The 245,012-nt window shown below is 45.5% G+C and overlaps 6 protein-coding genes, 2 non-coding genes and 2 pseudogenes across 11 annotated transcripts; 8 read left to right on the top strand and 2 right to left on the bottom strand.

Annotated features, from left to right (window-relative positions):
• The first annotated feature begins 9,587 nt into the window (after positions 1-9,587).
• LOC109684321 (RIMS-binding protein 3A-like) lies at positions 9,588-14,779 on the top strand. The gene has a single exon (XM_020160638.2). The coding sequence runs from the start codon at positions 9,588-9,590 to the stop codon at positions 14,418-14,420; it is 4,833 nt and encodes a 1,610-aa protein (XP_020016227.2). The 3' UTR covers positions 14,421-14,779.
• Positions 14,780-31,058: 16,279 nt separating this feature from the next.
• LOC109684329 (small ribosomal subunit protein eS24-like) lies at positions 31,059-31,428 on the bottom strand (annotated as a pseudogene).
• Positions 31,429-32,574: 1,146 nt separating this feature from the next.
• Hic2 (HIC ZBTB transcriptional repressor 2) lies at positions 32,575-67,752 on the top strand. 4 transcript variants are annotated; one of them, XR_012443586.1, is made up of 5 exons: positions 33,225-33,311; positions 56,856-56,953; positions 59,605-61,503; positions 66,458-66,667; positions 66,790-67,752. XR_012443586.1 is itself a non-coding variant. In XM_074061391.1 (3 exons), exons 2-3 carry the CDS (start codon positions 56,928-56,930, stop codon positions 61,433-61,435), a joined length of 1,857 nt encoding a protein of 618 aa, XP_073917492.1. In that variant the 5' UTR covers positions 32,575-32,690; positions 56,856-56,927; the 3' UTR covers positions 61,436-66,086. The 4 variants fall into 4 exon arrangements, 3 of the variants coding, with proteins under 3 accessions (XP_073917492.1, XP_020016337.2, XP_073917493.1); XM_074061391.1 differs by lacking the exons at positions 33,225-33,311; positions 66,458-66,667; positions 66,790-67,752 and adding an exon at positions 32,575-32,690 and having other exon boundaries at positions 59,605-66,086; XM_020160748.2 differs by lacking the exons at positions 66,458-66,667; positions 66,790-67,752 and having other exon boundaries at positions 59,605-66,086.
• Positions 67,753-70,868: 3,116 nt separating this feature from the next.
• Positions 70,869-79,833, top strand: Tmem191c (transmembrane protein 191C). Its single transcript, XM_020160750.2, has 10 exons — positions 70,869-74,078; positions 74,339-74,462; positions 74,550-74,600; positions 74,763-74,840; positions 74,993-75,049; positions 75,156-75,215; positions 75,347-75,411; positions 75,498-75,570; positions 75,689-75,723; positions 75,816-79,833. Exons 1-10 carry the CDS (start codon positions 73,924-73,926, stop codon positions 76,018-76,020), a joined length of 903 nt encoding a protein of 300 aa, XP_020016339.1. The 5' UTR covers positions 70,869-73,923; the 3' UTR covers positions 76,021-79,833.
• A 91-nt stretch (positions 79,834-79,924) lies between these two features.
• On the bottom strand, positions 79,925-201,118 carry Pi4ka (phosphatidylinositol 4-kinase alpha). Its single transcript, XM_020160744.2, has 55 exons — positions 200,942-201,118; positions 185,562-185,678; positions 181,715-181,808; positions 179,361-179,449; positions 175,468-175,540; positions 174,523-174,782; positions 173,135-173,201; positions 170,611-170,762; positions 167,268-167,333; positions 164,405-164,501; positions 162,717-162,908; positions 162,061-162,161; positions 161,253-161,382; positions 160,214-160,346; positions 158,687-158,782; positions 158,156-158,339; positions 157,635-157,738; positions 154,241-154,409; positions 150,200-150,250; positions 126,596-126,704; positions 125,649-125,785; positions 125,363-125,496; positions 122,938-123,020; positions 117,443-117,513; positions 117,242-117,366; positions 115,933-116,014; positions 115,559-115,642; positions 114,500-114,589; positions 111,521-111,640; positions 109,013-109,105; positions 107,381-107,537; positions 106,825-106,952; positions 101,076-101,234; positions 100,332-100,483; positions 98,016-98,123; positions 97,246-97,373; positions 95,855-95,974; positions 95,599-95,678; positions 95,274-95,467; positions 93,981-94,071; positions 93,076-93,243; positions 92,349-92,402; positions 90,461-90,581; positions 88,093-88,222; positions 86,553-86,623; positions 85,940-86,012; positions 85,783-85,853; positions 84,371-84,480; positions 83,857-83,961; positions 83,641-83,766; positions 83,232-83,352; positions 82,682-82,841; positions 81,994-82,083; positions 81,477-81,560; positions 79,925-80,419 (listed from the first exon to the last, which is right to left on the bottom strand). Exons 1-55 carry the CDS (start codon positions 201,101-201,103, stop codon positions 80,368-80,370), a joined length of 6,318 nt encoding a protein of 2,105 aa, XP_020016333.2. The 5' UTR covers positions 201,104-201,118; the 3' UTR covers positions 79,925-80,367.
• Serpind1 (serpin family D member 1) lies at positions 130,662-143,832 on the top strand. The gene is made up of 5 exons (XM_074060599.1): positions 130,662-130,807; positions 134,334-135,181; positions 138,553-138,826; positions 142,010-142,154; positions 142,994-143,832. Exons 2-5 carry the CDS (start codon positions 134,350-134,352, stop codon positions 143,183-143,185), a joined length of 1,443 nt encoding a protein of 480 aa, XP_073916700.1. The 5' UTR covers positions 130,662-130,807; positions 134,334-134,349; the 3' UTR covers positions 143,186-143,832.
• Positions 133,935-134,193, top strand: LOC141419091 (U6 spliceosomal RNA; annotated as a pseudogene).
• A 229-nt stretch (positions 201,119-201,347) lies between the features above and the next one.
• Snap29 (synaptosome associated protein 29) lies at positions 201,348-232,114 on the top strand. The gene is made up of 5 exons (XM_020160743.2): positions 201,348-201,711; positions 212,407-212,603; positions 220,204-220,289; positions 223,164-223,262; positions 228,085-232,114. The coding sequence occupies exons 1-5, from the start codon at positions 201,484-201,486 to the stop codon at positions 228,240-228,242; spliced, it is 768 nt and encodes a 255-aa protein (XP_020016332.1). The 5' UTR covers positions 201,348-201,483; the 3' UTR covers positions 228,243-232,114.
• Positions 210,826-210,932, top strand: LOC141419061 (U6 spliceosomal RNA). Its single transcript, XR_012443733.1, has one exon. It is a non-coding gene; the product is annotated as a U6 spliceosomal RNA (small nuclear RNA).
• LOC141419127 (small nucleolar RNA SNORA11) lies at positions 217,482-217,607 on the top strand. The gene has a single exon (XR_012443787.1). It is a non-coding gene; the product is annotated as a small nucleolar RNA SNORA11 (small nucleolar RNA).
• Positions 232,115-245,012: the final 12,898 nt, after the last annotated feature.

The raw sequence follows: 245,012 nt of genomic DNA, 5'->3' as shown, positions 1-245,012 counted from the left end.
AACCCAATGCCACCAAAGAAAAAAAAAAAGAGTTCTAGAGTCTGAAGTTCTAGGTCATCCTGGGATATGTAGTAAATTCCAGGCCACCCAGGCTACATAGCAAGATGCACATGTGCTTCTCCTGCCTTAGCCTCCCTAGTGGCTGGGATTATAGGACACTGTGCCCTACCACATGCATGGGTTTGTTTGTTCTGTTTTTTGTTTGTTTTGTGGTACTGGAGCTTGAACTCAGGGCCTACACCTTGAGCCATTCCACCAGACCTTTTTTGGAAAGGGTTTTTCGAGATATGGTTTCTGGCTTTGAACTGCAATCCTCCTGATCTCTGCCTCCTGAGTAGCTAGGATTACAGGCATGAGCCGCAGCAGATATTCAAGGAATAAAGAAATCACTTAATGTCACATTTCTCAAACTGTGTCTCCTTTGTTAGTCAACATACAGCTGTCTAGGAAGAGAGAGTGTATACATAGGGTTTGGTACTATCTGAAGTTTCAGGTATCCACAAGGGAGTATTACAATATTGCCCTTAATAAAGGGGAACTACTGTACCTTGCCCCAGCGCCAGCACAGTGGGTCCTCAATAAACACTTAAGGCATTCCACCAGCTCCCTAGAGTCATGGAAGATCAGTCTGGGGACTGATTCCATGGTCCTGCTGAGAGTACAGGGCCTGCCCTTAGTGAGCCCAGGTACAAGAAGGAACACTGCCTTTTTTTTTTTTTTTTACAGTACTGGGGCCTGAACTTAGGGCCTACACCTTGAGCCACTCTACCAGCCCATCTTTGTGATTTTTTTTTTTTTTCAAGGTAAGGTCTTGGGAACTATTTGCCTGGGCCAGTGCCCCTCCTGATCTCTGCCTCCTGAATTAGCTAGGATTACAGGCGTCAGTCACCAGCACCCAGCAAGAACACAGCTTTATTTACAGCTTCCCTCTGTGAAAAAACTACAAAGGGAAAGGAAAGTTCCAAGTCAATTGAAGAACTCATATCTTATATATACAAAGCTGAACATATAGGGTGGTATGGGAAAGACTGAATGCCAAGAACTGGCCTTTGCCATAGCATATTTCTGCATCCTTACCACTGCTCTACAAGATGGCTACCTTGCACCCAGTTTTTCAGGTTGCATGCTAAGGGTCTGAGCCTCAGGGTACCATTGCTATATAAACACACAGGAAATGTACCCAGTCACAGTGGAAAAGCTGCCTGGCTTTGGGACCTTTCACCTGTTCTAAAACCTTTATTGTTTCCTGTAGCAGGCCTGACTTCTGGTCATACCAGCTCCCCTACTCTCAGCCATTCAGACCTGGCCTTTCTATGTCACCTCCCAAGCTTCCCATCAGATGTAACTTTTTTTTTTTTTTCAGTACTAGGATTTGAACTCAGTGCCTTCACCTTGAGCCACTCCACCAGCCCTACTTTTGTGAAGGGTTTTCCAAGATAAGATCTTGCAGAACTATTTGCCTGGGCTGGCTTCGAACCCGAGTATCTAGGATTACAGGCATGAGCCACCAGCACCTGGCCAGATGTAACTTTTTTCTCTTCTTCCTCCTCCTGGCCTCCAAGCCCTTTGCTCACACTTCTCATAGGGAGCTTCTTTTATTTCATTTTTAAATTTTTTTCTCAGAGGGAGCTTCTTCCTCTAATCACCTCAGATGTTCACATAGTAGGCCACAGGGCCAGGGCCAGAGAGGGAGATACCCAGGTGGCACCCCCAAGGAATTCACAGCATCCTGAGTCAGGGAAGCCCTGAACAGGGGTTTGACAGGGCTGGAAGAGAGGCCAGGGATCCAAGACATTCCCCAGTAGGGGAGAGACTGGAGAAACAAAGTACCTCTGGTGAGGCAAAAAATAAATAGGCTGGGCACCAATGTCTCACGCCTGTAATCCTAGCTACTCAGGAGGCAGAGATCAAGAGGATCTCAGTTCAAAGCCATCCTAGGCAAATAGTTCTGCAAGACCTGATCTCAGAAAACCCTTCACAAAAATAGGGCTGGTGGAGTGACTCAAATGAAGTCTCTGAGTTCAAGCCCCAGTACCTCAAATAAATAAATAAATAAATAAAACTACAGGAACTGAAATCTGAAAGTGTAGCTCACTGGTAGAGTACTTGCCTGTAAGTGTGAGGACCTGGGTTCAATCCCCAGCACAGGAAAAGAAAAGGCAGTGGGCACTCACACTTGATACAGTCATCTGGGCACCAGACACTTGTAATCCCTACTAAGTTTCTTGGCAACACAAAGTAGTGCTAAGACATTCTGTTTGACAGAAGAGGAAACTGAGGCCCTGAGAAAGTAGCTTGTTCTGCATCACCTAGGAAGCTGGGTACCAGAAGTAGACCCCATCTGGCACATGCTGGTGATGCTTTATCTTCACCTCTCGCTGCTGACCCAAAGGTTCATCTCCTTTATCCTTCCCTTCCCACAACAAATGCTTCATCCACACCACATCTCCTGCTTTTGCCCACACTGCTCCCTTTGCCCAGGGTGCTTTTGTCAGTCCCTCCTCCAACATCCCTATATCTATCTAGCACTTATGCTGTTCCATCCTCAAAAACTTGACTTACCATAAACCCTTGCCTGGGTAACCTGACAGTCATCAGCATGCTGTACCCCCACAAGTATAAACATGCTGTGTCTTATTGACTACCCTAATAGGCCTTTGAGGTTGGAACAGTATCAGCCCATTTACAGAAGAAGAAACAGGTTCAAGCTGTTTTCAACTTCTTAGCCACCTGGCCGACAAGAGGCCCAAACCTAAGTTTTTTCTTGAACTACTAAGGCCAAACCAACATCTGGATGATTTGGCTAACTTAAAGGACTCTTCCGTCCCATCTTTCTCTTTTCCACCTTCCCTCCTTCCATTCTCCTCTTCTTTCTTTCCCTCCTCTCTCCTTTCCTCCACTCTATTCTCTGTGCTTGGTGAATGAAGAAATTAACACACTGCCTGGCTCCCTGCCATACCCTGACAAGATTGTATGTTCTTTTTTTTTTTTAATGCGATTAACTTTTTCTTTACTCATATATTCATGTGTGCATACATTGTTTGGGTCGTTTCTCCCCCCTGCCTCCTGCCCCCTTCCTCTCCCCCCCATCCCCCTCGCTTTCAGGCCGAACCTGTTCTGCCCTTTTCTCCAATTTTGTTGAAGAAAAGACACAAGCAATAATAAGAAAGACATAGTGTTTTTGCTAGTTGAGATAAGGATAGCTACACAGCTACATTGCTTCCATGCACAAGTGTATTACAACCCGAACTGATTCATCTCTACCTGACCTCTTCACTACTTCCCGGTCACCTTCCCATGTTGACCTCTGTCACTTTAAGGTTACTATATTAGCTCCTCTGCAGTGGGCACATCAAACACTTTCAAGTTTTGGGTTTCCTGCCTATCCCCATTCCTCCTGTATGTGCTCTCCCCTTAGCATGTGACCCAAGTCCAACAATATTACTGCCTTTGCCCTAGATCTAAAGTCCACAAATGAGAGAGAACATATGATTTTTGGTCTTCCGAGCCTGGCTAACCTCTCTCAGGATGATGTTCTCCAGTTCCATCCATTTATTTGCTAATGATAAGATTTCATTCTTCTTCATAGCTGAGTAAAATTCCATTGTGTATAAATACCACATTTTCTTAATCCATTCATCAGTAGTGGGGCATGTTGGCTGTTAAGATTGTATGTTCTTTTATCAACATTTGATAAAAGAGCATCCCCTAACCTAGAATTATGGCCAAGTAAGAGGACAATTAGTCATTTCTACTTGTCCCTCTGGGGAGGAGGGCAGAGCATCATGCTTCAGAAAAGGTGATAGGAATAGATCCAAATGGAGGAGAAAGTGGGGTGTCAGAAGATGGAAGATAGCTCTGTCCTGGCAGTGGGCAGTGGGAATCTTGGGAACAGTAATGCTGCCAACAGCAACAGGGTCCTCAATCAGCAGTGACTTGCCCAAGGGTATGAAGATCATGGTAATAGTAAGGCTGCCAGAGCCACTGGGAGAGGCTCTGCCAGCCCAGATTTGGGTCACATAGGCCTAGGCACAAGTTCCTATGTGACCCTGGGCAGTTTCCTTCTCTGGTCAGGACACAGGAAACTGGCTATGATTAAGGAACAAGACATAGGGACTGGGGAAGTGACTCAAGCAGTAAGAGTACCTGCCTAGTAAGCAGGAACCTGAGTTCACATCCCAGTGCCACCAAAACAAGGGACAAAACATATAGAATACAGGTGGGAAGGGGGCTGGCCACTTGTAAAGGCAAAAGTGTTAAGGAGCTGGGCAGGACTTTGAGGGCAAGAAGCCAGCCCAGCAGGCCAGGAGACCCTGCTGGAAAACTGGAAGCTGGTACATGTGTTACCCATCCCTGCCCAGGAGTACATGGACCAGCCAGGGTAGGCTTCAAGGCCTAGAAAGTGAGGCTGTAGACCCTGAGTTCAAGTCCAGGTATTGCAAAAAATAAATAAAAATGAAAGGAATGAGTTAATGGGTGCTTTTTAAACTGTGTTCCTTAGGGCTCCAGGATTCCTTGGAAATACCACAGGACTGTGAGATGGAAATATACCCAGCCTCTTCCAGAAAGGGTCAGCGCTGGGGGCGTGGAAGGAACTCAGCTGGCAGGGTAACCCTCCCTTTCTGACCTTTAGTTGACAGGATTGGCCAAGTATCAGTGCCAAAAGGGTAAGGGTTTGCTCTGGAAGGGGCAGTCAGGAAAGAAGGCTGGTAGAGACAACCAGACTGTAGCAGGCTGGAGTCTGCAGTTCTTGTTCCCTCTTCCTGATATCCCCACCTTGAACTCTAAATCTTAACTGCCTCAGCCTCTAAGTGCTGGGATTATAGATATGTAATACTACACCTAGCTTTAGTGTAGTTCTTTATAAAACCAAAGTTCTCCTTGAAATCTGATAAATGACACTAATGATTGGATCTGCCCATTGAAGTATGCAGGGCAGTCTTTTCCCTTCAGTTCCTAATATATTTCTATCTCACAATCTTATGGTATTTCCAAGAAACCCTGGAGCCCTAAGGAACCCAGTTTGAAAAGCATCCATTAATTAATTCCTTTTTTTTTTTTTTTTTTTGGTACTAGGGCTTGAACTCAGGGCCTATACCTTGAGCCACTCCACCAGCTCTTTTTTGTGATGGGTTTTTTCAAAATAGGGTCTCACAAACTGTTTGCCTAGGCTGGCTTTGAACCATGATCCTCCTGATCTCTACCTCTTGAGTAGCTAGGAGTACAGGGTGAGCTATAAAGTGCCCAGCCATTCATTTTATAAGTGAGAAAGTTGGACCCAGAAAAGGCAGTGATAAGATAACGTCAGGTATCCTGGTTCCCACTCAGCAACTCTTTCTCACCTATCTTGGACATGGTGGTGTACTAGAACCCATGTAGAGACACAATGGAGACTAAGGCAGACATGGACCCTGCTCTCCCCAATCTCAGTCAATGGGGGCAACATGAAGATCACTGGACAATCATCACACAACATGAGTGCAAGGATGGTCAAAGCCTAGAACTAAGGAAACCCTGCTTTGTCCATTCACTCAACCACCTTCTAGAACACCTTTGACATACTTCAGGGGATTCTGGTATAGATAGCTGCCAGGTGGTGACTGCAGAGACCAAAGTTTTCCTCCTTGGTGGCATTCTGCCCTCCTGACCTGTTTGAGGTCTCACTTCAGGCTGCAGCAAGCCATCTATCCCCCACCACCACTACCTCAAAGTAACAATCCAATTCTGTTGTAGTTGCCCAGGACCCTGGGAAGCTACCTGCTCCCACCTAGCCTCAGGTTTCCCTCAGAAAAACATGGCTGTGGTGAGGATTCCACCAAGACAGTCCTCCCCATGGTTAACACATCCACAGCCCCAGTACCAATTCAAGGATAGGCCATTCCTCCTTCTCAACTGCCACTCCCATCCCCACTCTACATTCACCTTAGCTCTCAAGATGAATATCTTAAGTGATAATTCCTGGCATTCTTGTTCCTCATCATTGTCCCAAATTATTTCCTATGGGTTCAGGGGAACCTGGTTGGAAAACTTGGGTATAGTAGAAAGACTGGCGCCAGAGAGCCAGGTGTTGAGCAAACATAGCAGCAGTGAGAAGTCCCAGGTGCTTCCTGGGCCAGGCAGACACCACAGACTGAGAGGTAAAGAGACTTCTAATGTAATCCAATATTGGATGCCGATGACTGAGTACCAGGTGCCTATCTGTGTTTCCCAAAAGCTACTTGGTGCCAGGGGCAGGGAGGAAAGACAGGTAGGAGCCAGATTAGAGTCAGGCTCCTGAGTTCCTGGCCAGATAGAGAAGCTGTTCATCCAGACCCTAGTAACAATCTGGCTGAGATATGACCCACACCCCTGGCCCAGCCTGAGGTCTCTACCCACGGCACCAGTAGATGACCTAGACCCTGAAACTCCAGTCTTTGCTGCCAGGAAGTACTTGAATGTTGGAGCTAGTCAGGCCAGGTGGCCAAATTGGGCAGCATCCCTCATGCCCTTCCTGCCTGTCTAGTCCTCAATCTCCATACCACCTTGTTTGTGAGGAATGCTTCATTTTCAACTCCTTTGAGCCTATTCTAAACAAGGACACAAATGTGTATCAGACATATCTCTTCCAAAAAAGGAGGGGCAGCAGGTGGGTTGATCAGAGCCATACCATCCTGGGGAATCCAGGCCCACCCTGGAGAGTCAAGGAAAGCTTCCCGGAGGAGGAAACTGCTAAAGACAAGCCAAGGTGAGCCATAGACAACTGGATAAAAATGGAGATTGAAATGGATGTGGTGGCACACACCACATCCTACAGGTGTGGTGGTACACACCTGTAATCCCAGCTATTTATTCAGGAGGCCAAGGACGGAGGATGGAAAGTTTGAAGCCAAACTGGGCAATTGAGCAACACCCTGTCTTAAAACTAACTTTTTTTTTTTTTTTTGGTGGTACTGGGGTTTGAACTTGGGGCCTACCCCTTGATCCACTCCACCAGCACTTTTCTGTGAAGGGTTTTTTCAAGATAGGGTCTTGTGAACTATTTGCTTGGGCTGACTTCAACCCACAATCCCTCTGATCTCTGCCTCCTGAGTAGGTAGGATTACAGGCATGAGCCACCAGTGTCCAGCGTAAAAGTAAAATTTTAAAAGGGCTATCTGGGTACCAGTGGCTCATCCTTGTAATCCTAGATATTCAGGAGTCAGAGAGCAGGAGGATACTGGTTTGAAGCCAGCCCAGGGATAGTCCTCCAGACCCTATCTCGAAAAACCCTTCATAAAAAAGTGCTAGTGGAGTGGCTCAAGGTGTAGGCCCTGAGTTCAAACCCCAGTACCGAAAAGAAAAATGGGGAGGACTCAGGCAGGACATGTTGGCACATGTCTGTAATCCCAGCATTAGAGAGGGGGAGGCAAGAGGATCATGGGTTTGAAGCCAGCCTTGGCTACATACCAAGACCCTGTTTCAAAGAAACAAGAGTTGAGAATATATAGTTCAATGGTAGATCACTTGCCTAGCATAGGCAAGATCCTGGGTTTAATCAGCAACACTACACAAAAATAAAATCAATAACAGAAATGGGAATCAGACTGATATGAGTGAGTGACCAATGTGCCTTGCTCTGTTCCAGGTATATGTTTTCTCACCTCATTGATCTAGCACACAGAAAGGACATGAATGCTCAGAAAGGTCAAAGAACTCTGGGAGGTCACACAGCCCATTAGACCATTTTACAGATGACAGCATGGAAGTGACACACAGGAAGTTGAAAACCTGTCAGACTCCAATGGCCACCAGCCCTCACCATCCAAACTACATTGCTCCTTAGAGGGCCATGGAAGATTCTCTGGCCTTGCCATTTCCAGAGAGATGACACAGGGATTTGGCTGGACCTATAGGGGCCTCTGTCTTTACCTTTCAAGGAAGCAGGCAACCCCTGGCGCTCATGGTCCAGAGCAAGGGTGGGCTGGGACCCTGTGGCAAAAGGGACAGTAAGCCCATCTCCTGCCTCCATGGAGGCCTCCCTGGTTACACAGCCTCACAGCCTGTTTTTCTCTCTCTCTCTCTCTTTCTCTTTCTGTGTGTGGTACTGGAGTTTGAACTCAGGGCCTTTACACTTGCTAGGCAGGAGCTCTACTACCTGAGCCCCAGCCCCCATGGAGTTTTCTTTATCTCTTTGAGCATCCTTGGTAGATGATGGTAAAGATGAACTAAGAAAACACAGGTCAGGCCAGGCACCAATGGCTCACACCTGTAATCCTAGGTACTTGGGAGGCTGAGATCAGGAGACTTCAAAGTTATAGGCCAGCCATTCCAACCCAGCTGGAGCAAAAAGTTAGTGAGACCTCCATCTCAAAAAAAACAAGCCAGGTGTGGTGATTCACACCTGCAATTCCAGCTGACAGAAGTATAGATAGGGAATCATGGTTGTCGGCCAGGCCCTGGGCAAAAAAGACACCCTATCTGAAAAATAACTAAAAAAGCATAAAGGGCTGGAGCATGAATCAAATGGGTAGAGTGGCTTACCTAGCAAACACAAGGCCCTTAGTTCAAACCCCAGTACCTCCATAAACCAAACCAAACCAAAAACAGGTCAGGGGCTGGGCTGTACCTCAGTGGTAGAATATTGCCTAGCATGCACAAGGTCCTGGGTTCTATCCCTAACACTGCAAAAACAAAGAAGCCAGCACTTGTAATCCTAGTTACTCAAGGTGGCAGAGATCAGGAAGATCTCAGTTGGAAGCCAGCCAGGGGCAAATAGTTCTGGAGACCCTATCTGGGAAAAAAAGCCATCACAAAAAAAGGCTATGGAGTAGCTCTAGGTAAAGGCCCCAAGTTCAAATGCCAGTACCACAAAAAAAAAAAAAATTAAAAAGTAAATCAAAATCATAGGTCAGGGTTCTGGCCTTCACAGGGGCACTTCTCTTTCTGAGTGGGCACCAAGCTGGAAGCCCAAACATGGGGTTTGAGACTTACCATTTGTAAAATGGGCATAAGAGAAATTGATAATATATGTACCACAGGGGTCCTTGGGAGAGTAGGCCTTAGTAGAGTACAGCCACCAGATGCACCTTTTAGGAGATTAGGGGATCAGAGCTCACTCCCAAGTTTAGGCATATCTTGCTCTAATTCTCAGATGTCAGTTCAGATCTATCTGAACCCCCGGCAGATCAGGCCAGGTATGCCCACACACCTGACTCCTTTCTCCAGGACCTGAAAGTGCCCAGCCTTCTCGAAGAGCACCTTGGACTGGAAGGGATTGCACAGAGATTAGGAGAGTGTCACAAGAGTCATGAAACAGAAAAGGTATGGGGCCCCATAAAATGCGGGAGGAAAGGGAGGGTTAGGGACCAGTTTGAGCAGATGTGTTGGGAGCCCAGCCTGGGTCTAGGAAGCGGCCTAAGCAGGGAGGAGAGGCTCTCGGCCCGAGACACCCGCGACTAAGGGTTGGGGAACACACCCAGAGGCGGAAGGGGCACGCGGAGATCACCACCCCCCCACTCAGGGAGCGCCGGAAGGGGCGCGCTGGGCGGTTGGCCGCGGCCGGGGCGGCGGCCGTTGACTAACTGTGGCCTGCCAGGCAAGATCAGGCGTCTGGCCGGACTGCGGCCACAATGACCAAGGACTCGCCTACCCCTTTGGGTGGCGGCCGCGTGTCGCCCAAGAAGCCAGGCAGCCCGGGCCCAGCGGCAGCAGTGCTGGAGGAACAGCGACGGGAGCTGGAGAAGCTGCGGGCGGAGCTGGAGGCCGAGCGCGCGCGCGGGCGGGCCGAACGACGGCGCTTCACCGCCCAGGCGCGCCAGTTGAGGGAGTCCGCAGAGCAGGAGCGGCAGCAGCTGGCTGACCATCTGCGCTCCAAGTGGGAGGCGCAGCGCTTCCGGGAGATGCGGCAACTGCAGGAGAAGGTGCAGCGAGAGCGCGAGGCCGAGATCCGGCAGCTGCTGCGCTGGAAGGAGGCCGAACTGCGGCAGCTGCAGCAGATGCTGCACCGTGAGCGCGACGGTGTGGTGCGCCAGGCCCGAGAGCTGCAGCGCCAGCTGGCCCAAGAACTGGTGAACCGCGGTTACTGCGGCCGCGCGGAGGCGCCGGAGACCTCTGCCACTCAATGCCACTGTCGCCTGCAACAAGTACTGGCGCAGCTTCGCTGGGAGACCGACAGCGAACAGGCCGCGCGCATCCGCCACCTGCAGGCGGCGTTACACTTGCAGCGTCAACTCTTTCTCAAGTACATCCTGGAGCACTTTCGCTGGCAACCCGCTTTGCCGGAACACCCAGACCCCCAGGCCGTGCATTCCTCGGAAGAGCGACTCCCCGAAATCCGGAGCAGTGCTCGTCGCACCCCAAAGCCCGCCTGTCGACTCGGATCCCTAGACAGCCTGAGCACTGGCGTCCGCGTTCGCTCCCGTTCTCTGGATCTGGTGCCCGCGTCATGCTCCAGCTCTCCAGACGACCTGCTCCCCACGCGTGCCAGCTCCCTTGATTCCTTGACAACAGCGCGTTCTTGCTCGCTCAACAGCACACTGAGTTGTCCCAAGGCCTCCGAATCCGAGGTGCGGGCCTCCCCAACAGATGTCTCCATCCCAGGCTCTCCTAGTCCCCCGCTGCCGCTCCTACCACCGTCGGCTCATAGGAAACCTAGCGATCCGCGGGGAGGAGAAGGCTCCGGGAACCAGCCCTGCGAAGCTCTGACCCCCGCGCCACTAGGCCTGGACTACCACGAACTGCTGAAGCAAAATTCGGAGCTGGCTGAAGCGTTGCAGGTGCTGTCGCGCCGGTGTTCTGCTTTGCGCGAGGAGAACATGCAGCTCCGGCGCGCAGGCTTCTCCGACGAGGCAGTTGAGAAGGTGAAGCGGCTCAAGGTAAAGCATGCTGAACTAACAGGCCTGGCGCGGCGCCTGGAGGACCGGGCCCGCAAGCTGCAGGAAACCAATCTGCGGGCAGTGAGTGCGCCCGTACCCGGTGAGAGCCACGCCGACCTGGAGCTGTGCCAGGCCTTTGCCCGCCAGCGCGCCCAGGACTTGTCAGAACAGGCTACTGCACTGTTGGCCAAGGACAAACAGATCGAAGAACTTCGGAGGGAATGCCACCTGCTGCAGGCTTGCGTTGCCACGGCTCTCGGCAGCACCTCGCATCCTGGAGGGGGCGCCCCCAGCGCGCAGTGGCTCAACATCAGCGACTTGGACCGGCTGCAGCGCGAATCCCAGCGCGAAGTGTTGCGCTTGCAAAGGCAATTGACACTGCAGCAATCCAAGGGTGGCGCCGGGCGTGAGGCTGGCAGCCGCAGCTCACCTTGCGAGGAGGTGCAACAGCAGGTGCAAGAGCTGGAGTGCGAGCTGGGTGCGCGGCGGCGTGAATGCGAGTTGCTGGGCGCTCAGGCGGCAGCAGCACAGCGGCGCGTGGAGGAAGCTGAAGCACAGCTGCAGGCAGCGCTGCTCAAGGGCGCCTGGCTGGCGGAGGAGAACGCACGGCTGCAGGCACAGGCCAACTGGATCCCGAAGGTGGCAGGGGAGAACAGCGACGTGCGCGGGCAGCTGAGTCGCACGTGCCAGGAGGGCCTGTTGGCGGAGCAGCTGCTGCAGCAGGCAGAGAGTGGGCAAGACAGGCAGCAGCAGCTGCAGCACTACCTGCAGAAGGCCCTGAGCGACCTCCAGGCTGCCCGGAAGGAGATGCAGGCGTTGCAATGTCAACCTGGCCACCCTTTGCAGCAGCCATCGGAGATCATCCAAACCCCAGAGTTCCAAGCCAGTGGCAGTGGAAGGTCCAAGTTCAAGCCAGGACAGGAAGACCATGCACTGTCACTGCCCAGCAGGGACAAACAGCCTTCTGTTTGTCTCTCCCAGCAAGAAAGTCCAGTTGCCCTTAGTGAACCAGACAGTGCCCCTAGAGTGTCAGACAGGGTCTCTCCCAGCGAGCCTTTGGACTCCAGGCCCCAGGCCAAGAAAACCAGCTCCCAGTCGAACTCCTCGTCAGAGGTGGAGTCCGTATGGGTTACAGTGCCATCTTGCCTTACTCTGGACGTGGACACAGCCAGTGAGGTAGATGATCTTGAGTCAGACAGTGTGTCCACTCCCCTGGAAGTAAAGGACTCTGAGGCTCCTGCTACCCCCAAGTTCAAGGTCTTCCTGGCTAGGTATAGCTACAATCCATTTGAGGGACCCAATGAGCATCCTGAGAGTGAGCTGCCCCTCACAGCTGGGGATTATGTGTATGTCTTTGGGGACATGGATGACGATGGCTTCTATGAAGGGGAGCTTGAGGATGGCCGTAGGGGAATGGTGCCATCCAACTTAGTGGAACAGGTTCCAGACAGCCCCATGTTAGGCTGCCTGCCCTCCAAGTCCCCTGACCTTAGCCCCACTTCACTACCTGCTGGACAGAGCCAAGCCTTGAAGGAAAACAGCTTATCACTTGGAAAAGCTCAGGCATCAGTGGATAGAGGGCCATACCAGATTGTAAGGTTGGGCTCTGAGACAGAAGTGGCGGTAGAGATCTTGGAGACTAAGAAAGAAGCCTGCTGGGTGGGGTCACCACAGAGTGTGGGGGAACAGGGCTTCTCCAGTCCATTTCTAGGGGCCAGAGGAGTGCTCTGTGTGGCCCCCATGCAACTACACCTGCAGAGCGTTGCGGCTACATCTGCTGAGATCACCTGGGTTCATGGCAGCAGCGGACACCCCCATATGGTGTACCTTAATGACCAGGAACATGCCCTGACCCCATCAGGTGTGAGCTGCTACACTTTCCAAGGTCTACATCCTGGCACACGATACCAGGTGAGGGTGGAAGTGCAGCTGCCTAGGGACTTGCTGCAGGTGTGGGAAACAATGTCCTCCACCATCACCTTTGACACACCCTTAGCAGGACCCCCTGACCCCCCACTGGATGTACTAGTAGAGCACCATGCCTCTCCAGGCTTCCTGGTGGTCAGCTGGCTTCCTGTGACCATTGACTCAGCTGGGTCCTCCAATGGAGTACAGGTCACAGGCTATGCAGTGTATATGCATGGGCTCAAGGTTGCAGAGGTCACTGATGCCACTGCTGGGAGCACCCTGTTGGAATTGTCCCAGCTCCAGGTGCCCCTCACATGCCAGAAGCTCTCAGTGAGAACCATGTCGCTCTATGGTGAGTCCCTAGATTCAGTGCCAGCTCAGATCCCTGAGGACTGCTTCACCTGTCACCCATTACTGGAGACTCCTCCCTTTAGCTATACCTGCAGTGACCTGTCCACCTGTAGAGTCACCTTCCCTGTCTGTCATCAGAAGCTGACACAGGCTTCTCTGAGTACTCACACTCCTGGAAACTGTGGGAAACCTCAGGCCAAGTTTCTAGAAGCATTCCCTGAAGAACCCCCAAGGAGGCAGTCTCTAGTGTCCAGCTTAAGCTCAGAAAGGACTGGCAACCAAGCCCAGGGGTCCACAGAGGCCTGGAAAGACTGCAAAAAGGACCTGCCTTTTCAGAAGAGTCCCCAGAACCACAGGCCACCTCTGCCCACTGGCCAGTCTGGGGTGGAAGAAAGCCACTACCAGCATATGAGCACCAACAGAAGCCCTGCCCCAGGATTCATCCATTTGTCCCCTGAGTGTGGGGCCAGGAAAGAGCCACATCAGGAGAAGTCTGCCTTTGAGAAGGCCCTCAAGCAGCAAGGCACCAGCCTGCATCATGCGGCTGACTTCGGTAACGTTTTGGAGGAGGAGGAGGCAGTTTGCTTGGGTCCTTGGCATACAAGGAAGCCAGAGCAGAAAAAGAAACTGAGGCCCCAGAGCAGACGAGGAAAAGCTTTGGGGGGCAAGAGAGAGTGCCAGCTCTGTGAGCCCACCTCAACACTATGTCAAGCTCCTTCCAGCAAAGTTGTTAAGATGCCCAGGGGTGGCTCCCTGAAGTTGAGGACAGAGGCCAACACTCCCTCCAGAGTCTTTGTGGCCCTCTTTGATTATAATCCCCTGGTGATGTCTGCCAACCCCAGGGGTGCAGAGGAGGAGCTGGCCTTCCAGAAAGGGCAGTTGCTGAGAGTGTGGGGCTCTCAGGACCCCCATGGCTTCTACCATGGCGAGTGCAATGGACAAGTGGGTAACATTCCTGGGCACCTTGTGGTGGAGGTGGGCACAGAGCAGACTGACGGGAGTTGGTGTTTGTCAGAACAAGGGCATCTTCCCTCTGTTGCCCACCTTGAGGACTTTGAGTGTCTTACCAGCACCCAGGGATCCATTCTCATGCCCCAAGGGACATCTACACCATGGACTCCAAAGACAATGGTGGCAGCTCTGGACTATGATCCCAGGGATGGGAGATTAGGGAGCCGGGCAAAGGGCAAGCTGGTGCTGAGGGCAGGAGACGTGGTTACTGTGTATGGGCCTGTAGATGCTAAGGGATTCTATTACGGTGAGTCTAGTGGCCACAGGGGCCTTGTCCCTGCCCATCTGCTGGATGACTTGTCTGTCCATGCGGAGTGAGCACAGCTCCCTTCCAGGGTGGTAGCCTCTGCCTGCCCACGCCCTCTAGAAAAGCAAACACGTGCATCCTCACACAACACCCATCCTCACCACCACCTTAAGCAACATTTGCTCCAGGCGCCACTGGGTTAGACTGATGGCAATTCCCAAGTGTCCCCTAGCCTCTGAAAGCAGCGGGCGTAAGTCGTCACTCGTGTTGTTTCCAAAAGAAAACCAAACGAGCCTGACAGTTTGACAGGCTGCTTGGAAGTTGTCGATAACTATGATAGGTATTTGAAGAAATGCCTTTTTTCTGTGGTATGTATTTTCTTCAGCAGGTTCACATTATTCATCTATTGCCTTGTATGAAAGTCTCAAGAAAAGTCTGCATCTCAAAAAAAAAAGCAATCAGAATGTTATTTTTCTATTTTATGTTCAACCCCCTCATTAAAATGTTCATAGAAAAAAAAGAATATTTTAAAAGTTAAAGCACAACCAAGGGAAACATGAGCACATCTCTTCTAGCCCTCACTTCTGTACGGTAGATCCACAAGCACTGCCGATAAGCTTTTCTGGCTGGGGAAGGGAAGTTGTAGCCTTACCCTTTGGGGTGGACTCAGCTCAGGGTCATCTGGTCTGCACATAGAGGGTCCAGCTAAGAGCCAGCACTGAAAAGTCTTATGCTAGGACTATGTCACTGGTGGGCCCTTTGTGAGGCCTGGGTGAGGTCAGTGTCTTCCAGCTGCGAGTCCCACTTCAGTAGCTGCTGGTGCTCCCAAGGGTGCTTTGTGGGATCCCTTAGGAAGGTATTTCTTTAATTGTTCCATTTTACAGAAGAGCCTACTGAGGTTCAGAGGAGCCCTTATATCTGTAGTCATATAGCTCAAAGCGACTTTTCCATGGTTTTCCAGAGCTCCCCCTTCAGGAGGGTGGCCATGCAGGGTGGTCTTCTTTGCTCACCATATCCCCATTCTCCACATTCCCTGTATCCAATGACATGTCCGGAGGAAGGACACTGCAAAGTACAGCCAGAAAGGACTAGAAGCATCCCTGGGGCCAGAGCATTGGAGTCACCAACTGGTTCCACAGCAAACTGGTGAATTGGGGCTAGAGGGCTATTGTCCCTCGGGCTGAAGGTGGGAAGAGGGAAGAAACAGGCCTGAGAACTGTCTCGATGTGACACACATATGGCTGCCTTGTCCTCAAAGAGCAAACACTACATGAGGAGCTGTAGTGTGGATGTCTTGTGAGCTGAAGGCTGCAGGCCTCAGCAAGGGGAGGAAATCCAACTCTGTCCCCATGGATTGAATGTCACAATGACCCATTTTTACCATGAGAAAACAGGCTCAAACAGGCTGTGTGGCTGGCCTTGGGAGGGAACCCAGACCAGCTCACCCTGCTGGACTTCATCTCCAACCCTTGAGGGAGCCACCATCTCTCTTCCTTTCAGCTCAATGATCACAGCTGAGAGCAACATATTTCACAATTTTTTTTTTTCAAATCTGTGGGGCACTGGGGGTGTGATTCAGAAACAGAGTGCTTACCTAATATTCATGAGGACTTGGGTTTGCTCCCTAGCACCATTAAAAAAAGAGTAGTAAAACCTATCATAAAATGTACTGTCATGAGCTGGTGACATAGCTTAGTGGCAAAGCATTTGCCTAGAATGCACGAGGCCCTGGGTTCCACACCCACCACACCCAAAAAAGGCCACCATCTTAATCATTTTTACCTGTACAGTTTAGTAATGTTTAAGTATTATATCTCTAGAACTCTTCATTTTATAGAAGCCCATTCCACTTACTTCTTCTCCTCCTCCTCCTTCTTTTCTTCTTCTCCTCCTTCTTCTTTTCTTCTTCTCCCTCCTCCTCCAGCAGTATGGAACCTAGGGCCTTGTACATGTTAGGCAATACTCTACCACTGAGCTATACCACCAACCTTTTTTTTTTTTTTCTGGTGGTAATGGGGCTTGAACTCAGGGCCTCATGCTTCATGCTTGGTAGGCAGGCATTTGACCACTTGAGCCATGCTCTCAGTCCCAGCCCTTTTTTTGAGACAATGTCTCACCATGTAGCTCAGGCTGACCTCCAACTCTCCACCTCCCTTTCTCTGCCTCTCAAGTTCTCAAGTGCTGCAATTATAGTGCTTGATCATGTTTGCCCACTCTGCCAGCCCCCCTTTTTTTTTTTTTTTGCAGTACTGAGACTTGAACTTAGGTCCTACACCTTGAGCCACTCCACCAGCCCTTTTGTGTGAAGGGTTTTTTTTTTTTTTGAGATAGGGCTCCCAAACTATTTTCCCAGGCTGGCTTCAAACCCTGATCCTCCTGATCTCTGCCTCCTGAGTAGCTAGGATTACAGACATGATCCACTTGCACCTAACCCAAGTTCCTTTTTTTTTTTTTTTTGAGGTACTGGAACTTGTTAGGCAGAAGCTTTATGATTTGAGCCACACCTCCAGCCTTGCTTCTACCTTTTAGTTCTGTGAATAATGTTACCATGAACATGCACATACAAATATTGCTTCCTCAAAATGTTTTGTTTTTTTTTTTTGATGGTAGTGGGTAGTGGGGTTTGAACCCAGGGCCTTACACTTGCTAGGCAGGTGCTTTTACCACTTGAGCCACTCTACCAGCCTTTTTCTGGGATGGATTTTTCGATATAGGGTCTCTCAAACTATTTGCCCAAGGCTGGCTTCAAACCTTGATCCTCCTGATCTTGCTTCCTGAGTAGCTAGGATTACAGGAGTGAGCCACCATCACCCAGCTTCGAAATCTTTCAAATCACCAGATCCCTGGTGAGCCAATATTACAGAATGATGTCTAGGGACAAGGAGCAACAAGAAAACTGCCTCTTGGGGAGGGAGTATAAAGAATGATGGAGGGGATGAATTTGACTAAGATATATTTTAAATACTTTTGCAAATGTTATGATGTATCCCCAATAATATGATAATTAAGAAAACCCAAACTGCTTCTCCAGGAGAGGAGAGCAGGGCTACTGGAGGCTCATGGGTGCCAGGCTGGTGGATTGGCAAGTTGCTTATTGACTGGGGGGTGACTCATATGCCTGAAGAGCAATGAGAATAGATACTAGCAAGAGAATAGATATTAATCCACACACTTTCAGAATTAAGAACATGGGGGTTGGCGGTATAGTACAGTGGTAGAGCTCTTGCCTTTAGTAAGCCTGAGGCCCTGGGTCGGTCCAGAACCGAACAAAAATTTAAAAAGAATTAAGTTTGACAAGGACTCTCTATAAAAATTTCAAACTCAAGCTGGGCACCAGTGGCTCATGCCTGTAATCCTAGCTACTCGGGAGGCTGTGATCTGGAGGATTGTGATTCTGAGGCCACCTCAGGCAAACAGTCTCGAGGCTCCATCTGCAAAATAACCAGAGCAAAATGGACTGGAGATGTGGCTCAAGCAGTAGCATGCCTGCCTGCTTTGCACTTGCAAAGCCCTGAGTTCAAATTCTAGTCCCACCAAAAAAAAAAAGAAAAAAGAACTTCAAATTCCGTCCCATGTTGTTTTGTTGTTCTATCACTTTTTACGTTGTATTTATTTTTTGTAGTACTGTGTATTGAACCCAAGGCCTCATGCATGCTAGGCAAACACTCTATAACTCAGATACATCCCCAGCTCCAAGTTCTAATCCTCAAGCTAATCCTCTCTGTATTGTTCCAATTTTAGTATTTGTGCTGCTAAAGAGAGCACCAATACTAGGATTTTAACTCAAGGGTTCATGCTTGCTAGGCAGGAGCTCTACCACTTGAGTCACTCCAATAGCCCTTTTTGTGCTGAGTACTTCCCAAGATAGTCTCTTGAACTATTTGTCCAGGCTGGCTTCGAAATGTGGTTCTACTGATTTCTGCGCTCTGAGTAGCTAAGATTATAAGCGTGAGCCACTGGCGCCGGCTTTTTATTTATTTTTTTTTGCGGTGTTGGAGTTTGAACTCAGGGACTCACACTTGCTAGGCAGGCACTCTACCATTTGAGCCACTCCACTAGCCTACTGGATTTTTATGTGTTTTGTTCTGTTTTTTCATTTGTTTGTCTTTTGGTGGTACTGGGGTTTTAACTCAGGGCCTTGTGCTTTTTAGGCGGATGCTATACCACCTGAGCCATCTCTCCAGTCCCCCAGCTCCTTTTATTTATTTATTTTTTATTTTGAGACTGGGTCTTGCTAAGTTGCCCAGGATGACCTTGAACTTGCAATACTCTTGCCTTAGCATCCCAAATAGCTGGGATTACAGCCCCAGACAGGTTTTTACTTAATTTTACAATCTGCCCTTACCATTGCCCCAAATCATTCACCTTTCTCCCAACAGCTGCAGAGTGTCAGAGCTATGAAGTAGCACCCGCCTCCCTCTCTAGCCCCCACCCTGTTTTCCTCTATAGCCCTCATCCACACCTGGCATGTTACCTAGGTTTTTCTATTGCCTGTGTTCCATCAGTCAATCTAAGATAGAACTGCTTGAGCCACACCTGCCTGCTTAGACCTAGTGTCAGGGAAGCAAGAAATATTTTTTTGGCTCTTCAGGCCTGGAATGAATCCAAGCCCCACATGGCTGTGTTTGCTCCCTCCTCACTTCCCACAGCAACCTAGAGAGCAGCCCACCAACCGACAGGAACCATCTACCAGTGTTAGATCTAGTCAGTCTGATATGAAGGGACACTTCCCACAGCCTTCATCCCTAAATCCTAAATCCCAGTGAATGAATAAAGAAGTATAAGGTAGCCGGGCTCTGGTGACTCACCCCTATAATCCTAACTACTTGGGAAGCAGAGATCAAGAGGATAGAGGTTCAAAGCCAGCCTGGGCAAACAGTTCAAAAGACCCTATCTTGAAAAAATGCACCACAAAAAAATGGCTGGTGGAGTGGCTCAAGGTGTAGACCCTGAGTTCAAACCCCAGTACTGAAAAAAAAATAAAAAATTGTAAGGCGGGGAGAGGTAGGGCCATGGAGCCATAGAACAGCTGGGCTTGGGAACACAGCTTCTTGGTGCCAAATACGAGCCTGCCAGTGGATAGGCATTGGGGGTTGGGGGGAGAGGTTCTGAGCCTCAGTTTTCTCATCTGTGTCAGGGTTAGGTTTATTTTACTTAAATAGGTAGAGATGGGTGCCGGTGCCTCACGCCTGTAAGCCTAATCAGGAAGATCAGGGTTCGAAGCTAGCCTCAGACAAATAGTTCTCTAGACCCTATCTGAAAAAAACCCATCACATTAAAAGGGCTGGTGGAGTGGTTCAAGCTGTAAGACCTGCCTAGCATGCGTGAGGCCCTGAGTTCAAAATCCAAGTGCTGCCAAAATAAATAAATAAAATAAAATAAATGGTAAGAGTACTTATGAGTCTGGTGAGAACACAGACAGGTGACTGGGGCAGGAGGACATAGTTCTGGGCTGACCTTGGCTCCCTCAAGAGCCCCCGGAATCTGAAGACTTTATGCAGGGACAAGGGAAGGCCACACAGGTATAGCAAGGTAAGTTGTCCGCCCAAGGACAGGGATGGGCCGGAAAGGAAGTGGATGCTTGGCTATGGTCTGTTCTGGGCCCTTCCCTAGTTGAACACATGACCTAGAGGCCCAAAGCCTGTCCAGTCTAAACCTGCCCAGGAGAGGAGTGCGGGGGATGGGAGGCCTGACTGGCCAGAGGGCAGAGCAGCCTACAGAGTGGGCAAAAGGGTAATGTCTGTAGAGGTCAGTCACAAGGATCACTGAGCCTATTCTGATACTGTCCACCTTTGCCCAGGGGCCTCTACCCCATCTGTCTCCTCTGCTGCTGTGCATTTCCAAAATGGGAGATGAACTGATCTATTTTAGAGTCATTGTAGAAAAGATGGGAAAGATTTCTCAAGAACACAATGTAAAGTCAGGCATCAGGAGGCTGAGGCAGGAGAATCTGGAGTTCAAGTCCAGCCTGGGCTACATATCGTGACCATATAAAACAAGAAATAAAATAAAATACAAAAAACAACCCACCATATGAAGGACACAATAAAAAAATACAAAGGAGGTTCAGAGGGGTAGAAAGTGTAGCTCAGTGGTACAGCACATGCTTAGCATGCATGAGGCCCTGGATTCCATCCCCAGCACCAAAAAATAAATACTCAGTGCTACCTCTGCAGCACACTGCAAAGTTTCTTTTTTTTTTTTTCCTGTGGTACATGAGGTTGGAACTCAGGGCCTCACACTTGCTAAACAGGCTCTCTATTTGAACCACTCTTCCAGCCCTTTTTTGTGTTGGGTATTTTCGAGATAGAGTGTCACGAACTATTTGCCTCAGGCTGGCTTCGAACCAGGATCCTCCTGATCTCTGCCTCCAAAGTAGCTAGGATTACAGGCATTTATTTATTTATTTATTTATGTGGTCCTGGGGATCTAATCCAGCGCCTTGTGCATGTTAGGCAAATACTAAACCACTAATTACATGTTCAGCCAAAGCTTATTCCACTTTTTGGCCATACTTCCCTCTTCCTGGCTCACTCCATGGATGTCAGATTTAGAGGAGGTTGGGTGGGACTTGGAAGTCAGGTGCTCAAGCAATGGTAGAACATGATTGGCCAACTCTGGTGTTGTGAAACCAAGCATAAAAGCTCTAGGATCTTGGGTACAGAGGGTTCCTGGGGCCATGGTGGCCCCTCTGACACCCCGGCTGGACCCACAGATCCTGCTAGTCTCCAGGCTCAGCCCCACCTGTCCCTGCCCCAGGTGGTTATGGGTCTGTCCTCCCACCCCAGCCCTGACACCTAGTTATGGGTTCATGTGCCCCATTTTACACTCTCACAGAGTTTCTGGAATCCTGGGCAAACACTCTGGTAATGGAGAGCTTGGCTGTGCCTATCTGACCATCTGGGACATTAACCTCAGTGGGTTTTTTTGTGTGTTTGTCTGTTTTCATTGTTGTTCTGCAGTGCCAGGAATCAAACCCAGGGTCTTGAGTATCCTAGGCAAGTGCTCTACCACTGAGCAATGACCTCAGTCCCTAACCTCGGTCTTAGGGACCCACTGGCCACACCCCTTTGCTTAGGGTGCTCTGGGTAAAATGTGCCCTCCTGGGGGCTAGGCCACTCTTGCTTACCTTGAGATGGGGTGTGGGCTGGACAGAACCCTGGCTTACTCACTTCTTAGTTGAATGACCCCCCCCTCCCACCAGCAGTTCCTTTGTTGCTTGACTCTAAGTCTCATTTTTCTCTTCTCTAAAACTGGCCTTCCAGCTGCCCTGCCCCTTCAGTCCATCACTCCAAGGTGTCCTTCGAAAGTACTCTTTATCACTTCTTTCGGGAAGCTGTCTTCATCCCACCCTTCCCTTCCTGGATTTAGCTGCCCCTCCTACATGCTTGGACAGCCCCCAGGCAGGATCCTGTACCCTGGAATTACTCATTTACTCTGCCACCTCCCCCATCAGACTGTGTCTTGCTCCATGCACACTCTCGATGTAGGTATCTGAATGTGTCATGGAGCAGGCATCCGGGTTTATGGACTGATCCCTTTGTGACCTAGGGAAGGCACCAACCCACTTGTGACAGAAACCACCCGAAGAATCTGTTGGTTTTGGGTTCTTGGTGGCTAGGTTCTCTTTAAGAATTGATGACTGTTGAATCTTTACCTTGCGCCTTAGCTCACATCCTGCTCAGATGTGACACCCTATCCAGAGTGTCATTCTGTCTGCCTTTTACAGAAGGAGAAACTCAGGCTCAGAGAAAGGAGAGCACTTGTCAAGGTCCTTCAGCAAGTTGATGGCAGAGCCTGGGGTCTGAACCCAGGTGTGTCCCTTTGCCCCCATGCCCTTATCTAGAGATTCCTTCCCCTACCCTGGGGGAGGGCTATGTGGTCTAGGGAGGAGGCCAGAGGGAGGGAGAGTCAGGAATTCAAATTGGTGTGGGGGGGAGGGTTGGGGAGTGGCCGGCAGTCAGTCTTGGGCAACAGCATGCTCTGGAAAGCTGCTTGGAGGGGGTACAGAAGCAAGTCCAGACCTGCTGAATCAGAGATGCCTAAGGGACTCCAGGTGGAGACTTCTGGGAGGTGGATGGGGGCTGGGGCCAGTGAAAGCACCTCAAGGTGGTGGGCCAGGGGTAGAACTGGGAGCTGAGGGCTCACCCCAGAAGCTCTGGGATTTAGGCAAAAGAGGCCTCTGGCAGGGCAGAGGGTCACATTTTCCAGAAAGAGGGAGTGGTCAGCCTCCACAAGGTCAGGCAAGATAAGGGCTGTGCACCCAGCCCAGCCAACCTTTCTCGTGATTGTGACCAGAGGCTACTGTCCCAGCCCTGGGGGCTTCCTGGTGTCCTGGCCATGAGGGAGATAGCCCCCTCCCCCATTGCCACATGAGGCCCCACTAGACCTTGGTGATGGGGGGAAGGTTCCTCAAAGAAAACTGCAAAGCTAGAATGTTGAACATTCCACATTGTGGCCCTAGGCGCCCTTGGTCAACCTTTATCCCTTTAGGGAACCAACCTAGAACCACCAGGAGGTTCTTGATGCCCCCAGGACTCTATTCCTTAGCCCAGATTGAAGATAGATCTGTTTTCACCACTGTTGCCCTCCCCCAACTGCTGGAGAGGAGCACCACTGGGGAAATGGGACATTGCCTAACCTTGTCCCCACTTCTTTCTTTTTTTTGTTGGAACTGGTGTTTGAACTCAGGGCTTCACGCTCACAAAGCAGGCACTCTACCATTTGAGCCACACCTCCAGTCCATTTTACTCTGATTATTTTGGAGATGAGGGGGTCTCAAGATCTATTTGCCCAGGCTGGCCTCAAACCTTGATCTTCCCGATCTCAGCCTCCCAAGTAGCCTTTATTACAGGCCTGAGCCACTGGCACCCAGCCTGGCCCCACTTCTTGGCCTGGGATTCTGTATATGCACACTTCTCTATTACTCTGCCATTAACCAAAACTCTGCTGAGCTTCTGCCTGCCCCGTCTGTGTGATTACCTCACACACAAGTCAACTGAGCAGATAATGGCTGTAAGTCCCATTTTACAGGTGAGAAAACTGAGGTCCTTAGAGAACAGTTCTAGGATAGATGACTGGTCGGAAGCCTGGCTAGGATTTGTATCCCCATTCAACTGCCTCCCCCAGAAATACAAGCCTGCCAGCCCTTGTCTTCACCTTCCCATTTCAGAGGGACAACTGGCTCCCAACTTTTCCCATCCTTCCACCTGAACCAGGTGCCAACCAAGTGCAGGGGTCACAGCATTTTGCAGACAGACCCTAGAATAGACCCTGCCAGTGTAATAGTGGAGGAAGGAGATCAGGTACTGGGAGAGACAGGACTTGGATAAGGGAGTCTGTGACCAAGCAGGAGGTATGTAAAGCTTCTCATGAAACGGGGAGGAGGGATACCCCAGACAAATACTTCCCAAGACCCCATCTCCAAAATAACCAGAGCAAAATGGACTGGAGGTGTGGCTCAAGAGGTAGAGTGCCTGCTTTGCAAGCGTGAAGCCCTGAGTTCAAACCCCAGTTCCACAAAAAAAAGAAAAAGAAAAAAGTGGAGATCACTGACTTTTTTTTTTTTTTTGAGATGGAGGTCTGCCTAGGCTGATCTTGAATTCCTGGTTTCAAGTGATCCTTCTACCTCAACCTCCTGAGCAACCATGACTACAGGTGCATGCCACCACACCCAGCAGATTTTTGTTTTTTCAACTTCGTAATTATTTTTTCTAAAAAAATAACAAGCCAGGTGTGGTGGAATGCACCACAGTCCCAGCTATTCAGGAGGCTGAGGCAGGAGGCTCATTTGAGCCCAGGAGTTTGGGGCCAGGCTGGGCAATATAGTGAGACCCCATTCTCTAAAAAAAAAAAAAAACAAAAATAAAAAACAACAAAAGTAATACATAGACATAACAATTCCAACAAAAATTCTCAATGTACAATTCTCAGATGTACATTGAGAGTTCTTCTTGCAGCAGAACTCCCCAGCCTTCTTAGGAATTTGTAAACCCATTTATCAATGGAAATATCTGTACAACACCTTTCCTTCTTGCTTTTTCTTTTTTCTTTTTCTTTTCTTTCTTTTCCTTTCCTTTTCTCTTTTATTTTATTTTCTTTCCTCCCTCCCTCCCCTCCTTCATCTACCCCTCCCTCCATCCCACTTCCTTACTTCTTCTTTTTTTTTTGAGGCAGCATCTTCTTATGTAGTCCAGGCTAGTCTAGAACTCTTGTCAGCCTCTGTAGTGCTGGGATCATGGGTTTGTATCACAATGGTAGTTTTTTTCTAAAATCATACATGTAATTCCATCACAAATATTGTATTAGACTGTCTTAGCTTTTTTTTTTTTTTTTTTGAGATCAGGTCTCACCATTGCTGCCTAGGCTGACTTTAGACACCTGGACTCAAGTGATCCTCCTCTTGCCTTAGCCTCCTGAGTAGCAGGAACTGCAATATGCCCAGATTGTCTTGGCTGACTTTAATAAGAAAGACTTTCACTTGTCTGCCTGGGGATCATGCCACTACCTGCAGCCTTTGACCTGGGTTGCAGGACTGTCTTCCCTTCCTTGCTGTTTTCTCTGCCACCTTCTTGGGTTGTTGTGGACTCAGCTCCTCCACACACCTCCATTATAATTTTGCTTTTGCCCTCCCTGCGTATAGAACTCAGGCATCTCTCTCTCTCTCTCTCTCTGTGGCCCTTGGGAGAAAGACTCCAGATGCTGGCCTGAACTGACAACGTTGCCACTTCTGGGTTCTTTTTTGCCATCACTGGGGTTTGAACTCAGGGCCTCACACCACCACTTGCTAGGCAGGCACTCTTACTGTTTGAGCCACTTTGCCAGTTCTTCTTTTAGTTTGTGTGTTATATATATATATACAATATATATATATATATTCAACGTATATATATGTATATATATACAATGTATATATATACAACGTATATATATACAATATATATACGTTGTATATATATATACAATATATATATACGTTATATATATACTTTTTAATGTATATATATTATATATATATACTTTTTTTTTTCCTAGATATGATCTCCCGAACTATTTTCCTGGGGCTGGCTTTGAACCATGATCCTCCTGATCTGCCTTCTGAGTAGCTAGGATTATAAGCATGAACCACTGGTGCCTGGTTCAGCTTTTTTTTTTTAAAGGACTCAGTGTTTATTTATTACTTTTGGGCGGTACTGGGGTTTGAACTCAGGGACTTGCAATTCCCTGGCAGGCAGTCTACTACTTGAGCTATGTTCCCAGACCTTATTTTATTTATTTATTTACTGATTATTATTATTATTATTATTATTATTTTGATGAGACTGGGATTTAAACTCAGAATGTAGCCGAGTTTAAAACCTGGTTTGCAGGCGTTCTAAGACTTAAGTCCATTTTGTTCTGGTAATTTTGCAGATAGGATCTCTCTAACTATTTTCCCAGGCTGGCCTCAGACCTCGATCCTCCTGATTTCAGCCTCCCACAGACCTAGAATTATAGGCATGAACCACCAGCATCTGGTTCTGGGTTCTTCTCAGTGTCCATGGTCCCATACCACAACCCAAGAACCCCAAGGCACCAGGTCTGACCAGCATCCTCTGGATGCCTCCTATAGCCCTCTCTTCCTTCAGAACTTTGAGCGTGTTGCTCCTCTGCCTGGCATCCCCTTACCTTCTACTTGTATTTGTCCTTTTCAAATTTACACATGAACCAAAATCATTGTTGACCTTGGAGAGCCTTCCAAGGCTTCAGTGGTGAATGAGCAGTGAACACTCCTGATTTGCACAGAGCTCATGGTCCAGTGAGGGTTTAAAAGAGAGAAGGAAGTGCATAGACCAATAAGACCATGACCTGGTATGGAAATAGGAAGACAGGGTGGAGAGAGCTGCTTTAGAAAGAGCACCCAGGTCTATGGCCATACCACCCTGAATGTGCCCAATCTCGTCAGAAAGAGCACCCAGATTGTAGGAGGAGTGGCTTAAGTGGTAGAGCCCCTGCCTAGCAACTGTGAGGACCTGAGTTCAAACCCCAGTACCTCAAAAAAAAAAAAAAAAGCAGCCAGAGAAAACCATACCAGTAGTAACATTGCAGGTGGCAGTTGGCACTGAAGGGGGACATGGGCAAGAGACTGCTTTCTTGGTCAGGGTTCTCCTGTCCCCTACAAAGCAACCCATATCTCTCCTTACCTAGCTCTTGCCTTCTTGTGAGTACTCTGTGTCTCCCCTTGACTGTGGGCTTCTGTGTGCTAGCCTGGCACCCACCTTACCCTTGTTGCTAGCAAGTGTTTGTTGAATGACAATCCAATGTGTAGTCTCCCTTGGGGTCATAGTGATTGGGCTCTCCCTGAGGCTGTGAGATGGCAAAGTGACAGGAAGGTGGATGGTGAAGGAGGGAAAGCCATTATTCGCAAGGCATTTGCTATAGGGAATATATAGAACAGGGGACTTTTCTTAGGAAACTAAACTAAAGCTGGGTGTCAGTGACTCATGCCTATAATTCTAGCTTCTTGGGAGGCTGAGATCAGAAGGATTTTGGTTCAAGACCAGCCTGGGCAAATAGTTTCATGAGACCCTTGTCTCCAAGGACTGGAGGCATGACTCAAGCAGTAGAGTGCTTGCTTTGCAAGAGTGAAGCCCTGAGTTCAAACCCCAGTTCCACCAGAAAAAAAAAAAAGAAAAAAGAAAGTAACTGAGTCTGTGTCAGTCAGAGGGACTGGGGTTTGAGCTTGGCTGTGGAACTTGATGGTGACTTAACCTCTCTGGGCTTCAGTCTTAGGCTGGCAAGGTGGCTCAAATGGTAGAGTGCCTGCTTAGCAAGCATGAGGTTCCGAATTCAAACCCCAATACCACCAAAAACAAAAAACAAAACACAAAAAAAAAAGAAAAAGAAAAGAAAAGAAACTCCAGAGCTTCAATTTTCTCATCTGTAAATTAGAAGTACTAACAGCTCACCTCTCCTGGGCCATAGAGAGGAATAGTGGACTTAGGTATATAAACTGCTTTGCCCATGGGCTGGAGGTGTGGCTCAAGTGGTAGAATTCTTGTCTAACAGGCCCAAGACCTGGGGTTCAATCCCCAATACTGCAATAAATAAACAAATAAACAAACAAATAAATAAATTGTTTAGAGAAGACTCACTATTGGGAGTCAAAATTAGCAACAAGATTTTGGGAAGGACAAGAGAAAGATGAGCAACTGGGTGCCAGGTTTCTGTAGTGCTATTCTGTGCCCTACGTATACAACCTGGGTGGTACTTCCTACGACAGAGAATGAATGAACATATGTGGCTTGGGGAGAAGTAGGTAGGCTATATTGTGGCAGGAGAGAAGGGGGAGTTGGAAGGTAATTTATCAAGTTAATAAATTCATTCATTTATTTGACTTTTTTTTTTTTTTTTGCTGTTCTGGAGTTTGAACTTGGCCTATACCTTCAGCCACCCCACCAGCCCTTTTTCATGATGGGTTTTTTTTCAAGATAGGGTCTCTCCAACTATTTGTCCAGGCTGGCCTTGAACCCCAGTACTCATGATCTCTACCAACTGAGTAGCTAGAATTACAGGGGAGAGCCACCAGCACCTGGCAAGATAGCTCTTAAAATAAATAATAAACACCATGGACTGCTTAAAGCTCAATAGTGTGGACTGCTTAATCAATCCCCTACTGTCAGACAGTTATTTTGTGTAAGATTTTTTAATGATCATAAATGACACTTGAAAATATTATTACTTTTAACTGTTCTGGGGTTTGAACTCAGGGCCTACACTTTGAGCCACTGCACTAGCCCTTTTTTGTGACAGGTATTTTTGAGATAGGATCTCTCAAACTATTTTCCTGGGCTGGCGTAGAATCTTGATCCTCCTGATCTCTGCCTCCTGAGTAGCTAGGATTACAGGTGTGAACCACTGGCACCTGGCTGTGAATATTATTATTATTATTATTTTGCAGTACTGGTGGTTGAACTCAGGGCTCTGTGCTTGTTAGGGAGGCAGTCTACCACTTGAGCCACAATGCCAGCTCTTTTTTGCTTTAGTTATTTTTTGGGTAAGGGTCTTGGATTTTTGCCTGGTGCCAGCCTCAATCCTCCTACCTATGGTCTCCTGTGTAGCTGGCTGTGGTGGCTTAAGCGTGCCCAGTTTATTTGTTGAGATGAGATCTCACTACCTATTTGTTGATTGATTGATTGATTTTTTTTAATAGTACTAGGGTTTGAATTTAGGGCCTCATACTTGCTAGCCAGCTGTTCTACCACTTAAGTCATACCCCAGCCTTTCTTGCTAATTTTTGCTAGGGATGGCTTAGAACCTCGATCTTCCCCAGTAACTGGGACTACTAGCCTAAAAGATGTTATCAGGGATGTCTGGCAGAGTGGCTCAACTGGTAGAGCACCTGCCTAGCAAGCATGAGGCCCTAGTATTGCCCCCCTCCAAAAAAAAGGAGCCAGAATGATTATAAGTTCACTTTGAATTTTCCAATTACTATGGTATCAGCTTCTATTTTAGCTGGGCGCCAGTGGTTCATGCTTATAATCCTAGCTACTCAGGAGGCAGACATCAGGAGGATCAAGATTCTAGGCCAGCCCAGGCCAAAAAAACCCATCTCGAAAAAACCCATCACAAAAAAGGGCAAGTGCAGTCACTCAAGATGTAGACTCTGAGATCAAACCCCAGTACCATAAAAAAATGGTATTGTATATTAATTTCCAAATGCAAATCATTTGACAAGTGATCTTTGAGAGCCTGATAACTCTCAGGTGTGCTCCTAAGCTTAGTATTTGGTTATATGAGCAATCACAGAATCTGGAAACATGGCTAATTTCTCTAGAACAGAATTCTGGAATATTGGTCCAAGGGGCTATGATCATTTTTTTGTGGGACTGGGATTAGAACTCTGGACTTCAAGCTTTAAAGCAGGCACACTACTGCTTGAGCCACACCTCTAGTCCATTTTGCTCTGGTTATTTTGGAGGTGGGATCTCTTGAATTATTTGCCTGGGCTGGCCTTGAACCAAAATCTTCCTAATCTCAGCCTCCCAAGTAGCTAGGATTACAGGTATAAGCCACCACTGCCCAGATGGCTATGACCATTTTTAAAGATTTTTGGCTTATATTGCTAAAGGCACATCCAAAAATTTTGAGGTAATTTATAGGCTTTCAATATATGACAGTGATTACCAGACCCCTGCCTATGTGGATTTTTTTTGGTTTTTTTTTTTTTTTTTTGGAACTAAGATTTGAACTCAGGGTCTCATGCTTGCTAGGCAGGCACTCTACCACTTAAGCCACTCCACCAGCCCCTATGTTCTGTTTTGGGATTTTTAAAATTTATTTATTTGTTAGTGGTACTGGGGCTTAAACTCAGGGTTTTAAGCTTGCAGAACAAACCCTACAGCTTGAGCCACATCTCCAGTCCATTTTGCTATGGTTAGCCTGATCTAGTTTTTTTTTTTTTTTCTATATTCTGGATATTAATTCCTTGTCAGATGGATAATTGGCAAAGATTTTCTCTCACTCTTTACTTTGATAACTGTTTCCTTTGCTGTGCAGAAGCTTTTTAATTTTCTGCAACTCCATTTGTCAATTCTATTATTTCCTGAGCTATTGGAGTCCTATTCAGAGTCATTGCCTGTGTCTATACCTTGAAGTGTTTCTTGTAGTAATTTCAAATTCAAAGTTTTAGAGCTTACATTCAGGTCTTTGATACATTTTGAATTGATTTTTTAAAAACGATTTTTTTTTTGTGGGACTAGTATTTAAACTCAGGGCCTACACCTTGAGCCACTCCACCAGCCCCCTCACCTCTTTTTTTGTATTGTTGTGCTGGGTGGGGGTACATTGTGGCAATTACAAAAGCTCTTACAATGTATCAAATATATCATACACCAGCCCTTTTTTGTGAAGGGTTTTTTCCAGATAGGGTCTTGCAAACTATTTTCCCCTAGCCGGCTTAGAACCTTGATTTTCCTGATCTCTGCCTCCTAAAATTACAGGAATGAACCATAGGTGCCCAGTGAGTTTCAATCTTATACATTTAGATACTTAGTTTTCCCAGTACCATTTGTTGAAAAGGCTGTCTTCTCTCCAGAAATGTTTTTTAGCACCTTTTTGGAGAACCAGATGGCTATATTGGGTTTATTTCTGCATCCTCTACTCTATTCCATTAGTCAACTGTCCGTTTTTGAGTCAGTACCATACTGGTTTTCTATCTGTGGCTCTATAGTATTACTTGAAGTCAGTTATTATGGTACCTCCAGCATTGCTTTTTTTTTTTTTTTTTTGTGGTACTGGGGCTTGAACTTAAAAGGCTTACACCTCCTTTATTGTGATGAGCTTTTCCGAGATAGGTTCTCACTATTTGCCCAGGCTGACTTTGAACTGCAATCCTCCTGATCTCTGCCTCTGAGTAGCTATGATTACAGGCATGAGCCACTGGTGCCTGGCTCATATTTCCTTTTATACAGATGTTTGACATTTCCTTTTTCATCCATTGTGCTCTTGCTATTTCTTCTTTTTTTTTTTTTTCACATGAAAGTGTTGAGTTTATTAATCCTCATGAAGAGCCCATAACCATTGCAGGTGTTTACAGTTTATTAATCTTCATGGAAAACCCGCACAATCATAGCAGTTAAAAGTCACTGTAGGGAGAAATGGCCCAAACAATGTATGCACATGTGAATAAATGAATAAAAAAATTAAAAGAAAAAGTCATTGTAGAATCCTTATTCCTCCGGCTTTTTGCCAGCACCAACATTGGCCTTTGCTGTCCCCTGACTTTCTTCCTTTCGGTGTTTCCTTGAGGTCTTTTTCTTCTCATACAGGCCATGTCTTGCAAGTCTGTGTTTGGGCTCATTTTTCTTTGCATAATCCAAGGAATCATAAATCATGCCAAAGCCAATTGTCTTTCCACCACCAAAATGGGTTCTGAATCCAAATACAAAAATGACATCTGGTGTAGTTTTGTAAATTTTAGCTAGTTTTTCACAAATTTTTGTCTTAGGTACTGCTGCTTTTCCAGGATGAAGGACATTGATGACCTCTTAGTCCGTTGGTCATAAACTTCCTGGTTCATATAGTTACTGTGTCATTCATGATGAGGGATGATCCCCAGGCAGCCAGGGAGAAAAGAGGGCTTCTTTTCCCTGGCCAATCATGTCAACACGAACATCTTGCTCTTTCTAAGGTTGTTTCCAGGGTTTCTTTCTTTTTCTTTCTTTCTTTCTTTTTTTTTGTGGTGCTGGGGATTGAACGCAGGGCCTACACTTTGAGCCACTCCACCAGCCCTTTTTGTGTTAGGTATTTTCAAGATAGGGTCTCTCAAACTTGTTTGTTCAGGCTGGCTTCAATCGGTGATCCTCCTGATCTCTGCCTCCTGAGTAGCTAGGATTACAGGAGTGAGCCACTGACTCTACCTTCGTTTCTATTGTTTCATTCTCAAGGGGAGAAATGGTAGCTGTTTCTGGCTCTTTATTCTTCCAGGTGAACTTAGAATTTTGTAAATCTAAGAAAAATGTTCTGTTAAGATTACATTAAACCTATAACATTGATTAAGAAAAGAATGATTGTATAATTAGCTTTTTTTTTTGTGGTACTGGGTATTAAAGCAGGGACTACACCTTGAGCTACTCCACCAGCTCCTAGGCCCCCCCTCTGACCCCCCTCTTTTTTTTTTTTTGTAAAGGGTTTTTCGAGATAGGGTCTTGCGAACTGCTTGCCCAGGCTGGCTTGGAACTGCCATCTTCCTGATCTCTGCCTCCTGAGTAGCTAGGATTATAGGCATGAGCCACCGGCGCTTGACCTAGCCTCTTGAAGGGTTATCAAATTGGGTTTCAATCTCCTGTGTGGCCTTGTCACAATTTCCCTATAGAGCAGACGTGGACTCCTCTCAAACTTCTCCGACCTTAACAGTCGGAGTGTATTCCTTTGTTTGGTATTCAAAGTAGAGGGAAGTCCATTAAGTAATTCCCTGGAGAAATGGCCATGGCTCTCAGCCAGCCCCAACCCCTTAGAAAGCCATCTGAATGATAGCCCACGAGCCTGGGTCCCAGTGGGCTAGCTTGGGCGCGCCGCTTGACCCCTGGGGCCTGCAAGGGGCTGCGGTCACCGGAAGGGGCAGGCTGAGGAAGCATGCTCGGGACCTCTGCGTCCTCTGAGCAGGTAGGGCCGACCTGCGGGGGTGCGGGCGCGGGGGCGAGAGGGGGCACTGGGGTCAGGGGTTACGGGGCTCTCCTCCTCCGGACACAAACGGCCCTGGTGTCCCTGGGAGCCAAAGACCACGAAGCCTGCAACCTTTGGGAACTGAGCTTTGGAAACTGGGACTACTGCGGGGGCCGGGGAGCAAAGTCGTCTAGAAGGTGAGGAGCAGGCTGCTAGGGATCCCTGACGGGAGACTGCGAAAGGTCAGAGTCAGGCTCAAAGCGGGGGATAAACCTTCAGTTTGGGGGGGCTGGGCGTGGGCCTGTGCGTGGCGGGGGGGGGGTGTTCCAGTCTCTGCCCCACGGGTGTGCGGTCTGAGTGCGTCGAGGGCGAAGTCGCTATCCCACTCTCGCGCCTGGGTAGGGGTTCTGTTGGGCATCTGGGGTCGGGGTCTCCGGCCCCTCCCGCGCGCCCCTCCCCCACGGCACCGTGCTGCGGCCACCCGCCCCGCCCAGCGCTCTGACTTCTTGCCAGCTCCGCCCCGTTCCCTAGGCCCCGCCCTCAGACGGACCCGCCCCTTAGCCCCGCCCCGCCGCTCGCCCATTCAGATGTGGGTCAGGGGTGAGCGGGCGGTGCCGACGTCACAAGCTTCCAAGATGGCGCCGGGCGGGCGGCTGTGAGCGGCGCTCGGGGCGCGCTGGGCGGGGAGCCGGGCCGGGCCGGGCCGGCGGCGGGCGGACGGGGCGGACGCGGGCGGCGCGGGCCGGGCGCCGAGCACGAAGGGCCGCTGGCAGGGCCGGCCGGCCGGCGGGCGGAGCGCCGCCACTGACGCACATGAGGTGAGGGGCGGCCGGGAGTGCTGGGGGCACGGGCGGGGGCCGCGGGCCGGGCGCGCCCCCGGGGAGAGGGGCGTGGGCGCGCGTGCGCCCGGGCTACGAGGAGCTGCGCGCGTGTGGGAGCGCGCGCGCGTCAGCTTGGTCTAGGCGGGGGCGCACGCGGGACCCCCGGCGGGCAGGGCTTTGTGGCCCGAGTGCCCGGCAGGGCGCGGGCGGCAGGGACACCTGGCACAAAGCCCCCGGGGCCGCGCCAAGCCCGGGACGCGGGCTAGCAGAGCAGGGGTCGGCGGGCTAGCGGGCGCCGGTTCTTTGTGCCTTTTCATTAGCAATCTAATCCGAACCGCGTCCAGCGAGCTGCGCTGCCTGACAGGCAGGCGGGCGGGCTCCCATTATGCTAACGGCATTGCGACCGCGGCCGCCCCAAGCTGGACTGTTTTGCGATTTCAGAACAGCCGTCCTGTACCGTGTGCGGTCCCTTTCCTCTCGAACCCTTCCCCAAAATACGACTGGCTGGGGTCAGGGGCACGGTCAGGCTTGGAGGGGCTGACTCCAGAGGGCCGGACTCTGCGGCTGGTGGGCTCCCTGCCCTGCCCCCAGACCTCTCCTGTAGGCAGCCGCTTGGCAGGAAGAGAGATGGCCTTGGGGGGAGGGGGTCGGCTGGCAGGGGGAGGGAACAGACTGGCTAAGGGAGGGAGTTGAGAGGCCCCAGCTTGTCGCTCTGTTTATCTTCACCCTTGGTTCATATTCACATAGGTCTGGGTGTGTGTGTTTGGGGGAAAATGCCTCTCCCTGGGGGGCAGTGACTTGCGGACTGGAGGGAATGAGGCCAGATAGTGCTCCCAAGCAGCCCCACCCAGAACAGTTTGGGACCGCCTGAGGACGGGAGCACAAAACTGTTCCTGACTGGTTGGAACGTCGTTGAAGTTTTTTTATCCGTATCCTACCTCTCTGCCCCCAGTGTCTTTTCTAGTAGGAATTGCCAAACATCTGGAAAGCCGCGTTCCCGGCCCCTCAACTCCCAGCAGCAGGAGGGGTGTAACCCAGAGAGGCCACCCCTCTGACATGTGGTGGTGGTGGTGGGGGAGGGGCAGATCCTTGCCCAAAGGAATCCTGTAGCGGTGGGTTGTTGACTGATTGGTTGTGACGATTGCTGTGCCTCTTGTTCTCGGGAGAGCTGGCAGGTAGTGCAGGGGGTCTCTGCTTGTAGGTTGAACTTGGGGCTACCACTAGGGCCTGAGAATGGAGAGCTGAAGCTGGGTGGACCAAATCCAAGATCTTGCTGGATCTAGCATTTATTGCTCCATGGCTCCTTCTTTGGTTCTGTTCCCATCCGCCAGTGTCTGGACTCCCTGGCCTTCGAGCAGGCATTTTCAGGAGCGTGGGCCATGTGGCCGTTCTGCAGCCCTGGCTAAAGGAGAGCATGTATGCTCAGTAGAGCAGGGTTGCTGGAGTCTGAGGAAAAAAAAAAAAAAAAAAAGCAGATGGGCCAGCCTTAGGCTGGCCTCTAGAGACGAAGCTGTGTGGTGAGATTGCTGGTGTAGCCAGCTTTTAACACCAAAGAGGGGGTAAGGGATGGGTGAGAGGTTGGTATTGGGCTGAACCCTTTGGCCCAGGGTTGTTCTAAAGAGTAGGTCACCCTGCCTGCAAGTGAACCTTCCATCCTGTGTAGATGAGGTTTTATGAAAATCTCTGGGCCCCACAGGACAGTCTTGGAAGGCTGGGAAGAGGCTGCGCTCTCAGGTTGATCTTTCCTTTGGCTCCTGGTCTCCTGTAGGTCAATTCTGGGGTGTTACAGAGTGCTTTTTGTCCAGCCTCTCTGGCTGTTTGACTGAGTGCCTCCGTGTGCCCAGAATTTTTCCCTGCAGTGCTTTCCTGCCAGTTGTTGGGACTTGTAGATTAGTCACTGAGCTTTTACAAGTGATTCCTGAAAAGAAAAATCTCCCTCTGGATGCTGGCTCTGCATAGAGGAAGAAGCAGCCCCAGGGAGCTCGGCCTTTAATTAAAGCAAAACCGAAATGATTGCTGCAATTGCTGGAAGGAGAAGAGGAAGCACAGGTGGGGCAGAAGCGATGTGTCCTGTCCTGCTGCGAAGTAAATGCTCTGGGGATGGACAGGTAGGCATGATCCTGTCCTTCTGCCTGGTTTTGGCCAGCAGCCCAGCCTTCTCCACAAGCTGCAGTCCTGGATTAATCCTCATGCAGTGTTTTCTTTCCATAGATCAGATTTCTCATTTTGTTAATAAGTACAGCCTCCGATCCACTTGAAGTCAGCTGTTGTGGACTCAGAGCAACAGGGTTTTGCATTATTGAGCTGCAGGGCCTGCTGCCTTCCTATGAGTCCTTATTGTCTGTCAGGATCAGCTCTGAGCCGGTGAGGTAGAGGGTGGGTGGTGCCTTTTAGTCAGCAGCTAGCCCCTGGAGAAGGGCTGGCTGGGAAGTTCCAGAGAGAGGAGTGAGGAAGGAATAAAGTTCAGTTTACATAGGGGACCTGTGGTTCTGCCCTTTTTGCTTGACCTGTTGACCTTGAGCCATCAGCCCCACCCTGTGTCTGCTTTTGCCCACTGGGGCTGAGGGCTACTACCCCCAGAACCTGATCACTAGGAGGGTGGGGGCTTTTCCTGGGAAGAAGCAATCAAGATTCCTCCCCTCCTGACTTCTTGGAGCCTGACTGAGCAGGGTCCCCTGCAGGGCAGTGAGAGGGGAACTGGACTTGGTTAGGAAGTCTGGAGTATGACGCTGGCTCTACAGTTTACTCTCCATGCAACCTTGGATAGTGATTAACTCTCCCCATCTTAGAGTCCTCAGTCTAAAATGGAAACAACTGGAATTTACATCCACGTCTCACTGTCCTCCAGAGTTCAGCCTAGTGAAGACAGACAGGCAAACAAATGATTGTAAGATGGGGTGATAGGGTTGGCATGGGTAGTGTGGCACAGGCAGGGCCTGTCCTGAGTTGGAGGAGAGCCCTGAATGCCATGCTGGGTTGCAGTTGGTGGAGATAAGCAGGTTTTTTTTTTTCTTTATTTACTTTTCTTTATTTATTTTTGAGACAGGGTGTCACTACGTAGCCCAGGCTAGCCTCTAACTTAAGATCCTCATTCCTCAACCTCCTGAATGCTGGAATTACAAGTGTGCACCACCCTGCTGAGATGAGCATTTCCTCCTACCCCCACCCCACCCAGCCTGAACTACATTTTGAACTTAGGGCTTTGCACTTGCTAGGCAAGAGCTCTACTGCTTGAGCCACCCCTGTAGCCCAAGCTGAGCAATTTTAACCAGGGAGTGAGTGCTTTGGGTTTTCAAAAGGCACTGGTAATGTAGATAGAGGGTGGGCTGGGGAAATGGCCAGACCACTGAAAACGAGGACCTACAGATTTGTTGAGAAGGCAGGTCAGGGGTACCCACTGCCTTCCAGGCAAGTGTGAGCCTCATTCATAAGCTCTTTATTCATTGAGCCACATTTATTTTCTGAATGCACACTCAGTGCTTGTCCCCTTATGGTAGACTAACTTGGGTTGGCAGGTGTGATAGGGACACTTGTGGATTTTCTCAGAAACCTTCCAATTCAGCAGGAGTCTCCTTTTATAGACAGTAAATGATAGGACTGGGAGATTAAATAATTTACTGAAGCTGGAGGATAAAGGCCTTTGAGTCTAGAGCCTGTGAAGGCCCATATTACATGGTGTCTGGAGAGATTTGCGATTTTACCATGTACAGGTAGGGCCGAGAGCCCCCTTCCCAGGCTCTGTCTTGTCAGGTAGGGGCTTCTGAACAAGTCCATCCAGTTTCAGTCTTCCTGGCACCAGTAGGGTTTGCTTCCTCCTAGGGGGCCTTGCCCTAAGGGTTAGGCACCTGGGCTTGGGGGAGGGCTATGAGGAGGGACTGCTCACCTTGAGCCCAGTGTTAGTTGGGAGTGGTAAAGCAAGAAAAGCAAGCGGTGGGGGTGGGGGCCCCCAGTGAGCTTGATAAGGGAAGGCCAGGATCTGGTTCCAGGTCCTACCACAACCTGAGAGGGACGGGCCCTGGGAAGGCATGACTGGACTGAGTGGGGAGAGTGATATACTACCGCACTCTTGAGACTTTGAGGAAGGCTGCCAGGCCTGATGGAACTTCTTCTGACTGTTCATCTCCTATGTTTTTCATGGTAACGTTAGCATGTAGAGGAGAAGGGAGTATGGCGTTAGGGTTGGAGCAGGGGCACTCAAGGTGAGTGGGGGTGGGTCAGCTAGCTGCCTCTAGGCCAGAGAGTCTTGCTGCTCCTTGTGAGATAGCAGTACATAGTAGGTGCTTGTTTCCTGTTTGAGGGTGATCCACCCCTGGGCATTCAAGGGATGTAGGTGAGAAGGGGTGTAGGGTATGGAAAAGCAGGCTGCCTTGCCAGGTCTCTCCATCCATCCTGTGGGAATTCCCAGAGTGATTAAGGACGCTTTGGTGAACTGGGTGCTTCCAGGTGGGTGTTGGCCTGTTCTGGAGAAGGAAGGGCTGTGTTGGCTCTGGTGTGGGCGTGGCTGCTAAGCAGAGTTGTCCTATGTAGTTCTGGGGCCTTGGGCTTCATTCCTTGGCAACACCTCTGGAAGGGTGGGTGGGCTCTATTGCAAGTATGGGGAGGAGCTGCTCCTGTTCCCACACTGGGGACTGAGCCTTGCTGGGCTTTCATCAGTCTGGTTGTACACCCTTTAAGGGAGAGGACTCCATCTAGCCTTAATCCTGTCTGTGGCCTTCGCAGCTGCCTTTGAAGAAGGTAAACTCTTGGTGAGTTCTCATTCACAAGTGAGCCTAGTGGCTTGGTGGTCTGTCTGTGTGGACACAGCAGGACTTTTCTGGGTGATGAGCACAGCTGCACATTCACCCAGCAGTGCCTTTGTCTGTGCTGGCTGGTGGTCTGGCTCAAAACTTGGGTGTATATCATGCTTTCTGGAGCCCAGACCAAATTTGGATGGTCCAAGCACCTGTTATTCCTATAGTGAATCAGGTGTGTGGTCAAGTTTGAGAACCACTGCTGTAGCAGGTGTTACATCTTTTTTGATAACAGAGTCAAGAAGTGTTAAGAAGTGAGCAGTGAGGCTGAGTAGGCCAGCACTGTTACTGGGGTAGTGAGAACTACAGACCCAGTGGGCTCACCTGCCTAGTGAATGGACAAAATATCTGGCTGATTCATTGTTGGTTAGCAGAGGAACATCAGGTTAGGTGTGCAGTAAGATTTGACAAGTATGCATTGAGGGACTTTTCTACAGTGGTCCTCTGGGAAGCTGTCTGCTTCCCTTCCAGAGCCTGTATTTCCAGAGTCATCTGGCTTGGTCTCTTTCTTTCTTTCTTTCTTTTTTTTTTGGTAGTACTGGGGTTTGAGCTCAGGACTTCACACTTGCTAGGCAAGTGTTCTACTTCTTGTGTCTTTCCTCCAACCCTTGGCTTGGTTTCTTGGTTGCATTCTTGGGTTCACATTTGCCTCTGTGTAGCCTGGCAAGGCCTGACATAGTGAAGTTTGGGTTTCTTTTTTTTTTTTATTTGGTGGCCCTGGAGTTTGAACTCAGGGCCTCACGCTTGCTAGGCAGGTACTCTTACTACTTGAGATAGGGTCTTGCTGAAGTTTGGGGTTTCTTTCTTTCTTTTCTTTCTTTTTTTTTTTTTTTTTGTGTGTGGTGCTATAGTTTGAACTCAGGGCCTACACTTTGAGCCACTCCTCCAGCTCTTCTTTGTGAAGGATTATTTTTTGAGTAGAGTCTCATGAACTATTTGTCTGAGCTGGCTTTGAATCGAGATCCTCCTGATCTCTGCCTTCTGAGTAGCTAGGGTTACACCTGTGAGCCACGTGCTCAGCAAGTTTGGGGTTTCTTGTGGCTCGCTGACAAGCCCTCTGTGACCATACCTGAGGTGTAACTGGACAGCTGGGGACCACACTGCCTCTTATTTTCCTTTACCTTGATGTACCTGGGAGAGGAGAGGTTGGTCCTTGAGGTTGTTTTCCTGGGCTGCATCTTGTGGGGAAGGTGTGTGAGGTCACTAATAAGGGACAAGGAAGTGGGAGGGACTGTGATAGAGTGCAGGAAGTAGAGTTTCAGGTAATGCCTGGCTCAGCTTGGCCCCCCTCTGCTGGGACAAAGCAATGGACGGTCCTGGGGTTTGTATTCTCTGAAACAGCTTTACCTTTGACAGGATTGCTAAGGTCTCTGATAGTAGTGTGGTTCTGGGTAGGAATGTGAATGTTTAGAGAGGAAGCAGCCTGGGTGGATGGGGTCTGAGAAGGAAGGGGGTAGAGGAAACATAGGCAGGGTGACCTTCCTCGTGGCTCTTTTGCTCTGCAACCTTGGTACATTTGGAAGGTGGGCTCAGAGAATCCTTTTTTGGGAGAAAGCTGTCTTGGGAGTGAGTGGATTCCTGATTCCTGCCTGACCCTTTTTCTTCATTTCAATCTACTCTTCCTCCCAAGACCTCATGCCCTTTCCTTTTTGTAGACAGACTGATGGTTTCTTTCTGTCAGATGCTCTGGGAACATTGCTTGAAAACAAAGGATGGTTCCTACAGAGCTCCTGACAGGATGCCTGGAAGGTAGTGGTAGAAGAGAAGCAGGCACTCATTTTGGGCTCTTACTTCATGCACAGCTTGTCGTAGGCATTTTACACCTGAATTGAAGTCTAGTCTTTTTTTTTTTGGTGGTAGTGGTACTGGAGTTTGAATTTGAGGCCTCATTTGAGCTGCTCCACCAGCCCTTTTTTACATTGGATATTTTCAAGATAGACTCTTGCAAACTGTTTGCCTGGCCTGGCTTTGAACTGCAGTCCTCCTGATCTCAACCTCTCAAGTAGGTAAAATTACAGGCATGAGCCACCAGTGCTTGGTTTATACCTGAATTTAATTTTCAGAACATGCTTGTGTATTCTAATCATAGTCTCAATTTCTGCTGTACAAGTGCCTCAGAGATGATAATTAGTCCACAGTCACATAGCTTAGGAAGTGGGTACAGAAGTTCAGGCAGTGAGGTATGTGTAAAAGCCTTGAGCAGGATTATAAGGGCTCCTTTGAGCAGTGCTTAGATAGAAGGACAGCCAAGATTTTCATTTTTAGTGAGGTGGGTAGATGGCTTCCAGAGCTGAAGGATGGTCCCTTGCAACTTCCCCCTCCTCACGGACCAGAGGCCAGTGAGACAACTCTGGGCCATCCTTATCCTTCATCACAGATCTTTCCCTTCTGGCATGTTGTAATCTTTGCACCAAGGAAACATGTACCTTTTGCTGAACACTTCCAGGAGAGGCCTGTAGGGACAGTCTAGGTGTTGCAGGGAACTCGGAACCAATCTCTTCTCTTCACTTCTTGGTTTCTTATCATTGTGGACAAATAAGCGCTCTGGCACTGCCACTCATGATGTAGGGGGATACTGGTGGTGCTGGAGGCAGGGTGGCCTCTCTTGATAAATGAGCCCAGGGAGACTGGAGGGAGAGGGAAGGGACCAAGCCATGGCCTTCTGAAAGGTCTCCAGGCAGTCACACACTGAGCTTGGGTTGTCCTTTGGCTGTGATAGGTGAACCTGAGCCCCAGAAGGCCAGGTGTGAGCCCTGGGCTGCCCCCATGCAGGCTAGGGGGAGAGGACTGTTTCCAAAGTCCCACATTCCATGCATATGTTGATGCTGATAAGGGCAGCAGGGCTTGCTTAGCTGCTTTGGGCAGGAGGGGACTTTGCCTTCATGCCCCCAGCAGGCAGCATGCACATCCTGCTTCCTGGTAGCACCCTTCCCCCACAGGTCCTCCCTGCCTGCAGTTGCACATGGCCCACAGGTACACAGCCTGCGGAGGCAGGGCAGGGGCAACACTGCTCTCAGGGAACATTACTTGTCTGTGAGTTAACAGGCCTCCGGAGATTCTGTAAGTTTCCTCTGGCCTTGTCTCTTGGAGTATTTGTGGATACCACTTGAAATGGTACTTCCTTTTATTTATTTAAAATTTATTACTCTTGGTTTGCTAGGAGGCCTTTTCCTGAAGATTTTGGGGTTTTTGTGGAAAGAGGATTCTATTGTCAAGCCTGTTTTCTCTATGTGCCAGTGCTTAACCTCTCTGGGCTTCATTTTCTGTACCTGTAAAATGGGATATTTAGAAATATTTGAGACAAGCTGAGTATGGGTGACTCATACTCAGCTATTTGGGAGACAGAAATCAGGAGGATGGCGGTTCGAAGTTAGCCTGGGCAGATAGTTCGAGAGACCCTATCTCAAAAATACCCAACACAGCTGGGTGCTGGTGGCTCATGCCTGTAATCCTAGCTACTCAGGAGGCAGATCTGGAGGGTTGTGGTTCAAAGCCAGCCAGGGCAAATAGTTTGTGAGACCCTATCTTAAAAAAAAAAACCATCACAAAAAAGGGCTGGTGGAGTGGCTCAAGATGTAGGCCTTGAGTTCAAACCCCATTACTGCAAAAATAAATTAAAAAAAAAAAATTGAGGCAGCTCAGGATGCTGAGGCCATTTGAGGCCAGCCAGGACAAAGTTAGCAAGACCCTATTTCAAAAATAAACTAAAAGCAAAAGAGCTGGGGGGAGTGGCTCAAGTGTTAGCACTTGCCTAACAAGCTCGAGGCCCTTGGTTTAATCTCCAGTACCACAAAAGAAAACAGGAAAAATATTTGACCCACTGCTTACTCATGCCTGTAATCCTAGCTACTCGGGAGGCTGAGATCAGGAGTATCTTAGTTTGAGGCCAGCCAGGGCAAGTAGTTCTTGAGACCCCCATCTCCAAAATAATCAGAGCAAAATGGACTGGAGGTGTGGCTCAAGAGGTAGAGCGCTTGCAAAGCAAGAAGCCCTAGTTTAAAACCCCAGTTCCACTACAAAAAAAAAAAAAATTGAGACTATTGCATGTCAGCTATTCTCAAAGAGTTGAGTTGTTTACAGACTGCGGGACCCTTTTCATAATACTTAGAAATCACTGCCCTTAATGTTACTGGCCTTTGCCGCATCTTGACACTTAATGCCCATAGAACATTGCTCCTGCTGCAACAGCCAGTCTTACCTGTGTTCAGGGGAGGCTGCACAGGTGATTGAGTATCAAATCTCCAGCCTTGAGTATACAGGTTTTTAGTTATTTGGAGTGATGAAGTGGGAAGGGAGCACAGGATTCTTTTGCTACACACTCAAGAGCAATGCTGATTCTAGGAGAAACAGTTCATATTTGTTTGAACTGAGTCAAACTAACTTTTTCTCATGGAACATTTGTGCCTGAAAGAATACTCGCAGACAAAAGTGTGCCTAAAAACACTTGGAAGATTTGTCAGACATTTTCCTAAAACTGAGTTAAGTGACTCTGCCCCTTTAAGGAAAATATTTGTTGTCAGTGATAAATTTGAGCTTTCAAGGGAATATTAAATTTTTGTATTTTTCAGTATGAGCCTGCTACTATACTTTTTTTTGATGGTACTGGGGTTTGAACTCAGGGCCTCATGCTTGCACAGGGTAGGCACTCTACAACTTGAGCCACTCTGCCAGCTCTGGTATGGGGGGCTGGGAGTGTGATTCACTAGCAGAACTCTTGCCTAGCATACATGAGGCCCTGGGTTTGATCCCCAGCACTGGGGGGGGGAAAAAAAAATCCACACCAAAAATCCTCTCTGTGGATATGAGTACTTGGTAGGGTTTTATGTGAACTAGTCACTGATAAGGTTTCAGAGTTTTATTGAATGATTGATTGAAACTAGGGGTTGAGCTCAGAGTTTAGCAAGCACTCTACCACTTGAACCACTCTATCCCCAGCCTTTTTTGCTTTAGTTATTTTGGGAATAGGGTCTTGCATTTTTCTTGGGTCTGGCCTGGACTATCCTGGATAGCTGGAGTGGACCCACAATCATGCATTTGTTTGAGATGCAGTCTCAATAATTTTTTGCCCAGGCAGGCCTTGAATTTCGATCTTCTAAATCTCCGCTTCCTGAGAAGCTAGGATTACAGCGTGAGCCATCTCACCTGGCTACACCGAAACTTTTAAGAAACTGTCACTCCTGGTGGGGGGCATGGCTCAAGTGGTAGAATGCCTGCCTAGCAAGTGCACAGCCCTGAGTTCAAATCCCAGTAAGAGGGGGAAAAATTCAGTTAGATGGGCACTGCAATTCACTAGTTGTGATCATCAATAAATTGGATCAGCTTAAAAAAGAAACTATCACTCTTTAGGCTTTAGTATAATATTGAAGAAACCCAGCCACAATTGTCTGAAAAGATTGAGATACTCCTTCCTTCTTTCTCTGTGGGCCAAATTTCTTTATAGACTTCAGTAAAACCACATATCCTGATAGACTTGTGTCTAGCCAGCAGATATGAAGATCCACTCTCTTCTACAAAGCCAGGAACTAAAGAGATTTACAAAAACTAAAGAGTTCTACTCTTTTCACTAAGTTATTTCTTTTGGAATAGTGTTTATTTTCATATAAATGTGTTTATGCTGACATGAAATAAATTTATTATTTTTCTTGGCAGTACTGGAGTTTGAACTCAGGGCCTTGCCCTTGCTAGGTAAGCGCTCTATCACTTATGCCATGCCACCAGCCTGATTTATTGTTATTTTAAGTGAAGTAATTTCTTTAAATTATCAAATTTTTTTTTTTGTGGTACTGGGGTTTAACTAAGGGCCTCATGCTTGTGCTTGCTAGGCAGGTACTCTACCACTTGAGCCATTCCACCAGCTCTTTCTTTAGTTTTTTAGATACGGTTATACTATATAGCTGGCTTAGAACTTGACATGTATCTTAGGTCGCCTCAAACTCATGATCCTCTTGCCTCAGCCTCCCAAGTGCTGGGATTATAGCCATGAGCCACAATACCCAGTTTAAATTATCAATCTTCCTAATATAGTAACTAGAACAGTAATATAAATCATAGTAACTTCAAATACAGTAACATAGAAGCCATATAAGCAAAAACTCTTTGTAAGGCCTGAGTAGTTTTTTTAAAAATCTGAGAATTTTTAAGAATGCACCAGGTAAAGTGCATACTAGTACCGGAGAGGCTGAGGCAGGAGGTTCTCCAGTCAAGGCCAGCCTGGGCTACATAGGAAGATTCAGCCTCAGACAAATAAACCAGAAAATCCCCAAAACAACAAGAAAAGAATGTAAACAACATGGTTTTGGAATGGTGGCAAGGGAGTATAGATACTGTGCTACCTTAACTTTCATTATTATTTCACCTGTTTTCTTTTCAGCCTTCGTCCTTCCTATGTGGCATTTGCTCACCTAACAAATGCTTCTGAGCACCTGCTGCATGTCCATGGCTGCTGCTGTGGCTGGTTGAGACACCGGGTCCTTGACTTCTGATGCTGGTTGGTGGGGCTGGTGTGGGCAGGAGAGGAGGTGCACAGATAGAAGAATCTTAGTAGCTAGTGCTGATACTAGGTGAGGAAGAGTAAGAAAGTTAGGACTTAGTTTCCAAGAGGGAGAGACTGAGTGAGAAAGGTCATGCAGGTCATCTCGGTGGAGGGTACAGCCTGTGGGCATCTCAGATTGTGGAAGTGGTGAGGTGTGGGGTTGGCACTCATCTAAGAAAGAGTTCTGTGTGCCAGGTTGAAGATAGACTATCCCATGCATTAGGAATCCCTTGAAAGCTTTAAGTCGGGGAGTGATATAATGGATATTTGAGATAGGTAACTGGCCTCTGAATCAGAAAGGGCAGGACTTGGCAAGGGCTTGGTCAGAGGGGCTTCACAAGGGAGTCATGTTCTAGACTTGGGTTGTACTTTTCTTCTTGGGGCTGGGCGTAGAACCCAGGGTTTTGTGCATGCTAGGCAAGCCGTCTGCCATTGAGCTGTGTGGTCTGAACTTTTATATTTTCATTTATAGTGGCTCTGTCTCTGCTGTCAGGTGGTGCTGTTCCACATATCACTATGTATACAACTAGCAGAAATCCTTTGAGTGATTTTCAGAGTTTTTGTTTTTCCTTCTTCCTAAAAGGCCACTTTTCATCTTAGAGCTATGCTCCTATAGGCAGAAAATTGCTTGTTCACTTCATTTTTTATCTCTCAGCCCTGGCTCCTTAATGCTGAACAACCTTCCAGGACCACTGAGGCTCAATTTTAAAAGTACAGTGAAACTGTGAGCACTTTTCTCCCAAGTGAAGTGGATCTCTCTGCCTGATTGCCTTACTGAGCTTTCAGCTTCTTTGTTACTCTTTCAAGTTACCTGCTGGACAAGTGAGACCTCTTCTCTGTAAATTGCCTCACCTGGAGGCTTTTCTGGCCTAGGGCCACAGATTGTAGTATTTTCCACAGTAGTTCCTTAATTTTATTTTAAAAATTACTTTATAAAACTCCCAATGCCTCTAGATTGATCCCCGCCCCCCCATTTGGAGTAAAAAAAAAAAACTTGTTGCATGCTTAATTCCAGCATTCAGGAGGCTGAGGAAGGAAGATCCTAAGGCCGGCTTGAGCTACTTGTTTGAAGAAAAGCAACCAAAAAAAAATCCTGATCCCTGATTTTTGGCTTTAGCTCCTGAACCATTTGTTTGAAGCACTAGGAACTTTGTGCGGGGGGGGGGGGGGGGGGGGGGGATGGGGACGACGGATGGGACACGACGACACATTGATTACCTATGCAAGAGCAAGAGAGGGGGTGCTTCTTTCTTCCCAGCAGATTCCTTTTGACTCCAAATTCCTGAGGGCCTTGCCCATTTTCTTTTTAGCTTCCTCCCTTTGATACACCCAGCCGACTGCCACAGGACCTGCTTGAGGCTCTTGCTGGGCATTCTTTGGTGTCCTGTTTGAATCTTTCCTGCTTAGCTTTGAATTTCCTGTTCTCTCCTGGGCTTGCAGTTCAGGATTTGAGACCTCCCAACACACCGTTACTTGGAAGTGTCACTTAGACCTTAACACTATTAAAAAAATACTGCTGGATTGTTTTCATCTTTTAAAAAATCTTTTAAATTTAATTTTTGATTTATCATACATTAACATTACAAGGGGATTTCATTGTGATGATTCCATACATACATACAGTATATTTTGAACAGATTCACTCCCTCCACTATATTCCCACTCTTCCTCCCCACCCCACCCTGTGGTCTCAGTGTTTGGTGGGTTTTACTGCGCTGTCTTCATATGTGTAATGTAACATACTTCCTTCTTTACCCCTCAGTTTCCTCTCCTTTCTCCCTCTCCTGTATTCGTCTTTAGATGGCAGACCTGACTTTCTTCCTAATAAGATTTTCAAGTGTTGGTGCAGTGGCTTACATCTAACCCAGCTGTTCAGGAAGCAGAGATTGGATCAAGGTTTGAGGCCAACTGGGATATCAATATACTGAGCATGGTGGTGTGAGGACCTGTGAGCCCAGTTATGTGGGGGGCTGTAGGTAGGAGGATTGAGGTGTGAGGCCCACCCAGGTAAAAACATCAGACCCTGCCTGAAAAGTAAAGCCCAAAAGGGCTGGGGGTGTGTGTCTCAAATGGTACAGTGCCTGCCTAGCAATCCTGAGACTTGAGTTCAAACCCCAGTACCACCAAAAAAAAAAAAAACAAAAAAAACCAAGAAACCACAAAACATTCCTGTAATCTTAGCTACTTGGGAGGCTGATATTGGGAGGATAGTAGTTCGAGGGCAGTCCCAAGAAAGAGTTGGTGAAACCCCATCTTCAAAATAACCAGGGCAAAATAGAGTGGAGGTATGTCGCAAGCAGTAAAGCACCTACTTTGCAAGCACTAAGCCCAGAGGTCAAACCCCACCAGAAATACAACAAAAATCCCCCTGCATTTTCAAGTGGTCTTTAATTTTCCTGTGAGTTTCCTCTTCAGGACAGACACTCCACCCTGGACTTTGCCATTTTTTCAGCTGTCCTGCTAGTGTTCTATTTTCTGTGCTGTGCTTGTTATTAGTTGGAGGTTGAAGAGAGATCACTGGATCAGTGTACTTGCTAACCATTGCCAAGTAGATTTCTGTTCCTCCTCCAGAAGTGCTTTGTATGGAATTGGAGTACATCTAGGGAAAAAGTATGCATAGTTCCAAAAATTTGTTACAGGAAAACACAGTTGTGTAATGGGCATCCAGAATGATAAACAGAGTATCATTTTAGCCACTCTTGATGCTCAGCCCCTCCCCAGCACTTTTAGTGCTGGATTAGTTCTGCCTGCTTTTGAATTTACATAAATGAAACTGTACCATGTAGTTTCTTTGGGTCTGGCTGCTTTGCTCAACAGTATGGGACATTGTGTTGGAGATAAGTCAAGGCATAGGAGATTAATAATCTCCTCTTCTGGGCCTCTACACAGCAAATTCATATGGTTCAACCTAAATACTTGGTTCTCTTCGCTTTGCGGGTCATCATTCCTTACACCTTCAGCATCTTTGTGGATGGATGGAGGTAGGAGTTGTTTCCAGCACTGGGCTCTGAGGAACAGTGCTGCTATAAGCATGCCTGCCTGTGTGTTTTGGTGAACATACATAAGTACTCAGTCCTGTTGGTGGTGTATGGATGAGTTTCTGGGCCACAGGGTTTGTGTGTTTCCAGTTACGAAGGTAATAGCTGGGGTTTTCTAAAGTGTGTGAGACTAGCTGAGCTTGGCGATGCATGCCTGTAATCCTAGCACCAGGAAGGCTGATTCAGGATCATGAGTTTAAGGTCAGCCTGGGCTATATAATGAGACCCTGTCTCAAAGTACAGGGGGGAAGAAAAGTCCATGAGATTGCATTCACTTTAATGTATGGCCAACATTTAGTCTCACTTGTTTCTTTCTGTTGACCTTTTTGAGACAGGCTCTTATTATGTAGCTCAGGCTAGCATCAACTTTACTGTATTGTCTAGGCCTGGAACTATAAATTCTCCTGCCTCAGTCTCTTGAGTGCCAGGATTACAGACATGTGCCACTATGTCTGGTTCTGCTGGGTTTTCGAAGTTCTTTTTCTTTCTGGGAACAATCTTGGTCATTTTTTTTTTTTTTTTTTTTTTTTTTAGTTAATTAACTTATTAATTTAGCTTTGCTGGGGATTGAACCCAGGGCCTTATACATTCTAGGCCACTGTTCTACATCCCCAGCTCCTGGTCTTAATTTAAAATGCAATAGACCCTTGGTATAGATGGGTGTGTTGTTCCGAGGAGAGTGTCCTTGGGGAAAAATTGTGCATGCTCTGAATGTTGAGTACCGTACTGTGGGTGCTTGATACAGTTTCCCACGATGCTACCAACTTCTGCTACAGACCTGCTGCCTTTCAACAAATTGAACATTTTTACTTTATCACTTAATTACATGCTTTTCTTTTGGCTTGGGAGGATTACCATAACTTTTACTTTGGTTTTTGGGTACTTGCTGTTGGGAGGCATATTTTCACAGAATTAAGGGCAGTTAAACACTAAACACATTTTAAACACAGCTAACAATAATGCAGGACTGCATGTATGTGTGGTAATTAAAATTTTTTTTGAAAATATTTTGGTTATTTTGATTTTTTTAAAGCCTTTGATCACAACCATGTGTAATAAAGCTCAAAATTAGGCAAATTTACTGTATCCCTTTCTTTCTTTTATCCTTGAGAAATGTTCTTTTAGTCTTTGTTCAGCTAATTAAAACCCATCCTTACTGTCTGGTATGGAATTTTCATGTCTCTGTTTTTGCTGATTCCCGTTCATCATGTCATCTCAGTCTGTCCCAACCAGAGGTCACACTGTGATCTTAAACAGGACAGTGTTTTCTGAATGCCAGTTTGCCTCAGCTTTTACCTGTGGGAAGGGCTGTCAGCCACCCATTCTTGGGAGGACTCCTCTGCATTGAAAAGTGGTTCTTCCTGCCTTTTGGTCATTGAAAAGTTTTGTTTGTTTTTTGTGGTTTTTTTTTTTTTTTGTATGAATTAATAGTGATGGAAGGCTATAGAGGTTTCCTTTCTGTAGAGCCCCTATTTGGCATAAGAAATTGTCAGCTACCAGGGTTGATTTTGAAATTGGGAAGTTGGAAAGTCTGTCTTTTAGAGCCTTGGGCTAGGCGGCTGTAGTTTCATGACTCAGCTGTGACATGTGCCTCCTTCTGGGGCTCAGTTATCTTGTTTTAAGGATGTCCCCAGGCAGGTGAGATGATAATGATAGTCCTTTCCAGCTGGGCAGCCCAGGTGCCCTTTTAACTCCTTGCCTGCAGAATGTCCACCTATTCACTGCTGTACTTTTCCTGTTTTTCCTTCCTCCCTTCCTTACAAAGCTATCCGCACCCCACTTTTCTGTGCTGGGGATTGAACCCAGGACCTTGTGCATGCTAGGTAAGCAGCTCTACTACTGAGCTGTACCCTCAGTCTGCAGAGCCGCTTCTCTGCTTGTCACCCATGCCTCTTATCTGACCAGGGTTGGTCACCCAGACCTTCCCCTCCCCATCCGCCCAACTTGGCCACAGTCCTGGCTGGAAGGTGCCCAAAGTGCTTCACTGTCTCATGTTCCAGTCCACCATTTATAGTCACCACCTGCTGGGCTTGTTGATATGGAAATTATGTCTTTCTGTTTGGAGCTTTCTTCTTCCATTTGATGAGCACTTACTGCTTGCAGTCAATAGAAAGCAGTAGAAAACTCATGCCCCAGCCACTGCTTCTCAGACCTGAATGTGTTGGAGTTCTAGAAGTTAAGATACAGGCTCTGGCTGGTAGGTCTGGAGCGAGACCTGAGCATCTGCATTTCTGCAGAGTCTGCAGTGATAATGATGGTAGTTCTTGAATTACACTACAAGCAAGAAGAGTGGGGACTGGGGCTGTGGAGACTTATTGGAATCATACCCCCAACTGTTTTGCTTTCTGAATTTCCACTTTCTCCTTGCCTGAGAGAAGTCCCCAAAGCTCCTGCTCTGCTGCTTCCAGTGAGTCGTTTTTGTATGTTTTTTTTTTTTGGTATCGGGGTTTGAACTCAGGGCCTCACTTGCTAAGAGGTGCTCTACCACTTGAGCCACTTCCTGTTTTGTGATTGTGATGGGTTTTCTCAAGATGTGATCCTCCTGATCTCTGCCTCCTGAGTAGCTAGGATTATAGGTGTGAGTTACCAGTGCCCTGCTCCAGTGAGTCTTTTACCTACAACTCAGGCCCTTCCAAGGGTAGGGCAGTGTGGGGACAGAGTTTGAGGTAAGTCTGATTTTGTAATACTTATCACAGTCTTAAATTATTATTCTGCTTCTTCAAGCAGCACTCATCTGCCCCTCCCCAGCAGTGAGCACAGCCTGTCTGTCCCAAACGCTCAGCCAGATCTGACCAGGCCTGGTGCTTTCCTGGGTCATATCCAAGATCCTGACCCCAATCCTCTAGGCGTGTTAGGAGGAGGGGATGAGGTCGTGCCTTTGGGGTAAGCAAGATTTGGGAGCCCAGGGTGTAGTACCTCACTCCCAGCCATCCTTGAAGCATCCTTGAGCCCTTTCAGCCTCTCCTTACCCAGGAACTTCCTCTCTTCTGGAAGGAGCAGTACGTATAGGTAGGTGGTGGTTGGGAAGCCAGGCAGGACTCAGTACAGTGCCTGGCAAGAAGTCCCTAGTAGGGCCTGAAGGCATTTCAGGAGGGCCTTGGGGAAACTGTTGGGCTGGGGTAGGATAGAGGAGGAGGCCAGCCTGGGTTTCCATCACTGACTGCATCACTAGTGCACTTAGTGGAACCCAAGTGTTTATTTCATTGAAGCTGCAGCAGAGGGAGGGTTGGGCTCCTGGCATTCGCTGAGCTTGTTGCTTTCCAGGAGGCTGGTCTGGGAGGAGAGCCAGGAGCACTGGCCAGCATCCAGGTCCTGGCTGGATTACATGGCTGGGCTTGCTTAGATCAGTGAGCCCCACCCGCTACCAGTTCATGCCTAGAGGGGCAGGGCAGAAGGTCATTGAGGAGGCCCGGGTGTTTCCAGAGGATCAGCAGGCGGACCCTGGCCCCCAGAGTGGCTACATGACAGGACCTCATCTTGTCTGTTTTGGTAGAGGAGTTGTGGGCCTATGCCCTGACAATTCAGGAGAACACAGCCTAGGTGAGGCTCTGTTGTGGACTGGCAGGGGTTGCTGGGAGTGAGGGGGCAGCTGGGCAGTCTGAGGCTCTTTGTGAGCTGAGCAGCATCCCTGGCCCTCCCTGGAAGTGAGGTGACGAAGGTAGACAACAGCTCCAGAGTCAGCCTTTTTTTGCGGGTGGGGGTGGGGAGGTGGTAGTGGAGTGGTAGTGGGGTTTGCCTCTTGCTTGCTAGGCAGGCACTCTGTACTTGAGCCATGCCCCCAGCCCTTTTTTGCTTTAGTTATTTTTCAGGTACAGTCTGGTATTTTTTGCTCTGCCTAATCTCACACAGTGATCCTCCTACCTATGACCTCCTGTGTAGCTGGGACCATTGAGATGGGGGGGTCTTACCATCTTTTTGCCTGGGCTTGCCTTGAGCCTTGATCCTCCCAAACTCTCCCTCCTGAATAGCTGGGATTATAGATGTGAGCCTCTGTACCTGGCCTGGAGTCTTTACTGTGCTACCTATTTGCTCTTGTCTCAGTGGGCAGTGGGCAAGTTGCTTAACCCCTAAGAACATTTTCTTATCTGCAACTGGAAGTGAAGATAATGCTTCTCACTGGCCTGTGGGAGACTTTAGTGAGACCAGACCTGTGCAGTTGCTGTTTCCCTTTCCGCCCTCCCCCCATACCCCCAGTGAGCAGGCCCATCTTACCTGGGCCATGGAGGAAGACTCCATATCAGAGAACTGGTTGAATGGAGTCTTGGATTTGTGGCTGATCTCTTAGCTGGGTCCAGCCCTGAGCCTTGGGGTCCTTCTGTATCCTGAGCTGCTTTGTCCCTTTTAAGCATTCTCTTCCATGGCTTGGGAGGCACCATTCCTGGAGTATGAGGTGACTGTAATGAAGGTGTGGTGTTGTCCCCACATTCAGGTTTGGGGGCTCTCTCTGACACTAGTCAAATGTGCTTAAACCTTTGGGATATAGAAGCTGCCTGGTGCCTGCCCAGTGGTGATCTTTGCCTGGTGTTTCTATGACTTGTCCCTCTCACCTGGCAGTGGCACTTTTACTATCTCAGAACCAGCTGGAGGGTTCCTGTTTCACTCTTCTGGCTGGGCATTCATTCCAAGAAATGAGCCACTCTGGGGATGGTGGTTAAGGTAGCAGAGGCTATCCATTTGGCCAGGCAAGATCTTCTCCTTAGCCCTCCAGGTCTCCTGCAGGATGTGCTCTTCTGGGGACATGAGCAATGGCTGCTGGGTAGGGTGGAGAGGCAGGATGAGAAAGTTATCTGCAGGGCAGAGTGACGATGTTCCCCTTCCCTGGCCTTTACCCTTTTCACTGGGCCTCCTGGCTGGATGTAAGACGGGAAGAATTCCAGTCCAGGTGCCCCTGGATGCCTCAAGGAGGGCTCATTCTTGCCTGCAGGGATTAGGCATTCAGTAGGAGAAGGGTGAGGATTATCATGTGGTCGAAAACCACACCTGGAGTTTGGTTTTCACTGGGCCTGGAGATGGGTTTGGGGTGTGCTTTTGTCCCAAAGGCAGGGCTGCCAGTTTGGTGTCCAGAGGAAAGCCCAAGAACTAGAGCAGTGCTGAGTGTGTGGCCTCAGAAGCCAAGGCTTTGGGCGAAATGTATGGGTGTGTTCAAGCCAGATTGGGGCAGTAGCATCAAAAGGCATATAGTTCTTCATTTCCTGCTTAAGCATCTTAAAACCTCTCTCAGCCTTAGAAAGGTACTGGTGTAGCATGTTTTCCTGCCTATTGTGTGGTGTTGGAAAGAGAAGCCTTGAGGTAGCCTGATCCAGCCTGCTATCCCCATGGGATCATGGGTGGGTGGGTTTCCGATGGAATGTCATTCTGAGGGCTAAGAAGCAGTGAGGTGAAAGTGGAAAGGTGTGTCATCTGTCATTGTCATTGACCATTCAGATGGTATGTATGGGGTGGATACAGGGATCTTGGGAGTATAGGGAAGTGGGGTCCTAAAGGATGTTCTGGGCTGGGGCTTTTACTGCCCCTGGAGATACACCAAAACCCACACAGCCAGGGAGAAGCCTGGAGGGACAGGGACCTGTACCATTTATGGCTGTTCTGCTCATGTGAGATGTTGTTTCCCATGTGCCAGTTGTCAAATGGAAGTTGAATGTCATCAGGTGGGCAAGAAACCACCATCAGGAGGGGGTGTCCATGCCTACTGCTGCAGATGAGCCATCTCAGGACGTCTTCCCTTGTGGAGAGGTGACAAGTGGGGTGGGTGCTGAGGTGGAGGCTTAGCTGAACTATGTGATGATGAAAGGAGGGCAGCGCAGGGCATTTGGGTGGCAGGGCTTATGGCAGTGCCCACTGAACATAGCTGCTCTTGAGTCCAGAGGGAAGAGAGGCATAGTGGCTAAGCTGCTGATACGAGAATGTCTTGTGAAAACAAACCTCTCCTTAGGGTTGGTGGGTTGATTTCATTTGAGGTGAGGTTGCCATGCAATGAAGTGCTCAGGTGCACCCACCTTTACCCAGACTCCTCACAAGATAGAGCTACCCATGGCCCAGAAGTTCCTCCTGTTGCTAGGTAGTTTTCAGCTCACTCTTCAAAGCTTGCTCGGATTTAATTTCTTCCTGCGTCAGTTTTGCCTGTTTTAGGTTTGTTGTTGTTGTACTGTGGTTTGAACTCAGGGCCTCACATTTGTTAGGCAGGCGCTCTACCAAATGAGTAACTCCATCTCATTTCGCCATCTTGCCTGTTGTAGAACTTGATGTCAATGGCCTCTCCTCTCATGTAAATCTTTCACTTCAGATTCATGCATGTTTGTCCTTTCTTTCTGCCTTTTTTTTTCCCTTTTCATTTTAAAAGTAATACATGCTCATTTAAAATGTTGCTTATTATGGTTTGAGTTACACTTTTTCAACTTTATGATGTGATAAGCATTTAGTAGAAATTTTCAAGTTTGAATTTTGAATTTTGATCCCCAGGCTAGTGATTGAGTGCATATCCTTTTTTTTTTTGCGGTACTGGGGCTTGAACTCAGGGTCTTCACCTTTAGCCACTCCACTGGCCCTATTTTTTGTGAAGGGTTTTTTGAGATAGGGGGTCTTGTGGAACTATTTGCCTGGGCTGGCTTTGAACTGAGATCCTCCTGATCCCTGCCTCCTGAGTAGCTAGGATCACAGGTATGAACCACCGGTGCCCTGCTGAGTACATTCCTTTTATGTGATACTGGGGTGGCTCCTGGTCAACCCAAAGACCACAAGGGAAAACCACTGATGTTCTACAGTGTGGTGTATTGCTAGGTTGTGATGTTCTATAGGTTAAGTGGGTTAAATGCCCTTTTTTTTAAAATGTCAATTACTACTTTATTTTTTTTTTTTATCGTTTTTACATTTACTTACAGGTGTATACATTATTTGGGCCACTACCCCCTAAATGCATTTTTCAGTGGGTGTTTTGTGTTTTTTTTTTTTGGTGGTACTGGGGTTTGAACTCAGGGCCTCACACTTGCCAGGCAGGCACTCTACCACTTGAGCCACTCCACTAGCCCTGATTAAGTAACATTTTTTATTTACAGTATTTCTTTCTTTTCTTCCATAGTGAAGAAAGGGATCAATCCCTCACTAATTTATAATGTTTTCAACTAATTAGATGGATAGTTTTCTGTTACTCCCACCCTCCAGAGATAACTTCATTTAGTAGTTGTATGTGTACCACCCTACCCCTTGCCCCAAGGAAGGACTTAACCAGATTGGGTGAGCCAGCCCTTCCATGGGGTCTGCTGGGTGTCAGCCTGTGTGTATATGCCTACCACCTGTGGGTGGCTTCTGTCAGGGCTGGTGTCCAGCCCTTCCACCCAACTTTTCCTGGGCTGATATCTATAAGCCATGTTTCCAGGTCCTTGGCAGTCCCCCAGACTGTGGCCTCTCCAGGGCAAGTGCTGCCCAGGGCATACTTGGCCAGAAAGAGGGTAGGATAGAGGTGGTTGGCCATCATCGTTTGGGTTGGGAAGAAAAGAGATGCTTTGTAAACTGCAGGGTACAGCAGGGTGGTGTGTGGTCCCTTTTCACGGGATGAAGTCACATTGTTGCTCATAGGCCGGCCTGAGTGGGGTCAGCAGGCAGGGCACTGTGTCCTACTTGCTGTGAGCTCTCAGTAAGGTGTTCTACTGCATCTTTCTGTGGAGGGTGCCCCAGTAGAGGGCACAGGGAAGCCAGTCCTGCCCCTCCCTGGCTGGAAGACCTTGGTCAGCCACTCAGCCTAACATAGGATGGCAAGTTCCTGGCAGAGCTGGTCAGTGGTCACAGGGCATTCTTATCTCCCAGCATTTAGGTGACCTCGGGTCCTGTTCTGCCATTCACTCTCTGCACAGTGTGTCTAGCTGGCCTGACCTCAATCAAGGGCAGTAGCTCCTAGTTGCAGGATCTGGCAGGTGCTGATGCAGGGGTCACTGAGAGAATGTTGCAGAGCTCTGGTTGATCACAAGTGGTTAGAGGAACCAAACAAGAAGCAGGTGGTTTGGTCCAGGCTATGTGGTGGATATCTGACTGGCTCAAATATGTGCCATAACTTCCTTTTGCCCCTTCTGTGGTCCTTGGAGCCCATCTTGCCACTTTTGGTAGCCTCTGCTCCCCTCCAAGGTTTGGCTTTGCTCTGTCCCCTTGTCCTCGTGGGCGATGGGCCCAGCCAGGGTCAGGTCTTACTAAATTTAGAGCACTCGGTTTTTGTACTTCTAGAGCTGATTCTGCTGCTCTCTGGACCCTTGGTGGGATTCTGGGAGGAGTGTGTGTCCCCTCCCTTCAGCTCTCCCCTCATGGAGAGGGGAGTTGCACCGAGGTACTAGAGAGACAGCTGGCAGCCTGAAGCCTGGCCTCCCAGTCTTAGGCCAGCACCCCGGGTCTGGTCACATTCCTGAGGGACCTGCTGAGCCTCCCTGGCCCTAGGGGTGGGGTGGGGGAAGGCCCAGGCTGCTGCAGGTCCCTTCCCCCAGTTCTGGCTCCATTCCAAGAGAGACCAGGCTGGTCTGTGTGGGGTGCAGGGACCCAGAACCTCAGGATCCCCCTCCTGCAGGATCTAAAACTCTGGGGGAAGAGAGCCACCCTCATCCAGCAGCAGCTGCCAGTGGCTTTGGTGGGTTAGTATTAAAAGGCCTAGCCTGCTGCTGGGGCGAGCCCTCAGGCCTGGAAGAGGAGGCCATGTGGTCCAGCTGGGCAGGAGGGGCTGTGCTCTCTGGGGAGGGAGGGGGCAGGGGAACCAGAAGCGGTTGAGACTGGTTCTTATAAATAGCCCTTGCACAAGTGGCTCCAATTTTGACCTTTTGTTATGTAAATGTGGCCAGCCTGGGAAGGGCTTTGCCCAGGCCTCCTGCCACCTCACCCTGCCTGCCTGGAATTGTGTGCCTGCCACCAGCCTCCCCAGGCTTAGGTGGCCCCTCAGTATCCTAAATCTCGTGTATGTGTTGGGGGTTTGGTAGTGCCAACACAGCTTTTCAGACCTGCTGATGGGCTCCTCAGTCTTCCATGAATTGCGTGAAACTACAGGGCGCTGTGGCCGATCTCTTGCTTGGCTTTCTCCACGTTTCCCAGCCAGAGATCTCCCTCAGACCTCTTGGGGAGTAAAATCCAGGGCCACTAGTTGCCTCTCCCTCGTGGTCCTTCTCTTGCCTTCCTTGCTGTTACCTGTCTTAGTAGTCTGTCTTCTCCCCAGGTGACCAAGCATTGATGCGCTCCCAGGAAGTACACGTGCTCAAGGAGGCCATCCCCGCTGGCTGCTGCTCACATGGTTTCTGGGCCCCTGGCGCTCCGGTAAGCCAGTGGGGAAGCCTGGGTGAGGGAGGATCTCCCCCTGCTTTTTTCCTTGGGCTTTCTGGGTAGATCATACACAGCCCTGCAGGCTCAGCCTCTGCCTGGCCTGTAGTCTTTTGTGTTTGCACAGCATGTAGGGAGACTAGAGCTTGCTGTTCTGGCAGGACAAGGGGCTGCTGTGGGCACATGAATTCTTCTGCCCTTTGTTTGTTCTTTTGCCAGGCTTAGGGTAACGGGCATCCTGGGTGCAGGCAGAGCTGGCACTGGTGTTGTCCTGGAGCTGGTATCTGTGGCCCAGTGTGAAAGGCATGCCTTAGGCTCTTTGTCTCTGCGTAGCTGGTTGGAGGGCCAGGGAATGGAAGAGGATTGATTTCCAAAGTCCCCAGGCTCTGAGCACCCTTCTGAGTTGTTTCAGCTGGGGCAGGACAAGGAGTAGGTAGTACCCTCTGGCAGGTGCTTACTGTGAGGCTCTGAGTGATAGCTTTCGGGCTGTGTCATACCCACATACATTTACAATGAGCTCTGAAATTTTGATGTACATGTGATTGTTAGGTTTTCCCTGTCTCCAAATAAAGGCAGGTATGGGACTGGGGAGGACATTTGTGTCATAGGAGGGAACATTTGTATCGTGGAAGACGTCTGGGTGTCCTGGGAGGGGCAGGAGGTCCTCAGTGGTGGTGAAATTCAGTGCATTTGAACTACTTACAGAGATTCGACCCTGAATGGTGAGGCATAGAGCTGCCTGTGGGAGCTGTTGTAGGAGCCTGAAGGAGGCTAGAACCACAGCCTCACGCTGCAGACCTTTGACAACCCCATTGCCAGCAGCAGTGGAGAAAGTGACCATCTCCATGGCCTCCTGTTCTGTGGAAGCCTATGGGGACCTGGCTGGGCTCAGGCAGCCACCTGGGCACCAACATGCCCTTTCCAGCCTTGGCCCCCATACCCTCCTCTGCTGTTTGGGATGAGAGGACAGGGCTGGCAAAGCTATTCCTCTCAGTTGGGAGTTTGGTTGTTGCTGAGGTCAGCCTTGAGCAATGTTTTGGGCAATCCTGGCCGCAGTCTTGGCCTTTGCCCTGGCTTCCCAGGGCATTCGCATTTCTGTTCTTCTGGGGCCCATTGTACACTTCGTACACTTGCTCCCCTCCCTGTGGGGTACCCTTCTTGGCTTAGGAGCTGCTCAGGACAGGTGGAGAGCATGGCTAGATCCCATTCGCAAACTGCTGTGGCAGTGGGCTAGTGGCGAGACCAGAGGCATCTTGTGTGTTTCTTACTTACCTCAGTTAGCATCTGTGCCAGCCTGTCTGCCAGGGGCCAGCTGGCCACCTTTCCCAGGCCCAAATGGCACAGGGTCTGTTGTGTCCAAGGGCTAGGGTAGTGCCCAGTCTTCACCAGATGAGACCTTGGAGATAGACCGTAAGGATCAGCAGCCATGGGAATGGCCATAGTGTCTGGGAGCTGGGGCTGGGGCTGGATTGGGACTCTTGGCAAATCAGAAGGACTGGGCTGCCTGGAGGTTTTAATACAGCATCTCAGTGTAGCGCAGAGGTTGCAAATCAGAGGTCAGCAGATGAGTTTGATTTGGCCCACACAATTTTGTTTTTTTGGTCTTTTTCCTTTTTGGTAGTGCTGAGGTTAGAACTCAGTGAGGCTTTGCACTTGCTAGACAGGCACTCTACAGCTTCAGCCACTCCTCTTAACCTTTTTTTGCTCTGATTTTTTTTTTTTTTGTGAGATAGGGGTTTGCTTTTTTGCCCAGACTGGCCTGGACTTTAACCCTCCTATCTAAGACTTTCCACTGTAGCTAAGATAACGGGCGCGAACCAACACGCTCTCTCTCTCTTTTTTTTTTTTTAACTTGAGATGGCATCTCCTAAACTTTCTACCCAGGCTGGCTTAGAACCTTAGTCAGCCCCAAACAGCCTCCCAAGTAGTTTGGGATGACAGGTGCATGCCACTGTGTCTAATTATTGGTTGAGATGGAATCTTGTGAACTTTTTTGCCCAGGCTGGCCTCAAATCTCAGTCTTAGGATGTCAGCCTTCTAAGTAGCTAGGATTATAGGCATGAGCCACTGACACCCAACTTCATACAGTATTTTTAAAAAGAACCTTTCAGCATAGGGCGTTTTACACACAAAAGTCTGGATTTGTCACTTGTCTGGAAAGCTGAGAAGTTCAGCCCCGTGGGTCTGCATACTCACATAGGATTGGTCAGCTTACTCAAGGGTTTCTGCTCTCCTAGGAAGACATCTATCTGCTCCCTGAATTCCATAGCCATCTGCTGGTCATTTTTGGGTTCCCTGTTTATCCTTGTGGGCCTGTGATCAACTTCCTTTAGTGTGGAGACAGTAGCCTTGGCCATGAAGTCAAATTCCAACTGCTGCTTAGCTCCTTCATCATGCTCAACCTCCATTTTCTCAACATTACAGAGTAGGTAGGTTGGGTGAGCTCTTTTCTTTCTTAGACAAGTTGAGGCCTCACTGAGATAATGATTAGAAGGTGCCTGTACACAGTGAACTTATGCCAAGGGGGTGGGACCAAGTGTGGATTCCAGCTGCCAGTTCAGTCTAGAGGCCCCTTTGTGTGCCCCTGAGAGTCCCACTCTGACCTCTGGGCCCTTGTACAAGTTAACTGGGCCTGTTTTTGCCCATAGGTGGTGCCCGTGGGCAGGGCGCAGGGACATGGGGCCCGACATGGAACTGCCTAGCCACTCGAAGCAGCTTCTGCTGCAGCTGAACCAGCAGAGGACCAAGGGATTCCTGTGTGATGTCATCATCATGGTGGAGAACTCTGTCTTCCGGGCCCACAAGAATGTTCTGGCTGCCAGCAGCATTTACTTCAAGTCCTTGGTTCTGCATGACAACCTCATCAGCCTGGACACGGACATGGTCAGCTCCACAGTGTTCCAGCAGATCCTGGATTTCATCTACACAGGCAAACTGTTGCCCAGCGACCAGCCAGCTGAGCCCAACTTCAGCACTCTCCTCACTGCCGCCAGCTACCTCCAGTTGCCCGAGTTGGCAGCCCTCTGCCGTCGCAAACTCAAGCGAGCCGGAAAGTCCTTTGGCCCTGGGCGAGTGGGGGCTGCTGGCATGGGGCGGCCTCCACGCAGCCAGCGGCTTTCCACAGCCTCTGTCATCCAGGCTCGGTACCCAGGGCTCGTGGATGGGCGCAAGACGCACCATACCTCCCAGGAGCTCACCCAGCCCAAAGGCTCAGATGATGAGCTTTTTCTGGGCAGCTCTACCCAGGAGAGCACGCACAGCCTGAGCCGGGCAGTCTGCCCAGCCAGTGGGGAGGTGGGCTTGGGAGGCTGTGGCAGTAGCACCAATGGGAGCAGTGGGGGCTGTGAACAGGAGTTGGGCCTGGACCTGTCCAAGAAGAGCCCACCCCTGCCCCCCACAACCTCTGGCCCCCACCTCACCCCTGATGACCCAGCCCAGCTGAGCGACAGCCAACACAGCTCACCCCCGTCAGCCTCTGTCCCACCCGTTGCCAACAGTGCCTCTTACACCGAGCTGGGGGGCACTCCTGATGAGCCCATGGATCTGGAGGGGGCTGAGGACAACCCCCTGAGCCTGCTTGAGGGTCCAGGTGGGCAACCTCGGAAGAGTCTCCGGCATTCAGCCCGCAAGAAGGAATGGAGCAAGAAGGAGCCTGTTTCTGGGTCCCCCTTTGAGCGGAGAGAAACAGGGCCCAAGGGCGCTTGCCCGGGAGAGGAGGTTGAGGGGCTTGGGGACAGGGTCCCTAATGGCATTCTGGCCACTGGTGTTGGTGGGGGTGGCCCCAATGTGGCCTATGGGGAGCCCCCATACCCATGCAAGGAAGAGGAAGAGAATGGCAAGGATGGGAGCGAGGACAGTGGGCAGAGTGGTAGTGAGGGGGGCAGTGGCCATGCTGGTGCCCACTACATGTATCGGCAGGAGGGCTATGAGACGGTGTCATATGGGGACAACCTGTATGTCTGCATTCCTTGCGCCAAGGGTTTCCCCAGCTCTGAGCAGCTCAACGCTCATGTGGAGACGCACACAGAGGAGGAGCTGTTCATCAAGGAGGAGGGGGCCTATGAGACGGGCAGCGGAGGCGCTGAGGAGGAGGCAGAGGACCTGTCAGCACCCAGTTCAGCCTATGCAGCTGAGCCCCGGCCCTTCAAGTGCTCGGTCTGTGAGAAAACCTATAAGGACCCGGCCACTCTTCGGCAGCACGAGAAGACGCACTGGCTGACGAGGCCCTTCCCCTGCAACATCTGTGGCAAGATGTTCACCCAGCGTGGCACTATGACACGCCACATGCGGAGCCACCTGGGCCTGAAGCCCTTTGCCTGTGATGAGTGTGGGATGCGCTTTACCCGCCAGTATCGCCTCACTGAGCACATGCGTGTGCACTCAGGCGAGAAGCCCTATGAGTGCCAGCTCTGCGGGGGCAAGTTCACCCAGCAGCGCAACCTCATCAGCCACCTGCGCATGCACACCTCCCCCTCCTAGAAGCCAAAGACCCGGGGCACCCTCTGCAGACTTGTCACCTGGGAACCCACGGAAGGAGCGATGAGGAGGTATGGTGGGAGGGGCTGAGCCCCAAGGTCCAGCAGGAGGCTCCTGGCAGCCCCTCCAGCTCAGCCTCCTCATACCCCAGAGCTTTAATCATCAGTCTGTACCAGGGGAAGCCAGGAGGGGAAAAGCCGATGGGCTCAGCCCTATGTGGTGCTGGTGACCATTCTACCTCCCTGTCCCACGCAGCTCCCCAGCTCTCTTCAGGGGCTGCTGTGGAGCCAGTGGGAAGTGGGACACATGGGTCTTGCTGGGACCTGGTCCCTTTCCTGCAGGCTGGGCTAGAGAAGGGGAAGGGGGCCCCCCCCCCTCTATGCTGGTAAGGCGCAGGGCTGCCTGTGGCCAGGGATGATGTCTGGAGCAGGCCCTCACTGGCAGGGACCGTGTCTGTGTGTGTACACGTGTGCTTGTGTCTGTGTGTGGGTGCATGCAACCCTGGCTCTGTGGAGCAGGTGCTGGGGGGCAGCTCCTTCCCCTCTTAAGCCAGGGTAGCACTGCTCTCTGGCGCTGGGACAGTCAGGGTGACCCCACCGCCTACCTCTCTACAACTAAAGAGCCCTCTGGGCCTGTGTTGCTGTTATTCCTACTGATCTGTTCCTTTTTTTTTTTTTTTTTTTTTAATTTTGAATTCTGTTTTTTAAACCAAAACAATTGTTTATTTTCCGCCTGCCCCTTTGGGGCTGAGCCTGGGTCTGCAGACTGAATGTAACCGGGGTTACTGCCCCTCTGTGTTGTACCCCCATCCCTGGCATGTGGGGCACATTGGTGAGCCCACCTCTCCAGACCCCAGAAGCCCTTCTTGCCCAAAGGCTTCCCTGGTCCTCAGCCCTACTTGGGCTGCCTCAGGAGAACATGCTTTTCCTATAGTTTCTGAGGAATATCCTTTGTCTAAAGGTACTTGTTTTTTTATTGAGAAACCCCCATGTAATGTTTATGGGACTTTTGGAACTGGAAAGTCTGGGATTTGGGGGGGTGGGGATAGGCTGGACTTGCTGCCAGAGCCGTTGGTACTCGATTTTCATTTCTGTGTGTGTGAGTGAGTGTGGTGTGTGCTGCATGTATGGACAGATGTTTCGCTTTCCTTCCTCGCTGAACAAGGTAGAGAGACTTCTGACTTTTTGCTACCTCTTGAATTCACGACGACAGTACAGTACTTTGGTGACTGGTAGTTGAGGCTGAGCCAGTTGCTCCGGCCAGTCCCAGCAGCCCTTCTGGGCATAAGTTGGGGCAGGTGCTGAGCACCTGAGTTAACAGGAGCCATGAGGAGGGAACAGTTCTATGAAGCTCCTGCCAGGACCAGGATAAGGTGGAAGTGAGCCCCCCCTCTCCAATCCTGTCCCCTCACCTGGAGCTGGGAAAGCTGCAGCCCCTCTTGGCCTTGCATTGTGAACAGGAGGTGACCACAGCAACAGGGAATGGGATTGCACTGCTGAGCAGTCCTGGCCCTGTCTGGGGTCCAACACATTTCCTGGTACCTGACCTTCTCAACAACCCTCAGATATTTGAGTGGCTCCAGCTGGGCTCAAGGCCAGACAAAAGGTTGCCATGCTTGATCCCCAATGTCCTTGACCAGTTGAGCCACAGGACTGGGCCAGCAGGCTTTGTCTTCATTTTGCTTCATGCTTTTGGTTTTTTCTTCATTTTTTAATCTTTTTCCTTTCAGTTTTAAGTTCAGACCAAAAATTCTAGTTATCTTCTAGCTCCACACCTCTAGAGACCCTCCAACCTAAAACAGCCCAAATTCAGGGACCCGAGTGGTGAATGGTGTGTTCTGGGATTAAGGGAGTGAGGTCACACGAGGGCTCCTGGCTGAGCCCCTCCTGTAGTGCCCCAGTCCTGAGCTGGTTTTCCCCAATTCTTTCTGTTGGGTAAGATTTGGAAATCTGGACCCAGGTCTCACTTCCAGCAAATTATGCTGAGGAAACCCCTGGGCTCCACTCCACACAGGGAGAGAGGGCAGGACTGTGCCAGCTGCCTGCTCTCTAACCCACACCCACCTCATCAGCACTTAAGCCACACGACACAAAGTCTGTACTGCGGCACCGCACGGGGATTGTGCGTGTGCCCGGTGGCCTATGTGGCCTCCCAGGCCATGGGCAGCCATATCTGTGAGGTGACTGGAAAGTAGGTGACTCCTCTACAGAACTTCAGGGACTGGGAGCAAAGCCCCCCACTCAATGGCGTCTGTGCGACATAGTATTGTACCCACCTTAGTATTGTATCAAGCCTTTTTTGTATTTTAATGAGAAAGCAAAACACTAGTTTCCTATTTAAAATAAAGGTGGGTGGGATGGGGTGGGGTGGACACAACACTTGGCTTTGTTTTCCTTTTCTTTTGATTCCATGTTGGTGTGTGCTTGCAAGTGTGTGTGTGTGTGTGTGTGTGTGTGTGTGTATGTTAAAAGTCTCACAAGGAAATTAGGCCGTAGGAGGCAAAGGCGGCTTACAGTTCTCTGCTTTAGTCATTTAATTCCTGAATGTTTCGGAGAAACAGGAAACAGAAAATAGCAGATGTCACATAGGAAAGATGACAAACAAAACAAACAAAAAAAAAAAAAAAGAAAAAAAAAAAAAAAAAAGCTCATACCCAAATTCACAAAACCTATTTTTTAAACCAAAGCACATTTTGAATGAGTATGGAACCTCAATGGGCTCAGAAAAAGATACTAATATATTTATCTCATTGTTTACATAAATCTTTACAGTTTCAGACCTCAGCAGCTGTAAGGCCAGTCCCAGGGAATCCTCACCTTCTGCTGAGGGTCCTGAGTTGGCCCTGGAGTGACTCACGGGCAGAAGCAGCCCTGGGAGCCGAGGAACAGGTGGAAAGCCTCCCTGGAGTCACCAGGGCCCTCATCCCCATTCCTGGGGCCTCTCCAAGCCCAGCTGGCACCAAAGAGCTTGGGCCTGTGCTGACTAGCCCCCCAGGCCTCCTGGCTGGATCTTAGTGGTTCTGGCCATCTGGCACAACATGGGGTGGCTGTCAGCTCTGGCCACAGGACCTGAGTCTGGGCTTGGACCCCGGGGTGGAGGCGAGCGTTCCCTGCTGCTCTGCCCGTGACCCTTGGGGGTGGGTTGATGTGAGGGTCTCACTCAAGCCAAAAAGCAGGGACTTTTGCACAGCTCAGTTGACTCCAGCAGATCACTTCCCCCAGCCAGTGGAAGGGACTGACTGGGCCTGGTCCTTACCAACACAGACGGTGCAAACACTCTCAACAGTGTTGTTTTTGTATCAATATGTTTGTGCAGTGATGAATGTATTTATTTCTCAGACTTGGGGCAAGTGGGTGGTGGTAGGCCGGGCTCTTCCACTGCCCACTCCCACCAGACTGAGCCACAGCAAGGGCTCCTCCAGGATTGCAAAAAAGGCAAAAAAACAAAAAAAAAAAACAAACAAAAAACAAAAAACAAAAAAAACCCACCTTTGAGCAAATAAGAAATCTCAGAGACTTGCAGCATAGCCATACACCTCAGCCTGTGAACTGAACAATCTGGACCCAGACTGACTCTCCTGACCTCATGCAGCGGGGGGTTTCCCTCCATCACCACTACAGGGTCCTGGGCCACCTGCCCGTGGCCCCCATGCCGACAGTATTCACTGGACCTCAGGCCCCTGTGCAGGAGTGCGATCAGGCTAGGCTGGTGGCAGGGTGACTGCCCTCCTGTGGCCATCCTGAGTGGGGGGAAGGCCTGGGCAGCTTGGAGGGCAGGGCTCAGGAATGCTGAATCTGTGCCAGGCCTGAGAGGAGCAGTTGGGCTCTCAGCTCTGCTGTGCCCCCAGAAGGGACCAAGGTCCTCCTGTTCCCCAGTCACACTGGGGCCCATGTTACTGAACCTGTGAAGTGGATGCCAGGAATGAGGGAATGGAGAAGGACCTGACCAGAGCCTCAGTCTGACATTCCAAACTGGGGATGGGTGGGAGCTGTGGGAATTGAGGCTGCCCAGGACCCCCTTCCTAGGATGCCCCAGCTTCAGTTACCCCACTTTAATTTTCTACAGGAACCCCTCCCCCCTACCTCACCTTGCTATTTATTGCTGTAATTTATTGACCTCAAAAATGCTGCATAACAGACCTCACTTGGGGCAGGGAGGGTCCCCAGGGTCCCCCCCCTCCACTTGGCAGGACCCCGTGGGGCCAGGTGCTGAGGGGAGCCTCTCTGTACCCCACCCATTACTTGCTTCCCCCTGCCTCCCTTGGTGGGGGGCACCGGGTTGGGCTCTGGCCCATTTGCAAATACCTCGAGGGGGAGGGGAAGGGATGGGGTTTATAGCTGTTTTGTTTAATTGGAATTGGAAGAGGGATCATGTCCTATTTTATGCCCTCTTATGCCCTTCCCAGAGAGGGGAAGGGACACCGAGATCGCACTCCTGTACTGGCCACCGCCGTTGTCACTCATCATATTGAGTTCACTTCCCTCAGAGTTTAGATAAATTCAGGTCAGAGTTGCAAGTATGCAGCCCTCCAGTGTCATAGAAAAGCGATTGACCGACCACTGATCTCTCCATTTAGAAGCGTGCAGTCTTAATGTACAGTGATGAGAAACTGTTATTTTATGATCTTTTCATTAAAAGCTTGATTGAAAACTTACCTGGTGTGGGGCTTCTGTTCTGTTGTGGCTGTTTTCTCTGGCAAAATGACACTTCAAGTTCTAGGAGAGTGGAACCTGGGGCGGGTATCTGCTCCACACGTGCCTGGAGCAGGAGCCACACTCTGGTGTTTTTGGGTCCAGGGCCAAAGATCAAGCCTTTTATATTGTCATGGTTGTGGACAACACCGGCCTGAGCTGGCTGAGGCTGTCCAGCATACAGCAGATCCATGGGCAGTTATGGTGGGCCTCATGGCTGGGACAGTGCTCAGAATTCCTGGAGCAGGAGGGTTGGGGAGGAGGAAAGGTTTGGGTCAAGAGGGAGGTTCTCTTCCACCCATTGCTCCTTTTTCCACTTTGCCTGAGGGTAAAGGAGTCAGGAAGAAATGAGGAAGAACGAGGGGCCACTGGGGTGGGAATGTCAACATAAGACTGAAGGAGCAGCGTGGATGGAGCCAGGAGGAAGACCAACGTCATAGACCCTGGAACAGAACTGCTGACATCCATGGCGGTCCAGGGCAGCAGCAGAAGGGTCCCGTGACTCCAGACCTCCAGAACTTGAGCATTGCTACTCTAAATATTGGTAAATTTGTTTTTGGCTTTTATACAACTACTGAATTTTTTTACTTTTTTGGTGTGCTGGGGAACTCAGGTCCTATATCTTGAACCACTCCGCCAGCCCTGTTCTGTATTTTGTTTTTCCAGATAGGGTCTTGCAAACTATTTGCGTGGGCTGGCCTCAAACGAGATCCTCCTGATCTCTGCCTCCTGAGTAGCTAGGACTACAGGCGTGAGCCACCGTTTTTTCAGTGGGACTGGGGTTTGAACTCAGGACTTCATACTTGGAAAACAGGTACCCTACCACTTGAGCTATGCCACCTCTCTCTTTTTCTTTCTCTTTTCTTTCTTCCTTCCCTGTGTTGTGGATAGAATGTAGTGTCTCACACTTGTAAGTCAAGCAAGCACTGTACTATTAAGCTAAATCCCTCAGCCCCTTAAGTGTTTCCTTCCTCCTTCCTTTTGTATTTTTTTCTTATTTATTTATTAAAAAAAAAAACAAAAAACCCAGGGTCTGGCTGGCTTGGAGCTTGGGATCCTCTTCCTTCAGCCTTATAGGTGTGAACCGTCATGCCCAGCTCAAATGGTTCTGTGAAAGTTTTTGTTTTAAATTATTAATCCCCCAACCCATCCCATTTTGTGCAGTCAACCACTTTTAATTCTTTCAGCACTTTATTCTGCATTTACTGAATAGCATTCTACTGAACTTCATTTAGAGAAACAGAGGCAGGTGTAATTTGCCAATCCATACTTGTTATCGCCGTGTAAATATGTGTACTTCATTCACTGTCTCCCTGTTTAAAAGAAAAAAAATGTGTACTTAGCCAGGTTTTGTACTGGGCCTTTTTTGTGCAAAAAAATTTGTTTTTTTGTTTTGTTTTTGTTTTTGTTTTTTTTTGGTGGTACTAGAGTTTGGACTCAGGGCCTCATGCTTGCTTGGAAGGTGGTCTGCCACTTGAGCCACTCCGCTAGCCCCTTTTTGTGGTGGGTATTTTTGAGATAGAGTCTCTCGAAATATTTGCCCTAGCTGGTTTAAAACTGATCTTGCTGATTTCTGCCTCCTGAGTAGCTGGGATTACAGGCATGAGTCACTGGCACCTGGCAACTTCATGTTTTTCTTGAGGTTAATAATTATCTGATTTTTTTCAGTTGTCTTTCCTTTTTTGTGGGGTGCTTAGGCTGGAACTCAGTACGTTATCCATGCTTGGAAAGCACCCTATCACTGAACTATATTCCCAGTCCTCAGTAACTTACTTAGATTTGATTGTATCTTCCTCTTTACCTTTTAACTCTGTGAAATTCCTTCAGTACAGCTTTTCACACTGTCAGACGCTATCTGTTTTTCCTGGATCCTGCTGGTGTCCTGCCCAGATGTGGACTGCAGCTCTTCCTGCCTTTGTCCTACATTCGAAGTCCTGACTTTTGCTGGGCACTGGTGGCTTACACCTGTAATCCTAGTTACTTGGGAGGCTGATATCAGAAGGATTGTGGGATTTCATCCCAGGTAAATAGTTCACAGACCTCATCTCCAAAATAACCAAAGCAAAATGGACTGGAGGTGTGGCTCAAGCAGTAAAGCATGTGCTTTGTAAGTGTGAAGACCTGAGTTCAAACCCTAGTCCTAACCCCTGCCCCTAAAAAAAAAAGGCCTGTCTTTTTGGTTCCACGTAGTCTCTTTCCTGGATTACGTGCTTGTCTTGGTAGCACATTGCTAGTATTTTCATCCTAAGAAACAGCACATGGGAAGTCAGTGTTTTGCAGTGTTTGCCTCCTGAGTAGCTAGAATTACAGGTGCGAGCCATCAGCACCTGCTAAACCCAGTGTTTTATGTGTTTAAAACATAGTTCTTTTCAAAAGCTATTTGAAGAGGCTCCTGGCAGCTCTAATGTTCCCATACCCCCGTGGACTGCTCAGTGCTGAGGACAGTTGGATTCCCAGCCTCCTGCACAGTACCATTGCTGGCTGAGATTCTTGAAAATCAGACCCAGATTTCAGTAAAAGACTTCTCTGCAGTGTAGAATGTTTGATACAGAAAGTGAGCAAGAGCAGGAAGAAAGCAACTGCTTCCTGGGGGGGCACATAACTGATGAGCACCCCCTGGTACCCTCCCCCCCGAAAAAATAGAGGGAAAAGTAACAAGGGTCAGGGGGTTGTAAATTAGAGGTTGCTTCTATCTTCCTTCATAAGGAAGTAATTCCCTCATGCTAAATGTTTCCCATGGGCCCTTTGTAAGTGGCATTTACTGTGCTCCCTAGGAAAAGCAGAAAGGAGCTTTTGAAGTGCTCTTTTCCTAAACCTGGTAAAATCCAGGTGGTATCATTAAAAGTTTGAAGGTATTGAGCAACACAATGTTACCATTGCTAATTGAGGATATTGTCTCCTCAGCGTGGCATCTGCAGGGATCCCCTTTCCACTAGCTAAGAAAGCGTAGACCTGTACGAGACTCCAGCGTGAGCGTCCTGCTCTGTGCTCCTGGGAGCCCCTAGCCTGGGTGTGTGCTGTGCCATGATCCAAGCTGTCTATGCACCTATCTCAGGCCAGCCTGGGCCTTTCCTCAGCTCTGGGCCTGGGAGAGGAGGGAGCCAGCTGCAAGGCAGCAGGAAGCTCCCATAGACCAGGAAACTGCACAGAAGGGGGAGATCACTGAGTAGCAGAGTGGTGATAGGGCTGGGAAAGGATGATCAGGCTGTGGGAAGAGCAGGTGCAGACGGGTCCACAGGACACAGGCTCCCCAGGACTAGGTGGCCTGCCTGCCCCAGCTGGCCCAAGGCATGCAGGGGCTAAGACCAAAAATGGCCTGTGGGCTATAGAAACTGGACAAGATAGTCCAGTAAGCACCTTAGCAGGTATTGGCATTATGCTGGAAGCTGGCCTGTCCTGGGGACCTTAGCATACAGGATGCAGAGCAGCCAGGAGTCAGCAGAGTGCTGCGTAGCAGTACAGAAACCCTTGGCACTGATAAGAGTCCTGTCCCCTGTGTTGGCATGGTGGATTAAGTTCAGCTATTCCTTGACCCAGCTTCTGTGCAGCCTCTCCTTAAGCTGCTAACCAGTGAATTTCAGAAAATGTCGCTCTCATAGGCCAGCACCATTGGGACGTCATCACTGGTTTCTGTGTCAGAAGCTGTGTGTCCAGGTCATCTAGGAAGGCTTGCATGTGTTGTCTGACTTGTTAATGGAGAGAAGAAGCACAGATGTAGTCCCTGACCTCTTTGATCCTGGGGTGCTGTGGGAGAGCCCAAAAGATGGATGACAGCAACAAAGGGGACAAGAACTGCCATGGGGCCTCACCTGTCCCAGGTGACTAACAGCATGCGCTCATTTGCTTTAGCCAGCACTGTGAGGTCTACAGTGTCACTTCCAACTCGGTGATGAAGCTGGCAGGAGTGTCTGTCTGAAGTCACCTGAGAAGGGCCTCACAGTTGCTCCTCATCCCAAAGGCTCTGACCACCTGCAGTAAGAGTGGGGACTGTGTGAGTGGGGGCATCCTCCACAATGGGATGACTGGCTTTTGTGAAATAGTCTAGCCACTGCTGAAAACTTGCCTGTGATCAGAGGGGGCAGTGAGGGACTGAAGGACAGGCATCAATGGGGTCATGAGGTCAAAACCAAGTCACAGCTGGGTTTGATCCAAGCCTGAAGGAATCAGATATACCTTCCTGCCCCCATCATGGCATCCCCAAGGGACCTGGCCCATAGTGAGGCCACCAGGTACCTGCAGTAGCCACTACAGGGAGGGGCTGGTGAAGGCAGGTGTGGGCCTGGGCCCTCGTAGACAGGAAGGACATATTTGTGTCTCTGGTGGTGGGCTCCAAAAGGCATGCAAGTGTCAGTGGCACGGGTGTCCAGGCATGTCCCCACAGAGACAGCAGGAGAGACAAGAGGTGGGGGAGCTCTGATAAATGGGCAAGGAGTTGGCTGTGGGGTCATGGGAAAAAGTGGCTTAGGGCCAAACCTGCCTGCACTTTGAATCCCAATACCTCCCAAAAGTGGCCTATATCCTTGTTCACGATGCCAGGTCTCGCAGGACATTGGTGACTCACACCTGTAATCCTAGCCACTCAGTAGGCAGAGATCAGGAGGATCACAGTTGGAAGCCAGCCTGGGCAAATAGTTTGTGAGACCCAATCTCGAAAATACCCATCACAAAAAAGGGTTGGTAAAGTGGCTCAAGGTGTAGGCCCTGAGTTCAAGCCACAGTACTGCAAAAAAAAAAAAAAAAAAAAAGCCAGGTCTCTGTAGTAGAAACAGGCTAACCATTTGTCCATCCAATACCTATTTATGTGCTAGGAGCCAGGCTACCTGAGTTCTTATGTGTGGACAATGCTGACAACCATGGACAGAAGGACATGGTGCTGGGTAGGTGGAGTTGTCTTTTGGGGTGGCTGGTTTCTCCAGGAAACCAGCTTTGGGGTAAGGACCCAGGAAACCAGCATTGGGGTAAGGCCCCAAGAAAGTGATCAGGGGGTCCTGGAACAGACAAAAAGACAGGCATAATGTCTGAGGACTGGCCAGAAGTGGTTTCTGGGGCCCTGTGACCCATCACTGGGATGATGAGGCAGGGCCTCAGCCATGTGAGAACTTGGATTTGTGCTCCATGAGGAGGGAGTCACTGGAAGGTTTAGTGGGCCTCTCTAGCTTCTGTGGGGAGATAGGACACAGGCAGACTGCTGGGTCTTGGGTGATCCAGTCCAGAGTGGTGGCACTGAAAATGCAAGAAGAGAGCAGCCCGGGGTAGCTGGCATCACCCTGTCACTGACTGAGCAGTGAGGTTCCAGCATGTGGCAGGCCACAGCTTATTACTCCTTGGAACAATACCATGAAGCAGGTGACCCTGGCTCACAGGCAAGGAGGTGGAGGGACAGGTAGGTCAGTAGTTGGTAGCAGAGGGAACCTCAAGCCCAGGGACAGGTTGGGGAGAGAGAGAATGGGGGTAGGAGGAGGCATGGATAGCAGTGTGTAGTTTCTAGGCCCAGCAGCTGAAGGAGATGGAGCAGGACCATTGAGAGGGCCCTGTTCCTATACTGGGGCCGGCAGGGAGCTGTGATGTGAGCCTCCTAAGGTGACAAGTGGATAGGTGGGTTCCATGCTTGATGTGGGATCTGGGCATCACAGTAAAAAAGTGGCTCAGGCTGGGCACACCAGTGGCTCACACCTGGAATCCTAGCTACTCAGGAGGCAGAGATCAGGAGGATCACAGTTCGAAGCTAGCCCAGGCAAATATTTCAAAAACCCATCACACACAAAAAAAAGGACTGGTGGAGTGCCTCAAGGTGTAGACCCTGCATTCAAAGCTCAGTATCACACACAAACACAGACACACAAGTGGCTCAGCTCCAGGACACCAGTTGAGAGACAAGGAGTATGCCCTGAAGAGTGGCCAGCAGGCTGGAGGGACCAGTATCGAGGAAAGCCATGGTCACCCATGCTGAATGTGGCCAGTGGGCAGGTCAGGGAGGATGGAGAATTGGCAGTTTCCCGAAGGGGAATACAATGGAATGAACACTGGAAAATTTATTGGTGCCATCCTATGCCTGGGCAGAAGGGCTATGCCAGGAGGTAAGGACAGCCAAGGGAGAGCTTGGCTTCAGCTATGGGGGTGGGACAAGTAGTAGTGGAATTTTGGCATCCATAGCCAAGATGACTGAGGAGGTATGAGTCTCCTGTAGAGAAACCAACAAGTCTCCCTGTAGTGCTGGCATGGGTAAGTTGGGAACTTGTCAGTGGCAAGACCATTTCTTGGTGTTGTTTTGGGTGGCTTTTTTTGGTAGGACTGGTGTTTGAACTCAGGGCTTTGCAAGTGCAAAGCAGGAGCACTACTGCTTGAGCCACACCTCCAGTCCATTTTGCTGTGGTTATTTTGGAGATGGGGGGGGTCTCTTGAGCTATTTGCCCAGGCTGGCCTTGAACTGTGATCCTCCCTATTTCAGCCTCCCAAGTAGCTGGGATTCCAGGTATGAGCCACCAGCGACTGGCTTTTTATTATTTTTAAATGTTTTCATTAGTATATGATAGCTATACAGAGCATTTCTTTGTGATAGTTCCATATATGCATGATTACACCCAGGTTTGGCTCATCCCCCCATTACTCTGCTTCTCCTATCCTTCTTACAATGACTTGGACAGGTTTCAGTGTTCCATATTCATACATGCATAGAAAGTACATCAACTGTATTCAACCTCCTTTACCCTCTTCATTTCCCTCCTTCTCCTTCTGTGACCTTCTTATTATAAAAGTAACAAATGTTGACTGTAAAAATATGGGGGACATGATTCAGCTCAAACACTGTTAGCCCATAACATATGGCTGTTAGAATATTCAATATTTACTTATTTTTTTTGCGGTACCGAAATTTTTTTTGCAGGGCCTCACACTTGTTAGATAGGCATTCTACCACTGCAGCCACTCTACCAGCCCCAGAAAATACAATTTTTAAGAAGTCTTTTCGTAATAGAAACAGGAAATTAAAACTACATACACATGACCTTGATGATGTGGTAAACCTATTTGAAAGCAGCATAACATTTGTAGGAGACCCCAAACAAGGCTTGTAGTACCACCCCCCAAAAAAGTTTGATAGTCTCATTACACAACGAAATAGTCTTTTCGCCTTTATGGAAATGCGTACTTTATAATCTTAGTTTTCTCGGCTTAAATGGTAAATCACGTTCTGCTTTTCACTAGATGTCATCATAACTCTATGTATGTCATGCAGTACTCACATACATCGTTGTAGTCATCACCGTTGCTTCCTATTAGGTGCTTACTGTAACCATTTAATGCATAGTGGGTGTAACAATTTTTCTTCTCCTGGGAAAAAGCCCAAGAGTGGGATCATTTGGTGCGCCATGGAATCCTAGCACTAGGGAGGCTAAGACAAGAAGATAAAGCGTTGGAGACCAGTCTCGGCTACATAGTGAAACCCTGTCTGAAAAAAAAAAAAATGACACGGACATGTTTATAGATCTTGATATATGGTTTCAAGTCTTTTCCATAAGAAAGACTGACCAGTTGGCCATTTGTAATATGGGGAAACCAATCTTGCTTCAATTTGCCTGCATTAGGTATTAGTAGTTTATTAACCTTCTACTTGTATTTTATTAACCTTTTATTGATCTGATTGTGGCTCTTTGATAAAAATTTTGACTCATTGTGATCCTGCTTGACCGGCCTCAGGTCAGGCTCCCGGGACTGCGTTCGGGCGCCCCCTGCCGCCCATTGTGACGCCAGCCGCGGGGCCGCGTTTCCCAGCTGCTGCTGTCCAGGTAGAGCCCTGGGGGCATGGCCGCGCCACAGGAGCAGCTGCTGCAGCTTCAGAAGGACAACCGCGATGGCCGCCTGCGGAAGCAGGAGCTGGAGGAGCTGGTGCGTGGGCTCGAGGCCGAGAGCGAGAGCCTCACCGAGCGCCTACAGGAACTGCGCGAGCGCGAGCGCAGGTGCGCGGAGAGCGCCGCTCGGCGGGGCGGGAGCGTGCACGACCAGCCCGTGTCCGCACCTTCTAGGCCACTGGGACTTCGGCGATTCACCCAGGGGACCCGGAAAGGGAGGGCGCAGTCTGGCACTCCGGGGACTTGAGATCTTCCCTTGCCTTGAATAGGGAGTAGCTGGAGGTTGGTCCTTCCTGGAGGTGGCGAGGGCCGCGGGGTCCTGAGCGCCCCGCATCCTGCCGTAACACTGGCGTCAGTTTCCCTATTAGTCTGCAGCGGAAGCGAAGCCAAGCGGCACGGGCGCTACGTGGAGAGGCGCGCGAGGAGGCTCGGGAACGCGCGGAGCGGGCGCGTGGGCTGCTGGAGGCTGCGGAGAGGCACAAGCTGGAGCTGGTGGGGGCGGAGCCCTGGAGGGGCGGGGCCAGGGTGGGGCGGGGCCAGGGCGAGACCTGGTCCAACCTCTCAGCACTCTGTCTGCAGGAGCAGCACAATAAGCAACTGCAAGAGCAGTGGGAGGAGCTGTCAAGTCAGGTACGTGCAGGAGAAGGGATGGCTTCTGTCTCAGCTCCTCTCGGAGGTCCCTGCTGTGGTCCCTGTCCCTGCCAAGTCTAGAGGCTGGGGGCATCTGATCCCCAAGATGCCCCCAGCCTCTAGAAGTCCCGTAAACCCAGCATTCACAAGCCTGGTCCTCAGCTCTTTTACTACGGAGGTGAACAACTTAGTCAGCAGCGCGCGGAGCAGCAACAGGGGACACAGCTCGCCGCCCTGCAGGTACTTCTGTGCAGCCCGGAAGGCGGGGTTAGGGGGGCGTCGTGGGCGGGGCCATGACCTGGGGGAGGAGCGTCGGCCGCGTGTGCAGCCACCAGGCTCTGCCCCTTGCGAGGCGTGCGGGGCTTCCTGACGTTTCTTGGATCCTCGGGAAGAAACAGCTGGAGCTGGCGGAGGCCAAGTACGCAATGCAGGCGGAGGCCTTGAGGCAGGTGCGAGTGGAGCCTGGATCTTGGGGAGAGGGTCGGCTTTAGGTGTGAGTGGAGTTTGGGGACGGGTGTGTCCTCCCGAGTCTCATACGGCTCCTCGTACTCTCAGGGCGCGCAGCGGACTGAGGAGGCCTGGGCCAGCTTCCAGGAGCAGTGCGGAGTCCTGCAGGTGCGGCCCCACGGCCCTGAGAGCCGGGTCACTTGCGAATCCACTGCAGCCTGTCCCCGCCTCTCTCAGAGCTGCGGCGGCCGGCATCCGAGGCCTCTCCCCACCCAAGTCCTCTCTCCCGCCCCGTCCAGGAGCTGCAGGGGAAGGTGATGGAGGCGGCGGCTGCGCTGGACGCTTCTCGGGGTGGCTTGGAAGCGTAAGGGAGTTAGGAGCGTAGGGTGCGGCGGGGCGGCTGTGGGATCTGTCCGCGGCAGATCGCCCATCCTGGTGCCCGCCCCGCAGGTGGGACTCGCAGCCTCGTCGGGTGCAGGACTGCGCGGGCTCGCTCATGGAGGAGGTGGCCAGGGCAGACTGCGTGAGCGCGGGCCGGGGCGGGCGGGCTGCTGCGGGGACCCGCCCCCTCCGGGAGAGACCTGGTTAGCAGCGGCCGCCGTCCCCGGCGCGCAGCTGGATGCAGCTCCCTTTCCCCGCAGGAAAAGCGGTTTTTCCGAGGCTCGGGGAGCATCAGGTGAGCCGGCCGGCGGACGCGCGGGCTCCGATCCCCTTCCCGGTTCTCTCCCTAGCCAGCGCCCATCTGTCCGTCCGTCCGTCGCTCCGCAGGCTGTGGGCGCTGAGCGCGCTGCAGGCGCTGCTGCTGCTCCCGCTCGGCTTCCTGGCACTGCCGCTGCTCTACGTGGTGCTGGCCAAGCCGGACGCCGTGGGCCCCGGACTCCCGCGTCTCAGCTCGGACGCCGCCTTCCGTCGGCTGCGCTACACGCTGTCCCCGCTGCTCGAGCTGCGCGCGCGCGGGCTGCTGCCCGCCTAGAGCGCATCACGCCGGCCGCGGCCGCTTGCACCTCTGTCTCCTGTGTGGTTTTTGGGGCGCCTGGAGGTGGGGGAGGGTATGACCGGCCGTGGGGCTCGTCTGTCCCTCCCGATCCAGCGAGCAGCCTTGCCACCTAGGTCCGAGGGCGCCTGTCCCTCCTCCATGCGGGCGCGCGGCCTCAGGCCTCCGCCGCGGTAAAGCCGCTGATTCCGAAGCTGGTCGGCAAATGTTCTGTAGGCCTGAGCCTCCGAGAGGAGGTGCTGCTCGCTCAGGTTTCTGCTTTTGCCTAGCTGCGTGTGGTCATTCGGGTCCCCGCAGCGCCGTAGTTCCCTCGAGGCGGGGTCCTCCAAGCCGTGCTGTTTCGCGATCTGGGCATCGGAGCACCGCTGTAGTGTGCGCTCAGAGCCTCAGGGCTGCGGGCCAGAGGGCCGGGATTATTCATGAGAAATGTTTTGGTTACTTGGAAATTAACCGTTGAGCTTCATTTAATCTGACACTAATGCTGCTCCTGATTTTTTTTTTTTCCTTGAGATAAGGTCTCAAGAAAATTCAGGCTCGCCTTGAATTCACATCTTCCTGCCTCAGTCTCAGTGGTAGGATTACATGTGTGCTCCGCCACGCCCGCTCTGTAGGCATTCTTCTTTATTTTTTGGTGGTAGTGGTTGTTAAATTTGTTTATGAACTTCTGTATGCCAAATTTAAGAATTGTGTGTTGACTCCTGAAGAATATCTTAGCGGGGCATTGGTGGCTCACACCTGAAAACCCTAGCTACTTGGGAAGCTGGACTCGGAAGGATCAAGGTCAGTCTGAACAAATAGTTCGAGAGACCCACCCCCACTCCAGCTCCAAAATGACCAATGTGAAATGGACTGGCGGTGTGGCTCAAGCGGTAGAGCACTCAAGGGTGAAGCCACGAATTCAAACGCCAATCCCACCAAACAAAAATAAAAATTGGCTGTGAGCCAGGTGCAGTGGCGCCAGCTGCACAGGAGGCTGAGACAGGAAGATCACTTTAGTCCAGCAGTATGAAGGCAATCTAGATAATAATAGCAAGAGTTTTGAGTGTGTGTGTGTGTGTGTGTGTGTGTGTGTGTGTGTGTGTGTGAGGTCTCCTTTTGTTGCCCTGGCTGGCTCAGAACTTCTGGACTCTAGCAAACCTCCTTTCTCAACCTTGGGAGTAGCTAGGACTACAGATGCAGGCCACCCTTTAAATAGGTTTAATGGGAGCAGGAATAGGGAAAAGAAAGACTAACAGGGAGGGCTCATTTGATCAAAGTACAATAGATACATGTATGGAAATAAAAAGTTTCAGTCATTGGGCCCATCAAGATCATTCCAGGGCTGGAGGTGTGGCTCAAGTGGTAGAACAGCTGCCTTGCAAGCTGAAGCCCTGAGCTCAAACCTCAGTTCCCCCCCCCCACAAAAATCATTCGATACGTCAAAGAGCTAAAGTTTGTCCTGTAATATGTTCTGCCATGAGCGTTAGTTCAGAGGTCAGCAAACTCCAAATTGGGCCACCACCTGTTCCTAACATGAAGTTTTATTGGAACACGCAGAATACTTTTCATGGTGTAGGTAAGACCACTGACATTTAAAGTGACAGTTGATACAGACGGGGTTTTATTTGCTTTTTGGGTTTTTTTTTTATTCAGTGCTTGTAGATGCTTCAGAACATGCTGGGAAAGCACTCTACCACTTTAGCCACCCCCCCCACCTTCTGTTTCCTTTCTTTTTTTGTGGTATTGGGGCTTGAACTCATGGCCTCACGCTTGCTAGACAGGCACTGAACCACTTGAGCCTCTCCACAAGACCAAAACATTTTTTTTGAGACTGGATTATGCTGTGTGGCCCAGCTGACCTTGAAATGGAGATCCTTCTGCCTCCTTAGTAATGACACAAATATTGTTCAACTTTTTTTGTTAGTACTAGGGCCTTGGGCCTGCTAGACAGACACTCTATCAATCACTTGAGCCACTCTGCCAGGCCTCAACTTTTATTTTTCACTTATTACAGACTTGCACCATTACGCCTGGCTCTAAAACTTTAGTGGTTATCCTACAGTGTGCAATGTACAACTAATCCAAGTCCAATTTCAGAGTTTTTATTTTAAGCTCTGGCTGCTTTTATTACAAACTGGGACAAGCCTGAGCCAACACACCCAGCTGTTCACTTTTGAAGGATAATTTTTCAGGATGCAGAATTCTAGGTTGATGGATTTTGCTCTCAACAATTTGAATAATTCACACCTTTTTTTTTTTTTTTTTTTTTTTGGTGGGTACTTAGGGCTTTGCTCTTGCAAAGCAGGCGCTTCACTCTTGAGCCACACCTCCAGTTCATTTTGCTCTGGTTAAGTTGGAGATGGGGGGTCTTGAAAACTATTTGCCCAGGCTGGCCTGGCACCTCTAATCCTCCCAATCTCAGCTTTCCAAGTAGCTAGGATTACAGCCATGAGCCACTGAAGCTTGACTGTTTTATTGTTCCCTGCTGGAAACTGAACCCAGGGCCTCCCAAACGCTAATCATATGCTGTACCACTGAGCGACACCTCGGCTCCTTGCAGTTTCTGTTCAGATATTCTCAAGCTCAGTCTTCCCTCAGTGTGTTCAGCCTAGTAACAAGCCCACCAAAGGCTTCATTTCTGTTCTCTCCTCGGATTTCCATTCCTTGGCTTACATTGCTGAATGTGCTCAAATGTTGTGTGATTTATCCATTGGCGCCCTTAGCATGAGTCTGGTAAACTGTTTTCCCTGCCGTATCTGGTCTTCTGCCTGCTGGCCACCACTGCCTTGAGTAGTGCAGCCTAAGGTTTTATCTTTTTTTTTCAGTGTAGCAGAAGTTTTGACATCTAGGTTTATTTTATTTAAAGACAGTCTCACTCACTCTGTAGCCCAGGCTGGCCTGGGGATGCTAGGTAAGTAGTCTAGCCCTGAGTTACACCCCAGCCCGTGCCTGGCTTTATTTCTAGTACCTGCCTCTCCTGGAGTATAGACTAAGGCCCCCTAATAAGCCCTCAAAAGGGATTTGGCTCTTCATCCAGATAGGAACTTGATTGTTCTTGGGATTTTATATTACATTTGGAAAACAAAAAAAAAAAGAAAAAACAATAACTATATTACATTTGTCTGCCTCACCCTGTGGTACTGGGATTTGAACTTGGTCTCACACTTGCTAGGCAGGTGCTGTACCACGTGAGCCACTCCACCAGCCCTTTTGGTGTTGGGTATTTTTATTTATTTACTTATGGTACTGGGGGTTTGAACTCAGGGTCTACATGAGTTTTTCGAGACAGGGTCTCTCAAAGTATTTGCCCGGGCTGGCTTCAAACTGTGATCCTTCTCATCTCTGCTTTCTGAGTAGCTAGGATTACAGGCATGAGCTACTGACACCCAGCATCTTTTTCTCATGGTAATCTCATTTCATTAATCCCTTGTCCTATCCTTCAGGTGACTGGTTTTCTTTTACCTTTATCTGATCTGTTTAACCAATCTTTTTTACCCCCTAGTTGAGTCTTCTGTCTGCTTAAGACAATTAGTGTTCCACAGCACAAGGGAGTAGATGGTTGTTGGGAGCTAGCTGAGCAAAGATTTTTGGAGTGCCAGAGAACAGCACCTGAAAATGAACAAGAGGGAGGTCAGGGTAGAAACAATGGCCTGGGAAAGACTGGAGCAGAGGCAGACACTGGGTGATTTGGGAAAATACAGTGTTATTTTTGGTGAGTTTGAAAGTTAAGCTATAACTGTCATCCTGGTGCCAGAGAGGCACGTCCTCATCCTTTGCAGAGGATGTGGGGTGGGGGTCCAGGTGAACACCGGCCTCCTACCTTCAGGAGCCTGGCTAGGAACTGTCCTTGCTGTGAGCGTACTGTAGATGCACCATCAACCCTGACAGTTAAATTCCAACACAGCACATTTTAGGGTTTTTATTTTATACACATGGATTAAAACTTAAGTTGCATATAATTTTTGGTTTTTTTAATACTTCATGTACCTATGTAACAAACAGGGAATGTGTCCAGTGCAAACAGAGGATTCACACCTGTGCATAGGCAGCACCATCACATGATTGTCACCTCAGGCTCTGTGGCATCACCGGAGCATGGCCACACGTGAGCCTGAGCCGTGCCTAAGGAAGGAGCAGCTGCCAGGCTTGAGGGCTGCAGTCCTTTTTTACTATAAAACAACTCTGTTGGGTGAGATGGCAGGGCCACAGCAGCTCACCCACTTGGACCACAGGGTGGAGCTTCTTGGGGACAGCTGGGGATGTGGTGCTCATGGGCTCCATGATTGTGTAGCAGTTTTCAAGAGGGACTACACAAGGTGGAGGTGCTGGGGTTCAGAAGGCCCTTCCTTAGTAGGGGATGTCATTTTGATAGTACTGGATCATGTCATAGGTCCGGCTCCTGGAAAGACGAGGGAAGAGAATGAGGGGAGGTTGTAAGGAGCTCTCTCCCCATCAATTCACCCTACTTCCCTCCTAGGGAAGTAGACCCCAAATACGGGTCCAGGCCTGGGGGTGTGCAATCCCCTTCTTCACACTGCCAGCCCTCCTCACTCACCTCAGGCCCACCTTACTTTACCTTAGAGAGGCCTGCCTCATTCTGCTTTGCACACCAGTTTCACAGACCCAGAGATGTTGCCGGACAATTTTCCACCTGTGTTTCCCAAACCTGCCCTGAGCTACCTCCCATTTCTCTGCTGTGTTCTCCAGGCCTTGAAGCCCAGCCTGAACCTACTCTACCCTTCTTTCTTGAACTGCCCTTCCTAGGGCAGCAGACCTTGTGGACATTCAGGGTGGGTTCTGTATTCCTCTCAGGCTCTCCTAGCAGCTGGTCACACCCCCAGCCACTTGCAGGGGATGTGGAGTGGCCCTTCATGTGACTTGGGGCTCAGCCTCCCTGCCCACTTCTATAGAAACTCCTAGATTCTTAGAGCTGCTCCCATTCCCACCTCCTATTGGGTTGGATGCCCGAAAGCCACTTGGGAACCTCATCCATGTGAGTCTCTGCTGTAGCACCTGCAGCCAGCCTTCCTCATAGCTCCCCATCTGCACTCCACACCCATTTCCACAACAGCCTAGAGGCCTCCCCACCCTGCCCCTCCTTATCACTGTGCACACAGCACCTGGGGAGGCAGCAGAGTTGGGTAGGTGCAGGGAAAAAAGCTGAGGTTGGATTTCTTAAACCTTCCAGAACTAGCTTCTCCAGCCTGTGTGCCTGAATCTCAAGTCCTGCTTCAGGCAGGCTTGGCTTCCTGCCTTTGATTTCTGCCATGTATTCCCCTTAGCACTCCCCAGACACTCAAAACCAGTACTCGTTGCTCCCTGAAACTCCCGTCAAGGCTCAAGTAAACACTAGTCTTGCAAGAAGGGAGCTGCTGAAGGATCGTAGGGTACTTGTCACCTGACCCAGGCTGAGCCTCTCCTGTGATCAGGGGAGAGGGGCAGGTGGGGCGACTTGCCTATTGCTGAGGAAGCAGCTCTGGATGACCTTCATGATGAAATTTGCAGCCTCTCGCTCAGTCATATTGGGGCTAAACCTGTGCCTGGAGAGAGATAAGTGAGGATTGCCACTGGCTGCCACTGCCCCTCCCAGTGTGAGGTGAGGTGGTCCTGTCTATAGACTGACTTCAGCGTTTGCAGGAATTTGTCTACATGAGGGCCACACCTGGCCTAGTGTGGGCCTTGTTCCCTTCCCAGCATCTCCCGAGCCTGAGCCGTCCTGTGGAGAGGATTAAGCATAGGAAAGCTAAGCCACTGCAGTCCCAGGGCTCAAGGCTGGTGTAGCTTCCTTCAGAAACTAAAGGGCACCTGCGTATGTTTGGGACATCCTGCAAACGTGGTCAGGTGACACAGTTTCACCCAGGAACCCATTCTAAGGACATGACAATCACAATTACATAAAAGGGTCCCATCTCTGGAGGAGTCTTAACCATAGACATCTTTCTCAAGAGTCCACTTGCCCACTGAGGAACCTACTTCAACAACTTGATTGTCTGGCCTCGGAAACAAGGCAGGCCCGTGTCCAACATGAGAGTGACCAGAGAGACGACTGCATCCATATAGGGCCTGTGTAGAGACAGAAGGGGAGGGAAGATAAGGCCAGCCTGAGCAGTGTCTCTACCATAGTCCTATGGCCCAGCTGCACCTTTCCTTCTATGTCCCACGGGATTTGTATCCCCCCCCCAATATACTGCCTGGCTGGGCCTGCTCACACCCCCCAGCTGGATGGCTGAGTGGTCTCACTTTGTCCCTACATGTCAGGCATCCAGCCATGGTTTCAAAGATGCCTTGGTCCTCCTTGTCCTGCAGGACAGGAATAGCAAGTGGACTGAAGTCCAGCTGTGTGGCCTTGGCTAAGTGACTACCAGGTGATACTAGGACAATCTCTAGTGTGCAGCCTATGGGGTGGCAGGTGCTTGGGCTATGGTGAAAGGGCGTATGGGATGCCCAGAAAGGGAAGCCCAAGGCTGAGAGGTGCTCAGCCTGGGAGGCTGCATGATGTAGCTGGAAGCCCAGACTGAAGTTGCTGGTAGAGATGGACAGAAAGATGTGACCGGAAAGCAAGCCAATTTTTTCCTGCTGAAGGGGGCTTGAGAATGCTCCCCTTTGCTGCCTTTGAGAGGCTACCCACCCTGCTGCCCTCCTGTCTTGCCCCAGGACTCACCGCACAGCCAGGTAGCCTCGGACGCACATCTCCATGAACCACTTGAAAGGTGTGGCCTCCATTTTGCCCCCCATGATCATCACCATCTCATCTGTCAGCTTGATGTCTGGTTCCCAGCCAAGGTTGCCACCTGGTGAGCTTTCAAACATGAAGCCAAAGTCTGCAAAACCCCAAAGCCACTGTCACTGGGGCAGGTGTGTGGGGGCAGATAGGACAGAAAAGGACTCAGAGCCCCTAGCAGCCACCGCACCATGAGCAGGCCACATTGTCTAGGGGACAGTGAGGGAGCAGCAAGCACAGGAAGAGGATGGGGAGCAAACAGGTGAGAGCCAGGCTGGAGCAGAATGAGTTCCACCAACTCCAGCTTCTGACCCAGAGCGTGGGCTGCCACGCTCACCCTCCCACAGCTTCCAGGGCCCACCTGGGTCCCCTCCACAGCAGGATGGGCTGGACGGCCCCGGGCAGGCTCGCTTCCCTCTGTCAGATGCCCTTCCCTCCCTTGGGCTGTGCAGGGCAAAGGGACAGAAGGTGGTGCTGTGGCCCAACTGACCGATATGAATGATGTGCCCCTTCTTGTCAAGCATGATGTTGCCATTGTGCCTGTCCTTGATCTGCAGCAGGAACAGCAGGAGGCTGTATGCGGCCATGCTTCGGATGAAGTTGTAGCGTGCCTACACGGAAAGGGCTGTGGGCTTTGGGGCCGGCAGGTGCTGTCCCTGACTCTATGCCCCCACCCTGGAGGCAGAGCCTGGGTCAGTGAGCCAGACCTCATGGCAGCAGGGTGCAGGGGCAGCAGGACCTTCCTGTCACAACCCAGGAGTTCTCCTGGGATGAGCTGGTTTTAGCCCCCAGTGAAGGATTCTGAAGAGCAGAAGGGAGGGAGCAGGTGCTGAGCATCAGGTGGGTAAGTGGGGGCGGGGCGCGAATGCAGACAAATGCTGGGCTGAGGCCCCAGCTACCTGCTGGAAGGCCAGGGTGGCCTCGTCCCCATACTGGCGTGTGAAGTAGTCATACATGCCGAAGTCTGTCTGGCGGCCAAGCTGGTCTCGGGAGGTGCAGTCGGGGATGCACTCAATCACCCCACACTAGGAGGGAAGAAGGAGGGGCGAACCTTGAAGTGGCCAGGTGGGAGGCGTTGACAGGTTCCTTGCCAGGCCCCTGTTTAGGGAACTTACCCCTGGGGCAGTGGCTACCACCCGGTAGGGAAAAACAAAGAGGTCCAGGCCAACCAGCTGGAAGATGTTCTTAAAGAGGTCGATGATCTGCAGGGCCAGCATGTCCTGGGAACCAGGAAGGCATGGGATGCAGTCAGCTAACCTCCTGCAGGCCCTGTTCACACATCTCCCAGTGGCCCTCAAGACTCAAACAGGACAGAAGCTGAGGGTCAGTTACGGAAGGAGCCAGCAACTGAGCAGGGGTCTGGAGGGCTGGGCTGGGCATGAGGACACACTGCCTGCCGGGTGTGTTGAGCAGGGACCTTGTCTCCCTCAGGGCACTTCCCTCTGGGTGGGCACTGGAGGTAGAGTGGGCAGGGGCTGGAAGGAGAGGCCTTTATGTTTGGCAGAAGCCCTAATTCATTCATGGCACCTGAGCCAAATTGAGGGGAAGCAAAGACTCATGTTTTTGCGTGTGTGGTTCATTCCCTTTAGTACACCTGGGGGAAAAAGGCCCCTAGGCCTGTCCTGTTACCTGCCGGCAGTCATCCCCAACTTTGAAGATGGCTGCCTGCCAGCAGATCTTCTGGCCATCTGCCTCCTGCCTGCTGCACTCATCCTCAGAGTCTGAGCGGCACCGCAGACCTGGGGGTGGGACAGAGGCAGTGCCCATTATGGGGCAGTGAGAAGTCTGAGGGGAACTGGAAAGAACTTCAGGGATCTTGGGGATCACTTCTGCAAACCCCATGGGGACAATAAGGGGTTCAGTAAATGTGGGTCAGTGAGTGAAATGACAGGGCAGGAGTTTTTCCCTAAAAACATAGGTTTAATTGGAACTAAACAACAGAGCCCCAGCTGGGTGCCTGTGGCTCATGCCTGTAATCCTAGCTACTTGGGAGGCTGAGATCAGGACAATCTGAGTTTGAGGCCAGCTCAGGCAAATAGTTCACAAGACTCTGTTTCCAAATAACAGAGTAAAATGGACTAGAGGCATGGCTCAAATGGTAGATTGCCTGCTTTGCAAGTGCTGAAGCCCTGAGTTCAAAACCCAGCTTTACCAAAAACAAAAACAAAACCACAAAGCCCCAAACAAAAAACCAAAATAGAGCTCCACTGTTACCCAAAGTAAGGACTCAGGGGCAAGGCCCTGGAAGGCATGTCCCCACGCTGGCCAGTAGCCCCTCTGTGCAGCTGGCCATACATCTTATACTGGGTTGAACTGTGACTGCTCAGAATTCATACACAAAACCTCAAATGGGACCTTATTTGGAAACCAGGTCTTTGCAGATGTAACCAAGTTAAAATGAATCATACTGGATAAGAGGAGGGAAATTCGGATATAGACACCTAGGGCAGTGAAGGTCATGTGAAGACAGGCAGAGGCCCAAGGGATGACTGAAAGCCAAGGAACATGACCCCCAAGGACTGCAGCAACTACCAGAAGCTAAACAGTCAGGAAAGGACCCTGCCCAGAGCCTTCAGAGGGAAGGGCTCTCTCAGGCCTGATGTCAGACTCCTGGCCTCCAGAGCTGGGAGATCACAAGTTTCTAGCTGTTCTCTCTTTTTTGGTGGGACTTGGCGTTGAACTCAGGACACTGCAATTGCTAGACAAGGACGAGATCACACATTTCTGTTGCATAAGTCGCCCAGGCTTCGGGTGTTTGTATGGAGCCCCAAGTACCTAACAGATACCACACAAAGGCCCATGCCGCTCAGACTCAACAAGGGGTCTCCTGGATGTGTCAATTGACTTGGGTCGGCAGACATTCAGGGCAGCACATCAGTCACTGCACATGCTCCCTGCTATCTCCAAAGGGGGGACTGAGCAGGCAGATGCATGGACAGACATCTTTTATGGGAGCTGGTAACAAACAATGTGCCAAAAGAAAATGGCCTTAGCAAGGAAGAGCACTAAGATCCCAAACTAAAGCAGAAATCCTCACTAACCTTCTTTTTCAAGTTCACTCACTCCACATCGTTTCACCTTAAATTTAGCCAAATATGGGGCTTTTGCAGCACTGGAAAGAAAATGTTGCACATGTGAAACAACAAATAAAAAATCCCAAGTAAGGCAGCTGTAGAAGAGCACAGGGCAGGAGCCCACCTCTGCATGGGTGTCCCTGACTTGTAGTCGATGTCCAGCACGATGGCTTCAGGGTTACTGGGCAGGTAGCAGCCTGTGCAGGGGCAAAGGCACACAGGACGTCCACATGTGACCATGGGGAGGTCACAACCAGTTCCCACAGACTTCAAGTGCAGAGTCTGCCCTGAAGTTATTCCTGCCCTGTGGAGGGGTATCTGCTTCTCCCCGTGGCACTGCTGATTTTCTATGGCTGCTGTGGTTCACCTTCCCAACTCTGACCTTCATGGATCTTTCCAGACACTGCACAAGTGAACCATGACCTCCTAGAAGATGCTTTTCCAAAGAACACTCTGGGCCTCAGCTTCACAGACGCCAACCTGCTGCTCCTTGGGCTGGCATGGGAACGATCTCACTCTCCATGTAGGTGCTTCCCATCCTGCCTCTACTCACCCCACCATCCCTCCCAGCACCCTTTCATTCTTGTGCTTGCCCCACAGTCAAAATCTCCCCTTTTTCAGTTAATATGTCCAGTAAGAGGAGAAAAAACCCATTCCTGGGGTGCTGGAGGGCCTAAGTGTATGGCATATCTGGTCAAGCCCCTGCCATGCATTACCTGGAGAGGGTGCCTACTTACCTGGCTGCACCTTCACTTCAGAAAGAGCCGACAGACAAGCCTTCTTTCTCTCATCGCCTTTAGGGTAGGGCCTGAGAAACAAGACAGAAATGGTTTGCTTCCAGGGACAGCTGAAGACGCCGCCTGTCTAAATTCCCTTCTCAGTGAATTCCTGGTCACTTCTGAGGGCCCACCAGGCTCAAGTCACAGCAGGCCCTGCCCTACATTCCTCATGGAGAAGCTCAGTTGGCCCCTGGGGGCTAGCATGGAGCTGTTTTCTGTCTCTGTCACTCGCCCATGTGTGATTTGTGTTTGTTACTGTCTGAGGTACTGGAGGAGAGGTGACTGTGGGGTCCCACAGTTCTGGGCTCAAATGCTATCTCTGTAATATACTCACTGCATCACTTTGGGTGAGCCCCAAGACCTCGGCCATAGCATAATGACAGGTAACTAGAGTTGTGTCTGTCATATGGTGATACCCAGTAAATGTACCTCCTTGCTATGGTTTGCTCTGGAAACCTTCCCCCCTGACCCCCCACACTGCCGCCGCCAAAGGTCCGTGTATTAAAGGCTTGGTCTTTAGCTTGGTGCTATCAGAAGGTGGTAGAACCTTTAAGGGGAAGATTTTAGGCCACTGGAGATATGCTCTTATGGGACTACAATCTCTTCTCTCTCTTTGATTCCTGCTATATGGTGAGCAGTTTCCTCTGCCATGTGCTCATACAGGTCCAAAACTAACAAGGCTAACAGGCCACGAACTGATACCTCCAACAATGTAAGCCCAAATAAACCTTTCCTTTTCTTGGGGGGTGGGGCTTGCTAAGCACATGCTCTACCACCTCCTCTTTTTAAGTTGATTAACTCAGGTGTTAATCAACAAAACTGACAATGACACAAAATTGACTAACACATTCACCTACCTTTTATCTTTGTGGGCTAGAAGCTGCCAGCACTGCTGTTCTACTCAGTACCCAGCCTAGAGGAGACCACTGGAGACATGGGCAGGCCTCACAATGACATGGTAAAAGAAGCCTGTACACTGGAGACTGTGTAGAGAGCAAGCTAGGAAGAGCTGGTCTTGGTGTTCCCCTGCCTGTCCCACCCTGGCCATGTGACCGACATCCACTATTCCTGGGCCAGTCCCATGTGAATGGGCAATGCCCCCAATGGCCAAGCATGGTGTGAGAATCACATAAATGAAGGGCCCAGTCCAACACCAATGGGAGCCATGAAGGACGCCTGGTTTTCCTAACGCCACTAAGGTCCCTCAGAGGTTGGAGAAGGCTGAGCGATCTGACTGTGGGACAGTGTGGGAAATGAACTTGAGGTATGTTTCCTGAAATGACATGGCCATCCATGTTGCCTTGAATCACCCAGACCAGAGCTTCACCACCTGGCTGTGCATCAGATCAGCAGTGTCCTCATCACCGGGACTCTTGTTCACCTCGATGGGTTGGAGACCAACCAGGGATGGCACAGATACCTTGAAAGCTCCCCAGGCCAATTCCAACGACTGGAATGAGACACCCGAGAAGACAGTTTGTGAAGCACTGCCACTTACTTGATGATGGCCGACACGTTGGTGATCTTATTAAAGAAGTCAAATTCCCGCTGGTAGAAATCTTTGGCTGGGCCTGACAGAGAGCCTGTGATCTCTTCTACTAACTGCTCCAGGAGGTCACCAATGTCAGCTGATGAGGAAACAAAGACTCTGAGCTCTTGCAACCACCACAGAGGTCCCCTCAGGAAAACCCACAGATGTTTGCTGAATACTAAGGCAGGGGTCTCCCAGCACACTAGCTGTGTGTGGAGTGTACTCAGTGGACTTGACATGAGGCCACTGCACACTATTTCCACCTTCACTGTTAACACTGGTCATGCTGGTGGAAAAGCTGCGCGCACCCGAGCAGAGCTCAAGGCAAGAACCATGCGCACTAGTGGTCACAATTCCTCACTGCCGCTCACTTCTAAAAAGCCAGTGTCAGCTGGGCACTGGTGGCTCACATCTGTAATCTTAGTTACTTGAAAGGCTGAGATTAGGAGGATTGTGGCTCAAGGCCAGCCAGGGCAAGAGCCCATATCCAAAATAACCAGAGCAAAATGGACTGGAGGTGTGGTTCAAGCAGTACAGTGCCTGCTTTGCAAGCGTGAAGCCCCAAGTTCAAAATCCAGTCCCACCAAAAAGAGAAAAAAGAAGTGAGTGTTATTGGAGAATATCCCTGTGAAACAATACCAATATTTTATCTATCTGTCTATCTATCCATCTATTTATCATCTAATCTATCTTTGCGATACTGGGATTTGAGCTCAGGGCTTTACACTTGCTACCACTTAAGCCACTGCCCCAGCCTTTTTCTGTGATCAGTTTTTTTTTTGAGATAGGGCATTGAGAACTACTTGCCTACGGCTTGCTTGGAACCATGATCTTCCTGATCTCTGCATCCTGAGTAGCTAGAATTACAGGCGTGAGCTCTCAGTGCCCAGCAATGGTAGGAACTTTTTGTTTTGTTTTGGTGGGACTGGGATTTGGACTTAGGACTTTGTGCTTGCAAATCAGATGCTCTACCACTTGAGCCACACTTCTAGCCCATTTTCCTGTGGTTATTTTGGAGATGGGGTCTTACAAACTATTTGCCTACACTGGCCTCAGACCATTATCCTCCTAATCTGAGTCTCCCAAGTAGCTAGGATAAGTATGAGCCACCGGTGCCTGGCATTGATAGGAACTTGCAAACTCCATTATATAATCTCTGGGAGCAATGTCATGTGTGGACTGTCACTGGGAAACACTGCTATACAGCATATGATCACACCATATAATGAAAAGTGCTAACATTTGGAAGATTTGGATCATTCACCAACCTCTATTGTATAAATGGCCACTGTCTGTTGCTACGAAAGTCTGCCCAGGGTTGGTACAATGTTTCCCTAGCATATTAGACCCTGAATTAGATCCCAAGCACTACAACAAAACACCACAAAAGTCTGCCTGGGTACAGCTGCGATGGAGACCAACAGACTTACATGGAACAGATCCCGAAGGATCCCCGAAGCGGTTTTACTACTTGTGGAGTTTGATGTTGTAGCAACAAAAACTACCGGCAATGGCATGAAAGATGATTAAAATACCCCTCCCTCTTCCAACTGCATGCCTGTGCGAGGCAAACTTCCTGCATCTACTTCAACCAAACGACATATTGCAACAAATTAGGAACAGAAACAGAAAGAGAATGAGAATTTATCTATCTTCTATTGAACCAGACAAAAAGGGAATCAAGGCTACTCTTATTGATCCTCTGTGGTTTTTTTTTTGGGGAAAGTTAATTTTCACAAAAAGATGTTATATGTTAACATATAATGAGTTGGGCACTCGTGGTTCACACCTGTAATTCTAGCTATTCAGGAGACAAGGATCAAGAGGGTGTGGTTGGAGGCCAACCCCGAGCAAATAGTTTTCAAGACCCTATCTCGAAAACAATCAACACAAAAAGGGCTGGCAGAGTGGCTCAAGTGGTTGGTATAGTGCCTGTCTAGCAAGAATGAGGCCCCGAGTTCAAACCCTAGCACCATTAAAAACAAAAACATGTAATTAGTGGATTTAAATTTTGAAAATTTCTGTGATTTTTAATCTCTTGTGTCACAGGACAGTTCTGATCAGGCAGGCGGCTCCCCAGTAGGGATTCTTATATAGCCTGGGAGCTGCAGGGGGTACCTGCAGGGGGGTGGAAAAGGCTTTTTGAAAAAAAGAGGGTGGTCTTGCTCTCTTGCATGTTAAATGGTGAGAAGTACCACCAAAGGATGGGAAGTAGAGTGGTTTACCAGTTGAGACAGCACAGACTGCAGAGGGCCTTGGAGACCACAGAAGCCCTGGTGGCCACTGAAGGCATTGAAGATGGGGAAAGAGTCCTGAGGAGAGGACAAATACTCACGGTCTTTCTGGTGTCCTTCTTCATCTAGGTAGATGTTAGTTTTCATGTTCCAGATAAACTGATGTGCCAGAAGCTGGGATTTGGATGCTGCCCACAGAATATACTCACGTACATAGCCCATCTACAAGAGAGCAAGGTACTCTCAGCCCAGGCTTGGGGTCCCTTCTCTGTTGGCTCATATAAAAAAACCAGCCAAATAAAAGAAACCACAGCCTATCTGCATCTCCCTGTGCTAACCTTAGCGCCCATTTACAGGCTTACTATAGCTGCCTAGGCTTCCATATGCTCAGTGCAGACCACTGCTCATATAGAAGTGTGGCTGTTCTCTGGCAGTCACTACCCAGAGTTCACACGGAGACCCTGGGCACTGGCCCCTGCTCCCTCCGGGAATGGATCAGATCCTTCTGCTAGGCCATATGGAAGCAGAGCGCCAAGCAACGAAGTGAGAGCACCGCTGGAGGGACAGGTGGGGAGAAGGAAACAAAGTCCTGGAGAAAAGGTGTGTCAGGTAGTCCCGTGTGTTGGCAACTAGGCTAGGTCCTGGTTTGGCAAATATGGCTCTCTATGGTATCATCATGATCTACACGGTCTCATCACTCAGAGCTGGAACACTGGCAGCTACCTCTTTATGACAGTGAATGTTTCCATAGGACGCAAGTTTTTCATTTTAAGTGGCTGGCTCATATTCCAGAAGCACCTTGGTCAATGGACCCTAGATGGAGCACCATGCCAGTCTGTGGAAAAGAAGCCAGCTTTGGGGATACCCAGCCACAGGCCTCACAGCCACTCTCACTGGCAGTGAGGGCCAGCCTGCCTAGCACAGCAAGACTGAGTCAGGACACAGGGAATCCACAGTCCCGCATAACCAGGAAATGAGGCTGGACCCAGGGTGGGGAAAGGCAGCAACACATCCTGCTGTATCATGTGAGGTGCAGTGCATGGCTGGGATGAGGTCCTCAGGCCCTGCCCTAATGCAAAGATGGTATGGGGCTCTAGGCTGTGGTCACTCCAGGGGATGTTTTGTGCCATACTTATGCTGCACACTTTATGTACATGTACATGTACACTTTCCACTTTCCCTTCCCTTTCCTCCCTCCCTCCCTTCTTTTTTTGGCATAGAATTACTATATAGCTCAGGCTGGGCTAGAACCATGATCTTTCTACCTCTGCCTCCCTAATAATGGGATCACAGGTGTGTACCATCATGTCCGGCTATACGTGTACACTTCCATGGGCTGAACATGTATTGAAGTACGGATGCATGTAGTTGTATTTACAGACAGATTCTTTAAAGAGGCAATTAAGATAAAATAAGGCCATTAGAAGTGGGTTCTAACCCAGGTATGCACTATAAGAAGAGATTAGTACACAGACACACAGAGGGAAGATTATGTGAGGACACAGGGAGAAGGAGCCACCTTCTCCAGGAAGAGAGGCCTCAAAAAACCAGCCCTGCTGACATCTTGATCTTGAATTTTCATTCTCCAGATTTGTGTGAAAATAAATGTCTGTTAAGCCACCCAGTCTGTGGCACTTTTCTGTGGCAGCCTGAGTAGACTAATCCACACATCTCATCTAATCCTCTCCACTCACATTGAAGAGACGGGTTCATGAGATGCGTTGAGACTCCCTCCATCCAACTATGGGGACCCAGACCAGCCACCGCAAGGAAGTGCCTGGCAACAGTCCCAGAACTCACTCACTGTGCAGATCACAACTGGGTCTCAAATTGGGCAGTAGAAGCATGGGGACGACAGTTATGGTTGGGCATCCCTGCTCCCAAGGAAAGCCCAGAGAGCCTGTGGGAGCTGGAGATCAAGTGGGGTGTGAGCACAGTAATGTGCACAGTTCTGGGAAGGAAGAGGATGGCTTGAGTCAGCACACTTACCTTGTCATACCTGAGGGCTTGCACAATCTGGGGGATGTAGAACAGAATGGCATCCTGCAAAGGAGGAATGACTGTGACCACTGGGTTTGAACAACTAACACAAGTGATGTTCCAGGACCCTGTCTAACACAGTGGCAGGCACTAGGGACCTGCCCACAGGACACTGTCCTCCACTGAGCAACACAGTGGGGTTGAGAACTGGGGAAGGCCTAGAGGGACAGCAGGGAAAATTACCAAGGCCTTGAAAATGATCAAGCCTTGAAATAAGTAAAAGGAACAAGGCTGCCTTGCCTAGGAGAAGAGGAGCTTGTCTCAGGAAAATGGGCTGAAGGTTACAGCAGACTGTGGTGCTTGGGGTTGCAGTGAGTCAGGTTCTAGAATATGCTACAGGCTTCCCCTCCCCCATCATGGCTGTCATGTGAGGTTCCTAGGGTCTCTGATAAGCTTGCTGTTGGGGTAAGAGACATAGGTGTATTGGGAAGTCTGCTCACCTCTGGAACCAAACTCAAGCTTTCTTTTTGCACTCAAACATCTAATTAAAGCTAAAAACCAAATATGGCTAGAAAACATATCTGAATAAGAACTAAATTAGTCTTCTGCAACAAAAAAAGAGAAATGAAGATGTGTTCTAAAATGGACCCACAAAGTTGGGTGCCTCCTAGGTTGAATCTCATTTAACCACACCCAGATAGCCCCACACCCGGCTCTGGCAGGGCCCTGGGCTCACCGGAGGGAAGGACCGCAGGACTTTCACACCATATTGTGCTGTAAGAGGGTGTGGTGGGTACATGCTGGAGAAGTAGGAGAGTCCTGTGGGTGGGTCCGTGGGTGCCCAGCATAGCACGTGGCTGAGCTCTGGTGCATCAGCATCAATGGTGTGCCAGGTGACGAGGAACTGGGGAGAAATAGTTTACAAACCATTTATAACAATGCAGAAAATGCTTCTGATGCATTATGTAAAACATCATAATTGCAAGTATATAGAATTATTTTCCAGTCATAAACATAATAAATGCTACATATTAGAAGTGGAAAACACAGGGAGTTAGAAAAATTCATATCACTGAGGTCACAAGGTCACTGTTTTTGTCTAGTGTGCTAGTTCATCTTGACTGTCAACTTGATTGGATTGAGAAATGCCTAGGTGATTAGTAAAACATACCCCTGGATGTGTCTATGAGGGTTCCAGAAAGGATCAGATCTTGAGGGCCGTGACTAATATATTAATCCCTTGATGGATTCATAATATGGAGGCATTATTTGGAGGTGGTAAAAAGTAGATAGAGCCTTGGAGGAAATAAGCTACTGGGGAATGTGTTCTTGGGGGCTGTATCTTTCCCAGACCCCTTTCTGTATTCTCTTTCTCTATGTCCTCTCTGCCATGACGTGAGCAGACTCCTCCCTCCACGTGCCTTCATTGATATGACAAAATGTCATGACACAATGTTCTGCACAAGCACAAGGGGGCCAAGCAACCATGACTTGAACCTTCTAAAACCATGAGTCAAAATGAATCTTTCCTTCCATAAGTTGTTTCTGTCAGGCTTTTGGTCACAGTAACAAACAACTAATACATAAGATTTATAGTTTTCAGGCATTTCTGGATAAGGTTCTAGATGTCAGCTATGCTACCTTGATAGCTTCAGGGACGTCACTAACGGCTCCTGGGTCCAACCGAACAAGACGGGTCACTTCATTCCCGATGGCTTCTGTATTCTTGAACCTACGGTGTACAAGGGGATAGGTCTGGTGGCCTCCCAGCAGACACACTCTCTTACTGCTACAAGAGTGGGGCCAGAAGGAAATGCACAATTGGAGGGGTTCAGATCAATACCAAGTGATACCTAAATGTTCTATGTGACTAATATATTAGTAAGTTTGAACACAAGTGTTTGAAAAGTATAGTATAATAGCAAAAGTAACAGGAGGTGGTGGGAAGATCGTTTAAGTTCAAGGGCATCTTGAGCTACATAGTAAGACCCTGCCTAAAAACAAAAATATTAGCATTAATAATAGGTCAGCTATGAGGAAATGCCAGAAACTTTCTTAAATAGGAATTCTCTTAAACTTGTTGTTCAAAGGGCTCTAAAAGGGTTTAGAGTCCTTGCTTTTAGAACCCCCACCTTTTATGACCCACTTTTCAGGACCTTGGCCCCTTGCTCTGGCCCTTCACAGCAGCATATCCATGGGTTAGTGCCTCAGCCCACAGTCTGAGGCCACAAGGCAACTTCCCTCATGAGAGGGGACATAGGAGTTTGCAGGTGCTACAGTCCCAGGCTAATGCAAGGGATACTTTCCATAAACTTCATGCTTTGAAACAATGCTGGAGAACCAGCCTGTGGTCCTGTTCCTAAGGATCAGATCAGGATCAGAAAGAGGAAGTAGTAAGGAGGCAAATTTGGGCTCCCAGTAAAGAAATGTCTGCCCTACATGCAGCCACAGGGGGCTGAGGAACTATTTGATGGAACTGTGCTACAAGGGGCTGCTGTAGTCCCTCTCAACTACTGTCAGTCTAAGAGTTTTGTCCCTGTGAGAGTTACCACAGGAAAAGCTCACAGAACACTTGATTTCTGCATGTGCCTCCTTGGAGTAAACTATACTGAAAGGTGACATCCAACCCAAACCCAAAACTTCCCAAGCCTGTTTCTGCAGCCTGTCTCCTGGGAGCTGTGGCCTTCACAAATCACACTGTGGCCCTTGATTCACCCTGATATTATCTCCTTAGGCTCTGGGTGCTGTGGCATTCCAGGTAGGAGTCTGACAAGATCATAAGGGTCACTGTGTATCCTCTGCACAGAAAACCTGAGTGTCCGGGACAGACAGCATGAGTGTGTCTAATGGTGGGTACCGCATCATGTTTTTTTAGCACTTATAACCCAGCTGGGCCCTATGCTCTGGTGAGGCTGGGGTGACCCAGGGGCCCACCTGGCTGGCAGCTGCACGGCCAGGTAAGGAGAGATGCTCCAGGCAAGATTCACGTTGTCCTTCCACTGCTTCTCGCTCAGGCTGATGTACTTGGACCTCCAGTTGGCTACGCTGTTCTCTCCAGCCTGGTCCAGCTCCAGCTCAGGGGCCGATAGTGGGTTGTACCAAGTGATGAGACGCTCAATCTCAGTGGCCTAGTGAGACCAGACGCAATGCTCACTGTGCTTTCTGCAGGTACTCACATGCCACCCCACCCTAGGATGCTGTGTTGGCATGTGTGCTATGTTGGAATATGGTGGACAGCAGCTGTGGCCACGGGTCTCACCAGCAGAGATAGAAGCAGTGTTCTGCGCTTCATGTAGTATTTGTGCAGCTGGGAGCCTCGGTTGGTTTTCTTAGACATGCCTAGGGAGGAAAGAGAAAGCACAGGTACAGTCCCTGGAAGCCACCTGCCTACCCTGTTTCTAGAACCTAGAAGAAGCTGTTTCTTAGTGCTCTGTTCTGTCATCTGAGTGAGGCTCATTAGGCCGCCAGGATGGGAATTCAGATTTGATGGATGTAGGAGCAAACCTCTCACTAACCTGACTTCTTAGAGATGGTCGACATGCCACTGGACAGGGGGTAAGTGTTGATCCAGCCTTGTGTAGCCTGTTGCCGAGAGCCCACGGTTATATCTAGGTTACTCCGAGTATCTTGGTTATCTGTGGGTAAACATATCGTTGATTTTGGGATGAGGTGGCTCAAGAAAAGGCATCACAAAGAGAAATAGAGTAGGACTTTGCAGAATAAAACCTTTTGGACAAATTTTCCAAACACCTGTGGAATTTTTTATTCCAATCATTCTAGATAGGAAACTTTCTAAAATTTATCATATTCCTCCTAGCCTTTAAAATAGAATAAAACAAATATAATTTTCTTGATAAATGGTGGCAGTTATCTAATCACTGGCACTGTATTGTCCTCTGACACAGCAGGAACTCAATCTGTGGGGCAGATTGCACAGGCTGTTTGACCTATTCTAAATGAAACCAGAACGGTGCCTTCGAAAAACCAGTGTTTTCCTTTTTTTTTTCCTGGGATACTGAGGTTTGAATATAGGTCTTCATGCTTGCTAGGCTTGAGCCACTCTGCCAAGTTGGGTATTTGTGCGTGGTGTGTGTGTTGGGTATTTTCAAGATAGGGCCTCTTGAACTATTTGCTGGGGCTGGCTTCCAACTGCAATCTTCCTAATCTTTACCTCCTGAGTAGCTAGGATTACAGGCGTGAGCCACTGGGGACCCATGAACCAGTGCCTTTTTAATGGTCCTTTCCTGTTCTCGAAAGTAGACAGTCAACTATGGGTCTGCCTAGAGAAAGCCCCTCCTCACTAACCAATGTGTGGTTTGTAGTCAACTACATGCTAGAGGAACAGGACCTTCCTTCTAGAGGTTTGCTGCTAGTGAAGGCATCATTGTTTCTTCTAGAGTGTTCTGTCTCTGGCCTTGAAAAGCTCTTTGTTCCTGGCTTGCTCCTATGAATCCTTTCAGACTCAGCTTAGATGCTATTACTCCCAGAAAACCACCTCTGACTTCCCAACTAATCTGGCTGTGCTTAGTGCCTACAGAGGGGTGCTCCCACGGCCCTCTCTATTTAAGCTATGTTCATTTGACTGCCTACCAGATGACAATGGAATGGATGAATTCAGCTGGGCATACTGGCCTTTAGTCCACTCAGTGGGCACCCATGAACTAAGCCAGTGCAGGGAGAAGTTACAGGAAGAAGAGTCTGCTCACAGGCCTCTTGTGCTTGTCAGATGCCTCAGCTTGGGCTGGAGAAGCAGCAGCCAGGTTGGGCCTCCAATGATGTGCAGCATGGCCAAGGCCAGGGTTCACCTGGGTCCTAAGTGCTCTTTTGCCTGGTCCTCCAGGGGTGTCCCTGTCCTACCTGCCCCCACCCTGCCAGGAGCATCTGTGCTGTTGAGAGCAATGCTTACCTGGGGGAACCAGTTGGCTGGCAGTCAGGTACTTCTTATCAGAGAACATGGCAGTCCAAAATTTAATCATTATGCTTATATCTTCACGCAACCTCTTTTCTCCTTGAGTAGGGAACTTTGGGGGACAACTTCAAATAACCACAGGAAGACAAGAGTTGAGTGTCTGGAGCCAGGGACTAGAGACAGTCACATAATGTAGTGAGAGGGGACATACATGGCTTCTTAGTGCGAAGAGGCTAGCCTGGAATGACCCACGAGCAAGGTGTTCTCACTGATTCCTATGGAAGGTGTGGTGGTTTAAGAGCCCTCTTCTGCCCACCCTATCACTACCCTCTAAAGTGTCTACAGCTCTGGCTAAGTGGTGTGCTGTGAAAGATCATGACAACTAAGCTGCGTATGTACAACAACGAAGTCCACATTTTTTTTTTTTTTTGAGATGGAGCCTCAATATGTTGCCCAGGCTGGTCTTGGTCTCAAGTGATCCTCCCACCTCAGCCTCACATATGGGGTTACAGGCATGAGCCACTGCTCCTGGCTACACTTAATCTCTTAAATCAACTGACTCAAGGGAAAAATTGCATGTATTTTGAGAAGCTGGCACACATATGCAGATGCACACATACAAACAGACAGATATAAACACAGGGCTAAGGATATTCAAATCTAGCAGTGAAGAATGAGAACAGTAAGCATGAACCAGGCAAACTGTGTCCTGTGAATGATTTCCTGGAGGTCTGGGTCAAGGGGGCACTGAGTGTGTGTGCAGGTACCTGAAGTAGTCGAAGGCGGTTGAGTAGATCTTCTCACGAAGCACGTTGCGAATTGTTGCATTTGGAACCACATCAGCATGTAGGAGGGACAGCCCCAGGGTCAGCAGTCTAAGAGAGAGCCCCATGGTTGAGTCAGAGCTGGAAACTGGCCTAGGGCTGAGCCTTGTGGGGCGTCAGTCTCCCATGCAGACCCCAAAGCCCTTGAACTTAGGGCACATTTCTGGATAGCAAAGGCTGGACCTAAGTATCAGTCCTGTGATTACAGGTCACAGATTTCTTTTATCCAAAAAAATCTCAGGAGTTTGTATTTATTTATTTATTTATTTTATGGTGCTGGGGTGAAATCCAGGATCTCCCTCATGCTGGATAAGCACTCTATGACTGAACTATAGCAAATATACCACTTGAGTCACACCTCCAGTCCATTTCACACTGGTTGTTTTTGGAGATGGGTGTCTCTCAAACTATTTGCCCAGGCTGGCCTCAAACCTTGATCCTCCAGATTGCAGTCTCCCAAGTAGCTAGGATAACAGGTGTGAGCCATGCATACCAGGCTCAGAAAAGATTTTTTTTTTTTAAAAACTTTCACTTCTTTTTTTTTTAGGTTGAAAAATGAACAATAGGGCTGGCAGAGTGGTTCAAGTGGTAGAGGGCCTGCCTAGCAATCTCAAGGCCCTGAGTTCAACTCCCAGTACGACAAAAAAAAAAAAAAAAGTGAACAATCTATGTTATTCTGCCTGGACCAGAAACTTCAGTGTTAAACTATCTATAAATTAATCCTTCTGATACAGTCACCTGAAGGTGTGATGAAAGGAAAACACTTAGTTCAATTAAAAAAATGGTTGGGCATGGTACTGAATGCTGTAATCCCAGCTACTCAAGTGGCAGAAGCCTGAGGACAACAAGTTTGAGGCCAACTCAGACAAAGTTAGTGAGACTCTATCACAAATATAAAAAACAAAGGGCTAGGGGTATACCTCAAGTGAGAGTGCTTGTTGAGGTGCTGGGTTCAATCCCCAACACTGCAAAAAAAAAAAAAAAAAAAAAAGAACAAAATAATTTCCCAAGCAGCTGATTTATACTATGCCAGGCCTTGGAGTGCAGTGATGTGAGTGATGGGGGAGGCACTGGGCATAATATTCTTCCTCCTGCCTGCAGGGAGTTTATAACACAGGGTGAGGTGAGAAGTCTGGGAATCCTATTGTTGGGTGAGACACAGAGATTCCATAGAGTAAAAAGGCACAGAAGCCCCATAAAAGAGGGTCTAGTTGCAATAGCGGGGAGGGAGTGGCTCTCTCACAGGTATAGATCCCAGCTACTGAGAGGTCTAGAAGGCCTGGCAGTGAGATGAGCCCTGAAGAGGAACAGCTTCTTGTGTGGCAGAAGCAGGGTAACTGGGGTCCAAACAGAAGTGACTGCTTAGAAGCCAAGGCTGAGGGTGATGAGGATGTCATGGATAGTGAGGTTGAGCACAGGGCTGGAGCAGGAAGAGGGGAGAGCCCAACACAGCCACTCACAGAAGCCATATAAACCAGTCAGAGGCAGAGGCACCACCCTGCATTCCTAACTTGAGCCCCAGTGGACAGCCTATAGTGGGAGTGGAGTCACAGCAAGGCAGCTGGCTGGTCCAAGTGAAAGTGGAAAGAGAGAGAGAGAAGTGAGGATGTAGATGTGAAAGGAAGCAACAGAGGCCAGATGTTGCAAGGGAACCAAAAGTGTCTGTCTGGCCATACAAGAGGACAGGATGTCATCCTGAAGGGTAGGAAGAGAGCACACTGTGGGCAAGGCAATTTTTCTAAGTGCATTTAAAAAGGCTGGCTGATCCTCCAGGTAAGGGCTGCTCACTGAGTGGATGGTCAGTATGGACCATTTTCTGGTTAATTCCTTTCTGTTGTGTTTTATATAAAAGTATAGGCCTGTGACAGATTGGATATTAACAAGAAGGGAACTGGCCCTTCCCTGCAGCTGATTTGAGAAGTACAGCCCTAGTGGGTGGCCTATAAGGGGACATGGGACAAGAGCTCAGGGGAAGAGCAGCCCTGCCCAGAGGACAGCAGAAGCTAGATTCTAGGGAGAAGGGCAGGGCTGGAAGAGTTGGGGGCAGTGGATGCTTTAACTAGACAATGCCTTACAATCAGGAAGGATATCTCCCAAGTTCTTCCTAATCATTCCAAGACAATGCAATAAGCTGTACAGAAGCACTGTGACATACACAACCACTCCACAGCACACCACACCAGACATGACCAATGACACACACAGGGTCCAAATGTCAGTGACTGGATATGGGATGCCCTGCAGAAGAGGAGTCCTCACTTGAAGCGGGGTCCAATGGCTGCCACATGCCGGTTCATGCTCCCCTTGGCTCCGCCTATGTTCAGGGACATGGAGCGTTGCAGCAAGCTGGAGAAGATCTCCACCTGGTCGGAGCTGCAGTACTTGGCGATCTCAAACCGCTGCACCAGGAACTGGACAAGAAGGAAAATATGCCGTGGTGATGCGGCCCGGCCAACCTGACCCTGGGGGGTCAGGGTAGCCTGTTGAGCTGGAGCTCTGGGCTGACAGGAGGGCAGGCAGGGCTAACAGAGATGGCTGGGACAGTCACTTCCTCTTACAGGTCAGGGTTCCCAGGCTGGCTGCCCACCACTCTTTCTCCATGGGCTCCTTGTCTTACCCACAGCCCTGCCCAGCTCATTATTTATAAGACACATCTCTTGTTTTCCATGGAAAACTTTTCACTGAGCTTCCTGGAGGGATATTTTGGACTAAGAACCTTGGCTTTTGATATTTTTTCCTCTCTACCTTGCATAACAGCACTGATTCCTAATTCTCTTGAATTCTCTTTCTCCTACTGCTCTTAGGGCATGAGACTCAGCAAAAGGTCTCATAGGAGATATGTTTGCACAGAGTTTCAAACAAGAGTCCTGCCTCAGAGCTGTGATGGAAAAAGGATAAACACCAGAGTTTGGGATCTCACTGCATGTGATGTGGACCTTGGCCCCCATGATCAAGAGGAGCGAGCACAACAAAGCAGGGGGAACAATAGGGATAGGCACATACATCGATCCAGATGTAGTGAGGAGTCACTTCAGGGGGACAGGGTCTAGGTTGACTTGCTTCCGATGCTGCCAGGGGGTCTGCTTCCTTTGTCTCAGCAGAAAATAGTCCAAACTTCTGCTCCACTGTCATATGCCAGGCCCCTGCCATCTCTCGCATAAACTGCAAACACAAAACAAATGTTAGTGCCTCTAAGGAAGCAGAAGGGTATTTCTGTTTTGTTTTTAAATTACTGAATAAAATTCAGAAAACAAAATAAGGTTGGGCTGGCAGAGAGGCTCAAGTGATTCAGTGACTGCTAGCAAGCATAAGGTTCTGAGTTCAAACCCCAGTACCACTGACAAATAAATAGATAAGTAAATATCACATAACCTTACTCCCCAGGGCTCATCACTTTGGTGTTTGGTGTATGTCCTTCTAGCCTTTGTCCAGGCAGGTTCTGTTTATCCCTCAGCTTGTGGTGCCAGGCAGGGCAGGTCATGTGCCCGATACTGTGTGCGCCTTGCACAGGTCCTGTCCTGGTGAATCTTCCCAATAATTCTGAAAGCTGCCTACCCCTAAGTCAGCAGGAGTAGGACTGTGGTTCTGGTTCCAGAGCCTGGTTCCTTTTCTTTATCCTACATGGACCCCACAAGATGCCTTTATCTGGTTCCTGAGAATGGCTCAGGGATCTAATGGGAGGTTGCCACTGCCATGGGCTGAGCAGTTCCAATGGCCCAATCACACTCAGCCAGGGGCCCTTTAGTGAGGAGGCATGAGGGGTGCCCAAGCAGAGATGTGTGTGCTGGACAAAGTAAGGGGATACCAGCTCACACCTGTGAGGCACCAACAATTTTCAGACTTTTTACATGAAAGACAAGAAGGAACTGGACCAGAGAAAGTTTTTGTCCCACCAGGTAGCTCTGTAAAGAGCTCCAGACCCCTGTGCAGTGGTTGACAACAAAGTCTCCTGAGTGGGGTAGATATCCTGGCTCCTTCTCCAGCACCCATCTGTCCTCTTCCCTTGTGTGGGTCAGAGTGGTTAAGGGGACAATCACAAGCACTCTCATCTGGGCTCCTCACTTGTTGGGCTGGCCTTGGGCTCTCATTAGCTTAAACGAGCAAAGTGGGTGCCAAGTACGTAAGGCTCTAAGGAAGGCTAGGATGTTTCATAAGAAGGCATCTTGTGGCTGGGTGCTGGTGGCTCATGCCTGTAATCCTAGTTACTCAGGAGGCAGAGATCAGGAGAATCTCGATTCAAAGCCAGGTAGGGCAAATAGTTCACAAGACCCTGTCTTGAAAATACCCAACACAAAAAGGACTAGTGGAGTGGCTCAAAGTGTAGGCCCTGAGTTCAAGCCCCAGTACTGCAAAACAACAACAACAAAAAGGCATTTTGCTTTCTGCCCTCCCTTCTGCTTGGAGGCACAGAAGCCAACTGGAGATGATGAGGATGAAGACAAAGGCCACCACATTCAGGACGGCATTGTTGTAGACAGGAGCCCAGAATATCAAGGAACCACCCTGACTGCAGCTTCTCTCTCCTGCAGCCAGATATAAATCTTGCAGTGGAGACTGAGCGAGCAAAAAGGTGTGTGTGTGTGGAGGAGAGGGAACCCCAGAACTCACAGGGTCAAGGAGCCAAGTGGAGCCATATTCCCACTCATTCATCTAACAACAGTCTCCAGGCCAGGGCCTCCCAGGAATAGAGTTGGAGCCATGAACAAAGACAAACATCTGCACAATCTGCATGGGGGCCACACAAAATTAAGCTACAGACATGGAACACTGGGAATGAGAAAACAATGGGAATGTGGCATTGGGAAGGGGCAATGTTTCTGACAGGGCAGCCAGGGAAAGCCCTGCAGGGAAGGGGACATCTTAGAAAAGTCCTGGAGGCACCAGGAGTGAGGTATGCGCATCTGAGGAAAGGAAGCAGGACACACCTCAGGCAAGAACAAGCCCAGGAGGGCAGGGGCAGTGAGGCCTCAGGGTGGCTACAGCATGGGACAAAGGGAGGGTAATGAGGAGGACTTGTGGGTCACAGACATGATTCTGCCTTTCAGTCTGACTGAGCAGGGTGGAGAGGATTGGCAGGTCTGAGGCATGGGAAGGACCCAATCTGGCCCAGGTTTTACTGGCACATTCCACACTATGTGTGGAGAGAGTGGCAGGAAAGCAGGCAAACCAGGGCTGCCTCCAAGCTTCAGGGGAGAAACAAACGACGGCAGGACAGAGAACAGCTGGGATGGTAGGAAATGGCCAGATTCTGAATCTACTTAAAAGTTAAAAAGACAAAGCTGGTATGTTTTGCTAAATGTCATTTGTAGAAAGTGTGAAAACGTGGAGTTAAAGATGGCTGGAAGGAGTTTGGTTGGAGTAGAGGAAAGGATAGGGAATGGGTGACCAAGTCAACTGGGAGGTGGTGATCATGGAGCTTGGGGGTAGGAGGCCAGAAGGATATGCACAGACTGGGGGTGTGAGGGCCAGGATGGGTAACTGTACTGGTGAGAGATCCCTGACACACAAGAGGGGCCCTGGAGCACACCATGTTGAAAGGCCCCTACTGAGCTCAGGAGGCGCCCTCTATTCAGAAAGATGAAAAGGTTACAAAGGTTACACAGGTGAGGAATCCTTGGAAAGAACAGTTAGGGTCCCATAGTGAGTGCCTTCAGGATCCACTGCTCTGAAGGGGGTTGTGAGCAGCTCTCCCTGGGCTAATCTGTCACTACTGCTGGGACCTGCTAAGTGAGGGCTATGCTCCATCCTCCCTGTCACCAGGGCTCTCCAGGAGACCCTCCAACCACCCATCACATCTGAGGACAAACAGGGAAGTCACACATTCAGGAGGCACATGTGAGGGCTGGCCACAGTGGTCAGGAACTGCCACCTTGCCTTGTGAAACAGGAACAGACTCCGTAAAGCAGTGTGTGGAGAGGAATCCTGAACACAGCAGTGCTATGTCTTTAGAATCATCATTTGTGGGAAAAAGCAGGGTTTTGAGAAGAGACCTATAAGAAGGGCCATCCCTGCCCCTCTTGAGGAGGGGGAGTTCCCCAAGAGAGACAGAGTGCAGGTGGTTGTACCCTGTCGGCTCTAGCAGGAGCAGGTGCTGCTGGGGTTATCAGGCTGCAAACAGGCAATGCTACCCTGTGTGAATGTCTTACTTTTCACAGGTCAAGTGTCCTTGGTACCACTAACCCCCTTAGCCACCAGGATATGCACAGACAATTAAAAACAACTCCAGTAGCTTCTAAAGTTCCCCAGAGAATTTCTGATAAACCAGAACATTTGATGGTCCTGAAAACAAAGTCCTTGTACCAGGCTGAGGCTCAGAATAGCCCACAACAGGGATGGGTGTGGATAAGACTTCCCAAAAATGACACAAAAAGCTTTCCATGACCCCTCTTCCAACTATTCTGGAACAAAAAAAGAAATGAAAGTGGGTTCAGAAGTAGGAAGCAGGAAGCTCCACCTTTTCTGCTCCAGTGGGGGAGGGGCAACAGTCACTAGACACAAGAAAGACCTTTAGTCTCTGGGAAAATAAAACAATCACTAGTTTTTCTATTGACAGTTTGCCCTCCATAGCCGTGGTTTCAACTAACCATAGATTGAAAATATTTGGAAAGAAATTGTGTCTGTACTGAACAAGGACAGACTCCTTGTTATTCTCCCAAGAATATATAGAACAGTAAGTATTTATATAGCACTTACATTTTACTAGGTATTAAAAGGAATCCAGACATAATTTAAAGCATATGAGAAGGGCTGGAGTGTGGCTCAAGTGGTAGAGCACCTGCTTGGCAAATGCAAGGCCCTGAGTTCAAACCCCAATCAAAAAACTAAAGTGACAAGAGAATGTTGGTGGTCTATGAATAATATCAAGTCATTAACATATACGTATACCTGGAAGCCTCCAAAGACAGAATGGGGTGAAAAAAAAAAAAAGATGAAAACCTAAATCTCTAATTTACGGTCAATGAATTCCAACAGGATAATACATAGGAAAATCACACCTAGGCACATCATAGTCAAAGTATTAAAAATTAAAGATAAACATACTTAAAAGTAGCCAACACAAAAACAACAGCACGTAATAAGAAATAGTAGGTCTGCTGGGTATTAGGGGGGGCAGAGGGAGGGGGCGGAGTGGATGGTAAGGGAGGGGGTGGGGGCAGTGGGGAGAAATGAACCAATCCTTGTATGCACATATGAATAATAAAAGAAAAATGAAAAAAAAAAAAAGAAATAGTAGGACTGCTGACTTCTCTTTAGAAATAATGCAAGTAGACAGACACTAAAAGTACAACCTAAAAAGCAAAAAAACAAAAAAAGTCAACCTAGAATATTAGAACCAGGAAAAATATCCACATGCATCAAAAATGAAGGTGAATAAAGGTGAGAACATTTATTTCCCATAAACCTGTGGCAGGAAATACTAAAAGAAAGTCTTTTTTTTTTTTCAGTACCAGGACTTGAACTCAGGGCCTACACCTTGAGCCACTCCACCAGCCCTTTTTGTGGTAGGTATTTTCGAGATAGGGTCTTGAGAACCATTTGCTGCCTGGGCTGGCTTTGAACCACGATCCTCCTGATCTCTGCCTCCTGAGTAGCTAGGATACACAGGCATGAGCTACCGGAGCCTGGCTTAAGAGAAAGTCTTTAGGGTAAAGAGAACGATTGCAAAGTTTGGGTCCATAGGAAGATGTGAAGAATGTGAGAAATGGAAAATATTTGTATAAACTTATTAAGCTTTAAAAAATTCCTTTTGTTTATTTCTTTGGGATACCTTTTGATTTCCAGAACAAAAAAAGTATAAGATATATCACATGTAGTAATAAAATAGATGAAAACAACACACAGAGGTGGGAGGGAGAAGTTAGGTATACATAATAGCAATTGAGTGGATATGATGGCAATACCAACATCTTTGTTTAATTCCCTTCCTGTGTGTGTGGTGGTTCATGCCTTTCACCCTAGCTACAGAGGAAGAGTAAATAGGATGACAGCAGTCCAGAATAGTTGGGCGTAAATGCAAGACCTTATCTGAAAAATAACTAATGCAGAAAGGGCTGGGGTCATAGCTTTAACATGAGGCCCTGAGTTTAAACCCCAGCACTATAAAAAAAGGATAAAAAATATTGTATAAAATTTCCTTCAACCTATGTGCATAAGATGTATATGAAGCATAAATGAATTGTGTGTTTAAATTTGCGTTCCATCTAATATAACTCATTAAATATGCAAATATTTTTTAAATCTGAAAAAATATGAAATCCGAAATACTTCTGGTCCCAAGCATTTCAGAGAAGATACTCAACCTGTATAACCTTGCCTGTATGCACCATGCAGAAGCAACTCCAGAAATACAGATACAGGGAAAGGTAGCTATTCCCAAAGTTAGTAAGCCAAGAAAAATGTACCTGTGGCCAAAAGCAAATACTTCAGTCAGTCCAATGCCAACAGACAGCTTTCCAATTTCAGTAGAGAAATGGCTCCCCCTACTGAGCTTTTGAAAATACTACTCTATAAGCACCATGATTTTTAACACACACACTGTTCTATTTCCAAAACAGTTGTGTGGTCAGGCATGAATGACATAATACACAAGGGAGACCAAGACTCGAGAGGGTGAGGAGCTTGCCCAGGTCACCCTGCAGAGCCAGGGAAGCCTCTTTCCATCTTCTTTTTTTTTTTTTTTTCCGAAGCTTGATTCCTCTTTCCATCTTTTATCCCACCCATCCTGACAGCTGTCCTGTGGCCAGTGTCTTACCGGCACTTCCACTCCATTCTTGCCAGCCAGAAGCCACTCCCAGCAGGCCAGGGCAGTCTCCATGCCATGCTCATTGAACATCCGGAGGGGACCCCAACACAGATGATGGAGGAGCTGCGGGTCACAATCTGGAACCAAAATGCATTTTTTTTTTTGACACTGGAGTTTGAAATCACAGACTCACTGCTAGGCACGTGCTCTTACTGCTTGAGCCACTTCGCCAGCCTTTTCCTTTTGTGATGGGTTTTTTTGAGATACGGTCTCTTGAACTATTTGCCTGGGGAAGGAGTGGGGGGTTGGCTTCGAACTGAGATCCTCCTGATCTCTGCCTCCTGAGTAGCTAGGATTATAGGCATAAGCCACCATACTTTAGAGGCCTTTGATCCTGCTGGCTCTGGCTGAGGCCAACAATGGCCTTTGACTTACTTTCCACTCGTGGGAGACATCTCTACTGGGAGAGTTCTAGCTTTCTTCAACCAGGACTCCAGCTTACCAGGGATCACTAAGGCAAACACTCATTTAGAAACAAACCCAGAATTCCATGGAGCTTCAGTACCTTTGCTGCTAATGAGCATTGCAGTCAGCTTGAACATGGCCTGAGTGTAGTGCTGGGGATTACTGTGGTCCAAAGCTGTAATCAGATCCTGAACCATCATTTTGTTCAGGTCAGACATCTGACCTGTGGCTCCTGAGAACCGAATCATTCCATACACCTGCAAAATAGCATATCTGTCAGCAGCCTTGCACATAAAGTGAGGCACATGGATGAGGCCCTGGCAGCCACTTCACCATGCTCACACAACAGGACCAGTGAGTGCTTCACTGCCCCAACCACAGCTCATTGCAGTAATCCTACCACTGTTCACAGCTTTTTCTCAAAGAACTTCTCTTCTAGAAATACCTGTTGGTGTTCCTACTGCTACAGATACTCCTTGAGGGTAGGGTCCTGGTCTCTCATCTTTGTACCCAGCACTAAGCCCAGGGTCTCACCCATGGTGGGACTGCATGAATGTGAGACAGGTAAGTAAATTTTCTCTACACTCAACTAATGACTTAAAGAACAAAATCAACTCCAAGATTTTAAAAGTCAAAAATATTTTTTTCAGAAGGTATTACTTTCTTATTCATAAAAACATGACTGTACAGGAGATATGATTCCTTCCAAAAAAAAAAAAACTATATCCAAAGACAGCAATATTTAAAAAAGAATAACTAAGTTAACAATATTAGTAAATATACTGAAGAATAAAAAATAGGTAAAATATTTAAGCATTCACTAAAATCAGTCTACAGTGCTAGTATCTTTAAAATATCAAAAGATGAAAATGAACTCTGCTATGTTGAATTGCATATTTGTTTGAGATAAAATATTGTTACAAATGCAAAAAAACCCCAAATTTCTGCATATCACATTATATAATAACAATAGTAAAAAAAAAAAGAAAAAAGAAAAAACCAGTGTGGAACAAGCTCTTAAGAGTAATTCCCAGTATGTGGTCAGTGGCTGCTGATCAAAGCATGGGACCCACCTGCTGAGGCCCATGGGAGGAGAGTGGCCACTGGATTAAGCAAGCAGCAGAGTGTTCAGGAGTTGAGCACCCCCACTCAGACCACTGAAGAACCTTCAGTGCTGCCAGGGGCCTCAGAAGTGGTGTCAACTAGCTTCTAAGTTTTGTAGATTGAGGCAACTGAGGCCAGAAAAGTGAAGTGATTTGGTTATCTGGAAAAAACTGGTATGGTGACTGAAGCTCTCAATGTGGTTGATGGATGTAGTTCCCAATCCAATCCTCTGTTCCTGGGTAACTTTGGCAAGTTATTCAATCTCAGAAACCTTGGTTTCTTTATAAAACTAATATCATAGTATGTTCATCTCAGCGTGTCCAGGAGAATGCAAGGCACTCAATGAGCATTAGCTACCACTTAAGGGAAAAAAAAAAAAACCCAAAAAACCTAAAAACCAGTATGCCTCAGCATAGCCAAAATGTGTGTACATGAAGTCACTCTCTTATGGGTGTGATAAGTAACTGTCATAAATGCTCCAGGATGTGTGAATGGGTGCCAGGGACCCATGCTCTTCAAGCTACCTAAAACTAGTAAATTCCACACTGCCCAGATCCCTCACTCATGTTCCACTGGAAAAGAGCCACTGGCATCAAAACAAGATGCTCTGAAGTGCCTCGATAAGCACCTCGCCTGCATAGCGGTTGCGCAAATTCAAGGACGCCATGAAGTTGGAGTAATCTTTCTTCACACAGGCCGGGCGCTCGGTTAGCTGAGTTGCCTACAAAAAAACAATTATTTTAGACTGTCAAAACATCATTTTTTTTCACATATTTATCTTGGTTAAACCAAAGTGCAATTAAATTCAGATCCAGGGGTAACTTAAGACAATGAAATATTTTAGAATGCCCTCTAGAGTCTGACAGATGGGAATTGGGTGATACCCAGATCCAAAGAGGTGGCCATCCAATAGGCATTTCCTTATTGAGCTTATATTTTGAATATAAGGGTTGATAAACTCAATACTCAAACAACAAAATCAGCTTCCCTATTTTTAAAGTCAAATACAGTTATTTTTTCTAGAAAGTATTAGCCTCAGCCTTCCAGCTTCACCTCCCTCTCTTCAGCATCCAGGGCCTTATTAGTTGGCTTTGTCAGCTTTTTCCTAATCTGGGCTTTTTGCTGTGCCAGCTCTGTCGCTCCTGCTTAGCCAGGTGGCAGTGAAGCCTATACCACACATTTGGAAGGCAGCCTTTCTCATTTTTCCTTTAGCATCATTTACTACAAATTGATATAATCCACACACCTCTTGAAATAATAAATACCACTGGGGAGGGTGAATTTCAGTTGCTGGTGTTTGAAGGGACTTTTTTTTTTTTTTTTTTTTGGTAGGGGGCAGTGGGCAGAAAGAGTCAGGAGAAGAAAATATAAAATTGGAGAAAAACTAAAACATAAGCAAGAATGAAAATATGTGATTCTTGTATAACATTAACCTGATTTATTTTTAAAAAACCATATAAAGCGCTTTACACTTTTTAGACAGTGTGGCCTTTGGTATTAAGCAGGCCTGCATTCAAACCTGGCCTGACACCAACCAGCTGTGAGAACTTGGAGAACTCACTTGATGTCTCTGATAATTGTGCCCCTCTCACAAAGCTGTCACAGGGCTCAATAAGGTATACTAAATCCTTAAGCACAGATGGCACCCAGTGGGCCAAAATGTAGACTCCTCTCTTACTCTAAAATTGCTTCCAATTGCTCTCCTGTGCCCTGGCCAAATCAGAGGACAGTTGGCCTGAGAACAGCAGAGCAGACACTGAGAGGTGCTGCGGGAGAGCCCTACAAAGGTTTCCTCGTTCAGTTTTCCAGTCCTGTTGGTCTGAAATACTGCTTCTGGGACCAACCCTGGAGCCCACTCCTCCCCTGTGTCCTACAATGGGAGACATCAGTGTACATATGTGTGCATGTGTGTGTGTGTGTGTGTGTGTGTGTGTGTGTGTTGTGCTTTTCACAAGGCAAGAATATCTTAGTCAGGATCTTAAGCACAATCAACAATCAGACACAGAACAAAAAGTATCCTTTCTCCTTTATAGCAGGAGAGAATGGGAAACCTAACTTACATCTAACTTTCTGAGGACAATGGTTAAAATCTTTTAGGCAAAAGAGATCTCTCAAGTCAGCTGGCTAGCACCTAGAAAATGACTGAATTCTGTCATAAGCACTCTCAATCTTTGAGTTCCACCTCTGGCCTATCTGTGTTCTTCAAGTGGTAGAGGGGTCTAGGTCAGAGCTGGCTGTTCATGGATCAGCTGCTGTATGTCTTTGGAGAAAGTGTAGAGACTTTGAGGGAGGAGTTCCAGATACAATGAGATGTGAGAGGACACAGGCCTCCCTGGCACTGCCACAAACCCTGCATAGAAGACAGAGGGCACTCAGGCCTGCATTTGGCTCCTTTCTTCCTGCCTTAGTGATGGAGAAGCCCTGCTGTCCTTCCTCCTGGCACTCAGCCTTGGCACTTCCACACATCACACCCCACATCCCACTCAGGGAGTTAGCAGCACACACAGCAGGTACAGTGACGTTTCAGGTTCAGATTAACCAACCAAGTCCTAGAAGAGGGTTGGGGCTGTGAGATGCCAAAACAACATTGCTAGACCAGTCTCATCATTAGGTACAGCTGCCTGCCCTGATCCTAACTTAACTTTCAGTTTCAATTTAATTCTGAAGTACTACCTTGAGAACCTTGGCCTCTAAATTAATATTGAACAAAACAAGGTGTAGCTGAAGGTATATGTGTGCAGGTCAGCACCTGCAGAAAACAGAATCATCAGCAAGTCCCGTGAATATTCCAAATAAGCCTTACTGTAAAATGATGTCTGAGAAAGGTCAGTTTCTTGTCCTTTCAGATATGGATACTCAAATAAAAATCTGATCTCTTTAACGAATCAAGCTGTGATCTCCATAAACCTGTATGTTCAAAACATAAGCACAATAAGGAAATGCCCATTTGAGTGGCCACTTCTCTGGACCTAATTTCCATCTGTCAACAGACACAGCATACACCCCATATGCATGTGGGAAATAGTTGCCAAGGGGCCTTTCATGAAAAGCTATACATAAGCTTCAGTTCCCTCCCCCCATCAATGGTGTTCTCACAGTTTAGGGGCTCACTTCTCTACAACAGGTTCATACATACCCCAAGAGTCGTGTTCTGCTTGTTGTAGCCAGCAAAGTGAAGGATGCTCTCAGTGGCCATGGCCAGCCCTGTGTGCTGGGACAATCCTGACACCCAGTTCTGATGTTTGTTCAGATATTCCTGAAACAGGATTAAAATATTCTACTTCATTTAAAGGGAAAAATAATTTTATAAATAAGGTATGAAGTAGCAGGGCAAACACTGGGTTTCAATGCTGGCTCTGCCCCTCACTTGCTAACTGTGGAACCATCAGTATGGTCAAGCCCTCCTTTGACTGGTAACTGTTCACTTACTGTGAGGATGAGGCCTGATTCCCAGAGTGGCTGTCACCCAGTTGGTGTGAGCAGTGTCATACGTCAAGGGGAGAAGACCATTCCTTGCTAAGCATCTGCTATTTGCTAAGGGCTATGCAAGCCACCAGGAAAACAAGCAGTAAAGCCTCAGTTTTGTAGCCAACATGCAGGCAGCATGATGGATTGGAGGTGGGGGACAGAGCAAGCACCTGAGCCGGCCTGGCTAACCAGTAGGAGGGTATTGGTGCAGCGGGACACCTGGAAGAGGCTGGAGGTAGTTGGGAGGCCTTCTGCTCTGGGATTTACAGGGGGCTCTGCACCACTGGAGTACCACATAAAGGCATAAGGGGGCAGGGTTAAGCCTGAGCCAGAGACAGTCAGGTTTGAGAGGCCCCCTGAGCTAGGCAAGAGAGTTTAGGGTGAACCACATAAGTCCCCAAAGAAGGATACACATGAGCACATTCACATAAAATTGTGCCAATAGTCTGGGGGCTTGTGCAGCCTCAGAAATCCACCCATGGACTTCATGGTTATAGGGAGTGGCTAATGGTAAAGTTTAAAAAGGAAGTACACTGAACCAGATTTGCTGTTAAAACTGTACTACTCTGGTGGGCATAGAAGAGGACAGACTTAGGAATGCTGGGGGCAAAAGGAGGACAGTGAGGCTGGGCAATGAGAGCTACACAAAGCTGGGGGTTTGGAAAGGGTGGATTGCTAGAAGAAAGGGAAAAGAGGAACACATGGCAGAAATATTAAAACCATTTCAAGCTTGTGATTTTCCATATCCTTTTAAAAGCAGGCCTGCTTAAGAAAATGCTAGGGACGCGAGGCACCAGTGGCTCACACCTCTGTAATCCTAGCTACTTGGGAGGCTGAGATCTGGAGGATCAAGGTTTGACGCCAACTTGGGCAAGTAGTCCAGGAGACCTCATCTCCAAAATAACCAGAGCAAAATGGATGGGAGATGTGGCTCAAGCAAGTGCCTGCTTTGTTTGCAAGCTCAAAATCCTGAGTTCAAACCCCAGATCCACCAAAAAAGAAAAGAAAATACTTGGCAAAATAAAAGGTTCTCTCTATTGACTCCATTAGTTCACTAAACCTTTTAGGCATTAAAGTCTCTTTAGACTGCAGCCTTAGGAGCTGAGGCTCTTTTCCTCTACACAATATGAAGGAAATAAGACACAGTGTGCCAATTCAAAAGCTACAATGGCTTTAGTAACCAGCCCTGGCTTTGTTCAGTTTAGCCTGTGGGTCTGCCCCATATCAGCCCCTCTGGTCTTGCTCCCCCTACAGCTCAATTCTTGGGGTTCAGCCTCTTTGTTGAAGGAGCCTCACAGCAACCCTAGGCACAAGCACAATGCATTCCCAAACAGCCTCGAGGGTCTCCTAGTCATCTGCTCTACCCTTCCTGGATTCCACCTCAGGAACGTTTTTGAACTGGCCTCCCTTTGAAAAGTCATACTGAGGTCAACTTCACAAGCTCCTCTCAACACACCTGCTCTTTGCTAATCCACATTCCTTCGAGTGGCATTTTCTCTTTATCTTTGACCCCTTTTAAGGCAATTCTTTCCTTTCATATACTGTGGCATTTTTGCTTTGTCTGTCTCTCTAAAACAATGAATCACTTCCCAGTCACCCGCACTTATGTTTTTATGGTACTAGGGTCTGAACTCAGGGCCTTGTGCTTGCTAAGCAAATGCTCTACCACTTGAGCCATACCTCCAGTCCTACAAGCCAGTGCTTTTGTCTGAAAAAACTCACATGCACCTAGATAGAGCTGTTTTTTCCCTTTTTCCTAAATAGAGCTTTACTGGGACACAAGTATCCCACTGTGCCTCTGCTCACCAGTCCCTCCAAGTCCTGAATCTTGGCATAGGTGCACATAATACACTCAGCCCTGCAGTCTCCCCTCCCACTACACCACCCCCAACCATCTTGCAAGCGCTCCAAGTCCTGCCACAGACCTGGTCCCTTACCTGGGGTGAATGGTCAGGCTTGTCTGAACCGCTGCCTGTACTCCTCCTGCCCTGGCCAGCACACTCCCCCCACTCCAAGATGCTTCCAACAGAGCAGTCCTTGAGCACCTGTTATTCTCAGGCTCTAGACTGATGTCCTTGGTCTCCACTTAGTCATATGACTGCTGTGAATATTTTGCATACTCTGTGCCTATGTAAAAGCTCTATGGACAGCTGGAAGGAGTTGAGAGTGTGTGTGTGTGTGTGTGTGTGTGTGTGTGTGTGTGTGTGTGTGTGTGACAGTACTGGGGCTTGAATTCAGGGCCTTTGCATACTCTGTGCCTATGTAAAAGCTCTATGGACAGCTGGAAGGAGTTGAGATTGTGTGTGTGTGTGTGTGTGTGTGTGTGTGTGTGAGACAGTACTGGGGCTTGAATTCAGGGCCTTGCGCTTGCTAGGAGGCTCTTTACAACTAAAGCCAGCCCTTTGTGCTTTAGTTATTTTTTTAATAGGGTCTCATGTTGGACCTCCCTAGTTATACCTCCCATGGAGTAACAGGTGCACACCACCATGCCTGGCTTAATGGTTGAGATGGGGGTCTCCCAAATTTTTTGCTCAGGCTGGTCTTGAACTGAAATGCTCTTGATGTCTGCCTTCCAAGTAGCTGGGATTACAGATGTGAACTACCATGCCTGGCCTGAGATTGCCTTTTGATGACTCAGAGAAAGTACCTGGAGGTGGGACTTGGTGACTGTGGGCGCCCACTTCATGGCCTCCTGCAGGATCATCCCACAGCGTGCAGCGAAGTCCTTTACGATGCTCTGGAAGTGGGGGAGACCAATTTTCAACAACCTGAAGTCAGCATATCTGGGGTATTGTAGTGACTGTCAAGGCTGTACTGTGTCTTCCCCAGAAACCTATGCTGGAGCCCTAACCCCCAGTACCTCATGATGGAACAATGGAACAGAGTGGCCTATGAAGAACCCATGCCAACACCTTGATCTTGGACTTCTGGCCCCCAGAACTATGTAGAAATAAATTTCTGTTCCTTAAGCCACCCAGTCTATGGTACCTGGCTGTGGCAGACCAGAAATGACCATGTTCTAATACCAAGGCTCCATGGGACAGAATTTATGCACACACTGTGGACTATAATTCTTGCACAAGGCTGTGTGGCAGAAGAGTACATTACAGGACCACTGTGCAGTATGTTCCAGGGGGGCCCTAATGAAAAGGCAGATTCCAAGTGGAAAAACTCCTCACAGGTGACACATCACTGTGCCAAGAACCACCTGTTGACAGCTGCTCTGACTGGGAAGCCAGAGTTAGACTGAACTGGGGAGAGGAGATGTCTTGCACACATCTTCCTCATTTGGAGACTTATTCTGTCTATTTGCCAAGGGTATAGCAAATACAAAGCATCTCATAATAACAAAGTTACTGTGTACCACAGTAACAAAGTTAGTTTATCATAGAGGAGTGAAGTCATCTGAAAATCACATTTGCTTACTGCAGATTTGAAGGGCTATAAACTGATGGACACCTGGAAACCCCTTTGGTAGTTAAAGTAGGAACACAGTGAGAGTTAGGGTGGCCACGTGGCTAGCACAGGCCTGGAGGGCAGACAAGACTTGAATGAGTCACTTCTGTGCAGCAGGGCCCTGGTATTGCTCAGTGTCCTCACACTGGGGTGGGACCAAGGTCATTTACACTTCTAATTGGAACTTAATGTATATCAAGCATGTGCCTGATATACTCAGGGAATTAGGGGCCAGGTGAGTGAGGCCTACCTCCCGAGCTTCACAGGTGTCAGGAACCGTGATCCGATAGGGAGCATCAGGGATGTCATAGTAAGGCTGGTCCTTGTGAATATCCTGCAAGCACAGAGAGACTCCCTCTTCTAATCTATCTTCCTAAGGTGCCATGCCTCTGACATAGGCAGCAGCACATTTGCCACCCCTTCCCACCACGTGCCATCTATGGGCTTCTAAACTTCATGAAGCGTTCTGGGAGACACCAGGGTGGGACTTGTGCACATTAACCCACCCCAATTCACTACTGGTGGCATAAATTAGGCTCAGGAGCATCACCGGAAGAGTGTAATACAGAACAAGAGTGAATGGCAGGTGTGTGAGCCAACTCCAAGTCACTGAAGGACACTCACGGCACTCAGCGACAGTGACAGGGTCTGCAGGATGTCCAGCATGGTTTTCAGCACAGTCCCACTCCAGAGCAAGTGAGGAAACCTGTACCAGAAGCAGGCTCTCAGAACCCAAGAGTGGAGCCTCACAGGAACCTGTGCTACCTTGGAGGCCTTACCTACACCAGTACAAGTCCTCAAGCTCTTCACAACGAGGTAGGCAGTGCTTGGTTAGCAATCCTCTCAGGTCGAACCAGTCCCACTCCTCAGGACCAGATACGACACAGATGGTCTGCTCAACCCTGCACTGGACAGATCGCACACTCTACATCCCCAAAGCAAGTCTCCTAGATTTCAACAGGAGCTCCCCAGTATTTCTCACATTATGGCACAAATAGGAAACAACAGTATCTGCATAACCCTGGTGTCTGCTCCTGAAACCAATAGGTCATGGGCTCTGGTAGCCCAGCACCTTTGTGCAAACTGTAAGTCATCCATGGCCCACTGCACAAGAGGCCTGGTCAGACACATGCCACACATGTGCTAGACTGGGTTTTTTTTTTTGTTGGCACCAGAGTTTGAACTCAGGCCCTCATGCTTTCTAGGCAGGTGCTCTACCACTTGAGCCACTCCACCAGACATGTTTATTTTTTATTTACTTTTTTTTGTGATGAATTTTTTGAGATAGGATCTCACAAACTATTTGCCTGGGGCCGGCTCCAAACTGTGATTTTTTTGATCTCTGCTTCCTGAGTAGTTAGTATTAGACTAGCTCTTGACCCATCCTCAGATTGTGTGGCTGCCTGGACCACGCATGCAGCATCTGTGGCAGGCTGGAGAACCTCTAGATACCTTTGCGGAGCTGTAGGCAGGCTCAGTGTGGGTATTTGCCACTTCTGGCCTTTACAACTCACAAAATCTGGCCCAATTCACCTCTTAGTGTCCCATTAGCGTGGGGATGTGTCCCGTGAGGATCTGCTTTGGCTCCCAGCACAAGCAGAGGGGAAGGGTTACTGAGGGCTTTTATTACTGAGAAACCTGAAGGATACTGATTTGACTTAAGGACCTCTGGCTAGGCCCTGGGCTGGGAGATAGTAAAGAGCCTGTCTTGTCAAAGTACTGTAAGTAACATCGATACTCAGAATGAAGATGTTCCAGACTAAAATTCAGACTACAGCAAACTCACTGACATTCTGGGGGAGGCTGCATTGCCCTTGAGTTTTCACCTGATATTTTTTCAGACTTATGATGTAAGGATGATTTTTCCCTTGCATTCCAAATTGCAAACAGATATATTCATACACACAAAGTATTAGTGGAAGATGTAACTTACTTATCCACTAGACCAGACAGGTACTTGTCAGCCACCCTCCTTATCCTCTTATGAATGTGGTTGAAGTTCACTAGCAGAAACTGGGCATGCCGCTCTAGCTCCTCTTCGTTCTCCTTGGTCTTAGCCTAGAGTCAGAAGAGAATATGAAGGTGCCCCTGTGTACCTCCAGCAGGAACATGCTTGTGCTCTGACAAGGCTTACTTTATCTGCCATCATGTTCAGGAAGGCATCAAATACTTTGTCAGCCACAGCAATCACACACTGCATCATCCCTGAAACGAGAAGGCAGTTTCCACAGATCAGGTGTGCAACAGAAAGGCACAATCCCACTGTTTCCAAACATTTTCTTTTGAAATGATTTTAGACTTACAGAGGATTGAAGAGAAAGCACAGAATTTTCATACACCCTTCACAAGCTTCCCAGGATACTAACATCTACTATAACCAGGCCATACTTATCAAAACTACGAGATGGAGACTGATAAAACACCCTTACCTAAACTTCAATCTTTATCTGGACTTCCTCAGTTTTCCCACATGTGTAACCTTTTCTTTCTTGCTTATTTTCCATGTCCCTTTTCTATTCTGGGATCCAATCCTGAACCACGTGGCATCTGCTCATCATGTTCCCTGGTCTCTTCTAAATCTGTGTTAATTTGTCTGTCTGTCCTTGAACTCGTGGTCTTGACACTTTTGAAGGACACGGGCATTTTGCACAAAATACCAGTGTTTAAGTAACTGTTTTTCCTTTCCAAACTCTTTCTTTAGAACTGACTCACAAAACTCACACTCTGAGCCAAAGAATTAAGTACCACCTCCTCAAGAGGATTTATGGATGAGTTAAGACCACCATAGCAACTGGTAAATATCTAGGAAAAGATACTTTAAGATTATGAAGATACCTCATTTCTCTTTAAAATTTTGTTCACTAAATTCAGCATCCTTCAGTAGATTCTGCAGTCAGAATGCACAGTATTGTGGCTGCCGTGGGAATTGTCTAATTTCCTCATTACTACTTTTAGTAATTGTCCCTTCTCCACTTTTTATTTATTCAATAATCTAATCAGTAGTAGACTCACAGACATTTTATTACTGAGTTATAATTCAATACCACTGTTGTTCTGTGGTTCAAATTGTACCAGCTGTGGCCACTGGGAGCTTTCAGGTTGACTTCTGACACATTCTTCATGATTTTTCTTTCCATTTCTTCTTTTTAGAACATTGTTACTTCCTGGTACAGGTTGAGCATCCCTAATCTGAAAATCTGAAACCTGAAATGCCCCAAAATCTGAAATGCTCCAAAATCTGAAACTTTTTGAGGGCCAACATGATGTTAACACTGTTTCAGATTTCAGAGCCAGGTATTGTGGTACAGTCCCATAATCCTAGCACTAGGGAGGCTGGGCAGGAGGATTGTGAGTTTGAGGCCAGTCTGGGCTACATACATAGTGAGATCCTGCTTCAAAAAAACAATAACAAAAGTTTCAGATTTCAGATTTTTGGATTAGGGATGTTCAACTAATACAATCTAAGGAAATATTTCAAAATATAAAAAGATCTGAACTCTGAAACACTTCTGGTACCAAGCATGTCAGATAAGGGGCTCTACAAAGGTGCTTCAAGCTCTTCTTCCATTTTCCTTGGTCCAGCCCTTCCTTCAATCAACCATTTCTCCATGGAGTTCTTATTCTGTTATTGAAGAATGGGAATTAGAACCAAGATCTGAGCAAGGGGTGTGCTTACTGTACAGGGAGAGTCACAATATGAACGACAGAACTGTAAGAAAATGTCAATTCCTGTTCCTTAAAATTCCCCCTATCCAGTGCCTTTAGGATGGCTCAACAAAAGGCAGAGACTAGGCAGCTTTGTATCCTGGGGCCCAGCATGGAGCCTAACACACAGAGGCTATTCATAGGGTCCCAACACAGTTATCAAAGTGAATAGTAGACAGATGCCCAAGGGTAGATAGAGGCTGCTTTCTGAAGAGGTTGGCTTGGGTAGGTGAAATGTTATTTGGGGGTATGTGTTCAGTGTAGTGTTTTTCATATATCCAGTTCTTCTATATATGAGCTAAGTTTCTAAATAAATGATCAGTTAGTGGCCAGATGCCTACCAATAACATGAGGTAGCATCTAAGGAAATTTTTATTTGAAAAAAAAAAGCTACCTTCCTTACTGGTTAGGTTTGTGTTACTAGTATAGTAGGCAGCAGGCAGACAAGCAGCAGGCTTCTGGTACCTGCACAGTCAGGAACACATGGAGTTAAGGCTTGGCTTACATCTGCATGGAGGAGGTAGAAGCCCTCATCTCCAGGTGGACTGCTAGGTACTTCATATACTCTTTCCTGGTTCTGAAAATTCATGAATAATACATGTCTCTGAAGATATTTCCTTCCATCTCTTTTAGGAGAGAAAAGAGGGAAGGAAACTCAATAGGTACACCCTTTTTGGCTTAGTCTAAGTGTCATGCTCATAATAAAAATAATGAGTTTGAACTCCTGTAAGAGGACAGAGTCCTTGAAAATGAAGTGTGTCTATGAAGAGCAAATCATCCCCAGTCCCAGGGCCACTTGATTTTCTCTGATGGCACAGCAACAAAAAAACAAAGCTCAGAGAGAAAAGGGTAAGCTAAACATCCAGCTTCAGAAAGGATCTTGTTCCATTTCTTTAGAAGGCTAGCCAAATGTGCCAGGTTCTTAAGTCTCTTAGAGGTTGGCAGTTTTTTCTTTATTGTTGTTACTTATTCACTCTCCTGTTACTTATTGTTGTTACTTATTGTTGTTACTTATTCACTCTGAGATGGCTCTCAGAGTGAGCCATCTGTCTAGCACAAAAAGAGTATAAACAGTTCCTGCACAAATGAATGATGGGTGTATGGATGAGGTGACTCAATCAGCCAGTGGCTGATGGGTTTATAACCCCCTGCAAGTGGTTGTGGGGCATGTTTTTGAAATCCTCTGAGCATGCCATCTCTTCTCCTGTATCCTACACCCCTCCTGGAAGAGTTTTCCTTCATAGAAACTGTATGTCTACACCTCTCACCTCTGGCCTTGAATGGGCTTTTTGCTTATTCCAGTTCTTTCCCCACTGCCAACAGAAGACTGCCAACCCCACTGGTTCCCAACTACAAAAGTAAATCAGTCAGATCTAATTTCCTCACTGCTGTGCAGTATTGTGATGTGCTCTACAAAGGACTTACTGGATGAAAAGTCTTACACAAAGCAACATTGCAGAGGCCTTGGGATGATTTTAAAAATGCTTGTTTTTTTTTTTTTAATCCTTTTTACATTTACTCACATGTGTACATTGTTTGTACCACCACCCCCTCCCTATCCACTCCCACACTTGATTTCTTTAAGCATTGATTTTTCTTTCTTTCCTTTTTTTTTTTTTGGTGGTACTGGGGTTTGAACTCAGGGTCTTGCTTGCTAGGCAGGTGCTCTACCACTTGAGCCACTCCACCAGTCCTTTTTTTGTGACAAGGTTTTTCAAGATAGGGTCTTGTGAACTATTTGCTGGGGCTGGCTTTGAACCATGAGCCTCCTGATCTCTACCTCCTGAGTAGCTAGGATTACAGGCATGCGCCATCAACGCCTGGAAAACATTGTTTCAACAAAAGATAAAAAAAATACCAGAAGTATGTGGGGATGATCTCTCCACTGACAAAGAGTTGACAGATTCATCAGTGTGCCAGTGGCTTCCAGCATAGAAAGGCCTGCTCACTGCTTGTTATATTTTATTAATCAGACTTATCAGTGCTCTCACACTAAAACCAGTCAAAAAGTAGTTATGCATTTAACTTTTTTTCCGTTTTTTAAATGTCTCCTCTTCTCCCCCACCTCCTTCTTCTTGGCTAAATAAACTTTTGCCAAACTCTTTAACTGTATATACTCATGAAAAAAACCAAAATACAGAACATTTCCATTGGTCCAGAGAGTTCCTTTGTGCCCCATTCAAGTTTTCCATCTCTTCTTTTTATTTCTAGTCCTTTCTTGGGTTTGATTTACTAGGGATTTTGGTAATTGTAACATTTTTATGCTTTCTTAGAGTTTCCACTGTTTTTCTGTCTTCCTAGGAGCCCTCTTGCCTGGAACTTGTGACAGCTGAGTCCTTATTGCACTCAGAGATTGAGAATATGCTGCATTTTAAGAAGTGTGTTCAGATTTTCATATTCAGAAATGTTCCTAGAAACAATACAGGCCCTGGCTTGGACATGGCCCACAGAGGCTGGCCTGATCACAACTCCAACTGTGGAGAAAGACTCTCCTCATGGTAGCTGTGCCTGCAGCCAGCCCTCTCTGGAGGACTCCCTCATGGAACAACTTTTTTTTTTTCAATGTTGGGAATAGAACCCATGAACTTGACCATGCTATGCAAGGGTTCTACCACTAAGCTATTATCTCCAGCCCTGGTTTTTTGAGAGAGGGTCTCACTATGTAGTCCAGGCTGGCCTCAAACTTAAGATCCTCCCGCCTCCCAAGTTCTGGGATTACAGTCTTGGCCCACTATGCCAGGCTCTCATGGAATACGCTTAACCAGCTGATTTGTGGAACTCTGTCCATTACCCACTAGATGCCATGTCTATGCCTGGTTACTCTCTGAGACTAGGTGTGATCAGTCCCCATATTACTGGTGATTGACCTTTTCCTGGTGTTTCCTCTTGCCTACATATGCAGAGAAACAACCACATGTCTCTATTTCACAAAAGCTTATTGGAAGAAACAGATATTAGGCTGGGGGAATGGCTCAAGTGGCACAGTGCCTGCCTAGCAAGGGTGAAGGCCTGAGTTCAAACCCCAGTGCTGCCAAAAATAAATAAAGTTGTCAAGAAATAGGAATTACATATACAGTTGTTCCTCTATTTTTATGGGTTCTATATTTGAGGAATCAATCAATTGCAGACCAAAAGTAAAAGAGGGAAAAATACTGCATCTGAACTAAACATAAACAGGCCTTTTCTCCTTGTCATTATTCCCTAAGTAATATGGTGTATGGTATACCAACTAGTTACAAAGCAATCTACATTGTATTAGATATCATAAGTAATCTAGAAATGATTTTAAGTATATATTTTTATAAGGGATGACTATATATATATGTATATATATATACACATACACACACATATATAAAACTATATATAGGGTATTCATCCTTCTCTTGTACTTATAACCATTTCTTCTACATTTGATATTAAATTTTGTTCTTTAGAGTATCATTATGAGTTCATACTTTTCATAATCTCAACTTATTTCAATTAAGTAAAATTAAAAAAAATTTACATTCAAGTTATGAATGTAAGTTATGTCTACTGGGAGTTGCTTTAAGTTGTTTCATTGGTTCTCTCAGCCTGCTCCTGATATTTAAAAAGCAGGACTGCTCTCTAGCAACAGCAAGATGCTCCAGGTCCATTTTTGAAGGCCATCTGAGGAGCCCTGGCTCCTTTTAGCAGAGAATGATTTAGGAACCAAAATCTGGGTGCAGAGATGGAGGACTCCTTCTGTTTTGGGACTCCTTATAGCAGAAGAACTAGGAAGATGTATTTTTTTAAGGTTATATATTTTATACTGATCTTTCCAATGCAGTATGTTACTTCATAAAACTATATTCTCCATGTGGACAGAAAATAGGAAGGAGTATTCCTTATTATCCTACTAAAGCTCAATTCATCATGAGAATACCATAATAATAAGCTTACCAGATTTGTCTTTCTGAATAGCTTTATCCTCAAAGTAGCAGAACATTACCTGGAAGCGATCAGGATCTGTAGAACGCAGTACCCTGACAAAGAGAACAGCTTTAAAGAAAGTTTGAAAAACCCAGGTCCTACCTATCAGATATCTGACACTGCTCAGAATTGGTGTGGCAACGAGGGACAGCCACCCTCTGCCATTTATAGGGCATACATTCTCTTGGACTTCCTGGGGGGGTGATTTGCACCATCTATCACAACATTTCCTTATTTTTCAACCAAGCAATCCAACCACCAGTGACACAGCTTAAGGGTTAAGTGCAGAAGGATTCCCAACATAGTGCTGATTGCATTATCCAAAACAGAAACAATGTGAATTGCCCACCAATAGGAGACTGGTGGAATAAGCCAAAGCAACATACACAGATGCGAAAAGGAAAGGGAAAAACATTGGGGACATGTTATTAAGTGAGAAGAGCAAGGTGGAGGGGAAATAGGTACAGCAGAATCCCCTGACAGGTTTCTTCTTAAAGGCCTGTCTGTGCATATGTATGTATATGATATCAAATATGCATTTGCTTATGCAGGAAACTTCTGAACGAAAAATTTCTGCAGGAAAACCATGAATAATGGTATCTCTGGTAGGAATGAGGGGCTCTGGGCTAGGAAAATGAGACCAGTATGTCTTCACCTTTAGCATTTTCTGTCCGATTCCCAGGATTTTATTCTCTATTTTTATTCCATGCACCACAGACATTTTTACTTTAATAGAAAAAAATACCTTTAATTTTCAGGGAAAAGGAAGAAAAAGGAACCATGGCTGCTTTGAAGGGCCATTCAGTGTCCTGAGGGGTTCAGGAAGAGAGCAGTGCTTTACAGTGTTTGTCTATCTACCTCCACACCAGCCTGTCAACAGGTAAGCCCCATAGGCCAGGTGGCTTTAAGCACATGCATTTGTGGGGGCTTAGATGAACATGGCTTTTACTTGACTTTTCTCATTTTCCACTTTGTGGTTTTAGTTCTTCCAATAACTAGTAGCTGGCAATCTAAGCCAAGTTACTATGTTTTTATGATATGGGGTTTGAACTTAGAGTCTTACATTTACTAGGCAGGTGCTATACCACTTGAACCCTTGTTGTATTGGTTATTTTTGAGATAGGGTCTCACATTTATGCCTAGGTTGGCGTGGACTGCAATACTCCTTTCTGGTGTAGCTGGGGATGACAGGCACCAGTGTGCCCAGCTATTGGTCAAGATGGGGTCTTGTGAACTTTTTGCCTAGGCTAGCCTTGAACAGTGATCCTCCAGATCTTTGCCTACTAAGTCACTAGGATTATAGGCTTGAGTCACTGTGCCTGGCTGCTTCTTCATGCTCACTCAGGCTTGCATGCAGCACAGGGCTGAGAACCTGAGGATAGTCAGGGGACCCTTTTGGTGAGCAGGAGACAGACCTGCTTTCAACACAGAAGGATGAAGACATCCTTCTAATCATGCATGCTAACACTAAAACTACGTTTTTGCTCTGCTTTAGTTTGGCTTGTTTTCCTTTTCATTTTTTCTTGGTGTGGCACTGGAGATTGAACCCAGGGTCTCGCATATGCTAGGCAAATGCTCTATCAATGAGCTATATCCCCAGTTTCCTGGCAAGACTAAAAAGAGCTGTAGTAACATGCTACAGGGGATGGTGGTGAGGTCAGCTGTTTTTTCCCTCCAGTTATTTGGCTGCTGCTTCTGGCCTTCACTTATAAGACACAGCATGGCACAGTGTTTGAGAGACTGTTTAGGTTTCAATCCACTTCAGGGATTCCTATCTTGGGCCATTTACTTAACTTCTCATTGTCTCAGTTTTTCATCTGCAAAATGGATATATGATAGTACCAGCCTCGTGGGCTTCCTGGAGTGTCAGTATATGTAACTTAGCTCAGCACACAGCACAGCAGAAGCACTCTCTCAACCCACATTACCTACTGTTATGCTGATGGCAACTGTAGATCACAGCAGTCATAGTGGTTAGGACTGCTGTGGCTACAGACCCAACCTGAGCATCAGGCTATGTGTAGGACCATGTTGCAGGTGGACTCCTGCATTAGCCAGCTATACTTAGTGGTGCTCCTGGAAACTACTTCAGTGAGCAGGTTAGGCCCCCAAACAGTCAATGGACTGAATTGGCAATGCCAGTATGACTGCTCAGAAGCCTACTTCCTATGAGAGAGGAGATGATAATGGAGTCTAGACACTGGGATGTGTTATCAGACATGGCAATTTGGTACTCATGAAACAGGGGCACAAAAGAAAAACTGAGGGTGTTCTGCTAGGTTTTTTTTTTTTTTTAGAAAGCTTGCAGGTCTGGAAGAAGTTGAAAAAAAGTTTGACAATTAATGACACACAAAACTGTACTCCAATGTGGATGTGTTGGTGGAGGCTCATGTACCTCATGTATTCTAACCGGTACACAGACAAGAGATAGGTAGACATGGCAAAGTCCAGCTTGTTGATGAGGGCAGACACTTCAGGAGGAGGGTCCAGCAGGTTGATGATGGTGCTTCGGAGCTCACTCAGTTCAGCCTGGAGGGAAAGAAACACTGTGGGCTCATGAGGGTACCTTGCCAGGAGAAAGTAGACCCAGTGGCCAGCAACATGTGTATATAAGGACACTGAAAGGGTTTTCCCTAATCATTCCAGAAAGTTTAGCAAAAAATAGAGAAGAGAGTCCTTACGGGGGTGACTGTGTCGTTTTTCATGGCTGAGTTGTACTGGAGGACTGACCGAAGCGGCTCTTTGCTGGGAAAGGTGAGCAGGGGCGACTTGGTGGCTATTTCACAAACCCCCTCGTACCACTCTTCTGGCCAGAGTCCTGTGAGGGAGTGAATATAAGTGAGATAGGGACTTAGGTGCAGCTTAGTGGTAGAGTACTTTACTAGCATGGGTGAGGCCTTGAGTTCCATCCCCAAACAGAAAGAGGGACAGAAAGAGAGAGGGAGGGAAGGAGGAAGGGAAATCAGATAGATAGATAGATAAAGATAAGTGCCTCGACTGAGAAGAAGGGTGGCAGTGGTGCTGACTCTGGAATTTGTTCTGGGACCTTTAAGAAAATCATCTCAAAACTGGGGCACCCAAATGAGTTTGCAACCTAACTAGCAGATTTTTCCTAAGGAACTGCATTCTCAGCAGCCTAAATTTCATCTAGGCAATGTAATATTTGCAAATACTTTTGGGAAAAAGCAGCTGCATTTGGCTCACACCTGTTAAGCCTAGCTACTTTGGAGGCTGAGATCGGGAGGACTGTGGTTTGAGGCCATCCTGGGCAAAATGTTTTTGGAACCACCATCTCAACCAATAAAAAGCTGGACATCTACACAGGAAGCATAAATAGGAGGGTCATGATCAGGCCAACATGGGCATAAAAGCAAGACCCTATGTGAAAATTAACGAAAGCAAAAAGGGCTGGCGGAGTGGATCAAGTGGTAAAATACCTGCCTAGCAAGTGCTAGACCTTGAGTTCAAACCCAGTACAGATAAAAGCAAAGCAAAACAAAACTAAACAGAAATAACTGCACTTGGGCTCATTTCAAACATGCTCGCATTCATAATTCGGTTGAGTCTGGCCTCAGCCTTGTTTCCGCTCCACACCCTGTCCCTCCCAGGAGACAGATCATTCCCCTACCTGAGCCCTCCACAGCAAATCCCATAAGTACGGAGTAGAGCCAGAAGTCCCGGAAGAGCTTCTGTAACCGAGGCTTAGCTTCCTTGATGGGTGGCAATCGTCGGGTGAGCTGAGGTGAGAGAGAGAAAGGAGATTATTTGCTCACGAAGCTCTAAGTGTAAAATCAAGCACAGTCTCATTCTCCGTGAGTATTCTCAGAGACTCAAGTGGTTAACTTGGGTAAGAAAAGGTATACTGAGAAGTGGTTGATACATAACAGTTAATTCATTCATTTATTCATTCACTTATTTACTGAGTACCTAATGTGAGCACTGTGCCTAGGAAGTAAAAAACCTGTTCCTGCCCTCAAAGGGTATTCTCACTAACTTCAAGGCAAGCAGACAAACCTTGAAGTGGAGAAGTTGTTACAGGTCTCAGAGTAAAACTTAGCCAGGCAGAGAAGAAATGGCAGCCTGGCCTGATATAAGGAGCATCAGGTCAGAAGCTGGGGACTGGGAGGGCATAGAGACCTTAATAAATGGGGGATGGCACTCAGAGGAAGGGATGTGACTGAAGTGGTAGGAAGACCATGAGAAATCTTGTGGGTGGAGCACAAGAAGTAGCTTTCAAATCTTTTTTTAGCAGCATAACTTTTCAAAACATATTGAAAAAGAATCATAATATGTAAAACAGGACAAAGCGGAGTGGCTTGGGAGCAGGTATGAGAAGCTGAATTCCCTGCATCCTTGCTTGAGACAGCATCCTGCCTGGTGTGAAGCACAGAATTGCTTATCAGTCATGTAAAATGGTCAAATTTGTGCAAAAAGGCCAGCTAGACAGGTCAGTCCTCAAAGAACCCCCAGACGACCCTTAGCTCTAGCACAGGGACTGGACAACTCTCATATACTTGCAGTGAGGAGCTTTGCTACCCAAACACAAGTGACAAGTGTGGGCCAGGGGTGAAGCATGAGGTCGGATGACAACACTCATCTCTGGAACACTTTCACACACAGCTTACAGAACTGTACATTGGCACAACACTTCCCAGAAAGGGATTTGGTAACATGTATACAAAATTTTAAATATTTCCAAACACATTTCACCTAAAATTCTACCTCTAGGAATCTATCAAAACAATAAGCTAATTTAAGACACAAAAATGTAGTATTTGTTGTAATGGCAAAAAAACTGCTTGTGACTGGAAAAGAAATCAAGGTCAGGACAAGTGAGAAGACTTGGGGGTGGATAAAGAAGTCTAAAGAGACTTGACAGCCAAAGGCAATGCGTGAATCCTGACTAAAAGAAAAGCTGTAAGAGACATTTTTTGTAAGAATCAGCGTAGGCTGGGTCTTTTCTGTCAAAGGACTTAATCAGTAAGAAACCTCCTCACTAACTTGCTTCCTATACAATTGCTTTATGGACTCTGCTTAACCTGATAAAAATTTCCACTAAGAACAAAGGGTTGTTATTCTCATTCAGACAAAATTCCGCTAGATGCCCTGGTTCCGAGTTGATAACCTAAAACTTTTAAACTTCTTTGACTTCAAAGCCCCCCTCCTGACCTGTCCCCTTTCCAATTAGTCAACCATATAGGATGTGAACCCAAAACCTGCCCAATCCAGGGGAGAGGTAAAAACCTGAGTAGACTTCCCATTTGGTGTGCTTGCTAACCATACTCTTTGTGGCACACCCTTCTGCAGAAGTAAACTTTGCCTTGCCCATTCACTTCTGAGTTGTGTCATTTCTCTCATGATACCCCAATATCCCAAATTCATTTCTAACATTTTTCAAGCCACAGAGATATCTAACTTGGACTAGGTATCTGGTACACAGGTAGACTGGGTTTTTTCCCAGGGACACTGGCATAGCACCAGGTAGAGACCCTTCCATTTAAGACATATGCTCCAATGCCCAGGACTGAAGTACTGCCATGTCCTCTCACTATCCAATACCCCAGGAAACACCACCCATCACATATATGTAGTTAAGCAGATACAGCAAAATACTAACTGTTTTGTACTGGCATATGGATGGTCACTATTCAATTCTTCCAAGTTCTCTATAAATTTTCTAAATTTCATATTAGAAAATGGGAACAAGCTGGGCATAGTGGTGCACACCTATAACCCTAGCTACATGGGAGGCAGAGATAGTGGTTTGAGGACAGTCTAGGCAAAAAGTTAGTGAGATACCATCTCAACAAACAGGCTGAGTGTTGTGATATGTATCTATAATCCCAGCTGGTAGAAGGTGTAGGTAAGAGGACTGTAGTCCAAGCCTGGCCCTGGGCGAAAAATGTGAGATTCTATCTGAAAAATAACTAAAGGAGAAAAGATTGGGGGTGTGGCATGGCTCAAGTGATAGAGCACCTGCTTAGTAAGTACAAGGCCCTGAGTTTAAAGCAGAACACAAAAAAACAAGGGAAAAAAACATCTAACCACAAGGCAAGCCTTAAACAGGAACAAAAACAATAGAGTATAGGTGACAGATGGTGCTGTTTTATAGTGAAGACCAGAACATGCACAATTTGTTAACTCTAACTAGGGAAATATCAAGGTGTCAGGAGGGCTGAAATTCGTATTTTTCAATTGGGGGTGACATGATCAGGAAGCTAGATATATAGGAAACATTACTAGCTACTGATTTTAAAAAAATAACAAAAGAGGGCTAGGGGTGTAGCTCAGTGCAGAGCACTTGCCACATAAATACATGGCCCTGGGTTCAATTTCCAGCACTGCAAAACAAAACAAAACAACAACAATAATAATACAAACTTTGAAAAGAAATTCCAGCAAGAAAGTACATCAAGTACAAAATCAAAGCTGTGTCTTCCACCTGACCTTCTTTGTAAAGACATGCATATATAGGTTCTGTGAAATGAGTACTAACATTTACCATACGTGTGCCTGGTACGTCTTTAGGCTTTCCACATCATCATCTCAGTTAATTTTCACAGTCCTCTAACACAGAAAGGTTAATTATCACCCTTACTTTAGAGGAGGGAACACTGAGTGTGATTTTGTGTAGATGGTCAAGGTGGCCAGTGCCGCTGCCTGAAGATTGGGAGAGCAGCAGCTACATTCCACTTGGTAGGGAAGATGCTTCAAGCAGAAAGAATGAATGGTGAGTGCTAAGGCTCCACTGGCTTCCAGGAGGTACCTGAACTTGGGGAAGAGTTTTCCTGAGCTGAAGACTTACACTGGGTAGGACAGAGGAAGGCCCTGGGAAACAGCTCTGACTAAAGCTAGGTTGCTACACTGAACCCACCTCAACCCCACTTTCTATGAGCTGAACACAATAGTCTTTTGCCACCAGCATCTCTGAAATAGCAATACACAGAGATTGCCGAAAGGCCCTGCACACCTGCAGATTCTTCTGCCTGAAAATCATGCTTTTCTTTTAGATAGTCTCCCAAACACACTTGCAGGTACCAAAACCAGGGAGCAGTACTCTGTGGTCTCCTAGATTATCCAGAATATTCTGGTAACTTCTTAGATCATAAAACCAAAAACACAAATAAAAAAAAACCCTATAGTCCCACAGATTCCTGTGAATGCCTAAATGGATTTGGAATTGGAAAGTAGAGCTCAGTAATATCCCTTCCTGTCCTAAAACAGACAGGAGAGCCGGACTGAAGATTCTAGCAATGAACACAGTGACCCTTGACTCTGTGCCAGGTCTCCTTATTCTATAAGCCACAAACCTTATTCCACCTTCACTTTTCACTGAGGAATAAGCTCATGGGAGGACACAGATTCCTGCCTAGCAGCCAACCAGTTATGTCTGCCCTGGAAGCCAGAGTGAGATCAGATGCTGTGATCACCCCAGAGGGAGAAAACTGTAGGAGGGCAGAAGTGGCCTCTACTTTCAGGGTAACACTGCAGCTACCCCCAATACAACCCAGCCCAGAACTCTGAGCAGTGCCTCAGTTTTGTGCTGGCTTTAGCAAGAGCTCCTGTACCAAGGTTGTGTCTGCACATCAACACAGTGGTAGTCACATCAAAACCTTAGTGACAAATGAACTGGACTCTGAGAGTGGCCAGTTTCTAAGCAGTGATCAAAGACACAGCAAAGGTGATTTGTGCTGACAAAGCAAGTTGAGTGGTGTTTGAATTGGGGCATATTTACTTTGGAAAATACACAGCAACAGTCCAGCACCAAAGTTCACACCGAACCCTGCTGAAGACCCTGGCTGATTTCATCTCTGTAACTCGGCTTCTCAGAAGTACAGAGGTAAGTTTGGTTTCTAACATTTCTGCTGATGATAAATTTTTATTTTTGGTGTTTAACATGGGCAACTGGTTGCTTTATCAAAGAAAATTCAGAAGCTTTCTATACTAAGCAAAGGAAAATATTTTTATTTTTTAATCTATTATAAAATTCTATGAGTTATATTATTGGGACAGTTGACAAATTTGGAATAGGAAGTAAGGAAGAAGTGAAAGTATTGTGTCTAAGTTAAATTATTCTAATTGGAAGTTGAGTATAGTGGCACATGCCTGTAATTCCAGCAGTTAGGAGGATGAGGAAGGCGGGTAATAAGTTTGAGGCCAGCCTGAGTTGCATGTTAAGAACCTGTCCCACTTTCCCCCCAAAATTATTCAAATTGGACAACTATCCTGTGTATAAATGAGAATATCCTCGTTCTTAGGCATTTTCCTCTGAAGTATTATTATTAAAGGTTAGAGGGCCATGATATAAGAGATCTAACTCCAAACAGGTGAAAAAATGTGTGTGCTTTTACGAACATATACATACATATGAGGAAGTAGAAATGTTTCAAAATATAAAAACCTGGCGAATCTTGGCAAAGGGGGATTTGGGGATGGCTTTGCTACTCTATTATTTCACCTCTTCTGTAAGTTTGAAGTTACTTCAAAATAAATTTCCAAACTTCAAGCAGGTACTTCTCTCCCACTCTGTCTACTCTACATATGACCAAAAAGGCCAACCCCATTCCCCACTACTAATGAGAAAATGCTATTTGAAGTTTCCAGAAAAACAAATGTTTGAATGATTTATCTTAAAAAGTATTGCTTCTCTTCAAAGATAGTAATCTGAATTTAACAGAACCTAGTGATAGTTTTTAAATGCCTTATCCAATTTGTATTATACTAAATAACACATCAGTAGGAAGATTCACCTCCCTTATTAATTCAAGTTAGATTTTGTTTTGTCCTTTAACCTTTTTTTTTTTTTAACTGAGGACACTTTTAAATGCAAGTAGACTTCTATTAAGTTGCTTTTTCCTCTCCTCTTTTACAAAAATTGTTTTTTTGGCAGTACTGGGGTTTGAACTCAGGGCTTTGCACTTGTTAGGTAGGCGATCTACTGCTTGAACCAACTCTCTAGCCCTCCTCTCTTCTTTTTAAAGTGTATTCTCATTGATACTCAGGTCCAATTCTATTTGGAAACTGGCTCCAGATCTACTTGCAGCCACACACATTAGAAATCCTTTCTACGAGTTGCTTCACATGTGCAGACTATATGTATACCACTGCAGCTTCAGCCAGGAGCTAAGAAGTAGGGTCGAAAAAGGACAACATACATTTTCAAAGTCAGAAACTATGTGACTTTTCCTCTCCCAAATGTGCAATTCAAAAGTCTCTCAGTTGCGACTAAAACAATATTTGAGTTGATTATTTTAACTGTACTATACGTGGAGGAGACACTGGCAGCAGCTACTCCCCAAGCCTTGGCAGTTTGGGAATATCCTGGCACTCTAGGCAGAGCACTTGACATGGAGAAGCTGGGGGTGGGGACTTCAGTCAACTTGGTCCAAATTCAGACACAGCCATCCATCCATCCATCCATCCATCCATCCATCCATTCATCCACTGTGATGCTGCAGATTTAACCCTGGCCTTGTGCATGGCAGGCAAGCACTTTACCAGCCTAAACCACTGCCACTTATTAGTAACAGCAATGACAGGCTCAATCTTCTGATGTGTAAAATGGTGGGAGGGTGAAGTTACATCACACAAAGTACCTTATACAGCAGTGCCTGACATCCAACAGAGGCTCCATCAATAGTCATAGTCATTGCCATTATCAGCATCAACAGAGAATATTTCAAGTGAGGAATCTGAACATTTTAGTGCCTAGCAATCTAAAGGCCTAATAAATTTACATGTTTAAGCAGGAGCCAGTAACTCTTGCTTGGCCTAGACTGGCAGCAAATATTCTGAAACAAGAAATGGTTACAGGCCAAAACAAACCTAATCAAAACACAGTCCTTTATGGGTGATCCGAAGCTGCCTGGGTCAGCATTATACACACCTACAGCCACTATCCAGTGAAACGAGGAAGCATCTACCATAAGTGCAGTTAGTAACTGGGAAGTATACAAGAGCAAGACTGCTGGGTGCCAGTGGCTCATGCCTGTAATCCTAGCTACTCAAGAGGTAGTGATCACGAGGATCGCAGTTGGAGGATAACCTGGTCAAATAGTTCATGAGACCCTATCTGAAAAGTAACCAACACAAAACAGGTCTGGTGGAGTGGCTCAAGTGGTAGAGCACCTGCCTAGCAAGAGTGAGGCCTTGAGTTAAAACTGCAGTACTGCCACAAAAAAAAAAAAAAAAGCAAGATAAAACCATTTAGCCGCCAAAATGGATTTGACAAGCCAAGTTAAATGCTCTTTGAACACACAAGGAATGAGTAGATAATGACAAGCTAACCTTGCTAGATAAGGTAACAACTTACCTTGTTTACTTAAACAAAAGGAGTGCCTCTCAGGCCTTTAGGGAGAGCCTTTTGACATTGCTTTATACAGACCTCTTCTGCTTGGTGAGAGCAAAAGCAATAAAGTAGAAAAAGTTTAGTTTCTTCTGACAGCAAAGTACATCTGCAGCAAATCATATAACCTAATAGCCTCTAGGGTTACCAAGAGAGGCACAGACCACTAACCACATTTCAGGAGGTCCTGAGGGAGTAATAGCATTACAGACAACTTCTAAATCTTATACAAATTAACCTCAAATGACTGCACAGATTTCAAGTATCTTTAGAATATAGGTTTTCAGAAAGCTTGATGTGCTTTCTGGAGACAGAAAGATGTTTGGTGAATAAATGAAAAAGAAATTTCCCTCAGGGGCTCCTGAGTTCCCAGGAATCTTTAAAAAAGTTATAGTTTTGCAAACCTTTAAAGAAGGGATTCTCATGTAGGAGTGCAAGGATTCCATGGGAGATTTATAAAGCACACAAAACATTAGGTGTATGTTTATCAGATTCTCTTCAAGTCTAGACTCCTAAACTAGTTAAGAATTGGTAGGGCTGGTGGAGTGGCTCAAGGAGAAGGACCTGAGTTCAAGCCCTAGTACCACAAAAAAAAAAAAAAAGAAAAAAGAATTGGTGCTATGTGCTTGTTTTGGTAGCACATAAACAAAAATTGGAATGACACAGAGAAGATCAGAGTTGGAGACAAGGCTTATAAAAAGAGGTAATTAAATGAAAAGGCTACTGAGGGCGTGACCTAACCCAATCTGGCTGGCATCATTATGAAAAGGGGAAATGTGGACAGGTATTTGTGCCCACAGAGAGGTCACAGGAGGATATAGTGAGAAGGCGGTCACCTACAAAACGATGACATGCAAATTCATGAAGTGTTTCATATTTAAAAAAAAAGAAAGAAAAAAAAAAAACTGGTGCTGTGAGGGAGGGCCTTTTTCTGGGCCAAAGCAATCTGCTGTCTGAACACTGCAAAAGGGTGGGGGCCACTTAGGCAGCCTCTTATCTTGTCATCTGTTTTCCCTCCTAGCTTCAGCTCTGCCAAAATGAAGCACCCATTCAACCCTCTTCTTGTTTCTCTCATCGTAACATTTGTGTGTGGTGGGAGTAAAGGCCTTGCTGATCCGATAAATAATAAAAACCTTAGCATGCCCCTTTTGCCTGCTGACTTCCACAAAGAAAACACAGTCACCAATGACTGGATTACAGAGGGGGAGGAGGACGATGACTATCTGGACCTGGAGAAGTTATTCAGCGAAGATGACGATTACATTTACATCATCGATGCGGTTTCTCCAACAGACTCAGAATTGAGTGCTGGGAACATTCTGCAGCTTTTCCAAGGCAAAAGCCGGATCCAGCGTCTTAACATCCTCAATGCTAAGTTTGCCTTCAACCTTTACCGAGCACTGAAGGACCAGGCCAACACTTTTGATAACATCTTCATTGCACCTGTTGGCATTTCTACTGCGATGGGGATGATTTCCTTAGGCCTGAGGGGAGAGACCCATGAACAAGTGCACTCGGTTTTGCATTTTAAAGACTTTGTGAATGCTAGCAGCAAGTATGAAATCACAACCATTCACAACCTGTTCCGAAAGCTAACTCATCGCCTCTTCAGGAGAAACTTTGGGTACACGCTGAGGTCAGTCAATGACCTTTATGTCCAGAAGCAGTTTCCTATTCTGGGTGACTTCAAAACTAAGGTGAGAGAGTTTTACTTTGCTGAGGCCCAGGCAGCTAACTTCTCAGACCCTGCCTTTATATCAAAAACCAACAACCACATTCTGAAGCTCACCAAGGGCCTCATAAAAGAAGCTCTGGAGAATATAGACCCTGGTACTCAGATGATGATTCTAAACTGCATCTACTTCAAAGGTAAGAAGTAGCTTTATGATTCTCGAAGCAAACTCACAATGTTCTTTCAGTACACGTGCAGACTTAGTAAGTGCCAAGAACTGTATTCTGGCTCCAATTTATTCAGGAAAACAAAGCACTGGTTGACTAGGGTATAGGGACATGATCATGATGCAGTGACAGCTCTAAACTTTATACACTCACTAGATCTTCATTGCATGTGAGGTCATCATAGTTACCACTTTCCAGACAAAGCCGAGCAGTCACAGAGATACCACAACGATGCACAGAGCTTAAGGAGCATCGTTATTCTAGCAGTTTATTAAACTGGAAGACATAATGCAAAAAAACTTTTTAGCATTCGCCAGCATGGATTTGCGTTTTCTCATTTCCGTTCCCAATCATCAGTAAGCAAGAATATGGACAAAAGGCTGAATAAATGTGTCTGGAACTGTTTCGGCTGACACCAACACCATGATTCCGTTTTAGGATACTTTTGTACTAACAGGCAGGTGGGGGTGGAGAAATAAACCAGTATTTCTCAAGCAACTGTTCCAGGTCAGTTACTGGACACTTTTTAATGAAGCTACTGTCTAACCCAACACACACACACACACACACACACACACACACACACACACACACACACAGGATCCCTGGAATCCTAGTAATGAAGGGGCATGGATTTATAAAATCCAGTTTTGAGACAGTATCTCACTATGTAGCTCAGGTTGGCCCTGAACTCACATTTCTCCTGCCTTCAGAGTGCTCTGATTGCAGGTGAAATTCCCAAACCTCTTAGTGGAACCTGACCAGAAGAATGTTTATTTCCTTCTCTAAGCTGAAGGGCAGACACAGGGATGGCTCAGCATCACGACTAATCACAGCAGCACATGACTATTTCCTTTGTCACCAGCAACTACCAGTTACTGCGAAGACACAGTTGTTAGGAGGCCAATATTTCCTGGTAGTTAGCCCCAGCAATTGTACAGCAGCCTAGGAATGAAAAAGACAGAGGCCTTTTCTTGACTTCTGCTTGGCAGACGTGGGGCCAGAGGCCCTCTTGACCTGTTAACATACCCTCTCTGTGCCCAGGCCTAGGCCTCCAGCAGCTCTACAAGGTAGGCATCCTGCCAGGTGGGTCACTGAGAAGAGGTGAGGAGGCTTAAAGTGCTGAGATCTCATCCCCAAGCTTCAACCCAGAGCTAGGTACCTCAGCCTCAAAGTGAGTGGAATCAAAAGTTGAGTCTCTTACAGGCTTGTGACAGACACACAGATATATATATATATACACACACACAATACATATATGATGAAAATATACCTATCCTTTCATTGCTGGTTATAAGTACATGTTTTTTGTTTGTTTATTTGTTTGTTAGTGGTACCTAAGGCCTCATGCATGCTAGGCAAACACTCAACCACTGAGTTACATCCCCAGCCCATAAGTACAAGTTTTGGAACTGGGCAAATAGGAATCTAAGTCCTGGTTTCACCATTTCTCATTTGTGTGACTTCAGCAAGTCATTCAACATCTCTGGGACTCAGTTTCCTCATCTTTATCACAGAGATAGTAACAGCTACTCTGAAAGGGTGTGGGAAAAGCCAAAGAGACATCAATGCAACCCTAGGTCCAGTGTGTGGCAAATGGCAAGAGCTCAATGAACCCAAGTGAGTGAAACTAGATTACAACGTAAGGATAACACGATATGAAGCATGTACCATACTGCTAATGACATTTATTTTACTTTCAAAAGCAATTAACCTATGCTTTAGTGATAACTTTAAAACAGGTCAGTGGAAGACATTTTGGCAGCACTTAAGTTATGGGTATTACCAGTTTGATGGGTGCCCCCAGGTTACTTGAGGCCTCTGCATTATCTCTGGCTGAGGTTTAAGGGAAGAGGATTCTGTTGGCATGGGACTGGAGAAGTGACTAGGAACGATCAGTTTATATATTTTTGGGGGTTTTTGGCAGGACTGGGGTTTGAATTCAGGGCCTCAAGCTTGCTAGGCAGGCAACCTACCACTTGGGACACTCTTCCAGCCCTTTTTTGTGTTGGGTATTTTTGATGTAGGGTTTCGAGAACTATTTGCCCAAGCTGTCTTTGAATCGCAATCCTGACCTCTGTCTCCCAAGTAGCTGGGATTATAGGCGTAAGCCATTGGCACCCAGCCGGTTTATATCTTGAATACAGGCAACCTATGTTACACGAAAGTGTAAAAGTAGCAAACATATAAATTGCCTTTCCCTATCACATTGGAATAGTCACTTAATCCAATGCTGGGAACTGGAAGGGAATATCATAGATCTCACAGGTAAGGAAATTCTAGAAGTATAATTTTAATATTTAGCTTTCAAATCTCTGTTACTAATTTGATTTCAATTTTGAGTGTAAGAATCACTTTTTTAAAGCTTCTGGTAGGCCTTTTCCTAACAGAGCTGGGAAGAGCAGTGATTCCTAATGGGCTCGAGGCAGATGTCTGGAGACATTTGTTATCACCATTTGAGGGGAGAGAAAAGCACTGCTGGTATCTAGTGGGAGAGAGGCTGGGATGCTGTTAAAAGTTCTGCATTGCACAGGATGGTCCCCACACCACAGACAGTTATCTGGTCCAAATGTCAACAGTGCTACAGTTGAGAAACACTACTCAAAGAAGGCAGCTGAGCTACAACCAACTCCTGATGCAGGCAGTAGCTGTCTGGTATTTAAACCTCCTCTAAAAACACCTATTTATATCATCCTTGCTGCTAAAGCAAGCAGCTCAAAACCCTGAACTGCTGCTCATTGTGTTTCTGTTTTCTCATCCATAAAATGGAGATAAAAATAAAAAACATCCATCTCATATAACTTATGGGAGCAGAAAATGAGATAATACAGGGAAGGTGTTTAGATAGATGCCTGGCATGTTGCCAATTGTTAACCAGTCAACAATCATTATTAATTATGAGCATCTCAGAGCTAAAGTAGACACAGACTAATCCCTAGAGACACAGCTCTGCACCCAAATCTACAGGGAAGATTCTGAGGGCAACACTGCAATTGTTACAGAATTAGGCAAGGGCCAAAAGCCACCAACACAGAGCCAAAAGAAGCTCTAAGCTATTCACTATACAGATAAAGAAGTAGAGGCAAAAGCAAGCTAGGTGTCTTGATAGGGTCAAATAACTAGTGTCAGAATCTAGCCCATAATCCATTCCAGTCTATTCAACCTCTCGCTAACTTCTCTTATTAGAAATGCAAATTCTCAGCCCAAACCAGACATAAGAATCAGAGACTAGGGATGGGCCCTGCAGAGCCCTTGAAGGGATTCAGATAATGTTGAAGAGTGAGGATCACTGCTCTAAAGTAACACTCTAAATAACTGCCCTGCTCCTTTTGACTTTACAGGAACCTGGGTGAATAAATTCCCAGTGGAAATGACACACAATCACAACTTCCGGCTGAGTGAGAGAGAGGTGGTCAAGGTCCCCATGATGCAGACCAAGGGGAACTTCCTTGCAGCAAATGACCAGGAGCTTGACTGTGACATCCTCCAGTTGGAGTACGTAGGGGGCATCAGCATGCTAATTGTGGTCCCACACAAGTTGTCCGGAATGAAGACTGTTGAAGCACAGCTGACACCACAGGTGGTGGAGAGATGGCAAAAAAGCATGACAAACAGGTACTTCCAGGTGTATGTCCTTTTGAGTTCCCGGAGGCTGGAGGTGTCCAGGAATACTGAGATCCTAGTCATTCTTTTAAAAAGGGAAAAGTATGGGACCAGGCAAGGTGGTTCACACATGTAATCCCAGTAATTTGGGAGGTGGAGATTGCAATTTCAGGACAGTCCAGACAAAAAGTTAGCAAGACCCCATCTCAATCAATAAGGCAGGCATGGTGGTGCATGCTTGTGGTCCCAGCTACACAGCAGGTATAGGTAGGAGGATCACAGTCTGAGACCAGTCCTAGGCAAAAACATGAGACTCTATCTGAAAAATAACTAAAAGCAAAAAAGGGCTGGAGGCATAGCTCAGGTCTACCTAGTAAGTGTGAGGCCCTAAGTTTAAATTTCAGTACCACCAAAGTAAATAAAAATAAAAAATAAAATAAAATGTGGGAAGTATGCATAACTACTTAAGAACTGCCATATAGACTGCTCTCATTTAAGCCAGTTCTAATTTCTTGCTCAGTAAGAGACAGAGAGCACTATGAGCGACACATCTGCTCTCCACGGGGCAGTTTCAAAGGTAAGGGCAGGTGGCTTACGGTTAGAAATAATATCAGCCCCGTTACATATTTGCTCTGTGGCTCTGAGCCTCATCTCCACCATTCCTAAAGTAGGGGATAATTACAGTACTTACCAGGATCAAAGTGAGAAAAATAGAATAAGTGAGTCGAGTGCTCCCTCCCATCCCCAATGTCTGGAACCTAAGAGATGTCCAACAAAGATTAGCTCTCCCCTTCCCCACCCAGGAAATTCTGAGGTCTTCTTAACTCACTGGGAATCATGAGAATGATTCATCATTCTCTATAGTAAAAACTGTTGATTTTAAATATTTTCTAAGATTATTACTAGACTATGGCAGAAAGAATGGAGGCGTCAGTCACATTTCTGTTTTACCAGATACTGGTTAGTTTCAAATGAGAACTGAATCTGGTTTAGAGCTTTTTATAGGACAAGAACATAGACAAATGTAACAAAACCGAGAAGCAAAGTGGAGCATGGTGACATACTTGGGAGGTAGACGCACAAGTTACAGTTAAGCCTGGGTTACGATGCTAGACCCTGTCTCCCTGCACCCCCACAAAAAATTCAAAGAAAAACAAAACAAATAAAATTAAAAAAAAATAAATAAAAGCCCTGAGAAGCAGGGGCTTAGAGGAAGGTAATTTCCTCAGGTTTAACATTATCAGTTATTAAACCCTATGAATTTTTCCTTAAAAAGATTCCTTCTAACCTTCCTAACCTCCCTGCCCATGACCTCCACCCTAACCCAAGGAGGCCAACCCAGCCTGCTGGTTCCATTCCCAGCTCACCATTTCCATTTCTCTCTTCTCAGAAACTCTCTGTGCCACTCCTGCCAGGAGCTGGCCCAGCTTCTCAGCCTGGTCCAGATTCCCCCTTTCCTGCTCTGGCCTGCTCAGCTCTTTCTCTCCTTCTCAACCCCAGTCAGACCCATGACCTCCTGTTCCCTCCAGCAAGTCCCACTGAAGAGGTCTCTTCAAGCTTTTGTTCACAGTGACCGACCTCTATCACTAAAGCCTCAGGCATCCCTCTAGGCCATGTCCTCCACTAATACTTAGATCCGTCTAATAAGTATTAATATATCATCTTTCTTTCTTTCTTTTTTTTTTTTGGTGTGGTGCTGGGGATGGAACCCAAGACCTGGTGCATGTTAGGCAAGAGCTCTACCACTGAGCTACAGTCCAGCCCCTTAAAATTCCATCTTTACATTTTTACCACTTGAAATATGTGACACTTCTTGAAAAGGAGGATTATATCTTATGTCTCTTTTATCCCTCATAAGATCTAAAGCCGGCCCCAAAGGCACAACTGTCTCTGTTTACCTCATTAGAGACTGAATGATTGGAGGTAAGAAATGAGAATTTTTAGCACTGTCTGGTATTATATAAAGGATTCTTTTTTCTTTTCTTATGATAATCAGGAATAGAATCCAGGCCCTTGCACATGAATGGCAAGTACTCTACCACTGAGCTATACCCCCAGTCCTTGTTTTTTATCTTGTATTTTTTTTATTTTTGAGACAGGGTCTCACTACATAGCCAGGATGGACTTAGACTCTTGATCCTCCTCCCTCAGCCTCCTGAGCACTGGCCATTACAGGCATGCCCCACCACATACCCAGTGAAGGATCCTTTTTTTTTTTTTTTTGAGGGGGTAGGACTGGGGACTGGGTTTTGAACTCAGGCTTCATGCTTGCAAAGCTCGCAGTCTGCAGCTTGAGTCATGCCTCCAGTTGATTTAGCTCTGATTATTTTGGAGATGCAGTCTCATGAACTACTTGCCCAGGCTGGTTTTAAACCTCAATCCTTCTAATCTCGGCCTCCCAAGTAGCTAGGATTATAGGCGTGAGCCACTGGCAGATGGCAAGGATTCTTTTTTTTTAAAGTACTACTTAATTACCAAAGTAAGAAATATGTGGCTCACACCTGTAATCCTAGCTACTCAGGAGGCAGAGATCAGGAGGATCATGGTTCAAAGCCAGCCCAGGCAAATAGTGCACAAGACCCTATAACAAAAAAAAAAAAAGAGGGCTAGTGGAGTGGCTCAAGGTGTAGGCCCTGAGTGCAAACCCCAGCACCATAAAAAAAAAATGTGTGAAGCCAGAGAACCAAAAATCTCAATTTTATGTATAGACATCCCTTAATATCCTCAGAGGACTGGTTATAGGACTTATATAAAATGGCAGAATATTTGCACATACCCTATGGACATCCTCCTATATACTTTAAGTCATCTCTACCTTACTTTTGATTCCTAATACAGTGTAAATGCTATATAATTAGTTGTACCGTAATGTTTAGGGAATAATGACGAGAACAAAAGTCTGTACATATTCAGTACAGATGCATTTTTTCCCCATAATACTTTCAAATCTCTGGTTGATGGAACCTGTGGATGAGTAACACCATAGATACCACAGACTGACTCTAACTAGAATTAGAGTGGGGTAGTCTTTCCAAAATTCTCAAATTATAGTACCAGGATATAAATTTTAAGAAGTGTTATGTTAATTCTGTGGTAAATACAATCCATGGTAGGCTGTGGACATTTACCAGGAAAACATTATTATTTTATAATTTATGGTTTGATAAAACTGAACCCCCCCCCTTCTCCAACTAGAACTCGAGAGGTGCTTCTGCCTAAATTCAAGCTGGAGAAGAACTACAATCTCGTGGAGGCCCTGAAGTCAATGGGGATCACAGAACTGTTTGACAAAAACAGCAACATGTCAGGAATCTCAGACCAGAGGATCACCATCGACTTGGTAATTTCTCCTTCATGTGCACTGGTCCTGCGAGTCTACCTCAGACTGGCCCCCACCTCCACCTGTCTTCCAGCCCACCACTACCCAGTTTGACTTCCCAGGTTGGGGGCTGCCAAGGCTGCTCTCCAGGTCTGGCTGTGGCACACAACAGGCTCAGTTCTGCTGGTGCCAGCCAGAGGAACTGCCAGATGTGTAGTGGGCAGAATGGTCACAGGAAGCAGCCTTGGGGTGCAGCTCCACTCCTGCTGACACTGGAGTGAGGGAAGACATGTGCTTCTATCTATGAAACAGCTATGCCCACCATTTAACACACAGAGAAACTGCACAACATACTCATTTAACTGCACAAACTAACAACAGAAACTCAGCAAAACAGAGAATACCAGGCCAAGGGCTGTGGCAGATCCAGGTTCCCATTCTCTGGTGGACACTTTGAGGAGCTAAGGGGTTGGGGTGGCTGTCTTGGTTCCCAAAGCCTCCCAGACTATGGGTATGCCACAGAGTGAATGTTGTTCTACAGTTTAAAGGTAAGTAACTGTGATAGACACAGACTCTAACCACACTTTACAGGTGATGAAAGATATTTTCAGGCTGGAGGCATGGCTCAAGCAGTACAGCACCTGCCTCACAAGTATAAAGCCCTGAGTTCAAACCCCAGTGCCACAGGAAAAAAAAAAAAGAGATTTTCAATGGTAATTTTGACTAGGTGCAATTTTTGCCATATGTGTGTTTTTTGGACCTATTTTCTGAGTGAGATTAGACTCCACCAAATGCTAAATGCTCTATTCCCGAGTGTCAACCTACAGAATCTGATGTCTTTCCTTTCCTATCTGAAACAGTTCAAGCACCAAGGCACCATCACAGTGAATGAGGAGGGTACCCAAGCTGCAGCTGTGACCACAGTGGGATTCATGCCATTGTCTACTCAAGTCCGTTTCACTGTCGACCGCCCCTTTCTGTTCCTGGTCTATGAACACCGCACCAGCTGCCTGCTCTTTATGGGGAGAGTGACCAACCCTGCTAGGTTTTAATGGTGGCAGTCTGGGCACCTAGCATGTTTTGGGGGCACTCTGTAATTGCTTCCATTCTAACAACGAAGACAGAAATGTTTTGGCTTCATGACTTCTGTGATTTATGCTACCAATCTGAATTCAAGGTCCATATGAGAGAAGAAATTTACCACCAAAGACTGAGAAGCTGGTTGGGATCAATTCTGCTAACTAACATGTAAGTCCATAGGACTTAGTATAACTAACTAGCATGTCAGCTGTTCTCTAGAGAATCTTGGCCACTGGCAGCCTGCCTCACCTCCCAACCACCTCACATCCCCCTACCTCCTCACAGCAAACTGACACAGTATACATGGGCATCTCCTTCCCTGCTAGCTCCATACTTACATATCTGCCTCTATTACTCAAAGCCTTTCTCATCCAGGTCCTTCATCTGCACACAGAATACAGAAATGAGTCACATGACTAATTTCTCACCTCTCCCAAAAAGAATGCCCAACTAGCACATTCCTGAGGCCCAAGACCCTGACTGGGGCTTAATTCTCTCATGGCTTGACCTTCCTCATCCAAGTAAATGTCATCTGTCCTCTCACGGTTTGCCTCATTGCTACCCAGAGAGCATTGTGTACACATCTTTCACTCTAGAGATAAATAAATATAGCCACATTGCTGTGTATTTATTTTTTGAAGCGCAAATAAACAAAGGTCAAATTCAAAAGAGCAACATCTTCAGGAATGACAAAGATCTATACAGTGACTTACTAAATCAGGGCACATTCTCAGGACCAGAATGAAGTGTGGGGCTGAGGCCTGGGTGAGGCTATATAGAATTCTTGAGATGCAGTGTTCTCTAAGTGTCATAAGTCCAGAGACTACCACAGACTTTAGGTGGGAAGCATGCTTCAGCGTTCATCCCTCAGGTGTGGTCCTTTAGAGGGTCTGAAATTTTATTTTTCTGGTTTGAACTTAGGGCCTCAAGCTTGCTAAGCAGGTGCTCTACCACTTGAGTCACTCTACTAGGGGTCTAGTTTGATAATGCACACCACATCCAAAGAATATGTTTCTGGGTCCTTCACTGCCTGGGTAAGACACCCAAAACCCAAAAGGACTGCTCAGAATGTAAGAGTCAGGGTGTGCCTTCAGTGAGGCGACCATCAACCATAATAAGAGCAGCAATCACAAGCTCTGCATGAGCAGATTGTCTCATTCTAACCCTCACAGTCTGGCAGGAGAAGCTTTATCTACCCCACTTTGCAAGTGATGAAAACAAGAACTGGAAGGACTGAAACCTGCCCAAGATGCACAGCTACAGTACAGGGGTAAGGCTGGGGTTCAAGGGTAGGCTGACTTGACTCCAGGGTCTTGCAGGGAGTCTCGTCATAGAAGATGTCTGATCTGATGAGACCAATACCAGCAATGGGAGCAGCAGAAAGGGAGTGCTGAGCACTTGTTGCAATGCACACATGCAGGCACTGTGCTGTGCGGATGTGCCTGTGGATCACCTCACAGAACTCACACCAATCCTAGAAGGACCACATTGTTATCAGCTCTTTTTCACAGCTGAGGAGCAACAAAAGCTCACAGAGGGAAGTGATTTGTAGAGGTATTGATCCAAACCCACAGGTGGGCCCCAGAGCCTGTTTTTCCTTGCTAACCATCCTCACCTGCTCCCTTCATAACTTCCTACACCAGCTCTTGCTCCATTACTAACCTAATCCTAACCCTACTGTGAAAGGATAGTACAGGGTTGAGGCCAAATCTCCATCACAACTTCTTAGACTCTCAGTGGAGCCTGATGTTGCTGATGATTCATTCTTTCTCCAATTTGCTGCAACTATTCCTTTCTGGTGCTTGTCTTATATTTTTCATCTTGTTGCTGGTTCATCTTGCTCCTTCCATTTCTAAATACAGTTATCTCAAAAACTGTATCTTAAAAAGCTGGACATAGTGGTGCATGCCTCTAGTCCCAGTTACTCAGGAGGATGAGGCCAGTCTGGGTAACATAGTGAGACCCCTGACCCTGCTGCACTGCCCACTCATCTCAAAAGAAACAAAAAGACCCCTGGTCTTTAGCCCTTTGCCATGTCTGTCCCCTTCCCAGAAGGGCAATGATCTTAATTCCAATCACCCCCTCCTACCTTTGCTATAGCCTCTCTAGATTCCTCCATGCCCCTGTACAGGCCAGAGTCCTCCAGTCTCCATGTTTTTTGTTCACTTACATCTGTGAAATCTCTCTGATCCTCTCTTACAGAAATTAGGCCACCATTTCTTTTTTTTTTGGGTTAAGACACTTTTCCCTTTTCTTTTTTTTTGCCTGAACTTTTTTTTTTCTTTTATTATTCATATGTGCATACAAGGCTTGGTTCATTTCTCCCCCCTGCCCCCACCCCCTCCCTTACCACCCACTCCACCCCCTCCCTCTGCCCCCCACCCCCTCAATACCCAGCAGAAACCATTTTGCCCTTATCTCTAATTTTGTTGTAGAGAGAGTATAAGCAATAATAGGAAGGAACATGGGTTTTTGCTGGTTGAGATAAGGATAGCTATACAGGGCATTGACTCACATTGATTTCCCGTGCGTGGGTGTTACCTTCTAGGTTAATTCTTTTTGATCTAACCTTTTCTCTAGTTCCTGGTCCCCTTTTCCTATTGGCCTCAGTTGCTTTTAAGGTATCTGCTTTAGTTTCTCTGCGTTAAGGGCAACAAATGCTAATTTTTTAGGTGTCTTACCTATCCTCGCCCCTCCCTTGTGTGCTCTCACTTTTATCATGTGCTCAAAGTCCAATCCCATTGTTGTGTTTGCCCTTGATCTAATGTCCACATATGAGGGAGAACATATGATTTTTGGTCTTTTGGGCCAGGCTAACCTCACTCAGAATGATGTTCTCCAATTCCATCCATTTACCAGCAAATGATAACATTTCGTTCTTCTTCATGGCTGCATAAAATTCCATTGTGTATAGATACCACATTTTCTTAATCCATTCATCAGTGGTGGGGCATCTTGGCTGTTTCCATAACTTGGCTATTGTGAATAGTGCCGCAATAAACATGGGTGTGCAGGTGCCTCTGGAGTAACCTGTGTCACAGTCTTTTGGGTATATCCCCAAGATAGGCCACCATTTCTTAAGGCAGTAGAGTATTAATTCAGAGCCCAGGTTCTGCATCAGGCTGCCTGGGTTCAAATCCTCACTCTAACATATAGTAACTGTGAGACTTTGAGCAAGTTCTGTGCCCCAGTGTCCTCATCTATAAAATAGAGAGAAGAGCAGAGTTGTGAAGGTTAAGGGAATTAATGTCTGGAAAGGGTCTAGACTAGTTCTTAGAGGTTAGCAAGAGCTGAGTAAGGATTTCCTATCTTAGAAAGTTTCTCTTCCAACTCCTAACTTAGGAGCCCTGGATGAGTTTGACCCATTTAACTTCCTGAGGTTGCATGCAAAAACCTTGAGCATAGCTGCATTTCTATGGAAAAGAAGTGCAAAGTTTACAAAAGGGTCCGTGACCTAGAAAATGTTAATCCGCAGACCTCATCTACAGGCACTGAGAGAATAAGTAACCTAACCAAGGCCACAAAAAGCTATCAGTGACACAGATATAAACCTGCTCTCTGTGGAGTACAGAATCATTTTCCGAGCAAGCAGCACATCCTTATGACAATGCAGTGATGACATCTCTAAGCTTTAGATAACTTTCAAATTGTTAACAATGGGCTATATAACAATGCAACTTAACCAATGATAATTCTGGAGAAATATGTTCACAAATTGTAAGACAAAGATCACCAAATCTAAGCAGGAAGGAGTCTGTAAACAGCTGCTTTAGGACCAAAACTCAGGCTTCCTGTCCTAAGTCCTTTCACTCAACAAACTAATCAAGACACTGCATCATTAAAGGTTCAAAATAGAGATTATTTTTCTCTTAAAAAAGAAAAGAAGTACCAAACACAAAAGCAAAAACAAAAACAAAACAAACAAACAAAAAAACCCACCTCATTACTACCTTTGGAAATCAGTTTCTCCCAGAAGGTCCAAGGGGTAACCTCAAAGCAAATGCAAGAATCCATGATCCCTGTACTCTGTTAAGCAATAAAACCAAATATTTGCTTCCTCCCCTGTAATATAACCATTAACTTTTGTTAAGAAAATACAATACTTATTCTATTCATGTAAAAGGTTCCAGGTCTTTGAGGGAGTATGCTCTGAGTTGTCACTGATAATGGTCATGCCTATACTGACCCTGTGTAGAGAGGCTCAGACACTCACAGAAAGTCCCAAAAGCATGACCAGAAGTTCAAACCTGCCCTTGTGACCCTAAAGCCCATGTACTGCCAACCAACTTCACTCATCATTGCTCCCCCAAAGTGCAAAGTATCCTGGCAGATTTCTTGTATGAATTTATTAAACTCTAAATGACCATCAAGGGCAGATGGAGTGGTTCAAGTGGTACAGTGCCTGCCTAGCAAGGGTGAGGCCCTGAGCCTAAATGGCAGTAACACCAAAAAAAAAAAAAAAGAAATACCACTGCTAAACACTCTTGAATGCTCACAGGAATATAGGTTACAGAATTCTGACGTTCAAAGATCCCAGTAGGCCAGGTGCTGGTGGCTCATGCCTGTCATCCTAACTATGAAGGAGGATCAAGATTTGATGCCAGCCCAGGCAAATAGTTCACGAGACCCTATCTTGAGAAAACCCATCATGCAGAAGACCAAAAATCACATGTTCTCTCTCATATGCGGACTTTAGATCTAGGGCAAATGCAGCAATGTTGTTGGACTTGGGTCACATGACAAGGGGAGAGCACATATGGGAGGTAGGGGGATAGGTAGGAAACCCAAAACTTGAAAGTGTTTGCTGTCCTCACTGCAGAGGAACTAATACAGTAACCTTAAAGTGACAGAGGTCAATATGGGAAGGTGACCGGGAAATTCTAAAGAGGTGAGGTAGAGATGAATCAATTCGGGTTGTAATACACTTGTGCATGGAAGCAATGCTAGAAATCTCTCTGTGTAGCTATCCTTATCTCAACTAGCAAAAACGCTTTGTCTTTCTTATTGTTGCTTATGTCTCCTCTTCAACAAAATTGGAGATAAGAGCAGAAGAGGTTCTGCCTGGAAGTGAGTTAGGGGCGGGGGGGGCAGAAATGGCCCAAACAATGTATGCACATATGAATAAATGAATTAAAAAAAAAAACCATCATAAAGAAAAGGGCTGGTGGAGTGGCTCAAGGTGTAGGCCTTGAGTTCAAACCCCAGTATTGAAAAAAAAAAAAAAGATCCCGGTACTCACTGATTGAGTGCCACCCCAAGCATCTTCCCTATTTGTCTAAAATCTGTTCCTTCATAGAGGTTGCCTGTCCCTCTTCCTGTCTTCCCTTCAACAGGTCAAGAGAGTGCTCAGGCTTCATGCGCCTCACTTTTTAATCACACTACTTTTTTTTTTTTGGTGGCACTGGGGTTTGAACTCAAGGCCTCACACTTGCTAGGGAGGCACTCTATTGCTTGAGCCACACCTCCAGCATACAATGTCACTTTTAAAAGACAACTGTACACTGGTCGACATTAATTATAAAGTACAAAAACCTGTGTTTTAAAAAACTGAATAGGGTGTGGGCAAAAAAATTAACCAATGAGGGTGTTGATGAAGAACTCCATACATCAACATACAGTAGAGAGAGTCCCAGAAATTCTGAAATTCTCAAAGGGCAGTAGGTATAGCTGATGGCAGGCTCAAAGGTGATAAGGTTCCCAGGAGAAAGTGCACAGCCATGGGCAGCTATGATTCACTGCAGTGCAGGCCCAGCACCTTGCTCCTCCAGCACCCTCAGATCGATAAGCATCCTGATACAGACCCCATTTGCTATTTTCAATCAGTCACATACTAAATCAGCCATACAGTGACAGCAGGCACTGGAGGGAAAAGGACAACATACAGGAAGGAGAGTGACCTGGAAGTAGAATATTCCACTTGACGTTTACTACTAAAGATTAATAATAGTAAGCCAGGTCAGAAGTCCCAAGGGTTAGAATGATGATGAACATGCAGGCTGGTGTAAGCATACAAACTGCTTCACTAGGATGGGGAGAGAGCAGCCAGGCATGCTGGCACAGGCCTATAATCCCAGCACTATGGAGGAGAGGCAGGAGGATTGCAAATTCCAGGCCAACCTAGAGTGAGACCCTGTCTCTCAGGGAAGAAAAAAACAAAAGATGGGGAGAGATATGTCTCTGTGCCCCCACTCTCCACCTGCCTGTCTGCTCAACCTCTTCATCTCCAGGTTACCTATGCAGCTCTGCTGCCAGGTGGGCCCCTCTGGTGTGCACAAAGTTAGTTATCAAGACTTGAACACTAAGGGTGGTGAGGTGGGAAGAAACTGGAATGCTGAGGCAAAGACAGACTAGAAGATGGGCTAAGAAGAAAGTAGAGATTAAGAGATGGGCACAAATATGAGAACATGGGGCCCTAGGCCCATGACTGCAGCTGAATGGGAAAAACAATTTCCACAAAGAACTTTTGGGAAGCAGTGGATACAGGTTGAAATGGCACAAAATGGAAATTGGCTCTCTACCATGGTGGTTCCATTATACCCACAATGGCACAGGGCCTGTGCCCATTGTACCCACATGGCTTCCAGAAACTACCAACGGGTACAGTTCCAATGGCCTGGGTGCCAACAAGATGCCTTCAGGTTTCATCTCACAGGAAAGGGCCAAGAATGGAAGGAAGCAGGGGTAGGCCCAGAATTAATCAGAGGCACCAATACAGGGTGAGACACAGAATGAGGGAGTGAGATGTAGGACCTGGGAGCTATACAAGAGGGTACCTGGAGCAAGTTCTCGGTTGGTCAGCTGAGAGGGTCTGAGCAGGACACAAAAAAGAGAATCCGATCTATGATACTGTCACAGAGAGCTGAACAGCTATATCTACAGAATCACTGGAGTCTCAAAACTGCCCTTTTGTAAGGAATTTGCTGTGCATCACTCAAAACATGATTAAGCATCTGCAATTTTAAACCATTCAATTAATGAATACTCACCACAGCTATTACAGGAATGAGCACGCCCAAATTCCCCGCGCTGCTAGAAGCCTAGAACAGAATTAATGTTATTGACAAACATGTTTATTAAAAAAAGAAAGAAGACATGACAGAGTTATATATACCTGAAATTCCCTAACTTATTTATTTATTCGGTGGGTCTGGGGTTGAACTCAGGGCTTCGTGCTTGCAAAGCAGGCACTTTATCTCTTGAGGCACACCTCTAATCCATTTTGCGCTGGTTATTTTAGAGATGGAGTTCCATGAACTATTTTCCTGCACTAGCCTCAAATCTCAATCCTCCCGATCTCAGCCTCCCAAGTTGCTAGGATTACAGGTGTGAGCCTGAAATTCCCTAACTTAAAAGAAACAGTGATCTGGGTACAGTGGTTGACAGCTGTAATCCTACCTACTTGGAAGGAGGAGATTAGGAAGATGGTATTTTGAGGTCAGCCCAGACAAAAAGTTTGAGAGACCCATCTCAACCAATAAAAGCTGGGGATAGTGGCACATGTCTGACGTCCCAGCTATGAGGAAAGTATAAATAGGAGGATTTCAGTCCAGACCAGCAAGGGCATAAATGTGAGAACCTATTTGAAAAATATCCACAGCACAAAGGGCAAGAGGTAGGGCTCAGGTAGCAGCACACCCACCTGGCAATCGAAGGCCCTGAGTTCAAATCCAAGTACCACCAAAAAAAAAAAAAAGAGAGAGATAAAGATGCTCATCAAGCATAAATTTTTGGCCGGTTCTGAGGAATTGAAGCCGGTGCCTTGAATATGCTAAGCACTGAACTATAGCCCTAGCCCACCATCCAGGCTACCTATCTATCTATCTATCTATCTATCTATCTATCTATCTATCTATCTTTCTAGGTGGTGTTGAGGATTAAACTCTGCCCATATGCTAGGCAAGCACTCTATCACTGAGCTACAGCTTCGGCCTGAGCATAATTTTAGTAGCATAAAATGGAAACAACATAAATGTCAAGCATAAATCATTGATTATGTAAATGATTACATACATAGTGATGCTTCTGCATGAATATGACACAGTTATTAAGAAGCCAACTTTCTGGAAAATATCTAATAACCTTGGAAAAGTGCCCCCAGCAAATATTAAATGAAAACAAAAAAAGTTAGCCAGGTGCCAATGGCTCATGCCGCCTATAATCCTAACTTCTCAGGAGGCAGAGATCAGGAGGATTATGGTTCTGAGGCCAGCCAGGGCAAACAGTTCTCGAGACTCTATCTCAAAAATAACCAACACAAAAAAGGGCTGGTGGAGTGCCTCAAAGTGGCAGAGCACCTGCCTAGCAAGCATGAGGCCCTAAGTTCAAGCGCCAGCACTGTTTAAAAAAAAAAAAAATCAGGATTTAAGAGTATGCTATAGGACTAGGGGATGTGGTTCAAGTGGTAGAATGCTTGCCCAGCAAGCACAAGGCCTGAGTTCAAAAACTCCAGTATCACAAAAAAAAAAAAAAGAGTTATGGGTGCTCTTTATTATTTATAAGTTTCTGCATCTTTTCTACAATAAACATGTGTTCATTCCATGTTAGGAGAAATTTGGGGGTTACTTAATAACTAAATAAAATGTAAGTTCTCTAGCTAGATAAACCACAATAGATACTGACTGGTCAAAGTTCTGGAAGCATGCACTTAAGCACACTTAACTTTTGCTGTGTATTTATAATAGTGACAAGCAGCTAAAGGTGTTGAGTGCTCACAATGGTCAGGGACAGTTCTGAGTGCTTTGCTTGCATTAACTTCTGATGAGAAGATTCACAGGATTAAGTAGCTTGCCAAGGCCACACAGCCACTCAGTGGCAGGGAAAGAATTCTAAACCTGTTTCTCTGGGCTGCAGCCTATGAGCAGTGGCCCTACTCGTGCCACTTTGGGAAGCTGAAAGCCTCAGGGCTGCACAATGAAGGGAAACAATCTACATGTCTTAATTTATAATTTACAATCCTTGTCCTCGACAGGGTAGTTATGAGCTGATATCCGCCTACCCCCACTGCTTGCTTTGGGAGGTCCTAGCTCAGTGGAAAAAGCACAGCAGCTGCTCAATAAAAACTTGTTTACTCACAACTTGGTTGGTAAGAAGCAACTACTCTGCAAAGAACAGAACACATGGCTTTGAACCCAGTGGACAGCAAAGGGAATCCCTACATTGTCTCCCATGGCACAACCCCTTAATCTATGAACAGGCATTAAGTCCAAAAGTCTTGGGACTGTAAAGAAAGATGTATTGAGCCAGGCATAGTATTTCAAGCCTGTAATTCCAGCTACTTGGGAGGCAGAGATCAGGAGGATTATTTGAGGCTGGCTTGGGCAAAAAATTAGTTAGGCCCCCTTCTCAATAGCTGAGTGTGATGGCACGCACCTATCATCTCAGCTAAGTGGAAAGTAAAAATAGGAGGATCATGGTCCAAGCAAAAATGGGAGACACTATCCTAAAAATACATAACCAATGTAAAAAGGGATAGGGTCATGGCTCAAGTGGAAGAGCCCTTGCCTAGCAAGCGCAAGGCCTGGAGTTCAACCCACAGCACCACCAAAAGAAAAAGGTATATCAGAGGCAGACAGGAGCAGCCAAAGGTCCCAGTGGGTGCTCTTAGGACACTGAGACCCAATTTCCAGGGGAAAGGCAGCTCCTGACATGTTACAACTTCTGTCTTCTCAAGTGCTGAGTACCTCTTTGCATCGCCAACACCCCCCTTCACCCTGATACCTAAGGCCCAGCTGGATGCAAGGAACAGGTTCTTTCCTGTGCACCGGACAAAGCTTCAGCTTTTCATCATCCTAGGACACTGGATAAGCTAATCACCAGACCACTGTCAGAGGGCCTGGGAGAGCAAGGCTGAACTAGGGACAAGGGTCTTAGGATCCCTTTTTGTACCAGCTACCTTCTCTTGGCCAATACTTTTACACAGAAAACGCCTTCTTGCAGTTGTCAACTTGACATTATTTCTTCAGACAGTCATTCCTGACCAGCTCAGTCTAAAGTGCCCCTTGCCACACTGCCCTGTTCTAGTCTCCCACAAAACCTCACAGACATAGTGACCTGTCTTGTTTACTTTCATAATCCCCTCACCTAGAATAAGAGCCAGGAAACTGTAGCCCATGGGTCAAATCCCAGCTCTATCACCTGTTTTCTTAGCACGTTTGCTACAGCTACTCTTAGCTACCATGGCAGAATTGAATTGTTGTAATAAAGATGATTTTAGGCCTGAAAAATTTAAAATACTTACAATCTGATCCTTTATAGAAACAGTGGGATGACCCTCGACCTAGGATAGCATGCAGCATATAGTGGGTGAACATAGTGGGGAAGGGAAAGAAGAAGAAAAAACAAAGGAGAATGAAAGTAGAAATTTGGTAGAGGGTCTGGTACCCAGGTGGTGTTAACTGGGAGATATTAGGGTAAGAGGCTCTTTCTGTCTCAATCACCCCCAAATAATCTATTTGGGCACTGAAGAGGTGACATCTTGTCTGTCCCCCTGGATCTGCCTTTCTTGGACAGCCTGAGATTAGTTCAAATTTGGCCCTTCTCTTATTATTATGTTCCAATAATAAGCCCTTAAAGTCCACATGACATCCCCCCATATGCCCCACTTCATGACGAGAAAAGGGAGAGGGGGTCAAGGAAGGAGTCCACGCTAGACTGCTGTCATATTGTCACCTGGGGTGGGGGAGGTGGCTACCATGACCCAGATACAATCTGATGAGGAAGCCATCCTCTCCCCTTACACTTGCCAGCACCCCTAAGACAGAACCCACCACTTTTTTTTTCTCACTCCAGGTATACTTAAAATCACCTTAACAGGGATCTGGGGTTGTAGCTTACTGGTGGAATGTATACTTAGCATATGTGAGGTCCTGGATTTGATCCTCAGAGCCACAAAAAGAATACATTTAAAAATAAATCACTTTATGAAAAAAGTACCACATTTCCACCAAGACAGTGCCTCAAAGCAGCCCTAGCCAGCAGGGCAGAAGTGCTGATGGTGGGGGAAGCAGTCGCAGTTGCCTCCTTCCTACCTTTAATGCCGGCCCCTTCTCACTTGCCCTCTCGCTGGCTCGCTTCCCTTCTAGCCCCAGCTGCACAAACAACTCCAGCAGATTCATAAGCAGCTCGTCCACAAGGTGCTCCTCCTGGATGTTGGCTGCGATGTTGGCCAGGGCATTAATCACTGCCAGGGAGCAATGCCTGAGGAAGAAGTAGCAAAATAATAATGACCACCAGGCTCTCAACTGTGTCTGAGGGATTACTATGCAGGGGAGAAGCATGACTCCAGGTGAAGCAAGCATCTGTGAACCAAAGAACGCTCAGGAGGTGAGAGACATGCTGTCTTTGTGACAAATGATCCCTAAAAGAAAGTGAACTGCTGCAGAAATTATTGTAGCCCTCTCTTCTGAGGCGCAGTGAGGAGTTTCAAGGGATTAGGCTCTAGGACTCTGAACACCAGGGGCCTACGGGGGCCCGGGACACTTCCCTGTGAACGTCAAGGGCCTAGTTCATAGCGGAACATGAAAGCACTCACTTTCAGGTTCTTTCTGCTTGGACCCTGTTTTTCTTGAATTATAGATGGCCTTAATTCATACAACTTACCACCTATAAAACTTTCACCTAATGATCAGCTTCTGCCCACCCCGAAGCTGATGTTACTATTAGTGGACATCGAACACTCAGAAAATGCTCAAGGGTCCTGGGACCGATTGTTTTAGGATTATGTCTGGTCCCTTGAAAATCCCACATATGAAGCTGAGGTTGTCCACTCAGTTAGATGCTTTACCAGGTTTCTGCAGCCCTGGAGTCAGTCACATTCTGCCTCTTCCATATTGCATGACCCTAAGTGAGATGCTTAAGTCTCTGAGCCTCAGTTTCTTCCTAAGTAAAACAAGGACTAATAATCCCCTCTTCATAGGTGGGAGGAGTTAAACACCATGTGAAACACTGAGCATACCGTCTGGTCCCCAGAAATCATACAACAGCTATGACAAAAGCACTCCCTGCCCAATTAGGTGAGAAGAGGATAAATCTTTTTTTATTTTCTTTCTTTTTTGGTGGTGCTGGGGATTGAATTCAGGGTCACCACTTTAGTCACACCCCCAGTCTTTTGTTTTTAGTTTATTTTTCAGATAGCAGTCTTGTGCTTTTGCCCAAGCAGGCCTCAGACTGAGATCCTCATACCTCCCCCTCCTGAGTAACTGGGACTATAGGCATATGCCACTACTCATGGCCTGACAAATCATTTTGATGGCAATAAGAGAAGAGGCTTTAAGGAAGAAGAGGCAATCTGAGCCAGAAGCTGAAGAACTGATAGGATGAAGACTAAGAGGTACTGCATACAGTATGGGTAAAGAGAAGCAAGATGAATGTGAAGGTCAGAAGGAAGCCAGCAGGGGCAAGGACAAGAAGTAGGAGGTACCAGAAGAGAGGCCCAACAGAGTTTCAGAGCAAGGAGGCAACATAGGGAAAGAACTATTTTGTCTGAGTGTCAGTTCTATTGCAGAGACCACGACGTAAAGAAGGAAGGAGAGGTAAGCCTGGCCAAGTACCCAACCTAGTCCTCAGGTTGTTCAAGAAGCCTGGGCTCACAGCAGTAGCAGTGAGAAAATAATGAAGTACAATCGTCCGTCACTACCCATGGGGCACTTGTTCCAGGACCCCCCCATAGATGTCAAAATCTGTGTATGCTCAAGTCCTTATAAAAAATAGTGTGGTAGCCAAGTATGATGGTACATACTAGTAATTCTAGCACTCAGAGGGATGAGACAGGAGGATGGAGAGTTCAAGGCCAGGCTACATAGCAAGATCCTGTTTCAAAAACAACACCACAAAATGTAAATAAATAAACTGACATTGTATTTGCATATAAGCTATGTATCTACTTCTACATAATTTAAGTATACCTAGGTTTCCTGTAATATCTGATATAATGTAAATGTTATGAAAATACTTTTTTTTCTCATTATGTAGCCCAGACTGGTCTCAAACTCATGAACCTCCTGCCTTAGCCTCTCAGGTGCTGAGGTTATAGACGTGCACAACTATGCCCAGCTTTCTTTTTTTTTTTTTTTCTTGAGATACTCCCTATGTAGCCCAGGCTGGCCTTGAACTCACCATGAAGCCCAGACTAGTCTTGAACTTGAAATCTCCCAGCCTTAGCCTTCTGAGTGCTAGAATTACAGAAGTATACCACCGTGCCCCGCCCTGAAAGTACTTCTTTAGCTGTATTGTATGAATGATGACAAGGAAAAAGTCTGCACATGTTCAGTATAGACACAGTTTTCTTCTCCCAATTATTTTCAACCTGTGGGTGGAGACAGATGCTCTTTGGCAGGTGAGGAAACTGAGGCACAGAGAGATTGAGCACCTTCTAAGACCATGCAGCAGCACTCCTGACCACAAAACTGACTTGGAGAGAATCTGAGAGAATGGCATGGTTTTAATAGTCAGAAAGGGAAGAACACAGTGACCAAGAACGCCAACAAAGGGACTCTCTTCTCTCTATTAACCTCCTGTCTGACTTCCATTCCCGTCTCTCCCTCTTTCACTGATCTGAACAAAACCTTGTGAGATCCTCCAGACATATGCCTTCCTCAAGGCATTCCCAGATAAAGGTAAGGAACAGACAAGAAAGTAGCTTTCAGTCTGCCAGGGAGAACTGGCCAGACTTTGTACAAATATAAAGGATATAAAATATAAAGGATATAAAATATAAATGACATAAAATGATATAAAATATAAAGGATATAAAATGATATAAAATTTGAACCCTTCAAACCCTACTTTTCTGAATCAAACTTAAGGAAAGCATCAAAGACACTCACAGAGGGCTGGCAGAGTGGCTCATGTGGTAGAGTGCCTGCCTAGCAAGTCTGAGGCCCTGAGTTCAAACCCCTGTACCACACAAATAAATAAATAAAAAAGATACTCATAGATACATAGCTATTAGGTTATGCAATGTAGCACGTACTGTCAGAAAAACCACATCCAAGCTAAAGGCATTAGATAAATCTTTGCACAGTTATATAATAGGTTACTACACAGCTATTAAAGGTGATATGCAGAAGAACATTTATGGCAAAGCTGACATGTTGTTCCATGAAGAAGCAGGCTAACTGGGTGTACAGTTTGCACATGTTCAGAAGGAAGAGGGAGGGACTGGGGCCACATGCACTGAGACACATAGCAGGTCAGCTCCAGGTGGCAGCCAAATGTGTGTTTTCCCTTCCTACCTGTGTGTGCACTGATTTGTAGCATATAGTGCTTTTGTAAGAAGAAAGGTTTATTTAAAAGACAAATTACCATCCTAAGTTAAAAATCTAGTACCACCAAATAAATAAAACAAATTGCCAAACTCACATTTTCAAAAGGAGTTAAAATACCATCAGGATCCAAAATGATAATGAGGTGCAGAAAAATTACCTATAGCCATGGTCCTTGTAATCTTTGGTGGCCGAATACACGACCGAGCTGGCCTTCACACTGATCTGCTGGAAGAGATTCCACACTTCCTGATAAATGTATTGCTGGAAAAAAGCAAGAAGCATTGTCACCAATCTTGACTTCTGAAGTCCCTCCTAGAACATGAAGGTCCCTCTTGTCATCAGCCAGAGATGACCATAAAAGATCATCAACGGGATCCATTTCTAAAGCTTCAAGAAAACCTCAAATTAAAAGTTAAAAGGGAGGTAGCTTTCATTTAAATCCTATTTGATGTTATTTACATGAAAAGAAATTAGCTTAAACCTTTTTCCCCAGCACTAATGAAACCATTACACTATTGTCACTATTCAGTGTTTAAATAGTTGTGAGCATTTAGCTCAGTTGCAAGGTAAATTTATGGTATAATTTTACATTCTTTATAGTCCAAGAGTTAATAAAGCTCGAAAAGGGTTAGTGGATTTTATGGCTTTGGCCTCACTACATGCCAGACATTTCCTTACATTTCCAGTGATAACCAGGCAGCCCAGCTGGTCGATGATGAGCACATCAAGGGGTGAGGGGGGCTGGCAGAATTTCTGCTGCAGGATCTGCAGAATTGGCTCCATGACCTTTGGAGTATCCCTTAGGGCCACTGCAATGTGTCCCAAGGCTCGAATGGTGTGGTCAGGAATCAAGTGAGCATCTCTACAGGAAGGAAGGACAGAGGTGCCTTAAGAACAGTCCTCCGGCAAGTAGTAGCAAAATAAAATGCAGAGGCTACGATCTAGACCTTGATTTCCCACAGCCTTGATGAAGCATTCATCTGAAGGACATCTGGGATCTTTAACCACCAGCAGAAACACAAAGCCATAGGCCCTGGACTAGAGAACAAAGATCTTTCTCAACTCCTAGTGATCTAGGAGTACATTCTGACCTTAAACCAAGGACAATGCATGCCTATACTCTGTGACAAAAAAAGAGGAACAGAGATGCACACTGCCCCACCTTAGCCTGTTGAGAACAAATGGTTGCCCTAAAGGATGGGAACATACTTGTCACTCTCCTGGGAGATGTAGAGCCGGTTGGAGAGGCTGGCCAGGAAGGCCTCCACAATCACCGGGTCCACTGTTAAGCCAGCCTTCAGGCACCTGAACAACAAGGAAATCCACATGACATTAGGTATCAAAACAATGAGATGGGGTTTTCCTTTTTTGTTTTTCCATTTCTTAGGTCTACAACATTTGAAGAACTGCTCTGAAGTATGGGCCCTAGAAATCTGAATGAAAAGTCATTACATAGAACAAAATCAAAGAATTACTGCAGATTTTACCCACTTGATAATATCCCAGCTGGAAATAATAACTTCATTATTTTGCCTGTTCTGAAGGGAGTTCCCTTCAGAATATCAACTTCACCTTAATTCCATTTAAATTTCTTGTACTCTTCTTAAAATTATAATGATTGATTCAAAAGACAGATGGTTCCAAGAGAGTTGAGGGAACGTACAATCATAGATCAAGGATTTTTTTTTCCCAGTTGTTGCTGCTGTTGTTTTTGGCACATGTAACTGAACCCAGGTCTTTGCAAATGCTAAGCACAGTACTCTACCACTGAGCTACACACCTCCAACCCTTATCAAGGTTCTAATAGTAAGGAGAAATGCTGGGCTGAGAGGCATGGCTCAGGTGATAAGAGCACTTTCCTAGCAAGCGTGAGGGACTGACTTCAAACCCCAGTACCAAAAATATAAATAAAAAAAAAAGAGAAATTCTTATGCTATACAAAAAAGGGAAAAATTTAAATCCCCTAAGAACATAAAATCTTACAAGTTATATCTTACTTTCCACATTTGTTTAGCTCCTGAACCAGACCAAGTTACTGTCTCAAAAGTTGGCTTTTGAGAATGAGTAGCAAGAATTCAGGGAAGAAACACATTTTCATGGAAATCAGAAGGTATTTGGTTCTCTATTTGAGCATGATGATACACTCCTGTAATCCCAGCACTTACAGGCTGAGGCAGAAGGATCTCAAGATTGGGGACGCTGTCTCAAAAAAAAAAAAAAAAAAAAGTATTTGGTTCTTTGGTTCTTAAGTTGGGAGAAAAAGATTCCACATATCAAGAGTCTCAGCAGCAAACTGGCAGAATGGCTCAAGCAGTAAGAGCACCTGCCTAGCAAGCATGAGGCCCTCAGTTCAAACCCCAGTGCTGCCTCTCCCATAAAAAGTCTCAGGAGCAAGGATACTCAGTCATATTTTTAAAAAATTCTCATTCATATTAAAAGAAAAAAAACATGACAACATGTTACTCTGGATGGTGGGCTAATGGGTCATTCTCTTCTTTCTACATATTACAAATTTTCTTTCATAAGTATTTTAAAATTATTTTTATGGTCAGGAAAAGAAAGGAAGAAAGCTTTACCTTTTAAAAAATGCAGTAATTCCTCTTTTTAGATCAAGTACATTTTGAATAATCAGAAACAAGCTTTAAAAATTATAAGGTCTCTTATTTTGTAATAAACCTCTGTTAAAGCACTGTTTCCCCCTTCCCAGGTCAGGCCTCCCTCTCCCCAGCCTCCCACCTGCAGATGTTGTCGATGGCGATGTCCCGGAGCTGCTCATACATGGAGGGCTGGCTCTTCTTGCCCGACATGACATTCAGGGTTGCCTCAGAATGCTCATTGGTGACACTGATTTTTATATCATTGCCAGCAACTAAATGTAAAAATTCAAACCTGTGTTTGGTTTTCACTTTCCATTCCCCTTCTTTGTCATTCAAAAAACAAGAGAATAAGTGGTCATTTTTATAAAGCTTGTAAAAGCATCTGACCAAACACTTCAGAAACAAAGAGTCTGAGACCAACAGAAAGGATGAAAGGAATATGTTTAAATCAAAAGAATGAGACTAAATGACAACGTGATATGTAGGTAAAACCAGCAATTTCTTAATACATCATTCAGAAGTGTTGACAAACATCCATATGAATGCAGCTCTGACAGTGAGTGTGGCACAGTCCTATCCTGGGAGTAATGTGATATGCACCAAGCAGGTAACGTTGGGGACAAATGAGTCAGCAGGGGCCTGAGATACCCCTCCCCATTATGAGGACTGAGAAATCTTTCAGTTGCTGTGAGGTTGAGTTTTTTCATCTGAAGGGAAAAGATAAAATGTCCATCTCTATATGAGTAATATGAGCACTTCTTACACACAGTAGCTGTTTAATCCATGTTAATTACTGTTACGTTCACAGATCAGCTCTGACCCCATGTCCCTCACAGGGCAGTGAGGACCAGATGAGGTTATTATATATGAAGTTCCTAGTCCAGCACTGAGACAGTCAGGGCTCACAGACTACTGCAGTGAGAGCAGACACCAAAAAGAAAACAGGACTAAAAGGAACCTTCAGTGGGCAGGTAGGGAGATGAAAGGCCTGAAAAACATGGGTAATGAGACATCTGCAGGGAAAGATCGAAGGAAAGATGTGGAGGAGGAATGAGCCCAAGTACAGTTACAGAACTCATGTGGAGTTCATACATGGTTAAGTGGTCCCTTTCTTAGGACCTCAAAGGCACATAGGATTGGATGCTGAGGAGACGGCCTCAGCTGCAGTCGTCTATTACCTGTGTGATACTGACTGTGGTACTTATAGAGCTTCACCAGCACCGGGGATGGGATGACCAGGAAGTCTCGCAAGGATGGCGTCACTGAGTGCACCACCACTGGGAACCTCTCACACAGACGGCCCAAACCCTGCAATACACCATCGGCCCATCATGCAACCCAGGAAGGACCATCTGAGCAGAACCTGAGCAGTGAGATGCTCAACCCTTCCGATGCCAAATGTGACCAAAACTTTCAAGATCAAAGTTCCTAGAAGTCACTTGCTCATCAGGTAAAGGCAGGGAAGGGGGGTGGTCCTGACTCTTCCCCATTTAAGGTGAATATATATTGTTAAATGTGTTTATTTCTTTTGGAAACCAATTAAGGTACAAAATGTACTTATTAAACAACGGCAGATGTGGAGTCAGTTTGATCTACATCAAGAAGGGAGTCTCAGCAGAGCAGAACTAAGCTCTGTGACAGACATCTGGTGAGGCCCTATGGCATGTGTCTAAAACTCTTCACCTGCTGACCTTGGGCACTTTCCAAAAGATGCTGGGCAGCCTCTCAACAGAGGAGGAACTGAGACCCTCTTCAAGGCAAGTGGCTCTTGGATACCACTTGCAGAAATTCCTGGCATACTGTAGGGGGAGCTCATGCTCATTGATGACCTGTGCCCACAACAGACTCTAATGGGTTCTTAAAGAAAACAGCTCAGACTATAAGGACCCTTGTTGCTGTGGGAGAACCAACCACAGCCTGAGGAACATGACAAGAGAGACACTCTGTGGATGGGAATCAAGTGTCTCAAACATCAGTGAGACTGACCTGCAGGCAACAGATAAGCAAGGGCAAATGGGCAATGATGATTTTGCTGGATGTCTTAGACTGCAGCTTTTCAGATAGCTTGATGCAAAGATTTTCTGCACCTTAATTCAAAATCAGAAAAGGGTACAAATGATCAGAAAAGTTCAACATTCACAAAATACCTTCTCACTGGTTAATGACACAATTAAACCCTGGAGAAACACTAGCTGCAGGTTCATTAACAGGAGAGGACACACCAGAGTTTGGAGGCAGGCATCCTGCACTGCACCATGCAGAACTACTTTTCCTTCTCTTAATGCTTACCATTCTTCTCGTCCCCTGAACAGAACCCCCTCACCCTCCAGCTCTGAATCTTTACCTCACCACAGAAAAGCCAAAAGAACCTGTGAGGCCTTCACTCTCCTCACAAGTCTATGTGTCCTTCATTGCAGGACAGGACAGCAAATATTCAGGCTATAGCAGAAGCTGATGCTCAGCTCTACATACGCTTAGGAGGAGGCCATTTCTAATGTGACTGCCTATGCCAGTAACAGTCAGCATTCTAGAAGTCACTCTGGGGAACTCATGGGAAGAAAGGTCCTGGGGCATGCCCAAAGCTCGCAGGGCAAGGAAGGCAGTCTGCTATCTGAGTTGTCAGAAAGGCAGCTTGGGCTCACCCTGCTCGTCCTTCACGGCCCACACCATGAGGTCCACACAGGCAGCATTCGCCTGGCAGCGCAGTTTGAGGGGGCTCAGCTCATTGTGGATCCGGTCTGCATCGTGCAGAATCTTCTGGAGTTCCCCTTGGCTGGTGTTGAACTGCTCCAGTACAAAATCATGGATCTCCTTTACAAAGGAGGTGGGGAGGTCTGTAGGAAAGACAGGGGTGGGGGCATAGCTGGAAACAAAACTGCACCAGAACACAGGCAATGCCTCTCAATAACTATTAATTTCCCTCTCTAACAAAAAGATGAGTAATGTTTGATGCTGGCTACTGTGGTTCTAAGAATGCCTGCAGGAAAGAGCTTAGATAGGCTGTTTGCAGTAGTACTTCATCTGCATATTTTCGAGAGGAAATAATTCCTCAGAGAAGCCAGAGACATGCTGTATTTATTTTTGATTTGTTTTAGTTTTTTGGTTGGTTGGTTTTGGCAGTGCTAAGGAGCAAACCCAAGGCATCATGCACTCTAGGCAAACACTCTACCACTGAGCTACATACGCTCCCTGTCTAACATGCTGTGTTTTAAACAGCCAACATACTAAACCTAAATATCTGAAACATATAAAAAGGGTATATTATTACTGGAACTGATTCAATTGAAAATAGGAAATACTTTTGTCATGTTAAAAAAAAAAAGGTGGCTAGTTACAGGAAGTTATAGGACAAAAGTAAAAAGTAGTTGCATCCAGAGGAGAATTCCCTGAAGCTTTGGAGCACCCAGAGTTTGTAGACTTTTCAAACTCTCATCCTTTTGGCCTGCAAAATTCAGGAGAACTACTGTGACAGGCATAGGTCAGATTAGCCGAGGAAGCCAGCAACACGTAGCCCAGGTGGAAAGATTTGGGAGCTCCTAAAGGTTAGGTTGACCTGACATATCCCTAATGCTCTTCCTGGGTGAACCCAAACCCTGACTATTGTGACCCTGATAAGCTCAGTTTCCCAGAAGCCCTCCAAGTCAGATTAGGAATGTTTAATTATGCCATATCAGAAAAAAATTATAGTGTTATCTACATCATAGAATATTATGTGGTCATCAAAACATGTTTATGAAAAACATTTAAATATGAGGAAAGAACATAGGAAAAAAAGTTTTTATGCATGAAAGTGAGACTAGAAGGAAACACCAAATTTTTGTGTGTGCATGCAAAACAATTAAGATATTATCTCTAAGTCTAAAGATTATATGAGTCCCTCATCTGATTTTTCTAAACGTCTAAATGGCAAATGTAAAACTCCATGCATGAAACAGACAATATAATGTGTACGTTTTAGAAAAATGGCTTAGGAAATAAATCCATGAAAGAAGCCATCTTTGATAGTACTAGGGTCATAGAATCACGCACAGAAGTTTTCTCTTATTTGCTTTTTTCCTAAAAGTTCAATCATGTGATCATGTTAACCTATGCGCTTTTTGTTTTGTTTTGTTTTGAGACAGGGGCTCGCTATATTGCCTATAGCCAACTCCTAGGCTCAAGTGATCCTCCCATCTCACTCTCCCAAGTAACTGAGATGACAAGATGTGCCACTGCTCCTGGCTTCATACATGCTTTTTAAGTGGCTCCAGAAGAAAGTAAGTGGCAGCCTTTGACAGCAGCCAGGGAGGCCATCCTCCCACACTCACCCACGTACATCAACAGTCCTCACCTCTCATGTAGTACAGAGTGTCACGTAGCATCTTGAACATGGTCAGGTATAGTGGGTCACTGAAGGCTGTATAATAGAGATCAGCACTGGGGTTGGCCTACAAAGGAGACAGGCTTATGACAACAGAGCAAAAACTCTCTTCAGAATGCTCTTGGCCTTGCATGTGGAAGCCAGGAGTATTATATTTGTGACTTAGTAATCTAGACGGAGCAACCATTTATCATGACTTATCACTCAAGACACTTTAATTACTCTCTTCAACCACTTAAGCAAAAGGCCAAGAAAAATAGGAGGCTCATGCAGTGCACTGATGCCTGCAGGGAGGAGTCATTTGTGCTCTCAAATGAACAACTGCCTTTTTGTGCTCACCACCATTGGCCTGAAGAGGGACATGGGAAAAGAAGGAGGAGTAAGAGAGCCAAGAGGTCACTAGACCAAGGGATCCAACTTTGTTTATCACTCTAGAAGTAGACACTACAGTCAGCTACAGCACCTTCTGATTCAGCTCACATTTTGTAATTAAACTCACTGTAAATTATTCTTTAGCAATCTAATCAGAAAGGTAGCACTGGGGAAAAATTTCACACAGGTCTACTGAGTTAAGCAACATGTAGTCCTTAAGGTATGTGCATTCTCAGCTTAAAGGGGCTAGAGATGGGATGGGCAGCAAGCTGTGTGAGGCTGGTGGGGAGGCATGCATCCCATTGAGCGAGTAAGAGTCACATGAAGGGCTGGTGGAGTGGCTCATGTGGTAACAGCACCTGCCTAGCAAGCATGAGGCCCTGAGTTCAAACCCCAGTGCCACAAAAAAAAAAAAAAAAAAAAAAAAAAAGGGTCACATGAAGAACACAAGAATGAGGTGGAGGGTGTGAGAGTCAAAACATGTTTATGAAAAACATTTAAATATGAGGAAAGAACATAGGAAAAAAAATTTTTATGCATGAAAGTGAGAGTTTCAAGATGGTTACTGAAAATGAGAGGTGCCATTAACTAAACACCAATGATGGGCTCTGCAATAATGGTTTTACAGACATCACCTCACACAGTCCTTACAACACCCATGCAGTGCACAGATGAAGAAACAAGACTAAGAGAAGTGACAGCATCACAGAAGTCTCACACTGGCAGCCCAGATAATGTAGTGTGAAGCATGAGGGCTTTGGAGTCTACTGACCACATCTGTAGCCTGGCTCCGATTCTCATTAGCTATCCCTCTTAAGGTTCCTTAGCTCTGTAACCCTGTTTTCTACCAGTAAACTGAGGATTGTTGTGTGATTTAAGATGAGAGTAAAGTCCTATCACAGTATCTGACATGTAATAAGAACAAGATAACTGCCAGTAACTACTATAGTGATCATGAATAATTAACATATTGTAATAACTCTAGGCTAGCATTTTAGACAACTTTTTATTTTTGGAGACACAAAACTATTTCTTTAAATAGATATTTAAACTAAAGTCCAAATTAAAAAAACAAAAATATCAAATACTGCTCTGGAGGCAGGCACTGGTAGCCTACGTCTGTAATCCTAGCTACTCAGGAGGCAGAAATCAGGAGGATTGTGGTTCAAAGCCAGCTTGGGCAAATAGTTCACAAGACCCGATCTCAAAAATACACAACACAAAAAAGGGGTGGTGGAGTGGCTCAAGTAGTAGCCTAGCAAGCATGAGGCCTTGAGTACAAAGCCCAGTACAACCAAGAAAAAAGAAAGTGCTCTGGTTCATAGGGGAGAAAGGTCCCCACCTATTACAACAAGTCCTAAAGGGGATACCAGGGAGCATCGACTCTTTCCTTAGGACCCACACTGACCTGTTGGGGCAGACCCAACAAGTCTCTCAGCCCTGGTCTCCCTAATATTCTCTCAGTTACATGTACTAATAACAGAAACTAAGAGGCCTCTGACATGGCAAGTTCAGTCTACAGTAAGAGGTAAGTGAGCTGACAGACAGGACAACCTGAAAAGGATCAAAGACAAGGCAGGAAGTGCCAGACTGCAATTTAGCATTCCTTAGTCAAGACTAACCCAGAGCAAACCACACCCACAGCATACATTGACATCTGCCAACATCATACTGTCAGCAGATGCAGGACAGAAGGAGACACAGTCTGCAGCACATGAAGGTCCCTGGAGTTCCCTCCCTGCTTCATAGCTGAGCCCCAGCAGTATGAGGCACTGTCTGTATCAGAATTAGGGTAGAGAAAGTGTACCAGCTTAAATAGAAATCTGGGTCTAGCATACAACCATTCCAATAATCAGGTTGACAAAAAGCAATCTCTCCGTATCTTCACCCTCTCAAGGGTCCTAACTCAAATGTCCACTAAGATTTTGAGAATTCCCATCACAAACATGTAATGATTTTGTAAATAAAGCTGTAGGCCTAGGTTACAAGTATATTAAAGACAAAATTCCCAAGCCAGGGCTTGCATGTACCTAGAAAGTGTAGTTCTCAGCCTAAAGGAGCAGCATTGGAAATACCAAAGGAGCAAGATAAATAGTCAGACTGACTCAGGCTAGACTCCCAGCTTTCACAGTGTGTGACATGGGCACATTAATTGGCACCAAGAACCTCTACCTTCCAGCTATGAAATGGAGACACTGACTGCCAGTCAGAAGCACTGTGAAGTGATGTACTCAAAAGAGCCAGGCACAGAGCAGGTGCTCAGGAGCAGGCATCTTATTATTACACAGGACGAGTGCTAAAGTAAATGAGAACCAACCAACTCCCTCAGACATGCCAACACTAGATTTCTATCACTGCCAAACCCCTTTCACTCCAATCCCCACATGAACTTTTCCTCCTTTCTCCCTGAGAATGCTTAAATCAGGCAAATTTTGTGCTAATGCCCTCAGAAGAGATGTACCTCTATCACGCTGGCTACAACTGCATCCAAGGATTTGAGAACAGGCTCCTCAACAATCTTCTTCACCTGTCAAGGAGACAAATCCTCATGAAGCAACTGACACAATGAGACAGATAGGAACGCTAGCTCCTTCCACCAAAGGACAAGTCAAATGTTGACAGATAAAACCCATTAATAGGGTGGGGTACAGCTTGGTGGTAAAGTGTGGGCTTAGCAGGTCCAAGGTCATGGGTTCAATCCATGGCATTGAAAATAGATATATAAATAACTTGTGGTGATAAATGTGATGGGTGAATGCGTGGTCAACAACATACAAAATTGGAAATTAATCAAACTAGAGGAACAAAGCTAGTATCAGTTTGGGACTTCTTTTCTTATCCTGGACTCAAGGGGTGGAGTGCCTGCCTGGCAAGTGCAAGGCCCTGAATTCAAACCCCAGAACTGCCAGAAAAAAAAAAAAAAAAAAAGGAACCAACCAACTTCCTCAGCCTTGCTGGTGTTAGATTTCCATCTCCAGGATGTGAGAGTGTTCAGGCTCCAGGCATCGCTGACATTTCACCCACTCAAAGTTAACAAGTACACCCATGGGAAATCCTCTTGTAAGCCCCTCCCAGACATCTAGGGCACTATTTCTCAGGCAATGATGGCTCCTCCCTCCTCCCAGTAGCCTGGTGCACTAGCTCTTCCAAAGATGCCCAAATATTCAAACTGGAGCACACATCATAAATCTTAACTTTTTTATTTTTGGTGGTAGTGGTAGTAGTAGTGCTAGAGATAGAACCCAGGGCCTTGTAAGTGCTAAGCAAGCACTCTACTACTGAGCTACATCCTCAGCCACAATACCCATGTACTCATTTTTGGGGGTAGTATTGGGGTTTGAACTCAGGGCTTAATGCCTGAATCATGCCTCTAGTCATTTATTTTTTGGGGGGACATAAGGTCTTGCTATGCTTCCCAGGCTAGCCTCAAATTCTTGGCCTCAAGAAATCCTTCTGCCTCAGCCTCCCACAGGCATGCATCACCATACCTAGACAAGTTTCTAATAGAAGCAATTTATTTTCACCTGTTCTCTGTGTCACATTTAGCATAGGAATGGACTTGATAAAACTGCTTAACCACTGTAACTGTAGTATTAGATGAAGGTCATTTTCAAAATGACAATGATAACATACCAAGAGAAGAAATAAAAATTGACTACAAAACAAATCTAAACTACTTGAGGCTGAGGTGGAGGATCATGAGTTCCAGACCAAGCTGGGCTACACAGCAAGACCCTGTCTCAAAAAACCAAAAAGAAAAAAAGAAAGAAAACCCATACTTAAAAAATTAAAATATATGAAGCAGAGATCAGGAGGATCACAGTTCAAAGCCAGTCCAGGCAAATGGTTCATGAGGCCCTATTTCGAAAACACTCAACACAGCTGGGCACCGGTGGCTCACGCCTATAATTCTAGTTACTCAGGAGGCAGAGATCAGCAGGATCATGGTTCAAAGCCAGACTGGACAAATAGTTCACCAGACCCTGTCTTGAAAAAAATAATCACAAAAAAAAAAGGGCTGATGAAGTGGCTCAAGCAGTAAGAACACCTGCCTAGCAAGTGTGAGAACCTGAGTTCAAATTCCAGTACTACCAAAAATAAAAAATGCTTGAAAAAAAATTTACCCCAAGAAAGGACATTAAGCATTTAGTCCTCAGTTAGGATTACTAACATGGCACTAGGAAGAGCCATCCACAAAGGCCATGGACCATCTTAACCTTATCCTTATTTTCTTTCTTGACAACAACCTCAAACACAACTAAGACCGTTTACTAAGTCATTATGACTCCATTCTTTTTAATTACCCCCTTGATTTTGTTTTGTGATATTTAAACCCAGGATCTCACATTTGCTAAGTAAGCACTCTACCTCTAAGCTACACCCCTAGCCCTAGTCCTTAGGTTTTAATGTTTTCTTACACCTTCAGTTTAAATAAAGTCATTCCCTGAGTAATTTCTGTTCTCCTACACATGGCAGGGAGATGTGCTCTCTCTAGTACATGCTCCACACTTTTGGCATTGCTCTGGTTCCTTCTTGTTTCCAAAACAGAAAGTCCAACTTTAGAGTCTAATATCATCACTCTGACCTACTCAAACTTGTACTGATCTAGCAAGGTAGTTAAGTGTTAGAGAGCTTGCCTAGCATGCATAAGAATCTGGGGTTGGATCCCCACAACTGAAAAAAGAAAAAAAATCAAACCTGTATTGAACTATTCAGCTCTATCATAACAACTTCAGGGTCCCTCGCCCTAACCAAAGATCTGTCCATTTCAGGACTTAAACAATGACACCAATGCTTTCTCTGATGTCACCTGTGATGTCACAGAAAGGTACCCAAATAAGAAAAACTTAGGTTTTATATTAATCCAATAGAGCAACCTTTCACAAGGAGTCAGGTATAATGAGAATGCACTGGAATTTGAGTCTGAGTTCTTGGACTAAGCTCAGCACTGCTGTTGTCCTGCACACCTTTGATGTACTGAACACTGATTTCTTTACTTCTAAATGGAGATGTCTAGGGGTCTTCCCCATGTGCTTGCTATGCAGACTACATAAGAAGATACTGCACAATAGCTCCAGGAATGCTACCCTTTTTCCTTCTTCAATCTGCCAATTCATGACTTCTAAATTGTACTTGGAAATACTGGTACAGACTTTGCTGTTCTGAATACCTAAAATTTGAAATGCTTCAAAATTTGAAACATTTTTGGTGCCAACATATTGCCACAAGGGGAAAATTCCACACCTGACTTCATGTAATGGGTCACACAAAATTACTTTTAAAATTATAAGTTAAGCACAGTGTAGCCCAGTGACTCAAGAGGCTAAGACAAGAGGATCACTTGAGAAGAGGAGTTCAAGGTCAGCCTCAACAACATAGGCAAGACCACTTTTCAAAAAAGAAAATTGTATAAAATTACCTTTTACACTATGTTTATAAACTATACATGAAACACAAATGAATTTCATGTTTAGACTTGGGTATCCCAAGATATCTTATTACATATATGCAAAATTCTAAAATTCCCCCCAAAATACAAAATATTTCTAGTCTCAAGCACTTTGGATGAGAGATATTCAACATGTACTCCAAGCTTTTCTCAGGTTTGCATGGACATGATGGTGCACACCTTTAATTCCAGCACTTGGGAGGCTGAGGCAGAATTTTGAGTTTGAGACCAGCCTGGGCTACAAAGAAAGACCCTGTTTCAAAAAAAAAAAAAGAAAAAAAGAAAACTAGGCTCCTACCACTGCCAATTTCACTGAGCAATATCCCCTCAGTCTATCCATCAGCACTGTGCTTACCAAATTTAAGAGCTCCCGAAGCATTTCTAGTGGAATACTGAACTCTTTGTAGGTGATGCCATTGAACAGGGGAGAGACTGAGAAGCTGGAGCTGATGGTGGAGAAATAGTACTCTGGCTCCAGGGTGGTCCCATCAGGCAGACAAGAGGAGGCTGGGGGAGAAAAAAAACCAAAAAAGACATATGAGCACATACAACAGGGACCCTTCCTCAAGAGGAGTCCCCCAATAACCAACAAAGGCATACATTTTGGTTTTGATGCCACTCCCAATTCCTTGCTTGTTTTTAAATTAAGAAGTCTGGATCACCAGCTGTCAAGTAGGACACCTCTCAGGTGTTTCAGGTGAAAGGCTCAGAAACGATCATGTCCTAGTATTTCCAAGCCAGACAATAAAAAACCTAATGTGTGGGAGGGGAAAAAATAATAACTTTTTTGTGTTGGACTGGGGTTTGAACTCAGGCTTTGCACTTGCAAAACAGGCACTCTACCACTAGAGCCTCTAGTCCATTTTGCTCTGGTTATTTTGGAGATTGGGTCTTGTGAACTATTTGCCCAGGGTGGCCTCAAACCTCAGTCCTCCCCATCTCAACCTCCCAAGTAGTTGGGATTACAGGTGTAAGCCACTGGCGCCAAGCTAGAATAATACCTTTTTAAGGTTGAGATTTGAAAGTTTGAGGGCCACAGGGCCCCAAGGATGTTTTACCAAAATTAGAACAAAAATACACACAACTAAGGAGTTTCAAAATCAGAACAATTAAGTGAAGTCGATAAAAACATAAATCTGCATGAGCCACTTCTATGAGATACTTAGTGTCAAAAATCATAGAGACAGTAGATGGTGTTTGCCAGGGGCTGGGAAGAAGAGAAAGTGAGGCTTAATGGCCTAATGTCATGTAGATTTCCTTGCCACAGAAGGTGGGCCCAGAGCTATTTAGCAGGGAAAGAGAATGATGGCTGTCTTCAGATGTCCTGAAGGGAGGCAGGTGGCAAAGGGTTTTAAAGCCTAGAGACTGTGGCTCTACATTTGAGCACATGGTTTTCTTAGGCAGGTGAGATTTCTGAGGTGTTTGAATATAGCCTTTCGTTCTCATGTACACATACATCACAGTCTCACATACTATACACAAAGGTGCTCACATTTTCTTGTGTTTAGATACAACCTTCCTCCTTTTTAAAAATTTCCCTCACATCTCTTAAGATCATCTTTTGAAACATGCTCTTTTAACAATTAGCATCACCCAAAAATGAAACAGACTCTATTATGAGATATGGAATTCTGGTTTCTCCATTTCCTATCATTTAATCTGGGTCTCATGTCCCTGAAAGATAAGGTGGGAGTAATTTTAATATGTGTTTGGCATTGCACAAGGTGTTCACATGAATAAAATGCAGTAATTATATGGAAGTACTTTGTGACTAGCAAAGCTTCATAAAAAATAATATGACTACGTTCTTTTTTTGGGAGAGAGAGACCTTGACTCTTTTTTTGAGTCAAGGTCTTGCTATGTAGCCCAGTCTGGCCTCCAACTTACCATCTTTCTGAGTCAGCCTTCCAAGTGCTAGGATTACAGATGTGTGCCACCATACCTGGTTACTATATTCTCTAACATTACCTATAAACTTGGTAACCTTAAAAAATCCTTCTCCTGAAAACCAGTTAATATACAAAATTTCAGGCTAAGGAAGTGGTTCAAGTGCTAGAATGCCTGCCTGGCAAGTTCAAGGCCCTGAGTTCAAACCTCAGGACACCCCTCCCCCAAAAATTTGATTGTGGGCATTTGGAGATCTATAAATTATTTTCTGTTCTTTTCTCTAGGTACAGAATATTTGCGCTTGGTGCCAGTCGCTCACACCTGTAACCTAGCTACTTGGGCAGCTAAAATGGGAAGGATCCCAGTTTGAGGCCTGCCTGGACAAATAGTTAGAGAGACCCCCATCTGCAAAAATAACCAGACCAACTGGGAGATGATAGCTTGTGACTGTAATCTTACTTAAGAGGCAGAGATCAGGAGGATTGTAGTTGGAAGCAAGCCTGGGCAAATACCCAACACAAAAAGGCCTGGAAAAGTGACTCAAGTGGTAGAGTGACTGCCTAACAAGTATGAGGACCTAAGTTCAAACCCCAGTACTACCCCAAAAAAATAACCAGAGTAAAACAGACTGGAGATGGGCTCAAGTGGTAAAGTGCCTGCTTTGCAAGTGCAAAACTCTAAGTTCAAACTCCAGTCTCACCAAAAAAAAAAAAAAAATTTTTTTTGAAAAGTAAATTTTATGAACTTGAAGAATGGGAATGTATTTCAGTGCTAGAGCACTTGCCTAGCATGTGAAAGGCCCTGGGCTCCAGCCAACACAGGGGAAGAGAGAGAAATTTAAATGAAAACAGAATAAATGGTTTCTAAAAGCTCACTACTCTAGATCCACGGCAATGGAGAGTCAGTACCGGCATCCCTCACATCACAGGAAGTCATTGTGAGCCAGCTATCCAAGTAGTAGTCGGTATTCTTGGCAGAGAGGTGAAGCTCACCTTCAAAGTAGTGAAAAGTGGATCCTCCAGGGGAGCTAGGAGGTGGCATGCCACGTTCCGGGCTGACCTAAAACATACAACCACAGTTACAGATCAGAACAGGCTAGTGGAACCTAGTCAGGTTCATCTTAGGTACGGTTCTCTCTGCCAGCCCAGCATCTGCACTTGAAGTCTTGCTTCAAGCCTTACCCCTCCCTGAAGCCCACAAAAGCAACAGCACAACATTCTCTACTACATATTGTGTTACTTACTAGTCTTTGTGTCTAGCCATATATTTTGTTCTTGATTATTCATCTGATTTTTTTTTTTTTTTTTTTGCAGTACTGGGGTTTGAACTTGCTACTCAGGCACTCTAACTCCCAGCCCTTTGTACTTGAGTTATTTGTGTGTGCCTCAGACCAGCCTCAGACCTAAATATAGCCTTCCACTTTGCTGCAATGACATTCATGTACTACCATGAGCAGTTTATTAATTGAGATGGGGTCTTACTAACTTTTTGCTCAAGCTAGCCATGAGCCACAATCCTCCTGATCTCTGCCTCCCAAGTAGAGTAGCTGGAATTATAAGCATGATCCACCTCACCCAGCTATTACTGATCTAAATTTTTTGTGTGTTTTTGGTGTTTTAATCTTTTCTCCATGAATCAATGATATACTTTTTTTGGGTAGTAATGGGATTTGAACTCGGGGCCTCAAGTATACATAGGTAGGCACTCTACCACTTGAGTCATGCCCAAGCCCATTTTTTGTTTATAGTGCCAGGCAAGTTCTCTATCACTAAGCTACATGTCAGCCCTCAATTACATATTTTTTTCTCTTTCCTTCCTCCTTCTCTCCCGCCTTCCTTCCACTCTTTCTTTTTTATATTTTTGAGACAAGGTCTTGTTATGTAGCCCAGGCTGCATCAAATTCATGATCTTCCTGCCTCTCCTGAATACTGGGATTACAGACATGTGCCACTTTGCTCAGCTCAATTATATACTTTCTATGTATCTCGCATTCAGAATAGAGTCTGACACCTAATTGCTATGAAGCAAAGCATTTCACAACTGTGAAATGACTTATGAATCTTAAAAAGAAGCTGGGTTTGGTGGCACAGCATCCAGAAAGCAGAGGCAGGAAGATCAGGAGTTTGAGATCAACCGGGTCTATAGAGAGAATTTCAGGCCAGCCTGGACTATTTAGCAAGACCTTGTCTTAAAAAAACCAAAAAAACAAAAAACCTTTAAGAGATAAGTCTTTGTATTAAAATGTATTAAAGAGAATTCTAGTGAGAATCTTTCATGTTAAAGTTTCCTCAAACTACACACAAGTGGTATTTTCTTCACACTCAATAGCACTTAATGAAATCCTCCTTCCTGGTTTCTTCTCCCGGAAGGCCAGCCCCACCTGAGAGATGCTGGACACACTGCTGGTTTTTCTCTTCAGGGTGCCCTCCTGACAGACAGTCAGCAGATTGCTTGGAAGGATGGAGCGGAAGTCATTGAAGGAACGCCTTCGGACACCTTCTAGTTCTTCTGGAACTCGAAGGGAATGAGGAAGGACTTTGGGAAAGAGCTTAGAGAGAAGAGACTCTTCTGTGTTGCTGTAACGCCCAAATGCTCGAGAGATTCCTATCAGGCATGGGATTGCGTACTTGCAAAGGTATTCTAGAAGACCAAGGGAGAATGTTACAACAGGTACAGTGAAAGTCAAACTCCCCACATGTTGTACCGAATTGTAACACTGACTAACATTTCACAACCCATGCACTAATAACTGTGAAAGCTGAGAAAAGGTCACAGTAACACAGTCAACCCAAAGGGCTAAACAGGACATTTTCAAACTGTCATAACCAATAATGTCAGTTTGTGTCTCTATCATAGCTGCTCTCCTTGGCAGGTCTTGATCTGTTCATGTCACTTCCAAATCAGTAATTTATATTGGTAAACTTATTTACACTAATAGAAAAAATGACCTTTGGAAGTCAACTGAAGTACCCACATACATTATGGGTGAGAAACTGAGGCTCAGAAGAGTGGAGTCACTTGCTCAAGGACACTTGGCATTTGTGTACAGAACTGTGCTTATGAACTCATGTGGCCTCTCAGTATAATAGCATGTAACAAATGTAACCTAATAATAAAAAGGTTTTCTTCTACTAGGTGCAGATTAGGTACCAAGAACAGAGCAAAGACTAGGAAAAAAACAAGCAAAGAATAACTACAAAGGGGAGAGGAAGGGAACGGGGAGAAGAGGGAAAGGGGAGAAGGGGGAAAAGGGGGAAGGGGAGGGGGCAGGGAAGGGAAGGAGGAAGGAAAGAAAGAAAGATATCTTAAAGATACATAATCATACCTTTTTCTTGAATCTCTAAGGCCTGGCACATTCCCAAAAGGACATGCAAAACCTGCAAAAGTGCCTCTAAAATCTGCAACAGTCAAGGAAACAAACAAACTTACAAACAAATCAGATAAATATTACAAAACTAAATCAAAATTTGAAAGCGCTTTAGATATTATCCTGAGAGATTCCATATATCCCTCCCCCTCCACAATGGCTGTGCCAAGTATCCAACCAGCTGACCTTCAGGAACAAACTCTCCCTCTTCTGACTGGTACCAAGATCCTAACACTGGGCCAATGTTGACTTCCTGGGCCTTCCATGGCCCTTGGGGCCATTTCTTCCTCCAGAGTCTCTAAACAGGTGCTAGGTCCCCAAATTATATTTCATGGGTAAAAAGTCTTAGTTCTTTTCAACATTATTCCTTACGATCACAGCTTATTTATGATGTTGCTTATGACTGTACCGTAGTCCAGTTTGTCTACATCTGTCTAGAAGTGTGGTGCTCAGAATAAAATCTATGAATATAACAGAGATGCAGGAACTTACCCAGAGTAATAACCAAATTCAATACGGACTAGATTTCTTTGTACGACCATTAACTTTTCAGTAGCCACTTCACATTGCTGGCTCAAAGAGCTTCCAGATAAAAATACTTAAATTCTTTTTGCACATGTTGCTCTTAAGCTATGAAGTCTCTACTTACATAGTTGGTATTTTTAACTTTTCATTTATCCCTACAAAAGTTTGTGGTGTTAGTTTTAGTGTGTTGGACTGGTCTTCAATCCTGGTTTTGTGCCTTCTATAAATAAAATCAACTTGTTTTCTAGATCTTCATTCAAATCACTGGTTTTTTTTGTTCCAATGGTTGGAGGAGGCCACAGGAGCTCCTGCCAGGCCAGGATCTCACAGATCATCCATCAGGAAATTCCACAAACCCTATGAATCATTTTAGCACTCAGACCATTTAACTGATCCAGTATATCAGGAAGGGTACTTGTTCAATGTTTTCATTAAGATCAACTACATAGAACATCTACCTCATTTCTCTCAACTACCCAGACAAAGGGCAAGGTGGCATACATCTGTATCCTCAGCAGTCAGGGGGCTGAGGTAGGGGATTATGAATAAGGTCGAGGACCAGCCTAGGCTACATAGAAAAAATTTTAAAAAGAAAGAAAGAAAAGATTGGCCTATTCTATAAGAAAACCCAGGCAATGAAGTTGGTCTAACATGACTTGATTACGAACAAATTTCCTATATCTTCCTAATGTTGAAATAATACTAAATAACCTATAAATGCCTGAAAAGCAATATAGGTTGAGTATCCCTTATCCACAATGCTTGAGGCCAGAAGTGTTTCAGACTTCAGACTTTTTCAGATTTTTGGAATATTTGCATCCTATCTAGTGGATACCCTGGGGACAGAACCCAGGTCTAAACATGACATTTACTTGTGTTTTGGATACATCTTATACACATAGCCTAAAAGTAATTTTTCTGGGGGGGGTGGTACTGAGGAATGAACTCAGGGCCTCACCCTTGCTAAGCAAGCACTCTACCACTTGAGCCACACCCCAAGTTCTTTTGTTTTTAGTTTGTTTTTCAGATAGGGTCTCATGCTTTTGCCCAGCTGACCTCAGACTAGCCTCAGACTATGATCCTCCTTCCAAGTAGCTGTAATCATAGGCGTATGACACCATATCTGGCCTGAAAGTAATTTTATACAATATTTTAAATGTGCCTATATTTTGATTGCAGCCTGTTACATGAGATTAGAAGTAGAATTTTCCACTTGTCAAGTCATGCTAGTACTCAAAAGGTTTTAGATTGTGGAGCCTTTCAGATTGGATTTTAAGGGGTACTCAACCTGTATTTTTTCCCATTCCATACATTAAAGTCATTTTGTCATCTTGATTGTTGGCCTCTTTATTTTGATGCATTTTATTAATATAAAAGGTCTTACTGTCTATTTTTTTTAAATAAAATACACAATTCTAACATATGTAGTTATTTCTTTAGCCAACCTACAAATAAATGAAGAATCTAAATTATGGGTTGGAGGCATGGCTCCACTCAAGTGGTAGAGTGCTTGCCTCACAAGTGTGAAGCTCTGAGTTCAAACCCCAGTACCACTAAAAAAGAAAGAATCTAAATTTGAAAAACTAAAAAAGTATTGCTAGCTGGGTATATTTAGCATATAGGCAGACAACTGAGCAGGACCTAACTATAGTAGTATATAAAAATGGATTTTTCAGCTAGGTACAGTGGCCTATGCCTCATAATCTTAGCAACTCAGGAGGCAGAGATCAGGATGGAGGTTTAAGGCCAGCACAGGCAAAAAGCTCAGGAGACTCCATCTCAATCAAAAATAGCTGAGAGTGGTGATATGTGCCTTTTGTCCCGGCTACATGGGAAGATCGCAGTCCAGGCCAGACCAGGCATAAACTAGAGATCTTATTCAAAAAAATAACTAAAGCAAAAAGAGCTGTGGGTTTGGTCAAGTGGTAGAGCTCCTGCCTAGCAAGTGAAGGGCCCTGAGTTCAAATCTCATTAGCACAAAAAAAACTGATTTTCTATTATAAATCTGATTAAGAAGTTTAGACTAGGGCTCAAGTGGTAGAGCAGTTACATGGCAAGCATAAGGCCCTGAGTTCTATCCCCTATACACCTACCCCCTGAAAAAAAAAGTTTAGGCTGAGTGCAGTGGCTCATGTCTATAATCCTAGCTACTTGGGAGGGGGAAATCATGAGGGTCATGGTTCAAAGCAAAAAGTTCATTCATTGAAAGGCAAAAAGTTCATTCATTGAGACACCATCTCAACCAATCAATGGACATGTTGGTGAGTGCCTGTCATTTCAGCTATGTGGGAAGCATAAATAGGAGGATGTGGGCCAGCCCGGGGATAAGCAGGAGTCTCTCTTTGAAAAATAACTAAAATTTTTTTAAAGGGCTGGGGTATGGTTCAAGTGGCAGAGTACCTGCCTAGCAAGTATGAGACCCTGAGTTCAAACCCCAGAACTGCTGTGGCAGGGGGTTGGGGGAGGAGGGAAGTATGAAATACATGTTGGCAACATTTCCAACAAAATTAACTACAAGCAAAAGTTTGGGCACTGAAAGGTAACAGCGTCGCCTACACAGAAGATTCTCTTCTGGAACCAAATGTGGTGGTACATGCCTGTAATTCCAGCTACTTGGGAGGTGGAGATTGGGAAGATCAAGGTTCAAGGCCAGGTTGGGCAAAAAAGTTAGCCAGATCCCCATCTTAACCAATAAGCTAGGTGTGGTGGCATGCCCCTGCGATTCCAGCTGGGGAGCATAGGTTGGAGAATTACGGTCTTAGGTTGGTTTGGGGCAAAAATACAAGACCCTATTGAAAAAATAAAGTAAACAGGGCTGAAAGTGTGGCTCAAGTAGTTGAGTGCCTACCTAGCAATCTCAAGGCTCTGAGAGTTCAAACTCTAATACTGCCAATAAATAAATAAACAAACAAACAAACAAATAAATAAATAAAAAGAAAGAAAGAAAGAAAATTCTCTTCTGCAAATGACTTCAATCCCCAATGAGCTGTCTGTCTTTTCCTGCCAAATTCACAGGGCTCTGGGGATTGTTGAATAAGATATGACTCATGAAGGGCAGGAGGCATAGCTCAAGCAGTAGAGCACCTGCCTCACAAGCACAAAGCCCTGAGTTCAAACCCTAATACTGCCAAAAAGAAAAAAGACTCATTAGAGTCTGTAAGCTGAAAAATACTATAATCAAGTATGAAACATTTTTTAAGTTTGCTATTAATAATGAAATCAATATAAACAATCCAGTCACATTTCAAGTTTTTTCCCTTTTTATAACTTGGGGATTTTTTTTTTTTAATCTAATAGCCATGCACAACAAGATACCTTATACTTACTTCATCCCTAAGTGAGGGGTCCCTATAAGCCACATCAGACAGCAAAGTTACCAGGCAGAAGCTGAAGCTCTCTGCAATAGGGAGGGCACCTGGAAAATGTGAAGACATAAACCAGATCATCAGAAACAAAACACTAAACTACACATGCTGGCCATCCAATTCAGTATTCACACAGTCTGCCAATGGACCAGCTTAAAGTTGCTGCTCTCCCATGGAGTCCTAATAAAACAGATATTGGCCCAACATTTTTGCTGAGACAGATCTCTACTCTTTTTAAGTAAAATCATTCAGTTCAATAAACTTAATTGTTTTCTGAGCCAATGTACACTTTGAGATTATAGAAGTTGTTGACATGACAAATTCGATTTTTTATTCTCTACCTAAATAAAAATGAGAAATCAATCTTGATAGAGCTAGTACAGGAAAGCTAAATGGGAAATACATATTAGTATTACTTTAAGAAGAATGGAATGTTTACATTTTCTTTTCTGTTTTTTTTGGCAAGTGGGGAAAACCCTGACAAGAGCTCCAAAGCTTTTCTCTATATCTCAAAAGCTTCTTTTTAAAAATGTTTTTATTGGGCTGAGGATGTGGCTCAACTGGAGAGCAACTGCCGACCAAGCTCAAAGCACTGAGTTCAAACCCCTGTAACACACACACAGCTTCTGTTTTGTTTGTTTGTATTGGGGATTGAACCCAGAGCCTCATGAATGCTAAGCACAACTGAACTACAACCACAGCCATGCCCCATAAGTTTTTAAGTTCTTCCAATGCTAAGCCTCCTACTAGGGTAGCTCTTAGGAACTACAGGACTGGAGGAAGTAACCTATCTAAAAGGCCAAAAGCTATGCAGCCTTTTTACCACACATACCTTCAAACACAAGAACCACTTGCCATTTGGTTCGATCAGGATTAAATAGGAAATCAACCTTAATACTTAATCAATCTAACACCAAGGACGTAAGAGTGCCAACTATTCTCTGGGTACACTCATAGTACATGGCAGAAGGTCTTTAAAGTGCAGCTCTAGGTCATTCTCACATTTGCCTGTGCATCAGAATCACCTGAGAGCTTCCACATCTCAGGCCCAGAGCTCTGATTCACTAGCTCTAAAGCAGGGTCTGTCAATGTGCAATTCTGACAAGTTCCCTGGTGATGCTGATGGCCCAGTGACAACACTTTGAGAACTTCTGTTCTAGAATTTAATAGCATAAGTAATACTGCCTTTAAAAGAAAAGTCAAATGTTACTTTAAAATGAAAATTTAGGACAGGAGATGTGGCTCAAGCAGTACAGTACCTATTTTGCAAGCATGAAACCAAGCTCAAACCCTACTATTGTCAAAAAAAAAAAGGGGGGGGGCGGAGTTTAGACTGGGCTTGGTGGCTTCATGCCTATAATTCTAGCTACTGGGAAGTAGAGATCCAGATGTTATCAGTTTGAGGCCAGCCCAGGCAAAAAGTTAGTCAGACCCTATTTCTACAACTAAAACCTGGGCCTGATGGTACACATACATACAAAGGTGCTATATGAGGCCTTACAGAGATATGTTTCAAAGAAACTTGAGTCACATGGGTCCTAAACCCTAAAACATGTACCAAACTAGTTTAGGAGCCTTAGGAAATCAGTATACAAGAACATCTGTGTTTTAAGTGCTTAGTACAATGCTTGGCACACAGTGGACCTATGTGAATATTTCAGAAGAAGGAAGGTAAGGAGGGAGGAAGGGAAAGGAAAGCAGTGGAGAAGAGGAGAGGCAAAGACTACTACTCTCATTTTGACCCTAAAAAGAGATCAAAATAAAATATAAGTTAAAAGAAAATACACATGAATTTATTCCATCCCTAAAGGTGCAAATAACAAAAACTTAGTAACAGCAACAGATTGATAAAATCATTTATAGTGAGCCATTTATGGTTGAGTCCCTAATACCCATCTCACCATTTTGGAACAGGGTAATGCAATGTAGAGAACTGACCTCCCTCTGTGAATGAGTCTCCTACTCAAAGGGCAGTATGAATGGTTTGGGGATATGGCAGATATCCAATTCTGGCTAATGACATTAAGAGAAAAAATTTCCTAAAAGTCTCAGAGTGCTTGCTCTTTCTAAAAAGAGAGCAATAGAAAACTGTCAGCCCAGCCCATCTTCTACTTCCCCCCTTGTTCATGGGGTTTGCACAATAGTAAGCTCAGCCCACATTGCTGGAAGCAGTTAGTTGTTCTGGCCAGGAGTGGGACCAGCTACAAGCATCCTAACTATGTATCATAGTAACTATGTTACTATGAATAAACACTTGATCCATAAAGATGCTAAACATACTTTTCTTTGTATTCAGGAAAAATATATAAAATTACCTCTGCCTTTCCGAGCCGTGCTTTCTTCAACCCAATACACTTTTGGAAGACCTTTGAGAAGTCGAAGAAGGTAAGGAACCACACAGTCTTTGTGCTTTAAAAAAAAGTATATTTAATAAGTGACTAGTAGGCTTTTTCTCACAGCTTAAGCTTAAACTTAAAGCAAAGCATATCCACATTCTAATAAACTTAGAGATTCTCTAGAGATAATGTAAAGTATGAGTAAGTTCACATGGCATCACATGTCCTGTTTCTACACAACAGAGTACAGAAGAAGTATCATCAGCCTGCACCTCGGGGACCAAAGAAAAGGGCTCAAACCTGAATGTCCAGCCTGCTTGGGTCTCCTCGAGGGAGGAGGGCCTCTTCATAAGGTATGTGGTACACATACAAAGCTGCCTTCAGCAAAATGGGTACAGATCACCCAAACCCCACCTATGGATCCCAGATAAGATCCTCGGGACTGGAAAGGTGCTCACAGTCACAAACATCTCAACTTGAGGATGCTTTGTTGTTGTTCACGTCCCTGTCCTCTTTTCCTCTTTTGTGAAACTTTCCACTTCATGCTTCCTTTTGCTCCTCTCAAGTGAAGCGTTAGACTTTATGGCCAACATTAGCCAAATGAAAAACTCCTTTCATTCCAAATAAGCCCGTAACGTACAGCTCCATCATCGTCCATCATTAGCTTTTTGGGGTTACTTCCCTGTCTACAGCTGCTTCAGTTGAGGATTACACAGGAGAAGGGGATCTGATATTCTAAAATACTAAAAAAAGCATGGGATGATTTTTAAAACATGGCCACAAATTCCTTAATGCTCCTCCCACCCAAAGGTGGAGTCTAATTCACCGCCCTTAGGGATTTGCTACTAGTTTAGATAGAAAGTAGCATAAATATAACTCTAACTTCCAGACTAGAAAGCAATGCAGCTTCCACTTGGTTCTTTCTCAGGATACTAGATCTGGAACCCAAACACAGTATTATGACAAGGCCCAGGCCACATGGAAAGGTCACGTACACATGGGTGAACCCCAGAATATGCATGAACAGGCTTCAGGTGATTCCAGCTCCCAGATTTTCTTTTCCTTTTTTTCTTTCTGAAACATTGTATCACTGTGAAGTATAAACTGACTTCAAAGATTTACCTGCCTCAGCCTCCTCAGTGCTAGGATTACACCTGGCTTAGACCCTCAATTGTACCCAGCTGGTGCCCAATGGACTAGAGATAGCCACTCTTCTGAGCTCTAAATGCAGATTCATAAGCAAAAAAAACTCTTGTAACTGATAAAAAGCAGCTTCCTAGAACATCTGTCCAGGATCCTGGTGGACTGAAAAGCACAAAACTCCAAAGGGCTTGCACTGCATCCCCTGTGGAAGAAGTTGCCCCTGGCTGTCTCTCCCCCATATAAACTATGATGGCTGTAGTAGTATGGAATAACTATAAGGCACTCTGGCCACAGCAGCTGCCAGGGAAGCCCTTGAACTGGACAGAAAGAAGACCAACATCAACCCATCCTGGATGTAATCAAGGAATACCAAGAGAAAACTGGCCCCTAAGGCATTCCTAAAGGGCTGATGAAGTAAGCTGGGTTCCTCTCCTTGTACTCATGAGGTCAGTAGGCTTCCCTGAGAGCACAGGCAAACTGTACGGTCCGAGGGATGTCATGTGGCACCGGATAAGAACCCAAACTATATCAAAGGTAATTTGTACTCAACCCTTCTTACCAGCTTAAAAAGTCTATTCCAAGTACAAAATTTGGGGACTTGTAGGTACATCTATAAAGTGATGCATTTTCCAAAGCTATTTTCAAGTAGTACACATGTGAATGGCAGTAGTTTTTGGTGGTATTGGGGTTTGAACTCAGGGCCTCAATAGCAGTAGTTTAAAAATTCTTTTTGGTCCTGTATAATTAATTTTATATTTAAGTAGGATTTCTCAAACAGAGAGTAGAAGTGCTTGCTTAGCAAGTGCAAGGCTCTGGTTCAATCCCTAGCACCACACATACAATAAAGTAAAACGGCTTTCTTTCTTTTCATGTTTATAAATAGGTACACAGAAGAAAAACTAAAATTAAGCTATGTATCTAATTTTGTGACCTTGGTTAGGCAACCTTATTTATTAAAATGTTGCTCTATAATTAAAATGCTTATTTTTAGGCAGGAGGTGTGGCTCCAGAAGTAGAGTGCCTGCCTAGCAAGTACAAGGCCCCAAGTTCAAACCCCAGCACCATCAAAAAAAAAATTTTTTTAATGTTTATTTTTTTCCAGAGTATAACACGGGCTGGGGATATGGCTCAGTTGTAAAGTGTCTGCCTAGCTTGTGTAAGGCTCTGAGTTTGAGAACCAGACCCAAAGAAAAATGTTAAATACTCTGCCCAAAATATTAATACTTATTGAAGTAAAATTTCTAGGAAATACAAGCTAATTTTTTTGGGGGGGAGTCAGACTGTGGTTTGAACTCAAGATTTCATGCCTACAAAGTGGATGCTGTGTTGCTTGAGCCACATCTCCAGTCCAATTTGCTTTGGTTATTTTGGAGATGAGGGTCTCATGAACTATATGCCTAGGCTGGTCTCAAACTATGATCCTCCCTATCTCAGCCTCCCAAGTAGCTAGGATTACAGGCATAAGCCACTGGCTCCCAGTGCAAGCTAACATTTTAGATGATTTTTCATATACATAGCATCTTTATTTTTCTAACATAGCATGATTAAACTTGGAATTTTAAAAAGGTATCTGCTAGCTGGGCACTGGTGGCTCATGCCTGTATTACTAGCTACTGGAGAAACAGATCAGGAGGATCACAGTTCGAAGCTAGCCCAGGCAAATAGTTTAAGAGACCCTATCTCAAAGACACTCAACACAAAAAAGTGTGTTGGAGTGGTGGAGTGGCTCAAGTGGTAGAACACCTGCCTAGCAAGTGTGAGGCTGAGTTCAAACCCCACTACCAGCAAGAAAAAAAAATGGTATATGACAATGATAAAAAATAAAAAATAGTCTACATCTAAGGATCAATCATTTGCTTCAATTAGCTTTGTTGTTTAATCCCTATCAAAAGTATATAAATGAACCAGGCACTGGTGGCTCAAACCTATAATCCTGGCTACTTGGGAGACTGACAATGGGAGGAAGGTAGTTCAAGGCCACCATGGGCAGATAGTTCAGGAGACGCCACCTCCAAAATAACCAAAGTAAAACTGAACTGGAGGTGTGGCTTAAGTGGTATAGAGTGCCTTCTTTGCAACCAGAAAGCCCTGAGTTCAAACCCCAGTCCCACTGGCATTATTATTATTAATAGTAATTATTATTATCATTATTATATTATATCACTATATATATATAATATATATATTATATATAATAATGATAATTATATAGTTATTATCATTATTATTAATAATACATTATAATAACACATTAAATGTACTCTAAAAATTTATTTCTCTCACAGCTTTTAAAAAAATGTTATACCAAAATTATCTCAAGTGATTCTGTCCTTTCAAAAGAAAAAAAATGATATCCTTGAGTCTGACTGATGAGAATTTTACCTAAGACTAAAATCCAAGCCTACTCTGGAGGGCACACAATTAACATCTCAAAAAAATTTTAATTTATTTCCTGAAAAGAAAAAACTTAATATAATTACACAGTTTAAAAAAAAAAAGTAGATCTCCTAAGAAAGACTCATTCCCACCTGTTCCATCTATCCTATCTCACTCTCACCTTAATCACTTTGATTAGGTTGCGATACACTCTTCCAGTATTGCCATTAGGTAAATGTAAGTGGATACAAATTCTTATTATAACCCCTTTTACAGTGCAGAAATTCTAAATTTAATAAAGACTTACCTGAAGATCAGATTCGATGAGAAAAATGCCCAAGGCAATCACAGCATCTCTCCGTCTTTCATCTAGTTGGAAGATTCCATGGAAATCTACTGGGCACATGCAAAGCAGCTTTTGAACCTAGAAAATGAGATAAAAAAATAAAACCATACCTTCAGAAAATATAAGACCACATTCAGAAATAAACCAGTCCCATAGATGTATGTGAATATATGTAACAAATAAGTCATTAGGCCTAGCGTGGTGCATACCTTTAACCCTAGCTTCTCAGGAGGCAGAGACAAGAGGTTCAAGAGTTTGAGGCTGGCCCTAGGCAAAAGTAGAGAGATCCTGTCTCAACAAACAGCTGGGTGTGATGACCCATGCCCGTGATACCAGACACTTGGGAGACAGAAGTGAGAGAATCACAAGTTTGAAGCCAGCCCCCACAAAGGAAGCTGTAAAAACCTGTCTTAAAAATCATAAAAATAGGGAGAATGATGGAGGGGGAGTAATCTAAGACAAATTGCAAGAGTCGCAATGAAAGCCCTCTGTACAACTAATATAAAATAGTTGTAATATAAAATAGTTGTACAACTAATATAAAATAATATAAAAATGTTTAAAAAACCATAGCTGGAGTCAAGGCTCAGGTGGTAGAACACTTGCCTAGCAAGGAAGAGATCCTGAGTTCAAGCCCCAGTACACCAAAAGAAAACAAATCATAAAGAGCCAGGCATGGTAATAAACACTTACGATCCCAGCATTTGGGAGGCAGAGGCAAGAGGATCTTGAGCTTCAGGCCAGCCTAGGCTACATAGCAAGACCCTTTCTCAAAAAAAGAAAAAAAAAAAAAATCACGTCAGGTGGCTCATGCCTGTAATCCTAGCTACTTAGGAGACTAAGCTCAAGAAGACTGCAGTTCAAGGCCAGCCCAGGCAAACAGTTTGCAAGGCTCCATCTTCAAAATAACCAGAGCAAAATGGACTAGAGGTGTGGTTCAAGAGGTAGAACACCTGTTTTGCAAGTATGAAGCCCTGAGTTCAAGCCCCAGCCCCAACAAAATAATAATTTTAAAAAATCATAAAAAGAACATTTCCAGCTGCTAAAATAAACATACATATGACCCCAAAATATATACTATCTGAGGAATGTGAGCTGAGGGTTAAAATAACATATACAGAGAAGAGGCAAGGCTCAATGTCTAAAATAGATGTTTCAATGCCAGGACAGCTGGAGTGCCCACTCCCTCATGGTGCCCTTGGCAGGTTACCCACAGCCACCTGCAGTAACAATACTTCATCTGAGGCTTCTTTTAAAAACTAAATGTGGGACTGGGGACATGGCTAAAGCAGTAAAGCACTTGCCTGACAAGCAGGAGACTGTGAGTTCAATCCCCATTATTCAGAAAGGAAAAAAAAAGTGTTTAAAGCATTGGGATTGTGAACAACTCATAGTTAGTGCATGCTAAGTAACTACACCTATTGTTACTAGATATGCTGCAAAAGTGACTAGTAGAAGGCAAAGCAAGGCAGTAAATCAGCAAATTACAGAACATATGGAAAAATTAGGATTATCTTCAAAACAAACCAACAGCAAATGTCTGTCTAAAAGGAACCAAAAAACCTGGACTTAATATGAGTAGGACTATAGGTGATGCCAATCTTGAGACTCTTACCACAAAAAACTCTGAGCAAAGCAGTAAGAAACACCAGGAGGCCCTGACCTTCCTGGTCTGTAGTAGTCTCAATGAAAAGTCACTTACTGACATTCAAATGGTTGCAGTAGCATGTTTTAACAGTATGTGGTGTACTGCTTGATGTGTACCCTGAAAATGCATTATGAAATTGCCTCTGTAATTTTTAAAAGACAATGAATTGCTTTTGTTAGCTTAGATTTTAAACAGGCAAATGCAAACCAGTAACACACTTAAAAGCATCTTTTAAGAAGAGAAGCAACATTCTTTTCCCTAATAATTTTCTTTCCAGGAATGACTGACTATAAACAAATAATAATTAGAAGCTCAGATAAAAATGATGTAGAAATACATTTATTAACATGCTGTATATATAAATTTAAAAACTGGAGGCCGTCTAAATATTCAACATTCCAATAAGCAATTCCGCCACTTGATCACTTTATCCACATGAAATTGTGGATATTCAACTACCTGACCTACAAAAGCAATGCTTTCAGACTGGGAGCAAGGCCTCACAGAGGTAAAGCACTTGCCTAGACTGTGCAAGGACCCAGGGCTGGTCCCCAGCAACACACACACACAAATGCTTTTATAAAGTTCAATTTAGTATTATTTGGATCTTGAATGCCCCCTAAAAGACAATGTGTTAAAGGCTTGGTTAGACACTGTTAAGAGGAGGTAGAACCTATAAGAGGCGGGGCTAAGTGGGAAGTCTTTAGGTCATGGCTGAGTGCTTCCTGGTCATGAGGTGAACAACTCTGCTCTGCCATGCATACCTGCCATGATGCCTTGCCACAGGCCCAAGGCCATGGGGCCAACTAATCATGGACTAGACCCTCTAAGACTATGAGCTAAAATAAACATTTTCTCTTTATGAGTTCATTATCTCAGGTATTTGGAGATTTGGGGGCAATATTGAGGTTTGACTCATGGCCTCTTGAATGCTAAGCAGGTGCTCTACCACTTGAGCCACTTTGCCAGCCTCCCACCCTTTTTGTTTAAAGAGTCTATGTTGCCCAGACTGGTCTCCAATTCCTGGGCTCAATCCTATTTTATGCTTCCCCCTTAACTGGGATGATAAGCATATGCTACCATGTCCAGCTTTTTTCTGTTGAGATGGAGTGTCACAATCTCTTTTCCCCAGGCTGGCCTGGAACCTCAATCCTCCCTATCTCAGTCCCCTGTATAGCTTGGGATAACAGATATGTGCTACCATGGCCAGCTTTTTATTGATTGAAGTAGGACCTCCCTAACTGTTTGTTAACTGCTGACTAGCCTTGAACTTTGATCCTCCTGATCTCAGCCTCCCAAGTAACTAACTAGGTTTACAGGCAAGAGCCACTGTGCCTGGCTTGTAAATCTTATTTTTGAAAGGACAATAACCTTTATATTCATGAGCTAAGAAAATAAGAGAAAAGCTTGTAATATTTCAAAAATAGAATTTGGATAACCTAAAAACGAAGAAGTAACATAAAACTTACAGATCTGGGTCAAACAAGTAAAAGAGATGTTTTCATACACTGGAGTGAGCTTTCTTTTGCTCCCTTGTTGGAGCGAGCTTTCTCTTGTTCCTGGTTATTACTGAACCTAATTGGGCTTAACTGGAGGGTGACAGGAGATGCAGAAAGGACACAGGATAGACAGACAGAAAGTGGGATCAGGTGTGTTGGGTGCTTGGGTGGCGATGCACAACCCTCATTGCTTCTTTTTCACTCTGCTTCTTATCTCTATCTTTATTCTTTAAGGCCTTACTCCATTACAGTTCTTTAAAACCTTGCTTTAAAGTCTTCTTTAAAACTTTGCTTCACTATTCTCTAAAACCTCTTTTCTTAGACTCGCTCTGTCCCATGTTCTTTTTAGCTTTTCTTTAGCTTAGCTTTTCTAAAACCTATGCATAAAGTTCTTGGTGCAGACTTGCACTGTCCCATGTTCTCTTTAGCTTTCTTAAAGTCTCAGCCCTCAGGCTTGCTAGCAATTCCCCTTTAGCAATTCTCCTTCAGCAATCCTTTCCACTCAGCAATCCTTTTCCCTTCCAAATGCCTGCCTCAAGCAAAAGCCCAAAGCAAAAGCCTCAAAGCAAAAGCCCAAAGCAAAAAGCCCCCAAAGCAAAAGCCTCGTGTCTTCCTTCAGTGAGTCTTTTATATCTAGTGGTAAACAGGGTGGAGCAGCGGTTCTCGGAGAGGGGCATGACATTGTAACAGGAGAAACCTGCATTCCTGCTTCTCTGAACATAAACAATTTAGGAGAAGCAGCTTTTCTGCATTTCCCTTTTCTGTGGCCCGGCCATGCCAATTTTGGCCTACAGATAAACATCTTAGGAAAAGCAACTGAGCTGCATCTGACCTTACTTATGTCCAGTTCTCATAGGCTTCTCATAATGCACTCTCCACAATACACAACAGTTATATAAAGTCCTTAACACTAACATCTTTTTTTTTTTTTGGTAGATTGGTATTTGAACTCAGGGCTTCACACTTGCAAAATAGGCACTCTACCACCTGAGCCATACCTCCAGCCCATTTTGCTTTGGTTATTTTAGAGACGAGAGTCTCACAAACTACTATGCCCAGAGACTGGCCTTGAAATGCTATCCTCTCAGTCTTAGTCTTCTAGGCAGCTAGGATTACAGGCATTAGTCACTGGCATCCGGCTTAATTCCAACATCTTAACATCAATAAAACAACTCCTACTTAAATAAAACTTCTCAAAGAATCTCAATCTAAATAGAAAAACTTTACTTTTTTTTTTTTTGGCAGTATTGAAGTTTGAACTCAGGGCTTCACACTTGCAAAGCAGGCACTCAACTGCTTGAGCTACATCTTCAGTCCGTTTTTCTCTGGTTCTTTTAGAGATGGAGGTCTCATAAACTATTTGCCTGGGCTGGCTTTGAACCAAGATCCTCCCTATCTCAGCCTCCCAAGTAGCTAAGATTACAGGTATAAGCCACCGGCACTTGGCCAGCCTTTCTCTTAATGTGGCCAGAGATACAGCTATCCCAGGCTTGACTTAGACCTCCCATAACTACAACAACAGGCATAGCAGAGACCAAAGCGCCAAGGTACCACCTAAAACAAGACACCTTGGCACATAAATCTTATGCTCACAAAACTGTCTTGAAAATATTTCGGGGAGGGGGAAGGGGGGAAGGGGAGAGAAATGACCCAAACAATGTATGCACATGTGAATAAATGAGTAAGAAAAAAAAAAGAAAATATTTCATAGCTCTGTGTAGCTAAAAAACAAATTTAGAGGGAACTAGAGGTATGACTCAGTGGTAGAGCATGTGCTTAGCATGAACAAGGCCCCGGGTTTTAATCTCTAGCACCTTCCACCCCCTAAAAAGACAAATTTATAAAGTAATTAATTAGCTGAAAAACAGCCCCAAAACAAACAACAACAAATACCCATTAGAGTAGGTGTTTTAGCTACAGGCCTGTAATATTAGCTACTTGGGAGGCTGAGATCAGGAGGATTGCAGTTTGGGGCCAGACCGGGCAAATTGTTCATGAGACCCCCATCTCCAAAATAACCAGAGCGAAATGGACTGAAGGTGTGGCTCAAGCACTAGAGCACCTGCTTTGCAAGCACAAAGCCTTAAATTCAAACCCCAATTCTGCAAAAAAAAAGGAAAAAAATGGAATATGACAGACCTTTTCTTTGCGTAATTTTTGTAAAAGGACAGAAATACAGAACACACACAAGTCCCACCTGATATAGTGAATGATACTAATCAGAACTTCAGGCCTGAGGACCACCAGCATCTCCCAAATATACACAAATGTAGGGCTGGAAAAGGTCACATAGATCTAACTACCTATGGTCCACTATCCTGGTTTTACAGGTTAGGTAACTAGGCCCAGAAGGATCAAGTCCAATTGAGGCAACACTAGACTCAATCTCTGTCTTTTCTCACTCCCATACTCTAATATTACCACTGCCAGTTCATACACCTTTCCTGGATCCCCATTGTCCAAGGAACACTCAATTTACACTCCCAGTCTGGCAACTTCTGCCATACACCAGAGCTCCTGGGTATCAATTTTCATTTCGTCCCGGGGGATCTTTCCCATGGTTTTCACCCATCTACACCATTTTATCCAACCTACCCCTTTACCCCTAAAAAATTCTGCCCATTCTTTCAAGATCCACTTCAATTCAATTGAAATTTCCTCTTCTCAAACATTTTCCAGAACCCAGAAACTAACTTCATGTGATCTCTCCTGTTGGAGCTCTCAATAGTCACTTAAAGCTCTACTTCTCTTGGGATAATTACTAGTGTACTTATCTTCTGCTCACTACAAGCAAGACTGTGTCTTCCTCATCATTGTACCCACTGCATTCTCCACATTTTAGAACTTTAACAACTACTTAGTGGAACAAAAGGGGCCAATGTCACAGACCTTTGATGAGGTGAGAATGAAAGAAAAGAGGTTCAGGATCACTAGAACCCAAGTTTCCTAGTTCAGGGTTTAACCATGCTGTGACACCTATCATATAATCAGTATAGTAATCCTCCTTCATCCATGGCTGACACACACCAAGATCCCCAGTGGAGGCCTGAAATCACACAGTACTGAAACCTATAATTTAATACCTTTTTCCCACTTACCACACACAATGGTTATAACTTTTGCAAGTTGAGGTATGAAGTAAAAACCAGCACAAATTTCCTTTTCCTTCAGAACTTCATGGAAAGATTTGTTCTTATCGTGGATCTTAGCAACCATGCCTACAATTTTTTTTTCTTTCCTCATTAAGTCTAGAATTTGCACCTCTTCACTTAAAAGAAGCACTTTACAACTTCTCTTTGGCATATGTGAATTGCCAACATCACTTGAACTTTGGAGCCATTATTAAGTAAAACGAGAGTTACTGAAACACAAGCATTGCAATAGCACAACAGTCAATCTGATAACCTAGATGACTACTAAATGACTAATGATAGGTAGTAGATACACTGAACAAAGGGATTATTCACATCCCAGGTAGGGCAGAGCAGGACAGTCTGAGATTTCATCACAATACTCAGAATGGTACACAATTTAAAACTTTTAAGTTGTTTAATTTTGGGTTTTTCAATAAATATTTTTGTATCACAACTGACCAATTTCTGATTGAAATCAAAAAATGCAAAACCAATCAGGCATGATGATACACACTTATTATCCTTTAATCCTAGCGCTCAGAAGGTGGGAGGATTGTGAGTTTGAAGCCAGTGAGTTTGAAGCCAGTGAGACACTGTCTCAAAAAAAAAAATAATAATAATAAAGTGACAAAGGTCTGGGGGCGTGGCTCAAGTAGCAGAGCACTCATCTAGCATGCAAAGGCCCTGGGTTGAATCTCTGGTACCAAAAAAAAGGATAAAGGGAAGGATTACCACAGGGTGGTAGCATGCAGTTGGCACTGAACAAATAAATATCTACCTCATCACTGTAGAGGAATGGATGGAATAACACTCAAATGAAGTGATGTATGATACACAGTCTCTCCCTCACAAGTGCTACAATCTAGAAGGATTTTCAAAACTTATACAAATGAAACAACAACTAGTGTATAACTAATAAATCAGAAACCAAATGATTGAACTAGAGCTATAGGCCAATGGGAGAGCATTTGCCTGGCACCACAAAGAAGGGATGAAAGGAGGGAGGGAAGCAGGAAGGAAAAACCAAATGACTAAGGGCCCAAAAAGCCTGGCACAAGGACATAGCTTTGATGTAAAAATGCCATTGTAAACTAGAACTGTTACGAAAAAAACATTTTAAGATTTGATCCTGGACCCTATGGAAGTCATCACACATCAGGTAAAGGAGAACCAATTCTGGTGAGCGCCATTCTTCAAATGATAACAGCTAACACTGAGCCTATATCACATGCCAGGTGTCAGTCTGTATTAACTGACTTAATCATTATAATAGCCCCTTAGGTAGATATTATTCATCATCCTCATTCTACGAATGATGAAACACACAGGGATATCAGATTCCTAATTAAAGCTCTAACACTATAATCTCTTTTAAAATAAAAAATAAAAGTAGCATTCAATGATTTTTCAGAATTTTACAACCAACTAGCACATTACTTATTTTTAGGGGACTATGGTTTGATTAAGCTCAAAATTTGCCAGCGATAAACAGGTTAGTCCCATGTTCAAAAAGGATCTACCTACCACTTTGATGCGGTCAATATGCCAATGGATCACACGGGGGCAACAGAAATACCTTACTTAGACTTTGATAAGAACTTGTGGCAATATTTTTTATCATTTCTCATTCATTTATTCCTATCTGCATACATTGTTTGGGCCATTTCCCCCGCCTGTCCCCTGCTCTCTCCCTTGTGGTAATATTTTGACCCAAAAGAGATATCTCAATTAAGCAAATGCCAAACCAAAGGAGAAAATAAGAAGCCATCAGGTTGGTGGAGTGGCTCAAGTGGTAGAGCACCTGCCTAGCACGTATGAAGCCCTGAGTTCAAACCCTAGCAGCTTGGATGACTGAGCAGAAAACTGCAGATGAGATTCAACCACAACAGAGGGTGAAGGCAAGGTATGTAGCCACATACCTTACAACAATACCATTACCAAAGCTGGCAAATTACACGATTTTTTAAGCTTGTTACTTGAAACCTCTGAGAAGAGTCCTTAAACAAAAGTCCCTGAGAACTAAAAACTAAGCTTTAAGTATTAGTGGTAGGGTGTTTCAAAGTTGTTGTAAAAAAACAAAAAGTGGATGCAGGACCTTCTGAACAATTAACAAGGCTTTCTGTAACATTCCACACAGGCAGCATTACATGTGCTTTTACACACAGTTAACAAGTCAAAATCTGGAGAACATTAATAGAAGTTTCTCTTCTCTCATTTTTTTAGTTTTTAAAAACGAGCTTGGCTCTTTATTGTAATATTCATGTTACTGCAGTGGTCTGGAACCAAACCTGCAATATTTCCAAGGTATGCCTATACCAGGATTTTTGTTGTTTTGTTGGCAGTTCTGGGGTTTGAATTCAGGGCTTTGTGCTTGCTAGGCAGGTACTCTACCAATTGAGCCACATCCTAGCCCTCTTCCCCTATTTTTTGAGCCCTGATCATTTTGAGCTAGACAAAGTGGCTCACACCTGAACTCCCAGCTACTTAGGAGGTAAAGAACAGGATTGAGGTTTGAAGTCAGCCTGGGCAAAAGTTATCAAGACCCCATCCCAACAAAAAAGCTGGATGTGATGGTAAGTGCCAGTCATCCCAGCTATGAGGGAGACATAAGTAGGAAGAACACACTGCAGGCTAGCTCAGGCAAAAACTCAAGACCCTATTTCAAAAATAACTAAAGCAAAAGGGGCTAGAACTGTGGTTCAAGTCATAGAGCATCTGCCTAGCAACCTAGAGGCCCTGAGTTCAAACCCAAGTACCACTAAATGAATGAATGAGTGAATAAATAAATAAATTTAAAATGTTTTTGAAGCTAGGAGTGATGGTGCATACTTGTAATCATAGCTACTTGGGAGACTGAGGCAGAAGATGGTGAGTTCAAAGCCAGCCAAGGCAAAGTTATCGAGACTCAATCTCAAAAAACAAAAATACATACAAAAGGACTGGTGGCATGGCTCAAGTGGTAGAGCTACCATCCTAGCATGCATGAAAAGAAAGAACCAAAATCCTGTGATCTTACAGTTAGTTATATAATTGTAATCAGAAATTCTCCCCAAAGACCTAGCAGCAGACTATGTTCCTCATGAGAAAAGGTATGTAGAAAATCAATATTTAACATTGATATTAAGTGTAATTTTTACAGACCTACTTCAAATTACCTTAATGTATTTTTCCACTTATATGCTAACTATAACTGACATTTTACTTTGTTATTAATACATTATTTATTATTATTATTTATTATTCACATCTGATCTCACTTTCAGCTGTGACAGTGGGTCATCTCAGAAAGAAAGGCCAAACAACAACCACTTCCACATCAGCACAACCTTTTATTGATGTTTAAGGTGCTTGCAGGTCAAGTCCCTCCCCAGGACCAGCCTACAGACAGTGATTGACATGAAAGTTGCAAAAGAATTATGAAACTGTTATTAATAATTTTAAATTTTTCTTCAATCTTCTAAAGGCTATTAAACTATTAAGCTACTTAAGGATAAAGTCCAAAAATATTCTTATGACCTGCCCTGGGTGATCAAGCCCTGCCTACACTTTATTTTTTTTTGATAGTGCTAGGGTTGAACTCAGGGCCTCTGAATTGCTAGAAAAGTGCTTTACCAGTTGAGCCACACATACCCCTAAAAGACTACAGTGTTCTTCAGGATCATTCAATGAGTCAAAATTTCCCTACCTGGACTTTTACTCAAGCTGTACTCTCTGCCAATGGAGCAGCAATGAAATGTAGATATTCCACTGGCTAACTCCTATTCATCCTTTAGCTCTTCAGTCTTCCCTAGCTGGTGGCATGGCTCAAGTGGTAGAGCACCTGTCTACCAAGCACGAGGCCAAGTTTAACCTCAAGTCTGGCCAAAATAAATAAAAATTAATTTAGAGGTTGTACCTCAACGCTAGAGCATTTGCCAAGCATGCACAAGGCATGCTAGGCAATCCTCGTTCAATCCTTAGCACTGCACATAATAATAAATAAATATAATAAAAAGAAAAGTCATATAACATAAAATTTGCCAATATCATTTACTTTTGCTTCTTGGCACTTGTAGCCATTTTAAGTTATATTTAGTTATGATTGTTGGTTTAATGCTTGTTTGTCTCTCTCCAGGATAAACTACATGACAGCAAGAACAGATCCATTTATGGTAAATTTAAAAATTAAGAGGACAAATCTTATAGAAGATAAAGTAAAATGAAATTAAAAAATACATAGAAGTTAGAAATGTCCAAATCCAAAGATGTCAAAGCAACAAAAGCTGTTCTATTTGAATGGACCTTTAATTCATTTATTCATTCTTTTTTTTTTGTTTTTTGTTTTTTTTTGAGCAACATGGGGTTTCAATTCAGGGTCTCAAACTTCAACCACTCTACCGCTTGAGCCACAGCCCCGGTCCCTTTTGCTTTAGGGTCACACGCCTTTGCCTGGCCAGCCTACTGGAACCTCAGTCCTCTTACCACCACCTACCAAGAAGCTGGGATTGTGGACCACACCCAGACCTATTTTTTTAGGCAGGGTCATTCTCATTCCTCTCAGTCTATGGATGGCTCTTTTAACAAGGCCTCACAAAGGAAAAAGAAAGAGGACAGGAAATTTTCAGCTTTATGATGCTAAAGACATGCTAACACCATGATTTTTATTCCATGGCAGAGTTAACAAGCTCATCTTCTGGAGCAAGGGAGGGCTCAGAATGGAGCTGTTCTCCAGCAGGAAAGGCTCAGTCTGTCCCTAAAGCCATGGTACCATTTACACATCCAATCAATAACTGAAACAAACCTGGGAATTCTGGCATTCTTTTTGTGTATGGTTGTGTGTGTGTGTGTGGTAACCTGAGGCTTGAACTCAGGGCCTACACCTTAAACCACTCCATCAGTCCTATTTTTGTGATGGGATTTTTCAAGATAGGGTCTCACAAACTATTTGCCCGGTCTGGCTTCGAACTGTGATCCTCCTGATTTCTGCCTCCTGAGTAGCTAGGATTTCAGGAGTGAGTCACCAGTGCCCAGCTCAATTCTGGCATTCTAACTGAAGAAAAGAGAGCAGTCATTCTAGGACATGGGAAAAGGACTCTGGTCAAAGACTCCTGACGGTGGAGAGAATAGAAGAGCAAGGAATGATGTTTACTTTGTCAGCTCTATCCAAGACTCTCAACAACCCAGATCAGGAGCTTCACTGGTATGATACAGGCCAGAGAAGGAGAGGCAGGCACAAGTCCCTGATTTTCTGGAAGCAGAGGAAGCATAGCAGGAGTCCTACCAGGAACAAATTTGGTATGGGCAGCTCAGCAACATTCTGAAGACAAATGAGACCAGAAAACTAGAACAAGACTAGCAGGCTGATAGAAATCAGAAACCAATCTATGTGGCAATCTCCATGTTGAAAACCATCTTTCTTTCTTCTTACCTATTTTCCTCCTCTCATCTTTATCTGAGAGGGAGAGGTCTAAAAACTGAGTAGAACTTGCTCTCAGAGGGCTTCACAGAAAGTGTCCTCTAAGGTGGGATAAGGTCTTTGGGGGTAGGAGCAGCCTAACAGGAAAAGTACAAAGTTCAGAGAACAGATATCCGAGGGTCTTGGGTTTAAATACTGACTCGGCAGGAGTCTGCTTACCAGGCTTGGGATACCTCAGTAAATGGGGGACTTGCAATGAGTTTGACTTAGTAACTTGGTCACCAAGGACACCAAATTAGGACTGTTTATTTACCTGGACTAGCCATATACCAATAAATAGCAGGAGCTCAATGCTTTCTGGGGCTGGCAGAGTGGCTCAAGTGGTAAAGTGCCTGCCGAGCAAGCAATGAGACTGAGTTCAAACCCTGGTACTACCCAAAAAAAAAAAGAAAGAAATGTTTTCTGAATGAAAGAGTGAATTAAGAGAAACAAGTACAATCTACTGAGTAAACACAACTGTGGCATATAGAGGGACAAAGGTAGAGAAGGCATGTCATTAAGCTGCCTCAAGTGCACTAAAAGCATGTCAGGGTTGCCTGCATTACCAATGTCTAAGCTCAAATGCAAGGTCTGGGTCAGCAAGGTGAGCCTTCCCGAGGTCAATCTTATGTGTACTAAGCCTCTGTCATTCCTCTGACACCTTCTGGAAGAAAGGAGAAAGAAAAATAGAAATATGGTGGGGGGCGAGTTCAACACTCATCTACCTCTGAAGTCATCTTTGTTTTATCCCAAGAGGGCACTTGGAAATTCCTTTACTCTGAAGAACCTCAAGAATTCTTCCATTAGAAATGCTAAGAACTTCTTGTCAACTGTTAGAAAGCAGGAGAATGTATCATAGGACTAACAATGATCCCTATCATAACCAGTGTCAAGATCCTAGATGAGATTGAGAGGAATTCACAGTTATTTCATGGTATTGGTCACCTACAGAAGCCTCCTGCACAAAATAACATGTCTCAGGGGTACCCAAGAATGCCCAACACATGTATAGTTGTACAAATGGCTAAATTTTTATTCCAGCAAGGGCTGGAAAGATACAAGTTGTATCTGTAGAAACAAATTCATGAGCTCTCTCACATTCTCTCCATCCTGTGATGGTACACAAGTTTGTTCCTAGCTATAATAGCAAAACATGCAAGAACAGGTGTGCAATGCTTGTGCCTGGGGATGTTCACTAAAGACTCAAAACCCAAGGTTTTCATTGGGGGCTGGAAACATAGGCATCATTTGCCTGGCAGTCAAAATATCAGAGTCCCAGCAGGAGAGCAGGTGTTTTACATAAATCATATAGCATATACGGAGTTTAGGCATAGTGAACCACACTTATCAAGGAATTGGAAGGAACAGTTCAAGTTCCAAGTTCCCAGATGCCAGTCATAGACCAATCTTGCAAGCAAGCAAGCCCTTGCAAAAACAGCAGCCTAAGATCTACTCTGTGAACTCTTCTGCACAGAAATGATTAGTAAATATTAATGGTGAGACTAAGTACCTCCCAAAGGAAGTGGTATCAGGGAGTTGCCAACCTAAGCCAATGTTAACTAATTATAAGATATATTTTAATCTTGGCAATTGAAGCAGTTATAAGATACAAAGCTAATGGTATTGTGATTAAAGAATCTTTTTTTTCCCATTGGTGCTGTGAGGTGAACCTAAAGCCTCCCTCATGATAAGCAAGAGCACTACCAAGCACACACTGTACCAGTGAGCTACACCTAGAGCCCCTATAATGTCCTTGTGACTAATAACAATACAGAAGGCAAGCTGAGCTCAAGGCGCATTTTTCTGAGTTACTGAGTGGGAAAGGGTGCTACCATTGCTAGAGCTTTAGGATCAGCTTCTTAAAGATCACCCAATTCCCTGCACTCTTCTCCTCCCTGAATCTAACAACCAAACTTCTGATATGCTTGTTGGTCCTCCTAGTAAGAGAATGTGCTGGCTAGCTGGCATGAATTTAAGTTAATAAACCAGCACTGTGGTCCATTATTAGTCAGACTCACCTAAGGATACTAGTGATCATTCGTAAGTAACCATAGGCCTGCTTTTATTCACATCATTGTGTTGATCTTCACAACATTCCCACCAAGTACTAGCTTGTTTTAGTTTTAGTTTTGTTTTGTTTTGTTTTAATTACAAGAAAAGCAGAGGTTCAGAGTGGGGAATTGACCTACTCAGAGTAACAGTAGTGTAAATAAGTGATATGGGATTTAATTTCAGATGGTCCTATCATCCAAACATCCAAAATCATGTTCTTTTCATTCTATTATAGTCCTTTTTCTTTTTGAGACAGGGTCTTTATATGTTGCCCAGATTAGTCCAAAACTCCTCAGCTCAAGCCATCCTCCTGCTTCATTCTCCTGAGTAGCTGGGACTACAGGGACATGTCAACATATCCAGATGGTATTCCCTTCTTTAACTAGAAGTGAGCTTGGCATCAATCTCCCAGGACCTGCTTACCCTGCAGGCAAGTAATAAAATCAAGTTTGAGAACATACAAGGCCAAAGACTAGTGCCGCTCTGCCAAAGTGCCTAAAACAGACTTTCAGCTTCACCCATCGCCAGGCCGCAAAACCACTCCCAATGCAGCAGGCAGATCTGCAATCATCACTGCTTTTATTGTCAGAAAACATCCTCTTTCTATCTTCCAGAAAGTTAGTGGACAAGCAACAAATCCCTTCAGTGCTAACACATTGTGCTAACACTGAAGAAAGCTGACATTAACCGTTCACCCACTCTGTGCCTAGCGCTGGGCTCATTTAATCCTCAAGAACCACTATGTTTTACAGACAAGTGAACAGAGACTCTCCAAGAGGACACACAGAAGTGACAGTACAGGGACCAAATTTAGGTCTGACCCCAAAATCTGTGTTCTTTCTACCATCTCAGGCACACCTGTGAATTGCCTTTCACCTTTCTTTTGAGATAAGATTCCTCTGGCACAAGTTTTTTCTCTTCTGAAGCAATCCCGTGTTCAGTTCTCTGCCCACTGACAGTCCGCGCTACCCCATCCCTGCCACTGTGCCCTCTCCAAACACACAACCTTTTACCCAGTCTAATGCCCCCAATTTTGCAGAACACTAATGTGCAGTCGGTTTGCAGTTCAAAAAGCACTTTCAGAGACATTGCTCCATCTGCCCTCCACCACAATCCAGTGAAGAGGGCAAAGCAATGAAAAGCACCCCCATTTTATCGGAAAGACATCTCCCCAAGGTCACGAAATAAAAACCAGAGGAAATCGGGACAGGTTTGGACCCCTGGTCGCTGGCTCATCCCGCTGCTCCTACTGGCGCCTACGTTCCAGTCCAGCCCCTGCCTCAGAGATACCACACGATGTCCCTCGCTCCCAACTCCTCACTCTCCCACGGCCACCCATCACAACGCCCCCGCTCGCTCTGCGGACCCCTCTGCGTCATCCCCTCGCTCTTCACCAGACTCTTCCCACACACATGGGTCTCACCCTCGCCGACTCCTCCACTCAGGAGCCCACCCTCGTCGCAAGCTCCAGGTAACCCCCAATTCAGCCTTCCTCAGACCCTCGCCGCGCTTCCCCGCTTCATCTCCCCAGGCCCCTCCTCCTGTCAGCCCGCGGCCAAGCCCGCCGAGGTTACCTTCTCCAAGGATGCTGGTCTCTGAACAGCCAGGGAACGAGCCAGAGAAAGGACTGTGTTGAAATAGAAACCCCGCGACGCGCTGGAGCCGGAGCTGGAGCCCGGGCCGCCGCCGCCGCCGCCGCCGCAGCCACCACTTGCCCGGGCCGCCGCCGCCGCCATCGTCGCGCGCGCCACAGCACTACTTGCCGGCTCCCAGCACCCGGTCCGCAAGCGCCCGAGCTCACGGCGCAGGCGCAGCCTCATCCGGCTTCCCCTGCCACGTGACCTCTGTGTTGCGGACATTGGATGGGGCGTGGCCGTAGGACTGTCCCATCGCTGCGGCGGGGGAAAAACTCCGTAAGTGTGTAGGCCGTGGCTGCGCGCTTCGTATGTGGTCTCCCCCAGCCGTCGGGTGCGATGGTCGGCTCCGGAGGCGGACTGCCGGCGCAACACTGGCGGAAGGAGCTCGCGCGGCAGCCGCCGAGTCAACAAGCGGGGCGGGGTGCTGGACGACTCGCGGCAGCGTTCCTCCTTTTGCGATCTAGACCAGCGCGGGCAACATGTCGGCCTACCCCAAAAGCTACAATCCTTTCGACGATGACGCGGAGGACGAGGACGCCCGGCCGGCCCCTTGGAGGGACTCCCGCGACCTCCCCGACGGGCCTTTGGACAGGCAGCAGTACTTGAGACAGGAGGTGCTGCGCAGAGCCGAGGCCACCGCCGCGAGCACCAGCAGGTCCCTGTCCCTCATGTACGAGTCGGAGAAGGTCGGGGTCGCCTCTTCCGAGGTGAGCCTGGGACAGGACTGAGCTGAACAGGCCAGTCCCTCCGTTGTCAAACATGATCCAAGAAGTGTTTTGTTCTCCATCTTTTGAGAATTTTCTAATTGCTTCTTAGCACAGGTTCTCCTTAGTGGCTTCATGGTTCGTGATAATCTGTTAATTGTACAGAAATACATATCTGGAATACTTGAAAGAGGAGGTTTACCCCGGGACTCTTAGCTGTGACTCTTCTTAGTTGATTTTTTTCCCCCACTTCTATGTCTAGTTCAAAGGAAAACTCCAGAACTGTGTTCTGTTCAAGTGGGTAAAAATTCCAAATAGCAGGGCCTGGGTTAGGGAAGTGGAATGTCTGTTTCTTTTACTTAATTTCTTGATCAGAAGCCTTAGTCCATTCCTTCTGAGTGACCCAGAAAGAGTGAGAACTGTGTGCTACAGGTGCCAGGTGATGCCTTGAGTCCTTCCTGAAGTCCTTGACTGCTTCTCCATTTTACTAAGAAGCTCCATCTGCCTGAACATGTGCTGAAGAGGCTAAATCCTTAGTTTGGTTGAGTCTAGGGCCTTAACCTTTATTTCCCTGGGTTGTGCCAGCCTATTGTTCCAATTTACCTTTGTCAACTCTTCTAACCATAGGTTTCAGAAACCAGAACTTTAAATGCCAATTATTCTGAGACACCACATTCTCTCCTCAGCCACACTGATAAAACAGTTTTGTTTGGACAGATAAAACCATTTTTTTAACGTTGAGATTACTGATACATCAGCTAAGAATAATCTTAAATATTGAAAAGTAGTCATTTGAAACTATTGGTTTTTTCCTCCATCCCCCATAACTCCTCTCTGACCAAGTTCATTCTCAACTGATCACTTAGGGCTATGGACAGATGTGAGATGTATTGATTAACTTCTCAAATAGTCACCTCTGTCATGTCCCATTGCTGCTTCCTTGAATTATTTCCCTCCCCCACTTTTCCCTGTTATGCTATACCTGATTGATAATCTACCTTCCTATCTTTAGCTTTGTTAAGGAAGTTTTGCTTATGTCTCCTATTTACTGGATTTTTATATTCCAGTCCAAATGGAAAGTTTTGGCTTAGATTTGAGAGGATCACTTAAAGTCTTTAGGCCCTGGTGAGTAGGTCACTTTGTTTTTCTTGAGAAAGGGTCTTGCTATGTAGCCCAGGCAGGCCTTGAACTCACAGTCCTTCTGCCTCAGCCTCTGGAGTGCTGAGTTTACAGGCATATACCACCACACCTGGCTGTGAGCAGGTCACTTGATTGAAGATCCCAAGCCCAAAGAAGCTAATTAAGAACTGTTTGAGGGGAGGGGGGCATAAAGGTGAATGATGGAGGAGGTGAATTCAAGTATGATATATTTTATATATTGTAAGAACTTTTGTAAATGCCACAATGTACCCCCACCAGCACAACAATTAAAAAAAGAACTACTTGAAGAGACACAGCTGTAATCTCATCGCTCAGGAGTCTGCAGCAGGAAGATCTCCAGTTTGAGGCCAGCCTGGGTTAAATACCAACAGCCTGTATCAGGACTGGTGAAATGTTAGAGCACCTGCCTAGGAAGTACATGTCCCTGTGCTCAACCCCTAATTTCACCCAAAAAAAAAAAGAAAAAAAGAGAGAGATCTAGAAACTATGAGAACAAGATAGGAAATAAGAGTAGTATAAACTAGTGAGTTGAGACAGAGAATAAACTTGAATCTGACTTTGAAGGCTGAGATTTAGGTAAGAGGAGTGACAATGAGGGATATTCCCAGGGAAGAGAGGAGAATATGTGCATGAATTGTCCCAGCAGGGTTTCCTAAACTCAAGCCTTTAGAGGTCAGAGGCAAGGGTCTGGTCTCCTCCCCAGAGAGGCAAAAACACATCAGGTGTGACATTTCCATGCTGCTCCAGAAGTCCTTCTATCCAAGCAGTGGAGACTGAGCACAGAGACATAGTGGCACCTCTGACACTTGTCAGAGGCTTGTCATGGCTGTTTCTCAGAGAGCTACAGTATATCATGACTAACTGGGCAGGTGACAGGCTTTCTTACCAGTATAATTATATATTGAATTTTTCCACGATTGAGTCAGGTCTCAATTATTAGAGATCCCAGGAATCAGGAATGATTGGCAGCTCCACCCTACCCTGTCTTATATGAACTCTGCATCACTCTTTCATTCCCTTCAGTGTTGGGATAGGGTGAGGAAAGGTGAACTCTTATGCCATCAGTGCACAGTATGGCTCCCAACAGATCCTAGACCAGTGTCCCCTGATAACCTTCCAACTTAGTTGGGTGCCTGCTGGATACCTAGCATGTGAAATGTGCCAACTCAGGACAAACTTTTATAGAAGATAAGGAGTCTACAAATAATATGAAATTGAGAAGGTCCTAATTCAGTTCCAGCTTGGCAGAAGTAGGAAAATTACTTAGGTCACCTCTAGCAAAGGGGAACTGCCATTCTCCACCTGTGAAACCTGGCAAGGTTTGTATCTTACAAAGGCTCTGGCGACAGGTTATGACCATCAAAAGACAGAGGAGAAGTAGTCAGGGTCTGCAGGTCAGGTACCACCTGGCTGACCTGGTAAACACTTTACAGAATTTGTGAGCAGACTTGTAAAGAGGCTTGTAGGCCACTCATTCTCCTTCCACTTGGTAAGCATGATTTATTTCTCCCTTTCTCATAAGCTTTAACTTTTGTGAAGAGATATTCCGGGTTATGCATGCATGACTGTGATTGCAGCTGCTCAGGAGGCAGGGGTGGGAGGATAGTGGTTGGAGGGAGGCCAGCCTGGGCAAAAAAAAAGTTAGCAAGACCCTATGTCAAAAAAAAAAAAAAGCCAGATTGGGCACCAGTGGCTCATCACACCTATAATTCTAGCTACTCAGGAGACAGAGATCAGGAGAACTGCCGTTTGAAGTCAGCCCAGGCAAATAGTTTGTGAGACCCTGTCTTGAAAACACTCAACACAAAACAGATCTGGCAGAGTGGCTCAAGTGGTAGAGCACCTGCCTAGAAAGCATGAGGCCCTCAGTTCAAATCCCAGTACTGCCAAAAAAAAAAAAAAAGCCAGACATGATGGTGTACATCTATAATTCCAGCTACTTGGGAGGTACAGGTAGGAGAATCCCAGTCAAAAGCCAGCTCTGGGCAAAAACCTGAGACCCTATCTGAAAAATAACCTAAAGCAAAAAGGGTTGGGGACATGTGTGTGCTCAAGTGGTATAGCATTTGCCTAGCAAGCGTGAGGCTCTGAGTTCAAACTCCAGTACTACAAAAAAAAAAAAATTGAGTCACGTAGTTCAAAATCTAAAACACTTAAAAGGATCTGAGATACCTTCTCAGCCCCCATGCCACCCCACCTTAGCCTCCCTCTTCCTCTAAGGCAGCCAAATACCATCTTTAGTGTCCTTAGATATTCTGTGTATAAAAACATAGTTTGGATTTTTTTTTTTTTTTTGTACCAGGGCTTGAACTCAGGGTTTACACCTTGAGCCACTCCACCAGCCCTTTTTGTGTTGGGTATTTTTCGAGATAGGGTCTCGCGAACTATTTGCCCAGCCTGGCTTCCAACCACAATCCTCATCTCTGCCCCCTGAGTAGCTAGGATTACAGGCATGAGCCACCAGTGCCTGGCTAGTTTGTGTTCTTTTTATTTTAACTTAAATTCTGATGTGTACATTGCTTAGTAGGATTGAAGGTAGTCCTACAATTACATAAATGAGCATCTTGGGAATTTTTAATGGCAATGTTGTATTCCACTGAACAGATGACTTCTATTTATGCAGTCAGTGATGGCTGTTTGGTTGTTGTACAGCCTTTCACCACCCTGGTCAAGGATCCCTACCTGCGCAGGACACTCTTCTCCTCTAGCAACCTAGCATAATCCAGTGAAGTCTTCTGGGGCTTGGAATCTTAGTACAGCAGAGTTCAGCAAAAAACAGACTGGGGCCCAACTGGCTACCCACAGCAACATCAATGAAAAGGAACTGGGGTTTGGTAGAGTTCAAATATGGTACCCTCAACTGCCCCAGCCAGCACATCCTCCTCTCAGGTTCATTCGTCTCGGTGTCTTTCCCGCACTTGAGAGGCACTGGGCATTTAGTTCAGAGAAGTGGGAGTAATGGCCCAGGAGCAGTAGCCATTGAGGCCATTTACTCAGAATGTCCCCGTAACTGAGAGTAGTCACGTTGTCACAGGGTGGTGCCCTCATCTCCCAGTGAGTGCTGTGCTGACCAAAGCTACCCATCTAAGGAGGCAGCCCATAGAAATTCTGATCCAGCAAATTTCTTAGCAAAAGCTGATAGAGGCAAGAAAGACAGCTGTTAGATTAAGTAATTTGCAGATTTCTAAACATCATTCGTGGAAGAGCCCATCTCTTACTCAGTTGTCTACCTCCTTTTCTCAGCACAGTTTTCTGCTTTTCTTGATGGACTATCACATAGGCATTTCTGACTTTAGTCTTTAGCTCCTTCAGGAGTCAAGCTGATACCAGATGGCCTGATACCCCCATCGTAAGTCACAGTGTTAGCATAAACTCTCTGGCCTGACCAAAGCACTCAAGTAAACACACTCTTATCACACAGGGTATTCCAAGGGCAAGGAAGCAGGCAAAGAGCAGTTTTTTTTTTTTTTTTTTTTTTGGAATGTGGAGGGTGTGGACAAATCAGACCTGCTGACATAGTCCTTTGCTAAGCCGTGAGTGGCACCAGCAGCACCACATTTGCCTTCAGTGGTTTTTGTTTGTTTGTTGGGATGCTGGGAATGGAACCGAGGCCACACACATGATAGGTAAAGTGTTCTACCACAGAGTTTTACACCCAGCCCTCAGTGGTTTTACCAGTAACCTAAGATCCATTCCATGCCCTAGCGACTTCAGTCAGACCAAGCCCCAGGTTTTTAAGCATGTTACATGCATGTACAGGTGCCCCTGCCAGTCCCTGTTCATGTGCGTTGGGAGAGGAGAGACATAATGGAGACAAATTTCACATTTCTGGATTCAGCTCACTGACTCCAGACTGATAGCCATCTCCTTATCAATTAGTATTTGAGTTTAATTATGAGCTCAATATGAGAGCCTTAGTGCCTGCGGAGTGATGAAGCCCATTGATGTTACAAGATGCCTTGACTACAAATTGCCTTTGGGGTCTGGTGGCCACTACTGCCCTTGGAAGGCCTTAGTTTTATTCCTTGCTGGGTCCTGCTGGGTATCCGCACCCACTCCCCTTTCTGTGTCACTCTACAGTTCCACTTCCCCTCTCACTTCCTCCAGCTGTGTCAAGCTGCTCTCTCTGCCCCCATGCTTCTGCATCACCCCATTCTTTGGACTCCCTAACATCTCATCTTTCATTCTCTCCTCCAACCTCATCAGGACCCTCTCTGACACATACATCCCTTAAACCAGACCAAGAATCCTTATCTGGGGGCTAACTCTGGCAGAAGAGCAACCATCTGTGTATGTAATGACTTTTTGTTCTGTCTCCCCCATGAGACTAAGCTCAGTGAAGCAAAGACATCTGCCTTCCTCACTCCTAGCACCACAATGTGGTCAACAAATTTTTAAAACTCAGACTGAACTTTATCTTGCCCTCTAGTAAGCACCATCAGGACAGAGAATTGGGGATGTTTACTTCCCTCCAATCACTAGCCTGGAGGGTACCTGACAGAGAGTGGGTGCTCAGTAATATCTGATGATGGAGATCTCACAGCACCTCTCTCTACATGTATTTGCAGAGAGCATTCTGCCAGCAAGGATCCCCAGGTTCCTACAGGTCCTCACAGTGCCCTTGAACATGACCTATCTGAGTGGGTGGCACCTTACTTGAGGCAGTCTGTGCTTTAAGAGGATCTTTGCTCTGTTTCCCCTTGCTTTCTTAAGGATCATTCTATATGACAAAAAGCCATAGCCAAACAGGAATTGGAAATCAATCAATCTGTAATCCCTCCCTCCCTCCCTCCCTCCTCCTCCTTGGCATTGTACCACCAACCCAAGTAAATCTTTTCTCTGATGTTTTCTCTTTTTCCTGTTTAAAATTAGAAAATGCCTTTTGGAGGAGCTGGCAGAATGGCACAAGTGGTAGAGTGCCTGCCTAGCAAGCGTGAGGCCCTGAGTTCCACTACCATGAAAAAAGAGAGAGAGAAAGAAAACCATTCTAAAAGGCTGGGCACCAGTGGCTCACATCTGTAATCCTAGCTACTCAGGAGCAGAGATCAGGAGGATCCCAGTTATAAGCCAGCCCAGACAAATAGTTGACAAGACCCTATGTCAAAAAAACCCATCACAAAAAATAAAAGACTGGTGGAATGGCTCAAGATGTAGCCTTGAGTTCAAACCCCAGTGCCTGAGTTCAACCCCAGTCAAATAACACCTTTCAGGAGGACCAGGCATGGTGATTTACACCTGTCATCCCACCTACTTGGCAGGTACTTTACCACTTGAGCCACACCCCCAGCCCTTTTTCGCTTTACTTATTTTTCAGGTCGGGTCTCCTGTTTTTGCCCATGATCCTTCTATCTATGGCTTCTTATGTAGCTGGGACCACAGGTGTGTACCACTGTGCCCAGCTTTTGATTGGTTGAGACGGGGTCTTATTGAACTTTTTGCCTGGCCTGGTCTCGGATCAATGCCCTGAGTTCAAGAAAAACTTTTTTCAGGGCTCAAGAGAGTGGTAGGGGAGATGAGCTGTAATTGTGGGGATTATCTGAGCTAAGTAGTTACTGTGTATGCTGGTCCTTTACCTGGAGGGCACTTTCCAGAGCTCACTCCCCACACAGCCACTGAGGACCTTTCAGTATCCTCATTTTCACAAGAGACAGAGAAGACATGATGTGGCCCTGCTTCTGGAAGTTAGGAGCACACTTCTTCAAGACCCAAAGTGTTTGAGGCCTGTCTTCAAAATGGCTGAATTACAGTGCTCTGCTCAGCCTCTCCTTACAGACCATCAGTGGTTCTTTGCCATATGCTACTTTTTTGAAATTAGGTCACAAGCACATTGAGTCTAGTCATTTCCTCTGCCTTCGTGGGGAGGATTTTAGCAGCAGATATCCCTCCTGCTTTAATGGCAAGTGAACACCAGCTTCCAGCACATAGAAACTTCAAGACACAAGAACAGCACTCCCTCCGGCCTTAAGTCTTACCTGCAGGACAAGCCTCCCTCCATCATAGCATCTATTTGAGTTAACTGGTTTCCTCACCAGAGTCTAAGAGAAAGTGTCACTTGTAAACAGAGGGAAATGAAATCTCATGGCAAACTGGAAGGTTTTTGTCAGCTACTTGTTGTCCCTGCAGCTCTCCAAATGGAGAAGGGGAGGGGAAGTAGTTTGTGAGATAATTCATGCCAGAAAGCGTTGGCTGTCAGCAAAGCCAAGGACCTCCCTACTGCTGTGATAACAGAGTTTTGGCCATACCTTAGCCCCCACCTCCAACTTCAGCTACTCTGAGTGTTTTTCCAACAAATTCATCTACTGGCCACACTCTGCAAAATCAGCTGAGACTGGACTTTTAGAAATACATCAGTCAGGGCTGTAGCTCAGCAAAGGAGCACTGCCTAACGTGTAAGACCAAGGGGCCGGGTATGGTGGTGCATGCCTGTAACTACTCTGAAGGCAGAGATGGGGAAGATAGAAGTTTGTGTAAAAGAGTTAGTAAGATCCTGTTTCAACCAATAAGCTGGGTGTGACACTGCATACCCAGCTACTACGATAAATAGGTCCAAGGCCTGCCCAGGCAAAAAGCATGAGACCCTATCTGAAAAGTAGCTAAAGCAAAATGGCTCAAGTGGTGGAGTACCTGCATAACAAGTGTGAAACCCTGAGTTCAAACTCTAGTACTGCCAAAAAGAAAATTAACACATGGCTCAAAACCCTAGTTCATTCCCAGCATCTCCCCACACACACAAAATTGACACACATGGATGCTAGAAAAAATCTTTTTTATCCTAATTTATAGCTGTGGTTTGTTCCATAACAGACTTAATCTCAGTATGGATATGAAGATGATGAACTTGAGAAAAAGCAAAAATTTCAAAGAAATTAGCTCTCTTCTGAAAATAAGTCCTTGCAAGATTTGTTTGACATACTGAAGAACACAGTCCAAAAAGCATTTTTCTTTTTACTTAAAAGTAATCCCCGAGGGCTGGGGATATACCTCAATGATAAGGTAATCAGAGTTTAATGAGAACCTTAAGCCAATGTTTTAGCTTTTTTTTTTTTGGTAGTACTGGGGTTTGAACTCAGGAACTACACCTTGAGCCACTTCACCAGCCATATTTTTTGTGATGGGTTTTTTCAAGATAGGGTCTCACAGACTGTTTGCACAGGCTGGCTTTGAACCATGATCCTCTGATCTCTGCCTCCTGAGTAGCTAGGATTATAGGCATGAGCTCTGGCACGCGGCCACAATACAATACACCAAACAGTACACTTGGTCTCTGAATACACCAAAGGCCTTCCACTAAATACCTTTATATTTAGCATGAGCTCCGGCAAATATATTTATCCTTCAGTATCTGAAGGGAATTGGTTCCAGGACCCCAGCAAATGCCAAACTCCTTAATTGCGTAAGTCGTCTGTATAAAATGGCTTTATATTTGCATGTAACCTCACACACATGCTCTCCTGTATATTGGTTGTTTTCTGAGGGTCTTCTCTATGTAGCCCAAACTCTCAATCCTCCTGTGTGAGCCTCCAGAGTGCTGGGATTATACACATGTGTCACCTCACCCAGCTCTCATGTACTTTAAATCATCTCTAATTACTTTTTATCTAATGTAAAGTAAGTTCTATGTACATCATTGTTATACTGTGTTATTTAGGGCATAATGACAAAAATGTATATATTCTGTTAACAAGCTTTTTAAAAATAGAATATTTTCAATTCTCTGTTGAATTGTCAGATACAAAGGATCAGCTATATAGTTTTATTTCTTTCATTCATATTTCCAGGATGTATGTTTTTTGGGGTGAGGTTAGTGTTCTTTTGCTTTTTGAGACAGGGACTCAATATGAAGCACAGAGTGGTCTCGAACTCCCCATCCTCCTGCTTTAGCCTCCCTAAGTGCTGGATTACAGAAATGTAATACTATGCCCAGCTTCTAGGATGTATGTTCAAGAATTGTCAGGCGTGCTCTCTTCGGCAGCATATATACTAAAATTGGAACAATTCAGAGAAGATTAGCATGGCCCCTGTGCAAGGATGACATGCAAATTCATGAAGCATTTCATATTTTTTTTTAAAGTGTTTAAGAGCTGGGCACTGATAGCTCACATCTGTAATCCTGCCTACTTGGGAGGTTGAGATCAAGAGGATCATGGTTCGAGGCCAGCCCAGGCAAATAGTTCCCAAGACCCCATCTCCAAAATACCTAGAGCAAAAACAGATGGGAGGTTTGACTCAAGGAGTAGAACACCTGCTTCGCAAGTGTGAAGCCTTGAGTTCAAACCCTAGTCCCACCAAAAAAAAAAAAAGTGTCAGGACATTATTTTTAGGAGAGAAGAGAAAGTGGCTCTAAAGAACACTTACATAGCATGATTGTGAGGCCTCAGGGAGCTACATAGATAGAAAATTCAGAGGAAGCAAGTCAAGGACACAGGCTGTCTTACAAAGGAGGAAAAATAAAACTTGAGGGTCTCATAGCTGGAAAGGCTACAGATAAATCCTGAAATAGGGACTAACAGGCTATGGATATAGCCCAGTGGTAAAGTACTTGTGTAGCATGCATGAGGTCCTGGGTTCAATCCCCAGCACCATACCCGTAAATAAATAATTTTACTTACAGGGGATGAGACCAGTTTGCCACACATAAAGCAAGGTGTTACTGTTGCCATGGTGGTGAGTTAACCTTGGAGCCAGAGCCATTCACCTTGAAGGCATGTGGTCCAGGCTGTCCCTGTGGTTGCAGAGCGTAATTCACATATCAATTGGGCAAAATCAAGGCAAGCAGCTGCTGTGATAGGCTCTGGAGACTAGCTATGCACAAAGCAAACCCCTGCATTGTGAGCTTTGATGCTATAAAGAGAGCTAAAGCAGATAGAGAAGGGAGACCTGTTGGAGAGTTCCACATCTTCAGAGATGTTTGGGGCATGCCTCTCTGAGGATGTGCTTTGAGTGATGGCCTAAATCAAATGAAGGACTGACCGTGCAAATAATCCAGATGACAAAAGTAGCATGTGCAAAGGCCCTGTGGCAGTGTCACCCTTGTTACAGGTTTTCAAGCTACTGGGCTACAGTCAGACAGCAATAGGGCTCACAGAGGATCCTCATCCATGAAATAGAATTTGAAGATGTGGTCAGAGCTTGTAGGGTTAGGTGGCGCACTGAAAACCCCCATATCTGAACAGGAAGAATACAAGAACCAGACCAGAGGACAGTGCCAGGTCCAAGCCTGTGAGTTAACACTCACCCTGTAGTTTCCAGACTGGGGTTGATAAAAAAGGGTCTGCTACCAGCACAGGCCCTACACTCTGATTCCCACAGGCACACCTATGTGTTTCACCTCATCTTGTGAACCAGCCTCTTAGGCAGAAGGACATGACAGCAAGTAGAGGTAGGGTGGCAGGGAGGGACAAGGGAATGTGTTGTCAGAAGAGATAGTGTCAGGCCCCATACGTGCTCACTGAGGCTTTGTGAAGGACCCACTGTGTGTGGTCCAATTGAGAGGGAACTACAAAATGGTGTAATGCTGTGATCTCTCCTTTTCCCCAGGAACTGGTCCGGCAGCGAGGAGTCCTAGAACGCACAGAGAAGATGGTGGACAAGATGGATCAAGATTTGAAGACCAGCCAGAAACACATCAACAGCATTAAGAGTGTGTTTGGGGGGTTTGTCAATTACTTCAAATCCAAGCCAGCAGAGACCCCCCCTGAGCAGAATGGCACCCTGGCCCCCCAACCCAACAGCAGGTGAGTACGGCTTCAACCATCAGGATATAAAGTAGCAGAAGTCGGCATAGTGTAAATAGTCAGTACTTTCAGGCCTTGTCAGTACCTTCAAGTTGTCCAGGAACCCTGTAGTTTACTTATTGGAAGGGATTCACCTTCAGACATGCTGAAAGAAGATCTTTTCCTTCCTACTCCTGCCTATGTCCATTTCACTGACATGCAATCTGTAAATCTACAGAAACTGTCATTAAATTTCCTGCTCCAGTCATTGTGACTCTAGTGCTTTGAAACAGAATGTTCACCACAGGAAGTTTAATCAGTACCAATGTAACTCACTTTACAGAGTTTTTCCTTAAAAAATTTCACCAAAAGAGTTGGGCATAATGGCTTATGCCTGAAATCCTGTCTCAGGAGACAGAGATCAGGAGGATCATGGTTCAAGGGCCAGCTTGGGCTATATAGGAAGACCCCGCCTCAAAAAAAATCACACATGCACACGCACAAATCACAAATGCACATAAGGGTTGGGGATGTAGCACTACGGTAGAAGGCTTCTCTAGCATGTGTGCGGCCTTGGATTCCATCCCTACCACCATGAAAAGCATAGATGTCATTAAATAAATAAATAAATAAATAATGTCTTCCTAGCCAACTTTTCTGTATCTCATCCAGTTTGCCCATTACTTCTATTTTAAAATTAGACATTGTTTTCCTCAAAAGTTTTGGCCAGGAGCTGGAGGAATAGCTCAGGCGCCTACCTAGCAAGATTGAGGCCTGGAGTTCAAACCCCAGTACTAGGGGAAAAAAAAAAAAAAAGTTTTGACCAGAAATATAATAAAAGAAGGTTTTGGCAGGCTTAAGCGTTGCATGTTTAAAGATAAAAGAATTTCTGCTAAAACCGATTACTACTATTCATATCTCAGATCGTTGTCTGTTTATTATTAAAACACTATGTCCATATTATAGAGCATTATTCTTTACTGCAACACAAAAAGTGAAAATTGTTCCTTTGGTTGTTTGGGAGGGGGGTTGTTTGTTTGTTTATTTTGGTTTTTTGAGATTAGGTCTCACTCTAGCCCAGGTTGAAACTCACTGTGTAGTTTGAGGCTGGCCTCAAACTCAAGAGTCTCTTGTCTTCACCCTCCCAATTGCTGAGGTTACAGATATGCATCACTGCACCCAGCTTCTTTGGTTTTGTAGGCTGTTTCTTCCATTTAACCCAGAGAAATTGTTTGATAAAATGTGATTATACAGGTTTCATAGCCATCTTTCTTATCTAACCCCCGCCCCAGTTCTAATTCTGTAATACAGAGCTATTTTGTGTGTCTGATAACTTTTTCTTTTTTAAAAAAACATTTTTATCGGTTTATAATAGTTGTAACAGGAGGTTTCCTTGTGGCACTTCCATATGTGCATACAGTGTGCCCGGGTGTGGCTCATCACCACCATTGTTCTCCCTCTTCTCCCTCCCCATGCGTAAAATGACTTCATCAGGTTTTCGTGTTCATATTCACATATATGTCAGTGGCAACTTTTTCTTTTTTCTTTTTTGGCTGTACTGGGGTTTGAACTCGGAGCCTCAAGCTTGCTAGGCAGGCACTCTACCTATACCACTTGAGCCACTCTGCTAGCCCTTTTTTGGGTATTGGATATTTTCAAGACAGAGTCTTGTGAATTGTAAGGCCTTACACATACCCAGCCCAGAAGAACTACACACCCAGCCCAGGAGAGCTATTTTTAAAAAAATGTATAGAGCCACAGTAAAATGCCTGCACCTTAGGTGGAGAGCTAATGGTTATGTGGCTGTGTACACACCACCCAGATGAAGATGTAGGATACAGGTAGGAAGAAACTGGGAATCTATTTTAAGCTCACAGTAGAGATGGTTAGAAATGAATGTAGATGAAGGAGCCAGTGGTAGTAGAAAAAACAGGCAGGTACAGAGCAGAAATTGTAGAATGGGAGGTCTCCATGTCCTGGGGGCTACTTCCCATTGATGTGCTAGCCAGGTTTTTGAGAGTTTGTTGGCTCAACCATAATCACCATTCTTCCAGATTTTCTAGCTTACATCTGTTACTCTTTTCTCCCAAACAGAAGTTTGTTTTTTTCTTTGGATATATTTAATTACAGGTTGAGTATCCTTATACAAAATGCTTAGGTCCAAAAACGTTTTGGATTTCAGAGGCTTTTGGAATTTGGAATATTTGGAATATTGCATAGACTTTACTGGTTAATTATCCCTAATCCAAAAATGTGAAATCTGAATGCTCTGAAATCTGAAACTTTTTGAGTGCCAACACATTGCTCAAACAGTTTCACAGTCTGGAGCAGTTTGGTTTTGAATCTTTGGTTTACAGATTGCTATACCTGTACCAGAAGCATTGGTAGGGTGCTCATTCGCTTGAACTAAGCCATATTCCTTGCACAAACAGAATAAGAGCAAGCTCTCAGGAAGCTGGCAAGGTTTATTTGCTTGTTTGTTGCAATACTGGGAAGTGAACCCAAGCTCTCATGTATGACGGGCAAGTGTTCTGCCACTGAGCAAATGTCCCCAGCCCTTTTTTATATTATTTTGAGCCAGGATATTGCTAAATTGCCTAGGTTAGCCTAGAACTCAAAATTTCCCTGTCTCAGCCTGCTGGGTGCTGGGATTACAAGTGTGCACCCTGGCACACATCCCACATACCTCCTCCTGGGTCTCTTTTTTTTTTTTTTTCTATTTTTTTGGCAGTACTGGGGCTTGAACTCAGGACCTACACCTTGAGCCATTCCACCAGCCCATTTTTGTGACAGTTTTTTTCGAGAGAGGGTCTCATGAACTATTTGCCTGGGCTGGCTTTGAACTACGATTCAAGACCTCCTGGGTCTCTTGAAGGCCTCCCCAACCCTGAACATGATTCTAAAAGCCTTTAAGGTCAGTGGTTCCAAGGGCAGTTTTCTTTTCTTTTCTTTTCTTTTTTTTTTAAAGCATCTTGAAAACTTGAGGCCTTACCAACAAAGGCTTCCCAGTAGTGAGACAGCCATAGTATTTCAGTGAGGTGAATCCCAAGGTGCCCAATGTCATATGCCCTGCAAATGACAGCACTTTTTTTTTTTGGTTTTTCAGGACAGAGTCTCACTGTGTAGCCCTAGCAGACTTTGAACTCATGATCCTCCTGCTTCAGCCTCCCAAGTGCTGGGATAACAGATATGTACCACCAGGCCCAGCTGAAAAAGCAGATTTTTTTTTTTTTTTTTTTTTTTTTTTTTGCAATACTGGGGGGTTTGAACTTGGCTTCACACTTGGTATGCAGGTGCTCTACAGCTTGACCATACCTCTAGCCCATAAGCAGGGCTTTTAATTAAAGTAACTCACACTAATTCAGCTGTTACCCAAATGTGCATTGGGGTGAATCTGTGTGGCTTTTAAGGCGATACTACTCCAGTGATACTGCATGATCCCTTCCTTCATGTGTCCTGGGTACCCATGCTCTACCTGCCTGTTAACTGTGACAGGAGTCAAAGCTATAAGAGCACAGTTCATCTGTTGGAGGATATAGGAAACAGTCATTCAACAAGGAGGGATACAGTGAAGGCCCCAAGAAGGAGAGGAAGGAGGCACAGAGGAGCTGACATTTTGCATAAAATCATAATTGAAGGAGGGATTCAGGAGAAGACACATGGCAAAGTTCAGGAGAGGCAAGGGCCCAGAAGGCCATTGACTGTTTCAAGAATTCATCAAGGGGATGGGAGTGTGGCTCTGTGGTACAGCAATTGCCCAGTGTGCAAGAAGTCCTAGGTTCCATCCCAAGCATGAGGCAAAAGTGAAAAAGCACAACAGGCTCTTGACAGTGAGCTAAAGCCTGCAGTTCCTTGGCCCTCAATCTGCAAAAATCACTGCAGTGTACATCGCTTCTACAAGAGGCAATAAATGGTAACATTTTTTTGATCTTTTCAAAACTCTTAATCCATAAAGCAGGAATATTATGCCTTAAAAACTCTTAAAATAATCACATGTCTGTTGAGTCATGTGTTTTCTGGGTGCATCCTCATCACTCAAACCCTTCGGCCTTCTCTACAGCTTTGTGTGTCTCTTGGCAAGCCCCTTCTGTCCTTACTGACCCAGCCTTATTAGCGGCATGTCCTTGTTCCCACAAGAAGTTCATAGGGAATCATTCCTGTCAGAGATGTAACCTTCCTTCCAATTTGAATTCTCTAACTTACCCAAGATGTGGTTTCAACCAAGGGCCACCTCTCTCTTACACTTCACTTTCTTGTCACTTCTGTCATTATCCCTAGAAATTGATTTTCTTTAGGGCTGAGCCATTTTTCACCCAGAAACCAAGTTCTCTTGACTTGTGTATCATTCCTGTGGAGGTAATGGTACATAGAAAAAACAAAGTCACTTGTAAGATAGATGTGCAAGCTGGGTAGTAGTCAGGTGGATTCAGAAGCCAAGTGTCTCCTCCCACACGCAGCCTAGCAACCCACAGCTTGCAGCATGCTCAGAGGAACCAGATGTGCTTTTTAGACCTTCAGTCACTGCTTCAGAGTGATGAAACCCTCCATTCCAGGAGACTCTGCTATATTCTACCTGCAGCTGGAACCCTGGGGGCCTGCAAACCTGTTAGCCTTCTGGAGTCTGGACTGGTTTTTAAGAGTAGGCAATCAAAGAATTTAACAGAGGGCTGGGAATGTAGCTCAGTAGTAGAGTGCCTAGCATGCACAAGGCCCTGGCTTCTGTCGCTGGCACTTCAAAAAATCAACTGAAAAACATTAGAAGGAAAAGAAAATTTAACTGGAGTAGGATGTGGTGCACGCCTGTAATCCTAGCACTTAGGAGGCTGAGGCAGGAGGATCACATGTTGGGGGCCAACCTGGGGTACATAGCAAGGCCCTATCTCAAGAAACCAAAGAATAAGGGTGTGCTCAGAGCAGGGGGCCTGAAGAATGACTCCTCTGTTTACAACACACCCGATAGGAATCTGGGGTCATTGTGATGAGGGACACATTTGTGGCTTCCTTATGAGAAAATGCCCTATACATTCTCCTCCACTGGCTTCCAGATAGTATCAGTGGGATAGGGTTCAATACTGGGGGGAAAGCTGCAGGGAAGGAGACTATAGAGCCCATCCAGTCCATGTATGAGTGGTCCAAATAAAGACTTTAAACCTCTTATAAAAAAAAAAAAAAATTGGGTGCCAGTGGCTCACACCTGTAATCTTGGCTACTCAGGAGGCAGAGATCAGGAAGATTGTGGTTCAAAGCCAGCCCAAAACAAAAAGGGCTGCCAGAGTGACTCAAGTGATAGAGTGCCTGCCTAGCAAGTGTAAAGCCCTGAATCCAAACCCCAGTACCACCAAAACAAAACAAAAAAGCCAAAACCAAAAAATAAAGACATTAGCTGGTGAAGCGGATGTCAAGATTGTTTTAGAAAGATCCTGGGCAAACAGAGAATAAAGATTGGAAAGGAGGGTATGGATTTAGAGACATTGACGTAATCCATATAAGGCTAGAGAGGTAATACAGGATGGGACAGATTTCTGAAACATATTTCTTCCTGGAGAGAGGAAGATCTAGAGGTTGTTTGCCCAGATTTCTGTACATAGTACCCTACAGAGGATAAAAATGCGGATAACTAGCTAGACGTGCACACCTGTAATCCTAGCGAATAGAGAAGGTTGGAGGCAGGTGGTCGAAGAGTTGGAAACCAGCCTAAGCAGTATAGTGGGACCCTGTCTCAAAAAAATAAATAAATTAAATAAAATAAGGGTTGGGGATGCAGCTTAGTGGTAGAGCACTTGCCTAGCATATGCAAGGTCCTGAATTCAATCCCCAGCACCAAAAACCAACCAAAAAAAAAAAAATGATAATTATGGCCGGGCTGTTGTTGGGCAGAAATAGAGAAGCACAGGCTGTTAGGGGGGTCTCAGCTCCCACGTGGAAGTCCTTCTGTACTCCTCATGGCTCAGTAGTGTTAAGCACAGGCTGATAAACTCTGTCTATAACCAGAGCCTAGAAAGGAGGCTTTCTGCACCAGGAAGTAAAGATAATTTGTAGGGACTCACATAATGAGAGGAAAAAACAAATTTTTACAAGTTTTTAGTGACAAACTCCAATATTTAAAAACAATACTAGTTCAGTATAATCTTTGGCAATCTGAGTCTATTAATGAGAATGAAATTCTTTTTCCTTCTTTTTTTTTTGGGGGGGTGGTGGGCATGCTGGGGATTGAACCCAGGGCTTTGCACATTCTAGGCAAACCCTGTACTACTTAGCTCTTTCCACAGCCCAAGAATGAAATTCTTCTTTTTCTCCTTTGCCATCACTGCCAAGAATTAAATTCTTAATTGAGGTTCAAAGTTAATGGTCCCTATCATCCAGCCCAGTGCAAGTAGTCATCTGTATAGGCCATTCATTGCTGTGGCTATATAAAACAAGTGGTGGGCTAGGCACTGGTGGCTCACACCTGTAATACTGTCTATTCAGGAGACAGAGATTAGGAGGATCACAGTTCAAAGCCAGCCCGGGCAGATAGTTCACAAGACTGTATCTCGAAAAAACCCATCACAAAAAAGGGGTGGTAGAGTGACTCAGGGTGTAGGCCCTGAGTTCAAGCCCCAGTACCACACACATACACAAGTGATGGAATTGTTATATGTATATTATCTCAGGTTTTATTGGGTTTTTTTTTTAATAGGGAATTGGGCATCGTAGTACATACCATTAATCCCAGCACTCAGGAGGTTGAGGCAGGAGGATTGCCAGTTCTAGGCCAGCCTGGGCTACATAGTAAGACCCTTTTTGATTAAAAAAAAAAAAGGTGAGGGGAGAATACAGTAGACTCTTGGTATCCACAGGTATATGGTTCTAAGGAAACCACCATTGAGAAAACCCCACAAATGCTCAGGATGCATACATAGAGTTCAGTGCTATACTGCAGACACTTGATTTGTTTTTCCCATAAGGCTACCCAACTTCTCCTACAGACATGCTGCCTTTCAACAAATCTTAGAGTTTTACTTTGACACTTAAATTAAGCACATCCACTTTTACCATGCTATTTGGGCACCAGTTGCTTTTTAGGAGACAGATTTTCACAAAATTAAGGGCACAGAAACACTCAGCAGATTATACAATGATTTAAACACAACTGATGATAACATGGGACTCACTGAGAACTTTACTGGGTCCACTGAGCTGTGTGATACATGCATAGGAATTTAAAATTTTTGTCTTTGAAATTTATTTATTCTGATCATGCTTGGTGAAAACCATGTGTAATAAATCCACAGATAAGGCTGGCTTACTGTAGATAGTGGACCACATTTGCTCTATTGGTCATAATTTGCTGACCTGTGATCTAACATACTCACTTGATAATTTCATCTACTTTTCATCTACCTGCTTATAGGACTCCTCATTATCCTAAGTAAGGACCACCTAACAAGATGCTGTGCTTCTAAGGCAGGGGTCTTCCTCACCTTCCTGTGCAGCCCATCATGCTCCCAGGAAGGACTGTTGAAATCCCTTCTTTAGCTAGGAGAGGCATTTGATCTTCAGCACACAGGCATCACTTAAGAAGACTGATAACACTGTCATAGGTGTTTTTCTTTCTTAAATCTTTTCTTTTCATCCAAAGATTGAAAGAAGCCATAAATACGAGTAAAGAGCAGGAAGCAAAGTACCAGGCCAGTCACCCAAACCTCAGAAGGCTGAATGATGTAGGTAAGTGGAGATCTGTGTGCATATGCACATGTGGATCCTGTGGGTAGCCTCTGGCTTAGGCCTGAGGGGCATGGGGACAGCCATCTCCAGTGATGGGCCAGGGCTCTAGCAGCTGGCCTCCCATGTGCTGAGCAAAGGGTATTACAGCCCAGGCCTGTTCTCAGGGAAGCAGAGGTATGTGTAACAATGAAGTTCTTCCCTTCCTGCATCATGGAGGGTGAATTAAGAAAGTGGGGACATCTCATTGAACCTGAGCATGCCTGCCATTGGTTACAGCCTAGTGGAGCTCTGAGCAGTTCCTGCAGTGAAAAGGCAACTATCGGAACAACCATTACAGTAAGTAAAAGAATGGTCCCCCAGAGGTGTCTTTTTCCTAGTCCTCAGAGTCTATGAATATGTTAGATTATAGACAAAGGAGAATTATTCATGTAGATGGAGTTTTAGTTGCTAATCAGCTGACCTTATGATAGGGAGACTATCCTGGGTTATCTAGTTGGACCCAGGGTCCTCACCAGGATCCTTCTTAGGGGAAGACAAAGTAGGGCATGGTAGTCCACACTTGTAATCCCAGTACTGGAGAGGCTGGGGCAGGAGGATCAAGAGTGAGACCAGCCTGGGCCACATCACAAGACCCCGAAGGGGAAAAAAAAATAACAGACCACCCGATTGAAGAAGAGCCATGGGTCAGGACAGACTGACATGGACACAGTTCATTGTGGAAAGGTGAAAAACATGGGAGAAAGAGAAAACTAAAATGCAAAGGGTCCAAGAAAACCTACCTCAGTGTCACATCCTGGAGAAGCAGAAAAAGATCCTGAACCGGAAATACACAATTTTAAAGAATTAAAGGGAATGTTTATTTGTGTGGTGTATGTTAACTTAAGAAAGTTAAACAACAAATAAATAAGGCCAGGCATGGTGGTTTATGCTTATAATCCCAGCTACTTGAGAGCTGGAGATGGGAAAGATTTCAGTTCGAGGCCAGCCCAGGCAAAAAGTTAGCAAGATTCTATCTCAGAAAACAAGCTAAGGGCTGGCACCTGCCTCAAAAGCACAGAGTTCAAACTACTACAGCACAAAAAAAAACCCCAGCTACTCAGAAGGAAGAGGTAGGAGGATCAAGATCTGAGGCCAATCCTCAAGACAAAACCTTGAGATCATATCTGAAAAACAAACTGAAGCAAAAAAGGAGCTAAAAGGGCTGGGGGTTGACTCAAGAGGTAGAGCACTTGCCTAGCAAGCTCCAGGCCCTGAGTTCAAATTCCAGTACTGCCAAAAAAGACACTGTAAACTGGTTTAGGCAGGTTGGTGCTGGAGTTACACAGCTGGACCTTCATGTTCGTGGATTTGATCTTCAGGTCCCAGTCAACAGATTGAGCCTTCTGATGAGTCAGAGTGTTCTGAATGGAAAATTAACTGTGCTATACTGAACATGTACAAGATGCTAAGTCTCGCCATTAGTCCCTAACCAGGGCAGTGTAACAGCTATTTACATAGCATTTGCATTGTATGAGGTATTGTAAATCATCTAGAGCTAATTTAATGTATGGAGAAGGAGGTACATAGGTTATATGCATTTTATATAAGGATCTGAGCATCCCTGGCTTTTGATATCCAAGGATGATCCTGGAAACAATCCCCCTAGGATAGGGAGGAACAGCTGTTTGCTCAGTGTAAAAAGAGATGTTTCTCCAAAATGGGTAATGAGATGACATGGCCTTTCTGTTTGTATTTAGAATTTTTCTGTTTGTGTTTAGAAGCTGAAGTCCAAGGAGCTTTCTTGAGGCAAATGTGCATTATTTAACATTTCCTTTTTGCTTGTTTAAGTGAAAAGACAGCATAGAAATCAATTTCCAACAAAACAAAACACCCATAATCCATTTCCGTAATATAACAACTTTGATTTTTTTTAACCCTGTCTCTGCTGGTGTGGTAGTGTGTGTACCTTTAGTCCCAGCTACTCAGGAGACTGAGACAAGAGGATCGCTTGAGCCCAGACCTTCAAAGTAAGCCTGGCAACATAGGCTTATATCAAGACACTGCCTCATAAAAAATGGGAAGGAGAGAAAGAAAAAGGGAAGGGCAGGGAGAGCTGGTCACCAGTGGCTCACGCCTGTAATAGTTCTCAAGACCCTATCTCAAAAAAAATTCATCACATATAAGAGCTGGTGGGGTGGCTCAAGCAGTAAGAGCACCTGCCTAGTAAGCGTGAGGCCCTGAGTTCAAACCCCAGTGCTACCAAAAAAAAAAAAAAAAAGGCAGCATGGAGGGAAAGGGAAAAGAAAGACCAAGAAGGTTGGAGGAATAGCTCCATGATATAGTATGTGCCTTGCATGCACAAGGTCTGGGTTCAGTCCACAGCACCAGAAAAAAACAAATACAATACAACCTTGTCTCCAACACCTTGTCTGTGAGCCTGGATAGTTTTGTATTGATTTAGTTCCCTACTGTGCTGTTTCTTGTATGCATCTCTTTCCAAAGCTTATGTCCTGCTGTCTAACCAGGTAATCCATACACCGAATCCCTTTGATCTCCCAAGGGCTAAGGGAAAAAAGCTGGAGCCCCCATCTACTCCCTTGGGAACATCTCCCTCCAGCCCATGAACCTGCCCTGGGCTCCTCCCTCATGTGATATATCCATTCCCACCTCTGATCCTCTGCATAACCTTAGAATCAGCCATCTCATTCCTTCCACTCATTTTCCAGATTAACATGGTGGGGCTTAGAGAGTAACTAGTGTTAGAGCACTTGCCTGTCATGAGTGGCATCCTTGGTTCTATCTCTAGGTCCACAAAATAAATAAATAAGATCAATTCCATGAAGCAGCATTTCAAGGGACATCAGTTAACCATTCTTCTGGTGTTTCTAAATTCAGACTCAGTCTCTGGAGGGCCTGGTTCTGCTGTGAGTACTGAGGCTTACCCGAAAAACCTGCACCTTCGAGCCTATCACCAGAAGATCGACAGCAACCTAGGTAAGACCGAGAGCTGCACCAGCCTCTGAACTGTTCATCCTCCAGACAGCACATTCCAGACACAACCAGTACACCCCAACCACTCTAGCTGTTCCCTTACTGAGTGTCACAACCCACCTAGAGTCATGTTCATCTCACTGCCTCACCATCTCAGCAATCTGCCCACTTCTCCCCATTTCCTGCTTTCAGTCCAGCTGAGCTGTCTATACCACAGTTTGGATCTTGATAACAGTAGGGACCTACAAGTCTCTGTAAGACCTAAGTATAGTCTGGATGTAACTTACTCATTCCATCCTTCTTACCTGGCCATGTGGAGCCCCAGTTTCCTCCCCTGTATTACAGGATACCCTGAGGATTGGGGGGGAGGGTTCTATGAGCAGACACTGGCAAGCCTGTAAGAAAGTGCCCAGCCTAGTAAGAATTATCACTCATTTTGGCATTTTGGCCAAAGTGAGCTTTCAAAACAGAAGTCAGGTGGTGTATTCTGAAATTCATGAACTCCCTGGTGTACACTGAGAACACAGTCCAGGTTCTGTGCCCCACCACTGCAGGGTCTTGTGGGCCTTGTGATGCCAGTTCCTTCTTCCTCATGTCCCCCTGTGCCTGGAGTGGCCTTTCTCCCCACATTGCAGGCTGGCTTTGTCTTACACCATGAGTTGTCTCAGTGTAACCATCTCTTACAAGCACTCAGAGAGCCTTTATATCTCTATGGGGCTCCACTGGTGATCTTCTTATCAGCTGTTTCCTCAGTATACTATCAGTTCCAGGAGAGCACGGGAATGTTTCTGTTTTGTCACCACTTTATTCACAGGGCCCAATAGTAGCACTTGATGGTGTGTGTGTGTGTGTGTACAAGCACTTTGCCACTGAGCTACATCCCCAACACAGCGACTTTTTTGGGGGGAGGGGCAGGTCTGGGGTTTGAACTCAGGGCTCAGGGCTCAGGGCTTTGCACTTGCAAAGCAGGTACTCTATGGGCTGAGCTACACCTCCAGTCCATTTTGCTGTGGGTATTTTGAAGATGGGGTCTCCTGAACTTTTTGACTAGGCTGGCCTTGACCGCTATTCTAATCTCAGCCTCCCTAGTAACTAGGAGATGTAATGACTCTCTTTTTATAGCACTTAACCATTCCTCTCTTTCTCTTTTGCTTTTTCTCTTTCTCCTTCACTTTCTCTTTCTCTTCACTCTCTCTTTTTCTGTTTCTCTTTCTCTTTCACTCTTTCTCTTTCTCTTTCACTTTTTCTCTTTCTCTTTGTTCTGTCTCTCTGTCTCTGTCTCTGTCTCTTTCTCTCTCTTTTTCATTTTTGTGCCAGAGTCTTGCTGTGTAGCCAAAGCTGGTCTTAAACTCACAATCCTCTTGCCTCAGCCTCCTGAGTGCTGAGATTACAGGTATGCAGCACCACACCCTGTTTTCCTTTTTCTTTTTCTTTTTTTTTTGTTTTTTTCTTTTTTTAAGAGACAGAGTCTCAGTGTGTTGCCCAGGCTGGCTCTGAACTGACCTCAGCCTCCCAAGTAGTTGCATCTGTAGGCATGTACTACAGATGTTCCTAGCTTAACTTTTACATTTGAGTGTATAGATTCATTAGTAGAAAATTATAACCAGGCACTAGTGACTCATACCTGTAATCCTAGCTACTCAGGAAGCAGAGATCAGGAGGATTGTGGTTCGAAGCCAGCCCAGGCAAATCGTTCGAGAGACCCTATCTTGAAAAACCCATCACAAAAAAGGGTTGGTGGAGTACTCAAGGTGTAGGTCCTGAGTTCAAGCCTCAGTAGGGCAAAAAAAAAGGAAAATTAGATATAAGTGCCATAGAGAAATAAACACCCATGATATTACTATCTCGCAATAACTACTGATTTAGTGTAATGCCTTCTAGTTTTCATGTATGTATTACACATGTATATATAGCTCAGATGTACTTAGGAACATTTCAGTATCTATATTTTTGTATTCTGCTCTTTCTCTTATATCTTGAATGCTTTTCTAAACTGCAATCTTTCTTTGAAAAACACCACTTTTAATAGTGCCAGGGCTGGCAGAGTGACTCAGGTGATAAAGAGTGCCTGTCTAGCAAGTGTGAGGCTCTCTTGGATATTTGAATTATTTCCATTGTTTGCTACTATAAATCATCCTTTGGACATTCCTGTGCATTCTTTTGGCCACATTTTGTAGCTCCATTAGTAGAAATGGAATTACAGAGTCAGTGAATATAATCTTTTTAAGCATGAAAAAGATGTTTACACAAATAAGACATGGATTTTGAGAATAGACGTAAGCAAAAGAAGTGTAGTTCTACCATCTACAGCTCACCACTGTCCCCCTATATGAGAATGTTAGCACTTTGTTTTGTTTCATAATTTGAGATGAGCTCTTACAGGCTGGTCTTAAATTCCTATGCTCAAGCTATCCTCTCCACAGTGGCTGGGACCTCAGGTGCATGTCACCGTGCCTGACATCTTGGCACTTTAGACCTCTGTGGTCCATGCCTACCAGGGAGGCTGCTTCTAGTTCACAAAAGAAAGTGAAAGGACCCATTTCCTTGCTCTCCATGCCCAAAACCCCACCTACCCTTTGCCCTCAGAGCCCAGGGAAGCTCCAGATAGCCATCTCTCACTTCTGTTCTCTGGAGTCTGCCCTCCAGAATCAAAGACATCTCCAAGGCAGAAGGTTTATCTGCCCAGATTTGGCCACTTTGGAGAAACCCAGAGGGCTCCAAGCCCTTGTTCTTCATCAGGAAGAATGGCACGACTGGACTGCTGCGTCTTTGGTGCCTACTAGCAAGGGCAGGAGGAAGGATGGCACAACTTGCAAGGGCAGGAGGAAGAATGGCACGACTGGCAAGGGCAGGAGGAAGGGCAAGGAAGGATGCTGAGTCTCAGGATGACGTGAGCAAGACAAGGCTGAGCACTATGCCCATTAGAGGCGGAGGGTGCACAGTGGCACTGAGGGCTGCACAGCTTGCAGTTTAGAGCAAGGGGAGCGCAAGGAAGAAGATGGACGCCAGTTCAGAGCGCAGCTATCTGGCCGTGCTGACACAGGCCACATGGGCATGTTTGTCATGCTCCCCTTCTTAGCACACCCTCCCCTATTTCAGGGACTCATGCAAGCTCCCAACTCGTTCTGCCTTTCCTGGTGGCTTACTTTACCATGATTGTGATCTCATCCTAGCTGTTTGCCTATCCTTGCTGTTCCAGAGCCCCAGAAGTTTTCTGAGGTGACCTCACAGGTTTTACCCTACAGGGAACATGAGATCATGGATTTCTGTAACCTCAACAAACAGCACTGAGCATGGTGGCTCACACCTGTAATCCCAGCAATTTGGAAGGCTGAGGAAGGAGGATGGCAAGTTTGAGACCAGCCTGGAGCATTTAGTGAGACCTGGTATCCTAATAAAAAGTAAAAAAGGACTGTGAATGTAGCTTAGTAGTAAAGCTTGCCTAGCATATGCAAGGACCTGAGTTCATTTACCAGTACCACAAGAAGGAAAAAAAGAAGCATAGAGCCAAAGACTATTTTAAAACAAGCATACTGATTTTACTTAGAGTTGTGGTGCCAATGCTAAGAGCTTGTATATGCTGACCTCTTCACTTAATGTTTAATCTTTAATTTCTCAAGATAGAAGGCTTACAAATATCACCTCTTCCCTCTCACTTCTGGCTCTTTCCCAGACTGCTGTTCTTAGTACAAAGAGAGCAACCCTGGTGTGTCCCCCTACCCCCATGTGTGCACACATACACATGCATGTGTACACACACACACACACACACACACACATACACACACACACACACACACAAAACACAGTCTCAACCTTAGAAACAAAGCCTTACTACTCACCCTGGCAGAGTTAGTTAACCCAAGACTCATCTCTGCAGTTGGTGCAGCCCACCAGGAGACACTAGAGTCCCTCAACATGTCTTCCCCACCCCCATCCTCAGTTTTCTTCATACCATCTTGTTCCAAGACAACTTTCATATACTCCCAAAGACTAGTCATAGCCTCATAGACATTATCCCTCTTAAAAACAAATGTGCGGTCCATCAGGTGCCAGGGGCTCACACCTGTAATCCTAGCTTCTCAGGAGGCAGCAATCAGGAGGATCATGGTGCAAAGCCAGGCCAGGCAAACAGTTCTCAAGACCCTATCTCAAAATTAACCAACACAAAAAAGGGCTGGCAACGTGGCTCAAGTAGTAGAGCACCTACGTAGCAAGCATGAAGCCTTGAGTTTGAACCCCAGTACCACCAAAAAAAAAACTTAAAGCTGGATGTGGTGGTTCATGCCTATAATCCCGAGCTACTCAGGAGGTGAGGCCCAGGAGGACCTCGAGTTTAAAGCCAACCCAGGCCAAGAAAGGTAGCAAGATCTGTCTCAAAAACAAAAGGGCTGGGGGCATGGCTTAAGTGGTATAGTGCTTGCCTAGCATATTCAAAGTCCTGGGTTTAATCTCTGGTACCAGAAAAAAACAAAACTATGTTAAGCTGGTATGGCTCGGTGGTAGAGCACTTGCCTAGCATGTGCAAGGCTTTGGGTTCCATCCCCAGCACCAGGAGAGGGGGGAAGAAAAAAACACTGAAAAGACAAAGACTAGTATATCAACAGCGGTTATCTTGGGAAGTAGAGGATAGTTGCTATATTAGTCACATACTTTATTGAGTAAACAGATTTTCTTCTCACTTCCACATATTTTGGAAAATGTAACCAATGCCCTGGAGCTTAACAATCCAGATGTTGCCAGGTACCTGGGAGGGTCTTGGAAGCACTTCCAGGTGCCAGAACTGCCTTTGCTCAGTCCCGCATCTCATTTCCTTCTCTCACAGATGAACTGTCCATGGGACTGGGCCGTCTGAAGGACATAGCCCTGGGGATGCAGACGGAAATTGAGGAACAAGATGACATTCTTGACCGACTGACTACCAAAGTGGACAAGTTAGATGTCAATATAAAAAGCACAGAAAGAAAAGTTCGACAACTGTAAAGATAGAGATGGAGTTCCACCATGGTGATGAAAGATTCAAAAGATCTTTTGAAACTCCCAAGAAATTTGATTTGTTTAGTGATTTAACATGTGTTTGCAAATGTTGTAATAGAATGGATCTTCCGAGATTTTGTTTCAATGAAGAAATACCTCCCTAAGTTCTTTCAGCCAAATGCTGAGAGTGTTTAGTCTGAGTGAGCACAGCATCCTAGCTCTGAATACCTTGGGCCTTTGATTACCGTGCTAGAAGGAGAAGAAAAGACTTCAGTTCTCACTTTGATGAGTATGGAACGATGTGGCAGAATTTCAGTCTTGCAACCAACACCCTCTTTTTCCTGTTTGCTGTATTTCTCATTCCTAGGCCTTACTGTAAGTCCAAACGTTGAGGGACCCTGGGTTTGGAGGAGAAGGGTCCTTTTCCAAACATTTGTGTAGTGTCACTTCATGCACTCATACACGCATACACATTGCGCACATTGTTTGTGATTTTCTCCTCCCCCGAAAAGGATTATTGTTAGCTCAGAAATGGAGTGTGTTGCCACCTTTGCTTTTTGTTGACAGATATCACCTCTTCCCCTCCTGCACTCCATCCTTGGCACACATTTTAGTAGGAAGTCTCAGACTATCATGCCTGGAAATGTGCAGGGAATAGGGTGAGCCCATCTCATACGTCTTATCTGTGGATGGGAACAGTCTCTACTGACTCAAAGCCACTTGGTTGGCTGACAGAGGGTGAGGCCCTGTAGAACTTGTGGGAATGGAGTATCACACAGCAGCGGTCTTCCTCCACTGAGCCCTGCGCACGTCTGAGAATGGCCATTGCGAGGCTTGAACAGAGCAGTGTTTATTTGGTGCCTGCAGTCTACAGACCCATCCAGGACTCCCACCCACCTTTCTGCACTTCCTACACGGTGACGTTTGAATCATCACTTTGTTCTCTACCACCCAGTTTTGGGACTAGAACTCCACAAGTGTTGCTGACCTTCTATGGAAGGATTTGCCTAAGGAAAAAAAAAAGCCCAGACAGACATCTCTTTAACTAGCTCAGTTTATTCATTCTTTTCATTTTACAAAAGGAAACGTTTGGAAGCATTCACTAAATTGATTTCTAGCTGGATGTGGTAGCACATGCCTGAAATCCCAGCGTTTCAGGATCTAGGCAGTTGGATTGCGAGTTCAAAGCCAGCCTGAGCTACAATAGCAAGTTCCAGGCCAGCCTGGGCTACATAGTGAGACCCCCGTCTCCAAAAAATTAAGTAAAACTAAATGAAAATAAAATTCCTGTGTAGAGCAGGCTAGCCTTGAACTCACAATCCTTCTGCCTCAGTTTCCCAAGTGCTGGAGTTACACACCCAGCTTGGATGCTTTTAAAAACAAATTTATTAAGATACTTTGAAGCCGGACAGTGGTGGCTCATGCCTGTAATCCTAGCTACTTGGGAGGCTAAGATCTGGAGGATCTCAGTTTGAGGCCAACTCAGGCAAATAGTGAGACCCAATCTCCAAAATAACCAGAGGAAGGGCTGGAGGCATGACTCAAGAGCGCTTACTAGCAAATACGAAGCCCTGAGTTCAAACCCCAGTACCACCAGTACCACAAAATTAAAACCAAAAAAACATTTTAAAAAATGGATTGGAGACATGACTTAAGTGGTAGAGCACCTGCTTTGCAAGTGCAACGCCCTGACTTCAAACCCAGCTCCACCAAAAAAAAAAAAAAAGATACTTTGAGTAGTAGGGTACCTGCCTAGAAGCATGAGTTGCTAGGCCCTGAGTTCAAACCAATACTGCCCCCCTCCAAAAAAAAAAAAAAAACGCTTTGAAGATGACAAGAGGGACTGATCTTAATAAGATAGGTCAGAAACTTTAAAATAGCAGTGTCTTCCACCTTAAAACATAGCACTGGCCTATGGGTCCTGTGACATTTCATGATGCTCTCCCTTAGAGTCTGCAGCCTATAAACAGTCTCTCAAAGCAAAGCAAGCTTTGAAGAGATGCCACAGGTCTACGGCCACACCACCCTGAACGCGCCCGGTCTCATCTGAAGAGATGCCACAGGGCTGGGGGTGTGACTCAGTAGAGCACTTGCCTACCATAAGCAAGGTCATAGGGTCAATCCCCAACACTGGAAAAAAAAAAACCTAACAAAAAGGGGGAGGGGCAACAATGTATTGTAAATGTCTCATCCCATAATATGCAACCTTCCTAAAAGTATTGAAGGCCTGCATGGACAAATACAGCTTTCTGTGAACACTGGTCCTGTCATTTTCTAACCACCTCAGGAAGCCTGATTTTCATCTATCTGAGGATGCAAGGACTTGATTAAAGATAATCAGATTCAACATTTGTTTATCAGATGAGCTCAGCAATAATATTCTCTTGGTAGTTGGTAAAAGGAAATTTGTAAATGTAACACCCAGTACAAAAAAAAAAAAAAACTAGTACAGTCTTTTACGGGACTTTCAGCAAAAAGGCAGCTCAAATACTTGCAACCAGAATGAAGAGCAAGACTGGAGGATGTAACTCAGATAGAGTATTTGCCTAAAATGCCAGAGGCCCTGGGTTCCATCCCTCAGCACCATTAAAAAAAAAAATTGCAGACCAGCCCATCTGATTTCCACTCCTGATTGTTTACAGGTTTTTTTGCTCTTACAAGTTCTTCATATTTGTCGTAACACTGTTTCTCTTTATCACCATCAGGCAAAGACTCATGATGAAGATGAATCATTATAACTCAGATTAAAAAAATAAATACAGGTAAAGGCCATTGCCAATTCTCATCAGCAGCCTCCATTTGCGTTATGGGATTAGTGACTCATCTAACCTGATACACCTTCCTTTTCTTTTGGCTTATTTATTGTTTCTGTTTTTTTAACCCCAAGTACAGGGAAGAAGAGTAGCCCTCACTTTTCTGGAAATCTGTCTTCCTATAATACAGTAGAGGGCCTCACCTATCTTGTCCTGTTCTCCATCAAACCCTCTTGTAAGGCTTCTGCTAAGGGATTATCCCTGTGCTACTGATGGCTGGCTGCTGCTTCTTCATGTGAAGAAGACTGCTGAGTCTTCACATGCTCCCAAGCCCATGAAAGACTGGTTGCTGATACTACTTTATGAAGCAAAGGTTCTTGCATTTTTACGGAAAACAAAGGAAGACCTGAAGAGGTTCCACATGATGTTGGGATCAAAAAGAAAGCATCTTACCCTCTAGACTAGATATGAGAGTGCTGGGACCGGCCAGGAAATGGGTTATGGTACCACAGCCCAGACCAATGAACTCCTCCTCCTTGTCACACCAGTTCTGCAAAGCAGATTTCCATTTCCACAGTTGAGCGGGAAACAAACTGTGCCTTTTAAAAAGTGGCTTTCCTAACTTTAAGGTTGGTTATTTGCTAAGTGTGCTACTAACAAAAAATAAGTGCATTCTTTTTTGGAGGAGACTGTTTCTAACATTTAGTAATTTGTAACTTAACAACAATGAAGTTACCTTATCTCTTTTGCACTCTGCAGGAAAGGAGACCTGAACTTAACTCGGGTGGCAAGAAAAAAAAAAATACAGCAGTGCATTTCAATCTCTTTCTCTTCTTTCTGTAAATATGTAATTTTAAATGTACACTACACTGATTTGGTAAAAATCTGCTTCGCCTACATATGCCTTTTCTGCAGGATTTTTGAAGTTATGAGTGTTGTTAAGCATCTTCAACTCTGATGAGTGAATTGTCTTATGTATAAAATGATAAGCCAGTCATTGAAAGTGCTCATTTGACAAGGATGGGGTGGGGAGTTTGTATTCAGACAGCTTGTATCCTCCATGCCTTCAACTCAACAGATGAGCATATTCCATAAAATATAATGTGAAGTTGTTTGTTAATCAAATTCTGTCTCCTATATAGTTATTTTCAAAAAGAGTGGGCAGAGGGGATCCTCCTTATTGACTCTTCATGTGTTTGGTCCTTGAGGCTCCATTTACAAACCCTCTTGGCTAGAGTTACAGCTCAGTGTTAAAGCGTGTGCTTAGCACGTATGAGTACTGGGTTCAATCCCCAGCACCACAGAAGAAAAGAAAAAGTGAGTTAAAAACCCTTTCATGTCATCAGAGAGCTCTTGTAGCCTGTCTTCTGCCTCCTTGCCCCCTCTTGCAACAAGATCAAGACCTAGCAAACTTCTGCATTTCTTTTCCACTCCCTAGTTGCCTGTCTCCATAAATAGTACCACCTCTCATATGGTACAATGACTCAAAACAAAATTCTCAAGAGTCACGTGTTTTAGTCCTTGTTCTGTTGCTATAACTGAATACTGTAGACTCACTAATTTGTAAAGAGTATGGGTTTATTCAGCCCATGGCTCTGGAGACAGAGGTCCGAGATTGAGGGGCCACACTGTGAAGGCCTTGCTAGGGGAAATTAGCAAACGTCTGTAAAGGGCCAGAAATTGTTTTAAGACTACAGGCCAAACCATCTCTCACAGCTACTCAACTCTGCCATTGTAGCACAAAAGCAGCCAAAGATGATATCTATAAATGAGATGCAGTATTCCAATAAAACTTTATTTTATGAACACAAACATGAATTTCATATAATTTTCATGTCACAAAATACTAATGTTTGTGTTCCATTCACTTAAAAAATATAAAAACCATTTAGTTCACAGGAGGGAGAAAATGGAGGGAGGTCATTATTTGGCCATGGGTCAAAGTTTGTTGTCCCTGTTAGACTTCTGAGAGGTCCACCCCTTGACTGTGGGGAAGGAAGAACAGCAGACCGCTACACTTTGCAAGCAGTTTTGCCTTCAGGGATCCCAGCTTACCTGCTGGGCAACATTGCAGCCTTCAAGGTCTCCTAAACTTGGCTGTGGAAAGCCAAATGGAGGTGGAGAACAGAATCAAAAGAACGCTGGGACTTGGTGGAAGGGTGAAGGGTAAAGATAAGGAGAAAGATGAGTTACACACCCAAGGAGAGAGGCCTCAGTGAGGCATGGGACCCTACACCATAATCCTAGCACTCAGGAGGCTGAGATGGGAGGATCGTGACTTCCAGGCCAGCCTGGGCTACACAGCGAAGTGGTGTCTCAAACAAAAAATAAAAAAGACTGGGTGTGGTGCTCATGCTTGTCATCCCAAGTACTTGGGAGGTAGAGATCAGGAGAATCTTGGTTTGAAACTAGCTCGGACAAAAAAATTAGTGGGAACCCCATCTCAGCAAAACAAACCAGGTGTGATGAAACATGTCTATAATCCCAGCTATGCAGGAGACATAGATAGGATTGCCATCCAGGCAAGAGTGAGGAAAGAGAGTGGGCATAAATATTGTATTAGATTCCCAGTAACAATGCCCAATGTAACAACTTACGCAACAAAAATTGTGTTTCAGTTGTCAGGCAGGTCAGTTTCTTCTAAGAGCTGAACTGAGAAGCAAAGCTCTGTTCTAGGCCTCTCTCCTTGGCTTGTATAAGACAGTCTTTTGCATTCACATAGTGTTCTCCCTGATCTTTACATCATCCTCTCTTTTCGTTCATCTCTTTGTGTCTGAGGTTACCCTTTTTAGAAGGACACCAATCAGGATCCATCCAAGGCCCAATCACCAGTCAAGTCCTACCCTATCAACTCATTTTTGATCGGTTACCTCTCTAAAGACCCTATCTCCTCACATTCTGAGACACAGGATTAGGACTCCAGACCAGCATAATTTTGTACAAGGACCATGACTCAACCCATAGAAGTACAGATAAATTTGTAGCTAGGAGCTGCCATCTGACAACCTCTATTTTCTTCATGAGGTTGAAATCGGTGGGAGCGGAAGTAGAGGATAGGAGAGGTCAGTTACCAATCAACAGACTTGCAGACCCAGCTGAGATGGGAGACTCGGAAGGACTTCAGTAATTAACGTATTTCGCAGATTTTCAAGAACAGACTAGTGAGGTTCCTGGCCTTGAAATCACCAGTATGGTGATTTCATACTGGTTCAAAAGCAAGCTTCTGGGCTGATGGAGTGGCTCAAGTGGTAGAGCGCCTGCCTAGCAGGTGTGAGGTCCTGAGTTCAAACCCCAGTACCACCAGAAAAAAAAAAAAAAAAAACCTCTTAAAAAAAACATAAGGGGGGTTGGGGACATGGCTCAAGTGGCACAGAATCTGTCCAGCAAGTGTGAGGCCCTGAGTTCAAACTCCAGGACTGCACACACACACACAAGAAAAAGACACAAGGAAACACTCATTCTTCCACTGGGCATTGTTGTTCCTGGATGTGAGGCCTTACTCTCTGCCAGGTAATAAAGCCTAAATCTGAAGGAAGTTAGAACCAGGAGAATCACATAGAAGCAGTGCCACGGCCTGGATCATGTGTCTTGGGTAGTCCTGCAATAGACTTTGTGTTCTGGGAAATAACAAACAGCCTTATAGCTTCAACTATTTAAGACTGGGATTTCTACTGTTGCAGCCAAAAGCATAACAGTATTCCTTAGCTGGTGAAGACTGTATCATGAATCCATGGTGAGTAAACTTTGTACCATTGAGTCACTCTGGTGTTACAAGTATAGACTGATCTGATTGCCTAATCCCAAGAGGGTTTGACCCTGACCTCAGCCATGACTACTACTCAAGTAGACCAAGCACTAGGAATTGAGTAGGAGGACCAGAGGTGATCTGGGGGTTTAAACAAAAACAAACTCTTCAGTTTCAGAAGGAAAAATGTCCATAAGAAATGCTCTGTGATGGGCATGGTAGTTAATACTTGTAATCCCAGCACTCTGGAGGTGGAGGCAGGAGGATCACGAGTTTGAGGCCCTCTGGGCTAATAGCAAGACAGTGTCTCAAAAGAAAAAAAATGTAGAAACCAACCAGGTGCCTGTCGTTCACACCTATAATCCTAGCTGATTAGGAGGATCCTGGTTCAAAGCCTGCCCAGGCAAATAGTTCACAGTACCCTATCTCAAAAATACCTAATGCAAAAAAGGGCTGGTAGAGTGACTCAAGTGGTAGAGCCCCTGTCTAGCAAGCATGAGTTCAAAACCCACTAGGAACAAAAAAAAAAAAAAGTGTAGAAATAGGGAACCAAGAAGGAAAAAGTAAGTCCATAATTTTATACCAACTTTTGGGGTTTTAATCTTATATTAGGAAAGGTGGATTTGTGTTGAAGTCTTTTGTCTGCTTTCTAAATCACTAAAAGATTTTATCAGGCTGGAGGTATCACACAAGTAGAAGAGTGCCTGCTTTGCAAGTGTGAAGCCCTGAATTTAAATCCCAATACCACAAAAAAATAAAAGATTTACCTTCATGTTTACCCTACTAGAGATGACAGTACAGTGAAGTACAGTGAAGGTCAGTTATAAAATACTTTGGTCGTTGTGTTAGTCTTTCTGTTACTGTAACAAAATACGTGAGACAATCAACTTAAAAAAAGGAAAAGTACCAGTGGCTTACACCTGTAATCCTACCTGCTCAGGAAGCAGAGATCAAGAGGATCCTGGTTCAAAGCCTCCGCAGGCAAACAGTTCACGAGACCCTATCTTGAAAATACCCAACACAAAAAAAGAGCTGGTGGAGTGGCTCAAGGTGTGGACCCTGAGTTCAAATCCCAGTACCACAAGGAAAAAATCATTTAATTTTATTAGAAACAGGAGTAATGTGTATGGAAATCACCAATCATTCTGGATCCTGATGGAACATTAAATATCATGTCACAGATGTTGCGAATGATCACAGACATTGATACAGGGCACTTAGTAAACACTGAGTCATGGTTGTTTTAGGCAAAGATTTCTGGCTTGAACTATTACAGAATAACCATACAGTCACCAATTAAGGAGCATAAATTATATAGCATGAACACTATGGTTATGAACTAAAAGGTATTTGCTAGTGAAATTTAAACCATTCCTATTTTACATACATAAAAGGAAGAATCTCAGCTATAGGACAAGTTCTTAAGCCTCTACTGTCCTGCTAATCATGGAGGTGAAAGATGTTCATCTCAGATGGAAAACCTAGACTGAGTAGGAAAGTCACATAAGGTACAAGACTGCCTTGCATTAGAATTAACTAGAGCTTTTTAAAAGTACTGCTGATGATGCCCAACACCAGTGGCTCATACCTATAATCCTAGCTACTCAGGAAGCAGAGATCAGGTGGATCACAGTTTGAAGCCAGCCTGGGCAAATAGTTTTCGAGACCCTATCTCCAAAAAACCCAACACAAAACAGTGTTGGCGAAGTGCCTAACAAGGGTGAGGCCCTTAGTTCAAATTTCAGTGCCACCAAGAAACAAAAAACCTGATGATAATCCTTAAACATGTGAAAAGATAAAGATACTCAATTCACTCCTACTAAAAGAAATGCAAAATAAAACTACTTTGAACTTTTTTGGTTTTTTGAGACAGGGTTTTCCAGCCTGTCCTCAAACTTACTATGTAGCCAAGGCTCGCCTCAAACTCAAGATTCTTCTGCCTCAGCTTCCTGAATGCTGGCATTACAGGTATGTACTAGCATGCCTAGCTAGTCTGAACATTTTTTCACCTATCAGATTGTCAAGAATCTAAAAGTTAGACATAGAAGGTCACCAATATCCAATTCTCTACTTCTGGGAATATGGAGAATGTATTTCCTCGTACTCTCTGAATTAAAGTTTAGCATGTGGTTCATTCTGGTCCATAAAACGTGAACAGAATTAATATGTTCTTTCAGGGCTGAAGGATTTGATAGCTACTGCTACTAAATTATAGGGCCTCCAGTTTGTCTTCCGTCAGATGTTCCATTTGGTGTAGCCTCGGGATGGTGGAGTTTCCAGTAGCCTGCAACGCTGAGTCACTGCATAGAGGAATGTCGCCCTGCCCATGTCAGAAATAAATCTATACTGTGTCAAGCCACTGCCACGTAAGCCCAGACCTTTCTGACACAGGCTGTTGATGTTGTGGGAAGACAGGATTTTTTTTTTTTTTTTGATGGGGTCTTGCCACACTTCCCAGGATAGTCTCAGACTCCTGGGCTCAAGCTATCCTTTCATCTCAGCTTCCTGAGTAGCTGGTACTCCAGGTGAGCACCATCATGCCCACCTTCAGTCATTCTTTTACATTGCTGCTACAGTACAAAATAGCGTAACCTTTATAACTGTATTTACAGATGTGTATGTATCATTTAATATGCAATTCTGCTTCTGGGAATGCATCCTAGAGAAATACCTAAACATACATGACATGATACACAGATGAAGCAACATTGTGGCATTGTTTTCAATGGAAGTTTGCAAATAATTTTAATATTTTAGCTTTAATATTTAAATAAAATTAAAATAATTTAAACATCAACCTATGGAGACTGGTTAAATAAACTATGATATAGCTTCATAATGAAATAAAATGCAAATGTAAAAACAATAGGGATGCTCTCTACATATTGATGTGGAAGTAGTGCCAAGATGTATTATTCAAATGTATTTTTTAATTTAATTTTATTATTAAATTTATTTATTTATTTATTTATTTTTGCAGTACTGGGGCTTAAACTCAGGGCTTACACCTTGAGCCACTCCAGCAGCCCTATTTTTGTGATGGGTTTTTCAAGATAGGGTCTCGAGAACTATTTGCCTAGGCTGCCTTGGAACCAAAATTTTCCTGATCTTTGCCTCTTGAGTAGCTAGGATTAGAGGCAAAAGCCACCAGTGCCCAACTATTATTCAAATTTTAATTTTTTTTCAGACATTTTATTTTTTTATTGTGTTGGGTGGGGTACATTGTGGCATGGGAGGGGGAGGGGAGTAAAGGGGGAGGGGGAGAGGGGAGGGGGGAGGGGGAATGAAGGAGATTAAGGTGACGGTATATGGTTGATGGACTTAATAAACCTATTTGAAATAGAACAAAGAAACCTCTTGCAATTGCTTTAAGTGGGACAAGGAGGGGGTTGATGGGAAGAGGTGACGGGAGCGATGTAACTAATGTACAATTCTAATTGGAATTGTCACCATGAATCCCCCTCTGTATAATGAATATGTCCTAATAAAAAATTTATTTAAAAAGAAAGAAAGAGAAAAAGAAAAAAGGGGGAAGAAAGAAAGAGAAAATAAAATATTCTTATTAGCATATTATATTTGTACGGGGGGATACATTGTGATATTTACATGTATGCTTACAATATATCTTAATTAGATTCACCCCTTCCATCCTCCTTCATTCCCCTTCATAGTACAATTTCAACAGGTTTTATGGTTCTATCGTCAGTCATGGATACAAAATACATCCACCATGTTCACCCTCCTTCCCCCTTTATGCCTTCCCCCCTCCCATTGATACCTACCCCCAGACAAGATCTGTTTTATCATCCTGTCCTTCATTTCTTTGAAACATTTGTTTGCTTTTATTCATATGTGCATATGATGTTTGGGTCATTTTGAAACATTTTTGTTAGTATATAATAGTTATATACAGTTTCATTTTGACATTTCCATGTGTACATGTTTTATACCACAAATTGATTCATCCCCTGCATTATTCCCCCTCCTACATTGTTACCCTTCTTAAGGTGACTTCAGCAGGTTTCAGTGTTCCATGTTCATACTTGTATAGAAAATACACCAACCATATTCACCCTCCTTTACGCTCTTATTTTACCCTCCCCCTCCCACTAGTGTCCCTAGTGTCCTCCTCTTAACATAACCTGCTTTATATTCCTGTCCTTTGTTGTTTAGGTGTCTGTTCATTTTTCAATGGGGATTTTGCCTTGGTATTTTACCTGTAAATATATTGTGTTTAAATCAGTCTAACTCCTTCCTCTACTCTTCACTCTCACTCTTTTCCCACCCCATATCGTTCAATAGTTTTCAGTGTGTTTCACTGTGACTTGTTCCTGCCCAGATGTAATGTATTTCATTATTATTCACTCTTCTTATTTATTTTTGCTTGAAAAAATACTGGCATAACACATGAGTATGGGAGCAAGACTTCTCAATGAGTATCATTTCTTTCACTTTTCTTCTTTTTTTGGTGGTACTGCAGTTTGAACACAGGGTCTCATGCTTGCTAGTCAGATACTCTACCACTTAAGCCACTCCGCCAGCCCTTTTTTAGTGTTGAGTATTTTTGGGAGAGGATTTGCAAACTATTTGCCCAGGCTGGCTTTGAACTGTGATCTTCCTGATCTCTGCCTCTTGAGTAGCTAGGATTACAGGTATGAGCCACAGGCTCCTGGTTTCTGTCACTTTTCTAATTGAACAATATAAATAATGAATGTGTTATAATCTATTTTTAACTTTATTGTTATTGGGTTTTATTTTTTGGTGCTGGAGATTAAACCCATAACTTCATAAATGCTAAACACAGGGCTGGCAGAATGGCTCAACTGATAGAGCACCTGCCTAGCAAGCATGAGGCCCTAAGTTCAAACCCTAGTGCTGCCAAAAACAAAAAACCAAACAGAAAATAACAAGTATTGTCAAGGATGCAAAGAAACAGAACCCTTGTACACTAATGATTAGAATGTAAAATAGTGTAGCTGTCATGGAAAAAGAGCATGGCTCCATTAAAAGATTAAAAAATTAAAAATAAATAAATAAATAAATAAATAAATGCTAAACACATGCTCTACCCCTGAGCTACAATCTCTAGCCCCACATTTACCTATTTTTTTTTCTTTTTTAACCTATTTAAAATATATATATGTCAGAGTGGGTGGTAAGGGAGGGGGTGGGGGCAGGGGGGAGAAATGACCCAAGCCTTGTATGCACATATGAATAAAAAATATATATATATATGTATATATATGTGTATATTGAGTTTTATATATATATATATCACTCAAGTCTCCCCAGTCCAATTAAATGAGTCTTGTGGGATTAGGTATAGACTTTTAATTTTCTTTTTGTTAAGAAAATGCTGCCCAAAATATAAAAAAAGAAAAAGATCTGGGCTCCAATAGCTCACGCCTGTAATCTTAGTTACTCATAGTTAGTTACTCAGGAGGCAGAGATCAGGAGGATCTCGGCTTGAGGACAGCCTGGACAAATAGTTCTTGAGACCCTATCTCAAAAAAAACCCATCACAAAAAAAGAGCTGAAGTAGCTCAAGGTGTAGACCCTGAGTTCAAACCCCAATACCACAAAAAAGAAAGAAAGAAAAAGAGAACATAAAAAAGAAAGGAAAAAAAATGTTACCTAGATAAAGCCAATGTTCAGCCAACATTGAGAATAATTGCCTATATAGCTCAGTCTCCAATGAAACAAGGCAGTTTTTGTGCCATGGGTATGGGTAATATTTGGCCTATACTCTCTGTTCTAGAACTAACCCTGATGGGTTAAGTCACCCCAGATGGATGGAATGCTGTAACTAGATAAGAAGTTCCATCTGGGATAGATGTTGACAGTGCTGTGGGATATTACCATGAATCAGGGGCCAGGCTGTCTAGGGCTGAATACTATGGAACACAGAACTGGGTCAAACACAGAGATGGAGTAAATAACATGAAAACAGTGAATTTACTTATCGGGTATATGATTCTAATTCAGGGGCCTTTTTCAAGAAAGAAGTCAATGAAAAGCCAAAGCAGCCACTCTGAGAGCAGCACAAAAGACACACATTCAGCCAGACGCCAGTGGCTCACACCTGTAATTATAGCTACTCAAGAGGCAGAGATCAGGAGGATCTCTGTTGGAAGCCAGCCCAGGCAAATAGTTCACAAGACCTATCTTGAAAAAAAAACATCACAAAAAAGGACTGGTGGAGTGCTTTGAGGTGTAGGCCCAGAGTTCAAATCCCTGCACTACCAAAAAAAAAAAAAAAAAAAAAGGCACACATTCAAAACGGAAAGTTTTTGGCTTCCTTATGGCAAACAATGACTCATGGGCTAAATCTAGCCTACCAAATTTTTTTGTATGATTTGTGGGTGAAGAGTGGTGGCTCATGCTTGTAATCCTTACTACTCAGGAGGCAGAGATCAGGAGGATGGCAGTTCAAGACCAGCACAGCCTGGGCAAAAAATGAGACCCTATCTCAAAAATACCCAACACATACATATTACCTCAACTTACTGGTGATGTGTGATGACACTTTAGCTCTAGAATTATGCTGAGACCTTAAAAAAAATATAGCCAACACACACACATAAAAGGGCTGGCAGAGTGACTCAAGTGGTAGAATTCCTGCCTTAGAAAGCATAAAACCCTGACTTCAAACCCTAGTACCAAAAATTTAGGAAAAACAAATCACACAGCATTTCAATAGCTTAGCAGTAATAAATAGTTATTTTTTTTGTTTGTTTTTTAGAACTGGGGTTTGCACCCAGGACTTTGCACTTGCAAAGAAGGCACTTTACCACTTGAGCTACAGTTCTAGTACATTTTGCTTTGGTTATTTTGGAGATGGGGTCTTGAGAACTATTTGTCTGGGCTGGCTTTGAATCTCAATCCTCCCAATCTCAGCCTCCCAAGTAGCTAGGATTACAGGTGTGAGCCTCCAGTGCCCAGCTAGCTATGATCATTTTTAAAGATTTTTGGCTCATCTTGTATGAGCCACTGGCACCCAAGTGAGTTTTTGTTGTTCTTTGTGGTGTTAGGGAGTAAACACAGGGCCTTGTACATGATAACTGGGTGCTCTACCACTGAGCTACCCCTTCAGCTCCATTCTTTTTTTTTTTTTTTGCTCAAGCCAAAACTGATTGCAGAATAGAAACTAATCATTCTACAACATTATTACTGAATAATTAATTAATAGTTAATTGGCTTTGAAATTTAGTGTTTGCTACAGACTTGATGTTTTTTTAATGAACTTACCCTAAAATTACAAGGCAAAACAATGCTTCTAGGCAAAATGCATCCTGCAGCAAAACCATTTCAGTGACAACTAATATTTAATCACAAGTAATGTTAAGTTGCTTTAAACATTTCTGTGCTGTCAAAAGTTAACCTAGAAGCAAGATCTCCATTTTCACATAAATTTGCAGCAGATATATTTTCTCAGCTCAAACTGCAACTACAGAGACATTTGTCAGACCTTGATGCCAAGTGTATTAGAAATTCCCATATTCCAAAATTCATTTAATTCTGTAATTAAATAGCATCTACCTAAACTCTAATTGCAAGTGGTTAATCTGTAGTAATATGCTACAAGGCAAATATTGAGAGAAGAATCTCATAGAATTCTATAAATGCCTTCCAACAATGAAGAATATGCTTAATTAAAATTATGTGCTCGTGGACGATACCAGTACTGGCAGTACCATCTGGGTGAAAGACATTTTCAAAGAGGAAATATGTAAAGTATCATTGCCAATCAGCATTAATACAGGTCAGCAAATGATAGGGGGAAATGACAGAATTCTAATTAAGCAGAATGTTATCCCAAACAAAAGAATTTTATTCTTCTCATTAGTATGCCTGAATTACAAAACATTTGGGGTATAGTTCAGTGGTAGAATGCTTGCCTAGCTTGTATGAGGCTCTAGTTTGATCCCCAGCATTGCAAAAAGCAAAAGCTATATTCAGTTAGTTTTTCAATTTTTCAATTATTTGATCAATAAAAAATTTGTACAGGCCAGGCATGGTGGTACATTCCTATAATCCCAGCACTCAGGAGGCCAAGGCAGGAGGATTGAGAATTCCAGGCCAACCTGGGCTACATAATGAACTTGAGGCCAACCTGGGTTGTACTGTGAGTCCCTATCTCAAAAGAAATTTTTCTTTTTTTGCAGAAAACTTTCATCTTGCAAGTATCTACATAATTTCCTTAACTTGCTTTTGGCCCAGAAAACTCAACATATGTATTTCCTGACCTTTTACAGTAAAAGTTTGCTGATCCAAAGTGTTGACCACAACTGGCTTGAGGTAAGTGTGAGAGGGAAATCAGTGTCCCCTGGTGGGAGAATCATTCTGCTTATACCTGTACTAAGGACACTTCAGTGTTGTGAAATCCAGGCAAAAAACGAGAATGTGCCTTTCATCCAGAAGTACCTACGTGATGAGAAAGGGGATATATAAAAATAATGACAGGAGCCAGGCACTGGTAGCTCATGCCTGTCTAGCTACTCAGGAGGCAGAGATCAGGAGGATCATGGTTCAAAGCCAGCCCAGGCAAACAGTTCATGAGACCCTATCTCAAAAAAAAATCACAAAAAAAGGGTTGCTGGAGTGACTCAAGGTATAGGCCCTGAGTTCAAGCTCTAGTATAGCAAATAAATAAATAAATAAATAAATGAAATAATGATAGAGGCTGGTGGAGTGCCTCAAGCTCAATACCTTGCAAGCATGCAGCCCTGATTTCAAACTTAGTTCTGCCAAGAACAAAACAAAATAATGACAGAACTGCCAGGCACTGGTGGCTCACCTGTAGTTCTGGCTACTCTGAAGGGAGCGATCAGGAGGATGGTGGTTCAAGGCTCGCCCTGGAGTTCACAAGACCCTGTCCCCAAAATACCCAACACAAAAAAAAAGGGCTAGTGGAGTGGCTTAAGTGGTAGAGTGCCTGACTAGCAAGCATGAGGCCCTGAGTTCAATCCCAGTACCACACACACACACAGAAAATGACAGAATTATTAAAACTTATTAGAAAATGGCAAGGCAGGCTACTGTGGTACACATCTGTAGTCCCAACTACTTGGGAGGCTGAGGCAAGAGGACTGCTTGAGTCCAGGAGTTCAAGACCAGCATGGGCAACATAGTGAGACCCTATTTAGAGAGAGGGGGGGTGAGAAAGAGAAAGAGATAGAAGGAGGGAGAGAGAGACAGAGAGACAGAGACAGAGAGAGAGAGAGAGAGTGAGAAAATAGCAAGAGAGAGGACTGGGGTATAGTTCAGTGATAGAGCACATACTTAACATGAGGCCCTAGGTTGAATCCCCAGCACCAAAAATAAATAAAAATAAAAAAGGAAGAAGGAGAAACAAAAGAAATGGCAAGGGGAGGATGACCATACTTTAAAACACTTGGACAAAGTAGACCAAGGCTTTATGTGTTGATCAACAGAGCTTCTGGATATAGTAGCCAAGCCTAGTTCAGAGATAATCATCCTATGAAAGAAGTTGGCTTTTTGTTTTTTGTTTGCTTGGGTTTTTGTTGTTGTTGTTTGTTTTTCTTTTGTGGCACTGGGGATGGTAAACCTGGGGCCACGTGCATGTTAGGCAAGTGCTGTACTACTGAGCAACACCCCCACTGGCAGTATCAGGGTTTGAACTCAGGGCCTCATGCTTTCTAGACAGATACTCTTGCTACTTCAGCCACACCTCCAACCCAGAGGTAATGATCAAGTTGATATTTTGGTATTTAAAATTATAATTTGGAACTGAAAATTATTTCATAACTATTATAGTAGCAAAGTGATAGGAGAGAAAAAGAAAATTATCAGTGAGCTTTGTTTTTTTTTTTTATTTAGGGAGATAAAGTGAAAAATATATACAAGGTGCTGGGTAGTTCAGTGGTAGAGTGCGTGCCTAGCATGTGAAAGTCTCTGGGTTTTATCCCTAGCACTGAAAAAGAAATGAAAAACATGGTGGGGGGTGGGGGAGGTCAGTGACTAGAGAAGAAATAATGAGAGGGAAAATTTATTTCTATCAAGGAATCAGGTTAGTAAATGCAATAGAAATGGAACAGGTCAATTAACTCCTTGTGTAGATAGCATATGACTGCTGATACTATCAATTAATTGAATACATCATCTAATTCCAAATCTACATTGTCATACCCCTTCTATCATTAACATCATTGCAAAAAGGAATCGAGGGTAGGAGGAAGAGTCAGAAGCTTGTTCTGGTGCCTTTTGTATGGTAGTAATCTAAGAGGTTTAATCTAAGAGGTAGTAATCTAAGAATAT

This window comes from Castor canadensis, chromosome 18 (assembly GCF_047511655.1).
Source record: "Castor canadensis chromosome 18, mCasCan1.hap1v2, whole genome shotgun sequence".
NCBI classification, from domain to species: domain Eukaryota; kingdom Metazoa; phylum Chordata; class Mammalia; order Rodentia; family Castoridae; genus Castor; species Castor canadensis.
This window is presented reverse-complemented; position numbering and strand designations above follow the sequence as displayed.

Excerpts from the sequence above, each read along its gene's own strand:
- LOC109684321 (XM_020160638.2), top strand. The coding sequence starts at position 9,588 with ATGACCAAGGACTCGCCTACCCCTTTGGGTGGCGGCCGCGTGTCGCCC.
- Hic2 (XM_074061391.1), top strand. The coding sequence starts at position 56,928 with ATGGTTTCTGGGCCCCTGGCGCTCCG. Across the intron at positions 56,954-59,604 it reads TCTGGGCCCCTGGCGCTCCG|GTGGTGCCCGTGGGCAGGGC; the intron begins GTAAGCCAGTGG and ends TTTTGCCCATAG.
- Tmem191c (XM_020160750.2), top strand. The coding sequence starts at position 73,924 with ATGGCCGCGCCACAGGAGCAGCTGCTGCAGCTTCAGAAGGACAACCGC. Across the intron at positions 74,079-74,338 it reads CTGCGCGAGCGCGAGCGCAG|TCTGCAGCGGAAGCGAAGCC; the intron begins GTGCGCGGAGAG and ends TTTCCCTATTAG. Across the intron at positions 75,216-75,346 it reads AGCAGTGCGGAGTCCTGCAG|GAGCTGCAGGGGAAGGTGAT; the intron begins GTGCGGCCCCAC and ends CGCCCCGTCCAG.
- Serpind1 (XM_074060599.1), top strand. The coding sequence starts at position 134,350 with ATGAAGCACCCATTCAACCCTCTTCTTGTTTCTCTCATCGTAACATTT. Across the intron at positions 135,182-138,552 it reads AAACTGCATCTACTTCAAAG|GAACCTGGGTGAATAAATTC; the intron begins GTAAGAAGTAGC and ends TTGACTTTACAG. Across the intron at positions 138,827-142,009 it reads CAAAAAAGCATGACAAACAG|AACTCGAGAGGTGCTTCTGC; the intron begins GTACTTCCAGGT and ends TTCTCCAACTAG.
- Pi4ka (XM_020160744.2), bottom strand. The coding sequence starts at position 201,103 with ATGGCGGCGGCGGCGGCCCGGGCAAGTGGTGGCTGCGGCGGCGGCGGC. Across the intron at positions 95,975-97,245 it reads CAGCCAACTGGTTCCCCCAG|ATAACCAAGATACTCGGAGT; the intron begins GTAAGCATTGCT and ends GTTTACCCACAG. Across the intron at positions 83,962-84,370 it reads TTGGGGATGACTGCCGGCAG|GACATGCTGGCCCTGCAGAT; the intron begins GTAACAGGACAG and ends CCTGGTTCCCAG.
- Snap29 (XM_020160743.2), top strand. The coding sequence starts at position 201,484 with ATGTCGGCCTACCCCAAAAGCTACAATCCTTTCGACGATGACGCGGAG. Across the intron at positions 212,604-220,203 it reads GCCCCCCAACCCAACAGCAG|ATTGAAAGAAGCCATAAATA; the intron begins GTGAGTACGGCT and ends TTTCATCCAAAG. Across the intron at positions 220,290-223,163 it reads CAGAAGGCTGAATGATGTAG|ACTCAGTCTCTGGAGGGCCT; the intron begins GTAAGTGGAGAT and ends TTCTAAATTCAG.